This window comes from Heteronotia binoei, chromosome 10, assembly GCF_032191835.1.
Source record: "Heteronotia binoei isolate CCM8104 ecotype False Entrance Well chromosome 10, APGP_CSIRO_Hbin_v1, whole genome shotgun sequence".
Classification (NCBI taxonomy): domain Eukaryota; kingdom Metazoa; phylum Chordata; class Lepidosauria; order Squamata; family Gekkonidae; genus Heteronotia; species Heteronotia binoei.
Window position 1 is genome coordinate 36,800,178 of NC_083232.1, and position 262,068 is coordinate 37,062,245.

Below are 262,068 nucleotides of genomic sequence, written 5' to 3' on the forward strand. Positions count from 1 at the left end.
GGATGCCTTTTCTTAGGACAACCTAAAATGTTTGAAAGTTGCAAGCAAGTTTTTGTATTCTGCAGAATTCTTCTTCATGGTGTTTAATAAAAACTAAAAAGAGATGGGAAGAGAAAAAGGTGTTTTGGGGTAGAAAACTCCGTATCTGCAGTCTGTAAAAAATACATACATGAAGTTTTATACAGACTTCATTAGTCATATTAGTGCAGAAACTAAGACTGCTGGGATGGCAACTTTCTCTGAAAATATAAAAGGCTGAAATAATTTGGATCACTTGTAGTGTTAACTGGAACACAGAAGTCCCTTTTTTAAGGCAGAGAAGAGAAGATAACCATGGCAGACTGCATTTAGCCAAACTGAAGTATAATTTTATATGTTAATGAGAGTCAATGAGGCCAAACTGGCTAGTACTATGTAGCAGGCAAAGGACACACAAATTCCTCCTTCCAATGAGCAAAGTTCCATCATCATAGGTAACCCTCTTCCAGTTGTACATGTTCATGTACAACTTTCCTTTCATACTGCAGAATGAGTTTCCACCTGCCTTAAAAGCTGCGGAGCAATGCATAACTTCAGACCTATGAAATACATGAGAAAAATTCAACGTCTTTCAAACCAGTAAAAATAAAAAATGTATCATCTTACGTATTTATGAAAGTGCTTCAACTCTACCAGATGTTGAAAGGAATTTTCAAAAGGTGTAAATGCCCACTTAGACATTCTTCTTTTAATCTAATACCCATTACTTTAATAAGTGCAGTTGCACATGAACTGTTGGGCAGTGTTTCTTTGGTTTAGAGTGGGCCAGGCCACAGTAAGTGAAAAGTATAGGCTATTAACTGGCACGGATTACGTCTGTATTAGTTCACTGTAGACCTAACATTCCATTAGGTTTTGGGATTGCTCCTGTCCAGGGCTATTTTTGTAGGAAAAGCCCAGCAGGAACTCATTTGCATATTACAGCACACCTCTTGATATCACCATTGCATCACACAGGGCTTTTTTGTAGGAAAAGCCCAGCACAAACTCATTTGCATACTAGGTCACACCCCCTGACAAGCCAGCTGGAACTGCGTTCCTGCTCAAAAAAAGCCCTGCTCCTGTCAAAGTTTGCTAATTAGGGCAACTTAATAGTAGTTTGCTGGCAGCTGCAACTCAGAAGGGCAGAAGAACAAGTTGATCAACAGAGAGAGATTATGAAGTATAGAAAAAGTGGAGAAGCTACAAAAATTTATTTTCCAACAAAATAACTCTCCACAAGCGGTGTAAACTTTTCTTACTAAAACAAATACTCTAAAACACAAAAAGATTTTACATTTCCAGTGAAACACTCACAGTCACATTTGCCTGTGTTTTTAACTTCCCTGCATCCTCAATGAAGAGCCAGCAGATTAACACTTTCCAAATTACCTATAGCTGCAAACTTCCTCGTGTTGCTTGCCTGAAGCTTAGACTTTAGAGTTAAAGACAGAAGAAAGACAATTTTTTTGTTCTCAGTTCTGATCAATGTGTTTATGAATTACTGCTAATTTGTACATTAAGGTACTCAAATGAATTGCCGCACATGAGTTGTGCAACACTTGATGGGGGCATCCTTGGAAGATTGTGCAAATTACTTCTATGAGAATGACATGGAGGTAAGTAACCCTGTGATCTTCCATGAGTGCTTTCCTTGAATATTGCCATCCCCATGTGCATAGATCATATTGCCTGAGTACCTAAATGTACAATGAGCTTCAATTCATAATAAGGGGTTTGGCCCTCAGACTGTCTTGTGTACACTCAGCAGTCACTCCTGTTGTAATTTTACATAGGCACACTTCTACATTCCATTTCAAATGTGATTTAGCAAGTTGACAAAGAAAAGATATCTGTGTGCCCACTATGGTTAGTGTATAAAGTGCAGCACAGAACCATTTATTGTTTCATAGATTGAAAATGCAAAAATGGCAAGGACAATCCATCCTTTATCTAAAGCAGTCATTCATACTTAGACTAAGGTACAAGCTTTCTGCTACAGCAGTGCCTAGAGTGAACCCCATTAACACATTTCCTGAATGAGGCTGGTTCCAGTTGCCAGTAATTCAAAAGCAAATCTGCTGACTTGGCATTTAGGACTCTAAATCAGTGTGGTCAATCTTATGAAAGAAGGTGTTTGCAGAAATAACATTTATAAACTCTATACAGTACACAGTACCAGTACATAGAAAAGAGATTTTGACTTCATGATCCCCTGTGTGTAAGGCAAGACTGAATTCTGTCCCCAAATGTAATCCACTAGAGGTACAAGCAACAGAAAGTGGCTCTTAAATCAATAAGCAAATTAAGTGCCTATAATTTAAAAATTCAGAATAGACAAGAGCTTCAGTTTTGGACGTGCTGATTTTGGTTGGCTGAAAAAACATGGGAAGTTTATAAACATCAATTGTATTTTGTCTGAAAACACTAACAACATCTTGATGGCAACAGATATTGTTCAAGTGGCAGCTACCAAAAACAGCTTTGGAAAAAAAATGCACAGTACAACATTAGGAACTTTGCAGTTGTACTATGCCAAAGTGTTACAGCACTATTCTGAATGAATATTTCATGCTATTGCTGTGGAAGCAACAGCTATATAAATCAGCATACAGGATACCACGTGATTTGCAATGAAAAACCCAGATTTTTTTTTTAAAGGGGCTTTTGTCATACACAACTTCAAGGAAACACAAGACCGCCAGAGGCAAATGTTATTGGTGGATGTACACATCCCTCTTCCATTCTGCGGCATCATTGCGTTTTTTAGATATCACTTCCCCATCCCTGTCGCAATACTGGTCCCTTGATTTATGACGGCTACGCTGCTTGTTGCCTTCATTGTGATCCTGCTCTCGGTCCCTTTCCTTTGAGCGATGCCTTGATTCTCGATGTCTGTGATCACCGCTCCCATGAGATTCGTCCCTATGACTGTGATCTCTATGAGAATCATAGCGTTCATGTGAGTAGTCCTCCTTTGGCTCTACATATGCTGAATCTCTGCTATCTTGTGTTTCTGAGTCAAAAGTTTCTTGTCTAGACAGGCCACGACTAATGCCACTACGATGGTTATGGTGATGACCTGAAGTGGAAGAACGGTGTAGAGATCTCCTGGAGGGCTCAGCCCGTGTTTCTTCTTCCTCTTGGGAACCAGTTCGTTCAAGGGCTGGTTGTTCATTCATCTGATCTTCTGGAGAGCCCTGGTTAATAGGAAAGAATTGTAAATTCACAACAGATAACAAAATCCCATTAAGCCGGTAATGTTACAGACTTGTTTTTGGTTTTTTTTTAAAGATACCAGCATATATTTTCTGACAACCATGAACTCTGGTAACTGTATTAACTTTAAGAATGTTACAGTTACTCCATCTCCCAGCACACACCACATGGAAAATGAAGACAGATCTGGCAACGAGGTAAGTCAGATGTGAAAAAAACTAATACAGGGTCTGAAACACACTGGAGAGTAAGCATTAAAGGGAGAAATCTATAGCAAACAACAGGAAGAAGATGTGCTTCAGTTTAAAGGCAGCACCTGGATATTATCTTTCAAATAAATCCAGCATTAAAAGCACTTATATTGTAACACAAATAATATCACTGCCAAGCTATTTTTCTAGGCAATTAAATGGAATTGTGGTTGTCAAAAGATGTCCTTTTTGTCTTCATAATTTATACATTCCAATAAATGCCAATATAATGGACACTGCCAAGAAAATACAGACACAGTGAAATTGCCATTTAATTTCCTAGCTGATTACTGGTAACTAAAATATTAAATCAAAATTACCAATCATAATCAAACCTAATCTTCATCAGCATAACGTTTTGAAATCACTGAAAAATGAACAATTGTGATTATTTACCTCAGGTTAGGATTTCAGTTACATTAACATTATATATTTCCCACCAATAAAAATTAAATACAAAACTTAAATACAAAACCTTTACTCTTAAGAAAACTTCTATATTTAGGTATCAGGCTTAATTTGGTTAGCAAAATAAAACAAATTCAGAGCTATTTTATATTTTTCCTTTGAACTTTTGACTGTTTTTCAAAGCAAAATGTTACAACAGAAACTGCAATCCCATACATGAAAACCTTAATGCTGCAGAGAGCATCTGGATTTCAGGGTGATATTGGACCTATCTGTGTAGATTCAGATCTGAATTTGTGATTCAGGCTTGGCTTTAAGCTAGAATCTGAGAAATTTGAATTTTGAAACATTCTCATAAAAATTCTTCGCAAAACGACTGCAATTTTGAGATTTCTGATACCTTAAGCCAGAACTACTCGCTTCACAAACTGCAGATGGTCACATTAACAATCCCTTTATTAAAAAAAAACGCTCTTATGACACTGTGTGCCTTGCACAGTGCCCCAAATATACATCACCAATAATATAGCCCATCTAGTTAACTGAACTTGTAGAATTATCTTTCCCTACCACTGCTGAGCCTTACCACTGCAGTGTAAGGTATCTTTCCCTACCACTGCAGTGTAACTCTATGTATCTGTAGTGATAAGGTGTATCTATGATTCCTCTTTGGATAGCTAACCTTTTTACTATAACTATTTTAATTACTGTAATATTTGAGATTACTGTTCCAAATTTTTATCACTTTGTCCTATTATTATTACTACACCTAATATTACAAATCATTGTACTTTGACTTTCTCCTTGTTGGCATATAGGCTGATTTGTACTGCTACCTTTTAAAAAAATTGTTATGCTAATAAAGGTTTTTGGAATTGGAATTGGAGAAGGCTTGCAAGGCAGAGTTATGACACAAAACTGTGTAAGCTTTTGAATTCTCCATTACTCTATTAGGCTGGTGTTTAATGAAATGCTTCTTGGTATAAAAAGTTCTTCATCCTCAAGGTTTAGTTTAGTTCTGTGGATCTTCCTCCATGCTAAGGTGTTTTTTTTTTAATTTGCAAGGAGTTTTGTCCTATGAGCTAGCATTCCACACCTGTATATGTTGACTCGAACTCACACAGAATTCCTATGTATCCATAACCTTAATATAATTGGCATGGATAAGGTGTTTTAACAATTATCCCAGTTTCTAAAGAACCTAGAACATGGGTTGGATACCATGGGAAACAGTGCTTGGAAAAATCATAGGTGGCATGTCAAGAAGCCGCATATAGATCTCAAGCCACTAAGGAAGTCCAAATATGAATTGAACTGTTGGTTTAGGCAAACTTTTATCTGTATCAGATCAAAAAGCTAAGGGGACAAGTGTTATACATTTTTATACAGCAAGTACAAGACAAACACAGCTACTATAATGCCTGTGAATGGTACTGGCGCTTGCAATGGGCTCCAGGGTGAAAGTCTGAAGAACACTTTACCTGTAAGCTAGCATCTGGGCCTGGGTTGACAGGAAGAGTGGAAGTTGCCAAGGTGCGAGTTAGGAGCTGATTGGGGGAATGACTGCTGGGAGGATGTGTGGCCTTCCAATATGCTTCCAAATAGTCAGCTAGGTGTTCACAAGCATCTTCAAGCTGGTTCTCATCCAGAATTACGTCAAACATTTCCTGTAAATGGGGTAGTTTAGTCACACCAACCATTGAAGCAAAAAGCCAATAATAAATAAATAAAATAATAAACCAAACATAATGACCCAAAAGTAACCATGTTGATTTAATTTTGCTCATAAAACTCATATGATTTTTTTAAAAACTAATTTAAAAGCACTCAACACTTTACTATAAGACATTGACATATCCTGGAAAAATGTCTACCATTTTGATAGGCATGATTACACAAGCCAATGAAAAGCTTAAGATATATCAGGGGGACAAAATCCTATGATTTACACACACACACAAGGGACCAGGATGCCAGGGAAAACTGATTTAAGACATCTGGCATTCTCAGTCTTCTAGGGCATGTTCAGAATAGGACATTTATTTATTTACAACCATGTACTCAGCCATGGCTGAATGAAGAATTGCATATGCAAATGGGCAGTGTGCATACAGATCATCCCTCAATCCAGTTATTAGAGTTCCATGCATGGATCCCTATAGGAAAGCATTAGTCATGCCAGTAAACTGTTTAGCTGGGAAGCAGGCAGGCTGGTTTTTGCCAAATAGCTGATGCATGTGATTACTGCTTTTTGAAAAGTGCTTTGCATATGGAACTTGAATTGAAACATGCATTCACACTGTATTGGGGCCAGAAGAATTAGAGATTTCTGCCCTCATGGGTAGTAACTAATGCAAACAAAGAACACAAAAATCCACTCTATTCTTGTTTACGGAAGGAAGCTAAAACATGTCCAGAGGAGGGCAATGAAGATGGTGAGGGGTCTGGAGACCAAATCCTACGAGGAAAGGCTGAAGGAACTTGGTATGTTTAGTCTGGAGAGGAGACAACTGAGAGGTGATATGAACACCACCTTCAAGTACTTGAAGGGCTGTCATATATAGGCGTGGTGTGGAGTTGTCTGTTGCCCCAGATGGTCAGACCAGAACCAATGAGTAGAAATTAAATAAGAATTTTCAACTAAACATTAGGCATAACTTCCTGACAGAGTGGTTCCTCAATGGAACAGACTTCCTCGGGAGGTTTATTTTATTTATTTAGTGGGCTTATATTCTGCCCTATCCCGTAAATGGGCTCAGGGCAGATCACAACATACAGTAATAACAATAAAAACCTACAATTCAGAGTTAAAACAATACATTAAAATTAAACAATAATAATAAAACAATAAAGTGCATCGCAAACGGGAAGGGCACATCATACAGGATAAGCAATTATAGGCCCAAAATAAAATGATGGTAGTGATACCAAGATAGTGCTATAATAAGACATGATGTTGCTGTTGTGGGCTCTCCTCCTTTGGAGATTTTAAAACAGAGGCTAGATGGCCTTCTGACAGTAATGCTGATTCTATGAACTTAAAAAAAATAAAGGTAGTCCCCTGTGAAAGCACCAGTCCTTTTCAACTCTGGAGTGACGTTGCTTTCACAACATTTTCACGGCAGACTTTTTATGGGGTGGTTTGCCATTGCCTTCCCCAGTCATCTACACTTTCCCCCCCAGCAAGCTGGGTACTCATTTTACCGACCTTGGAAGGATGGAAAGCTGAGTCAACCTGAGCCGGCTACCTGAACCAGCTTCCACTGGGATCGAATTCAGGTCATGAGCAAAGGGCTCCAACTGCAGTACTGCAGCTTTACCACTCCGTGCCACTTAGGGGAAGGTATTTGTAAATTTCTTGCATTGTGCAGGGGGTTGGACTAGATGACCCTAGAGGTACTTTCCAACTTTATGCTGGAAGGAAGGAAGGAAGGAAGGAAGGAAGGAAGGAAGGAAGGAAGGATTTATAATTATGTATTTTCAACAGTCTAAATTAAGAATAACTCACTGGAGGGCACTGAGCCAGTTTATCAGCTGCTACCATTTGAACGTTTAGGTGTTTAGCCTGAGATTTGCCTCGTGATTTTATTAACCTCTGTAAAACCTGTAGAAAAGAGAGATGCAGTTAAATTATGAAGGCATGAGGAAAGAAAGTGTCACATTTGAACTCTGTGGAAAGAAACTCTATGTACAGATTCCAAGGGGGTCTTAAAGCAAAGGGAGATATTCTTCTTTCACTCTTAAGAGGTCATCAGCAATGCAGCAAATATATGTATGGAAACTACCCTATTAACTGATGGTATTTCCCTGCTCAAAGTTAAATATATATATAAAATTCATCAATATTTACTGGCAATGCCTTTTCACACTACAATTGAGAACTGAATGCGTAAGTGTGTGCAAATAGGTAAGAATATTTACCTTTGGAGAAGAAATCTTTACATATACTATAATTGGAGCCAAAGAAGTTTTACTAAGTTGGGCTGGATGATTAATAGTGTCAGCATCAAGTACTACCAGCTGCAAAGTCCTTGCTAATTCAAATATTCGTTCAATTTCACTCTGAACTTCAGCTGCAGAAAAGTAATAGAAATCCAGTTATGACAGTGTTAAAGGAAAATTCATTTTACAATAAATGCTGAAATGGTACATGAAGAAGAAGAAGACTGCAGATTTATACCCCGCCCTTCTCTCTGAATCAGAGACTCAGAGCGGCTTACAATCTCCTATATCTTCTCCCCCCACAACAGACACCCTGTGAGGTGGGTGGGGCTGAGAGGGCTCTCACAGCAGCTGCCCTTTTAAGGACAACTCCTGCAATAGCTATGGCTAATCCAAGGCCATTCCAGCAGGTGCAAGTGGAGGAGTGGGGACTCAAACCTGGTTCTCCCAGATAAGAGTCCACACACTTACCCACTACACTAGACTGGCTCTCCTACACCAGACTGCATGGCATCCACAGCAGTATAACAGCTAGAGTTTTAAAAACACTTATACACACACAGACATGCATACTTTTAAATCGAATACAATTTGCTTAAAGTAAAATACAGTTCTTGAGATTTGCATTCTCCAAAGGAATTAGTTATAGCCTTGCCACTCTCAAAGGGACTTATAATGCTAAGATGCTGTAGTCACTTTTATTCCCAATCATGAGATCTAAGTGTTGAGAAAATTGTTTTAAGAAATCTTGTCTTTTGCTTGAGAGGCACAAGCCTGTAGATATATCTCCAACCAATACATGTCTCATGCAGAAGGGCAGCTTAACACAGTAGTATTCCTGAAGAAATCATGCATGCATCAAACGGAATGCTTTACACTCAGTTCAATGCATTCTCTGCCCCACCCCCTGCTCATCTTTGTTCATTACTCCTACCCTGTCTCCTACAATCCTCTTCATAGAAAGGTAAAAACACTAGTACTGGGACAGTGTTGAAAAAAACAGCATAACTGTTTCCATGGCTGATATCAGCTGGAATCAGACTATACACAAGTAGAAATGCTCCACAAAATACTGCTGTTCTTCTGGTAGCTAAAAGTATTTCATTGCAGAAGAATTAAGCACCTAAATGCCATGTAAAATTTCCTTTCCCATACAATAAGAGGTACTTCAAGCCATCAGTCTGGCATCCAAAATGTTCATGTAAATTCAAATAAACAGTAGTGTTTATTATATGGTTGCACTGTGATGTAATATGAAGCACACACACTAAATGTACACTGAACAAGTTATATGACAGTGGCATGTTCTAAAAAGAGCTTGGGGCAGTGCATGTAAAATTCCTGTATATCCACAACCATAATATAATTGGCTTGGACAATGTGTGTTGCGTTTTAAAAATTATCCCAATATCTAAAGAAGTTGACCACCATATGAAAACCATCTTATTATTTTTCCTATATTTATAACATTGAATTTGTGATGTGGGGCTCTGTTATTATTTTATTTATTTACAAACTTCATATGATGCCTCTCCAGAGACTTGATTGATTGATCACAAGATGGAGCAGGGGGGAATCCACAATCATAAAAACAAAGACATAACAATGATCTATAAACATGCCATAAAACTGTGTCATAAAACAGTTCTCAGGCTAAAAGCAGACCATAAAAACAGCTAAAGATTACAGAATGTTCCAATTAAAAACTTTGGTAAAGACTACAGATTTGGCTTGGCACCTAAAAGATAGCCAAGTAGATTTCAGGTGAGCAATAATGAAGAGGGCATTCCATAGGCACGGTGCAACCCTATCTCTGTTGTCACTAGCCTAATCTCTGCAGGAGGCAGCACAGAGAACCGGGCTTGGGAATGGGATCCTAACTGGAGGGCTGGACAAGACACAAGGAAGTGGTACCTCAAATACCCTGGTGCCAAGCCACATAAAACCTGAAACTTAAAAAGCAGCACTTTGAATGGTCTCCAGAAACAAACAGGCAAGTGTAGATCTTTCAAGCACAGGGATATGATCACTGTAATCAGCCCCTGGCAACCATCTGGGCTGCCACAATGTGAAGTTTCCTTCCTTCATTATATGGCTGTTGAAGGGACAGAGTTGTAACCTGGTAACTCCAGCAAGGATACTAACACATATGCTTGTCATCCAATTATTAGCATTACTTCAAGAACAAAAGCAAATTATGGTATGGCTTGACAAGTGCATTTAAGTACTGTGATTTCAATGGAAGTGTAAAACAGAAAACCCCAATGAAATCAGTGGTATTAAAAATGTTTAAATTTGGCTTGATTGTGCCCTATATCTGCAAATATTTTGGTGAAAATGTGACTTTTTGGTTAAATAATAAACTGATGTCTAAAAGATATCCAAAGTATATAAGAAAGAGAGTGCACTAATTTTCCATGAACAGCAAACATGTAGAAGCAAAAATGATGTCATTATGAAATATAAACATTCAAATGGATGTATCTAACTATTTTGTCTGGATATGCTTAGATAATAATTCAGTGTTAAAAATACTTTGTTTCAGCTCAGTGTTAAAAATTCAGTGTTAAAAATACTTTGTTTCAGCTCAGCTCTAACTCTGTTTTGTGTAACTTGTATAGAAGCATGCACGTTTGTACATCAGCAAATGCCCAAATGAACATAGCATTTCTGATACATATGCATAACTATGCATACAGATGAAAATTGCTGGATTGGAGTTTTTGTGTTCTCTACATATAAAATTAACACAGCATATTGTTTCTAAAGAACATACAAGAAGCAAGATCATCTGTACACTCTACATTCCTGTTCCTTTATAGCTGTGCCAAAAATTTCACATCTGATAATGTTTGAGAGTCAGAACAAAATAACATCATTTCTAGGGAGAAACAGCTTGAACATTAAGGACATGTTCCTTTGAAAAAAACATAATCCCTGAAAACGAAGGGAATCATCTTGCTTTCACAGCCCGAAAAATACAGGATTAAACCCAGTGCTAATATATGGAAACTTCTTTGGCATGATATGACATTTCTGCAAACCACATTTTAAAAATACAAGGGATCAATTATTTATGACAAGGGATTTAATCAACAGTTCAAAAACAGGTCTCAGTTATTTCTGACCAGAGAGATCTGTCAGGCAATAAAATGCAAAATGAAGGTTCTCCTACACCAGGAGTCCCCAACGTGTACAGCCAGTCCACAGAAGGGCACATTGTTAAACAGAGCTTCTACCTGAAATGTTGAGTCACTATCACTTTGTGTCCTATGGCAGACATTTTGTGACTGCCCTCTGCCGTATATCAGAATTCCAAAAGTGTCCACAAGCTCAAAACGTTTGGGGACCCCTGGCCTAAACCAAGAAGCTGCTGAGTACTGCTCAAAAGAGAAAATGTGTAACCCCAACAAGAAGGGGAGAGATTCTTGGCAAGACTAAACAGAACATAAATCTGTTTAATAAAAGGGACATCCAATGTGCATTGCTTGAAACTGTATCATCTAAGATGAAATTTCCCATGTGAAAATCACTTCTATGTAGCATGTTCAGTAAATCCTGCCTATTTTTTTTACACATTATGAACAGTAATCCACAAATCCACTTGCCAAGCCACTTGTGGCAACAATAAATCTAATTCTAGCTACTTCTCAAACTGGTGAGATGGTGAAGTTGTTGTTCTGCTCCTGTTCAGCTGGCAGAAAAAGGACTTGTGTTGTATCAGGCTGGGCTGGGGTTTGACAGCCACAATGTGCACAGACACAACACATTTGGTAGAGATCATGTTCATCTTGTGGAACAGGATAGTAGGCATTTTATGATTCTTGTACCCTTGCTATATTTGTTCAAGTTTTTCAGCAGCTCTATTTCTACTGATGGCACGAATACATGAGTAGGAAACAGAAGTTCAATATAATTGGGATGAAACAGAGAACAGAAATATTCTAATGAAGATGAGAATGGGATAGAATGGGCACAGTAGTGATGGCTGCAAATCATGCTTATCAACCAAGCTCAGACACTTTCTGTGGATCCATGCTGATGAACATGGGCAGATGTGTCACCAAGCTGTCACCAAGTGTGGTCTTCCAAGTAGGCAAATAAACATTAGTCACAGGGCGAATTACTTGTTGGATTTATGCACTTTCCTACATAGAAAATACCATCACACACAAAATTTGCCTTGCCATAAAGATTTGTCCATTCTGCCTGACTGCTCTTCTCAGAGGACTAGTAAATTGCTCTTAAAGGTATAGGGAGCTTGAAATCCTACATGAGTAAAAATAAAGCCCACAGCCTCATAACTGTTTTATCACTGAGTATGTTTACTTTGAGAATCATAAACCAACCTTTATTTCATGTTTTGGTCATGAGACATACAGCACTAAAGGAATTAAGATGTGTGAGGAGGGGAAAGCTTTTATTTTATTATCAGCATGTGTTGAGCACTAATTCCCACTCCAGAAATGTTCTAATGCAGCAGTGCCCAACCTTTTTGGCACCAGGGACAAATTTTGTGGAAGACAATTTTTCCAGGGACCGGGTTGGGGGGGGGGGGATGATGGTTTTGGAATTATACAATTGTGCACTTTATTTCTATTAGTTTGGCATGTTGGTTAAGTGTGCAGACTCTTATCTGGGAGAATGGGGTTTGATTCCCCACTCCTCCACTTGCATCTGCTGGAATGGCCTTGGGTCAGCCATAGCACTCACAGGAGTTTTCCTTGAAAGGACAGCTTCTGGGAGAGCTCTCTCAGTCTCACCCACCTCACAGGGTGTCTGTTATGGGGGAAGAAGATAAAGGAGATTGGAAGCCGCTCTGAGGCTCTGATTTAGAGAAAAGGGCGGGGTATAAATCTACAGTCTTCTTCTTAGGTGCAAGGACTCTTATCTGGGGGAACCGGGTTTGATTCCCCACTTCTCCACTTGCAGCTTCTGGGAAGTCCTTGGGTCAGCCATAGCTCTCACAGAGTTGTCCTTAAAAGAACAGTTTCTGGGAGAGCTCTCTCAGCCCCATCTACCTCACAGAGTGTCTGTTGTGGGAGAGGAAGGTAAAGGAGATTGTGAGCTGCTCTGAGACTCTGAAATTTGGAGTGGAGGGCAGGATATAAATCCAATGTCGTCATCTCATTATTTTTATTATTACTACATTGTAATATATAATGAAATAATTATACAACTCACGGCCCGGTTGCTAACAGGTCACGGACCGGTACTGGTCCACGGACCGGGGTTTGGGGACCCCTGCTCTAATGTAACCTCAGTCATGACATTTCTCACGATAGAACTAAAAACTAGGTTCTGTGTATAATTCAGTGATGGATATAGCTTCCAAAAATTACTGCAAATTGGCATAAACTGTAACATTTAAGAAAAAATGCCATGGAAATTTTAACTTCTTGCTGTCATAGATATGCAGTGCTTCTAACACACAATTGAATACACAATTTTGAAGAGAAAATTGTACATAAACAAATTCTTCAAACATTTAAGGCTGATCTCTATAATGCAATCTACATGGTACATGTAGCAACAAACAATAAAGCTTCTAAGGCAACATTTTCAAAGTAAAGCACTCTTACACATGCAAAAAAGTGTGCAAACATAGCAATGTTTGCACAATGAAAAATGATTTTCACAAACAACTGCATACAACTGTTTTGGTACACTGCCTCTTAGGCCTCCAATTTTTAAAAAAAATGTAATTGTCAATTATCTTCTTTTCAATTGCTAATTAACTTCAGGCATTTACAATTTTGTAATATCCTCCAGAATAGAGAATTTAGTTTTAAAAAACCCTGCCCAGTGACTTGTTCTTTTTGATTTTTTTACCAGTACAAAATCTGCCATCAGAAACAGATAGCAGCTTTGTGAGGTACGATACATATTGAACGCACACAAAAAAAGTGGAATGAAGTTAGCAACCATATATACATACCCAAAACATCTGGAAAGAGAGGGCATTAATGAAGCAAAGAATGGAAAAACCCAAGACAATCAGGTTCTTGTCCAAAGCATACAGAATGAGATAAGGTTACAACAAGAGCAGCTAGAAATGTAACATATATGGGAACAAACAAGAAAAAAAGTTGGGCTTCTTGAGACTGACAAAGAAATGAAGCAAAAGCCATAGTTTTGATTCAGCAACTTACACAAATGCCAGGTACACATACAGACACACATGTGGCTATTGAGTCTTAATTATGTGTCTCTTTTCTTGAAGAAATATACCATCAAAAACTTTTCAAGAACTTTTCAATCTTTGGTATATTTGATCCAAGATGTTAAACTATGGAATGGGGTTCATAGCCTATTCAGCACCAAGGGCTACCATCAACAGATCATGAACAGAGTTACAATTGCTGGCCTACATTAATATCATTGACATATTATATTGCAGAAACCTAACATGTACAACACAATTGATAAACTTTTACATCCAGAAATGTTTATCCGTACATGATCCTTGATCATGGGTGACATGAAATGAATTATTATTTCCACTGCATTTGGGTGAAAAATGACTTCATTTTTTCTTCAGGTAAACTGCAGTTTTTAGAAGGTGAGAGTTTGTACAGTGCCATTAGTGTCTTTATTATTATTTATGTGAATGTAAAGGGATGTGCTATCTTTTGCATTTCCTGTATAAGATGAAACACTAAAACCAAATCTAAGCTCACTTCAGGTATGTCAAGGGCCTTGAAGCAGGCCCGATGGAAGATAAACTTCTGATTAATGACTAGCAAGTGAAACAGCAATTGTTTACCCTATCTGAAGGACAGAGTTCAGAAAGCCAAAGGCCTAATAAAGCAATCACAAAAGAACAAAAGCAAACAAATATTTTCATAACAAAGACTGACAGTAAGGACAGATGAGTTATATGATGCTCTGCTTATTTAGGCACATAAACAGCTATAGCGTTTTTGCAGTAAAATTGGCTGCAAACAAAGTGATGTCTACCACATCCATATCTACACCTAGGGTTTTTGTTGTTGCTGTTGTCTGAACGTAAGAGAGAGACTTATTTTCATTCAGCTCCTCTGATCAGTTAATTGCCAAATTTTAAATTATGGGGATTTAAAAACCAGCTGCAAGTGTGGGTTAATACAGCTATGCCAACAATGTGCTAAAATTCAGCTTTCCACTTAATTCATGTTCTGAATAAATTTGTTAGCCATGATAACATATTTCAATCTCTCAAGAGTTACTATAGCCTGACTCACAAGAACTGTAATGTAATTGTTAGATTTGATAGTGTTCTTTGTGTTCCTATTTTAATTACATGTGTTTACTATGACTCCTTTTAAGCAAAACCAGATTGATATCTTGCGAAATACATGTATCTAAAATTATTTTTCCAGTTTATGCTGGATGATCAAAGCATTGCTATGAACAAATAAAAAGGAGCATAATTTATTTAGCATTAATCAGGGTGTCAACAAGGGAGCATAATTTATTTAGCATTAATCAGGGTGCTCTCATATTGAGTTCAAAGAAAAGACTGTCCAAAGTTGCTGCCAATTTTGCCAAATGTCTTTGATAAAAGATAATATACATGAACACAGTTATAGGTATATAAATATAAAAGCAAATCTATGTTTAATAAAACTAGTTTAAAGACATTCTCAAACTGCACAAGATAAAGCTTCTAGTCAATAAAGCATTTTCTCCTTTCTATAGAAATACAAGATTTCTCAGATGCGTATCTAAAATAAGTCAAATCAGATTAGTTTTGGGACAACTTTTGTAATATTAAATACATTTTCTTTTTAACTTTTATGCTTTTTAAATGGTCTGTTACACAGCTATAGAAGTCATCTCATCAACACTTATTCTACTAATAATCTTGAGAAACTTATTTTGAAACATGAAATTAATTTTAGATACATTAGCAAAGCAGTTAGTATATTGTCTCAGTAAGATCTAGGAATGCATCAACATTTACTTCAAAAGGAACTGTGACAGTGGCTAATATTCTTCAGTTATCTGGCTCTTAAACAACTGTTCAGTGCTAAGAACTGATGTCCTTCGATCATATGTGGCATTTTCATTAAATCCTATTTTCATAGAAAGCAACATTCAGTTGTGAAATTTTGGAACACTACAGTTGTCACAATTTGTGATCTTATACTTCATACACTCACCTAAACTTGATCTTGTATTAGATCTTTCTATTATCGCGTGCTTGCTGGGATTGTTTAATACTGAGCGTTTGGCAAGCGAGATGTCAGCTGTGACCCGTGTGATTGATATACTGAACATAAAAAGAAGAATATTGTTATTAATTGTTCAAAAATCTGAGACAACTCCCCACACGAATAGAAAGGACGAGCAAATTACAAATGTGTAACTAAACACATTTCATATTCCACACCATAAATGTTGATTTTTAAAGATTTTCTTTTCAATTAAAAATATTCAATAAAAAAGCAGGATACAAAGCTCTACAAGTTCATCCAGTTCTATAAACATATCATACAGATGTGGTAAGATTCCACTCAAATCTTTTTACCATACAACAGACAGGTTAGTTTACTCTTTAGTTTCTCCACTCCTCTTTATTTAATGTTCTTTTCCAATACCTAGCAAAGACTGCACAGAGCATAGCATTTAAAACAAATTCTTGAGTATCTTTGAGAAGAGAGTCTACATAATTCAACGGAAAACATTCAGTGGAGGAAAGGGGATTTTCTTTTCTTTAGATAGCTGGGTATCAAGTCAAGTTTATTATGATCTGAGAACAGAATTCGGACTCAAAGTTGTTATCAAACATAATTCCATATCTTAAATACACTAAACATAAAATGCAATACTGGGTTAAAATATTAAGACTGGGTAGTACATTTCTGTCTAACTAAACATGCCTGAGCACAAAATCTGACTACTTTACAGACCATTTCATTACAACAATCTCCAAGGAGAGAAGTATAAAACTGATTGGTGCTACTAGGAAACTTGGATTAAATTGGAGTAATATAAATATTTAGAATATTCTGGTTAAACTGACAGTATAATAAAACATGCTCAATTGTCTCTACCATATCTGAGTGGCATGGACAGAGACATTTCTCATAGGGACTTCAAGCAAATCACCCTTCAAGACAGTTGGGTGAGTTTCCTCACATTTTAATTTGGAATGGGCTGGGAGGATAATAATCAAGTATTAAGTTTGCTGCAGCAATTGTGAAGAAGTGAAGTAGTCAATTTTTAAAGTACTGTACACAGAAGACATTGGGATCAAACCTGTAGAAATGTAGGCAAGTATGCAGGCCTTTACTTCCAATGTGTTCTTTAAACGTGGAGATGTAGCTCAGGAAGGACATATTAAGGAAGGATATGTAGCAGTTTGCATGTATTTAAAAGAATGTGTTGCAGAGAAAGGCATTAAAATTCAGCTATGTTTTTTCTTCTATTGCTATTCAACCATCTTCCAATCATTCATCCAGACACAGGATTTAGTGTGTCTATTTCAATATGCAGCATGCTGAAAGTTTCAAGATTTTATCCATGCTTATTTTGGTTTCTTAAGTCAGAGTTCACTGTTTGGCACTGTCCCATTTTTAAACTTTCTGGCTATCCATATTTAGATAGAGGTCACATTCTTCCAGAGCATTATAAAACTGATCACATTTCTTTTTGCTTGTTCTTGGAATTTTTTTTTTGTTGATGTTGTTTGCTGAGATTACCGTATGTTTTTGTAAGAACTATAAACTAAACCATATTTAATGTTTAATATTTAATTCATTTTATTTGAAAACACAACATACAAGTACCATTACAAATTTTATAGTTTGTTTAGCACAATGCCAATTGAGGCATTAACAGGGGAAGTACTAGCCCTGCTTCTTGGCTCACAAGAAAAACACTGTCAACAGCATTCTTAGTAAAGATTTGTAAAGGAAGTGCAAAAGACTTCAGTTTAGATATCTATATTTGACTTACAAAGTATTTTATATGATTCTGGATCCTAAAGTACTTACCGCCCTTCAAATCTGTGTTTTAAAAAATCAAATAATGCTTTCTGCATCATATCTGTCACCTAAAAGCAAAAGCAACAGATCATGATATATGATAAAACATTATTAGTGACTATTTTAACTGTTACAAGAACAATATGAAAATGGATGCACTAAATAAGGAAAGCAGTGTAGTATTGGCACACAGTATCTTGCCTTTCAGTTAGTCCAAACAGAAATTAGAGAAGACAAATTATTTCAAGAATTATTTAGTCTTTCCTTTTCTCATAACTTTCATGATATTCATTTTGATGCTGCTACACGTTACCTCTCTTTAACACTAACCAAGGATTTTTTAAAAGCAGGAATGCACAGGAACACAGTTCCAGCTTGCTTGGCATCAGGGGTGTGACCTAATATGCAAATAATTTCCTGCTGGGCTTTTTCTACAAAGAAATCCCTGTGTAAAACAATGGTGGTGTCAGGGGCTGTGGCCTAATATGCAAATGAGTTTCTGCTGAGCTTTTTCTACAAAAAAAGCCCTGACACTAACAATGCAGTCCTAAACAGTTATACCCTTCTGAGTTTTTGAAGTCAATGGGGTTTAGAAACGTGCAACTTGGTTTAGTGTTGCACTGTAAATAAACGAGGCAGAAGCGACGTTGTTTTGAGCAAAATGTCCATTCTTACCTCATATCCCTTTAAGGAAGGCCCCACTAAAACTACTGGCCGCATCGAAGGCACTACATCATACGGAGGGATGTGCTCTGTCTGATAAAAAGAGAAAGTACTCAGTATTCAGCTCATAATAAAAGCTACTTTGTTTATTTTATCTAATGAAATACCCAGAGGTGTCACCAAGTTGGAAATCTAAGACATGTTGATTTCCCAATCCGGGCCTCCCCCCAAAAATCTGAAAGTACCTCACAATATTAGTGATTCTTGGGAGATATGCTATAAATGTCTTCACCCAGTCTTCATTGGCATAGTCTACTATTCAGTTTAAGTAAAATTCTATCACTATCATAAAACTATTAGCAGAGCCAGAATTTCATTCTAATATAGTTGTATTATGACCCCCTTGCTTTCAGAGTAGTCAATGTACTGTATCTGTAGAATTCTATTGTAATTGGGCTCTGATATCTAGAAAAGACAGACATTTCAGTCAAAGCAGTTCTGAAATCTAATAATAAGTAGATAGGGAGAAGAGAGACTAACAGTGCCATCATAAATAGAGTTTCCAAGTCCATTGAAATAAATGAGCTTAGAAGAGTATATCTCTGCTTAAGATGGCATTGAAAGGCAAACAAACAGGAAAAATTACTGTCCTTTCCCCTTCAGTGTAAATATCTAGTTTACTAAACCATAATGTTCCTATTGTGAATTTTCATTGCTCATCAGAGAGTTTTTTCACTTACACTGTATTTTAAATTCGACATTTCAGGACTACTTGTGTATGAATTCACAATAATGATTACGGTAGCAATTGCAGAATGATCTTTATACCCAGTACAGCAATTCTTTCTCTTGAGGAGAATTTTGCCAATCTTGAAAGCATTTCATGGTAATATGTACCACTTAATACATTACTAGCTCAATGTGTCATGCAAAATTTATGAAGGGATTACTTATCATTAAATGTTTAAGATGTTTCCAACAATTAAATGCAAATATGGCAAAAAAAATCTTTCTTTCTAAAAAAGTTCACTATGAGCTTTAAAAGCAGCTTTTAAAAACTCAAAGTTTTGTTTGTCTGTTCGTTTGCAGAGCACAAATGTTTCAAATTCAAAACCACCAACCTGTAAAAAGCTTAAAAGTAGGTATGCCAGATCTACTTTTCAAGGGCCTACATAGTGTAAATACACCAGTGAGCATCATGGAAAGTTGTCATTGTTCATTATTTCAGAATTGAACATGTCTCAGGTGTAATCACAATCAAAGCAATAAGGTAGAATACGAACATAAGAAAACAAAGACAAACGTTAATACAGCAACAGCACACAAAGCCACACAAGCAGCTTTCTAAAGCAGTCTAAAACATGAAACACACATTTGTTTTAGGAATGTTCTTGTTTTGTTCTACATAAATCATCATATCATTGATACAGAAAAGAATGAAGAAAAGAGCCCAAGGCATCAAAAGCATGTGAATTACTCGCACAGGGCTAGATCTCACTGAACATTTAAAGTGAAAGCCTATAATTTTCTAGCACTAATTATGATGGTACATTCTTACAATTATTATTACTATGAAAATAAATAATAGGGTGGTGTATTATTATAGCAGCCCATAAAACCTCAGTTATAATCCTTCTTTATCTAGCAGATAAATGCCCCACAGTAATATTTCTCTGTTTTATGGTGGCTATCTACAAAACAGCATTTGCTGCAATCATAACCCTTGAAAATTAGGGTAGGTACAGAAATTACCTTATTTGATGGAATACTCTCGCTTGTTAAAAATCAATTGTTTGCCAACCAGCAGCATCTCTCAGCTCTAATTAACTGTGCCGTCAGTGGCAATATGTAGTGGAAATGAAACAGATCTTCACCTCTAAATGTATTACTGCAAATTACTTTAAAATAGCTTGGAAAGGGTATTTTTGCCATCTGATAGCTAAGCTTTGACTATTACAGTGAGTTAAAAGAATGTCTATCTGGATCATAGTGAGCACACATTAATACAAAAGGAATCACCACTACACCTGTGGAATTTTGCAAAGAAGTAGGGAATTCCGTCTTGCAAGAGTATAATAGAAAGATTAATCTGCTCTGTTCCTAAAAACTTAGCCTAGTGGAAACAAAGAATGGACTGGTATTTAAAAGAACATATAATTGCATTTTATTTACTGGCATTCTGTAAAAGTCTAGACTAGACAAAGTAATTGTGGCATCTATAATGGAAGGTAAATGAGGCAAGCAAGGGAATTTTTTTAATGCAAAGAAGAATCAAACAGGGTTTGAAAAAGTTTGGACACTCATGAAGAAATGGAATTTCTTATACAGTCAAGTTTAGCTCAACTTGGCAAACTATGGTCCATGGAAATTTAAATGTTCTATATGCAGGTATGTTTCTAATTTTTTAAAAAAGTAATTTGAGAATGTCCTTGTAAAAAAGTAGAAATCTAAACTGCTAACATTACTCTACAGTTGGTTAGTAATTGGCTACTTGATAACAAATTCAAAGGATTTAGATTCTTGTCCCCAGATAAGGGATGAAACAGCATGACTATATACCACATCCATTAGCCTACCACCTATGGGTAACTTTGCCTGTGAAGGGAACCACTAGTTCTGTAATAGGCAAGATTACAGTCCAACTGATGGAGGAGAAGGCAAGAACAATGGGAAAGAATTTATATATGACAATAGGAAAAACTCACAGTAGACCGCCAAAACAAGTCTGCAGTTTTCCACTGGTCTTGCTCATCTGCAGATTTTGCACCTAGTGGATTAGAAGTTTACATACTGACTAAATTAAAAACTGAAGGTTCTTTTTAAAGAACAAGATGAGTATCTGTTTAGATTTACCAAAAATGAATTATAAGAGTGAATTACAAGTAAAAAAAAATCTGGAAAAAAGACAAAGAGTAAGCATGCACTAAAGAGGTGCATTATCAGGTCTTGTCAAAGTTTCGCTTCTGTGGATGTTTAAAGAAATTCCCTTGGCAGCCTATTATTCCATCAAAAAGGGAAAGTACCATAAGCATTGTCTGACTGAGTTACTCAGGGGGCTTATTCTGCTTGGTTTTTTTACTGTACTGAATCAGCTAGCAGTTTGGTAGGTTCTTCCCTTGCTCTAAAATGATTGTGCTGTATAAGCTGTAGGTGATGATGCTAATGATGCCAGTGGCAGAATAAACATAGCTCATGTCAATGCAGACTTACCGATTTCTGCTTCTGCTTAGCTACAGCAGCATGGAAAAGAAACAAAGAATAACAAGAGCATGCATGTTATTGGCTTGTCAAAGGACGCAGACAGTCAACAGGACTAGAAATGAGACGCAGTGCTAGTGAGCAGGTGTACAGATGGCAGCTTGGAAGTCGGTGTTACCTTCTTAAAGAAGGGCATTCTTTTCTCTTTGGAGTGGGGTGATGTTACACTGTTTGCACTGGGTTTGGGGGAACGATGGTTTGCTGGAATATCAATTTCTTCTGCATCTAAGCCACTGGCATCTATGTCTATAGCTATATGTAGATAAACAATGTAAAATTACCAGATGGAAGGGAGATGAGGAAAAGGTAAAGAGAAACAAACATAAAGCAATGATATCCCAGGTTGGACCTCTGTCAAGAATATCAAAAATAATTAAAAAGGGGAAAAAGGGAAATTTTAAAGGTATAATACACGAGATCATCACATGAAATAAAAATTCTATAGTATTTGTTCAACTGTGTCTCCCCCGCCCCAACTGAATAGAAACTCTTAAATACAAATGTATTCTTGGTTATACTGGGTGTGTAGACTTTGGGCAAATGGAAACAGGTAGGCAACAGGCTGTCAGATCTACATGCAGAAAATTAAATGGAAGAACAAGTAAATCAAGCTTCAGAAAACTCCCGAATCCAAGCAGACCTAATTAATTAACGCTGAATAAGTGTGCATATTTCCCCCAATATAAACCTGCTTATCCTATGTTAGGGATCTCCAACATTTCTGAGGCTTTAGAGTTTTGACAGTAGTGATATTTACCACTACAAAATGGCTGCCATGGGAGTGGAGCCAACCCCCCAATGGCTGCTGCAAGAGGCAGAGCCAAATACAATACCTCCCTCGAGAGTTGCCAGGTTGCTGTAATTGAGCCATATGACTTGTGGGCCAGGATTAGAACAAGAAGTTGGGTAACCAACTATTCTTGTTGAGTCGCAAGAAAAAAGATGTGCAAGAATTACTATTTAAGAAGCGATTTTATAAATCAAAATAACCTATGAACTTTAAAATATCATACCAAACTGGTGACAATGCAATAAAGTTAAGTATGTGAATATTTTAAATATATAAGAATTCATTTGAGGAGTTCTGTAATTATTTTCAATAGACTGAATTATTTTCACAGTGTTTTCTTTGTAGTATATTCTATAAAATATCTGCTACACATTAGAAGTACTAAACTAGCCTGTTCCCAACCTATGATCGCAAAAGTTCATGCAACTGTTCAGAGCATAATTGTGCCACCATCATAAAGTTCTTCTCAGTGGATACAAGATTAACACACAGAGAATGAATAGTGGTATGCTGTTCACATGTCATATTTTGGTATTCACATGTCATATTTTGCAGACTATGGCACTTGCTTTAGCCATTCAAATTTTAAGTTATGTTTAGCTCTTCAGAGATGTTGGCTACTAAGAACATAAGAGAAGCTATGTTGGATCACGCCAATGGCCCATCCAGTCCAACACTCTGTGTCACACAGTGGCCCAAAAAAACAGGTACTGTCCAAGACAATCACATGTTCAGAGAAGGATTTTGAAATAACCATTTTTGCTTCAGTCAGTCATGCAGCTGGAACTAGCAAGGCAATTTAAAAGAAATAAACAAGAAGCTATTATTTTTTTTTCCTGAGTGACCAACTGCAGCAGACCTGTAGCTATAGTACGGCTCGTTGGTGAACTGGTTCATTCTAACCTCTACCTATATTATTTTCTTTTAAAGAATAGGACAATTTATTCATGAAAGCTTCTGTTTAAGTAGCAGGAGTTTATTTTCTGAAAAGAAAAAGAAGGTATCTACTTGAAAGGAAGACAGCTCAGAATGTAAGACGACCCCCTTAAAAATGTTTACAAAAACAAAATTATTGTTACAGGACACAACAGTAACTTGTATGCAAATGTAAGATGACCCCCTCTTTTTATGGCATATTTGGTGAAAACATAGTCTTGATTAAAGACTGTATTTAGTCATGGCTGTTGTGCCACAGAAATGGCAGTGCTCCAAACTCTGCCCACTTAACTCATGCAGCTTTGCTCATTCAAGATTCTCCTTGGCTCAGGACAGATTTTCAAAATCATTATTGCTATCATAATGTTTAAGTAATTTGGGAGGGAGAGGAGAACAACTTTAGCCATTTCATGGCTTAAAGCAGGGAAGGTCGTTTAATGTGCATTTATTGTGTTTTTAACTTGTACTTGATATACATCACCCAGAGCCTGGCCTTGGCCGGGATGGGGCAATTAAGCAAATCTATTCTTATTCTTGTTGTTGTTGTTGCTGCTGCTGCTGCTGTTGTTTCTGCTAGGGACTAGGTATTTCCAGTCAAGTTACTTGGGTGACAGACATTCCCAGCCATGATACCAATGCTTCCATCTTTCTACATTGTTAGTGAAACCCTAACCTCTAAAAGTGGAAGAACTCTTCTATTGCTAAATGTGCCATAAATAAGACTAGGATGAAGAGGGAGAAGGACTGCAGAAAAGAAATGAAGGAGCCAAGTGCTATCCATAGGCCGACAATTGTTTGCCTTCATTGATTTTAATGGTATACTTTTTTCTAAGCTTATTCAAGAGCAGTAATGATCACTGTTAAAGTCAAATTTTGGGAACAGGTTTTGTAAATATACATGAGAAATCTGGGTTGATCCAGGTGCTTAATATGTGTCTAATGTTCTGCAATAATTATATAACAAATTCACCAAGCTCAAAACTTCCAGTCTCCTGACTCCAATTGGCTGTTGCCATCATAAGAGATGTAATTCTCTAGCCTTTTTGATTTAATTTATGTATGAATACTTTGTATTTACTATTTACATAAAAATATCATTAATGTTCCATCTCTGTAGCTCAACAGGATTATTGTTCCCTTTATTCTTTACAAAGAAAGCATATCAACAAAGTAAAAAATTATCCTTAATTGCTAAACATTCACCTATTTCTAAAGAACTCTGATTCCATTTTAAGCAAGAAAAAGAGTTTATATTCACACACAGTTTGTTAATAAATGCAACTGAAAAGACTTGAGCATTTGACTTATTTATTTGATTTGATTTATATCCCGCCCTCCCCGCCGAAGCAGGCTCAGGGCAGCTCATAGTATAAAACCACAACAAACAATTAAGATCCATATATATTATAAAATTACACATTCAAGAATTAAAACAGTCAGAATAATTTGGTGCTAGTCTCTTTGATGTTATATAATTTCAATGGCGACAGTATTTCTGCAATTTCCCTACGATACAAGGCTCAGCATCCACTGAAAGCCAACCAGAAGTGTGGTCTTACAGGCCTTGTGGAACTAGGCAAGGTCCCACAAGGACCTCACTTCCTCTGGTAGTTAATTCCACCAGTAGGGGGCTGAAATCGAGAAGGCCCTCTCTCTAGCGGTCTTTAATTTGGCCTCCTTCAACTCAGGGATTGTTAATAGATTTTGAAATCCAGATCTAAGTACCCTCTGGGTAATGTGTGGGGAGAGATGGTCCCTAAGGTAGGCAGGTCCTGGGCCATACAGGGCTTTAAAGGTGATAACCAGCACCTTATAGCGAATCCGGTACACTACTGGCAGTCAGTGCAGTTCCCGCAGTCCCGGCTGTATATGCTCCCACCTGGGAAGCCCTAATAGCAGCCTGTCTGCCGCATTCTGCACTAGCTGTAGTTTCCGGACTTAATAAAATGTATAGAATTAGACATGCTTTAAAATAATTAAGGCATAACAATGTAAAACAATAATAGTTTTATGAACATTCTCAATCTATTTTATAAAAAAAATCTGGATATATTGAAATTATAAATTCTTTGAGAAGTCATTGTTCCCTTTGACTGACTTACTGAATTTGCAGGAATTTTAAAAGTTCAGAACCTTTTTGCTTTTGTGGAAAAAAACTGACTAAAAACAAAAACTCAGGAGAGAACACAGAATATTTCAACAAAATGTGGCAAAAAGTAAATTATTCAACAAAAACATGGAAGATATTTTATTTTTATTTCAATTTATATCCCACCCTCCCCACAAGGGGGCTCAGCACAGGTCACAGATAACAATGTACAAAAACATTAAAACAGTTATACCAATATAAATAATTGAAACCACTAAAAGGCAGGCAATACAAAAGGTAATAAAAGTTAACAATCCTGAATCACTGGAAGTAGCTAGGCCATAATCAAAACAGTAAAGGTCTAATTAATATGGGCAATATGCAGTTAAAAGCTTCAGCAAGGGAGGCTAAATAACTGGGTGCCCACCACCTCAACTGAAAGCCTGACAGAACAGCTGTTTTACAGGCCTTGCAAAAATGTAGTAGTCAGAAAAGGCCCTGGTTCTGGTTGAGGCTAAGCGGACGTCCCTTGGGCCGAGAACAACCAGGAAGTGATGGTCTGCTGAGCACAAGACTCTCCAGGGCACATATGTCAGTCCCAGGCCACATAAGGTCAGTACCATCACTTTTAAATGGATCTGATACTCAAATGGTAGCCAATGCAATTAGCACTGGCTGAATGCACACCCACACAGCAGCTGCAGTCAGTAGATCAGCCACTGCATTTTGAACTAACTGGAGTTTCTAGATCAGCTTCAAGGGTAAGCCTGTATAAAGTGAGTTACAGTAATCAAGCCTGGAAGCGACAATTGCATGGGTCACTGCAGCCAAGTCCTGGGGGGACAGATGGGGAGCAAGTTTCCTTAGCTGCCAGAGATGATAAAAGGCAAATCTGCCACCTGTGGTGACCTGGGCCTCCACAGAAAGTAAGGAATCCAGAATCACTCCAAGGCTCCTCATATTTTGAGCTGGCACCAACAGTGCCCCATCTAAGGCAGGAATCCTTATTCCTGAGAGTACCTCACTAACTCAGGTACAGGACCTCCATCTTTGTTGGATTTAGCTTCAATGAACTCTTCTGTAGATACCTAGCCATGGTCTCCAAAGCCCTGTCCAAGCTCTCTGTGGTGGAGACTGACAGCCATCCAACAACAGATAGAATTCAGTGTCATCAGCATACTGGTTGCAACCCAGCCCAAACCTTCAGACTAATTGGACAAGGGGGCACAAGTAGATGCTAAACAACATTGGCGAGAGGATTGCCCCCTGTGGCATTTCACATTCCAGTGGATATCACAGGGAGACCCTCCCACTGAGTGCCACCCTCTGTCTCCAACTGTGGTGAAAGGAGGAAAACCACTGTAAGGCAGCCCCTTGAACTCCTATGTTGGCGAGGTGGTGGATCATAAGGTCATGGTTGAACATTGCCTTTACATCTAAAAGCAACAGCAGCACTGACTGACCCCAATCCAAGTGTCTTTAAGGGTCATCCATGAAGGTGACCAGTGCTGTCTCTGTCCCATGGCCAGGGTGGAAACCAGAATGGAATGGGTCGAGAATGGATGCATCATCCAAGAAAGTCTGAAGCTGCTTAGCCACTGCCCTCTCACCTACCTTGACCAGAAATGGTAAATTATCAGGCTTAATATTTCAGTTTCTCGTGTCCTAAATTAAATATATCCAGACATGTTGGTTACACCATAGGTAAATAAAAGGAATGATGCTATCAATCTTTCACTGTAGTTTAAAAGACAAGCCACAGCTTTTCAGCATGATCCACTTAAGAGCTACCACTGTCTTGGTTAAGGCAAACACTTTAAAGCCTTTCACAGCTTAGGAATCGTATATCTAAAGACTCTTTCCATGTGTTTTATATGCCAAGCATAGCCCTCAGGTTGCCATTTGCTAGCTTCTCTGCTTTGGATAGCCTACTTGGAATCAACCAGAGCCCATGCTTTTTTCATTGCCCCTCCACATGCAACCAGGAAGTGAAAGAGACACAATTTCTGGAAGTATAGTTATTTATTATTTCACATTTCTATCCCACCCTTCCCAAATGGGCTCAGGGCAGATCACATCAAGAATAAAACAATTACATACACTCTAAAATAACTAACTAAAACATAAAACAGTTTAGGAAAAGCGGCAAGGCCATTTTATGTGACAGGACTTTAATGGTATGTAGGCTAAAGAAGGGCATTATTTGGGATTTTGTTGTAATTTGCATGTTTTAAATTTTGACATGCAAGCCAGCTTGGGCCATAAGAAAAGGCAGGGTACGGATATTCAAATAAATAATGTTCCAACTACTAATCAGGGCTAGTCCCTGTTTTCTGGAACATGTACTTGTAAAATAACTGCCCTGTTCTGTTCCTGCTGTTGCCCTTTAGATTCCCTTAATAAAATGTTCAGCCCCCTCCTTCAGTCTTAAAATATTACCCTTGAACTGGCTGCAAGTTAGGGTTGCCAGCCTCCAGGTGGTCGAGAAACAGGAGAGCGGTCACTCTGGACTATTTAAAAAACACAACCTGAGCTGTTTTGAGCCACTGCCCTTTTGAAAATTGGAGCTGAGACTTTGTGTCCTTTTCAAGGACTTAAAGAATTGGATGTATACTTTGTATAAAAAGGAAGGATTTGGAACATCTTTATTTACTGAAGCTGTCTTTATTAGAGAAGAAGTGGTGTATTCCTTTGCTGGAAGCTTTCTTAAAGCACGAGTACCAAGTCGACTTCCTGTACATTGGGACTCTACAATTCACTGGGACTCTATTTGTATATTGTTTGTCCTTACCTGTGATTATTGTTGAAGTACAATATTGTTTAGCAATTTCGGTCATTATAACCTGTGAGTTGTGTATTTTAAATAGTCTCCAGGTGGTGGCTGAAGATCTACTATTACAACTAATCTTCAAGTGACAGAGATCAGTTCACCTGCAGAAATGACTGCCTTAGAAGGTGGACTCCATGACATTGCAACCCACTGAAGTCCCTCCCCAAATCATACCCTCCTCATACTCCACCCCCAAAATGTCCAGGTATTTCCCAACTCAGAGCTGGCAACCCTAGTGCAAGTGCATCTTGTGTCTAGCACATAGGCACGTAAATGCATACACATGAACAATAAAACCCCACATAGTGCACAGCCTATCATTTCAAATATTATGAAGTTTTGAACTGCTGATGACACACTGAAACACTATTAAGTTTCTCTAATATATCTTTCAACTAAACTAGCTTTTAAGAATTAGCACTGTGGAACATTTACTACACAGCATACAGAGTAGAGCCTTTAGCAATATGTAAGTCAGGAACTGAGGAGTGATCATTCTTATGAGGATAGTGGTATTAAAAACATGTCTCCATTTTCATCAAAGAAACTTTGGTGGATATAAAACAATGCAGACTTACGCCCATTTCCAACAAACTGCAACCACAAACTTAGCTGTGCCTGCTTTATGACTACAGAGCTAGGAACTGAAGTGAAAAGCGGCCTTCCCTGCTGCAGCATTTGGGGTTGGGCCCTGCCAGGGCACTTCCGGATCCTCCTGGGCAGGGCCTGGCAGCCTTCCCAATGGCTGGCCAATTGCTGACAGCCTGAGGAACACTTCCTGAAGGGTGGGGGTTAGGAGCGGACCTTAGAAGCATGGACTTCATTCTGGTCCATTCTTTCCCTATTTAAAGCCCTGATGCCCAGGCCCTACTTCTTTGCAAAACTGTCAGTGAATATAAGCAGTGCCTCTCATTTCTATCATATACATGAGAGAGCCTGAACCTGTTAATGTATTGTTTATAAAAGGGAGAGAAAAACATGGTGATTTGCCACCTCAATGAAAGGCTGATTTGTCACTTCTCTGAAAACCGTAGCATAAAAGAAGATAGTGATTATTAAAACAGCAATGACCCACTTACCAGATGACGGAGGTGTCGACTTTCTGGAACTAGGTACTACGTCACCCAAGCTAGATGATGAATTTCCTCCTGATTTACTAGAGTAAATAAATATAGTTTAACTGCTTTTAATTATATTATCTACTTGCCATTCATCCTAATAGACAATCAGAGTAATTTTTTTCAGAGATCAGTGTTTTCCAGAAACCATATGAAGAATTAAATAACAATTATGCAGAGCAATCTATAATGCTCTGGCCAATAATGTGATCAGTTTCACAAATGTAAGTTGTTAATGATTATAAAAACAGGGTTTTTATGTGTCATTGCTTTAGAATTGTCCAGTAAAGAGCTTTAGAAAGACCTGTTAGCTCTGGGATGATAGTTTTGTCTCTTTATGTATCCTGAGAATAGGAGTCAAAGCCTTTCCATTCAGCACCTATTCAAATGCTGTGGGGAAAAGGGAATGTACCTTTAAGCGACAAATGGCTGCTGTGGGAAAGGTCACCAGGTTGCATTACTGCACTCCAAGAATATTAGTAGTTCTCCAAGTTATGTAAGTCACATGATTTTCTTCTTCATAGTCTCTGATTCATTTACAAATGGAAGAGTGGCAAATTGACATATTTTGTGGAGGAGTTGGTAAACTGAGAGGCAGAGAATGGGGATGACTGCTCTATTTGTATCATGAGTTAGCATATACATGAAGTGCATAATTCTTTATAAAGGTCAATAAAGTAGATCATGCTGTAGTTTTACTCTATTCAGTTATCAAAATTCACCTAAAGAAAACAGAGGAAGACAACATACTTTCAGTAGGGTAACTCTGACCCCAAAAGCTATATTTTCAGCTAGTTTATAATGAACAGTAATGTTTACAATGTGATAATATAAAAGTATCCAAGGGGCCCACAGTATACAAAAATGTGAAGCTGCCTAAATCCTCTGTCCAATTAATGTAAAAGACTGGGTCTCTGTAATAACCAGACACCAGTATCCTTTAGGGGTTGAAAATAAAAACCAATTAGCACCTTTAAAAGGCAAACAAGGTTTGGGTGCTAAGATGGTGATGGAAAGTACCATGAAGTCACAGCTGACTTATGGCGATTCTGTAGGGTTTTCAAAGCAGGAAACATTCAAATGTGATTTTCCATTGCTTGCCTCTGCATCATTCATAGTCTTATAGTCTTTGGCAGTTTCCTATCCAAACACTAGCTAGGATTGACCCTGCTTAGCTTCCAAGATCTGACAAGATAGAGCTAGCTTAAGGTAAAGTATAAAAAATGGTTCCAAACAAGGTGGTATACATTAGTAAACTATATCTGCTAGAACTATCAAGGCACTGTGAATATAGAACTGGTAACATCTGTAGATACCTTGGGATTAAACAGGTATGAACGTGTCCAAGAAAGGTTGTGGACAAACTATAATTAAGTCTCTAAAATAGATTCAGGTGGGTAGCCCTGTTGGTTTGAAGCAGCAGAACAAAGTTTGAGTTCAGTGACACCTTTAATTTCCATTTCATTGTATATGAAGAAGTGTGCATGCACACAAAAGCTTATACCTTGAATAACACTTTGTTGGTCTTAAAGGTGTCAACTCAATCAAGTCTCCAAGAGAGATGGATAGATGTCTGAATGCTAGAGAAATTTTGGCATATCACATTTTATTGTTCTGAAAGACGTCTATAAGTGAATAGTTAATAAGGATTCAGGGACCATTAGTGGGCTGCTCCCCTGGATCTTCTTAGAATAAATGCTGAAGAGTTGCTGATACACCCCCTAAGCACATTCCCTACAGAACCACAGCAATCATCCATAGTGATCTAATCAATCTTATACTCCATATATTCCATGTTGTAGAATTGTGAGGCAGTCTATTGTTATCTATACTAACATGCCTGGAGCAAGAAGGAAGAAGGATTCAAGGGCTCTGAGACCAGACTACATCTTTAGAAAGCTTATGTGCACTTGTTGCTCTTAGTACATCTAAGGGCTGTTGATAGTAGGAGTCTCACAGTGAACATGCCAACAGAAAAACATCTGTATTTTATGCAGGATCACAGGACAAATGTAGCACAACAGACTTCCCACCAGTACAGTGACTGTTAACAATGACTATGAGATCTGTAGGAGGGCTGATTGTTAGTTCCAAGGATCCTGAAGATTGCCGGAATCACAGTAGCATGAACCACATGAAGTCGGTAATAAACAGACAACTCAAAAGGTTGAAGCATCTGTGATGGAGCTCACTGAACTGCTAGGTAAATTAGGACACCACTAGTTTTAACAGGTGATGTGGCAAGGACCACAATGATCATACTGCACATATGAAGAGGAATCACTGTAGATTGGGCCTGCTATGGTTGGACCATTGTCATGGACTGTCAGGTCAGTTATTTAAATGATGTGGGCAGAAGACTACCACTCCCATAAGGTTGTGTGAAAACATGTCTATGTGAAATAACATCAGTAACATTGATTCAGTCCAACATTAAGCAGCATTTTTTTTAAAAAGCATTTGTTTATGTTCACTGGCTGACAGGTGGTTTGCTCTTTATTTAGGCAACTGGCTGCTGAGTGGTGCACAGAAGCAGCAGGTCTCAGGGGCATCTAGGACTGTATGAGATGTGCATGCATAAATGCTACCTAATACACTCTACTGTTTGAATAAATCGAAAGTACCAGTCACAAACAGCCAAAGTACTCAATGAAAAATTGTCTCCCTGCTTGCAACAGAAAAACAGAATGTGAGTCAAACTGGAGGACGTTGGAGCTTCGCTGGACAATTATGTCCACATGTCCTTTCACACAGTACTTCTGAGAAAAGAGCTGCAGTGCCAGAGACTGAAAATGGAAGAAACCCCAAGGAGGGGGAACCAAGGGGATGCACTAGTTAAGGGGAAAAAATGCCTTCCTAATTAGAGTAGGACCCCTAACCAAGCAAAAGTCACTGAAGTGAATGCATTGCTGTTTTTCCAGCTGGCAGAAGAAAACTGAGCAAGAAAGTGTTCAGTCCTTTTGTCAGTGCATATAGTGAGGCTAACTAAAGCTCTAGAAAGTTCTAGCAAATGTATAGATACAGAATCCATAGGTAAAACTGCATAGGGAACATGTAAAAGAACAAAATGTCATTTCCCTCCCACTAGCAAAATCATGCTATTCAAAATATTTACTTGCAACAACTATTTTAATCCAACTCTTTTCATCTCTGATTCTTCCAGTAAGACAAATACATGCAAGATATACAAAATACTGTGGCAAATATATGAATTATAAATATCTTTAATTACCTGGAGTAAAATTTTCCTTGCTTAGCCTTTTGTTCATGCTGCAGCCTCATGTTTTCTAATTTGACTGGACTTGGTATGAAACCTATTTCACAGCCTTCTTTCACCAACCGTCCTATCCACCAGTCATTGTTAAATTTCTAAGGAAACAGGATACACATTTAAATGTTAGAAATAGCTCATGACAAGGGATTTTTCTATCAATTTTTCTGTATCACAATTACAATGCTAGTCTTATAAATAATTGTAAGTAAGGTATATATATGGGGTTAGGTCCCCTGAATCCTTTTCAATGGCATTAAGAAGGCTTTCGCCAGCAGAAAAGTACTGAGTTAGTAGTGGGCTAGTACAGGAGCCAGAAGGGCAATTTTGGTTGTTTTCTCATCCTCACTGCAGCTGCCTGTGTCACATGGCTTTTTGTCACAGTAGGTACCCCAACTCCTGCTATTTTCTTTTTGGCACTCTTTGGGAGAAGGCAGAAAAAATCCACCTCTGCCATTTTTATCCTCCACTTCCTTCAAGCCTACACCATGTTATCCTTACAAAAATACTCTGATATGAACTAGGCCAGGGGTGTCAAACATGATGCCCAGGACCGAATCAGGCCCCCAGAGGGCTCCTATCAAGTCCCTGAGCCACTGGCTGTCATCTGCTTCCTTCTCCCTCTGTCTTGCTTCCTTCTGCATAACAGCTTGCTCTGCAAGGCTTGCTCAATTGTACAGGAGCTACAGAACAGAGCCCCTATTTTCTCCATTGGCTGAGGCTCTTCCCTTGGGAAGGAAGGTGGGGAGGGATAGCTTGCTTTGCCATGCTATCTCAATTCCATAGCAAAGCTACTGAGCCAAGCCTCTCTTCCTTATATTGGCTGAGGCTCCTCCCCCTCCTGGTCCCCTGGGGAAGGAAGAAAAGAGCCAGAGTTTCCTTGGCCCAGTTCCCTGGATCCCATGGGAGAAATACAAAGAAAGCACCTTTAAGACCGAGCACTAATGATTAAGCATGTTTTATTTTAAGGTTTTTTTTTAAAAAAAATAGTTAATTGTGATTGTCTGTGTCCTTTATACAGTTTATATCTCCACTTCTTAATCTTAAATAGCCTGGCCCAACAAGGTCCCATTTGTGGCAGATCTGGCCCTCATAACAAACCATGGGCTAGGCTGATTGTGACTGGTCCAAGATCACCCAAAATGCTTCATGGAAGAGTGGGGATCTAATCTGGGTGCTAGTCTAGAGCTGTGACCACTACACTACATGACCTCTCAGTGACATATTCAGCCACATAATCTTAAAGAGATCGGCAGTGCAACCCTAAGAAGAGTTACACCTTTCTCAGCTCATTGACGTCAGTGGCCCAAGTCTTTTAAGTAGGATCTGTTTGCATGATAACCACTATTACTGGCATGTGAGCATATGTGCTCAGGAAGTGGTATGACATTTTCAGTATTTTATCTATAATCAAAATTAAGTGTGGATGAGGATGCACAAAATCGCATAATGTACATTTAAAAAAATACTGGAGAAGGCTTGAGGCTAAGGCCACCAACTTGCACCCAACAAGTTGCCATGTACCTTTAAATTAAATTATACAACTGGAGATGAAACAATCACAACTTCTGCCCTCTCCTGTCGTATCATTTGTTCTCTGCTTCTCTTACCTGCAATAGTAAAAGGACTCCATGTGCTGCACAGGATGCAAGGGACAGAGAGAGAACAGAACACGACAGAGGAAGGAAGAGTGAGCGAAGTCATGGCTGTCGTATCCCTTGATACATTAGGAAGTTTAAAGGTATATTACTGCTATAACCTAACAATACTACACCTGAATGTTTTTTGAAGTGGTAGAATATAGGGATATACAATAGAAAAAGTGAAATGATTTTATGTCTCTTAGTAGGAAATTGTATATGCGCAATGGGACTTATGTACACTATACCTTTCTTACTTTCTCCATTTTATCCTCACAGCAATAACCCACATACAATAACCAACTCACAGCAATAACATTGGGCCAGTCATCCCCAGCTGAGAGTGGATGACTGGCCCAATGTCACCAGCAAGCTTCCATGGCAGAGTGGGGATTCAAACCTGAATCTCCCAGATCCTAATCTGACACTCTAACCACTGCACTGCCCATTCATTGATGGAATGTACTCTTTAATCTCCAGATGTTATACTCGAAATGAGGAATCGAGGAATCTGGATTCACACTCCCTTTAGAATGCTGCTGTGGTCTGCTGGGCCTTATTGACCTTGAAGAAAGAGGGAAGGGATTAGGCTGACAGCCAAGTCACCCCCTCCTCCTTCTTCCTCCTTCCCTGTCAAAAGAATACAGTCAGAATGTCATCATAGACCATGACCTCCTGCCTTTACAATTGGCCTTGGAGGCTGCAAAAGCCCCATGAAGCTTCCTGCCTCTTTGAGGGCAGAAGAACCACTTTCCATAGCTGACAATATATCTATCTACTTTGGCTCTTTTGCAAAAAAAAAAAAAAAATCGGATTTCTTCTTATTTCTTAATCCATATTTCATTCTAATGATAAAGTATTATTACATGGCCTTAATTGTTATTATCAAGTCTTTTTTTGAGCAGGAATGCACAGGAACACAGTTCCATCTGTCTCAGTGTCAGGGGTGTGGCCTGATATGCAAATGAGTTCCTGCTGGGCTTTTTCTACCAAAAAAAGCCCTGTGTGAGACAAAGGTAACATCAGGGGGTGTTGCTTAATATGCAAATAATTCCTGTGTGTTTTTTTACAAAAAAGCCCTGGTTATCATCCACAGGAGCAAAACTTTAGTTAATCTGCAGGAGAATCCAAATGTTTTAATACATAATCTGCCATTTCAATAACTTTATGCGTTTATTCTATTTTATATGCGTCTTTACAAGTAAACAGCAGGTTCACAGAAAGTACAGCACAGGTCATTCAGAGGTTTTGTAGATGCTTATTCAGGGGTAGGATCATGAATAAATACTATTTAACAGAAAAATCACTGCATCTTTAGAATATACAGTCATAATTTAAGCAGAATGCATCCTTGAATAGTGTCTTTTAAACAGAAAGTATCAGGTAAATTATCTTACTTCTTTAACATGTAGGAAATCTTTAGCTTCAAATGAGATGGCCATGCCTGGGACTGGTACGTCGTCATCATGGGCTGCACTGTAGCTAACATTTGTTCGGACTGCAAATGCCACGGGTTTTGTCTGTAGAGCAAACAAGATAAAGAGTGTTTTGTTTTCCTTCATATACAAATACAACAAGAGAACTTGCATGGACTTTACAGTGAAGAACTGGCTTCTATTTCGCACCATACAATATTGGGGGTGGGGTGGGAATCAAGTGAAAATTCACAATGATAACAAGAGGATAATGCAGAATTGTTTTCTGTTGCCCCAGAAGGTCAGACCAGAACCAGCGGGTTGAAATTAAATCAGAAGAGTTTTCGACTAAACATTAGGAAGAACTTCCAGACAGTTAGAGTGGTTCTTCTGTGGAATAGGCTTCCTTGGGAGGTGGGAGGTTCTCCTTTCTTGAAGGTTTTTAAACAGAGGCTAGATTGCCATCTGACAGCAATGCTGATTCTTTGAATTAGGCAGGAAGGGTTGCATGAGAAGGGGGGCAGGAAGGGTTGCATCTTTGTTTAGTTCTCATGGCCTTTTCTTACACACCCAGGGAAATGCTGATTGCCATTTTGGGGTCAGTCTGCAATTTTTCTCCAGACCAGTTTGGCAAGGGATCCTGGAGGTTTTTGCCATCTTCTGTTCACTGGGGATGTATGTGGGGGGAGGTATTTGTGAAGTTTATGTATTATGCAGGGTGTTGGACTAGATGGCTCTGGAGGTGCCTTCCAACTCTATGATTCTAAGTCAGAATCAAAGACAGCAACAGTGAACTCAGGATCATGGATAATTCTTACAGCAAGAGCATTTTAACAGTTACTTAGATGCTGAGCAGTACAATCCTAACAGACATGCCCTTCTAAATCCACATAAGGCCCTTTTCTGCGAGTGTATATCGGGATATAACACTGAATATGGGGTCAATGTTACAATCACTTTAGTAAGTTTTTGGTTACATATCATAAAGTAATGGCATGGGTGCCTACTGGAAGGAAAGTATGTAATAGCAATGTGAATTTGGAGGGGGAAATCTAACTAACAAGGGTAGGTTTGTGCAGTGCATGAACTGTTCATTAGCAAACATAAAAACAAAACAGATCCACCAACTCACTTCTTCTTTCTTGAAAAACATTTTTGTTTTGTTTTTTCCATTATTCGGCATGAAAGATGTTTTTGAAGGTTTTTTTTTTAAAAAATTATATCCTTTAAAAGAAAAAGACCCATAAGAGCTCACAGAAGAGGAGGATGCATCCCATCCGCACAGCCCTTGCTCTCTCCTCTTTTGCTTGCTCCCAGCCTCCCACCACAGGTTTCTCTTTCTTCTCTTCTGTCTTTGATTTTTGCCAGTTTTTTTTTTTCAAGCCTCTTGCCAAGGCCACCCAGCAGATGAACTTGTTTTGGTTGGAAGTGCTTTCTCCTCCAACCCACTCAGTTTCTAAAAGTATTATCATTTATAGATCATGCATATGGATTGGTTTGTTTCCCAAAGACTTGATATACCTACTACAATATGTAGTACTTTTATCCAGCCATGTTTTATTCACAGTTTAATATTTGCTGATATTAATGTTTCAACATATCAACAATCCTTCAAACTCATAGAAAGTTATGGAAAGCTCTGTGCTTTTAGAAGAATCAACTGTCCCAAATTTTAAAAGTGTAAGAGGAACTTCTGCAAAACACAAGCTTTCCATAATTAAAGATAAATGAACAGAGGTTTTTCTAAAAGTGTAAGAGGAACTTCTGCAAGACACAAGCTTTCCATAATTAAAGATAAATGAACAGAGGTTTTTCTATAAAATATTTGAACCATCTCTCTGTTGTGAGGTAAAACACTATTATGTTTGTTCTTAAGGAGTTAAAAATGACCACCATGAATATATGTATAAAGTTACTTTATTTTAAAACTATCACAATATTCACAGTATTTAACAAATAATACAATAAAATCTAAATTCTTTGTATAACCTTTTTAGCAGGATCATCTTAGAGTCCTTTTCCTTTCAGGCAAATATGGTATTGTCAACGTCATAGTTTTGTTCAGTATTTCAATATTATCAAAATATAAGCTGAAGCCCCACAAAGGGCATTCTTTCCCCATTCCTTCTCTTCAGTTTACTTTTCTTCTTTACTTCTCCAACAGTGCTTGCAATCGTTCCCCTTTTCTTCTTTCTCTCTCCCATCTACCTACCTTTTTCTGTTTTTCTTGTTGGCATTCTCTGTTCCTCCAGCGTTTTCCCCCTAATTTCCTTCTCCAATATTAAGAGTAAAGGAGAGATATATCTAAGTAAGATTATATTTAAAAAATCATAAAAATTTTGCACCATCAATTTTGTACCAGTAAAAATCTTTTTAACATTAGATTTATGGCTAGCTTTGTTGCTAAGTTTCATGGAGGAGGAGGAAGAAGATGATGATGGATATATATCCTGCCCTATACTTTGAATCTCAGAGTCTAAGAGCAGTCACAATCTCCTTTACCTCCCCCACCGCAAACAACATACACCCTGTGGGGTAGGTGGAGCTGAGAGAGCTCTTATGGTGGCTACCATTTCAAGGACAACTCCTGCAAGAGCTATGGCTAACCCAAGGCCCTCCCAGCAGCTGCAAGTGGAGGAGTGGGGAATCAAAACCGGTTCTCCCAGATAAGAGTTCACACACTTAACCACTTCACCAAACTGTTATTATAGTTAACCAAGTTTATAAGTCTGGTTGCTCCCTTTTAATAGTTGCATTGTTCAGTTGTACACATTATGAGAACCCTGGGAAGAATAGCTGGAACACTTGCTACAGCAGTTCACTTGGCAGCTTCGTAAAGGCTACTGGGCACTTTTATCATTTCACACATACACACACACACACACAAACCTGATAACAAACAACTGAAAAGAAAAATCCTTCAATGGAAACAGACTTTAAAGGGTCTTTTGAAAAACAGTGTCAGCCTAAATTTAGGAACCACTGGTGTTACACTGTTTCTACAGCTCTCCTTATAAATAATGTAAATGAATAAGCTGGGGAAATGACTCAATATGAAGAAGGCTTTTGCTTAAGGCAGGGGTGTTGAACTCATTTATTATGAAGGCCGGATTTGACATAAATGGGACCTTGTCGGGCTGGGCCATGCATGTTCACTGGGTCCATGGCCAACCCCTTCCCCGACACCCGGAAGCCTAACTAGTCCAGCTCTTTCTGATGGAATTCACATTTAGACAGTTTTGCATAAAGTTTGTGCTCTAGTAAGGTGTTGAGAACCTTCCTCACCAACTTTATGTGGGAGGGTAGATCTTTCGAATAGATAATAATGTCATCCAGGTACACCCCCCCCCTTTGTACAGATATTCTCTTAATACTTCATTGATAAAATTCATAAACACTCCAGGGGCCCCCTGCAGCCCAAACGGCATTACTAAGTATTCAAATTGCCCCATTGGGGTGTTGAATGCTGTCTTCCACTCGTCTCCTTCTTTATTCCTGACTCGGAAGTAGGCGTCTCTTAGGTCTAATTTGGTGAAGTTGCGCCCTTCCGACACTGTGCTTAGTAAGTCTTTGATCAGTGGGATGGGATAGGCATTGGACATGGATATGGCGTTTATCTCACGAAAATCTCTGCAAAGTCTAAGCCCCCCGTCCTTCTTTTTCCTAAATAGTACCGGGGCCGCGTGCGGCACCGTGGCGGGTCTAATAAACCCCCGGCTTAAATTTTTGTCCAGGAACTTCCTTAGCTCTGCTTTCTTTGCCCAGCCCATCGAGTACAGTTTCACTTTGGGTAATTCTTGCCCTGGTATGAGTTCGATAGCACAATCCGTGCTCCTGTGGGGGGGAAGTTCATCCGCTTCTCTTTCACTAAACACTCTATGCAAGTCCCGGTACTCTTGGGGGATGGATTTTAATTCTTCTATTGTTAGGCATAGTCTCTCATTCTGGGGAGGGGGAGAGGGGCCCCAATCCCCCGACCATTTGTGGTTGGTGCACTTTTGGCTGTCAAAGTCTATAGTTTGTTCTGCCCACTGGATGTTTGGTTGGTGTCTTGCTAACCACCCCACCCCCACTACTACATCGAAGGATGAAGAGGGGGCAATCACAAACACTTCTAGGTCCCAGTGTTCCTTAATTCCTACCGGGAAAAGTTGGGTCTCCTCTATGCACGGTTCCCCCCTCATCACTGACCCGCCCATCTGTTCAAATTGTAGTGGGTGGGGTAGGGGGTTCTTAGCTAAGCCTAGTACTTCCACTAGCCTCGGGGTGATTATCTCTCTTGTGCACCCCGAGTCAATTGATGCTCTGACGTGCATAAATCTTTTAGAGTTAGGGTTCAGTAAAGTCACAGGGACCAGGAACAATTCTCCTGATATTCTCACCCGTAGTGGTGCTGGTGTGGCATCGACCTGCCTTTCGGCACCGCTTAGGGTAGGTCGTGCTCGTTTCCCACCGGCTCCCTTTTGTCTCCGGACTCGTCCCCCCTAAAGGTAAAATCCTCGTCAAGCACCGCCGAACGTGCGGTGCTGCCCCGACTGGGCTCCTTGGGTCGTCCCGGTGTTTTCTTCATCTTGGGACCTGCGGACTTCGGTGTGGAGGGGGGGCTCGAGGTTTCTCTGGGCATTCCCCTATGAGGTGTCCCGGGTCTCCACACTGGTAGCACCTGCGGGTGGTCGGCTCCTTTGCCCCTTACCGAGCCTCGCATCCCCCTCTGTTGCCTTCTCGTTGCTGTTGCAGTGCCACCCGATCCATGTCGGTCTCCACTTCGCCTGCTAGCTGGACCCACCCCACTAGTGTGGTTGGTCGAGCTTGGTGGAGGGCCCAATCCAGTAGTGCGGATCTGAGGCCACTTTGGTAGGCCTCGATTTTCATTATTTTGTTCCAGCCTCCAGTGGGTTTGGAACTCCGCCGTGTATTCTCTCACCGAGCGGTTTCCTTGCTTCAGGTCTTTCAGCACGTTGAGGGCCCGAGCCTCTCAGAGGGGATCTTCGTATTGCCATAGCATAGCTTGCAAAAAGGCATGCACGCTCCCCAACTCCCGTGCTCTCGATTCGTACAGGCTCACGTACCATCTTTGGGCGGCTTCCGTGAGCTTTGAGCCCAGGTAGTCCACTCTGCTGGGTTCATCGGGGAAGGAGTTCCCCCAATAGTGCATGTAGCTGGTCGCCTGGATCGTGAAGTATTCCACTTCCTCTGGATCCCCGTCGAACTTGAAATCGAGTTCACGGGGTTTTCCTGGTTCTCGGGGTGCTGGGCCTCCCGGAGGGGGTACCGGCGGGGCTGGGGCTCCTCCGCTGCCACTTTCACCCGGGTTCACTGGTGGTGCGGGCTGCCCCCCGCCTCGGGGCGGCCGTCGTTCCAGTTTCCACAGGGCCTGCAGGCGGTCTATCTGCCTCCCGATCTCCTGGCCGACTGTCTGGGTGTTGCTTTGGATCTCACTTCGAAGGTCCCTCGCCAGCCCTTGCACCTGGGTTTTCACCTTTTCCAGGATTTTCTCTTCCAGCCGGGCGGCTTCATCTGCTCTTTTTGGGTCACCGCTCCCGTTTTCCTCCTCCTCCGAGTCGAGTGGGCTCCTGGGTGCTTCCTCTCCTTCCTCTCCAGATCCTCCAGCCGATGGTCAGGTGAGGAGGGTCTCATGTCACGCCAGGGCTGCATCCATCAGTGCTGTGGAGGTTCTTGGCTTCCACTGCGGTGGGCTGATGAATAGCGTTTGGGTGTAGGTAGGGGAGTCGATCCCCGTGGCTCGCCTAGTTCCAAGGACGTGCTACGGGGGAGTTTTCGGTTCCCCTGTAGGTTCTCCGTTTTCCAGAACTTTTTCAGCCATCCGACTTCAAAGTGGCCGGTTCAGATAAACCTTTTTCAAAGGATTAGTCTCAAAATGTCAGGCGATGGAGACTCAAGGCCGTGTTCATTGATAAAAATGGACACTTTATTGGAAACTCATTGCAAGATACAAAAGTTGAGACTAATGCCAGAGACTAGGGGTCCCTGGGTCTTATGGAATTCTACATCAAAGTATTATCTAAACAAAGTGATTCTCATAACAAAAGAAACTGAAGGTGCAAACTTTCACATGAGAGCTCCCCCTTATCTCTTTGCCTAAGGGAGGATGCTGGCCGGACATGGTATCTATTAACGGCCACATTCTTTTACTCCTTTCACACTCTGCAGAAGGTTAACACTTCAAACAGTCTCTCTTTGATATGCATACTAGCTACAATACAACAAAGGCTTTTGGGGTTAGTATGAAGAGTCCATTTAGTTAGTATTATATGGCTTTTATTAAAGGAAAGTTACAGAGCCTGACAGCTAGTGGAGAACAGTTTTGAAAGATTAACCAGCTATACTGGCTTCAATCTGTGTAAACTATTTTAATACATAATCTTCATTAGTCCAGCAGTACATAATCTGTTCATACTGATTTTTTACCACTCTGCTTCATTCTACTCACTGATATCTTTTCTAGCTCCTTCATTGCTACCCTTACCAGTCTACCTTTACCTTCTGATTTCTTGGTTGTACTTCCCCTTTTAGCTGATGATGGAACCAAGGAATAGCAAATCTTAAACAATTTTAGTTTCTTCACTGTCATATTTAAAGGTTGTGTAATTCCCCAGTAATCATTACATTTGTCTTCTTGATGTCCAGATGGAATCCTGCTTTGACACTTTCAGCTTTAAACCATCAGGGATTGTTTAAAATCTCCCTTATTTTCTGCCAGTAATGTGGTGTCATCTGCATATCTCAAATTGTTAATGTTGCTGCCACCAATTTTCATTTTAACCTTCATCTATATCTAATTCACCTTTCCTTATGATATGTTCTGCATATAGATTGAAGAGATAGGGAGATAAAATACATCCTTGTCTGAAACTTTTCTCAATTTAAAACCCTTTTGTCTCTCTATATCCTGTCCTAACAGTAATCTCTTGTCTACTACTATCTCCTCCATTTAGGCAATAAAAATTGTTCCCTTCTTGGTGCCAAAATGAGTTTCCATCCATTTCCATTATAAAAGTTAAGAAAAGAAAAAAGTAGAGAAATAGCTGAATTAGATTAACAACCACTACAAACCAGCCAATAAAAGAAAAGCCCAGAATCTCATCACGCTGAGGTCAATAAAAGTTTCAAAGACAAACCAAATCTTGCTTTCAACTAGCTCACAGGCAATTAATGCCATTTAGGATCTAGTTGCCCCAGCAATAAAGCCTTAGAAAGACCTAAATAAAGCCTACAATACCATTTCCCACCAAGAGACACTCAGTCCAGACTGATGGAGTTTATGCTGTTAAAATCTCCTGACTAAATTTCTGCTCAGTGGGGTAACCAAGATTATCACCAGCATACCTTCTTTCTACCCAGAGATCTCCCTTCTCAATACTATTTGAAAACATTCCCATCTTAAGCCAGTTTTGGTGACACCCTTGTTAGCACATCTTGCCCCTTACCAAATTGCAATTTATTTATTTATTTATTTCTGTAAATTTATAGCTTGCCCTTTCCCGTAGTGGGCTCAGGGCGGGTTCCAACACAATAAAACTATCAAACCAATAGTCAAACAAATCATGATAAAATAGTCAAACAAATAATGATAAAGCAATCAAACAGTTAAAAACAGATTAAAATTTAAACTGGTTAAGCCATTAGCTCAGAATTGATTTAAAGCAGCATGGAATGGTGTGAACACATCAATTAGGTACAGCTTTAGGTGTCCAAGGATGTCAACTGTATCGGGCCGATTTAAGCAACAGTGCTGGGAGGCCAATTTGATGATATAATAAGATAAGGAGATAAAAGAATTGTAATTTTTATTGCAAACCTCTAACTCTACAATAGGAACCAGAATCTGTCCCCCTAATTCTACCTGTGTTCATATTCAGCCTTTGCAACGTGCCCTGAGGCACAATGCCTTGCTGTACCCAATTTTCTTCTTTCTCTCTGGTCAAGTTTCACTAAAATACACTTCTGAGAAACCCTGCAAGTATACTCTGTCTGGTTCCAAACCAATCATCTATGAAGTGTCTCCAACTTGGACTCTGAACCTCTTTCTTCAACCTACACATACAGGTAACTATTAGCCTTTCACCTCACCATTCTGCACACTGTGTGGGAGTGCTTACAGTATTTAGTGCTTAATCTGGGTGTTTTTGCAGGCTTTATATTATTGTGACTGCTTGACACTGCTAATTGCCCTAGTTAACAGCTTTCGGGGAGGAACTTTCTCTTTGTATCATTTATGTACCTATTTTCTATATGAGGTGTATTTCCATAAACTAGATATAAAAGCTAGGCTTCCATAGCCTAGGAATGAGATGTAGTTGATGATATGCTCAGGTATTCCTTACTATGACTTTGGGCTCATACACAGCTATGTCTAGAGTAAATGTGTCATTCTACAGAGAATATCCAGTACTCTATGTTTAGTAATTACCATTTTTGATAATGCAGATGAAGAAACATATTATGAAACAGAAGGCTTTGTCTGGAACAGCTATAAATCAATGTAACTACAGAAGGCTTTGTCTGGAACAGTATCAAATGAGGGATTTGATGTTTCTAAATCTTTATCTACATTCTAATTGCAACTAGTAAATACAGCACGGAAAATTAAGACAGTGCATTATGCAAATTGGCTGCCAAACTTTTTGATTTTCATATTTATGGAGTTGAACTTTCTACCCAAAGTAAATTAGCTTTTGCGTTTCTCAACAACACACTTATGGTATTATCATTGAGTTGGGTTATTCTCAGAGGTACAGCTTTGAATAAAATTGCTGATCAGCTATGATGATTAATTAATAAGTTCTATACAAATAATAAAAAAAGAAACTGAGATACGTCTATGTTCTAACTTGACAGATCAAAATGTTAAAAAATAAAGAACACTCTTGTTGTGGGCCAGTCAGGGCTCAGTGAGGACTCCTCAGGAAAAGAGGAACCCCATGTAGCCTGCTCAAAGTCAGCAGAAGCCAGCAAGCAGGAAGACGAACTGCAGGCTTGTCAGGATTCAAGCCAATGACTGGGGCAGAGCCACAGACAGTTTCCAGTCCCGAGTCAACAGGTAAAATAAATTTGCTTCCAGGACCAAGTCCCCCCTCAAAACAGCCTGCGGAAGGGCTCTGTCCTCTCCACTCCCCTTTACTGAAAGTGACCAAGGTTGGAAGACTAGCAATACCACTGTCATAGCCCAGAAACAGTCACTGAATGCATTCATTTCTTAAACCTACAGGCATTTCTATTATTTTGCAGGGTTTAATCCTGCCATTTTTTTTTTAAAAAAAAAGTCAATTGCAAATGCAAATCTAGGGCTTTCCTTAGGTTTTTAGAAAGATCTGCATTAGCCCTGGTCCCCCTCTCCCTCCACTATAGACTATGCTACCCTGGCTCTAATACCAGACCCATATGGACACTTAACCAGCATGGACTTTTGTTCTTTAAAACCCATATGTCTACTGCCTTATGAACATTCAATCTTGTTGGACTACAATATTTGGCCCTTGTGTCAGCCTCTGTATGGACATTTGCCCTGCATGAGTTATGGCAGCAGTGTTCCAGCCAAATCTCTGCCAGCTTCTTGCTTGTGACTGTTATGTCTGCCCTGAAAAGAGGACTGCACTTCCCAAGTGAGCTGCCAAGCCCTGCAGAAGACGACTGCACTCCTGTCTTCCAGATGACAGCGCCAGAAGCAGCCCCTGACAGAAGTCATGTTTCTGTGAAGTCCTGAAACAACAACAATAATTCCTGCAGACCTCCAATCAGGGAGATGTCCAGAATACCTACTGCATTCCAGTAAACAGGTATGCTTTGGAGATGCAAATGAAGTAGAAGTTCTCAGTTCTTGCAATACAATCTGAAATCTTATCCAGAATACAGTATTCTTTGAGTTTGTTAAGCCACTGTTGTGAGGTACACATATTTTTGGTTTTCCGTTATAAGGCAAGAAGATTTTTTGCAGCACTCACCATTATCAGGAGTAATTCTTTATGTGCCCTAGGGATTCTTGGAATATCCCATAAGTTATGAAGAACAGGTTCTGGAGTTTTTGGTATGTTGTAACCCATATAGTCCTTAATGTGTGTCAAAATCAGAGTCCAGTACTTATCAACTTCTTTGCATGACCACCAGCTATGCAGAAACGTTCTTTCTTTCCACATTATTTCCAACATACAGGTGGTATAGTTGGAGTAACATGAGAGAGTTTGACAGGTGTTAAATACCATCTAGAGATAACTTTAAAGTTAATAATTGAATATTACAGCATCTAGAAGTGGAAACAGAGGAGCTCTATATCTGAGCCCATTGCAATTCTGATAATTCCTTCTGGAGATCCATGTGCCAGTCCTTTTGGTATTGCAACAGATTAGAGTTACTAAATTATAACAGCATAGCATAAATTTTGGATGTAAGGTTTTTAATAGAATCTGTTTTGGGATTCAAATTTTCTCAATTTCTGTGAAGGACAAACACAGGGTACAATTAAGATTTATTGAATTAACAAGACTACCAAACTGCAGATATTCATACCAAGAGATTATGATATTATGATCCTCTTCCAATTGCACCTTATCCTGTAGTAAACCATGTGCAGTTACGTCTATAAACTGAGTAAGGTGTGCCTCATGCCAGAGTTGGAATAACAGTTTATGTAAATTTGACTTAAATCAGGGTTGACCTATAAAGCTGGTGAGTAATAAGGTCGGTGGTGAGCTTAGATTACATGTTTTATGTCAAACCCTGAGCAAAGCATCATTCTCTTCTACCAACAGGTGAAGACTTGTTTTGTTTGGCATACCCCCAGTAATTGTTATTGGCCTTTCTCCCTTATTGTGTTCTTAAGTGTGTTTATGTTTTTATTGAACTGTTTTATATAAACTTTATTTTAAATACTATTTTAATGTTGAAATGTTCTAATTATTTGATGCTGGTTGCCTTGGGGACCTATCTGGGTGAAAAAGTTGCATAGAAATATTTTAAATAAAATAAATATATCTCAGAGCAACTGCAGGAACAGTGTAATGATTATGTATGTCCTTGCCTACCAAAGTTTTTGATACAATAAATCAGCTAGAATCGTAGATTTAGAAGGAACCTCCAGAGTCATCTAGTCCAACCTCCATGAACAGTGCAGGAAATTCACAAATACCTCCCCCTTCCCCGCACGCACACACGCACACACACACACAGAGTGACAGTGACACCTGTTCCATGCGCAGAAGATGGAAAAAACCTCCATGATCCCTGCCAAACTGGCCTCGAGAAAAATTGCTTCCTGATCACAAAGAAGCTGTCAGGATTTCCCTAGGTGTGTAAGAAAGAACTAAGCGCTGATGAAACCCTTCCTGCTCTCCCTCTCATGATCTGCCTCAGTTCACAGAATCAGCATTGCTGTCAGATGGCCATCTAGCCTGACAGCAAAGAAAGAGAGCCCACCACCTCTAGAGGAAGCCTGTTCTAGTGAGGAACCACTCTGTCAGGAATTTCTTCCTAATGTTTAGCTGAAAACTCTTTTGATTTAATTTCATTAGACTGTAATGTATGACAGCACTGCATATTTTTTCTTACAGAAGTGGAAAGTATAATGGTTAACGGCAATAATAACAGGTAAGAGCAATTATTGTTATTCTGTAGAGCCTTCACAGTGGCAGCTTTGTGAATAACTAACCTCTGAGTTTAGAAATATAACTGTTAATTTATAATATCTCACAAATATACTGTAAAGAGAGTTGGCAGTCAGGTACTAAGAGGTCCAATTATATTAACTTAGAAAGCTTTAAAACGAACGGTCACCTGATCTTTCTTTTAAAGTGCCAGTTTGCAATTTACTGGAGTTGTTAAAATACTTTTTATGATTGCTAGCCCAATTTGCTACTCTATGATCCTAAACAGAGTTACACCATTCTAAACCCACTACCCTCAGTGGATATATATACTGGAGACAATTCACCTCCTCTCCCTTTGGCTGAACCATGTGTTGTTCAAAGAGCAACCCCACCTTCCAGTCCCAGGACAGATGAGGATTGGGTACTGGAGAAGCTGCTAGGCAGTGGCTGTTAGTAAAAGGCATGGGGGGAGGGAGGTCCTTTCCAGCCATTTTTGGCCTTTGAGGGAGAACTTATTGGGGCCAGTCCAGACTAGGGTTGCTAGCTCCAGGTTAGTGGGGAATTCCTAGAAATTTGGTGGTGGTGTCTAAGGAAGCCAGAGTTTGGGGAGGGGAGTGGTCTCAGTTGAATATAATGCCATAGAGTCCACCCTCCAAAGAAGTTGTTTTCTCCATGGGGAGAGAGATCTGGAGTTCAGTTGTGATACCAGGAGATCTTCAGGTTCTGGTTGACTTGCTGCCACCTGACTGGCAAAAATAACTAGACCTAGCTACTAGGGAGGGGATTATAGGCTGCAGGGAGCGGGGAAGGACATGGAAAGCTGAAATCAGAGGGGCAGATAAAGGTAGGTTGATGGTTGGCTGGGAAGGAAATAGGGACCAGATGTGGGTTTGAGAACGGGTGGGTTTGAGAATGGGTGGGGCTTCAGACAGGTACAATGCCATAGATTTCACCCTCCAAACCAGCCATTTCCTCACGGGGAACTATTCCTGCCAATCTCCAGGTGACTAAAAATGCCTTCTCCAATTAATGTAGAACATTCAATTTCTTTACTAGTATCAAAAAATTCATAGAAATTCATAGATATTCCGGATTTGCACAATGTATGCAGGGGACACTGAAAAAAATTCCAAGTATCACAAACAGCTGTACAATAATAAATGTGAGAAGTACTATGTACCAATAATTTAATGTAATTTTTTTATATACATAGGTATGAAATAATAGCTTGGATAAAGCAATACTGCAAAACAGGAGCTCTTCAGACTGGTTGCGCCTGAAGGCTGTTTGTGATACTTGGAATTTTTTCAGTATCCCCTGCATACATTGTGTAAATCTAGAATATCTATGAATATCTATGAATTTTCTATTAATTTTTTTGATACTAGTAAAGAAATTGAATTTTCTGCATTAATTGGAGAAGGCATCTTTATTGGAAACTGTGAGTACTTTCTATTGGATAAGAGGTACTTTATACATGGGGCTGTTGCTTTTCCTTCATTCACTTATCCGTGTGACTTTTTCTTGTTGCACAATCTCCAGGTGATGGCTGGAGATCACTCAAAATTGCAGCTGCTCTCCAGATGGCAGAGATCACTTTCCCTGGAGAAAATGGCTGTTTTGCAGGGTGGACTCTAGCAGGGTATACCGACACAATGCTTTGGTCACCACTGTGGAGAAAGACTGCCCTTTTCCTAGGTAAAGGCTGCGGGGAGAGGAAAGGTGAAAGTTCAATTCCCCTACAGAAAATGACTGCCTTGAGGTGTATGCTCTATGGTATGTCATAACACAACAATGCCAAGTCAGAAAACCAGATCACACCACAAGCATACACTGATACTAAATACCGCAAGGCTGAATACAACAGGCAGCAACAATGACCTGCAAATTAAAGGAATGCTGAGCTTCAGTGTCTGCATGATCACTGTCGTACTATGACACCACAGCAAACTGATGCTGAGTGCTCAAGCCCAGGGCACTTGTTCAGAGCCTCTTTATACAGCCTGTTGTATTTATTCCCACAACAGGCCTTATTCCTAGTAAGGGTATAATTCTGTATATGACTGCATTGTATCATTCTGAGCAATTATGAACCAGAATAAGCAATTCTGTTCCAATAGGCTTAGTATCTTGTACTATTAATTGTAGGATGTTACTTCTAAGCCTATTAGACAACAGTTTATTTGTTTGTTTAAACCATTATGTCCTTTTTTACACTCTTCCAGGACTTCAAGTACTCATACTATCAGGATATAATTATGGAATACAAATCCTTTACTTGATAGGACAAGTTAAGATATAAACTGTAACAGAAAAAGCATCACTGCCTCTTTTGAAGAATACATATCTGATATATGAGAGATGAAGATGTTGTAATTGCTTTGGAGCAAGCATATTTGTATGCTTAAAAAACTCAACACTGAAAGAAACATTTTAGCACGAGCAACAACTTAAATTGTTTACTATAAAACAAGCTATATATTAATTACATATGAGTCCATAACAAATATATATATTGAATTCTTCAGAACAAGATGGAAAATCCTAATTTACAGAATTGAACACATAAGCAATGATTTTGGCAATATCAATTAAAACCCCAAATATAGGTCATTTTTTGTATCACAGTCCTCTTGTGGCCACATATAAAAAATAGCAAAGTTTTTAAAAAGTAGCTATCAACACAGGCTTTTTGATTTTATGGAAAGAGCTGACTAATTCTTTGGATCCTAGCTTCACAATTAGTAAAACCTCAATTGGAAACAAAGTTAAATAAAACAAATACAATTTACACTATTTCTACATGTAGTTTGTGATGCAAACAAAAAAATATAACAAAATCAGTTTAAAATGGTAAAAACCACATGCAGGAACATAACTAAAACAATAAAGGCAGTAACAAGAAAAATTCAAAAGTACAATACAGCAAATAAAACATATAGAATAAGATATACTTTAAACTACAGCTAAAACATAATCTGACAGGAAAGGAAAAAAACCTGCCAATTCAAGAACCATTTACTGAATCAAACAAAAAAGCAACAAAGAATTAATTGCCATACCCAAGCAAATAGAAATACTTTTCTCAGATGACTAAAAAGTTAACAAAGAAGGTGCCAACTAAATGGCAACAAGAAGTGAAAATCACAACAAAAAATCAGTACAGAGAAAGCCTCCTTCTAGTGGCCACCTGCCTCCCCTCAGTAAATGAGCTTCTAAAGTAGATACTGTTTGGATGGCTTCATAGAGGAAGAAGTAATTACTAAAGTCCTTAAGAAGCTGCACTGTGAAGTGTGCTTGGGCACAGGGTGGATAAAAATCCACCCCCCTCTCCTTGGAGAAGCAGATTTGCAAACCCTAATCAAGAGGTAGCCTGATTAGTGTCAGATGTCCCTACTGTAAGTGCTGACATAAAGGTAAGGCCAACAAGGGAGTCAGAGGGAAGCTGCAAGTAGGAAAGGGATATATTTCCTGTTGAACATTGTTATGCATCAGTTTCATCTACACTGGGCAGGGCAATCAGAGGGAGAATTTGAAGAGGGAGAGTTTGATGAACCAGAACAGTTTGAGAGCCAGTTTGGTGTAGTGGTTAAGTGTGGGGACTCTTATCTTGGAGAACTGGGTTTGATTCCCCACTCCTCCACTTGCACCTGCTGGAATGGCCTTGAAAGGGCAGCTGCTGTTAGAGTCCTCTCAGCCCCACCCACCTCACAGGGTGTCTGTTGTGGGAGAGGAAGATAAAGGAGATCGTGAGCCACTCTGAGGCTCTGAGATTTGTTGTGGAGGGCGGGATATAAATCCAATATCTTCTTCTTCTAGTTTTGCCAACTTCTAGGTGGACACAACAACAAAAAAACCCTTAGTAAATTGGTCACTAGCTTGCATTTTTTGTTGTGTTATTCGTTATAGTGACCTCTCTCGGATTGTATTCTATTCAACTTCTAGGTAGAGCCTGGAGAGCTCTCAGGATTACAACTGATCTCCATACAAAAGAGGATCAGTGTACCTGGAGAAAATGGCTGCTTTGGCAGGTGGTCTCTATGGCATTATACCTTACTAAGATCTATCGCCTCTCAAACCCTGCCCTTCCCAGGCTCCACCTCCAAATCTCCAGGAATTTCTCACCCCAAAGCTGGCAACCCTAGCCGAAAACTACTCTCAGTTTTTAAACTATGGTTCAGAGATGAGTATTTTTACAGCTGCACTAGGCCACAGTGAAAAAGAAAACACTCTTCATATAATCGATATTGGTAACGGTACCAGAAAACTAGTACAGAGGGTCAGAATAAATAAAACTATTTTAATTTGGATAATTTCCTTCATTTCTCAGTTTAAACATTAACCAAGATTTCAATAAATGTAAATACTGCATATAACAGGGTTGCCAGGCCAAGCCTGACAACCAATGTGAGGATGGACAGGTGGAGACATGGTTTGTCAGTGATGTCACTACATCACTTCCCGGTTGCTGTAGGAATTGCTGTAAATTCTATGGTAAAACTACTGAGGTTCAGGAGATTTCAAGAGCTACTTGTAGTCATTTCCAGGTTGTACCGGTGCAGAGGCTGATGGCAGATGTTTTAATTTTTGTCCTTTGGCTACTTGGAGCAGCAATAGAAAATAGCAACAATTGGCAGGAAGCTTCCCACCATAATGAGAGGCCTGGCAACTCTAAACAACTGTTTATTAATAATAACTATTTTATTCTTTCTCCACTAATATTGTACTTTGTGATACAAGGAATTTTAGTACAGACTGGTCAAGCAACAAATTCTATTCTTGTGAGATAGCAACACAGATTTGCTTCTCAGCATTTTTGCCTCATTTTTATACAAAATAAAGCTTCATTTTTGTTTAACTATAAGTGGTCCCTTAGTTGATTCGCAATAAAGCCAAAAATGGGCAAACAGCATAAGAAGGAAAATTAATAGCAATAGTTCAAAGAAAATGGCAATGGCAGATAATGATTTTAAAAATATTTTCTAGTCGCCACTTCAAAGTGAATTGAACACAGCAGCAGATCCCAGATCTGCAGCAAAAGTAGGCTTCCCAACCCCCCCCCCCCCGTCCTGGCGGGGGACCCCCCATTTGCAGCCTCCTCCCCTGCTCTCCAAAAATCTGAAAGCGGTGGGGGGGGAGAACATGCGTGTAGGCATCATATCGTTGTAGAGCTCCTGCAGGTTTAGAAACCTGCAAACAGTTTTTAAAATGTGTGCCCCTTTAAGGCTGCATAGGAAACAGGAAGGGCTTCATGGGAAAGGGTCAGTAACAGTTTCCATGGAGAACGGCCCCTCCCTTTCTTCAGCTTTCGTTTTCACAGCGAGCAAAGTTCTGCTGGAAGAAGACCAAGTAAGTATTTGTGCGTGTGAGAGAGGGAGGGGGCAGGGGATTCCCTGGTATGGAGGCCCTCCCCCCCTTTAGAAAGCGTGGGGGGGAGGGAAATGTCTACTGGGCACTCTATTATTCCCTATGGAGAACGATTCCCATAGGGAATAATAGGGAATTGATCCGTGGGTATTGGGGGCTCTGGGGAGGGCTATTTTTTGAGGTAGAGGCACCAAACCTTTAGTATAGCATCTAGTGCCTCTCCCCAAAATACCCCCCAAGTTTCAAAACGATTGGACCAGATGGTCCAATTCTATGAGCCCCAAAAGATGGTGCCCCTATCCTTAATTATTTCCTATGGGAGAAAGGCATTTAAAAAGGTGTGCTGTCCCTTTAAATGTGATGGCCAGAACTCCCTTGGAGTTCAATTATGCTTGTCACACCCTTGTTCCTGGCTCCACCCCCAATGTCTCCTTGCTCCGCCCCCAAAGTCCCCAGATTTTTCTTTAATTGGACTTGGCAACCCTAAGCAAAAGAGATAATTAGTTGTATTATTCAGGAATTAATCAATGTGTATTCTTTAAGAATATGCTCAAGTAACCAACTTATTGCCAATAATTTTCTTTTTGCTGTGTTCAAAATATTTGGGCAGCTCTAAACCAGGAGTCACCAACCTTTTCTTTAATGAGAGCTACTTTTATTCTTCAAATTTTGTTCTGTCCTAGGAACAAAATTTGGACTAGAGATGGGCACAAACTAGGAAAATTGAAGTTGGTTTCAGTTTGTGGGGCTACACAAATCATAAAACTTCCTGTTTACCAAACCAGTTCATTTCATGAGGTTCATGATGTGGTAGAGTGGCACCTCTGTGGGCTAAAGACACCAAACTTACGAAGAGTCTCCAGCTGACTATCCTCTACCTGCCTTCTAAGTTTGGGTAGGATTGGATTTACAGCCCCTCCTCCAAAGCAAATGCCCCAGGAAAGTGCTTTCTGAGGAAATCACAGATGCAGGTTCAGGAGCGTGTCAAACAAACGCACACACACACCCCACAAGCTAGAGGCATCAAACTTGCAGAGAACCTTCCTGGAATGCCCCTCTACCTGCCTTTCAAGCAACCCCAGCCCAGAAGTTTTCAGAAATAAGTATAAAAGTGGTGGTGGTGTTTCTGGGAAGGCAAGCAGCAGCTAAACCACTCAGCTCAGCATGAGCCCTGAGTCCAGTTCACCTCACATAATCCCAGCCATACAAAGCTAGTAGTCATAAAACCCATGGGGGGGGGGGGTGTTCCTCAGCCAAGGAACCAATGTAGTTAAGCCTCTCTGCTCAGCGTGAGCAGGACAGGTGCCTCAGAGGCCTGAGTAAGCACTGAACACCTCCAACTCCACTGTTTACAGGAGGACTGACTTCCAGTTCCCTTCACTCTCTGTCTCTAACTAACATGTAGCATACCTGCTGCCAACAGAAAACAATGGTTGCATGCGAGCTGTGGGTATATATAATTCTGCTCTAATAAAGCAGAACAGAGCTCTCTTATTGGCACTGCCTGTTGAGTTTTGGAGGGCCATTACTGGTGTTTCCAGGGTTGCAGAAATTCACACACACACCCTGCGTGGATGATTCTAATTGATCAGTGCCATTGTGTCTGCCAGGGATGTGGCTGACGCCCCACCAGGAGAAGCTCAAAACTCTGAAAACCACATAGAGAGCCATGGGAGGGTCGTTGTGGCATGATTGCATGGATCTCAGCTCGCAAACCACAACCCTAGCAATTTTACTTACAAATTTAGAGTCAGGGGTGGGTTTATCCCTAATATGCACTAGGCAGAGCACCAGAAATGAAGCTATCAGCTAAGGAGCACAGAGGGGGTTGGGAAAATCACAGGAAATGAAAGATTGTTTATTTGTAAGATGGAGCTTAGATCACTTCTCTTTGAATTGTTTTCTTGGGAGTTTTAGGGCAGGAGTGTCAAACATGCAATTTGGGGGCCGAATTAGGCCCCCGAGCAATTGACTGTCATCTGCTTCCTTCTCCCTCTCTCTTGCTTCTTTCTGCATCACAGCTTGCTTTGCAAGGCTTGCTCAATCGCACAGGAGCTACAGAGCAAAAGCTCTATTTTCTCCATTGGCAGAGGCTCCTCCCTTTGGGCGCAGTGGGGAGGGAAAGCTTGCTTTGCCAGGCTCTCTCAATTGCACAGCAGAGCTACTGAGCCAAGCCTCTCTTCCTTCTATTGGCTGAGGTTCCTTCCCCCCAATCCCCTGGGGAAGGAAGGAAAGAGCCAGAGCTTCCTTTGACAAGTTCCCTGGATCCCATGGGAGAATACAAAGAAAGCATATTTAAAACCAATGAGTGCTAATGTTTGAAGCATGTTTTAAGTTTTTAAAAATATATATTTGGGTTTGTCTGTGTTCTTTATAAAATTTATATCTCTGCTACCTAATCTTAAATAGGTACATACATGGCCCAGCCCAGCATGGCTCGGCCCAACCCAACACGGCTCGACCCAACAAGGTCTCATTTATGTCAGATCTGGCCCTCATAACAAATGAGTTCGACATCCCTGTTTCAGGGGATGCATGAGCTGCTATGAGAAGTTGGTGAGCTACCAATATGTCATGAGCTTCCTGTTGGAGATCTACACTGTGTGGTTGGATCCAAAGGTGATTTTCTACTCACAGAATGACTCCTTCCACTTGCAGCATGACTCCTTCCATTCACCATGAATTAGCTTTTATAAAAAGCTAACTACATCTTAATATTAATACCACTTAAATAACAGAAAATATATTACTGTATAGTTTCTTATTCAAACGTTTAAAGTTTCACACTGTTAGCTCACAGCATATAAACATCTGAATGGTGATCTACAATATATATATCAGCTCAGCATCTACCTTAAAATGCTTCTTGAATTATAACTGCCATAATCAAACCTTATTGCCAAGTAATTTTTAAATTACTTTCTCCTATGTGACTCCAGAGTCATGATGAAGTTTTCCATCTGTCTGCTTTATATGTTTTGGTTATTTTCCCCTTTTTGGGGGGAAGGGGGGATATTAGAAAGTTTGTCAAATCTTAGAGTTCAGCAAAATTCTCACAGGGGGTTTGAACAATGGAGCTCAGAAACAATTTTTTTTGAGGGGGGGGGAGTAAGAAAGGGCACAATAAAATTTAGAGGTTCTGGAGTTCTGCTCCTGTGAGCTCCTGCCCAAAATAAGGCCTGTGTATATATTTAGGTGGGATCCCTACAAATGCAGGTCATCAGTAAGAATCAAAAGCAACATAATGTTGTTCTGAGGCTGCGAAGATGAAGAAGACTCTGCTTTTGAATTGGGAAGACCAGATTCCACAAGTGAGGTACAAGAATCTGCTTCTTCACTACTTACAAATTACAGTGAATACACACGCAAAATCTGTGGACAGTCAATAGAATTAGGCTCTGAGACATTGTTATTGTAGCAGCATGTCACACCACCCCCGCCCCTATATAAGCAAAACTTGTAAATCACTTCCTTTCATATTCAGGTGTGTGTGTGAGAGAGACAAAACTATTTTAAAAGATTGTAAAAATCACTGCACTTTCTTTTTTTATGGAAGGGAGAAAGAAACAGCCTAATATTATTGTACCCAGATTGCAGATGGCTAGAGTGTACAATCATATGGAGGGGGGCAGAGGGTGATGCCATCCGCTATTTTATATTGCATAATGAGGGAAGCTGAGCCAAGAACGAGTTAATTGCAACAGCCCTGTAATATAGTTCACTGTTGATGTCCCTATACTACACACTGTAGAAAAACATCATTGTGTGAATACCTCCACATTTAAAACAGAGTACAATAACTGACAGTGTAACAGTTCCAATGAAAAGCTTTAATCACTGCTACCTATTTGATCTTAGTAGAAAAGACTAACCAGTCTTAAAAGACTAACAAAATTTGTGGTAGGGTATGAGCTTTCACCAGTCAGTGAAAAAAAAGTTCTGAAGAAGTGAGCAGTGACTCACAAAAGCTCATACCCTACCACAAATTTTGTTAGTCTTTAAGGTGCTACTGGACTTTCTGTTCTAGCGCTTACAGATAGGCTAACATAACTACCCATCTTGATCTGTTTCATCTTAATTAGTGAAATGTACCAGTATAACATTAGACAATGCATTCCTTTATGAACATGCAAACAAAGAATGGATTTACAAAGATTTCATTTGAACTAATTTTGCTAAGCATGTCTGTGTATCTAAAACATCTGACATGATCACAGAGTCGTATACAATGAAAAGATTTGTGCAGCAGGAAGCCTGAGATGACTTCAGACTTCATCTTTCCAGAGCTTCCTTGCTGCTGTCAGAAAGGAGAAGCAAAGGAAAGGTAGAGTGACTTGTCAGTGGCTTGGCCTGAGTGTGACAGCCCTCATGAGGGTCAATGCTAAGGTATGGGTAACTTGTTCAATTTGACAGAGTTCTGTGAATAGATTCAATGACTATAATTTTCACCATTATAATTGTACATGCAGAAACATAGGGTTGCCAAGTCCAATTCAAGAAATATCTGGGAACTTTATCTTCTGTTCCCTGTATATACATAAGCAAACTTCCCATCTCAGTCTGAGCATATGTTCATGTGTTTGCAGGAGAGTTTAACTCTTCAATGTTGGATTTGTTTGTTGCTTCAAATTTTTCAGCAAACAAGTAGCTTTCCTCAGATTTGTAGAAAAATTTCTCTTGTCTGATCATAGCTCAGGTCTCCCAATTTAAAAATCCACAGATTTGGCCATGTTGAAATTGCTATAGTTTTTAACTGCCCGCTGCTTTAAGGATGTATAAATATAATAAACAAACAGAGATACAAAATATAAATAGCCTCAGGTTGTAAAAAGATTAAATTAGCTAAAATTCTACCTCCATCACCTCCTCATTCCAGTCTCAGCTCAAAGCCAAAACCACAATGTAATGCAGATTCTATATGTTCCATTCACTTCCATTTAGATGCTTTGTTGTCTAGTGTAACCAGTGTTACTCCAGAGTAAATCAGAGATCTCAAGTAAAAAAGAAATGCGGGTGCATGTGTTCACGTGTTGCTTTTTGGCGGTTTCAGTTTGAGCGGCTTTTGCGCCGGGAGCTTCCGGCTTTTCTGGCTGCTCCGCAGCGTTTAGTACGAAATCCGCGCAGATCCTGCGCGGTGAAGAGGGGGGTCGCGCCGGCGGAAGGTGAGTACGAAAACGACCACTGGGTCACACAGTGGCCAAAAAATTATATATATATATATATATATATATATACACACACACACACACACATATACATATACACACTGTGGCTAACAGCCACTGATGGACCTCTGCTCCATATTTTTATCAAACCCCCTCTTGAGGCTGTCTATGCTTGTAGCCGCCACCACCAGATTTCCACCTGAGACTCTAGAGAGCAGCTGCCACTCTGAGTAGACAATACTGACCTTAATGGACCAATGGTCTGATTCAGCATAAGGCAGCTTCATGTGTTCATGTGCCTTTGAAAAAATGGACAATTTACAGACTAATTTTTTTTAAAATGGAAATTAACTATACACTAAATGTAAAATGTGGTTGAGCTTTTAGTGTCAATTATTGCTTCTAATCGTCTGTTTGCATATGCAGAAGTTGCTACAAGCAGGTGTATGTAGAAGAAGCCGAATAGCACCAAATAGTACACTATTACCTGTCCAGGGAAAACTGATTTGCTTATGATCATTAAATGAGGCCTTTGTTGATTTAGTATATTTACATTGTTCTTATGACATTTTGCAGGGCATAGGACAGTAGGATAGGATTCAAAACTGTGTTGTGAAAGACCTGTAGGGATGCCAGCTTCCAAATGGTGCCTGGGGATCCCCTGGAATTCCAGCTCATCTCCAGACTACAGAGATGAATTCCCCTGAAGAAAATTGATGCTTTGGAGGGTAGACTCTGCGGCACTGTAACCCACTGAAGTCCCTGTCCTCCACAGGCTCCATCTCCAAACCTTCAGGAGTTTTCCAACCTTGATCCAGCTCCCCTACTCCTTGATCCACCATTGGTGGCTAGGGGGAACTCACAACCCTAGGACAGGGAGGGTGAGTATGGGAAATAATGCTTTAATTACTTAAAGGGAAGAGTCTTGAAAAACAACAAAAACCCTGCTTGGACATAAAAACCAAGTAATAAAAAGGTAGGCAGGCAGATGTGCATTCTGTACCTGTGCAGCCTCAGACTTCAGATAAAATGCTCAAATTTACTTAGATCATTATGCCAATAAAGGCGTGATATTGATTGATACCTAGATCTTCCTAAAGATCTTTCTTTTCTGTAGTAAGACATTCTGGACATTATGTAGTCAGAGATTCTGGACCTGCCTAAACATTATGCCTCTTCAATCCTTTGGCAATAATCTCAGAATTTTTAGAGGGGGAGGAGGTGGGGACAGGAGCTTAATAGTAGCTGTTCATTGGTGAGTAAATGGCATTCTGCACATGCTCAGGGATCTGCATTCCTTTAGATTGGCAAGCTACAGCAAGGTAGTTTGCAATTCATGATTAAAAACAGATACCCTACTAAGCAAAACTGGGCATTCATACTGCTGCTTGTCCCGTCCCCTCCCCTCCTATGGCCCCTCCTATTTTTCAATGCTAGCCAAATAGGCAATCCAAAATAATATAAATCTCAGTCCAAATTTCCACCCAGTGTTTAGGGTTCCCAGGTCCCCCTGGACACCAGTGGGGAATGGGGTTCTCACCCATCACTGTGATCATTAAAAGAGGACTGGAGTGACTGTATAGTGCAGCAAGAACACTCTTGTTCTAGCAAAATTACTCATTTTAAACAACTCTGGAAACTCCAGGCAAGGCAACTTGACTTTGTTCCTATCCATTTAGGCTCAAAATTGTCCTAGCTTGGAGGAGTTGCCAGACCCCTCCCCGGGAGATTCCTCACCATCATGCCCTGCAATCTGCCACCAATCAGCTGGCCAGCAGGGTTATTTACCAGAAGCAGGAGGGAGGCCCAGGCTATGGCACTAGTGATGTGGCAATATAACTTCCAATGTGTACTGGAAGTGATGTCACCATGCTGCTGACACTAGGAGTGAAAAAGTGAAAAATACACTAGGAGTGAAAAAGAATAAAACCAACACTGTAATAATGGCAGCTGCCTTTGAAATGCTACTTTAACCTGCACAGCCAACCTGCACACGCTGATGCTCTGGTATTTGGGCAAAAACTCTATGGTACAAGTTTTTTTTTGTTACAGAGTTTTCCCCCAAGTAACAGAGCCTTGACATGATGTTGCAGCATGATGATGCCACCTCTGGCACATGCCTGAAGTGACATCACCACATTGCTGGCAATGTAGCCTGGGCCTCCCTCCCACTCCTGGTAAGTTCCCCCATCCCCCACCCATTGCTAGGAGGGACCTGGAAATCTTTTATCTTGGATCTAAGCAACTTATGTAATGCTACCACTTATACAGGTAACCAATTTAAAAAAAGGAAACAATCATAGGAAACAATGGGAGCAACTTCTTCGGAGGCCCATAGAATTGGCTCAGTCTTTTTGGAACTTAGGGTTCTCTGGGGGAGAAGCTCTTGCAGCTAAACTGCAAATATGGTTTCTCTACCTCAAACCCCCTTCCCCCAGCCAACTGTAAATACCACGGGGAAACTGACACTTCCCCTCCATCATAGAATTGGACCACCTTTTGGAACTTGGGGGTCCTTTGGGGGGGGGAAGAGACTCCGCAGCTACACTGCAAATTTGGTGCCTCTCCCTCAAAACCCCTCCGCCAGCCCCTTATGAGATTTTGCCACTGACTTTAATGGCCCATAGGATATAATGGTGCAGTATATTTGGGATTCCCAAATATCTGCCAAAACAGCTGGTATTTGGTGATATATGGAAACTCCAAATACTCTTAACCCTGAATAACCCCAAATCCAAACAGAACTGATTTTTTTTTCCACGGCACATCCCTAATCTAGAGTAGGAGTCCCCAGCCTTTTTGAGCCTGTGTGCCCCTTTGAAATTCTGACATAAAGCTGGACACAACTACCAAATAGATACCACAGGAGGTGGAGCTACACCTACATAGTGCAGGGGAGAAATTGAGTGATTTTTAAAAATACACTAGGAGTGAAAAAGAATAAAACCAACACTGTAATAATGGCAGCTGCCTTTGAAATGCTACTTTAACCTGCACAGCCAATCAGATTTCCAATAGCCAATCAGAAGCCCTGATAAGTAAGAACTCCATATCACCACACCCCCTTTCTAAAAACAATTTGAGGGCTCCAAGAACGGTGATAGTGGGCACCCTTGAGGAAGGGATGAATTGTTGATACAAATGTTTAAAAGTAGTAAATAGTTAATAGTTGTAGCATGGAGACAGAAGAAAACACTAGATATTGAAAAATAGGTAAGGAAAGTTAATAGAGTTAATAGGTTAATAGGGTTAATGAAGTTAATAGGGTTAATCTGCATATAAGAAGTACTGGGATAGAGACAGATATGTAAAGGATAAATTTTGTAAGTGTGTGGTCAGCCTTCACTGCTCTCTGGAATAGAAATTAGAAATAAATCTAAATAATTAGTTTTTAAAAAGATATTGAACCTTGTTTAGATTGTCAAACTCCATCTCATGAATATTGTATTATATGGAACATATTATGTAGTCTCATAAGAACATAAGAGAAGCCATGTCAGATCAGGCCATGTCAGATCAGGCCACTCTGTGTTACACAGTAGCCAAGGCCAGGGTGCCATCAGGAGGCCCACCAGTGAGGCGAGAACTCCAGACAACCTTACACTGTTGCCCCAGAAGCACCAAGAATACAGAGCATCACTGCCCCAGATATAGTGTTCCATCTATACCTTGTGGTTAATAGCCACTGATGGTCTTCTGTTTCATATGTTTATCCAATCCCTCTTGAAGCTGTCAATGCTTATAGCCACCACTACTTCCTGTGGCAGTGAATTCCATGTGTGAATTACTCTTTCAGTGAAGAACTATATCCTTTTATCTGTTCTAAGCCTACTGCTCATTAAGTTCATTGAATGCCCCCAAATTCTTGTATTGTGAGAAAGGAGGAAAAGTACTTCTTTCTTTACCTTCTCTGTCCTATGCATAATTTTGTAAACCTCTATCATGCCACCCTTGAATTTTAATTTCTCCAAAATAAAGGGCCCTAACATCTTTAACTTTCCTTCATAAGGAAGGTGTTGCATCCTCTTAATAATCTCAGTTGCCCTTTTCTGCATCTTTTCCAATGCTACATTTTTTTTGAGAAGAATTGCAGATTTATACCTCGCCCTTCTCTCTGAATCAGAGACTCAGAGCGGCTTATAATCTCCTATATCTTCTCCCCCACAACAGACACCCTGTGAGGTGGGTGGGGCTGAGAGGGCTCTCACAGCAGCTGCCCTTTCAAGGACAACCTCTGTAAGAGCTATGGCTGACCCAAGGCCATACTAGCAGGTGCAAGTGGAGGAGAGGGGAATCAAACCCAGTTCTCCCAGATAAGAGTCCACACAAATAACCACTACATCAAACTGGAATAGTGACCAGAACTGTAAACAGTATTCCAAATGGGGCTGCATTTATATAGAGGCATTATGATACTGGATGATCTATTTTCAATCCCCTTCCTAATAACCCCCAGTATAGCCTCTTCCTCTTTTTATTGCAGTTGCACACTGAGTTGACATCTTCAGTAAGTTATCTAATACGATTCCAAGATCTCTCTCCTGGTCAGTTACTGCATTGTGGGCCCATTTATAGTTAGGATGTTTGGCTCCAATGTGCATTGCTTTGCTCTTCCCTATGCTGAACCTCATTTGCCACACTGATGCCCATTTGCCAGCCTGGACAGATCACTCTGGAGCTCCTCGCAGTCCTCCCTGGTTCTCACTACCCTGAACAACACAGTGTAATCTGCAAATTTAGCCACTTCACTGATAACTCCCAAATTATTAATGAACAAGTTAAAAAAAAACCAGACCTAGTACTGACCCCTGTGGTACTGCACTCCTTACCACTGCCATTGCTCATTTATACTCACTCTCTGTTTCCTGTTAATTAATCAGTTTTTAATCTACAAGAGGACTTATCCTCTTATCCCAGGACAGCTGAGTTTACTTAGGAGTCTTTGGTGAAGAACTTATTAATAACACAAATTGTAAATAGTAACAGTAGCAAGAGTATGAGAAATAGTTATTGTTAAGAGGAGGGTCTTATTTTCTCACATGGCCATGGAAGAAAGGAACTTTAACAAAAAGAAGCTTTTCTATTTTAATAGAGTTTTCCAGTTTATATATCTATGAACTGCCCTCCTCCCAAATACCAGTTTGGAAACATTTAAAAGATTAAATGGAATAATAAGTAGGTATAATAGTCAATTCTATGCAGGTTTTTTGTCCTCTACAAATATGCACTATTATTTTGTTTTGCATATTGGGGTGCTTGTTTAACATTCTTGTTAGTTTACAATTAATATAAATCAATAACTTTTAGGTAGTATTGACACATCATTGTCTGAGCAGCTTGACACTACCAGTGCCCTCTCACTTCTGCTGTTTACATATTGTCTCACAGTCAGAGATAGTGTCAGACATAGAGACTATTCCTCAACCAACTGGAGTGAGAATATTGTTTTGATACACAGAAAAATGGCTTTAAAAAGTCAAGGTCTGCTAGCAGTTTCTCTGTAAACTCCCACAGCAGCTTTGCTAGAGGTCATGAATATTACATAAGTCTGTCCATGCATTCAAGTCAGCATCGCTAAGCCAAATTCCCATAGCAACACTCACATAGATTTACTTATCAGTAAGAGATGCATCAGCTTAGTAGGAAGTACTCTAATGCTATTCATTTTTTTTCCTGCAAGAAGCTGAAACTCTTTCCTTGCAAAGTTTAATTTTACTGATAGTCTTAGAAAAATGTTTGCTTCTTCTAGAGTAGTTAACTTGTGTCATACAAAAGTAGTCTTCAAAATAGGAGGTAAAAATACTCATATGCACATTTATCAACCCCTGGCAATCCAACTCCCTCAATTACCACTCAGGGTGGTCATGAAAGAAAACTGAAAACACTCTGGCCCCCTACTGTGCTATTGTGCAAAGCTCCTTAAAGCTCACCATTTATAAGGTCTAGAATTAAAGCAGAAGCAGGGCAGCTGATGAGAGCAAAATCTTGGGTTTTTTTCAAACAACAGATTCAGTGGATTAAAGACATCCAAATAGAAATAGCTCAAATAGCACCTGAAAAATTATACTTCTTGAACACTGGTTTGCTGTTTTGGGGAAAGTCTATAGTTGTTCAGGATTTTGATTCAGACTACAGTTATCAGAAGAAGTCCATTGTTCAAGCAAACCAGAGTATCAAGAAATATAACTTTAAAATAATCCATTGCTGTATAAAACTGCACAGAAATTCATAATTGCTCCAGAATTTCCGTTTTGAAATCTGGATCACTGTCAAGTTTGTTGTCTAAAACTATGAACATGTTTGTGGAACCAATGAGTATTTCCCTTCCTGACACTGAGCAGTTTACTAAAATAACAAAAATAAATGAAGTTAGGGGGACAAAAATCATATTTAAATACTTGCCACAGTTCTTTAGGAAGTAAGATGCAAAACTAGAGAGGTTTTGGGGGAGTGCATGCACATGTGTGGACACCTGGAAGTCATGGTAACCTCTGATGACTGACCCATACTGGGAGCATGAAGGATATTTAGAAAGGTGGCTGAATAAAGCCTGCCCTGCCTCCCAACTGCTGGTTTTCCAAGGAGGTCCCCCATCCAGGTACCTGGCAGAGTTGGCCCTGCTTAGCTTTTGAGATATATGAGATTGGGCTTATCCCAACCTCATATATCTCAAGTCAGGGCTATCCAAGTCAGGGCTAAGGAGAGTTTTCAATGTGGTGGCAGCAAACTTAGACACACTTATCCAGGCATCAGTCCCACTACACACAAAAGGGCTAACTTTTGGTTAAGCACATATAACATTGTGCTGGATACCACTTTTTTTTAGTATGCCATGTTATCTTGTTTCTTAAAGGTGTTTCTAATTGTTTTGTTTCTATGAAAGGCTTTCCTAACTGTTTTGTTTTGGCAACCCCCCCCCCACACACACACACACTGTTTCTTAAACAAGGCAGAATATCCCAATTAAAAATACCAAAACAAGAGAGAAAAGGGAAGGCACAGAATAATTTTACAAAATAATTTTAAGGAATAGAATTTTGTAAGGAAAGGACTTTTAAAAGGAGTGGAATAATGCGATAAACAATACTAGTATAAGCAGCAAAAATATGCATATTTTGATTGAGATTATTAACACACATATAAAACTTTGGATCTAAAATCAATGCTAAATACTACTAGACTTCTTAATCTATGGAGCAGACAACTGGGATGCCATGAAATTACATACACCACACTGGCCAAGGATTAATCACAAAAATTGAGATATGATGTTTTGTTTTTTAAAAATACAATTCCCAACTGTTTGTGAAGATAAATCCTGTATTTTACATTTCCCAAGCTACTTATACAATGTAAAAGCTTTCTAGAACATATTAGAGTAAATGCTTATTTTTGTGTTGTAGCTTTTTCACAGAACAAAAAAATACCATTAATAACTCAGTAGACATCAGACTATGAGACAAGTCATTTCCATAAATCAAAATTGCAAAGAAGTATCTTACCTTTGCTTTTTCCAGCTGTGTCTGGGCCTGTCGCTCTGCCTCTCTTCGCACTGCCTCTCTGTCTTCCTCAAGAGATACATCTGAATCAGATGGACGGCTAGTGTAGGAGTCTGCCGAACCCTAGACATAAGGAAGAGAAAATTAATATTAGAAATGAAGAAATCAGTGTTATTTAAACAATTCATTCATAAGGCTGTCTCAAATTGCTTCAATATTTTAATTCTTTTTCAGTCCTTTTTAAAATCAGTGTTCATAAGAAAAACAATAAACATGTCAACCATTTTGGTCCTGAGATTACACTAAAAACATTCTTTCTACACCCTATATCTTTGCTTCCCCCAGTTTCCAATCAGAATATGTCTTTTGCTATGCAGACCTAGTTTCTGTGGAGAAATACCAATGGTGCAGTGCAGGGCTGAAGGACATACAGCAGTTTCAAGGATAGCTTTAGATAAGCAAGTCTAACATTAAACAATTTGAGTCATGGTAAAGGTAAAATTCAGACAAAAATGCCAAGTTAGTATGAACAATTTTTATTCTCGAAGCTAACAACAGGTTTAAAATTCCATCTCAGTTGCAGGGCATCTCTTCACCTGACACTCTCTTTCTCCATCATAAAAAGAACATGGCTTAAATCTATTGCAGTCTTTCAGCAAAACCAGAGCACAAATCAAGTAACAGCTGACATAATATGTCTGGACTCAAGTGCATATCCAGTCCTGGGTCACAGTGCCAGAAAAGCTCAGTAAAATAACTATCATCACTGACGTCTCCAATTTGTTTTTCTCCTTACAATCAAAGGAATGACAATCTGCTAATTCAAACCCAAATGGAAAAAAAAGCAGTCCTTCCCCCACCCAAACCACTTGGAAAGCAAAATATGCCAGCAAATGGAAATTCAGTGCTTACACAGATATCAGAATTCTTCAGCCGTCCTCCTTTGGCTCTTTTCAGAAGCCTGATCCAGGTGGCCTTCATTAGCCAGACAGCTCAGTTATTGTCCGCAGCTGCGGCGTCCGGCACTGATTCTCATAAAACATGTGCACACCCAGCACCGCAGAATCACTGCTCTTTTCCTATCCATCCTCTGCTGCAAGCTCTTTCCTTCTCTTTCCTCAGGTTTGTAAATCCTCAGTGTTGCTGTGTCTAGTTTAAGTAAGTTCTTAATTTTCCCATGGCACCAAAATGCAAAGATATATAATTCAGGGGAGGAAAAATCCCAGACTTCAAGTATATGAGTATAGGAGATGCTTCACTGATGTAATCATCAGCACAGGAGAAACCTTCTTTTGTTGCTATTTATTTATATAAACTGTTATATATGGTGCTTATCAAGGAACCTTTAAAAATCCAGGGGAAAATGTAACATTTGCAAGTACAAAGTTCATTTCATATCTTCAGAGCTCTATGTGTGGTGGGGGTGGGGTAACAGGCTTTTCACATCACTGAGCATGCTCCATATGTACAGCCTATTACGCAGATGCTCACATCACACAGTGTTGCTAGTCTATGTCAAATTACCATTTTATATCTCAAGGGTAAACAGCTGAAAAACAGCAAGGTCTTTGGAAAGCTGCAATAGCTGGTACAGGATTTTATTTTTAACACACATCAGTCAAAAATTGCATTTCCCTATTTGAATCTAGGACTCTGTTACACACTGCTCTCTCCTAATCTTTCCAAACACTATTATAAGCATACTGCAAAGATCTATATCAAAAATAAACCACAAATGCCCAATTAATTCTTCAGCATTTTGCAATTATTAGCTGAAAATGTTTTTCAGAGAGCAATAAGATGATAATAAATGAATGCCACAACACACACAAACAAGAAACCCTGTTAGGGGTGGTAGTGGGTGGAGGGGAGGAGAGAAATTATTTTCTTAATTTTTTACTCAGTAGTGACAGGTAGCGCTTGCCTGTACTGCAATTTTTGCCTAAAGTATGGCAAATTTTCCTTTTAGAAGCAAAAGCAACTAGATATTTGTATGATTGGGCACTGTTTATATAGAGGATACACTTTTAAGCATAGCATTATCCTAAATTTGGTTCTTAGTTACAGTACAGCATGATGGAATGGTGGGAGGTGGTTTCCACACATAAGAGGTCATCCTGTTGTACCTCTAGGTACTCTCTTGATATGCAGAAAACCATGGCATCATTAATTAACCCCCCATCCACCCATCTAAAAAAAAACAGAAAAGAAAAACTTTCTCAAAAATATATGAGGGAAAAATATGTTTTTAAATGATGTAATAAGAACAGTTGAGCATAGTTAAAGAAAAAGAGGGTTAGTAGTCAGCCTGGAGAAGCCCCTAATAGTTTGGAGATTCATATAAGTAGTAATTTTAAAAAGATGAGGGATTTTCAAGCTTTTCTCTTCCAGCAATATGTTGTAAGTGCCAGCTTATGACTATATCTAATAGGAAACAGACTGGTCTCCATGTGAATAACAAAAGCTTCAGAATTGTGATTCACAGAAAAGGTAGGGGGTCCCCATGTACTTGGAGATACAAAACATTGCTTTATAAATTAATAAAATGTCAATAAAAATGGTCTGATATCGACTAAATAAGGGGTGCCGAACTCATTTGTTATGAGGGCTGGATCTGACATAAATGGGACTTTGTGGGGCCAGGCTATGCATGTCATAAAATGTAATGCCAGGTAGCAGAGATATAAAATTTATAAAGGATATGGCAGAAACACAATTAACAATATTATTCTTTTTTACTTAAAATACAAACATGCTTAAAACTCTAGCAATGTTTTGTTTAAAATGGTAAGGTAAGGACAGGGCTTTTATTGTAGAAAAAGGCCAGCAGGATCGCATTTATATATTAGGCCACACCCCCTGACACCAAGCCAGTTGGAACTGCATTCCTGTGTGTTCCTGCTGAAAAAAAGCCCTGGGTAGAAGAATAGTGGGATTTGGCAATGCAATTTTAAAAATAAAAAATCAAGAAAAAGCACAAGAATCACAGCAGAAACTAAAAATATAAAATGCTTTGAGCCTAGGACAACATGAAATGGCTGGCCATTGCAAATTTCTCCCCCCTCCATATCTACTCAGATTGGCAATGGTTCTCCTGCGTAATGTCCCCTTTTGGCTGTGGGTTTCCAGGTCAGAGTACTCACTAGGCACTAGTTCTCAGGTCCATTCAACAGAGACAAGCTGGCTTAAAGCATCAACCCTTTATTTGCAATGACACAGCTCCAGGAAGCAACAGTTTCAGCTGGCCACAGGAATGCTGGAAAGCGGAACTCAGCTCCACTCCATTGAAATGCATTACCGCTTGGACAAAGTTGCAAGGAAAATGTGGAATGAATTTTCCATTAAGGTCGCTATCTATCTGGGCGCAGAGACCTTAATAGAAAATCCATTCTACATTTTCCTTGCACCTTTGCAAGCTAAGGAAAGCTTCCTGCTGCAGTGGACAAAGACAAGGCAAAAGGAGCTGAGAATTATGGCAGCCTTGAGCTTCAAAGGGCAAGGACAGGAGGGGTAGGAAAGGGGAGAAAAGAGCCATGGATCTGATTAAAGCCATGGGCAGGCTGGTTCTGGCCCACAGTCCAAACACTTGACACCCCTGGACTAAATAGTCTCCAGAATTGATAGGATGCTGAGGTATCTGAATGTTAAGGAGAAATTAGCCTGTTTAGTCCCCTAAAAGCTTAAAGAATAATAGAGATCTGATGCTATACTGCCTTATACCTGATTGACTGTTTCCACATGTAATGTGTACCACCAGGGTTTCTTTTAATAGCAGGAACTCCTTTTCATATTAAGCCTTCTCATATTATCTAATCCTCCAAGAGCTTACAGGGCTCTTAAGAGGATTGGCTACATCAGGGGTGTGTGGCCTAATATGCAAATGAGTTCCTGCTATAAAAAAAGCCCTGTGTACCCTCATGTATTCCTTGGTAAAGTAGCAGGAAACATCAATACTTATCAAAATTTGCAACTACATATACTAAACCAAAATGCATTTCAGCAACTCGGGTGGTTACATCAGGACCAAATAAGTGGTTTATTGGTTTAAGCAACTCTGAATATGTGCCAAGAACAGTATTGACTATCTGATCAGATGACTGCTATCAGCACAGCGAAAACTCAGAATTTGAAAAAAAATGCATCTAATTTTAATAGCAAACAGAATAATTTCAAGACAAAAAGTCCTAATCACAGATCTCTGACAGCTAGTTTGGCCCAAAGTTACATTGAAGAAAAGGTGCAGCAGAACAATATGCGTAGCATATGATAAAAAAAAATTGGGGGGACTAATATGAGGCAGGAAGAAAATGTTGTATCTAAACTCTATGAGAAACAGCAATCTATCGGGCACATTTATGACAGATTATTTAAAGACCACAGAATGCATATGAGAAGGAGGGGGTTTCTTGTTCATATCTGTAGGGGCATCACAGTACTTTTAGGCTACGCTGGAGCATAGCAAAAAACCTGTCGTATAACTTCAAATATTGTTTTCAATTATGTCACTAATCACTGACTTCCCCTTTTTACACAATGGATCCATAACTTGGCTTTGTGACCACATTCATCCCATAAATTGAGTTGTATTATATGGATCTATTTTGGCAAGATAATTAGAGAGTAAATTTTACACATACACAAACACACCATCCTTTATTCTAATATCTTCCCAGCAAAAACTGGCATTTAGCAATTTAAGGTGTAGAAATTCTAGCAGATATTGATTAAAGAAATATATTATTTTCAGTCAGAGCACAAGCAAGTAATCTATACTGTTCTATATATTTACTTCCAGATGAAAATTGTTAAAGAAAATAGTTCTCTTTTTTCATGTATGTCTTTTGTACGCTTTCTTTGTTTATAGGTATCCAGGTATTCAATGGTCCTAGTTGGTAAATCAAGCTAAGATACAATATCCATTAAGCAATGGAAACAGGACTTTTATTATTAATCAGCAAACATTTTAGAAGTCTCATTCTTGTGAATTTTTGCAGACACCGCAGATGGTTCTAAGTATGGTCAGGCAGTAGAATGCTTTGTAAATGTTTGAAGAATATGACAAACAGTGTATCACACAATTTTATTCCATCTTCATGACATGTCAAAGGAGCACAGAAAATAGTACTGAGTGCAGTGCTTAAATGGAATAAGGCCAGACCTCTCTGAAATAGTGCCAAGAGTTGAAATATTTTATCTTCAGGATTCAATTCTGAAAACACCAGTGAATGCCTAAAAACATACTAAGTTAAATGTGACAGCATTAACATTTCTGACTCATGAAGAACTGCAGATAACACAGCAATCCTGATCTTGATATTATACCAAGTATTATTTATGGGATAACTGGGCAGAGAGGTACACCTCAAATTCATACCTGGATGAATATGCTTGCAGGAATTAACAAAAAAAACCTATTTATATCACATCTATCTTGCAGCTGTTTCCAAGTACATATCAAAACAATGATTATTACAGGGAAATTCCTGAAGATTAGGGGGTAGAGCCTGGATAGAGCAGGGTTTGGGGAGTGGAGGAATAGTATAATGCCATAGGATCCATGCTCCAAAACAGCTATTTCCTCCAGGGGAACGGATCTTTGTAATCTGGAAACCAGCTATGATTCCAGAAGAACTCCAAGTTACACCTGGAGGACTGGCATCCCTAAATATTACTTTTTAAAATGCTATATGGCCAGTAGCCCTCACACCTATAAGACCTTGCAATACTCCCCAACAACAACTGTCCTTGCAATACTTCCCAGTAACAAGTGCCTGTTTTTAATAAGGCCTTATTTTGATCCTCACTTGTGAAAGGTGCTGGTTTTTACTGCTTGGGTAAGTACTTTTCCCATGGAACTGTTGGCCTTCCTTCCTGAGTAATCTTGTGCCATTGTGAGATTGACTTTCTCACTCAAACTAGGTTGACCAGTGTGCTGTTAAAGATCATCACCTGTTTGTTTATTCAACTTTGTTTTTATTGTACCCAGGGCTTTTTTTTGAGCAAGAGCACACAGGAACGCAGTTCTAGATGGCTTGGTGTCAGGGATATGGCAAGGGTTGCCAAGTCCCCAGCGTCCTGCAGCGGGGAACTTTTGCATGCATGCTTTGTGCTTACGTGACGTGATAACGTCACCCGGAAGTGACATCACTGTAATGGTGGTGCGTGCAATGGCCGCTCTAGGTGTTTCTGGGAAAACTCTATTGTTTACCTGGATGCTCTAGCCATTTTGGAGGTAAAAACTCTATGGTACCTATTGTACCATACAGCTTTCCCTACCAAATGGCTAGAACGTCTGGGAAAACCATAGAGTTTTCCCGGAAATGCTTAGAGCGGCTGCTGCACAGCATTGCTGGTGCAACGACATCCCTTCTGGATGATGTCATCGCACCAGAGTTGTAGTTGGGAACCTCCCAGGTGGGGGAACCCCCGCCTGGACCGGGGGCTTCGCAGCCCTAGGTATGGCCTAATATGCACATGAATTCCTGCTGAACTTTTTCTACAAGAAAAGCTCTGTGCAAAACAATGGTGACATCAGGGTATGTGGACTAATATGCAAATAAGTTCCTACAACAAAAGCCCTGATTGTAACCAGATTTTTGGAAAAGAGGCAGGATCAAGCAGAGATGGGACACTAATGAAGATTAGACCATCAAGCCTACTGAAAGGAGTATAAGGACCATGGAAGAACTTCTCAGTCTTTTCAGTCTTCACAAACAACATTTCCTCCTAAAAACTAGAATCACCATTTTATACCCTATCCAATTATGGACAGTCTAACTAACCTCTTAAACAGCAGGGGGAAAGTCTACAGAATCAAAGGCTTAATGAACTCACCAAATACTGTATCTACCATATACTTCTACTAATTAAATACTGACTTAAAAACAAGTCATTCATGCACAGGGGTTATAGCCCTTTAGTAACCTATGCAGGATTTCAGTTTTCAGATCAGCCACAATAAAAAACTAATTCTATATATTACTCCATAACCATAATAAAATCCATTAAGTCTACTTTTTAATTCCGATGTAGTTTTTAAAACGTATGTTTAGTATTGCTCTCTGCTGCCTCCAGAAACCTACTTCCTACTCCCAAACTTCTTGACATAAAAAAATTGTAAATATTGTTTGTGAAATCAGAATTGCTTGTCCAAATTAACTTTGATAGCCCTGTCTCTGTTTTATAAATACATATTGAAAAGGGGGGAACCAGAAAAGGACAACCAGATGGTGTCCTGTGTTGCCTAGAAAGCCCCCCAAATCATCAAAGAATCTGCATTCTGTACTAGCAGTTCTTACTTGACAGAGATTGCTTGGTTTTATGACTTCATGTACTTGGCTAATGAGGTACACGGTGGCACATGTTGTCTTGCCTAGCAGCAGATACCTTCTTAGTGATTTAAAAATTAAAATCAAACACAGTACATCTTACTCTGAAATGGGCTTCTATAATTTTTTTGTTTAACCAAGCTTCTCCAAATCAACTACATTGCTAGTTCATTATATATTTTGTACTTTACCATCTAACTTTGATTAAATATTTGTAGGTATTACCTGCGAATCTCTAGCTTGAATATATCTTCAAGTTTGCATTTCAAAGGTGGAATATCATCTACCTTAGTTGTATCAATTACCTCCAGCTGTGATGGTGTTGCTGTCACTTTTATAATATACTTATTTCTTTCCATTCTAGATGTTGCCTTTGCATGTTTGACCAACATTTCGGAATAGTGATAAAGCTCAAAACTCTGAGAAGCCCAGATTTTTACTGAGCTTTCCAAGTCTAGTTTTGTAGAAACCTTTAATATAGTTTAGACCCTCTTTTGTTTGCAGAATCCTAATTGTATGTTATGCCTGTGTCCTATGGATTAACCATGATAGAGATACCAAAGGGAAGCAAATGCAAACAAAACATGCTTTTTGGTGCTGAGGGACACATTTGATTAAGTGCTCAAAAGGAGACTGCCATTGTCTTTTCTTTCCTGAAAACCAGCTCCACCCAGCATCACATAATTTAATCTACAATGTGCCCTGTACAAAATGCAGACTAGAGGCCTTAATACAATGGCCTGAAATATTTAATTTTCTCTTCCCTCCTCTCTCTTTTTAAATATTCCACCCTGATACAAATAAAAATGAAAGCTTGCAGATTGTTTTATTATATTGTTGGTCATATTAATAAAAGATTTTATATTACTTCGAAGAAAAACATAGTGTCAAAAGAATGAGAAAGCAGAACTGTTCTCTGATCAGCAAATTGGCAAAAAAAAAGCTGTTTTGGAAAATGAAACAGATGTTCTAAGATTCCCAAGCTTCATTGCCAAAGCTCCATCCAACAAGATGAGATCCAGCAGAATATACCGAGTCATCCTGTCTAGATGCAAAAGTTACAAAATTAGTTGAAAATTGAAAGTTATCCACTGCTGCAACTTCTTGTGATACTAATGTCATGATACTGTTACTTGCCCAAGTCCATAAAACAACTTGTAAATAAAGCTGAAACAATTGGATGAAAGCTGGAACAATTAGAAAACCAGGCAACTGGCTCCCTGTCTCTCCTCATAGGAGCTGGCAATAGTGATCCATACAATGCTCACTTCCAGGCTTGATTACTATAACTTGCTTTCCATGGGCTTACCCTTGAATCTCTAGGTAGTGCAAAATGTGGTGGCACACCTGCTGACTGCAATATCCATGTGAGTATGGATTCAGTCAGTGCTATGCCAATTGCACTGGCTACTGATTGAATGCCAGATCCATCTAAAGGTGTTGGTACTCATCTTTAAAGCCTTATGTGGTCTGGGACCAACACATCTAAGGGACCAACACATCTAAGGGACTGCCCATATGTGTCCCAGAAAGCCTTGTCCCCGGCAGACCATCATTTACTGGTTGTCCCTGCCCCAGAGGATATCTGCTTAGCCTCGACCAGGGCCAGGGCCTTTTCTGCCCTGACACTGGCCTGGTGGAGCATGCTCCTATCTGAGATCAGGGACCTGGGGGACCTATTACAGTTTTACAAGGCTGTTCCACCAGGCCTTCAGTTGAAGTGGCAGCCACCCAATCATTTGGCCTCCCTTGCATACTGCCCACATTAATAAGATTTTACTGTTGGTTATTTTACTTTCATCAATAAGATCTTTACTCCTTTTTTTTTGTTATGGCCTAGTTGCTTCCAGCTATTTGAGATTGTTAAATTTTATACATTTATTGTAGTACATGCCTTTTAATTGTTTTAATTATTTATTTAGTATAACTGTTTTAAATGGTTTTATAATATTATTGTTGTGGCCTGCCTTGATCCTTCTTGTGAGGAGGGTGCGATATAAATCTAAATCAATTAATCAGTCAATCAATAAAACACATCTCATTGATTTTATTGTGGAAGAAATGGCACACCACTCAACTATAAAAATAACTTGACTTATTGTGATCTACTTTTAGCCAATAAAAATGCTTCAAAGTATTTGAAAAGCCTTACAACCTACTGCCTAATATTGGGAAAAAAGTGATTTCATGATGGGAATAACTAAATGAGACAAAGCCTTCAAATAAAGGGGTCTACAGAGTTTACAATACAGACAACAATTAGCGTTGAACAACAAATTTTGTTCAATAAATCTATTCCCCAAAACCTATACTGCCACTTCTTTTTAAGAGATGTCACTATCAAACAGCTGTGTTTGGACAAAGAAAACAGGAATCCATTAGCAGCTTAAAAACTAACAAAAAGTTATTCAAGCATAAGCTTCTTCAGATGCTTACTAGCAGCCACAGAGTTTCTATCAGTGTGTTCACTTTACATGATAGTTGGCAGAATGGACCATGATCTGTTAACCAATTTTCATGTTTATCTGTCCTCCATTACATGGAGCCACAATTGTCGATGAAATATCACTTGTTCACAGCCATTGTTTAGATGCAGAATGTTTAAAATGTGCACATTGACTTTCAGTTGCAAAGACTTAAGATGCTCACTTTAATGATGGTGAGTGAGTCAGAAGATAAATAAATGGTTCAGATGTATACAGAGTATTTGTTTTTCTAAGCACAGAAACAGCAAGTGTGTGGGAAGCAACACATTTGTGAATAATGTTTGGTGTCTTTTATTATCCATGGAATGCTTTGTATACAACCTGTCCTTGTTTATGTTTATATTATTAAAGTTACTATAGATGAAAACAACCATTAAAACATATAGTAACCCCAACTTTATTATTTTTAACCTGCAAGATACAGAAGTTGCCCCATCCCTGAAATCACAAAACAAGATAAAAGTGAAATTGGCTGCTAACTTTAATACAGCATGGTGGCCTCATACTACTGTGGTATGTATGATTTTATTGTGGTATGTATGTATGCATGTATGCATGTGTGTGTGTGTGTGTTTACACACACACACAAGAAATAAGGCTCGTTGTGGAGAAAAATACAATGGGCTCTAGAAAGAGCCTCTGGGTGCGTGCCTCTCACCCTTGCTGTCTTCCCACACATCCACCCAAGTGAAGGCATTAATTCCCCCACAACTTTGGTGTCTTCCGTCACACCCACCCAACTTCCCATGCTCACCCTGTCCGACTACTACCCACCCCCAACCACCTCTTCCTCTCAACTACCACTCCAGCCCTGTCATCCTACTACTTCCTCCACCCATGATATTCACTCACCCCCACCACTGCTGTCTTCCCACCCACTCCCAACCCTTGGCATTCACTCAGCCCCGACCCTTGCTGTCAAAAAGGCATCTCCCACTTGTCACCTCTCCATACATAGTACTGTGTGAGTGGTCCATTGCAAGGTGATGAATGGGAGATGCCTCTTCGAAAAAGGATCTATCAGAAACGGTAACATAGGCACCCGTCAGAGGCTTCCGTTCTATCCATCTATCTGAACTCCAGTCCTTGTGAACAGATGAAACTATTAATTATGCTCCTTGTAAAATGAAAGAACTCTTGGAGAACACCAAGGAATCTATGTGAATTGAATCATTTTGAGCACTAGCACTTTAAATCAACTCACAGGAGTGGGCAGATTGTCTTTGAAGCATTTAATTCTGAAATTGATGTATATATATATGAATGGCAATGGACTGAAAGTTCTGATGATATGTTTTGATAAATTGTGCATTTGAACGTTACAGAGATGAAAAGTATTTAATAGCAATAATTTTCTATTAAGTGTTATTTCGTTATGATTCCACGGTTATATTATGTGTTTTTCTACTCTTTACTGTGGTACTCTAGGGTTGATAACCTCCAGATGGAGCCTGAAGATCTTCTGGGATCACAACTGAATTCCAGAAAATAGATCTCTCTTCCCCTGGGGAAAATAACTGCTTTGGAGGATGGACTCTATGGCACTCTATTCAGAACTAAGCTTCATGTCAGAACCAAGCTTAATTGCCTAGCAGCTTCCCCTGTGGCCCAATCCCAGTCTGTCCTGAGGCAAGGCTGAGAGGAGGGAGGGAAGAAGTGACAGGAAAGAGGCAGCCGCCATGGCCTCTGACAAAATGCTCCTTGCAGGGCCAGGCCTTGCTGCCTAGTCGCATTACCACCTTTGTTCCCTGTCTCTTTGCTAGCTCCCTAACACCGCCACCTGCTTTGTCTTCTGAATGCCATAGAGATTTTGTAGGTGACAGTGGGTGGGAGAGAGGAGTGGACTCAATCAATAGAATGCAATGGAACCTGAGTAGCAGTTGATGGGCCAATGGCTGATGATGGACCAACAGGAGAGCCAGAAAATGCCAATACGCTTGAGTTTTTATATACATAGGGTGTATGAATTATATGTTCCAGATTTATGCATTTCATTAGTTTTCAGCATCATATTTCTACCCAAACTGCTTTGGTCTTTCATTTTCAGTAAAAACAGATATATATATCTGTGCCTTTATATATCTGTTTTTACTGTAAATGTAAAAGTAGGTCAAAAGTAGGCCTTCTCATGCAGATTCACCTAGTGGCTACAGTAGCACAATTAGTGCATCAGATGAAATACAAACTGTTTGTCTGTGCTTTTAATCAAATGTAGGATTCTGACTCTCTGAATCATACCATTACATATCTGGTTTGTTATTTTATTGTAATTTGATATTAGTCTCTTTATTACTTTACATTATGACTTAAATAAAGAATTATTACTTTGACTGTCTTTAAAGCAGCACAGTAATGTCTTAATAAACATTGTTCATAATAATTACATTTCACCCCATCCATGTCATTTAAAATAATTAAATCTCACCCTGAACTTCCATGGGTTTTTGAGTATGCTGTTTACAATTTTATTTCTCCATAATGCCATATGCGCCCTGGCTGGGCTGCCAATCTCCCAGTGGGACTTGGTGATTTCCTGGAATTACAACATATTTCCAAAGTACAGTTCCCCTAGAGCTAGACCTCCCAATCCCCAGGTCCCAGCGGGGAATGCCCCGGTTTTACAGGCTTCTCCCCAGCCCCAGCCAGCTGGCCAGTGGGGGAAGCCCCACCCCCACAGCCACCATGCAGCTCTAGACCTTGGGCAGGTTTAGAAACCTGCAAACAGGTCGGTTTCAAAATGTTTGTGTGTCTGTGTGCCTTTAAAGTTGAACAGGAAATACTTCATGGGAAGGGTCAGCAACACAGTCCCTTGGTTTGTTTTGCTTTCATTTCAGAGCAACTAAGTGTGTGTATGTGTGTGTGTGAGAGAGAGAGAGCAGTGTAGCCCCTGTTCTTTTCAGATGTCGTTGTGGAGGAACCAGACCCAGTAAGTGTGTGCGTGTGTGTGTGAGAGAGAGAGGGTTGCCAATCCCCAGTCCCCCCCCCCCCGCTTTAGAGTCATCAGAAAGCAGCAGAGGGGGAGGGAAATGTCTACTGGGCAATTATTCCCTATGGAGAATGATTCCCATAGGGAATAATGGAGAATTGATCTGCGGGTGTCGGGGGCTCTGGGGGGACTGTTTTTTTGAGGTAGATGCACCTATTTTCAGTATAGCATCTAGTGCCTCTCCCCAAAGTACCCCCCAAGTTTCAAAACGATTGGACCATGGGGTCCAATTCTATGAGCTCCCAAAGAAGGTGCCCCTATCCTTCATTATTTCCTATGGAAGGAAGGCATTTTAAAAGGTTGCTGTCACTTTAAATGTGATGGCTAGAACTCCCTTGGAGTTCAATTATGCTTGTCACACCTTGCTCCTGGCTCCGCCCCCAATGTCTCCAGGCTCCACCCCCAAAGTCTCCTGGCTACACCACCAAAGTCCCCAGATATTTCTTGAATTTGACTTGGCAACCCTACCTAGAGCAACTGGCTGCTTTGGGGGGTGGGGGGTGGACTGTATGTATTATATCCTGCTGAGATCTTTATCCTCCTCAATCCCTACCCTCTCTAGTTTCCACCCACAAATCTCCAGGAATTTCCCAACTTGAAGTTGGCAGCCCTAAGCTTGGTCTAATAAAGACACATTGCATTCATCTAATAAAGTGCGCTCTAGTCAACAAAAGCTTATGATAGGATATATATATTCTAGTCTTTAAAATACTATGCAGAGCTTCAGTGTTTACAAAGCCAGAACAGAGTGATCTATTTAAAAATGTGGCATCTTTTTAGATTCCTTTTAGTAATTTAACATTTGTAGCAGATTTCCTTCCCTCGGTAGCAGATGTTTGTGGTACTCATGCAACCATGTTACAAATCCAAAGAGTAGTGGAAAACATCTCTAAGGGAGGTGTTGGTCCAAAGCAGCAGAACAAAGTTTGAGTCCAATGGCACTTTTAAGACCAACAAAGTTTTATTCAAGGTATATGCTTTCATGTGCACATGCACTTCCTCAGACACTATGAAATGGAATTTACCAGTCCATACATACAATTTGAGGGTGAGCAATAAATTAGTATGTAACAGAATAAAGATGTTTATCAGATTCAGGAATAACAGGCATACAGAAGCAATCTAGCATGAGATAGAAACAACTTTATAAAGTTCGGAAAATGGGCTACATCAGGGGTGGCCAACGGTAGTTCTCCAGATGCTTTTTGCCTACAACTTCCATCAGCCCCAGCCATTGGCCACGCTGGCTAGGGCTGATGGAAATTGTAGGCAAAAAACCATCTGGAGAGCTACAGTTGGCCACCCCTGGGCTACATTTTTCTTCCCTGAAGATTACCTACTAAATAATTGCTCTCCTCAACAAAATTAGCCATTAACATTTGCCAAAATTAAATAACTAGTCACAAAAGATGTCTTCCATCATTAGAATGTAGCAGTTTTATAGTGAACTAGGAATAAGGTCCATTGTGAAGAAAAATAGAAAAAGGCTCTGGGCGAGTGCCCACCCTTGCTTGTCTTTCCAGTCACCCAAGGCAGCCATTTTCTGTAGAAAGACTGATCTGACTTTAGCTTTCCATCTCCCCCCTGGTAGCCTCTATCTACGAAATGGACAGGTTGTTCTCCATAGTGTGAACCAAAGCAGCTTACATCATTTTCCTCTTCTCCTTTTGATGTACACAACAACCCTGTAAGGTAGGTTAGGCTGAAAGTCTGCAGTGGGTCTGAAATCACAGTGTGGACCAAAACAGGAGGGAAGCGACCTCAGCAGGGCATAATGACACAGAAACCACCCTGCAAAGCAGCCATTTCTCTAGGGAACTAATTTCTATCATCTGGAGAGCAGTTGTAATTTTGAGTGATCTCCAGACCTCACCTGGAGATTGGCAACAATTGTTCCCCAAGAAGAAATGACTGGTCATGAGAAACACTAATGGGAAACCATGGTTTTAAAAGTTGCAGTAGCAAAAACAAGAGAGACCATAGGAGACAAACTAATCATAATAAATGTAATTAAGGCCATTAACAAAAGTCAGTACAAAGTTTACAATATCATACTAGAATATAATAGACACAATACAGCAGTAGTTCTATAGTCAATATAACATATATAATCCAATAGTAAAAAATCTTCCACAGAGTCCATTCCAACCCTAAGAGGTATTACGTACTCACTACAGTCTTCCTACAGTACTTCTTTAAGGTACCCCAGGGCAATAATAGACCAGGAGTCATAAAGAAATACTGTAAGAAGATTGTAGTGAGTACCTAAGACTTCATGGGTGATAACAGACCAGCATTTTGGGGTGGTTCGGAGGCATCTTGAATTGGACAAGCTCAAAAGAGCTGTCCTGAAGCCTCCACAAACTCCACCGCAAGCCGTCCCCATCCCATCCATGCAGTGACGTGGGCATGTTCAGATGGCTGTTGTGCACCATTTCCGTCACTCAGCCCCATACATTTTCAGTAGTCATGAGCATGTGCGCACATATGTGCTCATGCGCTCATGCACACCGAACAGTTTTTATTTTTTAAAAAGCCAGATGCAACTTGGTGCGGCTTGGCATTTTCACACTTTCAAGGCACCTTGCTTGTGCCCTTCTGCTTCCAGATGCCAAGGAGGCAACTGCTGCGCGGCTCAAAAAAATTGCTACCACTTCAGAAGTGGTAGTTTTTTTGAGTTACACTGAGGAGGCTGGAGGACAGGGTGAGTATGGGATGAGAAAGGGCAGCAGATGTTTGTGTGTGGAAGTTTGGGGGGGGTCGATTTCAGAGGCATCTCTGAGTTAGCCCAACGTGCCAGTCTGTAATCACCCCATGAAGACCTGGTTTTGATGACCTAACTCTGAGGATTTGGAATCGACACTGCGTAAGATAGGATAGGCATATCATCCCGAATGTGATGGTACAAATATACTTTAAATGTACACTTCCTTGTGATTTAAATGTTTAATACTTCAAAATATAACGAATAACAAAATACTATTTAAAAATTAAAATGCTTGCACACACATGGTTGCAAGTGACAACATATAAACAATTCAATATAAGCAGTGAAATTTCTCAGAGCTTCTATTCATTTCACAGTGAGAAGATTCTATAATTACAGTTTCCAGTGTCTCAGTAATTACATTAGTCATTACCCCTAGGTTACCTCAGGTTTCTTCCTAGAAACACTTGACTAAAATTTTATCCGTTGAAGGTTTCTTTAAATAACTGCAATTTATCATGATCCCTATTAACAATGACTGTGCAAACAGTTTTCTGAATAAGATATTTCATTAGTACTTTAGATTGTCCTGTACAAAGAATAGCCACACATGCATGCTGTAGATATGCTGTTATTGTATCACCATGCTGGCAACTCAATATGACTCCTCCCCCTTTTACACATGGAGGAAACAGAGAGCACAACCACAGGTCTGGGTGATTAACAGCCACTGCCTTCTAAGCATTGCTTCTGTGGCCAAACACTTACGGTGTCTTTTGTTACAGGGAACAGCAAACAGAGCACAGCAGACAGTGGGAAAGTGAGCATAGGAAAACTGACCCTCTCAATGTATATGAAATTACTGACTTGTGACGATGGTGTCTATATGTGCAAGAACTAAAAGAAGGGAACATTCCCAATCACAGGGAGGAATGGTACACATATACACTCTTCCTCCACTAACTGACGCTGCTTCTGGTCCCAATCCATTATGTGATGTTTACAAACTGTAATAAAACTAAATTGTACTTACAACAGAAAACAACATGTATAAACACACTATGCATACACCACGTATCCTGCAAACACATACATTTATTGTGTCTTGGAGTGTATGTTTGTACCTCATATGCACATTCAGTAACTAATAACAATTGTGTTTCACTTGTAAAAGAACAAATATATTTATTTATAAAATTTGCACTTGGCCTCTCTGGACCTACTCAAGGTGGCTCACGACAGAAGCAACAAAATAAAAAAGCAAGACAATAAGACCAAATCAATAAAACTAAATAATGCAAATAAAAACAAATCAATAAAAACTAGACACGTCAGTAAAATAAATTAAGATCAAGTCTCTGAAAACATGCCAATGAAAATAGCCAATTAAAGCAAATCAGGCAATCTAACATGATATTGATAAAGCTGTCCTTAGGCTAGCAGTACACAATAAATCATATTAAAAAGATGGAATCCATTAGCTAAAAGCTTGAATAAAGGTAAATGTTTTGGCATGGCAACTAAAGGAAAGGTGGCATGAGGGAAGCCTCAAGGAGGAGAGTCTACCAAAGATGGTGCCACCACTGAAAAAGCCTTTATTTATTTTGTTTATTATTTATAGTCCACCTTTCTCACCTGGCCTCAAGGTGGATTACGACACAGTGAATCAATATAACTGACAGGATGGGACATTCAAGGAACAATGCAATAGAAATTACCATTTTAGAACCAACAAGAAGTCTTTAAAAAAGAAGCAGCAAAGCATAAGTATTAACATGACACTTTAAATTGATGCCTCTGGTTGTCTCTGGTACCCAGGCCACCCATTTAACTTCTGTAGTTTAGGGCACAGAGAATATGGCTTGAGTAGAGAATCTTAACTGGTCAGCTGTACAATATGCAAGGAGCCAATATTTCAACTACCCCAACACCGAAAGGCCTAACAGGAAACAAACCCCAAACCCCCAGAGCCTAACAGGAAACAAACAAGACTTTGTATTGGTCCAGACCCTAATTGGCAGTAGCAGAGCTAAGATGGCATCGAGACTTTGAATTATGCCCAGAACAATTCTGGGACAGCCAGAATTGATCTTTCAACACATGGGTGATATGATCCCTTTACCAAATCAACATTATCTAAGTTTTTAATGGCTTGTGAAGATTTCTAACTATTCTTAAGCATTATAACCAATCATACAATATACAGGAAATCCAAAAAATGTTCCCAGCAGACTCTGTTTAAAAGCCTTAACTGCGAGCCCATCATCTCCTAATATATCACTGCAATCCACCATCCACCTCAGATCCATTAGGTCTTGTCTGATCCTCAAGGCCAGCTGAAGACGGAACAATTAATGCGTACAATTGTTCAATAAATATACAAATTAGAAAGCTGGGAAGGTAATATTAATTGAATAAAATTGGTTCGTTAAATCAACAATATATTGTTCCTATTCTCCATGAAAAGGTATGTAAAGAAAATCTTATATAGTATCTCAGAGTTATATGCATCTAATGATGGAAATTTCACTCTTGAAAGCTTAAGCCTCAAAATCTTATTTGTCTCTAAGGTGCTACTGGACTTGAACCTGTCCCCTAGTAAATTGACAGAACACCTTTACATCAGAAATTATGGATGGGAATGTGGATCTCCTGTCATGCTGCATTTCAGTGCCATAGCTGGACCCTTACCACAACATTTTGAGAAGCCTGAAGCAGCAATGAGCTAATGACTGATGTGAATTTAATTTGTTCAAGGCCACTATAATTGCTCAATAACAGTGGTGAGAGGCAATACAAAGAATATTTACTAGGAATTAAGTCCTTTCAGATATATTTGAGTGAACAATTTTGGAATTTGTTTGTAAATCCACTAGGACTAAGAGTTGCCAATCCCCAATTGGGGCAAGGGATCCCCTGATTTGGGGGTCTTCCCCTCACTTCGGGTTTATCAGAAAGGGAAAGATGTCCACTGGACACTCCATTATACTCTATGGAGACTGGCCCCATAGGGCAGCGGTGTCGAACTCATTTGTTGTGAGGGCTGGATCTGACATAAATGAGACCTTGTTCAACGAAGCGACGTATGTCATAAAATATAATGCCAGATAGCGAAGATATAAACTTTATAAAGGACACAGACAAACACAATTAAATATTTGTTTAACTTAAAATAAAGCATACTTAAAAGTTTAGCACTCTTGCAATATTTTGTTGATTTACCAGTCACTGATAACTGACACCTCTTGCTCTGAATTACTGCATCAAAATCTGGAGACAATGTCTGTGCTGTAGCAATCTTGAGTTTGCTGTTCAGGTGTGTATCCAGGGCTCTTTTTTTAGCAGGAATGCAGTTCCAGCTGGCTTGGAATCAAGGGATGTGGTCTGATATGCAAATGAGTTCCTGCTGGGCTTTTTATACAAAAAGAAAGTTGCAAACCTACTTTTGATTTATTGACATTCATTACAGAAATCTCATGGTCAATGGTTTGAGCGTCAGACCCAGAGGAAAACATGAAATGGCTGGACATTGCGAGCTTTGGTACATAAGTTGCTTCATGTGCAGGTCAGCCAATGGAGAAAACAGAGGTTTTGTTCTATAGCTCCTGTGTGATTGAGCAAGCCTGGCAAAGCAAGAAGGAAGCAAGAGAGGGAGAAGGAAGCAGATGACAGTGAGTTGTGTACAGACCTGATAGGAGCCCTCCAGTTACCTGATCCGGCCCATGGGTTGCATGTTTGACACTCCTGCCATAGGATATAATAGAGAATCAATCTGTGGGTATCTGGGGTTCTGGGAGGGTTGTTTTTTGAGGTAGAGGCACCAAATTTTCAGCATAGTATCTGGTGCCTTTCCCAAACCTCCCCCCACAGTTTCAAAAAGATTGGACCAAGGTGCTCCTATCATCCATTATTTCCAATAGAGGGAAGTCATTTTAAAGGAGTATGGTCCCTTTAGATGTGATAGCCACAACTCCCCTTCAGATTTCAATCATACTTGTCATAGTCTTGCTCCTGGCTCCACCCCAAAGTTTTCAGATATTTCCTGAGTTGGTCTTGGCCACCCAAGTTGTGAATCATCTACTACTACAAATTATTTTGTATACTTAATACACAGACCTACTTACTTGCACACACACAGAATGAAGCTATCCTCAGAAGTTTCCTCTACCAGAAAATTAACCTTTTTTTTTGCTGTAGCTATCCACCACAAAGAACAACAGGAAGTCATTCCAAGATTTCAAACTTAGACATTTATAGATTTCTGCCTCAGGTAAGTAGTGCTATCAAAACTGATGTGGCTCATTTATTAGCCTAAAGGAGAAATTCTGAATTTAACATACTGCAAATCAACTGGATTAATCTGCACTGTAGATTACTACTACTGAGCAGAAACCCATAGATAATTTCATTTTTTTGTTTCCTATTTATAAACAATAGCTGTTTTAATCATTATGATTTTTGTAGTACATCATAAACCTCTGAGAGGAGGACTAATTGTCAGGATCTAAACAACTACTTTAGACACACCCAAGGTTGTGGACATATCCAGCAGACTTTTTAAAAAACCAATCAAATTTGAATATTTGAATAGCAGGTTGCTATGTCTGCTTTTGGAAGTCTTCTGCCTCAGAAGAGTTTTGACGTGACAGAGAGTTGTTTTAAAATATCTGTCCCTTATGTGATACCTTATGAATCAATGAAAGCAGGTCTATCTGACAATGCTGTTTTTCAGTCACAATATTTATTAATTTATTTGTTTTTATACTTGGCTGGTACCCAAAGCAACATTACATCATATGCATCATATATTCATCATATACCTACAACAAGAACTCTCTAAAGTAGGTTAGGTTGACACAGAGTGACTGGCCCAAGGTCACCCAGTGAGCTTCCATGGCAGCAAAGGGATTCCAATCTAGACCTCCCAGATTTTAGTACAGCATTCTAACCATTATATTACCACAATGAACCCATTACATCTTGTGGCCATTCTGAGGGCACTATAAGACTGCACTAATTCAATTAGGTCTATGAAAAGCTTCTTGGGTACTATGGATGTTGGATGTTGCCATCAGAATAGCATTGTTCTACTCCGGGATACTAGACTGACATTCAAAATTGATTTCTAATGCTTTTAACGAGTTCTAGTTGACACATATGTCACTCACAAGCCCAGGCTTCTTCTAAAATTATATTGGGAGGAAGGTGGGCTCTTATTGGTTCTTGAGTACTTAAATATGGCAACTACTTTTCATGGTTTACTTTAGTGATTTTTCAAACAACATCTCAAAATGGCTTACACAGACAAAGCCTATGCAAATAGTTTCTTCAGTAAAACAGACATAAATAAATCTAAAACACCATACGTAAAACAAAACCCCAAACCCTTACAGCTTAAAAATATAAACCTCCTTCAGATATCATAGCTCAAGGCAGACAACGTAACTATGAAGAAGAGGACTCCTTTAAGCAGTGGAAAGCTAGTCCAAGTGAGATTAATAAAAGGGAACACAGGTTGTGGCAAATCAAATGCAAGACTGTGACCAGGCAGGCAAAAAGGGACTATGAGGAGCATATTTCATATTGCAAAAAACATAAACACCAACAATAAAAATTTCTTCAAATATATTATAAGTAGGAAACCAGCCAGGGAGGCAGTGGGGCCCTTGGATGACCAAGGGGTAAAAGGATTACTGAAGGAGGATAGGGAAATGGCTGAGAAGCTGAATGCATTTTTTGCCTCAGTCTTCACTGTGGAAGATAAGTATTTGCCCACTCCAGAACTGCTAATTTTGGAAGGGGTGTTGCAAGACCTGAGTCAGATTGAGATGACAAGAGAGGAGGTCCTACAACTGATAGACAAATTAAAAACTAATAAGTCACCAGGTCCGAAAGGCATACATCCAAGAGTTCTGAAAGAACTGAAAGGTAAACTTGTTTCAAGTTTATTTAAATTTATATCCCACCCTTCCCACCGAAGTGGCTCAGGGTGGCTCACAACACATAAAAATCTAACATAAGTTTTGAATTTAAAACATCTTACACAGTTAAAACAGTAAAATAATAAAACATATAACGGCAGTCTATCAAAATTACACTCAGCTTCCAATGCCAGTTAATTATAAGCCAGCCGGAAGAGGGCTGTCTTACAGGCCCTGCGGAACTGGCCAAGGTCCTGCAGGGCCTTCACCTCTTCCGGCAGTTGGTTCCACCAGAAAGGAGCCGTTACAGAGAAGGCCCTGTCCCTGGTGGATTGCAGGCGGGCCTCCTTTGGCCCGGGGATAACAAGCAGATTTTGAGATCCCGATCTCAGTACTCTCTGGGGAACATGTGGGGAGAGACGGTCCCTAAGGTAGGTAGGTCCTAGGCCATATCGGGCTTTAAAGGTAATAACCAGCACCTTGTACCGAACTCGGTATATTATTGGCAGCCAGTGCAGAGTCCGGAGCACTGGCCGAATGTGCTCCCATCTTGGAAGCCCCAATAACAACCGGGCAGCGGCATTCTGCACTAACTGCAACTTCCGGGTTCAGCACAAGGGCATCCCCATGTAGAGGGCATTACAGTAGTCCAACCTCAAGGTGACCGTTGCATGGATCACCATTGCTAGGTCGTCATGCTCCAGGAAAGGAGCCAACTGCCTCACCCGCCTAAGATGAAAAAATGCGGATTTAGCAGTGGCTGCTATCTGAGCCTCCATCGTTAAGGAAGGCTCCAATAGTACCCCCAAACTCTTGACCCTGTGCGCCGCTGTCAGTGGCACACCGTCAAAAACTGGCAGGGGGATTTCCCCTCCTGGACCACGACAACCCAAGCAAAGGACCTCTGTCTTCGCCGGATTTAGCCTCAGCCCGCTCAGCCTGAGCCACCTAGCCATGGCCTGTAACGCCTGGTCCAAATTTTCTGGGACGCAGGCTGGCCGGCCATCCATAAGCAGATAGAGCTGGGTGTCATCAGCATACTGGTGACAACCCAGCCCATACCTTCGGGCAATCTGGGCAAAGGGGCGCATATAGATGTTAAATAACATCGGGGAGAGAACCGCTCCCTGAGGCACTCCGCAATCAAGCATGTGTCTCCAAGACAGTTCACCCCCAATCGCGACCCTTTGTCCTCGACCCTCAAGGAAAGAGGAAAGCCATTGTAAGGCCAACCCCTGAATCCCCACGTCAGATCTTGTGGATCTCCTGACAAAAATTTGTGGATCTCCTGACAAAAATATGTAATCTTCCATTGAAATCCTGAGGACTGGAAGGTAGCAAATGTCGCCCCCATCTTTAGAAGATAGAAGAAGATATTGGATTTATATCCTGCCCTCCACTCCGAAGAGTCTCAGAGCGGCTCACAATCTCCTTTACCTTCCTTCCCCCACAACAGTCACCCTGTGAGGTGGGTGGGGCTGGAGAGGGCTCTCACAGCAGCTGCCCTTTCAAGGACAACCTCTGCCAGAGCTATGGCTGACCCAAGGCCATTCCAGCAGGTGCAAGTGGAGGAGTGGGGAATCAAACCCGGTTCTCCCAGATAAGAGTCCGCACACTTAACCACTACACCAAACCGGCTCTTTAAAAAGGGTTCCTAAGGAGATCCGGGAAATTACAGGCCAATCAGTCTGACTTCAATGCCGGGAAAGTTAGTAAAAACCATTATCAAAGACAGAATGAGTAGGCACATTGATGAACATCAGTTATTGAGGAAGACTCAGCATGGGTTTTGTAAGGGAAGATCTTGCCTCACTAACCTGTTACATTTCTTTGAGGGGGTGAACAAACATGTGGACAAAGGGGACTCAATAGATGCTGTTTACCTTGACTTCCAGAAAGCTTTTGATAAAGTTCCTCATCAAAGGCTCCTTAGAAAGGATATTATAGCATTCGAAAAAGTCCAGAAAAGGGCAACTAGAATGATTAAAGGATTGGAACACTTTCCCTATGAAGAAAGGTTAAAACGCTTGGGGTTCTTTAGCTTGGAGAAACGTCAACTGAGGGATGACATGATAGAGGTTTACAAGATTATGCATGGGATGGAGCAAGTAGAGAAAGAAGTACTTTTCTCCCTTTCTCACAATACAAGAACTCATAGGCATTCAATGAAATTGCTGAGCAGTCTGGTTAGAACGGATAAAAGGAAGTACTTCTTCACCCAAAGGGTGATTAACATGTGGAATTCACTGCCACAGGAGGTCGCAGCGGCTACAAGCATAGCCAGTTTCAAGAGGGGATTGGATAAAAATATGGAGCAGAGGTCCATCACTGGCTATTAGCCACAGCATATTGTTGAAACAGTCAGGGGCAGTGATGCTCTGTATTCTTGGTGCTGGGGGCGGGCAAAGTGGAAGAGCTTCTAGCCCCACTTGTGAACTTCCAGATGGCCCTTGGGGGGATTTTTCTGGCCACTGTGTGATACAGAGTGTTGGACTGGATGGGCCATTGGCCTGATCCAACATGGCTTCTCTTATGTTCTTATGGTAATCAGAAAAAAAGCACAAAGGAAAAAATTCCAAAGGAAAAAAGCACAAAGAAAAAACCCATGGACATTATTTGTTTGTTTGTTTGTTTATTCTTTTTCATCAGATTTATATCCTGCCTTCCCCTAACATAAATGTTCACAGGAAAAAAGCCCCCATGGAAACATGCCCACATGGAAATAAATACAATAAAAACTTTTTACAAACAACTCAACGGCACTCAGAAAATTTTCCATATCATCGCATATTGCCCAGCCTGGCCGTCTCACATCATGATAAGATGTTATCCCATAGAGATGGCAGATATTATTCCATTTTATAGCACAGGTGACAGTGCCAGAAGGGGAGGCCAACCAGATCAAGAATAGATGCCCGCAGCCTCAACTAAAAGCCTGGCAGAACAGCTCCATTTTACAGGCCCTACGGAAGGCTAATAAGCCAGGTCGGGCCTGGATCTCTGTAGAGAGCTGATTCCACCAGGTCAGAGCCAGGACTGAAATAGCCCTGGCCCTAGTTGAGGCAAGGCAGGCCAGGGATGGCCAACGGAAGGCTGAACGTAACCACCTCCCAGGCATATATGGGAGGAGACGGTCCTGCAGGTATGTTAGTCCCAGGCTGCATAAGGCTTTAAATGTTAAAACCAAAACCTTGAAGCGGATCTGGTCAATGGGCAGCCAGTGCAGACTGCAGAGCGCCAGCTGAATGCCCACGCATAGAGGTGGTGCAGTCAGCAGGCGAGTCGCCACATTCTGCACCCGCTGCAGTTTCCGGATCAGTCTTAAGGGCAAGCCAGCAAAGAGCAAGTTATAGTAGTCTAGTCTGGAAGTGACCATTGCAGGGTTTACTGTAGCCAAGTCCTGGGGGGACAGATATGGTGCTAGCTGCCTGATCTGCAGAAGATAACAAAAGGCAGACCTGGCAACCATCGTGATCTGGGCCTCCATGGAAAGAGAGGCATCCAAGATCACTCCCAAGTTCTTCACCTGTTGGGCTGGCACCAATGTGGCACCGTCCAAAGCTGGGAGCTGGATGCACATACCATCCATCCTTAGCTGTTTTTAGGAGGTGCTCGAAGGCTATTTTATTTGCTCAGTTAAATGGCATTTTTGGAGGGAAGGGGAGAGTTTCTTGTGGTTTTATTATACTCTGTGTGTTTTAAAATTTGGATTTGTAAGCTACCTTGACCCACAAAGGAAAGGAGGGTGTAATATTTAAATAAATAAACAATAGGTGTTCCAAATAACACCCAGTGTTCCTTCCAGAGGTGAGTACTGGGTTCACTCTGTTCCCTCCTTAGTGTGTTCTGTGTATGGATTGCAGTGCCCTGGGTCAGAAAAGCATTGCCACATCAGCATGTGCCAGAATTCTGTGTTTGTCTGCCTGTTAAAAGGGGACCAGAGGCAAGACACTCCATGATCAGTGATTTGCAGCAGAGTTGCTATGGATTCTGAAGCAATTGCTATTGTCTCTGCACCTTGCCAGGGGTGGTTTTTCAGTCACAAATCTCCCCATGGCAGCGTGTGAACAGGATATTGACTAGCAGCATCAGCATAATGATGGCATAGGCATCTGAGGGCTGCCTCCCACCATCACGGAACTGACATGTGAAAGAGTTACAAACTATTTCAATTTATGCAGTCTTCCATTCTCTAAAGTTTAGGACGCACAAAAGAAAAGTTTAGAAGTGCCAGATCTTTCAGAAACTGATAATCAGAGGAATAAATCTGAGTTTGAAAGTACTGAAATAGCCCAGTTTTCTAAGATATTATTTACTAAAATGGATGATAATATAACAAGGAATGTGAGAAACCTAATTTTGCCTGTCTGCTGCACATTAATCTAATATCATTTTTAGAAGTTTAAAACTACTTAAAAGTGAACTGAACATGTAAATACATTGCTATTGTGTATCAGGATGTTTATTTTTTTAATCTCATCTCTAAAAATACAAACTTCTTCAGTTTCTAAACTACATGGAATTTTAAACTCCCCACAACAAAAAATCATTTCGTTTACTGCACGGTCATGTTTATTTTTATTTCCCCAACAACTGAAAACTATTATTACGTATCTTGAGGTGCAGCAGTTTGTAATCCAATTAATCAGTGGTTACATTTGTAATTCTTTGATTAAAACTAAGGCATTTATACTGTGAAAATCATAAATATACCAATAATACATTTTGAGCTACAATATTCATCACATATATTATGCTTGTGTAGTTACAAGATAAATTTAAGTTCAATATGAAAGTACCGTATATTTCCTATCATGCTTATTTTTCCACCAGGAAAAAAAAATCTATGATCTATCACTTCAAAATATCTAGAATTGTATATTTCCCCCCCACCAAACCCATATATAAAATATAGTTATAGCTTACCCGTTCATAATCTTCACTGTCGTAAAGATACATATCTTTGTGTACAGGATTTTAATGTTCTTGTACAAGGTTTCCATACATTCTTGAAAGCAATGTTCAATATTCAGTATTAACTAAATTCCCATTTTAGCAATACCACCAGATTAGAATCCTTCAGTACTTGTTCCCACGTTCAAAATGGTCTTTAAATATTGCTCTCCAGTACAAAAACAAAATGTCTTGCTGTAGGCAGCTAAAGAAATAATAATTTGGCAAGCTGCACCAGTCAAAAAATTCCACAAAGAAGGAGAGCAGCCACAAGGATGTGTTATCTTAATCTATTTCTATAGATAGAAGCATACAGTTAGAAGCAAACTGTGTTGGGTATTTCAAATTCCACATTAATCACGTGTGCCAGCCTTGCAGTGATTGGCTATAAGTATAGGACAGCACTTGAAAAGCAGCAAGAATGTTCAACAATCAGTTCTAATAGCTAAGAATAATTACATTTTAGTATTACTTTCTACACACTTTCTTCCTGGGAACACAACATGTACAAGTTACAACTGGAAGAAATATCTATATGGCCAAGGGGAACTCCATAGTATCCCTTTACCAAGAACTAGGTAACTAGTTCAAATCTATCCCTATATACTTACGTGTGGTTAGTAATGAGATACAATTTCAAAATGATATGCTTCCAGCTCAGAGAGGGTTGATAGCCAGTGGCTGGCAACTGGCAGCAACTTGGAGGGGTTTGTAACATAGTGAGGGCATGCTGGCATGACAGTGTGATTTCATTTTCAGGGAAACGTGGAAGTGATATTATGCCTCTTTAGGAATTGTCAGAAGCTCTATGGTAAAACCACAAAGTTTCTGGCAATTTCTAGATGGAATGAGGTCACTTCTGGGTTTTCCCTGGAAATGACATCACACCAGCATGCTGTGATTTTTCTTTCTTCATCTTTCTCCCATCAGCTGACAGAGCAAAGATGGCAGAGGTGTTGCCAGGGAGAGGTGTCCTGCCATAACGAAAGACCTCAGAAAAAAATCTTATGCAAACACTGTGTGAAAATGTATGTATGAAAATGTGTCTGTCTGTCTATCCAACCATCTATCTGTCCACACTCCAATTTACTTGATACAGTCCTATAATCAATTATTACACATTTGGTATTACAATGTTTTCTACAATCATCCAAAGTCCATATAACAAATTCAAATCCAAAAGTATCTGTAAATATACAGTTCCAACTGCATCCAAGTCACTGGAAGATTATGAGTCAGACAATGAAGGCGGTCTGGACTCATGGTAAAAGTTGTGAGGGAATTTCAGGGGTACGGGAACCTTCCCTAGGACTCCAGTCCCACCCATCTTGATGGAAGAGTGAGTTGAAACTGGCAGGAACCCCATCACTTGAAAGAGAGAGAGAGCTGTTTCAAAGTATCCATGATTTATTGAAAGGAGTATTGGGTGCATGAAAAGAATAGGTTAAGTGGGCTAACTAGGAAGAATTACAATAGGTGGCCTAGAACTTTTGAAATAGTCTATTCAGATACTCATATCCTCACATTCCATTTAAACAACTGAAAATTATAACCTAAAGCTATGAAATAAACCAATAAAGATTTCTATAATATGTTAAAGACAATTAACTCACAGCAGTCCATATAAAGATAATATAAACAACTAGATTATGTAATCTGATTTTCGTCACATATCTACAGTATGTCACAGGAGTACACTCCCTCACATTTTGTAAATATTTAAGTGTATCTTTTCATGTGACAACACTGAAGAAATGACACTTGGCTACAATGTAAAGTAGTGAGTCTACAGCTGGTATAACAGTGTAAATGTGCTGTCCCCTCAAAATTACACAACACACAGCCATTAATGTCTAAACTGCTGGCAACAAAAGTGAGTACACCCCTAAGTGATAATGTCCAAATGGGACCCAAAGTGTCAATATTTTGTGTGGCCACCATTATTTTCCAGCACTGCCTTAACCCTCTTGGGCATTGAGTTCACCAGAGCTTCACAGGTTGCCACTGGAGTCCTCTTCCACTCCTCCATGATGACGTCACGTAGCTGGTGGATGTCAGAGACGTTGCGCACCTCCACCTTCTGTTTCAGGATGCCCCACAGATGCTCAATAGGGTTTAGGTCTGGAGACATGCTTGGTCAGTCCATCACCTTTACCTTCAGCTTCTTTAGCAAGGCAGTGGTCGTTTTGGAGGTGTGTTTGGGGTCGTTATCATGTTGGAATACTGCCCTGTGGCCCAGTCTCCGAAGAGAGGGGATCATGCTCTGCTTCAGTATGTCACAGTACATGTTGGCATTCATGGTTTCCTCAATGAACTGTAGCTCCCCAGTGCCGGCAGCACTCATGAAGCCCCAGACCATGACATTCCCACCACCATGCTTGACTGTAGGCAAGACACACTTGTTTTTGTACTCCTCACCTGGTTGCCGCCACACACACTTGACACCATCTGAACCAAATAAGTTTATCTTGGTCTCATCAGACCACAGGACATGGTTCCAGAAATCCATGTCCTTAGTCTGCTTGTCTGCAGCAAACCGTTTGCGGGCTTTCTTGTGCATCATCTTTAGAAGAGACTTCCTTCTGGGATGACAGCCCTGCAGACCAATTTGACACAGCATGCGGTGTATGGCCTGAGCACTGACAGGCTGACCCCCACCCCTTCAACCTCTGTAGCAATGCTGGCAGCACTCATATATCTATTTCCCAAAGCCAACCTCTGGATATGATGCTGAGCACGGGCACTCAACTTCTTTGGTCGACCATGGCGAGGCCTGTTCTGAGTGGAACCTGTCCTGTTAAACCGCTGTATGGTCTTGGCCACCGTGCTGCAGCTCAGTTTCAGGGTCTTGGCAATCTTCTTATAGCCTAGGCCATCTTTATGCAGAGCAACAATTCATTTTTTCAGATCCTCATAGAGTTCATTGCCATGAGGTGCCATGTGGAAATTCCAGTGACCAATATGAGGGAGTGAGAGCAATAACTTGCTTCCCCTTCACACCTGATTCCTTGTACCACTAACGAGTCACATGACTCCAGGGAGGGAAAATGGCTACCTGGGCCCCATTTGAACATTTTCACTTAGGGGTGTACTCACTTCTGTGACATACTATATGTAGGACTTTTGAATCCCCTAATACTCCTGTCTAATTCAATCCTGGATAAATTCAAACAAACAAAAAAACCCAAGAATGTCTGAATCAACCTCTTTCAAAAAGGTAGATTACATCTCTAACATGAAGCAACTACATGCATCCTAGGGTTTACTTGCATGTTTCAATTGCAGTCTTCTTCATGGTTGTAGAAAAGTCATATATATATTACTGGAACCAATGCCCCCAAAATAGGGTGGCCAGACCGTCCCGGTCTCCCGGGACATTCCCGGTTCTGGCCACCCAATCCTGGCTCCCGGGCTGCCTATACCGGGACCATTAAAGGTCCCGGTTTAGGCAGCCCCGGAGCCGGTGGGCCGCGGGCGCCGGCGGGGAAGGCGGCGAGTGAGGGAGGGAGCGTCCCTGCGCAGGCGCAGGGACGCTCCCTCCCTCACTCGCCGCCTTCCCCGCCCGCGCACGGGGCCCGGCGACAGTGGTGGAGGCCTCTCCGTGGCTTCCGCTGGTCGCTGGAAGCCCTCCAGAGACTCTGGAGGGCCTCCAGGGACCAGCGGAGGCCGCGGGGAGGCCGCGGGGCACCCGGCGCTGGTCCTGGAAGGCCTTCCAGAGCCTCTGGAAGGCCTTCGGGGACCAGCGCCGGCCAGCGAAGGCTTCCCCGCGGCCTCCGCTGGTCCCTGGAGGCCCTCCAGAGACTCTGGAGGGCCTCCAGGGACCAGCGGAGGCCGCGGGGAGGCCGCGGGGCACCCGGCGCTGGTCCCGGAAGGCCTTCCAGAGCCTCTGGAAGGCCTTCCGGGACCAGCGCCGGCCAGCGAAGGCTTCCCCGCGGCCTCCGCTGGTCCCTGGAGGCCCTCCAGAGTCTCTGGAGGGCCTCCAGGGACCAGCGGAGGCCGCGGGGAGGCCGCGGGGCACCCGGCGCTGGTCCCGGAAGGCCTTCCAGAGCCTCTGGAAGGCCTTCGGGGACCAGCGCCGGCCAGCGAAGGCTTCCCCGCGGCCTCCGCTGGTCCCTGGAGGCCCTCCAGAGACTCTGGAGGGCCTCCAGGGACCAGCGGAGGCCGCGGGGCACCCGGCGCTGGTCCCGGAAGGCCTTCCAGAGCCTCTGGAAGGCCTTCCGGGACCAGCGCCGGCCAGCGAAGGCTTCCCCGCGGCCTCCGCTGGTCCCTGGAGGCCCTCCAGAGTCTCTGGAGGGCCTCCAGGGACCAGCGGAGGCCGCGGGGAGGCCGCGGGGCACCCGGCGCTGGTCCCGGAAGGCCTTCCAGAGCCTCTGGAAGGCCTTCCGGGACCAGCGCCGGCCAGCGAAGGCTTCCCCGCGGCCTCCGCTGGTCCCTGGAGGCCCTCCAGAGTCTCTGGAGGGCCTCCAGGGACCAGTGGATGCCGCGGGGAAGCCGCGGAGCAGCCGGCGCTGGTCCCTGGAGGCCTCCAGAGGCCAGCGCCGGCAGCTCCCTCCCTCCCTCGCCGTGAGGCCGCCGCCAGAGGACTCCCCGCAGCCGCCGCCGCTGGACGCCGCCGCCCTGGAATCAGGTAAGGGGGCCGAAAGCGGGGGGGGCGGCCTTCCTTTCTTCCCTCCCTCCTCCCTCCCTTCCTTCCTTCCTTCCTTCCTTCCCTCACTCCCTTCCTTCCTTCCCTCCCTCCTCCCTTCCTTCCCTCCCTCCTCCCTTCCTTCCTTCCCTCCCCCCTTCCTTCCTTCCTTCCTTCCTTCCCTCCCTCCCTCCCTCCCCCTTCCTTCCCTCCCTCCCTCCCCCTTCCTTCCTTCCTTCCTTCCTTCCTTCCTTCCTTCCTTCCTTCCTTCCTTCCTTCCTTCCTTCCTTCCTCCCTTCCTCCCTTCCCTTCCTTCCCTCCTTATGTTCTTATGTGACACAGAGTGTTGGACTGGAGGGGCCACTGGCCTGATGCAACAGGGCTTCTCTTATATTTTTATGTGACACAGAGTGTTGGACTGGAGGGGCCACTGGCCTGATCCAACAGGGCTTCTCTTATGTTCTTATGTGACACAGAGTGTTGGACTGGAGGGGCCGCTGGCCTGATCTAACAGGGCTTCTCTTATGTTCTTATGTGACCAGAGTGGTGGAGTGGATGAGCCATTGGTCTGATGCAACAGGGCTTCTCTTATATTTTTATGTGGCACAGAGTGTTGGACTGGAGGGGCCACTGGCCTGATCCAACAGGGCTTCTCTTATGTTCTTATGTGACACAGAGTGTTGGACTGGAGGGGCCACTGGCCTGATCTAACAGGGCTTCTCTTATGTTCTTATGTGACCAGAGTGGTGGAGTGGATGAGCCATTGGTCTGATGCAACAGGGCTTCTCTTATATTTTTATGTGGCACAGAGTGTTGGACTGGAGGGGCCACTGGCCTGATCCAACAGGGCTTCTCTTATGTTCTTATGTGACACAGAGTGTTGGACTGGAGGGGCCACTGGCCTGATGCAACAGGGCTTCTCTTATATTCTTATGTTACACAGAGTGTTGGACTGGAGGGGCCACTGGCCTGATGCAACAGGGCTTCTCTTATGTTCTTATGTGACGCAGAGTGTTGGACTGGATGGGCCACTGGCCTGATCCAACAGGGCTTCTCTTATGTTCTTATGTGACAATACTGACTTTGGTGGACCCAAGCACTGATTCAGTGTAAGGGAGCTTTGTGTTTGTGACTGGAGTAGATAATACTGACTTTGGTGGACCCAAGCACTGATTCAGTGTAAGGGAGCTTTGTGTTTGTGTCTTCTGGTGCAATTTTGTTCTCAGATCCTGTATTTACTTCATCAGTATATGGGATAAGGCACTTTCTCAACTGTGCTGCATAATGCAGCCTATTTATTTTGTCCTGTTGGCTCTGTCTGCGCCACCTTCATCACTTTCGGGGTGTGGATCCCCCAGTGGGGTGGTCTCGTGACTTCCTCCGCCGGCTGTTTCTGATAGCCCTGCGCCCCCTCTTTCATTTGATATGTGTCCCGTGCGGGTGCCACCCTCCCGCCGGGAGATGCCGCAAAATGAGCCCCCTTGAGGCTTATGGCGGCAGGGCTCGGGGGAAGCGAGCTAGACTGCTGTTCTTTTGAGGGGTTATAGAGTGTTTCGAGCCCGTCCCTGTGGCATCGGTCCCATCGTTGTGGGGCCCAGGGGACCGATGCCACAGGGACGGGCTCGAAACACTCTATAACCCCTCAAAAGAACAGCAGTCTAGCTCGCTTCCCCCGAGCCCTGCCGCCATAAGCCTCAAGGGGGCTCATTTTGCGGCATCTCCCGGCGGGAGGGTGGCACCCGCACGGGACACATATCAAATGAAAGAGGGGGCGCAGGGCTATCAGAAACAGCCGGCGGAGGGAGTCACGAGACCACCCCACTGGGGGATCCACACCCCGAAAGTGATGAAGGTGGCGCAGATAGAGCCAACAGAGCAAACAGGACAAAATAAATAGGCTGCATTATGCAGCACAGTTGAGAAAGTGCCTTATCCCATATACTGATGAAGTATATACAGGATTTCAGAACAAAATTGTTTCCGGCGGTGATATTTGGGGGATTTTTGGGGATGTCACAGGAAGTGCTGTGAAGTCACTTCCTGTTTCCGGCCGTGGCATTTGGGGGAAATGATGTCATTTGGGGGAAATGATGTCACAGGAAGTGATGTCACTTCCCATTTCCGGCAGGTGACGCGGGGAAATGATGTCACAGGAAGTGATGTCACTTCCTGTTCCCTGTGGTGGCATGACGTCACCGGAAGTGACGTCACTTCCTGTTTCCGGCCATGGCATTTGGGGGAAATGATGTCATTTGGGGGAAATGATGTCACAGGAAGTGATGTCACTTCCCATTTCCGGCAGGTGACGCGGGGAAATGATGTCACAGGAAGTGATGTCACTTCCTGTCCCCTGTGGTGGCATGACGTCACCGGAAGTGACGTCACTTCCTGTTTCCGGCGGCGCACGCGCGCTTCGCGCGCACGCACCCCTACCTCCCCCCCCCCACGTGTCCCTGGCTGGCCTTCAGACATTATGGTCACCCTACCCCAAAATAATCCATTTTGCAAAACAAGCCATCTGAAACTTATAAAACTTATAAAATCTTTATAATGCAAAAGTAAAGTGTAAGATGCAAATTATTATCTTGACTCTTGAACCACAAGCACTTAAACTAAATTCATATAGTAGCTTAATACTTGCAAGTTTTTGATATGACATACAGAGGTCCAATATTGTTTCTATCTGATGTTCCTCCATTATTGGATCACATCTGTTTTTTTCTTGCATTCAGAAGGAATTTGATCTCCTTAACTCAGACTACATCCACAGGGGAACCATGATCTCACTGCTGCTGCAAATCTACAGTGGCATCTACAGTGGCAATGGAGTGTCTACACTGGGCACTTGTCTGAAGTTTCTAGAAAGACTGGAACAAAACAGGTTCTGGTAGGGTGGCCAGATCGTCCCGGCCACCGGGAAAGTCCCGCTAAGGCCCCCAAATTCCCGCCTCCCGGACTGGCTATCCCGAGACCATTAAAAATCCCAGTTTAGCCAGCCAGCGAGAGGAGCCGGCGGGCCGCGCGCGCGGGCGGGGAAGGCAGCGAGTGAGCGAGCGAGCTCTGCGCATGCGGGAGCTTGCCGCGGCCTCTGCGCATGCGGGAGCTCGCCGCGGCCTCTGCGCATAGGAGAGTGGGCGGCGTAGGGCCCCGGAGGCGGTGGCGGAGGGGGAGGCGGCGGAGAGGCCGGCGCGGGAGGCCCGCGGGGGGAGGCGACGGAGGAGGCGGCAGGGCTGGAGCGGGAGGCGGGCCAGCGGCGCCTGCAGTGGAGGCGGCGGTGGCGTGGCGGGAGGCCCCAGGTCGGTGGGCTCGGCCGCCTCCTCCTCTGCCGCCGCCAGCCCCCTGTCGCTGTCGCACCGCAAGGACGGGGGCCCCGCCGCCAAGTTCTGGGAGAGCCCCGAGACCGTCGCCCACACATCGACGCCGCCCGCGCCTGGCTCGCCAAGCAATGCAAGAACAAGAAGGTGAGCGGGAGGCCGGGCGGGAGGGCTCCCGGGGGGGGGCGGGAGGGGAGGGGGATTCTAGTGCCCCACACATCAAGTTCACTGCCCTCTCCTGCTTGCAAGCACACACATACTCTTGCCTCTAGAGGACTCCTGAGTATATATAAAATTGCCTAAAACCATGTTGGTCATTTGAAATGGCCAGCACACATGGCCATTTAGAATGTCCTTATTGTTCACCTTTCGTGGCATGTTTGAATCAATGTTGGAGAGTTCTAAAGTACTGCAAATGGGTTATTTTGTAGTTGGCAAATGTAGACAAAAATTGGGGTAGGTTGCAAAATTTGCTCTGTTTACATAGTAGCACTGTCAGCACATGGTAATGAGTTTTCAAGGAGTAAAGTTTACATAAGATATATATTTGTTCTAGAATTGCCTTAAAGGGGAAAAAAAGATACTAACTTCCATGAGTGCTGTTTTACTAATGCTTTTTAAAATAAATTTTACTTGATTAAAGGGAAAAAAATATTCCAGCCTTTATTTAAAACACTCAGAGGAATATGAGATTTTTTTTTGTCAAGTCATTTTTTGTCAAGATATCTTCTGCTACTTTAGAACTGGTAACATCTGAGAAGACAGTGGAGAATTGCAGGAGTACAAATGAAAGATGACATTGTTTGGATGCTCTGAAAATTCTCCTCACTGTTTGAGACTTGGGGTGGAGCAAATCCTCCATGTGGAAACATCCTCAGTCTACAGATTTAAGAAAAATAACTTCATAATTAGTAATCTAGTTGTTGATCAATATCTGAGATATTTCATTGTTTATTTTAAAAGATTTGTACTTTGTATATCCCTAAATGATCCTGCCAGCATATCTACATATGACTCATATACCAATTTCTGCCTACATCACAAGCTGTAGAATGTTAAAAGTTGTCTTTTTTTGTAAAATGCTGGACTAGGTACACAGGATTCAAAATATCCATCCCAGTATAAAGTGGTGCTACCACATTTTGCACATTTCAAGCTTATCCTGCCTCCCCGTGTACTTATTATAAACTTCAGATTTCTCATGCTTACACTATCACTCCTCACCTCTTTGTGCCTGACCATTTTGCCCTCAACACATTAAGAAATAGACAGGTTGCTTACCTGTAACTGTAGATCTTCGAGTGGTCATCTGTGCATTCACACTCATGGGATAGTGCGCCTGCGCCGATCCCCGAATCGGTATATGCAAAAGCCCGGGATTTTTTCGCGCCAGGCGCCAGCAGGCATGCGCAAGCGACCCACTGCGCATGCCCACCGGCGCCCGCGCGGCAATCCCGCCAGTTCCTCCCTGACCGCTGAAAGCCCCCTTCTGGAGAGAGAGAGACCGTCAGCAGTGGGGAAGGAGGGCGGGTAGTGTGAATGCACAGATGACCACTCGAAGATCTACAGTTACAGGTAAGCAACCTGTCTATCTTCTTCGTGGTCTCTGTGCTTCACACTCATGGGAGATTAGCAAGCAAAGCATACCTGGAGGCGGGAAGACGGTCAGCCTGAAGACACAGCCTGTAGCACCGCAGCTCCCAACCGAGTCCTCTGCTGAGCATGCACGTCCAGCGCGTAATGCTTCATGAAGGCATGCGGAGAAGACCAGGTAGCCGCCTTGCAGACATCGGAGAGGGACACGCCTTTCAGGAATGCCACCGACGTAGCCATCGCCCTAGTGGAGTGTCCACGCACAGGTCCAGGTAAAGGCTTTTTAGCCAACAGATAACAAAGTTTGATCGTCTCAGTAAGCCACTTGGAAAGTCTCTGAGACGAAATCTTGGACCCTAACTTAGGGGCAGAGTAGGAGACAAAAAGCTGGTTATCTTTACGAAAACCCCTTGAACGGTTTAAATAAAACAGGAGGGCACGCTTAACGTCCAGTGCATGTAGCCTCCGTTCCTCGTCCGAGGAAGGGCTAGGGTAAAACGTGGGTAACCAAACCTCTAAGTTAAGGTGAAACTGGGAAACCACTTTCGGGAGAAAGGTAATGTCCGGGGCCAAAGAAACTCCGGCCTCCCTAAAGGCAAGGTATGGGTAGTCACACCGCATCGCTGTGAGCTCCCCCGCACGGCGTGCTGAAGTGATGGCCACTAAAAACGCAGTCTTCCATGACAAAAGCTGCAGGGAGCATGTAGCCATGGGTTCAAAGGGACGGCGAGTTAGCTTGTCCAAAACTAAAGTCAGGTCCCACAACTGTGGAGGGGATCTCGAGGGGGGATGAAGCCGGAAGAGCCCCTTTAAAAACCTCTTGGAATGTGGGTGCGCAAAAACAGAGTGACCCTCAACCGAGACATGGAAGGCAGAAATAGCTGCCAAATAAACCTTGACGGAGGAGAAAACTAACCCCTCATCGATCAAGGACAAAAGAAACTCAAAAATTTTTGGGAGCCCAACCGAGTTGGTTGGCACAGGAGAGCCAGCCACGAAGTCACTGAACTTCTTCCACTTCCTCTCGTAAGAGGCACGGGTGGAAGGTTTCCTGCTACTCTGGAGCACATGTTGAACTCTGGTGGAAAAGTCTAGTGATCGATGAACCACGCTGTCAGCTTCAGGTGTGGCACGTTGTGATGGAGTACGTGTCCGCCCTGGGCCGACAACAGGTCCGGTTCCGCCGGAAACTGGTAAAAGACCCCCTCCGACTGCTGGAGCAGAATCGGGAACCAGCTCTGACGGGGCCACCACGGGGTCACCAGAATGCATCGTGGCCTCTCCTGCACTAACTTGTGGACCACTCTCGTCAACAGGGGTAAGGGTGGGAACATGTACAGGAACCAGCCCCCCCACCGGAAAAGGAGTCCGTCCCCCAGGGAAGCTGGGTCCGCACCCCCTCTGGCACAAAACAATGGGCACTTCTTGTTCCGCGCTGTGGCGAAGACGTCTAACTGCGGGTAGCCCCAAAGTTGGAACACCGGTTCCAGGAACTTCCACTGCAGTTCCCATTCGTGTGGGGACGCTGCGCCCCTGCTGAGCGAGTCTGCCCGTACATTGAGGACCCCAGGCAGATGCGTAGCCTTCACAAAAATGCCCCACTGGAGGCACTCCCTCCAGAGATCTAATGCCAGTGAGCACAGCCTGTGAGACACTGTCCCTCCCTGCCTGTTTATATAACACATGGCAGTGGTGTTGTCCGTCAGTAATGCCACTATCTTCCCCGCTAACAAAGGGCGGAAGGAACGAAGAGCAAAGTGGACCGCCAGCAGTTCCAGGTAGTTTATGTGGTACCGGTTGAGTTTCAGTGGCCACTTGCCCCCCACACATAAGTTCTCCAGATGAGCTCCCCACCCCCACATGGAAGCATCGGTGGCGATAGTCACGGAAGGGGTTGGCAGATGAAAGGGAGCCCCTTGGCAGATGTTGCCCTCCGACCCCCACCATTGCAGGGATTGAAGAGCCTCGGATGGGATGGTAAACCTCTTCCGAGGTGAGTCTCTGAGAGGGCGAAAATGGCGCAAGAACCATAGTTGTAAGCCCCTCATGTGCAGTCTTGCAAAACGCAGCACGCTCGTCGTCGCAGCCATCAGTCCCAGCATCCGCTGGATCTGCTGTGCTGTGCCCCACTGTCGTCTTTGGAGAAGCTGTACTAGGGTCATGATGTCCTTTGCTCTCTGAGCGGGAAGAAAAGCTCTGTGCTGATCTGTGTCCAACAGAGCCCCTATGAATTGAACTGTCTTTGACGGGGTGAGATGAGACTTCTCCACGTTGACCTGCAACCCCAGGGTGCCGAGAAGGCGCAGAGTGATGGCGATATGAGATGTTAGACTCTCCCTCGACCTTGCCACGAGAAGCCAGTCGTCGATGTACGGAAAAACAACGACTCCCTGAAGACGAAGGTGAGCAGCCACCACACTCATCAGCTTCGTGAACACCCGAGGAGCAGTAGACAGTCCAAACGGCAGGGCCCTGAATTGGAAGTGACGAGCACCCACTGCAAACCGCAGGAAACGCCTGAACGCAGGATGGATGCTGACATGAAAGTAAGCATCCCTGAGGTCCAGGGTCGCCATCCAATCCCCTTGGTTGATGAGGGGCAGGATTGTTTGCAGTGTAGCCATTCTGAATTTCTGATATAGAATGAATTTGTTCAGACCCCGCAAGTCCATGATAGGCCGTAGGCCCCCGTCCCTCTTGGGGACCAGAAAGTAGCGGGAGTAGAAGCCTCCCAACCTGGCCTCCGGTGGAACAACTTCTATGGCTTGTTTCTGTAGGAGGTTGCTCACCTCCGCCAGCAGAGGTGGGGAAGGGGGAGTGGTAACTACCACGGACTGGTTTGGGGTCTGGATAAACTCTATCTTGTAGCCCTCTCGTATAATGGACAGAGCCCACCTGTCTGTGGAGATCAACTCCCAGGCAGGCAGGAAAGGGCGTAGGCGAATGGAATGGTCGACAGTGGGGGCGATGACGCGTGCTTGCGGGAAGTCAAACCCCCTGCTTCTGTGGCCGAGCCCCCTTAGATTTATTAGAAGGCTGGCCCCCATAACGGTTTCTACCGTTGCCGGAGTAGGGCGGTCGTTCAGGTTGCTGCGAGCGAGGACGCCACTGCTCAGGGGAGAACTTCTGATAGGGCTTCTTGGTCCAGGGTTTGGACCATTGTTTCGACTTCGGAGACTTAGAGGAAGGCTGGACCCCCAAGTTCCTGGATGTCTTGACGCTCTTATCAAACTCTTGCAGCGCCGCGTCGGTCGTAGTGCTGAAGAGCCCCTCACCCTCGAAGGGTAAGTCCTCGATAAAGGTCTTGGTGTCTTGGTGCAGTGCCGTTGACCTGAGCCAGGAGTGTCGCCTGATGCAAACTGCCGATGTGATGGCTTTGGCTGAAGCTTCCACCATATGTTTCGCTGCAGCCAGCTGCTGTCTGGCTACAGCGAGACCTTCCCTTTGTAATTTCATTGCCGCCGTCTTCTTGTCCTCACTTAGTGAAGAGAGGAAGGGGGAAAGCTGTTCCCACACAGCATACTGGTACCTGGCCATGCAGGCTGCATAGTTGGATACCTTGATGCCAAGTGCCCCCGCTGAATAGACCTTGCGGCCCATCCCATCGATCTTCCTGCCCTCCTTGTCCGGTGGGGAGGAGTGCACCTTCCTTGCCTTCGAGGAGGAGGAGACGACCACGGAATTCGGACGTGGGTGGGTGAATAGAAACTCAGCACCTGCTTCCTGAACCCTGTACATGTGGTCCAGGCGTTTAGAGGAGACAGGTGTGGAGGAAGGCTTGTTCCACGATTCTTTGATGGCCTGCAGAATCACCTTGGTGACCGGAAGGGCCACCGCAGTGGACGTGTTCCTCTGCATTATGTCGAACACGTTGTCGTCCACTACGGGTTCCGGTTGGATCACAGGCAGTTTAAGGGTGGAAGCGATGCGCCTCACAAGGTCGCCATAGGATTTCAGGTCTTCCGACGGCGAGATCGGGAGATCCTCCGCCGTGTTGGAACCAGGCGAAGGCTCCAGATCAGGGATCTCACTGTCCGACTCCGATGACGAGGAGTCACGCTGGGCGGAATGCTCGGAGAGCCTCGGTGTCGACTCTCGCGGTTGGAGTTGCACCGACGAAAGTCTCGGGGGAGCTTCGACCGGGACTAGCTGTCGATCCGGGGGGACCGACACCGACGCCGACGCCTTCCGGGAGTGATGCGAGACCCTCGACGTCGCAGAAAACACCGAAGCTTGTTCCCAGTCTTGGTAGTCCTCCGGGTACCACCGACAGGATTCGTATCGGGAGTAGGGAGGTTGCCACCGCCGTTGCTCCCATGGTGGTATCGGGAAGCGTTGCGGGGTGTAGGCTAGGTCCCGCCGGGGTCGGGGCTTGAAGGGCGGGTCTATGACCGGTGCCGAAGCGTCCACCCCCGACGTCGATCCGCTGCTCGACCGACGCCGCGAGCCTGAGGATGAAGACCGTTGGGTAAGGTCAATTTCCGGTTCCTGCTCCGACGCCGACAGGCGTTGTTGGGCTGCTGGGCTCCTGCGCGGGGAAACCCGAATCGATTTCGGCGGTTTTGCCGATGCCGATGCGCCCTCCGACGGAGAAGGAGTGCGGGGTCGCTTGTGCTTCTTCTTCGATTTCGCCTTTTTCGGATCTCGGGTCCCCGAGTCCTCTCGGCGTTTTTTAGCGGGCGTATCCACCGAACCCTCGTGGGGACGCTTCGTGGAGCCACGCTCTTCCGGCGATTCCAAGGTCAGAATCGGAGCAGCATCGGCCGATGCAAGCTCCTGTGCCGGGTTGTCGGTCGACTTCGGTGCCGAACCCTCCATCGGTCGATGGGGTCGAAGCGCCGATTCGGTAAGCGCTGCCGATAGCCGAGCCGCTCGGTTCTTCCTGGTCTGTTTCGAGAACCGAAGGCAATGCGGGCACGACTCGACTCTGTGCGCCTCCCCCAAACACAGTAGGCACAAGGAATGTCCGTCGGGGGGGGCAATCTTCCTCCCACAAGCCTGGCAGCGCTTAAAAAACCCCCAGCGACTTTCCATAAGCGGTCGCGCGGGAAAAGCTTTTTTTTTTTTTTTTTTTTTTCTTTTACTCAGAAACGTCTGAGAGAAAGGGAGGTCAAAAACGGAAGCGGACCACCCCAAAGGGCGATCCGCCGGACTAAAAGCAAAAACGCTTCTTTTTTTTTTTTTTTTTTTTCTCTAACACTAACTAACACTAATAACTGGCTAACTAACTATATACAAATCCAAAACGGGCTGAAAGAGAGAAAAAGATCGCTCTCACCGACCGGAGAATCAGAAAGGGAACCTCTCTAGCGCAGCGGTCAGAAAGGAACTGGCGGGATTGCCGCGCGGGCGCCGGTGGGCATGCGCAGTGGGTCGCTTGCGCATGCCTGCTGGCGCCTGGCGCGAAAAAATCCCGGGCTTTTGCATATACCGATTCGGGGATCGGCGCAGGCGCACTATCCCATGAGTGTGAAGCACAGAGACCACGAAGAAGATGCTTTTGTTTTTGTTCTGTAGTGCTGCTGTTTTTGCACAGATAGTGTAGTCCTCAGAATCCATACATGAAAGACTACTTAAGTCACTTGCCCAGTCCAGTGAGGGCATACATATCTGAAAACAAGCTTCCACACACGTACCCACAGTTAGGTGTTACACACATGGTTTATAATCTGATCTAGTAGCAATGGCTGAGCTTACGTAGCACTGGTCATATAATGAGTGACAGCAACAAGCATTTGGTTGGGAAGAGAAGCAGATGGCTGGATTGGAGTGGCTGTGTTTGTACTCTGCCACAGAAATACTTAATCTCAATTACTTAAATTAATTATTTTTTCTCCTGGTTCATTTATGTTACATATCAGAATGCTGAGTGATGAACTGGTATCAGAGAGTTTTGTGGTCATGTAATCATATTTCTAATAGGTCTCACCAAAAACCATAGGTATTGTGCAGCACATGCATAGTAATAATTAAGAATTAAAATGTACATGTTTGCAATATTTTCAAAAGAACATAAATAATCCCTTCATTTTTTTTAAAAAAAAAGTGGTGTCTAAGTACACATCAAATTGAAAATCCAACTACTGTCTATTTTTAGTATTATATCAGTGCAATCCTAAAACCACTTTCTTGGGGTAAATTCAGTTAATAGACCTAAGTAGGATTCTGGATAGATTTGCTTCAGACTTGCTTTCTAGGAGTACCCCCCCCCCCTCAAGTCCCTGATAATATGCATTGCAGTGACTTCATTAACAGTTATGGTAAAAAAAAAAAGTGGCATTAAGAATCAATTAACAACAGTCTCAACATGAGCATATCAGCTAGTAAAATTAGAGCATATTTAAGTCCATGGAAAAAATTTAGGCACATGCTTAAGTGTTACACAGAATGACTTAAAAGTACTTGACTTCAGCTGAATTCACCCACTACTAAAACACTTTCCCTCTTTCAGCATAATCACAAAATGTATCAATGTTTCTAAGAAACACAAAAGTCTGTATTTTTCTCTCAACCACAAAGCAGGTTGAATTTCTGTTTATCAAACACTAGCTTGATGCCCATGCTTCATTATGGTATGTAAGTAAGTACAATTTGTGAATTTCTTTGATACATCTCTAAGTTGCCTCCTCCTTGTAGCTTGGTGTATCTTACACAACATCTGCCAGGAATTTTGGCGTTTTCAGGCTGTTGCATGAAGCAAAGTTGCAAAGAAAACATGGAATAGGTTTTGTATTAAGGTATCTGTGCCTAGAAAGATAGGGCCCAGAGACCTTTACGGGAAATCTCTTCCACATTTTCCATGCAACTTTGTCTGTGCTGCAATGTGTTTCAATGAAGTGGATATAGTTTCACTTTCAATGTTTTCATAGCCAGCTGAAAAACTCATGCTTCCTGGAGTTGTCCTTGCAAATAAGGGGTTGATGCTTTAAACCAGCTTGCCTCTGCTGAATGGACCTGACCTAGTGAGTACTCTAACCTGGGAACCAACAGTCAAAGGGGGATATTGCACTGGAGAGCCATTGCCAAACTGAGTAGAACCCTGCCCCCACCCCAGGGGGAAGCTTGTCATGCTATTTCATTGTTTTCCCAGGCCAAGGGCATTTTATATATTTTTTGTTTCTGCTATGATCCTTGTGCTTTTTCTTGATGTTCTGTTTTAAAAATGGCATTGCCAAATCTCACTATTCCCCCATCTTTCCATTTTAAACAAAATATCGCAAGAGTTTTAAGCATGTGTTTGTATTTTAAGTTTAAAATAATATATTCAATTTTGTTTGTCTGTGTCCTTTATAGAGCTTATATCTTCAGTACCTCCCATTACATTAGTACATTACATTTTAAGTACTAAGGTGTTCTGTGAACTTTTGTCTTAGAGAACTTGCAGACTACCTATGGACCCCTCTTTGAAAACGTTTCAGAAATAGTGCATCCAAGAAGCTGGCCCCAGGCTCCGTCAGAAGTGCTTTCAAGGAGTCACGATTATTGGCTATCTGAAGCTATCCACATTGGCACATGCACTTTAAATGTCTTCAAAATGTATTGCTTATTGGCTACATGAAGCTGTTTGCACAGGCACTTTTGGATGTCCTTAAATTTATTATCTTTGCTGCTATTATATATGCACTTTATGTCTGTGATGTGAAGAACCGCATATGTTTCTGGAGGAATTATAATGGGAGCATCATTACCATTTGGATAAGCTTTTCATGTACTGGAAGTTATACTTTTTATTTATGAATTCTATGTTGTCACTTTAAATGATATTATTAGGAATACATTAATGTGAATTAATATAGATGATTGTCATTCATTAATTGCCCACAATTCATTTCTTTAGTTTTTAGAAAGCAAGCAGGGCCAAATAGGGCTTTTCCCCAGCAAGGCTTCTGACAGGCCATTGGAGATTTGATTGTTGTTGCAGGTTTTAAAAGACACTGCTTTGGCAGTAGAACAAGGATATTTAGGAGCCATTTTGTGAGTGCATTCACCATGCTATGTCAGATTTCCAAAGGTTCCCACAACAGGGTCAAAGTCTGGGGAGCTTCTAGCACTGAGTGGTTCAGCTCTAGAAAAAGATACTTCCTATTATTAGTCACATCAATTGCCAGATATAAATCTTGGTCCTCAAGCATTTCTGGACTTTTTTTTTTCCTTTCTGTTCTTTATTAACTTGGTTTTGAGCACGGCTATTTTACTTACTCAAATTCCTCTAGTGACTGGAATCCACAATTGCTTGAGTGAAATAAAAATCTGAGACAAAATTATGCTTTGCATAAATGCATTCCTCCTTTTGTTCACATCTCTACATCAACACCTACTGAGCGTGACATGTTGGTGCAACTTTACAAGAATAGTTTCATTCAGAGAACACAGGCCACGACAGATGTTGAACAGCTCTTTCCCATTGCTTTATTATCGTGTTATTACTTTATACATTTTTAATCACTCAAGGCAACCTCATGGAGCATGCCAAAAACCCTCTCAGTGAGCAGAGTCAAAACAGCAGGGAGTAAGCTGTAGTAATTTAGAGATTCATTATCACAGTTATCGATAGTGACCATTTTCCTTGGAGAAATTCCTTTGCCAGTTCTCTGACTGCTGTTGATATCTAGCAATCAATGTAATATTGTGTCTTCTAACATGAGGGTCCTGCAATCTGCTGTGAACTGCCATAGTTTATTTTGTTGTAGCTTTTTGAATGTTACAAGAAGTTTGCAGTTATCATGCCCTTGTCCAACTTCCCTCCCTTAGAGACAAGATTTTCCCACCTTTTTTCTTTCCTGTGTGACTGAGCCATGCAACTAATGTGTTTTCTTCTCCCATCATGTCACAGTATAATATTTTGGCTGTTTGCTCAGCCCAAGAATGTGAGAGAAGGATTGGGAAGGAAGCCTAGGAACCTGAGGGAAGATTTTTTATATATATATTTCATACTAACAAAATATTTTATTCAACATAGAGGGGGAAGGTCAGGTAAAATCGGGGCAAAATTTCTGAACTCAATATAGATAACTCTGAGGTAAAATCAGTAAATGCACAAACTTTAGTGCTTATGTTTCAGGCTAAAGAGAGCTTCTTAAGCTTTCTGCGGTGGCTTAAATCTTTTCGTTGACATGCTTTTGTTCTAGTGTTTTCCAAACACTCCAGCACACTTTTTTTTGAGTATTCTCTGATTGTTTTGGGTTCCAGAAAACTCTTTCCAGTACCCAATTCTCTTCTCTTGAAACATCAGTGCTCATCTTGAGTTTTTAACCGATTCTTAAAGTCTCTGAAGGCAGTTTCTAACCACACCAGCCAGGGATCTCTGTACTCTTCAGAGCCAATTCCCTGTTTAGACTGGGTAAGGAAACAATCATTGGCACTTACCACAAAGGGTCTTTTCCCTGACGAAAGGAGGAATCCTTAAGCGTAATCCAAACCCACACTTGAGGTGTTCTTCTTAAGTTTGCACAAGAGCATGAAGAGCACTGAAGATCCAATCCTGAGTACTGTACAGGTCAGCTATGATTTACATTGTATTACATTACAACAAAATCAAACTGTGTCATGACAGAGAAATCACTCTACAAGGTTTTCAGATGGTGCCATTTTAAGGATGTGTTCATTTGTATTACATTACAGTTAATTCATCTTTTGATAAATGTAATGTACATGCGTAATGTAAATGTCCAAACTAGCCCAATCTCATCAGATCTCAAAAGCCAAGCAAGGTGGGCCCTGGGTAGTATTTGGCTGGGAGACCACCAAGGAATATCAGGGTCACTATGCTGAAGCAGGCAAAGGCAAACCACCTCTGAATTTCTCTTACCTTGAAAACCTTACATGGTCACCATAAGTAACCTAATGGAAATCTCTGCACATGTGAAGTTGAATATTTGAAGTCTTGCTGTTCCATTTTGAAATTGATGCATCTATTCACTAACATGTGAATAAGATACCAGGCTCTTGATAAAGGTAACTACACCCCGAAACGACAGTCGGGTTTGGACACTTTTGTCCATACTTGTCTACACTGCAGGAGTCCACTATGAGAGATTCTGAGTCAAACTACTTTCTTTAAAAACTCTTCACCCTACTCAGGATGGTTGCTTTGCTGACATTGTTGCTGCTGACAGATTTGGACTTGTTGACCTACCTATATTTATGTGATTGTGAATTTGGACTTTACTTGTTAAACTACCTACCTGTATTTAATATATGTGATAGTAAAATTCTGGTACAATTTTTATATAATTGTTTTCCACGGTTTTCGTCTTTAGTTAGTATCTGATATAAACAAAAACAAAAACTGAATACTACCCTTTGATACCATACCAAATAGACCACGCTGCAGGTGGTAAAGGACAAATTAATCTCTTCTAACTACAAAACATCATTAGCAGTTTGTAAGGTGTTCTTTTTTTACTTCGAACTATAAATTTTAAATGAAGTCTTATTAACTTTATCATTTGAAACTGTAAAATTAAGCTGGGTATGAAAAAAAAATTAAATTGACATTAACAGTATTGCTAAATGACAGTACCATCCTTAGCACAGCTACTACCTTCTAAGCACACTGACTTATGGTTAGAACTTATGGTGCTGTAAATGAATGTGCTGTGATCTAAGAAGGTCCTTTTCAAGTCTTGCCCCTGTCACTATCTCACTAGATCACGGGTGTCAAACTAATTTGTTATGAGTGTCAAATCTGACATAAATGAGACTTTGTCGGGCCAGACCATGTTGGGCCAGGCCATGTGTGTACCTATTTAAGATTAGATAGCAGAGATATAAACTTTATCAAGGACACAGACAAACACAATTAAAGATTAAAAAAAACAAAAAATCCCTTATGCTTCCGGGTTATGTCGCCTTGAGCACAGCGGAGGTCCGTGGATCATCTCTCCTGCGGCCCCTCTGAATCAGGCAGGTGGAGGAGTGCCACAGATGTGGCACCCCCAAAGAGACCCCGAAGGGGTTTTCTTTCGACATGGGACTTTTACAGGAAGCCAGAGGCACAGCGGCAGCTGTTCCTGTTCTTCCTGTATGCCCCAAAGCTCCTCCGCCATGATAGCTAACACAGCAAGAAGAGGTGAACACCCGACCACTTGCTTTCTTTTCTTTCAATAAGCTTCTAATGTATCACTTCCTTACCTCAAGCATGGCAATTCTACTCGGCAAGTAACTGTGCTTTCAATACCATTGGCTAATGGGTCGTTTTACACAACAACAAGTGGGTCAGTTCAAAGGAAGGGAAAGAGGTCGATTCCATCTCCACTTTCCCTGTGAATGAGGCTTTGAAAAGTTAAAGAACATCTTTAAGCATTGGAAATAATCTGAATTAGACTGAATACAGATACTTAAATCGACCTGGACTATAATTGGATATGTGTTAAAGAGGCTATTATCTGGCTGCAATATGGTCTGAACAAAAACGAGATACATTCTAGAGAGATTCCTCTTTGTTGTCTGATGGCAATTGATATGGTAACATTCAAAATCACAGCTGGAGGAGATTTGGAAAGGCGGACTGAGTCTCTGAGCTACTTTTCAACTTGGATTAATAGACTGAGTTTGTTGACAGAGAAAAATGGCATTGCCAAGTGAAATGTTTTATAAAAAAGACATACTAAGTAGCATAAATTCTCTGGAGCAGGATCTTGGTTCATTAACAGAGTTGATTACGAAACAAATGGGAGCTTTTGTGCTGAAAGCTAGTGAAATCTCAAATCTACATGAGCAGAGTGTTAAAGAGATCTTGGTGATGTCTGTGGAATTGGGAGAGTGATCCGCTGGGAAACGAACAAAAGAAAACCAAAAATGAAACCTTATGGTGCAGTTAAAAAGAAAGACCAGAAATTGAGACTGATTTAAGTTTTGTCGAGAAGAACAAATGGCGTGAAATTCTTCCTACTTTTACCGAGAGGGATGACTGCATTAAGGAGAGAGAAGGTGCATCTCAACCAAAAAATCAAGATGTGGAAATTTTTCAGGAAGAAGGGTTTTTGAATTGTCTCTCTCTCCGTGGATAGTCAGATATGGAACTCTCAATAAGAACTGACATGCGATTTTAAAAGGCTAAATTAGATTTTTTGATTATATTAAGTTGTTTCTCCTAGAGTAATATGGATATAAAAGCTAAAGGACTGAAAAGTTTTGAAAAGAATTCTATGTAAAAATAGTTAACATAGATTAATTTTTAAGAAGGAGACAATATAATTATCTTGTAATTTGTTAGATTTGCTCTTAATAAAGATATTTGTTTCTTAGGCTCATATTAATGACAATATTGTTAAACTAATAAGCTAGTCTGTATTTTTAATATGGTTGAGTTAAGTAGCAAAAAATCAAGACGTGGAAATCTTCCACGAAGAAGGGTCTTTAAACTGTTGCTCCCTCTGTGGATAATTAGATATGGAATTTTTAATAAGAACTGATATGTGATTTTAAAAGGTCAAGTGAGATCTTTGGAAAAGTTTTACAAAAAATGTTATATAAATAAATCGTTAATTTGGATCATTTGTTAAGAAGGCAGACAGCACAAATATTTTGTAATCTGGCTGGTCTGCTCTTAGTATGTTTGTTTGGAGAAACTGTCTATACTAAGATAGATAAACTACTATGTTTTAATTTTAGCTTGTTCAGTATAAGGATACTGGTTTCATATGCTTATTTTAATGACGATATTATTAAACTAACAAGTTAGTCTGTGCTTTCAATATGGTTAAGCTTAGCCAGCCAGTTCTGTGTTGAGACTGCTCTGACTCTTTTATACTTACATGTGTTGAAAAAGAATTGTTTAGACTTGCATTTAAAGTAACAGTTTTGTAAAAAATCTATAATGAAAGATAAAGATGGTAAAATATATGGGGAGAACCTCATATTTGCAGGTAGAAAGAATTGGGTATTTTATTTGGAGGTAGAATTGTAACTAATATATTTGCATTCTTCTTTGTTTCTGTTTTTCCCACTCTGTATACACCCCTTCCCCTCTTTAATTTATCTATACTTGTGCCTTCTCTTTTTGTAGTTAAAATCAATAAAAATTATAAAATCGTAAAAAAAAAAACCCCTTACAACATGCTTAAAACATTAGCACTTGGTCTTAAAGGTGCTTTCTTTGTATCTCCTGTGTGATCCAGGGAACTGGGCCAAAGGAAGCTCTGGCTCTTTCCTTCCTTCCCCAGGGGATTAAAAGGGGGAGGAGCCTCACCCAATAGAAGGAAGAGAGGCTTGGCTCAGTAGCTCTGCTGTGCAATTGAGAGAGCCTCGCAAAGCAAGCTATTCCTTCCCCCCTTCCCAAGGGAGGAGCCTCAGCCAATGGAGAAAATAGAGGCTTTGCTCTGTAGCTCCTGTGCAATTGAACAAGCCTGGCAAAGCAAACTGTGATGCAGAAGGAAGCAAGAGAGAGGGAGAAGGAAGCAGATGACAGTCAGTTGCTCAGGGGCCTGATAGGAGCCCTTTGGAGGCCTGATTCAGCCCCCAGGCCACATGTTTGACACCCTTGCACTAGATAGACTGAGGTAAAACTTTCTTTTTTCTTTTTTTCAGCTTCAGTCCCTCCACGTTATTTGTGATAATAATATTGACCTATCTTACAAAGCTATTGTAAGGATTACAGTAAAATAACATACATGAAGCACTTTGAAGGCTGTAAATACTGTATATCTTCTTATATTATTTGTTTGTAATTTTCAGTTTGTGTCATTGCCTATATGCCTGTGTATGCTCTTCTTTTCCATGTGCTTGCCTTAGGAATAATGTGTTCAGTTCTGCTGGATGCTTAGCTTCAGCCCGAAGCTGCACAGGGGGGGTCATGCAAGGGTCGGGGATCCCAGTTATAGAGGGGCAGGGAAGGTACAGCAGCAGAACTAGGTTTCAAGGAAACAGAAGAGCCTGGAGATATGGGAATGCTTGTTCTTCTTCCCACTTACGTCCCATCCCTAGACATGTCAGCTGTGCGGCTAGGGATGTTTACCCATCTCCAACACTGGTGCTGTTTAATGCCAGGTCTATCAATAATAAGATCTCTGTCCTGCAAAATTATCTTGTGGAGCAAAAGGTAGACTGGCATGTTTTAAAAATTTATTTTATTTATTTAATTGTATTTATATCCCACCCTCCCTGACAAAGTAGGCTCAGGGCGACTAGCCTGAGACCTAGGTGCAGGAGGGTGAAACTGTTGCCCCAAAACAACTTACCCCACCTAGGTTCTTGGTCCTACACCAGTCCTGGACAACACAGCATGTGCGGGTGTTGCAGTACTCATCTGAGAATCCCTTTCTTTCAGGGCACTCCCTACTCCACAATCCTCTGGCACTGAATGTGTTGGCTTGGCATAGAAGACTGAGGAGAGTTTGCTATGTGGTTGGTGTACTATCTGCCTAATACACCACCAGATATCCTGCCTGCCCTGCTGGACACGGTATCCACTTGAGCACTGAACTCCCCCAAGCTACTGGTCTTGGGGGATTTCAGTGGCCATGTTGACGATGGTGCATCTTCACAGGCACAGGACCTGATGTCGTCCATGGAAACACTGGGACTCACCCAGTGTAAAACAGAGCTGTTCCACAAGGCCTTTGAGTGAGGCAGTGGACGCCCATAGTACATCGAGTCTGACCTCCTTGTCACAGCATTCCATCATTGGCCCCCATGCATCAAGCAGGCCACAAGCTAGATCTGATTTTTGGGGTGCAGATAAATGTGGATCTGGTGGCTGGACTCTCCATCTGCCACGATTGCTACAGTAAGGGAACTGGAAGCCCCTTGGCCGTCTTCGTATCCAATTTTGGATCACTTTCAACCAGCTCTCTCGGGAAGATGTTGACAGGATCCTGGATGCAGTGAAGCCCACCATCTGCCTCCTTGACCCATGCCCATCCTGGCTTATTAAAGCACTTGGGGATGGCATTCAGGACCCCCTGGGTGAAACTGCCTTGTCCCTTACATTGGGGATTTTCCCAGAGGGGCTACAGGAGGCAGTAATCCGCCTACTTTAAAGAAACCAACATTGGACCCTGCAGTCTTGGCCAACTACTGCCCACTCTCAAACCTTCTGTTCCTGGTTAAGGTGGTTGAGAAAGCAGTGGCTGAGCAGTTTCAGACTTTCCTGGAGGATGCACCTATTCTTGATCCATTCCAGTCCAGCTTCCGCCCTGGCCATGGGACAGAGACTGTACTGGTCATTCTTACAGATGACCTTCGGAGGCATCTGAATCAAGGCGAGTCAGCACTGCTGTTGCTTCTCAGTCTTTCAGCAGTGTTTGACATAGTTGATTATGAACTTATGATCCACCACCTCGCCGACATTGGAGTTCGGGGGATTGCCTTACAATGGTTCACCTCCTTTCTCCATGATCAGGGACAAAGGGTGGCACTTGGTGAGCAGATCTCACGACACCCACTTGTGTGTGGTGTCCCTCAGGACATTCTCTCACCAATGATGTTAAACATCTATATGCACCCTTTGCCCCATTAACCGGAGATTTTGGGCTGGGTTGTCACCAATGTGCAGATGACACCCAGAACATCTGGCTGAGGCTTTGGGAGCCATGGCTGGGTGGTTGCAAAAGAGCCAGTTGAAGCTTAATCTATCCAAGACAGAGGTCCTATACCTTGGCCGAGGCAGAGCAGAGCTGGGTATCCAGCTCCCAGCCCTGGATGGTGCATTACTTACACCGGCCCAGAAGGTGAAAAGCTTGGAAGTGACCTTGGATGCCTCCTTTTCTATGGAGGCCCAGATTTGTGGTTGCCAGATCTGCCATCTTTGGCAGATCAGGCAGCTAGCACCCTATCTCTCCCCTCAGGACTTCGCTACAATGGTCACTTCCTGGTTCGATTACTGTACTCGCTTTACACGGGCTTGCCCTTGAGACTAATCTGAAAACTCCAGCTGATGCAAAATGTAGTGGCGCGTTTGCTAACTGCATTGCCTTTATGGGCAAGCATATGGCCAATGTTGCGCCAATTGCACTGGCTACCTATTTAGTACTGGATTCACGTCAAGGTTTTGGTACTAACATTTAAAGCACTGCGTGACCTGGGACCATCATATCTGAGGGACCAGTTCTCCCCATATTTACCCCAGAAGTTTCTCTGAAACACTAGTCTGATTCAGTTTCTATCTAGATCAAGCTGTGAGTTAGACAGAGAAGCTTATCACGATCAATTAACAATTCATTATGGAATGATCTACATTCTTTTTGATTTACTTCCAGTCTAGGAAAAGGACTTTACATTCAGCTAATCACCATCTGCTGGATGGCCCTGGTCCAAAGGACATCTGTCTTGTCATGACTAGCACCCTATCTCTCCCCTCAGGATTTGGCTACAATGGTCACTTCCAGGTTGGATTAGTGGTGAAACATGCTTCTGTTGAAACATGGTGAAACATGCTTCTGTTGGAGATTAGGGCCCAACCTTTTTGTAGGGCCTGTAAAACAGAGCTGTTCCACCAGGCTTTCGAGTGAGGCAGCAGACGCTCATAGTACATTGAGTCTGACCTCCCTGTCACAGCATTCCATCATCTATCGAGTCTACTGGAACATCATCAGTTCCAGCTCTATTTGCACTATGGCCTGATTAGTTGTCTTCCACCTGAAATGGAGTAATTTTATTGTTTTGTTTATGTATTTCTAATTTTATTGCTTATTGTTATTGTTTAAGTCTGTTGTGATCTGCCCTGAGCCCACTCACAGGATAGAGCTGACTAGAAATTAACATAAACAAACAATGTGCACAAGGCATCTGTCACCTTTTCCAGATGGGTCCCAAGAAAAACTATTAGAATTACTTTTTATTAAATACAACCTCAGCAATGTAACACACCATTAAACACACCATATAAAAACATTATAACATTTATTAGCTATCAAATGAATTATACTTCTAGTAAAGATTCAATTAAAATACATGTTTTCTTCCTAAACAGAAGTTTCTCTGAAACACTCGTCTGATTCAGTTTCTATCTAAATCAAGCTGTGGGTTAGCCAGAGAAGCTTATCACGATCAGTTAACAATTCATTGTGGGATGATCTTCTACATTCTTTTTTATTTCGCTACAAGGTGCTGGTTATTACCTTTAAAGCCCTATATGGCTGAGGACCTGCCTACCTTAGGGACCGTCTCTCTTCATATGTTCCCCAGAGAGCACTGAGATCTAGTTCACAAAACCTTCTGAAAATCCCTGGTCCAAAGGAGGCCAAGTTAAAAACAACAAGGGAGCAGGCCTTTTCGATAATGGCTCCCCAATGGTGGAATCAGCTGCCAGAGGAGGTGTGGGCCCTACGGGATCTTAATCAGTTCCGTAGGTCCTGTAAAACCGCCCTCTTCCAACTTGCCTTTTAAGGAGGAACCTTGGCAATAATATCAAGCCATCTTTATATATGCACTGAAATTGTAGCACCATTAAGTTATACTGGTTTTTAGATTACTTATTTAACTTAAATTAATTTAATTTATGAATTGTATTTTAATTGTTATTATTCTGATTTTATTGTTATATCATGGCTTGTACCATGTCTTGTAAGCCGCCCTGAGCCTGCCTCAGCGAGGAGGACGGGGTATAAATAAAAATTCATTATTATTATTTACTTCTAATCTAGGAAAAGACTGTGGGCTCTGTCTGAATCACAAAACAACTTTTAATTAATCACTAATGCAGATGTAAACCAGGAACCGGTACAATAGCAGTCTTTGCTGTAATGGTGGGATTGTAATCTTATGGTGGGAATGTAATCTTATGGTGGGATTGCTGATAAGACAAAAATGAGATGTGCTTCCTTTAGAAAGCTGTTCTTGAAAAAAAAATTATATCTAGAAATGTATTTATTTAATTAATTGTATTCTAATTCTATCCACTCTGTTCTATTCATATCTACAAATGTATTTTATTAATTAATTCCATTTTACTAATCAGTAGGGACTTGGGAAAAAGAAGGAAAGCAATTTTTTCATAATTAAAAATTAGATATTTTTAACCTAGTTACTAAACAGGTCTACTCAAAATGCTTCAAAAGTTTGTAAGATAGACCTTAGTCCCAGAAAAGTGCTCTTAGAATTGTGCTATTAATCATCTAGTAACCATAATGCAGGGCTCTACATTACATATGAACATATGAAGCTGCCTTATACTGAATCAGACCCTCGGTCCATCAAAGTCAGTATTGTCTACTCAGACTGGCAGCAGCTCTCCAGGGTCTCAAACTGACGTTTTTCATGCCTATTTGCCTGGACCCTTTTTAGTTGGAGATGCCAGGGATTGAACCTGGGACCTTCTGCTTACCAAGCAGATGCTCTACCACTGAGCCACCATCTCTTCCCTAATAGATGTCCACCCTATTAATAGATGTCCACACTAAAACATACAGACAACAGAACAGAAATGAATGTGGTGATATGCATCTGAGCTGCTTGGCAACATAGTAAACAATCTACATTATTCATATTGAAATAACTGTTTTCTATTGCTTAACTATAAAAAGGAGCTCACTGTCAGATGATTTGCTTGATAAAAAGATCTGCCTATGTTTTAAAAATGTTTAGGACTGTTCCATATTGAGTATTCAAGCAAACTTTGTTGTGTAGCAGCTATACTAAATTGCAGAGCATGAAGGGTTAAATTTGAATTTTAGCCACAGATGTTGATATTCATGTCATGCTCAACCCAGATAGCGAGATCTAATGAGAATAAATAATGAGAATAAAACAATACACATATGAATTTGATCACAGATAAATATTTGGATTTTCCTCTTAATACAAATTAGACACTGCATTTTTCTTGACAAGCGTATGTTTTATTCAACCTGCATCCTGAGAAAGGAGATGCTCATGCCCATTCTGGAAGACTCATCATGAGGACACCCATGCTTTAGGTTAGTCAGTCACACAGCTCAGTGATATCGTCACATATGATGTGGAGCTGTCCACTTATTTGTGAATTTTGGACAGAGGTTTTTGCTTAAAGAAACAGCATTGGAAACAAAACTAGAATATTCAGATTCACAATTTCTACTAGGCTATATATCAAGTATACAGAATCTTAACCTACATAGTGAATGCTGAAAGCTCTATTGACTTCAATGTCTACAAGTTTGGAATAGTAATAGCTCAACTTCAATACATCAGTGGACAGATGACTTAACTGTTTTAGCCAGCTGAGATGATTTACTATTGCATACTTCTGCAAACGGATTTATAACAGGGTATTTGTCTGCCTACACAAAATATTTGCATAACTGTTGAAGAAAGCTAATAAACAGAAAAATAAAGCAATGCATGTAACAAAGAGAAAAATATTTTCATACAGTTTATTACAGAAGGCTTTGCTTAGATGGGTGAAGCTGCTGCATTAGTGCATAGCAAGAGAAGCTGTCCTTCAGGTATGAAGGTCCAAGGCTATGTAGGGCTTTGCATGTGATAACAAGTACCTTGAATTCAGCTTGATAACTGATACAGAACCAATGAGAAAACTGCAGAATGAGAGTAATATGCGCAGCCGGCTCGCCCACTAGGGAAACTCAGCATTTGCCTAGGGCAGGGCAGGGGCGTCAAAATCAGCCCCGCCCCCTAGGCAAATCCCTAGTCCCCTGCCTGCTTCCCCCTCCCTCCCGCCCAATTTTTAATGCCCGGAGAACGGGCAGCAAATCACTGGCTCCCCAGGCTTTTTCAAGACGCCCCACTTTCCCCGCTGATCAGAGGGAAAAGTCACGGGAAGGCCAGTGTCTCCTATGCCAGCCTTCCGGCTTGGGACATTCAGCACTAGGGTGGTGGGGGTGACAGGGAAAAACCAGCAAGCTGCTGAAAATGTGGCCACCGCCACCGCTGATTCAGAATTATAGATTTATAGAGCTGGGAGTCATCAATATACTGATGACAACCTACTCCAAGACAATGACTAGTAGTTTTGCATAAAGACTATCGCATGGCGGAGAGAGTTGAGCCACATGAGAAACCCCATTGATGACAATTTGTCTCCAGCACCAACCCTCAGATGAATAAATAACAATTTACACCAATTCAGAGCACTTTCTGTGATATCTATTCCTACCACTATGTCCCTGGAAAAGCACTATGCTCTACTGGTTGAAATCTACTGGTGATCCCTGGCCCTAAAGAGGTCTGGCTGTCCTCAACAAGGGCCAGGACTTTTTCAGTCTTGGCCCCAACCTGGTGGAACTCTCTGCCGGAAGACACCAGGGCCCTCCCTATTGGATCTTTTACAATTTCACAGGGCCTGCAAAGCAGAGATGTTCTGCCAGTCTTTTGTTTGAGGACAACGATGGCTGCCAGGCTGCCACCCCCCTCCACCTTCTATTTAAGAGGGGAACTGCTCCCAATGCCTGGAACAACAGAATTACAGCACACTACAAAGTATGTTCATTAGGTTGCAACTGTTTTAAATTACTGGTTTTATTGATTTTATGTGTACCTTTTCTTGTACATCGCCTAAAACCCGGCATTGGCTGGGATGAGGTGATTCATAAATTTAATAAATAAATAATTAGATGATGATGATGATGATGATGATGATGATACAAATGTCTCAACAAGATGGTATGGTCCAATATATCAAAGGTAAACTAAGCAGGAGCTGGTTTCATTTAAATGGATGTCATCAACTAAAGGCAGCAGCACAGTCTCTGTCTCACAAACCAGTGCTAGCCAGAAACTAGACTGAAGGTCCAGAGCAGATGAGTTATCCAGGAATATCTGAAGTGGTTCTGAAACTGTTTTCTCAATCACCTTATCCAAAAGGGCAGATTATACACCAAGTGATAGCTGGCCATACAATTTTTCTGCAGGTTTTTTAAAGCAATGGATGGATTACCACTACTTTGAGTAGCTGAGTAAAGGAACTCTGAGGGTTTTTCCAACGTGTTTTTTTGTGCGTCAGTTCTGATCCAATAACTGTTTCAGTTTATTCTCTGATTTATACACATATTTTTGTCTTTAGTTTTTGCTTTTTTACAGTAGTTGCACACTAATTCAACATCTTCAGTGATACCACGATACCAAGGTCTTTCTCCTGGTCAGTAACCGTCATTTCAGACCCAATTAACATATATTTATAGTTAGAATTTTTGGCTTCAATGTGCATTACTTTGCACTTGCCCACATTTAACCTCATTTGCCATGTTGACAGCCATTCGTCCAATTTCAACAGATCCTCCCTGGTTCTCACTGTTCTGAACAATCTAGTGTCATTCACAAACTTAGCCACTTGACTGCTTATTTCAAATCCAAATAATTACTGAGCAAGTTAAAAACCACCAGACCTAGTACTGAGTCCTGTGGTACCCCACTGCTTACCACCTTCCACTATGAAAACTGCCCAGGAATGTTCCTACTTTCATCTGGGAAATATAACTATAAGGCCTTGTCTTTTCTGGCACAGTATTCCTTCCCAGTCTGTATCTCCTAGTACTTCTATCATAATCCTTTCCAGATGAACTCTGAGGGCTGAATACAATCCACATTCTGTACTTTCCCTGCCTTTAAGCTATAGTGCTTACACTGAGTCTTATATTGGTATTAAGAAATAACATTTTATTGCCAGGTACAAAATTGCACCTTCAGCTCCTTATCTGAAGGCTGAGTAGACCTTAGGAAAGAGTTCTGAGCCTGTGGATTCCTGATACAGCAGTGAACAGATGGAGAGTAATGGGTGAGGATCCTTTAAATGAACTGAAGCTTTATTGAAAACATTTATGCATCCAAAACTGATCTCATTTACACTTTATACTCACTCCAGAGTTAGGTTGACCAGACCTGATGATGTAAACAGGTGGCTGTGCAGGCTGCTTAAATTGGCCATTTGAGCAAGAGAGTTCCATTGATGGGGAAGGGAGAACTCTGCCTAACTACATGAAGGCTGACTACATGGAGACATTCAAGTACATGTCACATGCATCAGGATGACACATCAGGATGTATCAGGATGACAGTCTGTTTCAAGGGGGTGGGGTTCCTTGATCTTTGGCCTAGCTATTACTTCTGTTGTACATACATACACACACCTGCAAGCATTATCTATCAATAGGATTAGGAATTTTTAGGCTGAAGTTGCTGAATACACAGTTTCAGAGACAACTACAAATGCAAGATAAGTGGCTTAGAAGAAGAAATATAAGCATTTTGTGAAGCATTTCATACAGCATAATCTATTAGCAACTGGCATTAGATATGGAATCTGTATTATTACGTTTTGATTATTCTTCCTATAACAGCGTTTGCTGCTTAGTTATAACTAAGACATTTAATATATTTTAGCTATGTTTACTTTACAAAAGCTAAAATATTCTAGCATAAGGTGTTTTGATTGGTCATCAACAACACATACTACAGCATCTGCCTCAAAGCAATTGCATCTGGCAGAGAATGATGTGCAGGACTTTCTTGCAGCAGGAACTCCTTTGCATAATAGGCCACATACCCCTGTTGTAGCCAATCCTCTAAGAGCTTGTAGGACTCTTAGTACAGGGCCTACTGTAAGTTCCAGGAAGACTGACTATATCAGGGATGTATGGCCTAATATGCAAAGGAGTTCCTGCTACAAAAAATGCCCTGATGATGTGTATATCTGTAATTTTCACAGGTAAAGTTCATGTACAAATAAAAAATACTAAGATTTTACCCATTCTGACAGTGAAAGATTTCAGTTTTGCAGACACTCATTACTGAGATAAGGTATAAATTCAGTAGTGCCTCACCTGGCCCACTTCAAACATCATATTGTGACTGGGGATCTTTTTCTAATACAACATCCAGCAGAAGTACCTGAATAACATAATTTTAACACTGATGCAGTTGGTAGTATCCACCATCATCAATACATCAATATATTTTAATGCGAGATCAAATAGCACCTATCATTGTTTTATGTAATTGTTTTATATGTTTTATTTATGATGTACTTGTATTTTTATCTTTTGTCTATTAATATTGGACTTATGATCTCCTAATGTGAGCCCCCCTGAGCCTGCTTCGGTGGGGAGGGCAGGATACAAGTGGAATAAATAAATAAATAAATAATCTTGTTTTATTTCAGTATCTTTCATGAATATTTGTAACACAAATCAATTACCAAATCTACATATCTATTCTTGTGTTTAAAAGCTACTGTAATACACAACACTAGCAGAAGTTCCTACCTGAAACAACAACAGAACTACTTAACTCCAGAGACCTCATTACATACAACTTCATTATGTTTATCAGGTCTCATGATTCAAAGTCCATATTAATTGGCTAGCTCGGGGTTTTTTCCCCTATCTTTTTTTAGCAACTCAAAAGTGATAAAAATGTAGAAAAAGATCAGTATGTCCACTAATTGCTATCTGAATGTGCTATATTCTTGAAATAAGCAAAGTACATGAAAGATGTTCACATTAAATACCACAAGCCAACTGCTGTATAAACTTCTATGCCATATGAACACTTATGACACTACTTTATACTGATTTGGACCCTCAGTCCATCAATGTCAACATTGTTTGCTCTGACTGGAAACAGCTTTCCAGGGTCTCAGGTCTTTTCTATTTACTGTTACCTAATTCTCAGGGCCTGTGTCAGGATTTTTTGCACCCTAGACAAGGCTACCTACTTGCACACACACACTGCTATTTTCAATTTTCAAAATTTTCCAGAAGAATCCCTCTTGCTTTGCTCGCTCCTTTTCTGCCTTTTATTGTGGAACTGAGCTCCAGATGAGCACTTTTTTATCAGCCATAGCTCCCTAGAAAAATGACCATATTTTCTAAATAAGATCAGTCCAGGGATGAGCTAAGAACTAGTTAGCACAAACCCACTTAGTTCAAGCCAAGCAAGACAAGGAGACAGATGGGTTTAGGGTGAAGCATGTTTAGGGTTACCAATCCCCAGTTGGAGGCAGGGGATCCCCCAATTTAGAGACCCTCCCCACTCTTCAGAGTAATCAAAAAGCAGGGAGGGATGTCTGCTGGGTACTCCATTATTCCCCATGGAGACCAATTCCCATAGGGTATAATGGATAATTGATCCACAGATATCTGGGGCTCTTGGGGGGGGGCTGTTTTTTGAGGTAGAGGCCCCAAATTTCAGCATAGCATAAAGTGCCTCTCCTCAAAACACCTTCCAAGTTTCAAAAAGACTGGACTAGGGGGTCCAATTCTATGAGCTCCCAAAGAAGGTGCCCCTATCCTTCATTATTTTGAATGGAGGAAAGGCGTGTGATCCCTTTAAATGTGATGGCCAGAACTCCCTTTGGAGTTCAATTATGCTTGTCACAACCTTGCTCCTGGCTTCACCCCAATGTTTCCAGGCTCTGCCCCCAGAGTCCCCAGATATTTCTTGAATCTGACCTGGCAACCCTAAGCATGTTGCATCGTAGTGAAGTTAGGCAACCATGGGGTAAGCAATAGTGAGGTTACAATATGTCAACCCATGTCATGTGACCAGGCCTCAGATTCAGTGGGAGCTCACAGGAGCAGAGCTCCTGCACCTTTCTGAAAGTTCCACCTCCTCCTTCTAAGAGTTCCACCTCCTTGTCCATTGAATAGTAGGTGCAGCTGCATAACTATCCTTGGATGAGCTCCACCACCTATTTTTCTACAGAACAATCCCTGCATGTGACTCTTTACTCCAGGCTTTGCTTTCAGTGGAGAACAGATCCAGTATGGATTGGAGGATCCTTGAAAATGTTACCATAATTGTATCCTGTGTATTAGTCCTCCTTCTGCTGCCCCCTCTCTCATTTATTAATTTAGCTTGCCATCTCTCAGACACCTGTGACTGAGATCATCTACTGTCAGCCATAGTTGCTCAGTTCCAGGGGTTGTTATTGCTGACTTGCAAGCAGGGCATTTATATAGCTTTAGGGAAAGGTGTGGGAGCAGTTGCAAAGTTCTTAGTGCAGAGGTATTTTTCCCTGCACTTCCTCCTTTGCAGCAATTATGGTCTGCACATTGCTACAGCAGAATTTACCTACTTACCTCCTCTTTCTTGCAGCCATGAAGCTGACTTTCTGCCCATTTCTTTCCAGACACAGCAGGTGATAACAGACAGGCAGTTAGGGGCAACTCAGAGACCCCTCAGAAACTGACCCCAAAAATCCTTGCAAACACAAACATCTGCAACCCGACCCCATCCCATACTCACCCCATCCTCTGGCGGCCTCAAAGAGGCTCAAAAAGCTACCACTGTTGAAGTGGTAGAAAATTTATGAGCTGCATGCCAGTTGCCTATTCAGTGTCTGGATGGGGAAATGCGCAAGCGAGGTGAAACTGCCAAGCCACCCCAAGCCATTTAAACTTTTTTTTTTTTTGGTAAAATCTACCCTGAGCACATGAGCACTTGACTTGTTGGGGGAGAAAAAGAGCAGTCCAGCCTCTGAGGCCTCTTATCTCACTGCAAACACTAAGTCACTTACTTATACTCAGAAATTAAACATTGTTGGTCTTAAACGGGCCACTGGACTCAAACTTCATTCTTGCGGCTGTTAACTCCCTTATTATATGAATGTCAATCTGCTGCTATTTACATGTCCTACCATATTGTTATTCCAATCTTGCTGTATTTACTGCTCAGTTACTTATGCATCTAGACTCTAATAATCTCTTCCTGACAACTAACCCCCCCTTCCCTGTGTGTAATTTTTGAAGAAATCTGTTTCAATGTATGCGAAGAAGTGTGCTCATGCTGAGTGTGCTCACATATACACAGGGTTAAGCTTGGTTTGTCTTGGGGGTTAGGGTTAGGTTGATTTCTACCTTTGTAATATCACTTTCTGCATTGTTCGACATGCCAAACGTAATTATTTTTGCTCTGTTTCAAATTGCTGTAATTCTAGTCATTGTATTGTTTATTAGATGTCTCGTGAATTACTGCATTGATTTACACCATAGAACCCATTTTGAGTCTCAGTGAGAAAGGTAGACCATACATAAAGTAAATACAATAAATAAACTGCACAGGATCAGGCTGTGAATAGGATTCTTTTCGAAGTGAACAAACATAAGCTCAAGCACAGTGGCATGATCCCTGAGGGTGCCCACAGGTGGGATCTTCTCTCAGCAACTTTCAATCTTCAAAGCAAATACGAAACACCACAACCCTCCCCTCTGTGAATAAGATTCCTGTGGGTTAGCATATATTAGCTTTTGGGTCTAAATTCCTTGTTATGTGCCTCCTGTTCTGTCAAAGATAATTCCCCCAGCAATAAGACTTCTACAGACCAATTGTGAAATACTGTCCATTTCTTCTCTCTGTCCTTTCCTGCTACAGGGTTACTTTCTTATGCCTTCCTCAATCTCACTCTCTGTTTAGTCCAACATGGTTTCACTATTCATCTCCCCTGCTAGCTGCTAATTCTGTTCTAGCCAATTGCATAGAGAAAGATTTATGACAGGAAGTTTCACACTGTTTGTCATGGGTGCTGGGGACCCTGCAGAAGAAGCTGAGCCTGCAGAAGAAACTGTGCCCCTGCCACCTGCACCAGTGCCCCTGCCACCGGCACCAGTGCCCCTGCCTCCTACTGGAGAAGATCCAAGCCCCCCTGCCTTGCCCTCTCGGGTGGCTCGTGTGCGTGACCGCCTTCGTCAGGACCTCAGGGATCAGAGGAGGGCGGCACGCTCACGAGCAAGACGCTCCCTGAGCCCTGAGTTCTAAAAGGATCCTGGCCCCTCTAGGAGTGAGGATGCTTGAGTCTCAGCAGGATCCTGTCCGCCCTCTGAGTCAGCAATTAGTCCAAATGGGCAACAAACAGCAGAGGGCTAATTGGCTGTGGACTTTGGGAGAAGGCTTTGTGGAAGCAACTAGTCACTTACCTAACGTTCTGGCATCCACTTCGGCTTCTGACTTTGGCTTCTGGACCCCTTGACGTTGGTTTTGACTTCTGGACCCCCTGACTTCGGCTTCTGAACCTCTGACCTGCGATACCTGGACTGTGATTTGGTTTTGGCGCTTTGAACCCTCTTTGCTCACCAGCTACAGACCTTGGACTGCCCCTGGACTTCGCCTGGCCTGGCCCCAGCTTGTGACACTGTTTACCTCAACTTCCTCCTTTTTTACTAGAAATGTTACACCTGACATGTGGCAGATTTCACACCCTAATGATGATTGTTAGTTCTGCACCCTTCTGAGGTCTATGCTCCAGGCGGTTGGCTAGTTAGCCTAATGGTAGCACCAACCCTGCTAATACTTTTAACAGGAGGACCCTGAGATCTTCTGCATGCAAAGCATATTTTAAAATATCGCTGGTACCATTACCATCTTTGATATCTGACTTGACCCTTACTATTGAAATCATGGTAATCTTTATCTATTTCAGGCAAAGAAAGAGGGAATTCTCCCAACTTTTGATGATCTCGCCACAAAAAGTTTGATCTGGCATTTAGCAATAGGGTTTACATTTCTAATGGGCAGGGCTTTTTTCATAGAAAAAGCCCAGCAGGAACTCATTTGCATATTACGCCACACCCCTGGCATCACAATTATTCAACACAGGGCTTTTAATAGAAAAAGCCCAGCAGGAACTCATTTGCAAATTAGGCCACACCTCCTGACACCAAGCTAGCCGGAACTGTGTCCCTGTGTGTTCCTGCTCAAAAAAAGCCCTGCATGGTTATAGGATCAGTTGACATTTTTATTATTATATCTCCTTTCATTGGATTTTATTTGGTTCCTGTGAACTGTAACCATTTCAAAAATAACTCTCACTTGCTACCATATTTCAAACTAACTTTCTCAATCTTAAGCTCCTTTTAAGTCTGAACCCCTAAAAGTGCAATACTATGAAAATGGATCCAGCGGAGTTAGCCGTGTTAAGTCTGTTGCTGCAAAACAGTAGATTTTTGTAGCACCTTTAAGACAAATGTTATTTTAGCATAAGCTTTCAAGAAACAGACCTATCCTCATCAGGAGCTATGAAAAGTCAGATACTATGAAAAATTTCTTTTTGGATTTGTGTGCACAGAAAAGTGTAGATTTTTACACCTACATAGACACATACACACACATCTGTATTGAGAGAAAGACTTATTTATAATTCCAGAAAGAAACATCAAAGGTCACAATATACTGTAAAATTACATGTTTGACAGCAGCCCTCTCACCCAGTTTCAACTACTCCTTCAGCTGCGAGGAGTCCCCCATACCCAAGGTAAAGGCTCACCTGCTCAGTGTTACCCATTCAGTACCTAGCATAAGGAAATGTCCCCACCACTTCCCTGGAAGCCTCTATTTTGACTGCCTCTTATGCACTGGAAGAGCTCTGGTAGGCAAGGTCATTTAAGATTTTACATGACCAAGATGCCAAGGTCTCAGCTGAGAAAGCACACCTGGGAAGGTGTGGGGCCCATACAAGCAGGAAAGTATTAAAGCCTGAGAGAATGGGGGAGCAGGAGAAGGGGACAGAAGGCAGTCTCCAGTCTGCACAGGGGCCCACCTGATAGTAGGGTTGCCAATCCCCAGGGGCAGGGGCAGGTGGGGGCGGGGGATCCCCCGGTTTGGAGGCCCTCCCCCTGCTTCAGGGTCATCAGAAAGCGGGGGGAGGGGAGGTAAATGTCTGCTGGGAACTCTATTATTCCCTATGGAGATTTATTCTCATAGAAAATCATGGAGAATTGATCCAGGGGAACCTCGGGCTCTGGGGGGGGCTGTTTTTGGGGGTAGAGGCACCAAATTTTCCCCAAATACCTCCCAAGTTTCAAAAATATTGGACCAGGGGGCCCAATTCTATGAGCCCCAAAAGAAAGTGTCCCTATCCTTCATTATTTCCTATGGAAATAGTAAAGTAAGGCTGGAAGATGGAGTGGATCTGAGTACTGAGCTCAAAAGGCTGTCAGAGATGCAGCTAAATAAGAGAAGAAAAACTAGAAATATTAGGGACAGATGAGAGAAGTGCAAAGAGCAAAGGCTGCAAAGGAAAGGAGGGCTGAAGGTCACAGACTGACTTGAAATAACAAGAATGTTTGGACAATATTTTAGTGGAATGTTTTAACATAGTTTTAAAACTCTCTCCCGTATTTATTATACTATGCTTATTTTCACATATGGGGGGAAACTCATAGTATTTTGGATCACAAAATACTTATGTATATTGGAAAAGGAGAGAAAGGATTGCTACAGAAGGTGGCTAGCCAAGAATGAAGGAGGTTGAAGCAAAGAACGTAAAGTAGGCAGTGGGCTAAAGATAGGATTGCCAACTGGCCTAGACAAAAATGTCTTGTCCCTTTAATGGAGGTTTACTGTGTGGAAATGAGTAGTTGAAGCATTTCATGATACCAAACTCTGTATCTCTGGATTCAAATCACCTGGTGATGCAATAGAAGGCTGCAGTGACACTGGAGGCTTCGCGCAATCTGGCTGTGCCTCTGTTTGTGGCACATTAAATAGTTGTTGGAAGTTTTAATCAGACATCCCACCCTGAACTGGCTTCACTCATGCTCACCCCATAAATGATTGTTCAGATTGTTGTGGCATTCTTTTCTTTACTTTTCCTTTCTTCCTTCCGACCTGCCTTCCTCTTTCACCCATGCACATAAATGTTTATTCAAAGGTCCAGCTCTTTTTTGACAGCTCCACAATCTCTCTGCCAAGAAGTTCGGCCTCTCTCTGCCTCCTTCCCTTTGCCTCTCTGCCATGGAATAAGGTGTGTGTGTGTTAAGTGCAGGTTTACATGAGAGTAGTCCAATTGACTCCAGTGCATTTATTCTAGTGTCAAGCATGGGAAGCTCTCAGACTCTGAGGGTGGGGGGGGGGGTTTGGGAGGGGGGCAATTTATTTATTTATTTGTTTTATTTGATTTGTATTCCACCCTCCCCATCCAAGCAGGCTCAGGGCGGCTCACAGCATAAAACCTCACAGAATTAAAAAAATACATATTATAAAATAGTACATTCTATAAAATTATACATCATTTAGTGCTCAGATCTAGATATTATCTTGTTAGATTTTACAGTGCGACGGTATTCCATCTATGATGTAGGTTCCGTATCAATTAAAGGCCAGCTGGAAGAGGAAAGTTTTGCAGGCCCTACGGAACTGACCAAGATTCTGCAAGGCCTGCATTTCCTCTGGGAGTTGGTTCCACCAGTGGGGGGCAGCGATCGAAAAGGCCCTTTCCCTGGTGACCTTCAGTTTGGCCTCCTTCGGCCCAGGGATTACCAGTAGATTTTGTGAACCAGATCGAAGCACCCTCTGGGGAGTATATGGGAAGAGACAGTCCCTAAGGTAGGCAGGTCCTCAGTCATATAGGGCTTTAAAGGTAATAACCAGCACCTTGTAACAAATCCGGTACACTATTGGCAGCCAGTGCAGTTCCCACAGCCCCGGCTGTATGTGCTCCCACTTAGGGAGTCCCAATAACAACCTGGCCTCCATGTTCTGCACCAGCTGCAGTTTCCGGGTTCGGCACAGGGGCAGTCCCATGTAGAGGGCATTATAGTAATCCAACCTCGAGGTGACCGTTGCATGGATCGTTGTTGCCAGGTTGTCGCGCTCCATTCATCCGCCTAAGATGGAAAAAAGCAGATTTAGCAGCAGCTGCTATCTGGGCCTCCATTGTTAAGGCAAGCTCCAGCAGCACCACCAAGCTTTTGACCTTGTGCGCCATTTTCAGTGGCGCACCGTCAATTGCTTAGAGGGGGATTTCCCTACCCAGACCACCCTGACTCAGGCAAAGGACCTCTGTCTTTGCTGGATTTAGCTTCAACCTACTCAGTCTGAGCCATCCTATCACAGCCTGCAATGCCAAATCCAGATTTTCTGGGACACAGTCAAGCCAGCCGTCCATCAGTAGCTGGTGTCATCAGCATATTGGTGACAACCCAACCCATACCTCCGGGCAATCTGGGCAAGGGGACGCATGTATATGTTAAACAACATCGGGGAGAGCACCGCAGTTAAACGGGTGCCTCCAGGACAGTTCTCCCCCAATCGCCACCCTTTGTCCCCGACCATCAAGGAAAGAGGAAAGCCATTACAAGGCAACCCCTGAATCCCAGCGTCGGCGAGGCAGTGGGTCAGTAGCCAATGGTCGATCGTATCGAACGCAGCCAATAGGTCTAACAGCATCAGCACCGCCGAACCGCCTCGATCCAAATGCCACTGGAGGTCATCCACCAGGGCAACCAGCACTGTCTCTGTCCCATGACCTGGGCGGAAGCCAGATTGGTGGGTGTCTAAAACAGAAGTGTCATCCAGAAAACTCTGTAACTGTAACGCTACTGCCCTCTCAGTAATTTTACCCAAAAAGGGTAAATTTGAGACTGGCCGATAATTTGCCAATTCGGCCAGGTCTGATGTAACTTTTTGCAGGAGGGGATAGCCCACAGCCTCTTTTAGAGGCGTTGGAAAAAGCCCCTCCGAGAGGGATCTATTTACAGTGTTCCATATAGGACATCTAAGCTCCCTCTGGCAAGCTTTAATCAGCCAGGAGGGGCAGGGATCCAGATCACAAGTTGTTGGTCATACAGTAGAGAGAATTCTGTCAACTTCCTCCAGGCTGAGTATGTTGAATCAATCCAGAACTGGTCCAGAAGACAGGAACGGAGCCTCGAATTCACATACTATCTCCAATGTTGCGAGGAGGTCACGACAGAGTGACGAGATTTTATCTGCAAAAAAATTCCGCAAAAGCCTCACAGCCAATCTCCAATTCCCTAGTGTTTGGCCTGCCTTGTGGCAGTGTTGTAAGAGTCCAAATTGTCCTAAACAATTGTGCCGGGCGCAAGTTTGCAGACGCAATCTTGGCCACAAAGTAAGCTTTCTTTGTGGCTTTGACAGCCATCTCATAGGATAAGCTCTCTATAGGATGTTCTAGTCACTTTGTCTCGAGTACGCCACCATTGCCTCTCTAGTCGTCTAAGCCCTTGTTTCAGCTGCCGCAATTCCGGGGTATACCATGGTGCCGGATTAACGTGAAGGCGCAGAGGGTGCCGAGGTGCGATCTCATCAATGGCTCTGGTGAGCCAACTAAGCCACGATTCAGCCAGGTCATCGAGAGAATCTCCAGGGGGCCAGGGATTCCATAGAGCCGTTTGAAACCACTCTGGGTCCATCAGACTCCACAGGTGAGCCAAAATATGCTCGCCGCCTAAGCGGGTTTGAGGTGGGACATCCACACGAGCCTTAAGGGCAACATGGTCCGACCATGGCACTGCTTCTGCAGTAGTATCGTCCACCAAGACCCCTGCCGCAAAGATCAAATCTAACATGTGCCCCACCTGGAGAGTGGGTGCTGTAACAAGTTGGAAGAGTCCCAGTGTTGCCATGGATGACACTAGTTCCATCGGCTGACTGGAGGTCATGTCATCAGCATGGACATTGAAGTCACCCAGCATCACAAGCCTTGGGTACTCCAATGCCCAGCCTGCTACAGCCTCCATCAGGGATGGTAAGGCACTGGCTGGTAAGTTAGGCGGATGGTACACCAGCCATATTGCCAACCCCTCCCCAATGTCCCATGCGAGACTGGCACATTCAATACCATTGATCTCTGGGGCCGGGAGAGCCCGAAAGGAGTAAGCCTCTTGTATGAATAGGGCCACCCCTCCCCCCACTAGTCCGTGATTGTGAAAGACTGAGTACCCTAGGGGAACCGTTTGGGAGAGAGCTACCATCTCTCTGTCTCGCACAAAGGTCTCAGTCACGCAAGCCAGGTCCACGTCCTTTTTGAGCAGAAACTCTCGGAGGACTGAGGTCTTATTATTTATGGACCTGGCATTGCATAACACCAATGACGGAGGCGAGCAGTTCAACCTGACCCTACTACCTGCCACCATCGGGATGGGACACAGACTGGAAGGGGACTGACTTGTTGTTCTAAAACAAGTCCCCCAGGGACTCCTGATCCAGAATGACTACTTGGACATGGTAATTGACAAATCCAGGGCAATTATGCATTTATGCAAACATCACTACCTGATGTAAAAAAAAAAGAGAAGTGCAAATTGAATGTTCAGACTTCCCAAATGGCTTGACTTCACTAGACAGAAACACAGAGTGGAAGCACGAACATCATAAATACCAGTGCCTGATTAGTCCACTTCCAAAGTCAGACAAAGTGGGGTGCTGATGACTGAGGCACAGAAGGCAGATGTTGTCTGATTGTGCTCTTTAAGCCCACAAAGGTAATGCAACTATATTGGCACAAACTGCTCGTGTGACCGCAGCCCATGCTTGAATGCTGAAATCAAATGGCTGAACATGAATAAATTGAAACTGAACCCAGACAAGACAGGCGTGAGGACAGTTGAAAAGGTGAAGATGAAGGTGAAGTGCTTCCCACTTTCTTCTCCTACCAATGGCATTCAGCTGACCCTTCTGATTCTTGTTAAAACCCTAAATGTTACACTGGATCCAATTCTGCTACTAGAGAAGCAAATTCATACAGCTGCAAAAACCCCCACTTTCGTCCAACTCAGTATAGCCTGCAAGATGACCCCATACCATGATATAACAGATCTAGCTATCTGGATCCCACACCATGGTAACACTAAAACTAGACTACTGTAATCCTTTTCTTCCTTTCTAGGTCTCTGCCTCTCTTCTTAAGCTCTGCCACAATAATTTAGCTAAACTGAGCAAGACCTTCTGTAGGTACCATCTTGCAAATGGGCTAAATCAACCACTGCCAATATGAATGCATTCTCTATTGTGGCTCTCACATTATGGGGCGACTTGCCTGACAAGATAAGGAAAGCTCCTGCTCTCCTGGTTTTATGCAAAGTTGAGTTGTTTAGGGGGGCTTTTTTTGCACAGATAATAAGGCTGTACTGTAATGAAATGGTTCAGAAAAATGTTTTGGTAACGGATGCTCCTGTCATGTTAAAATGCTTGTGCTTTGCGTCAGGTTTATTTCAGAAATTTGGAACAAATTTCTGAAATCTAAATACTATGGTACTGTTTACTGAATACCCCATGCTGTTCATTGTATTTGATTCACACAATGTAATCTGCCTTGCATCTCACTGAAAAAAGTAGACTATAAATAATGTAAATAAATAGAGATAAATAACATGTACTGGTAAATGACATGCTTGTTAAGTTTTTAGTAAAGCAGCAGGATAATGTCCTGTTAGCAACCATAGCTAAAGAACAAAGTCTCCAGAGAACTAGTTCATCAGTATCACTTTAGACTGTTCTGCTTGTTTTATGTTGCTTTTATGCCCAGGCATGCTTAGAGTGACCAGTTTTTATTAGAGTGTAATTGTATTTAGTTGTAAGCCACCTCAAACGGGTTCTAGATTCTCTAAATCTAGATTCTCTAAATCTGCAGTTCACAGAAAGCCACATTCACATTTATCATCAACCAAACACGCCACGTAATCCTACCAAACACACTTATACAATAAGGTGTCACACTTTTGGGATGGGGTTATACCCCCTTGAACCCAGGCTTACTTCTGCATAAGTAGGTAAAAGTTGAGGCCACTAGTACCTTTTATCAACTTTGACTGGTTAGCCAGCTACAGCCTTTCCTGGACAGAAAACATCTGGCCATTGAGGTGTATGCCCTGCTTACATCTAGATTAGATTACTGCAGTGAGCTCTACAAAGGGCTGCCCTAGATAAACTCTGAAACAAACATGAAATTACAGGCCTTTTAGTTGACCTTCTTGCTTAGATTTATTGGTGGAGGCAGTATTAAAGCTGGAATTATTAAATATATGAAAGAACAAATCTTGTTGAGCTAAAATCAGAATGGCTTCTGCAACAATCCTGCTTTATTAATCTTTAAGAGTTTCCCCTCTCCAGTAAGAATAAAAAAGAAGTGATCCAGAAGAATGCATATACAGATGATGTACACTTGAACTTAAAAAAAAAAAAGCTTTTAACAAAGTCTCCCAAGAAAACTTATCAATTATAAGAGAAAAGCAGAGATCTACTTATGAATCAGTAAGTAGTTAAAAGAAAAAGCAGAAGCTATCTATTCAATGACCAATCAGGAAAGATCTTGGGGTCATGGTGAATGCTTCAATTAAAAACATCTTCTCCGGTGAAAAAGACAGATTTATATGAGGAATATGTTTAAAAGTACAACAGCTAAAATGGCTAATATTGTAATGCCTTTATATAAAACGATAGTCTGCATTTGAAATACTGTATATCTCATCTAATCCCTTAACAAAAAAATGATAACACAGAACTTGAAAAGGTGCAGAAATAACCAAGGCGTTGCAGCATCTTCTCTACTTAAAAAAAGAGTAGTCCCCTGTGCAAGCACCACTTGTTTCTGACTCTGGGGTGATGTCGCATCACGATGTTTTCACGGCAGACTTTTTACATTGCCTTCCCCAGTCATCTACACTTTCCCTCCAGCAAGCTGGGTACTCATTTGACCGACCTTGGAAGGATGGAATGCTGAGGCAACCTTGAGCCGGCTACCTAAACCCAGCTTCCGTTGGGATTGAACTCAGGTCATGAGCAGAGAGCTTGGACTGCAGTACTGCAGCTTTACCACTCTGCGCCACGAGGCCCGTCAGGAGAGGCTCAAAACATTTGGGCTTATGTTAGCAAAAATGACATGATAAATATTTATGTATGATATGAAGGAAATACTTTCTTCCATTTTTATACTACTAGAAATTGATTGTCACACAAAATAGTTCATTGGTGGAAGGTTCAGAAAACATAAAATGAAGTACTTCACACAATGCTTAATTAACTTACAGAATGTGTTGCCACATAATGTGGCAATGGCTACTGGTTTAAAAGACAATTTTTATAGACTACACATATACATGGATCTATCTGTCGCTACTATTCATGATTGGTTCAGAATTACTTAGCCTCTGAATATACGTTGTTTCCCACAGGTATCTATCTGGCTGGCCACTGGAGTGTATCCTTGATCTGATCCATATACTTATGCCCTTACCATAGGATACAGGGTTGCAGCCAATGGCAACCAGTGGGGAAGGGGAACTACTGCATATCAGTGTCATACATCTTTCAGAAGAACATTATTATTTTTAAAAATGAAATTGTAACCAGAAGAATTAAGAATTAATGATTAACCTGGAAGAGTGTGACCAATTATTATAATGCTGAATAAACATAGGCAATCATCATATGACCCTAGTGATGACTCTGAAACTGAGGAGGGGACTAAGAAAACACATGATATAATACAGAAAAGATATAGGAATTACCATAGATCAAAAGGGGCTCAAATGAGTCTGAGTTTTCACAGAATTTGAAAGATTATATGGACAGGATACAGTCACAATACAAAAAAAAAAAAGATTCAAACACATATACACTGCAGTCTTATGCTGGTTTACTTGGTGGAACTAACTATAACTTAGCTGAGACTCCAGAATCTCATGATGGAATGAAAGCAGACCCTTTGCCTTCCTGCATATACAACATATGACGTAGTCAGACTGCAGCCTTAACCACTGAAGCAAACACATGCTTAACTCTAGTAATGTTAAATAGCTCTTCATCCTGAAAAGTCAGTGCATGATTAATTGGTTAACTGCACTCCAGTGTACACTGAGTTTAGAATCAAAAAGTAAACAATTCTGCACACTTAGCAAGTTTCAGGAACCACAACAAAGCCTTTAATGGCAGTCCAATCTTCTGAAAGCAATTCTTGTTAAAATTATGGAAAAAGTTTAGAACAGACAAGTTAATATTGCAGAAGCTATAACATCTTGTTTTCAAGATTTCAGCTATCTTCACCTTTTTGATAGTTTAATAACACCACCAAGTTATTTTTGGTAACTTGATGGTGCAAGTCCATGTATAATTAAGCTTTTTTATCAGTCAGTGACTTATTATTTTCTTTAATAATGCAGAAATTTAAAAGTAATCATTTCCATTGTCTGCTTTACATAGAAATGTGATGACATAAAGAAGGGGAGGGGTGTGAATGGAGAACATGTGTATGTCATAAGGAAAAGAGATAAACATACAACACAGTTACATAAACAGATTAACGTCCTTTTCTGGGAGCATAATGTGTGCTATCCGCCTTTTGCTTCAACTCCTCCCTCCAATATACACAAGCACGCACACACAATATCTCCTCTGACTCAGAATCAGTCTATCTATTTGTAGTTAACAATTCAGCACTTATATTTAGGAATGATTTTACAAATGGAACAGATAAGGTGCATACAAAGAAAACTATGAACAGACATCAAGCACCTCAGATATTAAAACCACACAAACTTTTTTTGTTCCCAGGTTACCGACTTATGTACTATATTTATTTACGAAGCTTAATGCACTCTATTTTAAGAAAAGAAAAAAGAAAATTTTATAAGAGTTTGCTCTTCAGTAGAGACGATGAATGAAATCCAAGTGTAAAGATTTAACTTGAATATTTGTTTACTAATTTTAGTGGTGGAAAGTGCTATCCAGTCACAGCTGACTTATGATGACCCTGTAGTGTTTTCAATGCAAGCAATGGTCAGAGGTGGTTTGCCTCATATTCCTTGTAAGTCTCCCATCCAAATACAATCCAGGGCCAACCCTGCTTAGCTTCCAAAATCTAACAAAATCAGGCTAAACTGGGCTATCCAGGTCAGGACTTGCTAATTTTATAACCTCTAAAAATAAAACAAACTCTAAAAAACCAAACTGATGCATGCAAATATACATTTAATTAAGTACTTGGTCAAAGACGACAAAACTATATAATTGTGAAACAGAAAGCAAAGGGCTGACAATGTGGGAAAATGATATTCATGGCCTACCCTTGTTGCAACTTTTGATGAAGGAAGTGATTGTATTAAGGATATTACAACCATTAATAGGGCCATACTCATTTTCTAGCCAAGCTCTAGGGATAATCAGAGCGTGAGGTGATATGGGTTGCTCTGCATTAACCTTCAAGTTCTAGTAAGCAATGTGGCTGCTATTCAGTTTCTGAAAAAATAGTCTACTAGGTGACTTAGAAAGCAATCCTAAACAGATCTGCTCAGAAGAAAACCCCATTTTATTTGATCGGCTTTACTCCCAGAAAAGTCTTCTTAGGACTGCAGCCTAAGTAATGGAGTCCGGTGTGGTAGAGTCTGTTGTCTGGATTACTTACCCTTTAGCCATTAGGAGAATCTAGATCTTTGAATACTCCATAGTGAGGGTACATAGGCCACAAGATACATAGCTGGGAAATGTGAAGGGCTTTTCCTTGTCATGCTATGGCCTGCCTTTAGTTGCTGTGTGTTTTGCCTGGCTATAGAGCAATGTAGGAAGACTATACATGTTCTTGCCTTAGGTTGAATATTATAATTTAGTGCAATGAATTCTATCAGCCAACCTTCCCCCCCAATTTTTTTTTCAAATGTTAAGCTCTTGACTATTATCCTACACAAGCTAACCATGTGAGCAGGATCATGCCTAAATATAGCAATTAATGAATATCAACATACCCAGTACTATCATCTCACTATTTTTCCATTCTTTCTACGGCTTTAATCACTTAGAAAGAGCAATGTCAAGAGAACAGAAGCTTTGTTTACTTTAACTTATTTTATGTCTAAATAGTTAAACCCCTACATCTAGCAATAACTACATGTTATGGTTCTATCAAGTAAAAAAAAACAAAAACAGATCTCCTCCCCTAGTACACCATGAAGACAGATAGCTGCTAGTACAGGGCTGCTAGTTTATGCTCAAAGTAAATGTAATATAAAAAGTCATATATGCACAAACCCTGGATTTAACACAATATGTAATCATATGTTCAGCAGTACTTGAGATATCACAGCCTATATGAAAAGCCATGGAGTTGGATACCATATTTTCCAGGCAGCAAGATATATGTGGACATCATTATATAATTTTGTATAACTGAGATTAAAATAGGTCATTATTACATATTAAACAACTGGATCACAAAATAAACAAGGAGTATTGAAAATATAAGTTCTATTGAGTTTGTTACTCATTATTTACAACATATATTTAGAAACATGAATGCAGAAGAAAATTTGTATACTATAGATAATCTTGTACTTACCCAGGACACATTTTTACCCTTAGGTGTCTTTAGCATGGCAACATGCAGTGCTGAGATGACCAATAGCCCTACCAGCATGGAAAGTCAGATGAAGGGATATTCCAAATGTTTGCTACCCAAATTTATAAAGTCCCTTAGCCAGGATGATACAGGCACAGTAAGCACCAGACAAGGAAACAATTAAAAAAGTCATTTTCTTCTTTTAATATTCCATCCAGTTAGAGTGACTAAAAATTCAGGAAAGACACAAATAAAAATCTATAATATTGGTATGTGCAAAGTTGGTTGGTCACTCAAAAAAAAAAATGACACAAAAAAACATGCAGTATTGAAGTGCATTTGTCCTCTTGCTCCAAAAGTGCAGTGCCCAACTATTCACCAAGCTGTAATAAAAGCTTTGAGGCTGGAGCTTACCCCGAGAATTAAGAAATAAATACCGACACCAAGTAGCCGTTGGAGGACCTTGAGAAGGTTGGTTCTCGGAAGCATTGATTAAGACTTGCTATGCTTGAATATTTCTGAACTCCAGGATTCTACTGACGTATAAAAAAAATAATAAAGATCTCAGTTTCCATTAATAATGTATGCAAGCAGTACACAGTATATACCTGTTGCTATCTTCTGCGCATTCTCTTTACAAGGCTGTAGCTGCAGCTTCAGAGTCTCATAGTGCACCTGTTGTTGATGTATTTCTACAGTGAAAAGAATGGTAACCTAACAACCAATAACATTTGTTTGAGAGAGAAGCCCCAGAAGGGAAAGCAAAAACTGAAAAACGGACTCTCTGCTTGTCTCGCTTTGTATCTCTGTCCTTCTGTCTCTTTATGTTTTGTCAATCTAGATTACCATAGCAGATCCAAGCTAAATTTTGCAACTATCAGTAGTGATTAGCGTGAGCTGATTGAAATCGGATTATACGAGAAGACCTCTGCCTTCTCACTCAGGAAGCAGGCCAGTACCATTAGAAACTATTTATGCTTCACCTCACAACATCACAGCATTTGGTACAATCCACTTTCAGATTCATGGACAAATTGGATTTGTGATTTCTTTTAAAGAGAGAGGCGAATATATTGTTATCAGGACCCTTTTTTAGTTATAAGACTACAACAGAAGCAAACACAGAATAACATAGCACAGTGCTGAACTTAGATGTTAGTATTTAGCCTCTACTACTGAAAGAGATTTGAATACATGATTCATAGCATTATCTTCTGAGAACACTGGTAGAATGAAGTGATTATTTACTGCTTTGCAAATGATTACCACAGACAAATATTCTTTGAAAATAATCAGCTTCTAGTTAAAACGTCCAAAATGTCCCATTACTGAGCCACATTAAATGTACATTAATGATAGTTCTAACAATTTTCTTTTCAACAATAGTGATTTGTAGAAATATGGGTGTTACTCTCATTTATTTCAATAAGAAGTGGTTGCAGATGGGTACAGAACATAATGAAATAACAGATATACGGGGTTCATATGTAAATACAGACATTAAGATCAAAGTAAAAAGTATAATAATGGGGAGTTTCTTCTTTATATAATTACTTCAATGGTATTTATTGATCAAATGGTACTATACAAACATAAGAAAGCAAAAATAGTATTCGAAGGATGCAATCCCTACAAAGGATACTACTACTCCTTAGTATTAAGTCCACAGAATTCAACACGACTTACTTCTAAGTATGCATGTTTAGGATTACACTGGAATTATGTCAATCAATTGACAGTTAATATATTAATAAAATAATAAATAAAGGATTCAGCTAGAAATATTTTAAGCTACAACAATGTTAGTAATTAAACCTTTAATGACAGATGGTGCAGAATCATACTCTAATCTATATAACAACATTGTGTCAAAATTCCCATCAATAAAGCATCTATTCTTATAACATATTTAATCATTTTCTTGCATATGTCCTGAAAGAAGTCACATCTCCATATTAACAGGCTTTGTCAGATACTGATGTGTCCACTGTCCACATCATCTGCTCATTAAAAAGATCAGTTGTCTTCAAAATGAGACTTGCACAAAGGTAAATGGGAGAAGGACTAAGTATGTGGTCTACTATCTGAACAGGTGTGCTGTAGCAATATGGAAGACTTCTTAGGTTCATACTTCAACCATTTCTGAACAGGTTATCTGCTCCAGGTTCAAATGTTCTCAGAATGCGTTTTTTTTCCTGCTTCCCCACATCATTGTGGTGCTTTCGTGTACCTTCCTGGGTTTCCCTAGCTTTTTCTGATCTTTCTGAAACCTTTTTGCAGTGAAATTATGGGAATGATCACAGTAAAATCTGGATAGCTACCATGTGGAATTGAGAAATTCAGATTTTTCTACCTATGTGGCAGTCATTTCCTGCCTATACCAGCTTATTCTTAAATGGGTGCAACTATACATCACCAGCTTGATATAACTATCATAATATATGTGAAAGATTCTTAATTCTCAGCTTTTATTTTTTTTAAAAAATTCTCTAGCCCCTTCTATTGTGAAGATATCTCTACAACTTGAAGAGGCTAGAGACTTATTTTTAAGTAGAAGCAGAGAATTCAGAGAACCTGGTTTTTTTATATAAAATTATATTGATACAGCAATATTCAACAGCTGATTTTTTAAAAAATGGAAAAAGCCCCAGATGCCTATGGCTGCTTCTTGGGGACTGGGGCAACGAAACCTGCCATGTGGACGTTCCATTGCTGCTGCACTGTATCAGCAGCCACAGCAGTAATGGGGAAACCACACAAACCACACAATGAATACTATCTCCACCTGATCACTGTTGGTATGATAAAGCATGAAGGTTACATTACAGAAGGTGAGAGAGAGAAGAAGAGTTCAAATATAGTTCAACCTTATGAATCCAGAGCAATTAATGATTTGTTGTTATTCAATCGCACAGTTGAGTCTGACTCTTTCGACCCCCTGGACAAAGTCACGCCAGGCCCTCCCGTCTTCCACCATCCTCCGAAGTCCACTCAAATTCATGTTTGTTACATCAGTAACACTGTCCAGCCATCTCATCTTTTGCCGTCCCCTTCTTCTTTTGCTTTCTGTCTTTCCCATCATCAGGATCTTCTCCAGTGAGTGCTCCCTTCTCATTTGGTGGCCAAAGTATTTGAGCTTCAGCTTCAGCATCTGACCATCCAGGGAACAGTCAGGGTTGATTTCCCTTAAGACTGACTGATTTGATCTTCTTGCAATCCAAGGGACTAAGATTCTTCTCCAGCACTACAGCTCAAAAGCATCTATTCTTCTGCGCTCGGCCTTCCTTATGGTCCAGCTCTCACAGCCATACATTACTACTGGGAATACCATTGCTTTGACTATACGGACTTTTGTTCGCAGGGTGATGTCTCTACTTTTTATTATACTGCCCAGGTTCGCCATAGTTGTCCTCCCAAGAAGCAGACGTCTTTTAATTTCATGGCTACAGTCATGGCTACAGTCATCTGCAGTGATCTTGGATCCCAGAAATATGAAGTCTGTCACTACTTCCATGACTTTTCCTTCTATTTGCCAAGGTGTGATGAGGCCGGATGCCATAATCTTAGTTTTTTTGATATTGAGTTTCGAGCCTACTTTTGTGCTCTCCTCTTTCACCCTCAACAAGAGCTTCTTAAGGTCCTCTTCACTTTCTGCCATTAAAGTGGTATCATCTGCATATCTGAGGTTGTTGATGTTTTTCCCGGCAATCTTAATTCCGGCCCCTGCTTCATCTAGGCCAGCATTCTGCATGATGTACTCTGCATATAAATTAAATAAGCAGGGTGACAATATACACCCTTGTTGAACTTTTCCTATTCTAAACCAATCAGTTGTTCCATATCCCGTTCTGACAGTTGCTTCTTGACCCTTATACAGGTTTCTCAGGAGACATGTGGGGTGGTCTGGTACTCCCATCTCTTTAAGGACTTGCCACAGTTTGTTGTGATCCACACAATCAAAGGCTTTAGCATAGTCAATGAAACAGAAATAGATGTTTTTCTGATACTCCCATGCTTTATCCATAATCGAGTGAATGTTGGCAATTTGATCTCTAGTTTCTCTATTTCTCCGAAACCCAGCTTGAACTTCTGGTAGTTCCCAATCTACATACTGCTGAAGCCTAGCTTGTAGGCTAGACTGATTGGCTAGATTTAAATTTACTAAGCAACTATAATGGAATTTAGAACAGTTATCCAGTACAAGTAGTTCAATATCAGTAAATGGGTAACAGGGCAAATCTCAACTGTATCTATGCATGGGACTCCTTCCAGGGCTCTTTAGAGGTTAATCACAAACAGATTTTAAACCAGGGACCTCAAGCATGCTAAAGCATTTCTGTTCCAGAATACTATGCTTATCTCTCTAGTCTTTCTTTCCCTGGTTCCATCACTTGTGCGCTTAGCTAACTATGTAGTACAAAAGTGATGTCAGCTGTGTGGTATTCAGCCCTGACCTCTTTATTCTTCTTTTCTGCTGATCTAACTGTTACTGGTCAAAAGATGAATAGTACCCTATTCCCAACATTCTTCTTGGTAGGACTCACACCCTGCCCTCAATCTTCCATCCATCCGTTTCCCTAGGCAGATACTGCTGAGATCACTATTTGATGTCTTTTCCACCACCACCCTAAAAAAAGTTAGCTTAAAGTTTTTCTTCTGCTGTGTTTTCAACTCCAACTGTGTTCTCACTCTTACTCACTAATTCTCCAAACTCAGGTACACAAAAATAATTAATACAATAATACTTAAAATTGTATTTGCCTTTTGCATAACATTTTGTTCATGATTTTTTTGATATTTTCATAGAAGTAGAACATATTATTTATTATGTATGGGTAGTCTATCATAGTAACAGTATCTACAGAATAAGTTTTTGTGGGTTGTTTCCTCTTCAAAAATAGTCAAAGTCGAGCTTAATAATATTGTTTTCAAACAATCCAGCAAATTAAACTTTTTAAACACAATCCCTCTTCAAAGAGAAACTCAAAAACTGTTTCTGCATATGATAAGCTTTCAAAAATCTTTCCATGGCTTCTAATTAGGGCGTTGTAAACTAAGCTATATCAAGAATAAATCTCAAAAAGCCTGCTAAAAATTAGGCGATCCTCAAACTCTTTTATAATGTATGTGTGTGTGTTCGTGTGAGTGTATGTGTGTGCACACAGAAGTCATGGCAATTTCTGGTGACTGACCTCTACTGGGGGCATGCAGGATATTCAGAGAGGTGGCTGAATGAAGCCTGCCCCTGCCTCCAACTGTGCTATTTCAAGAAGATCTTCCATCCAAGTAGCCAACTCTGCTTAGCTTCCAAGATCTGACAAGATCAGGCTTAGGTCAGGGCCAGAGATCCCCAAACTTTTGATAAATGCATGCAAAACACCAATAATTTTCATGTGGATTTTTTTTTTTTTTTGCCTGTACCATTTGGAAGCCAATTTCACAGAAACCGCTTTTCTGTCTACACTGACAAAGGTTAGATATTAGTCTGGAGATGGCAGAAACTGCAGCACAAATAAGACCATGTTTGACTTTGATTGAGCCAATATTCTTGACCTATGATACAATATATTGATATGGCTGAATCAGATCAATAAAATATCTTACCCAGCAAACTGTTTACAACAGATGTCACAGGAAAGCCCACAGTATCTGACAATCAGAAGTTGGAGATCTCATTAGACTACCATGGCTAATAACCAATGATAGATAACTCTATCTAACCCTCCTTATAAACCCACACAAGCCAATGGCCATCACCACATCTTGTGGCAATGAATTCCACAAAACTACCCATTGTTTAAAGAATTAAATTCTTTTACCTGCCTTAAAACTACTATCAATTGTTCAATCATGAGAGAAGAAGAAAAGTTTCGCTATCTTTAGTTTTTCTACAGAAAGAAATTTCAATTGACAAAAGAACCCTGGGTCACTCTGTGAAACTGACTGGCAGTAGATAAGAGGTAGACAAAAAATGCATAATTCATCTGATGAAGTGTATGTGCACATTAAAGCTTATACCCAGAATTATACTTTGTTGGTCTTAAAAGTGCCACTGGACTCAAATTTGTTCTACTGTTTCAGACCAACATGGCTACCCTGAATCTATGTCACCCCTTTAGCAATTTTTCCCTTGCATCATAGGTCACCATGATTATTTTTCAGTATCCTTTTTTGGGATGTAGTGATCAGAACTGTATATACAACCACCTAACACCCCATCAGCATGGGTAAGCAATGACTGTTGTTATTGAGAAACCTCTGGGTCTTTAGAAACATAAGTTGCACAGGTCTGTCACCCACACAAAATTTTCTCACTGTGTTCCTATGGGGAAAAAATTGGAATGGATTTCAATTCTTCCAAAAATATGAACTTTGGTTTCCATGGTCACTGCCTCCTGCCATGTTCCAAGGGAATTTTAAACAGATTCCAAACTCTTCTACTGGCGAAATTAACTGCTAAAAATATAGTACTAATTTTCTTACTAACGCTTAAATGACAACAGTTTCACATAAATGTAACAAAAAGTATGCATTGACTGTTAAATGAAAAGTATTTTCTGTTTGAAAAGTGCACTACAGTCTTTTTTACAGGTTTTCAAATAAACTCAGCAATCAAAAAAAGGAAATAGTTCAGATTCTTAGAACCCAGCCACCATTTATATCTATATGGTCTGCCAGCTTTACTCCTTTCACATTATGAATGAAAAAACAGAAAAAACTAAAATTTTCTGAAGTACACCTTTACTAATTCAGTTTGGTTAATATCTGCTAAAACCTGCCTTTCAACTCCTACTGTCTATGCCCCGGCTTCTGAGAGGAGGTGGGTGGCAGCCAGAGGCAGGCATTTTCTGTCAAAACACATCTTTTAACTGAAGCTTTAAATTAAGATGTCTTATCTTACAAACTTTTTAATAGTCTGTTTCTGTTTTATAGATAATTTTTATTCTGTTTATGGAGGTTCATCAGCGGTTATTACCCATGGTGACTGAAGGGAGTCTCCATATCCAGAGACCACAAACCTCTAAATATCAGTGCTGGGAGGCAGCAAAGGAAGGACCTCAACCTCTATGCTCTCTGTTTGCCCACTAGGGCAACTGGGAGGCTACTGTACTAAATGGTCTGATTTTAACGGCTTGTTTTTAACATTGAGGTGATTTTAACTGTAAGCAGGGCTTTTTTTCTGGGGGAACATGGTGGAACCTCTTTGTGGAAATAAAAGTTACGGAACCTCTTTGTGGATTTCTGAGACCTCTTTTTGGAAACAAAATTCTTTTAAAATGTTTTAAAAGGTTCATGAGGGGCAACAGGGGAGCATGACATCACTTGTGAAGACACAAAAATATTAAAGTATTTCTTTTAAAAAATAAGATTTCAACAAGAGGATGCCCAGTAGCAGCTGAGGGTAAGCGGGGAAGCATGCAGACAGTGCAGGGGACTTGTTGCTCTCACAAGGGTGAGGCACAGGCTGAGAGCCCAAGGACAGTCTGGGGTGGGTTCGGGTGGGAGAGAGAGAAAATCAACTGCAGCCTATCCAACAGTAGCATGGAGTAAAAGGACAGGTCCTCTTGTGGATCAAAAACTGGCTAATTAATAGGAAGCAGAGAGTGAGTATAAATGAGCAGTCTTCGCAGTGGAGGACGGTAAGCAGTGGACTGCCACAGGGCTCAGTACTGGGTCCCAGGCTCTTTAACTTGTTCATAAATGATTTGGAGTTGGGAGTAAGCAGTGAAGTGGCCAAGATCTTGGGGTTGTGGTAGAAAACTCACCGAAAATGTCAAGACAGTGTGTGATTGCAATAAAAAAGGCCAACGCAATGCTGGGAATTATTAGGAAGGGAACTGAATACAAATCAGCCAGTATCATAATGCCCCTGTATAAATCGATGGTGCGGTCTCATTTGGAATACTGTGTACAATTCTGGCCCCACACCTCAAAAAGGATATTATAGCATTGGAAAAAGTCCAGAAAAGGGCAACTAGAATGATTAAAGGGTTGGAACACTTTCCCTATGAAGAAAGGTTAAAATGCTTGGGGCTCTTTAGCTTGGAGAAACGTCGACTGCGGGGTGACATGATAGAGGTTTACAAGATTATGCATGGGATGGAGAAAGTAGAGAAAGAAGTACTTTTCTCCCTTTCTCACAATACAAGAACTCGTGAGCATTCAATGAAATTGCTAAGCAGTCGGGTTAAAATGGATAAAAGGAAGTACTTCTTCATCCAAAGGGTGATTAACATGTGGAATTCACTGCCACAGGAGGTGGCGGCGGCTACAAGCATAGCCAGCTTCAAGAGGGGGTTAGATAAAAATATGGAGCAGAGGTCCATCAGTGGCTATTAGCCACAGTGTGTATGTATGTGTGTGTGTGTGTGTGTGTGTATATATTTTGGCCACTGTGTGACACAGAGTGTTGGACTGGATGGGCCATTGGCCTGATCCAACATGGCTTTTCTTATGTTCTTATGTTTAGCAGCATTCCCCAGCTGCTGCTTCCCAGGTAAGTGCAACTTGGATTGCAGCCCCAGTGAGCCTGAGCTGAAGTTACTCAGCCATGCCCCCTGGCCGGCTCCTCTCCCGCACCGAGGTCCATGTGGCCTTGGCAGGTCCTTGGTTGTCTAAAGTTTGAAAACTGCTTTAAAATAGAGCTAAGCCCATAGTGCATGAAAATAAAATTGTTTCAAAGAATCCCATGTGTTTCTCCTTCATTCCCCTCTTGAGAGTTCCAGCACCTATTTTTTCAGGGGGGTGGGGAAGCTCTGTAAGTCATCTCAAACACGGCTCTGAAGAGGCAGCGTAAAAATATTCTAACTGAACAAACCAATAAATAAATAATGCTTGCTTTTGCTTTTGTTTCACATCATGTGTAACACACATCCCCTCTAAGTGAAACCACTTACACTAAGAACCAGAATAACACTGATGAGGCACATCAAAGAGATGCTTGAAAGCTACCCCCATCCCTGCCATCGATTCAAATCACACAAGAAGAATGACAGGAGCAGCCGCTGTCCTTCCCACGAAGGTCAGCGGGCTCTTTAAATAGAGGGGGAAGCCAGCCTGGCTACTTCTGCTGGTGCTACCCATCATCAGCCTCCATGGTGATTTAAAGGCTCTGGTGATCAGGTGATCAGCAGGATCTTTCCCAGGCACAGGAAGGGCAGCAGTTGCTCCTGCGCACCCTTAAAGATTTAAAAAGCCCGCCAACCAGCTGGTTGGTGGGCTCTTTAAATGGAGGGGGAGGCCACCCCAGCCTCCCAGTGTAGTGCACCAGCAAGCCTGGCACCAGCCCTGTCCAGAGAGCTAGCTTAACTAGGAAAATGAGCCCTGGGTGCTAAGATTACTTAAATAATGGTGAATCATTCTTCTGTCCTCTGAGTGCATGGAGCTTGGGCATTCAGAAGATGACTTGACTAGGCCTGGAGATGTGCTATCCAAGTCCAAAGGAGGCACTGGTATCATACACATCAGGATAAAATGACCAGATTATAATTAATTTAAGTTGCCAGCACCCCTTTATTTCCTTGAATATCTTCTATCCAAAACTGAATCAGGGCACACAGCTCATTTTTACACAATGTATACAAAGAAATTCCTATTAGTGTTTACCCAACACTAAGTACCATTGAGTTCAATGGGGCTTACCCCCTAACAAATAAAGACAGCAACTAGGGAGCAAACCAAACCAAGCCTACTCATAAGTAAGCTTCATACAATTTAATGTGGTTTACTCCCAGGAAAAAGTCCATAGGACTGCAATGTGTGTTAAAATAAAAACTGATTACCAATTTTAAAAAGCAAAATCCTTAAGTTTTTAACATGAAAGTTTATACCTTAAATAAAACTTCGTTGGTCTTAAAGGTGCCACTGGACTCAATTTTTTTCTAGGTGTAACTGTATTTTTCTGAATAGAGACTGAATAAACATTCTGAGAATAAGGAAAAGTAGCTAACAATCTGCAGACTTCAGCAAAGTTTTAAAATACTATCACACTGAATTATTCTATTTATTTATTTTGTTCATTTATAGAACACCCTTCTGCCCAATGGGGACAAATATAATATAACTCTTCCATGAAAATTAATAAAGAATATTAAAATCACATTTTTATAATTGTATAAAATTACCTCTCAAAGTATATACAATATCAAAATATCTAATTGTTTCACTAATGATATAATGCTAGGAGACATATCAACATGGTGTTTGACACTGTTTGAAATCAGAAAGTGTGGTAAACACTTCCCTAAAGTGAAGGTAGACAAGTAAAATGTTCTTGTGTGGTCCTCTTTGATCAATTTACATCAAGGAGGAAACCTGGAGCTGATAATAATTTGCTTGTCCGCAGCAGCATCTACTTTAAGTAACTGGCTACAAGTTTTAGGACTATCCAAAAAGAAACTCATTTTATCCTCACAATAACCCTGGGAGGTAAGTTAGGCTGAGAGTGCATGATTGGTCCAAAGACACCCAGCAGACTTTCACAATAGTAGAGCGGAGATTCAAACCTGGGGCTCCCAGATTCTACTCTAACTACAACACCACATTGAATGATTTGTATTAGAAAGAATCATAAATATGACCTACAATACTAAGGAACAGATTAAAACATATAATGCCAACTGCCTAAAAGTTGAGGAGATGCTGCTCACTCACACAAGCAGCTAAGTGGACCAATCTTATATCAATATAACCCTAACCTAAACCTGTACCTGCAAGAATCAAATCTTTGACTATCATCACTAAACCCATGTGGGGATCTGAGAGCAGAGTATAGTGAATGCATATTCATACACACACACACACACACACACACACAAACATGCTTAGCAAAGCAACCACAAGTGTTTCATGAAAATAGATTATTCAACTCATCCTCAATCTCTTCTGTTAATGTCAAAATACTTTAAATTTGCCATCTTGGGCTGTCTGGTTTGTCACCAGATCTTTTGCAAGTATCCAACTTGGAACAATAATTACTTCAAAACTGCAGCTCAAGATAGTTGCTCATGCCTATAGGAGCTGGTAACTTATTTTCATCTTCAGACTTTTTCAAAATACAGTTGCCTCCATTTAAATTTGAGATAATTTCTATATCTGCTTTATCCCACCAATAGTCCTCACAAAAGCTAGACAGTCTTTGGAGAGAGAGAACTTTTGAACACTGCATGGACTACTTTGTGTCTCAGTGCGTGTAATCTCTAGATCTGAATTTCATCCAACCTTTTGGTGACATGCCCACATGACCTCCAGCATGGCCCAGAAGTGATGTAGGCACATCAGGGTGACACTTCGGTTTGAGGGCAGAAACTCTATGATAGAATTAGTTCCGCCATAGAGTTTTTGCCGAGTGATTCAAGCATTACCCACAACATCCCTGACAAGCCTGTGTCTCACTACTGGGTTGTGTTGAAGTCAAATGGGCACACTTTTAAAGCATCAGGTGTTTCTCCCTTTTTTGCATTAAGTTCTCCTTGATAACCAACTGATCAGCAGTGGAGAGATTGGGCCTGGGAGCAGGGGACCTCTGCCCCCACCAGAAGGATGGTATTCCTATATCTCATTCACTTTCTTCCTAATTTTATTTTGGGTAACAGTTTAATGGTTGGGGGCATATTGGAAGTTTAATGGTGGAGAGACAATCACTCACACTCTCTTTTTTACTAATTTCATTGTGGGGTACTCCTCACTGAGATAAGAGAGGCCATGGCTCAGTGAGAGAGCATCTGCTTGGCATGCAGACAGTCTTTGGTTTGATTCCCAGCAACTCCAGTTAAAAGGACTAAGAAAGAGATGAAAGACCTTTGCCTGAGACCATGGAGGGCCACTGCCAGTCTGACTAGACAATACTGACCTTGATGGACCTAGAGCAGGGATGTCAAATGCGCAGCCCAAGGGCTAAATCAGGCACCCGGAGGGCTCCTATCAGGCCTATGAACTAGTCTGCTTCTTTTTCCCTCTCTTACTTCTTTCTGTGTCACAGCTTGCTTTGCCAGGATTTCTCAATTGCACAGAAGCTACAGAGCAAATTTTCCCCATTGTCTGAGGCTCCTCTCTTGAGGAGGAAGGAAAGCTTCCTTTGATGCTGACCACAATATTGCAAGAGTAATAATACTTTAAACATGCTTTATTTTATTTTTACAAAAAAATCTTTAATTGTATTTGTCTGTGTTCTTTACAAAGTTTATATCTCCACAACCTGACATTACATTTTACGACACACATGGCCCAGCCTGACAAGATCTCATTTACATCAGATCCAACCCTCATAACAAATGAGTTCGGCACCCCTTACCTAGAGGATAGATAGATAGATAGATAGATAGATAGATAGATAGATAGATAGATAGATAGATAGATAGATAGATAGATAGATTTATTGTCATTGTTCTCCACAAAAAGAGAGCAACGAAATGAGGTGCTCTTCCACAAACATACCAACACATCAAACACACATATTCATATTCATACCATTTAAATACATCTAAAACCATTTAAACCATTAAAACCATTTAAACCATTTAAATACATCTAAAACAGATAAACATTCATAAAACCATTAAAACCATTTAAATACATCTAAAACAGATAATCCTTCATAACCCTGCATTTAACCTAACCACAGCACTTGGATAGAAACTGTCCTTAATGATTCAGTATCAGACAGATTCATGTGCTCATCTGTTTCCAGACAAACAGATATGTCAGATTCAACAAGCTATCTGAACTAACACTCCTGTTTGCCTCAGTTTATTTATTTGATGGGTTTTGGGGGGGCACAAATGCAGGGGGAGGGTTTGGGGGCAGACTACTGGTGGGACAAAGAAGTCACAGAGATTAGATCAAATTTAAGACACTACTGGAGCCAACAGAGGGGGCATTTGGGGCTGCAGCAGGTGGAGGGTGTAGGAAACTGCACTCTCCACAGATGGTAATACTTTCCATATGTAGAAATTATTAGTGGATCAAAGCCAATGACAGCCGAACCTCAAACACTGCGATAATGTTAAAATTAAGGTGAAGCAATTACAAGATGACTAAGATGATCAAGAAAATCTGTTAATCAGTAACTTACATGTTGGTCAAAAGAATACAGTCTGTTCTTATTTTAGTTATGTTAGTGGTATTTTAGATTATTCATCAAACAATGTGAGTCTCACAATCATGCCAATCAAACAACCAAAGGAAAGTTAACACTGAAATATTATTTTGTGTATGAATGTCTAGCTGATAAAATATATTTACTCCAAATATAGATAAATGTTAGCTAATGGTATACCTGTGTTTATTTCTGTTCCACGTTGCCTGCTAGGGTTGTCTGATCTGTATTGGAAAACACCTGGAGACTTGAGAGTGGATCCTGGAGAGGGCAGGCTTTGGAGAGGGGAGTGGCTTCAGCATAGTATAATGCCATTGAGTCCACCCTTCAAAGCAGCCATTTTCTCCAGGGGAGCTGCTCTCTGCCAGCTGGAGATCAGTTGTAAAAGTGGAAGATCTCCAGGCCCCACCTGGAAGCTGGCAACCCTTTGGCCTGCTCATGTACAGAGGGCAAAAAAGGGTAACCGCTGGTATTTGTATTGCAATTTCTGCTGTTTTATTAACAAAGCAGTTGATTATATCAACTGTTGCATCAGCAGCAATCTTCAAAGTAAAAAATTAACTATTACACTTAAAAGAAGTTAAAAACTAAATAATTGTTTAGCTTTTCTTGACCTATAATAATAAATTAAATCATAAAAATCAAACCCTTGGTATGCCACACAATATATGTGGTGTTGTAACATATCCAAAATGTTATGCTAGAAAATGCATGCATGCTTCCCTCCCCCCTTTATGAGCCCAACTGTTATTAAAGGGAAATAAGCAATCCAACCTTGTAAGCTAGGCCAGATCTCATAATCCTTCTGTTTGTCTATCATATTTTTTGACAACAGGACAGGAATGCAGAGAAGACAATCTTAAAACATTACAACACTAGGACATTATATCAGATTACTGATTCTCCAATACATTTCAAGTAATATCCACAGTTCCTCCTAATACATCAATCTTATTGCTAAATTGCACTAAAAAGGCTAATACTTACAGCCATTTTGCAATACAGGTCTGACAAACAAAAATATCTTCTTTACTAATCTAGAAAATACCAGAAACCACTTATGCCACACTTTTGCCACCATGCTGATGTTTATATCACAGAGTAATGCTGAAAAACAAATATTTCCTACACTTGGATTCTGATGGTTGCTGCTCTTCTTACATTGAGTTTTCCCATATCTGTAGCTGTCACATGTCTTTAATTGATTTTCAAAATGTATCTTATCTATGTACATGAAATGCATCCCTTTCTAATTGCCAATTAGGTATATTATGTACATTGCAAAAAAACTCACACCTGTTTTGTCAATGAAGATCATACAAAGGTCAGTCATCCATCCACTAGTTGCTTTCCTTCTTTCTTTCTTTTTTCATTGTATTGGTCCTTATGAATGATTCATATTTTTAAAAAATTACCTGGTAGAACTGTTCCTGAGCTCAGCTGCCAGAAAAAATTGCTTAATATTCTGTTTCATCCAACAAACATGTCTCGGACCATCTGCATGAAGCACACTGCACCATCAAATGTACTATGCTCAGCTCCAAAATCATCACCATTCTAAAACAATCAGAAACTTACATACGAAACCCGTACTCGCCGCCGGTGTGCCAACCCACAGCACTGCATGAAGAGGACAGCAGAAAACACTCAGTATATGGTCTCACCAAGCTTCAGTCTTTCTTGTCATTTCCTCTGAGACATTGTCCATGCCTCCTTACTCTCCAGCCCCAGGAAAGGAGAACAGGTACAGAAATCATTCAGCCAAGCAATTTTGTTAAATGTACCCTTGCAGCTATTTTTTTTCTTTTAATAAATCAATCCCTTCTTTTTCAGCTGTATATAAAATTACTGAATGTCTCTGTGCTTACTATATTACTGAAATACATCTATACTGGATTTTTTCTTTTGTGGATTTCTGTTTACATTAACTGCTCTTTAACTTAGAAAAGAATCAAACAGAAGAACCTTTTATCTATAGCTATTAAAATACCCCTTTTCCGGTTTCTTGGTGCTGCCGTTGCTGCTCCTATGCTGCTGTTATTACAGGCTTCTTCCCAATACATAAACTAGTAAGAGCTTCCTTAATTCAGCATTACCTCTGAACCACAATAGATATATCTGATCTGTTATTTATTCCCCAAGCCTGAAAAATGACTGAGTCTAGACTTTAATTCTCTCTGGATTCTTTGGACTACAGAACCACCGCCAAATTGTCAGAAGCTTTGTCTTGCAGTACGTGTTTCACATGAACTGCAGACAGAGATTTTTACTGGCTGCAATACCTGACTAGCTTAGAAACTGCAGCTGCATAGTATTTTCCTCCTGTTGACACTGGCAAAAAAGATTTTGAGATTACACTGAAACACATGTTGAGTTTTCATCACATGCCTTTTTAATTAATGAATCCTACCATAGATTCATAGTTATTAATATTTAGAGAATAAAATCTCTGTACTGTGAAATGGCTGCTTTTTGACAAAGGAGTGTTTATGTTTCTAAATAAATACAGATAGTTCCTTAGATGAGCAACTCACTTGATGGGGTGGTGTCTGAGACAGGTGCCCTGCAGGGTGTGTATGAGAAAGAAATGGCAGTTTAGTTTTGAATGAAATGGAAAGAGGTCAGAGAGATAGAAGAGATTAAATTGGGAATTTAGCATTGGAAATGTGCACAATTAGCTCTGGTGTTTGTTGAGGACAATGTCTGCCCTGGCTATACTCCTCTTACAATTTTTTCAATGAAGTAACTATTAAAATATACCAGATGCTTCTAGTGTCTTCTCATACAAAAGAAAGAAAATTCTGCAATGATATCCCTGGAACTGCTGACTGCTTAAGAAAGTGGTGAGCACATAACTCTGGTGTTACCAGTGGCAGCATATTTTCTTAAAGAGAAAGGCTGAACTAGTATGGTTGACCTGTATGAAGCAACTGGTAAGATTCCTGAAATAAAACAGTGTCTAGCCAAATTTGTAATAGCAATTATGAAGGACCTATGAAGGAGGAAATGAGAAATGTGACTGAACAGATGCTATGAAGAGTTAAACTGACAAAGAAATCAGTTGTAAAGACTTCCAGTTGAAGGTCCCTAGATGATTCAGTGATGTACTTGAGCTGTGGAATACTGCAGTCAGAAACTGAGAGTCAAGAGGCTTCATTTGTGTAGAAACCTACTAGCAGTGATGGGAGAGAAAAGTATGAGAAAGCTATGAATGATAAAAATGTGGAGGGGAAAAGGACTGTATGAACTGAAAAAGGAGAAAGTGCACCATTCACTGGGAGTGAGTAACGTGGAAGAGGCCAACTGCAGCCTGGAGTCATGGGTGAGAAGAAATCCTTGATAGACTTATTCACCCAACAAATGCAATCTACAGCTGATGCACCCAGTGACAGACTCTAGCAATGGGAGAAATCCATAAATCTGTGAATAATGAAGGTAAATAGATCTGCCTCAGTGAGATTAGATAACTGGCATGATGGATAGAAAGGGGGATTATTGGAAGCCGGATTGAAAAATATGTCTTGCAAAACATAGATCTAAATAAAAACTTGTGGTAGGCTTAAGATCGGCTTTTTGGACCCAGGCAAAAGACTACCCAAGGAAACTGGTTCAAGAACAAAAAGAGGTCCTTTTCCTTGTTAATGAAACTATTTTATTTTCATAGCAAAGTGCCTAGAGATCTTTTGCCAATCATTGACTCAATTGAAATCTACAGAAAAAAGATAAGTACAAAATCAAGATATACGTGTTCTTTGGGAATGGTTGTGTTATTTTTGGGAAAGTATCATGTTAACTAACCTATATCAGAAGACTGGATATCAAGTATTTCTTTATTTAAATTATTTGTATATCACTTTTCTAATTCAGTTTGAACCATCACTTAGGATAACAGGGTCCAAAACAACAATATGTTAAGGGAGGCCCACTAATAAATGAAGAGATGAAAAGTGCTCCTAGCAAAATGTTCAAATTACTTATCCATCAATGAGGCTGGGTCCAAATTGCACCCCTCAGTTTTTATTTATTTATTTTATTTATTTATTTAATAGGCTTATATTCCGCCTTTTACCGTAAACGGGCTCAAGGTGGATCACAACATAATTCTGTACAAGGTATGTCACAATGCCAATCCTACTCCTTACTAGATTTTAAATCAGTTCCTTCCAGAAGATCACTTTCTGACCAACATGAGCTCATGCTTATTAAGACTCACTTTCAGCTTGTTCTCCTTTATTCACTTGCTGGTGGCTTAAAGGCCACTGACTGATGGAGTCTTACTAAATGGAATATAGAGTATAAAGATGACACGCAGTTTAAAAGATCCAAATTACTTATTTAGCTTGACATACATGTGAAAACGCATTAATATGAGCACTATACCTTGAGTCACTCTACATGTCAGATATTTTATATGATCATATATCCTACCAGCATATCAGGCTGCTGCCCCCCATCGGACGTGGCTACAGTGATCCATGCAATGGTCACTTCCTAGACTAGATTACTGAAACTCACTCCACATGGGCTTACCCCTTGAGGTTCATCCAGAAACTCTAGCTGTTGCAAAATGCAGCAGCACACCTGCTGACTGTGATGCCTGTGCAGGTGCATTTCCAGCTGATGCTCCACCAGTTGTAATGGCTACCAGTTAAGTATCGGATGCATTTCCAGGTGTTGGTGAATACCTTTAAAGCCCTATGCAGCCTGGGATCAACATATCTGAGGGACCACCTCTCCCTGTATGTGCCTGAGACAGCCTTGCACTCTGTGAACTATCACCTGCTGGTTGTCCCCGGCCTGAGAGACATTTGCTTAGTCTTAGTTCCAAGCCTGGTGGAACATGCTTCTGGCTGACATCAGGGCGCTGTGGGACTTGTTACAGTTCTTCAGGGCCTATAAAACAAAGCTGTTCCCCCAGGCCTATGGTTGAGGTGATGGGCGTCTACCAGTTGGTCTTCCTGCTGCAGTCTTGGATGCTAGGATACAATCAAAGAATGCTCAGTTATGGTCCAACCATTCTCAGATTAGGCATTGATATTATAACCACCACAATGTTAACACATGATTGGAATATTGTTTAATTTTTAAATTGTTTTGACTGTTTTATTATCTAATATTCATTGAAATTGCCTTTATTGTTTAATGTATTGATGTAACCCACTCTGAGCTCATTCACAGGAAGGGTAGGATATAAATCTAAATAAATAATGAACTCCATCTCTGATGGAAATGACTAAAACTAAAGAAATCAATAACATACAAAAGAAATTAATAACAGGACTCAGCTTTGATCTATCCTGTAAGCAGATGTCATCCACCAGAGCAATAAATGCTGCACCAGTCCCAAAATCCGGACTGGCATCTGAATGAAATAGGTCAAGGGCAATTGTTGCATCCACCAATGCTCCACTGCTACCCACTCAATGGCCTTGTTTTAAAAAAGGATATTTTAAATATAGCTGACCACATTCTCTCTCGGTAATATTTCTTCAAAAGTGGCATTTACCATAGCCTCTTCAAAGGGTTTTGAAGTCTCTCATCTACCAATTTATTTATAATTCTTGCAAGAGGAACCTTTAATTTGTCCCAGCCCAGTTTTCCTATCCTGGAATGTCAAGGATCAAATTTACAGACTGTGGCCTTCACAGCCTCAAGAATTCTGTCACAATCCATCAGGGAGATCAATCTGAAACTATCCATACTTTGTGACAAGCACTTTATTCTGTAAAGATTTAACAACCTTTTCTCCCCTCCAATTTCTACTTTGCTTCATTTTATAAGAAGTTCTAAATTTTTTGCATTATTTTTTGTGAATGTACAAATCAAAACTACTATTATCAGCATTTTTTGTATTATAGATGAATGATGATTTAACAGATTTTTGGTTTGGTCCAGTGGTAGCAAAGATTCTTTGTAAGTAAACTGAAATTAGTGCTGAAGACAGTGGTCATTTTAGTCTTAGATCATTTTACTTCCACTTGGAACAATGGCTGTAATTTATTATTAATTTTCCTTATGGTCCCACCATAGCTGTTTCTAACAAAGATCACAGTTTTGCACATTACTACTTTGGATCAGTTCCTTCTTAACACCAGTTAACCACCTTAATTCCGAAATGAAAATACAAATTACTTTATCAACTAGATTTTATTCCAGTTTAAGATTTTATGGACTACAGATCATTTAATCAGATGTTCTCGTCCATAAAAGATTATGCAGAAATAAAATCTTGTTAATGTTTGATATGTCACCAGGCTCCTGTTTACTTTTATTGCAACTGAGTAACATGGCTATCCTTCTGAAATAGAGAGGCTAGGTCTCCCTCTTTGGAGCCCATCTACCATCCCCTCTTAACTATGCAGTGGGTGGGTGGGGGGGAGAATGCTGGGGTGGCATTGCACTGACACCATGACATCAGTTAGTGTGTGATTCATAAGTGATACTGAATCAGGTGACTCTCTAATTTTCACCCAAGACTTAAATCAGAGTTCTGGGCAAATGCTAGTGTGCCAAGCCATGTGATGATGTCACTTCCAAGTCACACAATAAGTGACATTACAGTTCCAGAGATGTCACTGCCATCACCACCAAACTCCCCCCCCCCCACTCAAGGTGAGTCTTCTGTTGTTTTCTGGACTTGGGCTAGCAACCCCACTGGAACTGCATTTCTACTCTTTAGAGCTTTAAAACTACATTATAATCTGCGGTTTCCAGCTGACAGAAAACCTTCATGAGAAAGTTCACATTCTTAGTACCTAAAACGAAATGCTACATGAGAATCTAAATGTCACAAGAAGAAAATCAATTACAATCTACCTACTCAGTCTAAGAAAATATTTCTCAACTAACTGCAAATCCTCATTCCCACTAATCAGAATTTTCATACCAGAATCTTATACAATAACCCAATCTCAGCTGACAAAATGTTTTCCCTGCCTCACTTAGAGCTGAAGTATATTATCAGCAGCCTTATGTGATATATCAGTTATTGGATTAAACTCCTTCCAATCACATCATAGTTATTTAATATTTGTAAAAACACCTAAAGTGTGTTAGGAACTGTGGTAAAAGTATACTCTATGCAAGTGCACAAATATAAATAAAAGCACACTAAAAAAAGAAAGAAAACTAGAGATGAATTCCAAATCTGATATTCAATAAAACTGCCTACACCTGCTAGTATTGTATGCGAACTAAGTTTACAAAGAGATAAAAAGACAGAATATGAAGACTGGAGGTGTGCAATAAAACCAAGAAATTATCTTCACTTTTATACCATCCTTTCTCTAGGGAGCTCAGGGTGGTGTCTGTGGCTCTCTCTCTTCCTCTCAGGTAGGGCTCAGGTTGGCCTATGTTCACTGCTGCACTTTCATGGCAGAGTTGGGGTATGAATCCAAGTTTCCTCAGTCCTCACCTGATACTCTGGTCAATAAATTACACACTTAAAAACCAAAAATCAAATACTAGAGATAGAATCAGAAAAAGACCGTATAGGTTTTCACTTGTAGGCAATGTTATCAATGTTAAAGGAGTACATTCATTGCTTCAGAGTGCTGCTGAACTCCAGACTCCTATTGGACAAGCAGGTCAGGTGACAATGATGGTTTTGGCCTTTCCTTGCCACAGTGGTACTTGCCCTGGTAACATCTCAATTAGTCTACTGCTGCAGTGCACCATAGTTGAGGCTGCCACTGAAGAGTGTCTATAAACTACATATGGTTCAGAACATTGTGGCCAGAATACTGCAGCCAAAATGCTGCCGGGAGGGGATCATAAGATCACATCACTCCCATCTTATTCCCCTTATATTGGTCCACAATCTGCTTCTGTGCAATATTCAAAGTACTACTGTACTGACATTAAGTTTTAAACCCCTAAGTGGCTTTGGGGCAGCATACTATTAAGACCTACTCCCTTATCAACCTACCCAATTACTACAGTCAGGCCTCAGATTCAGTGGGAGCTCACAGGAGCACAGCTCCTGAACCTTTCTGAGAGTTCCTCCTCCTTCTCCTGAAAGTTCCACCTCCTTGTCCATTGAATAGTATTGCAGCTGCATAACAATCCCTGGATGAGCTCTACCACCTTTTTTCCTACAAAACAACACCTGACTACAGTTACTTTGGCCGGGGGGAGGGTGAAAATAAAAATATGCCTTTGAAAAGATGAGCTCTCTTACCATTTTTTGAATAAAAAAGGGAAACTATGGACTAAAGTTTAAATGTAGTTGAGCTTTTAGTGGTAATTATTTCCTTTCATTTCCAATTTACATGTCCAGCAGTCACTACAAAAAGACAAGTGTAGAAGTTTTAGTAAAACCATATTATTGCTATAGGGCATATCACCAGCTATCCAGGGAAAAAAGATTTGTTTATTATTATACTAGGAGTTCTTTGGTAATTTAATTCTCAAGAAATGCTGTTAGGCATAAGACTAAATATCTCCCTAACTTTCTGCCCAATGTTCTCAGTGTTCATCAAATACATTAAAAGACGATGGAAATTATTGTAATAGTGCAGCAGCAAAAACCCATCTTCTCCTAACTCAATGTCTCATTTTTAACAACACTGGGAAATTCAGGACAGACAACTTGAGCTGATGGGAAAAATATAACAAATCCTTCACTGAGACTTTCTCTGGTCCCTTTCCTTCTAGACTTCATGCAAATCCACTATTCATGGAGGTGATCAGCCCTAACTGTTTTTCCTCTGTCCATTGTTTTTGAGAGTTCTTGAAGAACAAGTGGGGTGACAGAAGACTGAAGGTGAGCAAATCTCTTCTTCAAAGAGAAAAAGGAGAAGCCAGTTAACTTTCAACCTATCAGATTGACATTTATACCTTAGAAAGGTTTTAGAACAGTCATCAAAACACTCACTCCTTGAGCACTGAGAAAGGATGTGTTTACTAAAGGCCAGCAAAGATTCCTCAAGAACAAGTCATGTCAGAATAACCTTATCTCCTTTTTTGAAAGAGTTGATACCTTTTTGGATCAGGGGAATGCTATGGACATAGTTTTGATTTTGATTTCAGTAATGCTTTTGATAAGGTTCCACATGATATCCTCTTGACAAATCACTTGGATTCAATATCATTTGGATTTTATAACTGTTGGTGGATTTGTAACTGGTTGACAGATTGAACCCAAAGAGTGCTTATTAATGGCTCCTCATTTTCTTGGAAAAGAGTGACACGTGGAATGCCTCAGAGATCTGTTCTGGACCCTGTGTTGTTCAATATCCAGTGACGTTGGATAAAGGAATAGAGGGCATGCTCATTAAATCGGCAGATGACACAAAATTGGGAGGGGTAGCAAATAAATTAGAAAACACAATTAAGATACAAGATGACAGGCTGGAAAACTGGTTTATAAATAACAAAATTAATTTCAAGAGTGATAAATGTAAAGTTTTGCATTTAGGTAGAAAAACCAAAAGCATAACTACACAATGGGGAAACTTGTCTTGGCAGTAGTATATGTCAAAAGGATTTAGGGTTTGGGTTTTTTTTGTAGACCATACATATGAATGTGAGTTAGTGCAATGAAGCCATAAAGCAAATGCGATTTTGGATGCATCAGCAGAATATTGTTTCCAGATTATATAAAGTGATGGTATCACTTTGCTCTGGTTATACCTCATTTGGAGTACTGTGTTCAGGCTTGGATGCTGCAGTTTGAGAAGGATATTGACAAAGTGTCCAGAGGAGGGCAACAAAGATGGTGAGGGGTCTGGAGACCAAGTCCCATGAGGAAAAGCTGAAGAAGCAGGGTATGTTTAGTCTGGAGAAGGGAGGTGATATAATGGCTATCTTCAAGTACTTGAAGGGCTGTCATATCAAGGATGAAATTTTCTGTGGCCCCAGAAGGTCAAACCAAAATCAACAGACTGAAATTAAATCAAAAGTTTTTTGCTAAATACTGAAATTAAATCAAAAGAGTTTTCAACTAAACAGTAGCACAGGCTTTTTCAGGAGGTGCTGAGCTCTCCATCTTCGGAGTTTTTTGAGCAGAGACTAGATAGCCATCTGTCAACAATGCTGATTGTTTGAACTTAGGCAATATGAGTCAGTGCTTGAGTCCCATAGTCCTTTCTTACATATCTAGTGTATGACAATTGCCACTTTGTGGTCAAGAAGGAATTATTTTCTATTATTTTATTTTTTACACGGTTTCTTTATCTGAACTTAAAATTTTGAGTTGAATACATATGTGACTCATCAACAGTCCTAAGTTGTTCAGCCAAAAGAAAACCAAGCAAGACATTTCCCCCCTCACATTCAAGATCAAGATACTGGTAGAAGTGAAGCAAAATAGGACTGGGGAAAGAAACATAAAATATAATATAAAGATATCATGAAGTCTTCTATGGATCATTTCATCCTCAAGACACAGCTGATACAATCTATGCCTAAGCTGCAAGGGATCTCCCTCACATTAAATAGCAGTAGATAAAACATGGCCCCCTTTCTCCTTTAGACAATATACAGAAAATCAGATCCAACATGCAAATTGTACACTACAGTACAGCAGTCTCTTCAAAGTATTGCGTTGTTTCTAACCCACAATGTCTGTATGCCTGGTCATTACCCATTGGTTTATTACACCAAATGGTTGTCTGCATTTCCCTAATTTAATGTGCTCACTTAAAATGTTAATAAAAAAAATAAGAGGAAGCCAACACAGTCTCATGTTGTTTGTGATCATTTAATCGGCCAGATAGCATTTTCTAAGCAACGTGTCTGAGCTGACTCACTCTCATTCCAGGGCCAGTGTTGGCCAGACATTGCGTTAGCTGATCAAATGACCGTCTGGAACTAATGAAATGGATTCATAGAGCCTGATGCCAGCAAACTGGGGATACCGCAGTCCAGAGTGCCTAGTTATCTTACCTAATGGTTTATGTGAATTTTGAGTGAAAAAAGGAGGCAGGGGGGGATTGGATGTACTGAAAGGCTTCTGTACTCAGGTTAATTTCATTTAGTTTGTGGCAGAATTCATTATTTTTTCTTTCAACATTTCCTTGGGTTTGGTGGAAAAAGTGATTTAGAAAAAACACATAGCTATGTGGGAATATGCATTTTTATATAAAATAGCAATTACAATAATGTTTATTATTTATTATTATTTATTCTCACTGCAAAATATCACATGGTCAGCAGTTTATGAAAACAGAAAAACAACGGCTTGAGTTATTTATCACATTACAGCACAAGTGTTCCTTTGCTCATTTAGCAGCTAATGAAAATGCACTACTTACACAAGCAATCATATATGAGAGTACTGAACCAAACATCATGTTTGGTGAATGAGAAGCACTCAGACAACAGACTGCTGATTACAGAAGTCAAATTTCCTTAGTTATGGGTTTCTTTCCCCACACTGCACTGCTCACGAGAGCTGAAAACACATGTGAGTTGTTAAATTATGAATAAATGATGAATTATAATGCATGAAACAGCCCTAAACAAATGAGTGAGGAATGTAACTCAGAGAAGTATAATGCACAGTATGTGCACTCAATGCACAGCAGCCAAGAAGGTCAGAGCGCCTGCTCCGGCTGCAACGCCACTGAGGATGTTCTCCGCAGCTGAGAATGAAACGTTTGGAAGGAAAACTTTCTCCAGTAGAACACGGCACTTGATCCTGAAAGATTCTACAAACCCTAATGAAGTATAAGAAATCTTAAAAAGAAAATCCATATGGTGTAACTAAGAGCCCCCATTCATTTCCGGTCACAAATGAAAGAAACCTTGGAATATTACAAGTAACCAAACCAAATACGTTTCAGATCAGAGAATAATATTGTATCTGATATCACAGAAAATCCATGAAAAGCCCCACTGAGTGGATGAACAGGATTCTGAGTAGACCTGCTCAGGGTGGTACTGCTGAGAAAGGGAGAACAGAAGGAAATGCTTAAAGCCTTACAAATGGTTACTTAGAGCTGTTTACACTTTCAAAGCAGAGGCTATTTTAAGGCCATTTAGACATGTTACAGAACTATCTCAGGAATGCCTTGCTTGTCTGTCTGGAGGGGGGAAAAACTTTTATTGTGAATATTATCTGATTTTTGTAACATAAAATTACCATAGGCAGCATTTAGCTTAATAGCTGGAGTTCTACAGTTTTGGTGCTCTTTACTGCTTTATGTACATATTTTTAATATGCTTTGGCATTCAGGAGAATGAAAGAGGAGGCCAATATGACCTTTATGCTGAAAAGGGTCTTACACTTCCCATGCCAATGGTTAACTAAAGGACTTTCTGATGGAATCCACTGCAGCCACTTTCAGTGTCACCCAGTGTTTAAAGTGAGTATGCAGTGATGATAGCATTAACTGTAATCAAACAACTAATGGAAACTATGAAGTTCTGAGCTCTATGCAGTATTCTAAAAAGTGGTTTAATGATCATTGTTAAGGTTATCATGGCAACACTGCTCCAGTATCATGAATGCACTATATGAATCATATACTAAAAAAACAGAAGTTGCTCTTGAGCACCCTTTCTCAGAGCTCAGAATACTCCTTAATAAACTAAGCAATTTCGTAATTGGACAGATGGTCAAGTAGAGTAAAAACGCTAAGTGAATGAAAATGAACCTGTGAAACACATTATTTTACCTACTCTGTGGCAGTGATGGCAATGAAGAGGGTTCACATCTTCAGTACCACTGTGTTCACAGAATGCCATCTGGCTGAGTTTTTGCGGTCAGAGGGAGCTTGCATCTCAGTCCCCTATGGATATGGATCCAGAAAATCTACAGGCTCTCTGTGATTTACTTGGTTGGAAAGCATAAAGTGTATGTGAAGTGTTCATATAACTTTGCCCTAGGCAACAGATGGACAGCTGCATATTTGAAGTTTTCAATTTGCATTTTAAAGGCAGACACAAATAAAGGATTGTTTAGATCTGTTCCAATCCTGTTTCAGGCCTGGTCACAGGGTTGAAATTGCCTAGGTCACCCTGGCAGATAACCTGCACCAGGAGATGGATGGGGTAGTACAAGTCATTTAACTCTCCTGGACCTCAAGGTGGACCACATAGGTATTGTAGTCAGCAGGTGTGTTGTTGCATTTTGCACCACCTGGAGTTTCCAGATCAACCTCAAGGGCAAACTTGTGTAGAGTGAGTTGCAGTTATCCAGTCTGGAAATGACCATTGCATGGGTCACTGTAGCCAAGTCCAGGGGGGAAAGATAGGGGACCAGCAGCCTGATCTGCTGAATATGATAAAAAAAGATCAAGTGATGGGTCTCCACAGAGATGCAGATGACACTCACCTCTATCTTGTGCTTTCAGCAGATCCCAGAGAGGCACTAAATGGGTGAAAGGTCTAACAAACCAAATCTTGAGGAAATTGTTCCATCTCACTCACCCACCGTGTTGCAAAGATGGATTCTGGCTGTGGCAGCTCTCACACAGGGCTACGTTTCCAGGAATGCATTTTCTCTCACACTGGAGGACAACTCTGCCACATTCTCCCTCATTAGGATTTGTAAACACCTCCCTAGTGTTTGCATCCCCTCAGAGTTGGCACTTCCATCCTCCCACCCATATCCAACCCCTCATGATTTGAGTCCCACCAAGAATCAGCATTTCCAGCCTTTCACTGTCCATAGCCACTTCCTCACAATTAGTGTCTGTTATGTATGAGAATCAAGGTTATGTTAATATATTGGACTCAACTGAAGACTTGGGCGTTGCTGTCTGGCTCACTGGAGCCGTACAGACTGAACTTGGGGACTTGGGAACAATGGGCAGCAGGATCCAAATCTCTGCTGCCCTGGACCAATCACAAGCCCCTGCCGGTTTGAATGACCCAATAATGTGCTTGTGTGGGACCCCTAGAGGTATATAAGTTTGGCTCCATTGGCCCAGTCTCAGTTCAATTAGTGCAGCCAACTATCATGCTATACTCAATAAAAGAGCTTGTTATCACTACCACCACCTCTTCAATGCCTAAGAACCCACTACCTTATACTGGCGACAAGGATGGGATCCTGGTAGGCGATCTAGCAACCGGCACCACACTGCGCCTCGCAGCAGCTACTTCCAGCTCCACACATCGCACTGCCAGCACTGAAAACAGTCGCCAAGCCAGGACCAGAAGAAGATGAGCAACGATCAAGTGTCCAGCACCTCCGTGCCTCCAGCAGCTGACCATCCACTGATATGCCTTCACATGGTCAGCCAGCCCAGGCCACAGGGGTTCATCCAAGAGTTCAACCTCAAGCAACTGGAGCAGTGGGAGAGATGGGAAAAGCAGCTGAACTTCTTCATCCAAACCATAAAATCACAGATGAGGAACAGTAGAAGCATCTACTGCTCAGCTGCTGTGGAGAGTCTGCTGTCGCTGCGTGAGGCCACCTACAAGGCCAACATGGAGAAGCTGACTGACCACTTCTCACCCAGGCCGACCCCAGGAGAATCGGTCACAGCCTTCCTCACAGAGCTCCGCCACCTTGATCATGAGTGCGTATTCGTGAGCCTTGCTAGACCACTTCGTAACAGACCTCCGTGACGAACAAATGCAGGCAAAGCTGGCGGTCAAGAAGACTCTTACCTTGGAAGACGCTGTGAGTGAGGCCGCCGCCTATGAGAAGTCGCACAAGGAGTGGCACTCAACAGGAGTACACCAGGTCACCAGTGGCTCCAACCCAGAGGACTCAGGACAATGGCGCCCTCAAAATGCACCAGGCTCAACCTAAGTGCCAGCTGCCATGTGAAACCAGGACATCAAACTGAGGCTGCGCCAGCTGTGGAAATGCCCATGAACGACGCTCTTGCAAATACCATGGTGCAGTATGCCACACATGTGGCAAGACCGACCATCTGGCACAAGTTTGCAATTTGAAGTCGCCGCACCAGAGCCAGGGGGCACCATGCGACAGAAAAATGGCCGCTGCCACAAAGTCACTCTTATGGAGGACATTCAGGCACTCACTACAGTGGGGGATCAAGTATGCCAGCTTCCCATGCCCTCCCCTGATAAGTTCAAGGTGACTGTGCTTATAGAGGGCAAGCCCTGCAGTATGGAGGTAGGCTCCGGAGCGGGCCAGACAGTTATTTCAGCCCGCACTTTTAGACAGCTGTGCCCTGGGGGTGGGATCCCAGCTATACCTGTCCCCGTTTATGGTCTGCAATTTCCCGAAAAGGGAGGTCACGGTGCAGGGGGTGGGGGTGGTCCATGTAAAATATGGGCAGCTACCCCTGATTGTTGTGGAGGGGGACCTATGTAGTCTGCTGGGACAATCATGGTTTGAGGCCCTAGGAATCCAGGTCATGGGGATCCATCAAGCCTTCTCGAGGAAGGAATTCCAGAGCATGTGTGAGGAGTTACCCGCTGTTTTCAACAGCATGGTGGGGACATATACCAGGGCCCCCAATAACTCTAGACCTGAACCCCAGTGTACAGCCCATACAGCTGAAGGCCAGGCAAGTGCCTCTGGTGTTGAGGCCAAAAATTGAGGAATAGCTAGATCACCTAGTGGCCTAGGGGGTTCTCGAACCGGTTGCAAATGCAAAATGGGAGACCCCTATTGAAACCCCAATTAAGCTCAATGGCAGTGTCCGCATTTGTGGAGACTAGAAATGCATGATTAACAAGGCACTGCGAGGCCATGCATACCCAGTTCCCGTTGTTAGTCACGTGCTGGCTTCACTTGTGGGAGCAAAATTTTTTGGGAAGCTGGATTTGGCACAGGCTTATCAGCAGTTTTCCATGGACGCTGCCATGGCGGAGGCCCACACCATTATAACGCACAAGGGGGCTTTCAGGGTTAAGCGACTACAGTTTGAGGTCAGCATGGCCCCGGGAATCTTCCAGAACTTAATGGACTCTCTCCTAAAAGGTATCCACAGGGTCCAACCATCCTTTGATGATGTGCTGATCGCCGCAGCCACCTTTGCCTCTGGGCCGTGCTTCACCGTTTCGATAGGGCAGGTCTCAAGGTCAAAAGGGAGAAGTGTGTGTTGGGGGTTTCCATTATTAATTTCTTGGGGTATACGGTGGATGCGAATGGAATACACCCAGCCATGAACAAAATTAGGGCCATTTGCAAGGTGCCTGCCCCCATGAACAAGGCAGAATTTCAAGCATTCTTAGGCCTCCTAAATTTTTACCATGCCTTCCTTCCCCACAAGGCGGCGATAGCAGAGCCCTTGCACAGACTTCTAGACAAATGGGCTCCATAGGTTTGGGGTCACCGGCAAGCTGCCACTTTTCAGGCAGTAAAAGACATCTTGACTTCAAATAGCTTGCTCGTGCACTTCAATGAGCGACTGCCCGTCGTTCTGGCCTGCAACGCTTCCCCATACAGCGTGGGCACTGTCTTGGCCCATGTGCTCCTGGACGGTCGGGAGGTTCCAGTAGCGTACTGTTCACAGACCTTGCAAAAACCTGAGTGCAATTATGCACAGATTGATAAGGAGAGTCTGGCTGTTGTGGCGAGGGTAAAAAAAAAATTCCATGATTATCTGTATGGCCAGTCCTTCACCATCCAGATGGACCATAAGCCCCTTCTAAGTTTGTTTGCACCCGACCACTACCTTTGATGGACTCTGATCCAGCCCCTGCACACCAGATCATGGCATTGGACTCCCTGTCGGATCACCCGGTGCATGCCAAGAACATTGCCCACTGCTCCAGAAAGGACAAAATCCTCTCCCGCGTTTTGGACTGGGTGTGGAGGGGATGGCCTACGGGCCAGGTGGGGTCGAAATTTGTGGCTTTTGAGTCCAGCAGGGACGAATTGTCTGTGCATAAAAGGTGTCTATTATGGGGAAGCAGGGTGGTGGTACCTCCGGTGCTGCAGCAGCATGTTCTCTCAGCGCTGCACAAAACCCATCTGGGGATCATGCTCATGAAGGCACTAGCTCACAGTTATGTGTGGTGGCTGGGGATTGACAATGCAATTGAATCATGGGTAGCCCGGTGTCAACCGTGCCAAGAAACTCACCCAGCCTAGCCGAGAGCCCCCATCCAACAATGGGAGTCCACACACAACCCCTGGTCCCACTTGCATCTAGACTTCACAGGGCCCTTCCAGGGGCAAACATTCTTCCTCATCGTGGACTCCTACTCAAAGTGGCTTGAGGTGTTTCTGGTAGCATCAACCTCCACATGGGCTGCCCTGGGGGCCCTGCGCAGGGTTTTCGCCACCCAAGGCCTGCCCAACATGCTAGTATCTGACAATGAAACAGCCTTCACATCGGTCGAGTTCCAGGACTTCTGCTGCCAAAACTTAATTAAACACATGAGGTTGGCCACTTTCCATCCAGTCACCAACAGCGAAGTGGAATGGATAGTGCAGGCAAAAAAGGAAATGCTCCACCACATTATCTATGGGGACTGGGAAGCCCGCCTGACAGAGTGCCTACTGGCACAGAATTCCATCCCCAGTACCATCACCTGCTGTAGCCCAGCAGAGCTCCTAAAGGACCAGCAGTTGACAAACTTGTAGGATCACATGCACCTGGACCATGCCCCAGACCTACAAGAGGTTCCTGAGGTGGTCTGGGCTCCCTGAGGGTTTGACACAGGGGACTTGGTGTTCGCAAAGAACTTCCAGGGGGGCCTGGCATGGATACCGGCCCGGGTCTCAGGAGATGGGTTTACATGGAGGTGGCACACAGACCAATTGCGGAAGCGACCCACCGGCCACGCCAACCTCAAGCAGCCCGGAGCCGACTGAAGCCGAGGCCCGGGCCCCCATCCCTCCATCAGCACCTGAGGCCTCTGGGGAACCGGAGCTGCCATATACACCCAAGATCGCCGAGGTCCAGGAACTGCCGGCCAAAGTTCCTTTATTCCCAGATCTGCAGCTGGCTGCACCGGAAGCTGCGACAGACCCGCTGCCCACTCCAGTGCTCCGGAGATCAACACGAGAGCACCGCAAGCCGGCCTACCTGCAGAACTATGATTGCTAAGGCTTGCGAACTGGGGGGGAGAATCAAGGTTATGTGAATGTATTGGACTCAATTGAAGACTTGGGTGTTCCTGCCTGGCTCACTGGAGCCATACAGACTGAGCTTGAGGGCTTGGGAACAATGGGCAGCAGGATTCAAATCTCTGCTGCCTTGGACCAATCACAAGCCCCTGCTGGTTTGAATGATCCAATAACGTGTTTGTGCGGGACCCAGAGAGGTATATAACATTGAACAGTCTCAGTTCAGTTAGTGCAGCCATCTACCATGCTGTACTCAATAAAGAGCTTGTTATCACTACCACCTACCACTTCAGTGCCTAAGAACCCACTATATTATAGTACCCCACCAATAATGGGTGCTTCCAGCCTCCTCTGTCTACACTTGTCTCTCGTTAAGGATATTGTTGCTGTGGGTTAGCATTCCATCTCACTCACCCACCCTATTTGGTGAGATGATTTCTGAGTTTCACCACTCTTTTCTAGGGCTACACTTTGGATTTGGCAGGTCTCCTTTCAGAGCAGATGATGAACCATGCACAGGGGCATTCCAAGGAGATCTGCTGAAAGCTTGATGACTGTTGCTTGCAGGGGTTCCGTTCTGTACACTTTTACACTTGCAGTTGTGATTTGCAGAGAGCACTCTCCCAGGGGCACCTGCTTTGGGGGGCTGCTACTCAGCCCCCTCAAAGCCAATCTGCACACAATTTGTATGATAAGTAAAAGGGCATCCCAGAGAGATCCTCTGCATATTTGACGCCTCTAGCTTGCAGGGGGTTCACACTGCTGAACTTGTGGCTGTGATTTCTCCAGAGAGCACTTTGCAGGGGGTACCTGCTTTGAGGGTCTGTAACTTGACCCCCCAAAATCCAATCATCACCAAATTTGGAGGGCAGGTAGAGGAGAGTCAGCTGGTGATTTGCTGCATGTTCGGTGTCTCAAGCCCACAGGGAGGCCACTCTACTGCATCACGAACCTCACAAAACAAACCAGTTCAGTAAATGGGAGGTTTTGAAGATTTGTTTTTTTGTGACATCACTTGAACCATGAACTATCAAAAACCTCAACTTTCCCAGTTCGTGTCCATCACAGTCATATATCAGGGTTCACTTTTTGACTGGAATCCTCTTCCTCACTTATATGCATCCAGTAAAGCCTCTTACATATAAATCTAATAATAACTCACTTTAATGAAATTTCTGATTAAGTTTACTAAATTAACTTCAAATCCTTAACAGCAGGATTCAGTGAGTCAGCAAAAACATATCAATCATCCCTGGTTCCCAATATGACTTTCTTGCCACTGGGAAAAGACTGTATATATCCTTTATTTAGACTGGATAATCATGACTTTGGGACCCTGAGCATTTCAGTGCTTTGATAATACACGTATTTAGATTCACATGTCAATTACAATAATCATGCCCAATTTATGTAGGAAAAAAAATCTAGTAATGGCTACTATAATACTCAGCAGCTACAAATGAACGAAAATGTATTGACTGAAGTGATCTGCCAATGCAGCTTAAATGAAGATATCATATTTAAACAGTGTAAATATGTGTAATGTTGTGGGAAAGAGCACAAAGAACAGAAATCTAAAATTCTTTACAAAAGGGCAGGTATCCAATGAAAGAATTTTTAGAATCTTTTTCAGCCTTTTGCCATGAGAGGGCAGCAGACTTTAACAATTATTCTTGCTTGCTTGAGAATAATTGGCTTGAGAAGAACCTATGGAGTACTTTTGTGGATATGCTATGACTCATGTGAGGGCTGGGAAAACTTCCTTTTTAGGTCAGTAGCTTCCCCAGTACAATGTCTGTCTCTTGAAACTAGAAAGGAGCTTTGGAAGCAGACAGAATTGTTGCTGTTTAAGAGAAATTGTGTCAATGTTAAGCAAAGGAGGAGGCAGTTTTGCCATTTTAAAACTACTACTAATACACAGATCATTAGCATCAATCAGTTAGGAGCAGCATTGTCTATGGAATTATTGCAGTACCAATTTTCAGCCATTTGCTGGGCCAACAGTTCTTAGTCCACCCAACTAATTAGGGTGTTGTTATACATTACAATATTGTTGATTACCTTTAAATAAATATTCTCCATTACAGTGGCTGTCACACACAAAAAAAGACTTCACCCATAACAGCCCTCAACACACCATAGCAACAAGAAGAGACTGAGGTAAAATGGCCTGGTTTCTATAGAAACTATCACACAGACCATCTGTAATCAAACAGATCACACAGGCAGTGAAACGAAATTGGTTAAAAAAAGGAACTATTTGTGCATGAAACCTGTTTATGATATGTGCATGTAGTCTGCTGTTACTACTTATTGTTTGAAAAAAGCAACATATTTTGACATCTTAAGCAATAATACAAAAAGCAATGCAAATAAACTGTCACAGAGAGGGAAAATACTTAAGCACAATTCCGGGTTATAGCTGGAAGACACTTGATGAAGCCACCTTGCTGAAATTAGGTAGGCGTGGCTCTGGTCAGTGCCAGCATGGGAGATCTCCTTGGTTCCTGTGTAAGCAGCCTTAAGCAAAGGAGCACATATGCATATACACACAGGGGAACTGGTGGAACAGAATTCCCTGCTGCAATCTGCATCCTCCTCCCCACCCCCAGTGTCCTCCTCTTTCCTGGAAATATAGGCTGTAAACTTCTCAGAACAGGGGGTTTCTTTTTGTACATGTTCTTTCATGTAACATGGACATTAATGATGCATTACAGCAAGAATAACTGAGAGACCTGCAAAGACTTGGGGGGGGGCATCTCATTTCCCACTATATTCCCTCCACACTTCCCTGGCAGCCCTCACAGCCTCTCTCCCCTTTTTTTGCTTCATTTTCATCTTCTTATCTGCTTGCTAACCCATCTTTAGGGATGAGCACCAATGGGGAAAATGGAAGCTTGTTTCAGTTCATGGCTCGTGGAGGCACATGAATCACAACCCTTCATGGACCTTCCTGTTTACTGAACTGGTTCATTTCATAAGGTTTGTGATGCAGTAGAATAGCCCCCTCTGTGGGCTAAGATGCCAAACTCACAATGAGTCTCCAGCTGATTCTCTTCTACCTGCCCCCCAAGTTTGGGAAGGACTGGATTTAGAGGAGGCTCAGTTAGAGCCACCCCCTCCAAAGCAGATGCCATCTGGAAAGTGCTCTCTAGGGAAATCTTCCCTCTCTTTCTCTGCCTCTAGCACTGCCAATGGATAACAATGGCTGCATGTGAGCTGGAAGTATACATCATTCTGTTCCCACAGAGCAGAACAGAAGCTCTCTTATTGGCGAGAGATCTCTCATAAGACCAACTGGATTTGATGCTGTGCAAGCATCTTTTTTAGTGTTTTTAAAAACTGTGCGTGTGCACATGTGCATGCCTAGAAGTCATGGTGAATTCTGGTGACCGCTACTGAGGCAAGGAAGACATTATAGAGAAGTGGCTTCATATAGCCCGCCTCTGTCTCCCGATCCTGGTACTCCAAGGATCACTGAGGTGAGATCGCACAGACCACAGTTCATTAACCATGACCCAGGAAATTTTAGTCATGAATTTAGGGTAGTAAGTAGGTTTGTGCCTATCCCTACCTATCTTTACCTGCCTCTGTCTTTAGCTTTCCTGGCTTCTCTCCCCTTGGTAACTTTCCCCCAGGAAAAGTGGGGTCCAGATGAGCAGTGGCTGCATTGTGGCCAGAGAGTCTCGATAATCAATATCTAGTAGCTGCCACAGAACTTGTCCCCAGCAAGTCCTCCTCAGTCAGAGGATGTGACAGGGGAGGGGTACTAGATCCTTTCCAGGATTGTTTTGGCCTCTGACTCCATTTTTCTCCCCTTCCCACAGCTTCCCTTTACAGAAATCAAGGCTTGAAAAGCTCAGTAATATTGCTGTGGTTGTCTACATAGATATGTGTGTGATAGCAATTGCCACCAAATTGCAACCGACTTATGGCAACCCCTGCAAGGGGTTCTCAAGGCAAGTGAGAAATAGGTGGTTTCACATTGCTTTCCTCTGCAGATTCTTCTTTGGTGGTCTCCCATCCAAGCGCAGACCTCCCTTAGCTTTCAAAATCTGATAAGACTGGGCTACCTCATAATAATTTCTTTCTCCCATTATGGTTATCTAGAAACTTTCAAAACAATGCCTGAGAGTTCAGCGGGCTTTCTTTTCTTAAGGCTACATATGCTGTTTGTATTAGGAAGGAGGGGGGGAGGGATTGAGGGTGTTTTTAATTCCAATTTTTAAAAAAGATTTCAGGTTTGTTGGCAAATCTGGGACTTCACTGAAATTTTTAGAGGAATCCAACCCCCATCTCTCCCTACTATCCACATCACATGAAATTCGAGATTTTGATTATCATTTTGCAAAAGTGGCATGGGAGTCTTCTGTTCAAAGTTCTCAACTGTAATTGAATGGATAACCAAAGAGGTTATACTGGTCTGTGTTTTTTCCAGGGCAATTTGGTAACGGTATAACTGAGAAGTGTAAGCAATTACCACTTGATAGAAATCTACACCACTCAGTGGAATAATATAAATGTTTCAGTGCAAACCGTATCTTCGTAATGTTTGAGACAGCTGTCATCTTAAGCAGACCATAGTCATTGTACTGCTTCTAATAATTCTAGAGCTTTCCCGTTAACTACTTCCCAAGTAATCTGAATATAGTGCTATTATCCTGACATACTTAAATATACTTGCCCAAATTTTCTATTTCTTAAGTTGGTACCGTATGTCAAAATATTTCGCAGTCTCAAGCTCAGCATTTGCAGATCCCTTTGTGGTTGCTAATTTACATAATTAGACATGACTTCTAAATTATTAGTTTTCTAGATTACAAATGCACAAAACTATTTATTCAGTAGCTGCTACAAAAATAAGTGTGCAATTTTCAAGAAAGTCTTTTTGGTGGGAGAAACCAGTGACTGCAGCAAGTGTGCTAATATGACAAGTGCTATCAAGCCACACTAGACAAAGATGCTATACCACTGTATTGTCCTTTACATGGTCTGCATTAACTCAATTCAGACATGAAGTACCCCTGTAATAACTGGGAACCTCCAATTCAGTCCTTCCCATTGTCCCAAAATTCTAGCCACAACTCAGAGTCACGTCTTCAGTTTTGTAAGTCTATCTTGTACATACCCACAATAAATCAAACAACAAACTTAGTGCCCTTCACTGGTAATTCAATCAGTGCACTCACAATTCTACAGTTTTCACCTGATAATTCACCCAGCATTCTGTTGCAATCCTTTGGGTTGAAAAGAACCCATGTTGAAAAGAACCCTATAACTAGCCTGGTTTTAGAGCCAACAATTTGAGTCTGTTACTGGCTACAACTTGGACTGCAACACAGGCCCAAAAATGTACCAGATCCCTCCTTCTTCCATCCTTATTTCTACACAGTCTAGGAAAGGTATATCTTTGTTCCCCATCTTAATCCCCACCCTCCCACCCCATTTACTAACCCACACTGCACTACACAGAGAGCTAGCATTTCCCTTCTCTCTGATAGTGTGGGCTTTACACTGGGAAGACTCGACACCTGCTCCAATGGATTCCACTTCTCTATCTATTCCCTATTTTCCCCACATTTACAGCTCTATCTTAAAGTAATTCTTGCTCCAAATTGGAATAACTCTGTTTCATTTCTAGTTATTGTGATATTGTTAGTCTGGACAAAGAATGTCTGTGCCTTGATTTTCTAGTACTTTTACTCCCTAATATTGTTATCAAATCCCCCAATAAACTCTATATTGCTTTTTAAACTTTTAAATCTGGTCTCTGTCATCTTTTTGCTATGGGACATGCTACTAACAGCCACCACTTTGGGTAAAAGATCTCTGCTTTCCACTTCTCATGCAAATACACAGGCCAATCCCTAGTGTTTATATGAACATGCTTTAGGGTTGCCATCCTCCAGGTGAGGCCTGGAGATCCCCCGCTTTTACAACTCTCCAGTCGGCAGAGATCAACTCCCCTGGAGAACATGGATGCTTTGAAGGGTGGACTGTATGGCATTGTACCATGCTGAGGCCCCTCCCCTCCCCAAACTTCACCTTCTTCTGGATCCACCCCCAAAGTCTCCAGGCATTTTCCAACACAGACCTGGCAACCCTAGCTCTACTCCTTCAAGTGGAGATCTAAGGACAATGCATACGTCACATACAAACAAGGGGGGGAAGGATCTCCTGCCTCAAGCTGCAAATATTTCATTCTCCCTGCACTGTAGTTATTCTATTATCTCAACAACCCTCCTTTGCACTACTGTTGGTAGCAATGCGTAGTAGGTACAGTGTAAATTACTGCATCACCTTGCAGTTATGAATGCACTGTCGGTACAATGCACTGTCAGTACTAAGGAAAGGAAAAAAGGAAAGGTCCCCTGTGCAAGCACCAGTCATTTTAGACTCTGGGGTGACATTACTTTCACAATGTTTTCGCAGCAGACTTTTTACGAGGTGGTTTGCCATTGCCTTCCCCAGTCATCTACACTTCCCTCCCAGCAAGCTGGGTACTCATTTGACTGACCTTGGAAGGATGGAAGGCTGAGTCAACCTTGAGCCGGCTACCTGAAAACCCAGCTTCCACCAGGGATCGAATTCAGGTCGTGAGCAGAGCTTAGGACGGCAGTACTGCAGCTTTAACACTCTGCACCACAGGGCTCTTGTCAGTACTAAGCCCATCCCTAAATGGGGGGGACAAGGAGGACAGCCACTGTCCTGCGAGTCTATTAGCCACTCCCCTCCAACTTTTGCTACTGGTGTCTAAACATGAATGGAGCCTAGCATAGAGCAGACATTTGCTACAGGGGATTGGAACATCACTCAAGTGGTGCATCCATGACAAATGAACTCCCCAAGAGGGGGAGAAACTGAAACTGAAGGAACTATAAGAGCACCAGATGCAGATATTTAGAACCCACTTGTTCTTTGCTACTAACTATGAAAAATTACTCCTTCTGTCTGTTGACTCAACAGACAGCCATCCAACAGGAATAGAGGCTGGAATGGACTCCTTTCTCACTGCCATACTATCTATCCACTGGGTCAGCAACACAACCAACAGCTGTAGGGATCAATGTGCATCTAGTTGCTCTGTTCTGGGGCTTTCAGTTCTCCTGTTCTAACCCTTGTCCTGCACTACTGCAAGCAGCTTCACAGAAAATTGAGCACCAGTTTTTCTTCTCAAGGGCATGTGGCAAAAGGGACAGCTCTACCAGTGATCCTGTAGTCTGTTTGACTGGGTTTGGTAGAGATAGATCAGTTTCCACCCCCTGTTCCTGATTGACCTTAGCTGTCCTTAATAAGGTGTTAGTGGTGACATGATATTGTCAGACCACAATTTGGGAGTCCCACGTTTGAATCCCCCTTTCCATGAACATTTGCAGGATGACCTTGAACAGTCACATACTCCAAGCCTAATCTACCTCACATAATTGTTGTGAGGATACAATGGAGGAGAGGAAAATGATGGTCCCCATTGGGGAGACAGGTCTTGGGTGTTCTATTAGCATTGTCTCAACCAAGTGAGCTGTGAAGGCATATGGGAGATGTGGTCAAAGTGGCCATGGTTTCTTCCCTAACCTACAAAATGAAATGTGGCCACAGGAAGGTACTTGATTTTTTAACGTTTGAAACAAAAAACTATGTTTGAAACCTACGGTATTAGACAAATAACAAAGTTTCAAATTTTTGAAAGGAAAACATCTAAAATGAATTATTTCTAACAATTCTGTACATTGGCGTACTTTTCTACGCCACCAACACATCTCTCTGTGGTGAGGTAAATATTCCCCATGTTATCAGGAAGAGTTCAGGTTGTTTCTAAATATTACAAAATCATTTATGAACAGTACATAATACAAAGACAGGAATATTTCAAATACTGAAAAAGTAGCACCAAGGAATCAATGAGAAAAATAATAGAATTAATAACTTTTATAGGAATTTAATATGAACCTAATAGCAAGTGCATTGTTCACTGTCAAGTAAAATACCTTATATTAAAAGTCCAAGAATTACCAAAGGTCTCATCCTATCAAGTGCTTCAGTTCCACAATACACTGTATGTTTGTGTCTTGATATTCCAAAAAAGGCAAAAGCATTTTAAAAGGATGATTTGAACTCTCTGCCTCGTTATAACAGCATTCGTCAGCATTTAAGATCATTCTTAAATGTCTTTCTACAAACATAGGAACACCATTAGTGCAAAAAAGATTATATACTATCTAATTTATTTCAGAGCCATCAGAACCATGAGTTCTAAGAACAGGAAATGCAGTTAATCATTATTTTAGCCAATTGTACTAAGAAAGAAGAATATTAATTGCACATGCTTTTCCCACGATACGTATCAGAGTTCACGGGTTACGCTGCACTGACCTTAACAAAACCCCTAGATGAAGGAGGAACATCTCTACTGAGGAGGAGGTGCTACAGGAAAAGGAACAGCCCTCCTAGTAAGGAGAAAAGTTACTGACTTCTGACTTTCATGAGTGGCTTTCTCACAAGTAACAGCCTGCCCATGAAATGAGCATGGCTGGAGATTCACCTATAAAGCAAAGGAAGGCTGAAGTTCTGTGGTTTTTCCTGATCAGTCAGAAAATCAAGAGTGACAGCAGGGTTGGAATAAAAACCTTCCTCAGGCTGGGGCTAAAAAAGCCAAAGGCCTTCCCCATCTGTCTTCTTCATTTTCATTTCAACTTAGAGAGTACTTCTACTAATGACAGTGTGTAAAGCATACATAAATATTTTGTTAGAGGTTTAGACTTTGCAGTTCTCCCTAAAATGTTCCATGCATTTTCTGAATCCATGCATTTGTACTTCAAATATTCCATCAATGTAAAATACACCAATATAAATTCTGTCCATACATATTAACAGGTAGATCTGTTGCTCCATATTCTGATGAATTATACTATAAAAGCTGAATTTGATAACCAGGAAAAATGACTTAAGTATAAGATGAAGAAGATGAAGATTATATTGGATTTATATCCCGCCCTCCACTCCGAAGAGTCTCAGAGTGGCTCACAATCTCCTTTACCTTCCTCCCCCACAACAGGTACCCTGTGAGGTGGGTGCGGCTGGAGAGGGCTCTCACAGCAGCTGCCCTTTCAAGGACAACCTCTGCCAGAGCTATGGCTGACCCAAGGCCATGCTAGCAGGTGCAAGTGGAGGAGTGGGGAATCAAACCCGGTTCTCCCAGATAAGAGTCCACACACTTAACCACTACACCAAACTGGCTCTCCCAGTTTGTGATTGATAGATATCTTTTTGTCCAGTGAACTCAGGGAAAAATGTATTAAAACCAAATGCTTTACCATAAATGTAACAGAAAGGAATACAAATTTCAGTGGGTGCATATAATATGAAGAACAACATATGTGCCTTCCCACTCACTGTATTCACTATATTCAGTACATCAAGCAATGCACCAGGCTCCATTGTATTAGGAAGTTACATAGCTGTTTCAAGAGAAAACTACAATGAGATGCCAGAGACATGATGTGAAGTTGTGTGTGTGTGTGGAGAGCCCCGTGGCGCAGAGTGGTAAAGCTGCAGTACTGCAGTCCTAAGCTCTGCTCACGACCTGAGTTCGATCCCGGTGGAAGCTGGGTCCAGGTATCCGGCTCAAGGTTGACTCAGCCTTCCATCCTTCCGAGGTTGGTAAAATTAGATAAACAGCCAATATCCCTATTTGAGTATGGCTGTTTATCTCATTACGTATACTAAACCCATCTTCCACTATATTTTAATGTATTTTTCTTCTAATGGCAAACTATATGTATGTTACATGTTAAAAGGTAAATTAGTTGGATGGAAAAACTGAGAAAGTAATGCCCTCTTTTTGACCCAGGCTTATATAATAGAATGATTAACAGACATTCTCACATTTTGACATATTGCTGTTTTATTGCTTTCGCATACTCATGCTACCCAGATCAAAGGTTTGCTCAATTTGTTAATTTTACTATTCTGTCATTGGATCTTAAATTTGTACCATTTTGCATTCTAAACCACGCCTACCAGCTATATGTAGTTCTGCCCACTATACCTGATTCTTCGTCTGATGAAGTGTGCTTGGAGCACACAAAAGCTTATGTTCTGAATAAAACTTTGTTGGTCTTAAAGGTGCACTCGACTCCTACTTTGTTCTACTGCTTCAGACCAACATGGCTGCCCACTTGGATCTATTATACTACAGAGGCATACCTTCATTAAGATAATAGCTAAATGCCTTTGTAAACTGGAGACAAGTTTTTTAATATGTTCTTATATGAGACACTTTTACTATGTAATTTATTCTCACACAACTGGCAAATGTTTTAAAAGATTTCACACCTTCTTTTTAAAGTCACCTGTCAAGCTGTTAAAAGATGTTCTGAACAAAACCTTCAAAGCCCTGGTTTTCAGTTTCAGAATATTTGGTATGTTCAGAATGTTTGATATATTTGGGACATTGGACTAATTGTGTCTAGATCTTACAAGTGTGTTTTTGTTGCAATTTCCCAAGGCAAGACCTAAACTCCCACAGCTATACAAAGACATACCTCGGCATAATAGATATTACTGCTGTGAAAGGATATTTTGACAACCTTACAGAAGCTATAGAATATGGAGGTGGGGGAGAGAATAACAGGAGTTTTATTAAACAGTTCTTGCTCCCAAGTCTACAAGAGGCTACATCTGATTTCTTGTTTGTTTTCCAAACAGGAGATAACAGAAACAAGATGATAAGGCCAGGGCTTTTTTTGAGCAGGAACTCACAGGAACGCAGTTCTGCCTGGCTTGAGGTCAGGAGGTGTGTGGCCTAGTATGCAAATTAGTTCCTGCTGGGCTTTTTCTACAAAAAAGGTCCTGGATAAGACCAAACTTTCTCTACCCCACATAGTTGCATCATCCTTTTATCTTTAAATATCTGCCATACCTAAACTTGGTGACCTTTCAATGAATGTCTATGTCAGTCCTGTCAATATAACCAAACTACTCTTGCACGGAGTATCCACATATATGCTAAATTGTCCATTTTATATGTTTCACATGAAATGAATTAGCTACCAACCAGCTAGTTCAGAGAAGCATCTTAGATATTTTGAACTGTCTTAACTGCATCTTCCTGTCTGATAGATATCCCTTCTCTACTTTTCCTTGAACCTCAAGACGATGTAATAATTTTGATCTGCTCATATATCTGAATACAAGTCCATCCCTAATTTCATTCAAGAAAAATTCAGAAAGTATGTTACAACAAGCTTATAAAACCAAAACAAGAAAATGTAAATGTTATGCTTTTTCTTACCTTCTGAGGTTTAGTATCTAAAACATTGTTTACATTCTGAATTTCATTTGCATTTGATTCTTCCTCTTTGTTTTCTTGATCACCTTCATTTTGTAATTCCTCTTTTTTGTGCTCTGTATCCAAGATTTGCTTTTGATCTGCATTCTGTGTATCTTCCTCATTTGGGGTCTCTTCTATAGAGACCTTTGCCATTGCACACTCTTGAGTCAAGCAGACCCACTTCCTTGACAAACTGGTATAAGAATCCAGGTACTGTGTGTGTCAAGGTGCTAGTGACACCATTGAAGCCAGATGGAAGAAAGGCAGACATCCGAATGTAACCCTGACACCTAAGTGACAAAGAAATGTTTCCAGCACACTTCATTTGGTATCAGGTTCTAACTATCCATTGTGGACTGCAAAAACAGAGTGCAGATAGAAAATATTTAAAAAAATGGGGGAAACCAATCATTTCCAAAAACTTCAAAGACCATAAGTTTATATATCTGATTGTATGTGCATTGCAGTATTATTTAGTCCATCAAAACCAGAGAAGCAATGCTATATTTGGAAAATCAACAGAAAGAATCAGATGGCAAATAGAAGGTAGATGTTCATAATTGACGAATTGTGATATGAAAGTGCAAACAATCCTTGTACATAAATATAATATACTGGAGGCTAGCTTTTGTATCTGATTCAGTTTCAGTCAGTACCTCCACTACTGCAGTGTGTGCACTCAGGTGCACACAATCAATTAAAAATCAAATCCATGTGCAGCACAGTGGCCAATGAAAGCTCTTTGAAAGGCACAGGTTAGTTTCACATCTAACAATAAAACACTACACATATGAAAGTGGAGGAATCCACAGGCTCATGCACCTCACTCTCCTCTCCTCTCCTCGGAAGGTAAAGGTAATCCCCTGTGCAAGCACCAGTCATTTCCGACTCTGGGGTGACGTTGCTTTCCCATTTTCATGGCAGACTTTTTACAGGGTGGTTTGCCATTGCCTTCCCCAGTCATCTACACTTTCCCCCCAGCAAGCTGGGTACTTGTTTTACCAACCTCGGAAGGATGGAAGGCTGAGTCAACGTTGAGCCAGCTACCTGAACCCAGCTTCCACCAGGATTGAACTCAGGTTGTGAGCAGAGCTTGGACTGCAGTACTGCAGTTTACCACTCATCCTAATCACAAAATATGGTTTGCTGTTTGCTGTACAAAGCAGAATTACAAAGAAAAAAATTAACTCTGGCTGAACCACACAGAACATCTGAAACCCTCTAACAGAGCAACACTAAGCAGAAACCTACTCAGGTCTGTTCAGGGGGTTTATTCTTAGGATAGCACTTTTAGTGTATTAGAGAAACAGATATTGCCAAAGCAAGTTTGGAATAGGTATTGATAATGCCTTTTTGAAAGCACATCTTGGTGTAATTTGCAGTTACTCCAGTTCCTGAAAGTTTGGAGTTACTCCTGTAGAGCAGGTTACTTGCTGGGACAATTATTCAGACATTTGTTTTAATTTTATATGAAGTTTATCTGCTTTAAACATCACAACATTTATATGTAAAATTATATGGACGTGTTATTATATGAAACCTGAAAATACAACACAGTTAAGTACAGACTTTCCATCAGAATAATTCCTATACCTTTCTTCTAAGGCAGGTTGGAATAAATTATCTAGATCAGGGGTGTCGAACATGCAGTTTGGGGGCCAAATCAGGCCCCTGGAGGGCTCCTATCAGGCCCCCGAGCAACTGGTTGTCATCTGCTTCCTTCTCCCTATATCTTGCTTCCTTCTGCATAACAGCTTGCTTTGCAAGGTCTGCTGAGTTGCACAGGAGGTGCAGAGCAAAACTTCTATTTTCTCCATTGGCTGAGGCTCCTCCCTTGGGGAGGAAGGGGGTGAGGCATAGCTTGCTTTGCCAGGCTCTCTCAATTGCACAGCATAGCTTCTGAGCCAAGCCTCTCTTCCTTCTATTGGCTGAGGCTCCTTTCCCACCCCTCCATCCCCTGGGGAAGGAAGGAAAGAGCCAGAGCTTCCTTTGCCCAGTTCCCTGGATCCCATGGGAGAAATACAAAGAAAGCATCTTTAAAACCAATGAGTGCTAATGTTTTAAGTTTTTTAAAACTATATATTTGGGTTTGTCTGTGTTCTTTATAAAATCTATATCTCTGCTACCTAATCTTAAATAGGTAAACACATGGCCCAGCCCAGTATGGCTTGGCCTAACATGACATGGCCCGGCCCAACAAGGTCTCATTTAGATCCGGCTTTCATAACAAATGATTTTGACACCCCTGATCTAGATAATATAATTAAAACACACACAAAGTTATAGAGTCTCCATCCTTGGAAGGCTTGCTTTTTTGTTTTTGAAAATACAGTATAGGAAATTTTTTAGGTACTGAATAGCCTTCCTTTAGACAGAGTTTTATTAGGCAATCAAATGTATCTCTTCTACATTCAGATGTAGCAACTTACATGAGGTTGGAGCCATACTATACTGGCAACTTTGACCAATTCCCCCTTCCTACTGTAGATCGTCTCATGTTGTTCCTCAGGATCTGCTATCCCCCATGGAGATCAGTGGGATCCAGTGGGAGGGGAAAGTCAGTAAAGTTCCAATCTGCTGATCGAAAATTTGGTTGGGATTCAACCCATGAACCCATTTGTTCATCTGAGAATAAATCTGATGAACCTTGACTATCTGCTCCCTTTCATTTCTCTTCTCTTCATGCAAGGCCACTGTAAAGACTCCCACTTCAGGATTAAACCATGGTTTGGAATACTGTTTTCTAGAGATGAATACAAACCATAGTTTGTGACTCACATATAACAAAAATCTGCAGTTTGCTGCAAAAGTATTAGTCTTTTATTGGTGTTAAGGAAGATATGTCATTCAGGTATTCTTGGTGCTAGTCTACCATTTCAATAACCTTTCCCAAAAAGGAAGGTTGGACACTGGTTTATAGCTTGCTGAATCCTTCTCTATTATGGAAGATTTCTCAAAAGTGTCTCTCACAAATCTGTCCACTGAAGACCATGTACCAGCTTGAAAGATTTCAATCAACGACACTGCATCAAGGAACGCTGTAGAAGAAGCCACTACCCTGGTTGAATGGCACAAGGCAATTTAGCTTGGGCACAGCATTTGCTGATGACAGAATAATCCAACAGGACAGGGTCTGGAGTGAAGCTCTTTTATCCTTATTAGGGCCATCAAAACACACACAAAAAATGTGCTCTGTTGTCTGTACAAACCTCTAATATCCTCTTAAGGTAAAATAATAAAGCCCTTTTATGAGTGCAACACTTTCTCATTTTCAGAACTCAGTGAAGGGAAGAATGATTTCTTGGGATAAGTGAAACCTAGATACAATCTATGGAAGAAAATGAAGGCTAGGCCTGAAAACTACCCTCTCAGAAAAAACTTTCAAAAACTCCTAAGGCCACTAAGTTTACTAACTCTCCTAGATGACATAATGGCCACCAAGAAACAGTCCTGCCACTGAACACGCAGCTAATGGTTCAAATGGTTTCAACATTAGGTGTGCCAAAACTACTGGAAGAAACCACTGCGGAACCAGTAGGACCCAGGGAGAGCAAAGGTTAAATAAGCCTTTGAGGAAACTTTTGGATAAATAGTGAGAAAAAACTGATTCCTTGCCCATTCCAAAGCGGTAACAAGAAATGGCTGCAAGGTGAACTTTAAGAGACAGAAAGGCCAAACCCCTAGCTCTCAAAGCTAGTAAATAATCAAATATAGTTTGTAAAGGTGCCCTAACAGTGGACACCTTCCTAAACAATCATTAAAGGGCAAAATTATTCCACTTGCATATATAAAGCTTCCTAAAAGCAGGTTTGAGCAAGAGCAGGAGAACTTCACTAAGCTCTTGAGAAAAGGTTAGAACCCCCATGCCATCAAATTGGGGCAACATACATCATGATGCAGCACCTGATTGACACTGTTCAGATCTGGCTGTTTTGGGGGACAAAGGTATCAGCTCTGAGCCATAGCCATCATGGCAGGAAACCAAATCTGGCAAAGCCAAAAGGAAGTTATCTGTCCCAACCCTCCTGACCCTCTTTATGACTGATGAGGAACAGAAAAAGGGGAAATACATAAAACAAGACCCTCTTTCAAGAAATCTGAAAGGCATCCCTAAGAGAATCTGGGCCTTTCCTAACCAGGGAACAAAACCTGGCAGCATCCACGTTTCCTGCTGTGGCAAATGTTCACATCCGGGAGCCCCCATAGGGGAAAAACTGGGTTTTGGTAAGTGTCCCTGATGGACCACTCATCAGAGCCCATATCGGTCCTGCTTAGTCTGGTTGCTTCCTTGTTTAAAATCCTCAAAATATGGGTAGCATGAAGGGAAGTGTTGAGTTTCAGTGCCATTATGGCCTCCCCGCATCATACCGTGGAACCCATTTCTTCTTGCTTATTCAAGTAGAACATTGTAATTGTATTATCCCTCTAGATCAAAATGGAGCAGTTCCAAAGGATATCTGCAAAACAGCAGAGAGCATGGTGAACTGCCCGTAATTATATTAATATTTAGCTGTTTTTTTCTGATGAAAAACACCAGCTGCTGTCCTGCCACCTCGCCGATGTGGGGATTCAGAGGTCTGCCTTCAATGGCTTACTTCTTTTCTCCAAGACCAGGGACAAAGGGTGGCTATAGGGGAGCAATCATCCCAGAGGCACCCACTTGTATATGGTATGCCTCAGGGGGCAGTTCTCTCCCTGATGTTGTTTAACATCTACATGCACCCCCTTGTTCAGATTGTCCAGAGATATGGGCTGGGTTGTCACCAGTATGTGGATGACACCCAGCTCTAACTATTGATGGGAGGCCAGTCCAGCTGCACCCTGGAAGATTTGGACTTGGCAGTGCAAGTCGTAGTGAAATGGCTCAGGCAGAGTCGACTGAAATTGAATCCAGGGAAGACAGAGGTCCTGTGCCTAAGTTGCGGTAGTCTGGGTAGAGATATCCCTCTGCTGGCCTTTGATGGGACGCCTATGGCACCAGTTCCAAAGGTCAAGAGCTTAGGGATATTCCTGGAGCCTTTGCTGACAATGGAGGCCCAGGTAGCAGCCACTGCCAAATCTGCATTTTACCACCTTAGGCAGATAAGGCATTTGGCTCCATACCTGGAGCACAACAACTTGGCAACAGTGATCCATGCGACGGTCACCTCGAGATTAGACTACTGTAACACCCTCTACATGGGGCTGCCCTTGACTTAAATTCGGAGGCTGCAACTGGTGCAAAATGTAACAGCCACGTTGTTAATGAAGCTATCTGTATGGGAGCACATTCAACCTGTGCTGGAAACATTGCACTAGTTGCCTGTGGCATTCCAGATTCGCTTCAAGGTGCTGGTCACAACCTTTAAAGCCCTATATGGCCTGGGACTTGTCTACCTTCAGGACCATTTCTCCCCATACGTACCCCAGAGAGCACTACATTCAGGGTCCCAAAATCTTCTTAAGATCCCCAGAGCAAAAGAAGCTCAATTGTTCACCACCAGAGCTAGAGTGTTCTTGGAAATAGCATCCGCTCTGTGGAATGCCCTCCTCGAAAACATCAGGGCCCTGAGGGGACCTGCCATAGTTCTGCAGGGTCTGTAAAACCAAACTGTTCAAACTTGCCTTCAATGGTTAAAGGAGGTAGCTATTATTCCACAGCACTGACAATCTCACTGAACTAACATAATTGAAACCAGAAACATCAGAATAACCAGAACATCAACGTGCATCTTGGACTTTTAATGACTATAAAATGTATGGAAATTATTTTATTGTATTTTTACAAATATTTTATGTTGCTTTTGTTTGTTGTTAGCCGCCCAGAGCCCGTCAGGGGAGAGCAGGATGTAAATCTGATTAAATAAATAAATGAAACCATGTCCCTTGAGCAGAAAACTCCTCACAATGAGCACCCCAACAAAGAAGTGAAACATCTGTAGTCAGAGTGACTTCATACTCAGGAATACCAAAGGGCACGCCCTGCTAGAGTTTGAAGGGGAACAGCTACCATTGCAGAGAACGGATAACAGGCCTATGGATGGATAATTTATGCCATTATGCCATTGGGCGTGAACTCCACCCTGTAAAGGGACAAAACCCTACTACTATAGAAGTCCAGGAGATTTAAGAAACTACTGAACAGTCTCAAATGTTCCATTCTTGAACAAGGTGATTGAGTGTGTGGTGACTGGACAACTTGGAGAGCCAGTTTGGTGTAGTGGTTAAGTGTGTGGACTCTTATCTGGGAGAACCAGGTTTGATTCCCCACTCCTCCACTTGCACCTGCTAGCGTGGCCTTGGGTCAGCCATAGCTCTGGCAGAGGTTGTCCTTGAAAGGGCAGCTGCTGTGAGAGCCCTCTCCAGCCCCACCCACCTCACAGGGTGTCTGTTGTGGGGGAGGAAGGGAAAGGAGATTGTGAGCCGCTCTGAGACTCTTCGGAGTGGAGGGCGGGATATAAATCCAATATCATCATCATCATCATCATCAACTTCATGCATTCCTGATTGAAACAGACTGTTTGGCTCTTTTTTGTTTGTGCTTTTGTTTGATTTTCATGGTTTTAAGGATGTATATTTTAATCTGTTAGCCACCTTGGTGGCCCTGATGAGGCAGAAAGGCAAGGTATAAACTTTGTAAACAAACAAATAAACAATGAACTCCCAAAAAACAAATGGCTTAGTGGTCTCCAATACCAGGCTCAAGACACTTCTACCTGCCAGGGTACTTGTTACCCTCCCTAACAATGGAGGCCCAAGTAGCTGCCACTGCCAAGTCAGCACTCTACCATCTACGGATGGTGAGACAGTTGGTCCCCTTTCTCGGACATGACAACTTGGCAACTGTGATCCATGCTACGGTCACCTCGAGGCTGTATTACTGTAATGCCCTCTACATGCGGCTGCCCTTGTCCCAAATCCGGCATCTACAGCTAGTGCAGAACGCCAACACCAGGCTATTTGTGAGAGTTCCTTTATGGGAACACAGTTAAGCCTGTGCTGAAAGCGCTGCACTGGCTATCAATAATGTACCGGATTCACTTCAAGGAGCTGGTTTTAACCTTTAAAGCCCTATAAGGCCAGGGTCCTGCATACCTCAGGGACCGCCTTTCCCCATATATGCCCCAGCGAGCACTTTGGTCCGGGTTTCAAAACCTGTTGACAGTCCCCAGCGTCAGGGAAGTTAGGCTTCAGTCAACCAGGGCCTTTTCCGCAGCTGCACCTAGCTGGTGGAATGAGTTGCCAGAGGATGTTAGGGCCCTGCGAGAGTTTCCACAGTTTCGCAGGGCCTGTAAAACGGCACTCTTCCACCTTGCTTTCCCATAAGGACAACTTACAGCAATGGATTAGGCCCATAAACCGGAACTTAACATCATTCTGGTCTTCCTACCACGCTATGGCAATTTGGGGTCCCTTGGAACATCTAAGATTGACTATCCAGTTATACTGCTACCATCGAAACGTAATTACATCATGAATTATTGTCCTAGCATCTACTGTTATATTGTTTTTAAACTGATATTTTAATATTGCTTTTATGTTTTATGTATTATTGATGTTTCTATCTTGTTGGTCATTTTTGACCCTAACCTGTGAGCTGCCCTGAGCCTGCCTTAAGGGGGGAGGGTGGGATATAAATTAAATTGTTAGAGAGCTAGGATGATAATCTGAAAGATCTCTTACATGTCACTGGAAGGTACATACAATCAAGGCAGTTTGCACCAAAAGAAAGAAGCATTATAGCATGTTTTTATTTTTATATTTTATGAATTGTTAGCTGCCTTTGGTACCTCCATTTGGAGACATAAGGTCAGCATACAAATGTTCTCAAAAATATATTAAAGCCAGTTCTTGGACCTCCATTATTTGTTTATGCTGCACTTGAGGTATGGTGTGTCCTCTTGTCAGAAAAAAATAAAGACTGCTGTGATCAGAATATATGTGAGACAGTATTTCACTATAACTCCCACTGGAGATAAACGGGACACAACCACTCCCACTGTTGCACCAGAGCTGACAGGAGTCAAATGAGGTTTAGCAATTCCACTCCCAGCTGTCATCCTGTAAATGCTGATACAGCCATTGCCACTACTGAAATCACAACAAAAGAACTCCCCTTGTTCCTGTTCCTACCACTGTTATACTGACTGATACTAAACAAAATACATTAAAACATTAAAAAAAAATCACAAGATATAGCTAACAAACATTTCTACTACTGAGAGACTGTTTCTCTATCTACAAATGTTTTTTACAATATGATTCACTTTCTCTGGACTAAAGAGCAACCACAAGACAAACATTTCCCCCCTAGTAGTATCTGGAGGATGTTGGTACTTTCTGCACACTGTCCACTGCTAAGGGTACGATATGACCCCAGCATTATTTTCTTAATCTCTTTAGTGTTGCAATGAAAAATGGAAATGGACAGTGGAGGAAAAAACCAAATTATATTCCTTGAATTTTAAAAAAAGTGTCTGAATAGCTCTGCAGGGAAACTAAACAAAATCTTGCGAATGTACATTAGTGAACTGTGGAAGAATGGACAGAAATAGCTTGGACTACTAACTGGCAATTTTCACAGAATTGTGGCAACAGATTGCCTCCATATCAGATGCAAGATTTTTAAACAAAAAAAATGATCTGTTTAAGTCATTTAACACATGCTTTATCAGACACCTTAAAAACCTTCTGTCAGTGGGCAGTATACAAGGTCTGTACTGGAAAAGATAAACAATATCTAATAAAATACTTTTACATTGCAATAGTCCTATTATACAAACAGTCCTTATGCAGTTCTAGGGTGGGTCATAAAACTCCCAACACTGCAATGTAACAACCAGAAACACTGCACCAGTAGGTAGACCACAGCATGTGAGACTAAATCAAGTCAGCAAGCAGATAAATTCAGTCTGTGCATATTTCCAATGTCAACTGGTATTTTTTTTTTTCCTGTAAAAAAGCACTTGGGAAGAACCTAAATTGTTCCACTTGTCACATGGTTTGAGATTAATTTTTATTACAAAGTGAGATTACTTCACCTAAAAATGAGGACCAATTAACTTGATTTCCTTCAGTACAGAGACTTGATATGAAATGGGTGAAACCTACATCGGGTTTATGACAAGCTGAATATTTCCAAAAGATATCTGTGCTGCAAATATAATGCTGTCTAATCGGGCATTAAAGTGTACTTGCACATTCTGTAATATTCCCACTGGTTTTTCTGTACTTCAGCAGAAATCTACTTGCTGTACAGTTTGGAAGAAATCCAGCACTTCCATTTGGCGTACAGCAGATTATTTTCCTGGCCATAGCCCAAAGAAAGGGGTACAATCTAGACCAGCTTGTGAGGCATCAAAACACAAAAAGATCTGGTGAAAGTTGCTGCTGGAATCAAGTGTACATCTATAAAAGTCACTTCCCCGATGAAACTTTTTCCCTCTTGAATGTGGTATCCAGACACTATTCACTGAATGGGAGGAAAATCATATTCACATATAGAAGGAGAAACTAGTAACTAACCCTATCTGAAGAAGTGTGCATGCATACAAAAGCTTATACCCAGAATTAAACTTTGTTGTCTTAAAGGTGCCACTGGAGTAAAACTTTGTTCTGCTGCCTCAGTCCAACATTGCTACTGAATCTACTAGCTATATTGTCATAATATTATAGTGAACGTTTGAAGTTTAAGTTATGTTATTAAAGACTTAGAACTAGAATCAATAAAATATTTAAAATATTTAAATTTAATTTTTGCATATGCAACTAGACCTGTTCAGGTTTTAAAACAACATTCAGCATACTTTAGCAGAGGGTTTGAGAGGACTGCTGATCATCACAGTGGGAAAAAGTGGGAGGAGGTACTGCACCCAAAACCCATAGGGAGGCTCAGGAGGCATGGAGGAAGCAAGCAAGCCTGGATGAGGAAGCAATGGCTTTCTAGGCTCAGGTGATTTAAGGCACAGCTATGGAGAACAGGAACTGGGTAAGAACCAGAAACTTGGAACAAAGCACAAAGATCAGGTGTTTATTTATTTATTTACATTATATTTATATCCTGCCCATTCTGTACAGACTCAAAGTGGCTAACAGCATAAAATAGACAGTAAACAAAAGCAATATTAAAACAATCAATCAGATAAATGGCAATGGTGCTACTTCAGGCAGATCATGTAATATTTTCTTTCTCACACACACAGCTCCTAGGCAGTTAGTAATAAAAGCACGATGGATCCAGATGTGGTGGCAGCCCCCTCCCATTAGATGTTATATGCCATCCAAAACAGCTCAATCTTGCAGGTCCTGCGGAACTGCGATAAATCCCACAGGGCCCTGATGGCTTCTGGGAGGGTGTTCCAAAGTATTAGGGCCGCAACCGAGAAGGCTCTTGCTCTGGTGGAGTGGAGTCTAGCCTCCTTTTGCCCAGGGACAGCCAAAAGATTTTGAGAGCTTGATCGCAGTGTTCTCTGGGGAACATGTGGGGCAAGGCGGTCCCGCAGGTGTGGAGTGGGGCTATTAAAAGAGAAGAAGAAGGAAACAGAGGAATCTGACTGGAGAGAGAGAGGATCGCAGCTGAAGCAGAAAGGGAAGACCAAACCACCAAGGAGGAGGAGCAGATGCCAGAGAGAGAGAGAGGAGTTGGCTCAGAGAGGCTCCTAGGCAAGGAAATAGAGTGCAACACTGTGGCTTTCCCTCCATGTAATGTATTATATTGAGGTAGTAAAGCTAACCACAGAGTGCTCCTTTGATAAAAAGGGTAGGTGATTTGGAAGTCTCAACTTGGAATAATTTATCCTTGTACTCCCTTTTGAGAGAGATGGTCAACACAGATTTCATGGGGTCCAAACCTTTCGAAGAGATCCATGAGGGCTCCAGAAAAGACCTCCCCCAAAGTGGAATGACACCAGCAGTGTATCCTCGATAAAGTGGTGACCACCATCTCCAAACCTGGCAGCAGCTGCATCACTGCCTCCTTCTTCTCCCCTTTTCTCCAATGCCTACCCCTCCCTGCCCCCCCATGCCATAGTACTAGAGAGTTTCAGGTATTTCACCATAGCTGCATTCTGCTCCTTCTTCTCTGGCTGTGGTGGCTTCTTTCCAGGCTCTGGCTCCATGAGGCCGCCAAATACAGACAACAGAAATAGTGGCAAATGGGTGCAGCATCTCCTCTTGCTTATGAAGCTTGGAGAAGCCCACCCCAGAGTGAGCACGGCTAAGGCAACCCACAACAAGGTCTGGGTTGGGCTTAGCCTGCAGCAGGCCCTGCATCCCCAAGAGGCTCCTAGGTGGTAGTGACAGTGGCTCCTCAACCCCTCCACCCAGAACTCACTCAAGCTCCTTTCTATTATAAGGAATTGATGCTCAGATTATTCCCCAACCTGGGGCCTGAACCCTTCTATGGGAGAGACCATGGCCTTTCCATGGGGTCTCCTGTGCTGAGTGGAGGTATCTTGTGATAAGGTTGGACTGGCCAGGCTTTTTCTTCTGTCTGCTGGCCTGTCAAAAAAATGCATCTGCACAAACAGGGATTCACAACCCTATCTGTGGTACTCTCAGGAACATGGTAGTTATGGGGCTCCTAGCATACCACATTTCTTCCTATAATGAAGGTGCTCTTCCTATGAATTCAGAGAGGCATTCCAACATCAGCACACAATTTCTGAATGCATGCCTCAGAGATGCTCATAGACCTTAAAATGAGATCCAGATTTGGGAAACAAAAAGCAAGCAACCCAAAGCAGAGCTACTCAGGATTTTACTCAGGCCTATTCAATAGGACTTAGTCCCAGAAAAGTGTTCTTAGGATTGCACTGTATTGTTTTGGGAACCTAGAATTGTGCTCTGTTCCCTAGAAGAAACACCCACATTTGCAGTTCAAGTGCCAAATTAGGGAGGAGATGAAAAGGCAACCACCCCTTTGGTGAATGCCAAAAACATTGGCAGCCTTCTGGACTAAAAATGGTCACAACTTAAATGGTTGCAGCAGCTGTAAGAGCCTTGGACCATAAGTGCTTCTACCTCATGAAAAGCCATGAAGCCAACTGGGTCAGGCAGCATGGCAGGGCTCTACATAACCTGGTTGGCCAGGCGTGGGAAGGAGGTTTGGGGAGGCTGCACAGTTGCAGAAGCCTCCCTGACTGTCACTCAGCTACTCCACCAGCCCAGGCAGCCCTCCAGCCTTGTGTCACCTGCCACCTCGCTCCCACAGGCCCATAAATAGGGACCAGGTATGTCTGTGGCCCCCAGTTTCTTTGCATAGCTATAACCTGTCCATTAATACTAGTCATAAAATCCAGTTCAAAAACTCATATTTACAACTACACAACATACCACAAATGATCAACAGATTCTGTTTTTATTCTAGCATTCTCTTAATTCATTTGATTATCTACAGCCTTTGTGGGCAGGACCTGTCTTTAGTATATGTTTTGTACACTGGCTTGCTTTTTAAAGTGCTTAACGAACTTTGTCTAAGAAATTTCATGTAATCCATATATACACATTCAACATCCTGGGAACCCACTGCCAACAAAAGTTTCTTGCTATGTATACATTTGGCAATATAAATATGTACATATTTTGTAACACGTAACAATCTACTATATATGCAGTTTCCAATTCAGGAGTAACATCCGTGTAAGTAATTAATCATCCATAAAGTAGCCTAAAGAAAGCCTTTACTGAATGCCACAAGATAATAAATTCACTTTATAGTTCTGTTTATGACAGAACACAGTGTAACAGGAATCACGCCAGTTTTTAAAGGCTGAAAGGCTAGATTTATAATGCCTTGTATATATCAGTTTAAAGAGTACCAAAGATTACAGTCTTTTTATCAGATCAATCTTTACAAAATACAAATTGAATGTCCACTGATATAACTTAAACACACTTCAGCAGCTTACAAAATTCCTTCAAAAGATATCTGTTCCTTTCATCAAAGCAATTTTGTTTAGTTAGGTTTGACTGACTGATCTTTACTTTAACAATCATGCAGCTATACTGTATCCAAAACTACAGCATAAAAACTACAGCCAGGCAAAGACACTCTTGCAATCCAACAGTTTTGTGAGACTGTACGCATTAAACTTATGAAATCAAGATCTATGTTTGCAAATCTTAGGATAATGGCATATATCCATTTTTTTTTTCAGAAAAGATGGGGAGGGGGGGTTTCCACATTTTGAGTGGAAATGGCTTAATTTTAATCATATGCAGCTAGCAGAAAACTTGTAACATGCTTTTTTTCCCAAAACAACAACCAACAGTACGTATCATATTTAGAATGAGACAAGATATTTGCTAGAACAATTGGGGAGCATGATAATTTGTGGGAAAAGGAAAACCTCATTTTCTCCCACCTCCAGGCTCCAGCTCTTTGACCTGTACCACCTCTGGCTTTCTGATGCCACAGGGATGCCACCCTCCAGGTGGGATCTGGAAATTCAAATTACAATGCATCTGTGACCAAGAGGCACTGCCTGTTCATACAGGAGCACCCCAGTAGCTAGAGAGTGGGGCTCCTATTCCTGGAAACAAAATGGAATCTGATCAGAAATAGGCCAAGGAAATATTCAATTCAAAATGGAGTAGAACCAGCAGTGAACTTGTTCTGGTCATCACCTAAGGCATCCTCTTGACATGGCCCACTCCCCCACCCAAATTGAATGCATGAGGACAATGGGGTCTGCTGGTAAGTATGACTCATAACTTAATCCTCAGCTACTGATCAATGGCCCCATCCCGCAAGCCCATTAGTTCTACTCAGCCTTTTTTGTTTACTTCTATGCTGATTTCCTTCCTGGGTGTTGAAACCAAACCAGTTAAACCCATCAACTGCATTCTGACCCATCCTTATAGTAATTACTGTGTAAGCACTATCTATGGTTACCTGGAGATCCATTCAGGTGACCAGACTCAGCTCTGCTCATTGGCTTGAGGTGAGCACCCAAACAGGTACCCAGAAAAGACTCATCACTGCCCACCACAAGACTGCCCCTTTTCTGGCAGGGCCTGATTCCCTCCAAAGATTATAAATATGAGAACAAGCCACACCTTCTTGTTCAGTCTGAGCACATGTAACCAGATTGTTCCTCCCCCATTACTCTAAGTAAGGGGGCCTCTCAGACATGGCGCAATGGTAGTGCATTTCTACATCTTCAAGTTGTAACTGGACCTCAGCACATCTGGACCAGGTAGTATCACCCTGTCTATGTTTTACCCTTGTGTTACCCCTATCAATTTCATCTTTATTTTCCCTAGGAGCTGTGTGATTGTTGTATGAATTATTTACCTTGTTTGAATGTGTGATTGTATTTTTATATATTTTTCTAAGTAAACATTTTAAAATATATTTCGTCTGGAATCTCCTTCATGAAAACTGCACCTCCATAAATAGGTAAAAGATCCCTCCTATGCTCTGCCAGGATCTCTTATGCTAATTCCCCAACTAAAGAGGAGATCCAAAGCAATTTCCCTAACACATCTCTAGACTACAGAGAGCAGTTCCCCTGGAGAAAATGGAAGATTTTATGGCATTGTATCCCACTGAGGGACTTGTCCTCAACAGGCTCCACCCCCAAATCTCCAGAAGTCTCCCAAGCAGGAGCTGGGGCTAGCCTTGGGATAAGATGTAGAGGACAGCTCTTGGGATAAGATGTAGTGACATTATAGAGCATACTATGTAAAACACTCAAAAATGCAAAAAATGTTATTTAGGAACTACATACATATTTTAAATGAATAAATAATTTATTTCCAGAAATCGCGTGTGTTCAAAATAATAAGATTAATTAAAATCCATATCTAATGAGAAATGTAGCTTTTAACAAGCGATGATAAAATTTGACACTGCTAGTTAAACGCCAAGCTATAAAAATCTCTGTATATTTCCTTTTGACACATTTCCACAACTTCTAATTTACTGAGAATTTTACCCATTCTTTTTAAACCCAGACCCACCACTTAATTTGTTCAAAGGAAAGTACATAGGGTTTGAGCTTGCTTGGAACCAGAAGAACCTAAACCTAGATTATGTGGTATGATTTAACTCAGTATAGCTTAGTAACACTATCTACTCCATCCAGGTTTAAATGTGCTGATAAAACCTGTAAAAAAAGGTTTAAAAACTAAAAAAAAAATGCCCTGAAAATGCATGATATGGAAAATTCAGGTACCAAGGATTCTGAAATACAGATGCCAGCAACATGTTAGTTAAAATATAACTAGTGCTTGTTTTGCTTCCTAGAGTGGTAAAACTATGGTAGATTTTATATTCTTCTATGAACACTGTAGAATAAGAAAAATTACATAGAAGCTGAATCACAGTGTTCCTTCAGCAGAAGACACCAATAAACCCATTAAGCCCTAGATTCACTTTACAAGCATTCCTACAAATTAAAACATCCTGTGAAATCAACCTAAATTTCTAAGCACAATTTTATGCACTTATGTCATGCAAATGCATTCAATTTAAAATATTCTAGGATGCTGAATAATCCCTAAAGTTTTAATGACTGCACCATTTTGCTCAAGCATCTCTTTCAACTGCATTCTAATTCATTATTTGGAGAGGCATAAAACCATATTAGAATAAGGAGGAAATGTATTCACTACTGCTATATTGTTAAAAATCCATCACATTTGTATCTCACTATCTTCCAACAAACTTCAGTTGTCACGTTCCATATAATCTTACAACAATACTTTGATGTTAGATCAATTGAAAAACAGCTATCTAAGGCTGCTTACTGAGCTCAAAGTGGGACATGCTGATCAAAATCAGGTACTACTAGACTGTACTGTCCATGATTTTTAAAGCAGAATTCCCTGATGTGTGATAGTAGCACTCACAAGCCACATCTGTGGTGTCAACATTTCCTCCCGTAAAGCCAGTTTCCTTAACTGTCTTGCAAAACTTAAAAATGGTGTGTGTGTATATCAGGGATGGCCAACGGTAGCTCTCTAGATGATTTTTACCTACAACTCCCATCAGTCCCAACCATTGGCCATGCTGGCTGGGGCTGATGGGAGTTGTAGGCAAATAACATCTGGAGAACTACCGTTGGCCACCGCTGATGTATATAAAAAAAAATAATGCATTGAAGATCAGTAGACCTGAGGCCAGTTTTAGCACTTTGTCCTCTCATTCCAGAACCATAGAGCCTTAGAATGTATTTTGATCATCAAACTAACAATAAAAAACAGCTTTCAGCATTCTTCAGAAATCTAGAAGCCCGGAAATTTAATTTTTGTTACAAAATTTTCTATGAGTATATACAACCTTGCAGGTTTCACAGGATCAGTCAAAAGCCTTTATTCGCATAAGAGTCAAGAGTAGTGTTCCCTCTAGGCTATGTCAGTGTGAGCTAGCTCACAGTTTTTTTAGCCTCCGGCTCACACATTTTTGTCCTACCTCAGGAAAACTGGCCCTAGAGCAAGCTAATTTATGCAGTAGCTCACAACTTTAATGCCAGTAGCTGACAAAGTAGAATTTTTGCTCACAAGACTCTATAGCTTAGAGGGAGTATTGGTCAAGAGTTCTCAAAAACATCAAAACATACATACATTTGTCAACAGAAACCTGTACAACTACCCTCATTCGCTATTTGTCTCAGTTATAGATCAACAAAACACGACAGCATTCCACTGGGGGGGGGGGGGAATTCAGTATACCTGTCGGACAAAACTGTTAGAGGTAGTGTCAGAAGATGTGCTCCCATCTGATCCTTTGAATCTGTTTTTTCTTCTCGCACCTTTGCCATAAGACTGTAGAAAAAGAGAAAATGCTGTTATTTAGGTTGTCACATAGGTATATATAAAGTACAAGTATTGAGATAGGATTGCCAATCCCCAAGTCCAGGTAGGGGTTCCCCCAGTTTTGCAGGCTCCCCCCTGCCACCAGCCAGCAGGGGGAAACCCCACCCCAACAGCCATCATGTGCCTTTAAACCTCAGCAGGCTTAGAAGAAGCCTGCAAACTGCCTGTGTTTTGGACTCTGTGTGCGCCTTTAAATCTTGTGGTTAGAACTTGGATGGGAGACCAAGAGGAAAGCTAAATGGGTGGGGAAGAGTAGGCAGAGCCATGTGGGTCTTCCTGATGAGTGTCTGAAAAGAAGAGAGAGCAGAGTCCCTCTGTTTGTTTGGAGGAAAGCTTCACCCCTATGCTGCTCTGCTTTTGTTTTCCTGTTGTCTGAAGAAGTTGGTTGAAATACAGCAGATGGTTACATTCAGCAGCTTACATTGCCCCAGTGAGATCACAAAAGTGTGTGCTTGCAAACTGCTTATTTTGGCTGTTTTGTGAGTGTGTGCATGTACATGTTCACTTTCATTTAGTGGAGGGAAGCCTTTCAAGGCAAGAAAGAGGATGAGGAAATGAAGACTGTATTCAAGGGAACTGCACTGCTGTGTTTTTATTTATTTGTGTTAGGGAATGGGAAAGTCTTCCGGCTCTACCCCCAAAGTCCCCAGGTATTTTCTGAGTTGGACTTGGCAACCCTGTATTAACATTATCATGACGTGTTATACTTTTGGAAGATCCTGTAAGGTTCATTTACATTAATAATATTATATAACAATGCTTTTGCCCTCATAAAATTCCATACTGGGCTGAGATTTGAGTGACCCCAACACCCAATATTTTCAATAAGAGAATATCAAAGAAGAGCTCTTCTTGACTGTTTTTCTATAATACAAAACAAAAAGTCCAAAGTGAGGAGAGGAACACTGGAGCTGTTGCTAAGCTTAAGGGTAAAGTCCCAAATTCTCCTTATTTGGAAATTGGGAGTGCTCTAGTAATTGGCATGAAAAGGAAACATAATAGCTAAAATACTGAAAACAGAATGTGTTCTCACAACATACGAACTTCTAAATCCTGGCTTCCTCTTTACTCATGAAAGAAAGGGACTGAATTCAGGACAGTAATGCTAAAGTGTATTGTAAGTATCTGAAGAAAATGGGCCTTATCACCATTTATTATTCAGATCTACAAAGTGCATTAAAGCAGACTTTGTTCCTATAGATATCAAACACAGGAAACATAACAAGCCTATGTTAAACATAACAAGACTTCTGTTGCATGTTTTTAACTGAAGTAAAAAAATAAAATCCCAAAGATGAAAGGTGATAAGATATATTATTTTTCATTTTTGTCTTGAAGGTCACAAGACATTTGCCCTTCATCCAGAAACCATTGCAATGCATATGTGTAAGAATCTATTTTAATTATATCTCTGAAAAACATCTTTAGATAAAATCATTTCTGATAGTTTTTAATTAATTGGAAATAAAATGTCCATATTTTCTTAAAGCCTATTTCCAATTCCTTTTAAATTATAAGTCTACAACTAAAGATTAAAAAACAATAAAAGCAAGGAAATATACTGAGACAAAAATACTCAAGTAAATGTATTTTTATTATTGTACTAGCCTTTATGAGACTAATGTTGGCTATGTAAGCCTATAGGTGACATAAAATATTGCCTGATCAGTTATATCAGAACTTGGCTAAATAATACATAATGCATACTTTGTGTTTCTCATAATGTTCAAACCAGTGTCGAAGAAGTACTGTTAAAAAAGCACAATCCTTCTAATTTCTCCAGAATTTCTAATTTTACCTTAGGCTCTGAGGCCTAAATTTTTATTAGTTTTAGTGTGCTCATCTGGGGTGCAACCAGAAATGCCTCATGTAGAAGCCAATCTGCATCATGTCAGCTCCCTAAAAAGTGGGGAGATCTAAAGCATAACATACAGGTGGGTGAGAGGGAAGTTATCACCTTACAAAGAGGTTCTTGAGAGTGTTCAACCAGGTATATGTGAATGTCATGCTAACTGGGGAGTTCTAAATGAGAGCTATTTAGGATATTTCTAGACCACTTTGTCAGAGTCCCACTTGAGGCAATATACAATAAAAACAATATAAGAACAAGCCAGTAAAAACAAGCATGGCAGGCTGACACCACAGATCCCAGGCAGCTTCTCCATTGACCAACAGTACTGCAGTCTTGTTTGGATAGAGTTTAAGTTGATTGACTCTTACCCATCCCATTACCTCCTCCAGGCCTTTACTCAGGACTTCCAATGATCCACCTTGCTTAGCTGTTAAGGAGTAGCTGGGTGTCATCCATATTATTGTTGGCCCCCCACTCCAAATCTCCAAACCTCTCCTAGCAGTTTCATGTAGATGTTAAACAGCATGGAGGACAAGTTGGAACACACAACCCAAATGCCAAGGGACCAAGCAGTAGTTCCCCAGCATCCCTTTTTAGAACTGGTTTGTCAAATAACAGCAGAACCCCCAAAGCTCAGTGCCCCACCCCAATCCCAACCCAGCCAGTATCAACACTGATGGCAATGAAAACCTCTGAGATGTCCACGAGAATTGACAAGGATGTATGCTCCTGTCATTCTCCCAGCAAAGTTCATCAGTCAGGGCAACCAAGACTGTTTCCCTCACAAACTCAGGCCTGAATCTAGATGGAAATGGATTTAGCAGTGAAGCAAGAGACAACTGAAAAAGGACATATGAATAAGCTCATGTGTGCAAGGTGGGCCTAGGGCGCTGGCCTTCTAGGGGTGCCAAATTAGGCACCCCCACATGACTCAGTGACTTGGACTATCCAGGTCAGCAAGCAATTTCAAGTTTTGTGCTTTTCATTTTTCCCACAATTCATCTGTTTTTGAAAATCAGTTATTTGTGCAGAGGGGGGCACCAGAAGTTAGCCTTGCCTTAGGTGACAGATAGTCTAGGGCCAGCCCTGCATGTGTGTGAGTGCAGTTTTGGAGCAAGAAGCTGGATTCTGCATTGTTTAGGTAAGCACCCTTCTGAGAGTCAGTCTGGTTTAGTGGTTAAGTGCGCAGACTCTTATCTGGGAGAACCGGGTTTGATTCCCCACTCCCCACTTGCAGCTGCTGGAATGGCCTTGGGTCAGCCATAGCTCTCGTAGGAGTTGTCCTTGAAAGGGCAGCTTCTGGGAGAGCTCTCTCAGCCCCACCCACCTCACAGGGTGTCTGTTGTGGGAGGAGAAGATATAGGACATTGTAAGTCACTGAGTCTCTGATTCAGAGAGAAGGGCAGGGTATAAATCTGCAGTCTTCTTACCTCTAAATGCTTCAAACAACCAAACTAACTATAAAAAGAGAAAGCAAACAGTGGGGATGGATCTGTCCAGTGTTTTACGAAGAGTGCCAAGTAAGAATGGACCCTCTTCCTTGGACAACAAATTGATATCCTCTCATACTAGGATAGGCTTGAGGGAAGATAGGTTTTTGGTAGTGGGAGATTCAATCATTACAAATATAAAGAGGCAATCAGGCACAGGCATTTTGACTGCATGATAATTTGTCTGCCTGCTGCAAAGGTTGTAGACATCACACAATGTCTAGATAGCTAGCTCAGGGGAGGAGTCAGCAGTCATGGTGCATTTTGGCATCAGTGACACATGAACCAATGAAGCTGCTTTAGACTGAAACAATCAAAGTCACTATTGTCTACTCAGACCAGCAACAGCTCTCCAGGGTTTCAGGCTGAGGTCTTTCACATTATGGGGGGACGGTGGCTCAGTGGTAGAGCATCTGCTTGGGAAGCAGAAGGTCCCAGGTTCAATCCCTGGCATCTCCAAAAAAGGGTCCAGGCAAATAGGTGTGAAAAACCTCAGCTTGAGACCCTGGAGAGCCAATGCCAGTCTGAGAAGACAATACTGACTTTGATGGACCAAGGGTCTGATTCAGTATAAGGCAGCTTCATATGTTCATATGTTCACCTGCTACCTCATCCTTTTAACTGGAGATTCTGGGAATTGAACCTGCAACCTTTTGCATGTCAAGCAGATGCTCTGTCAGTAAGCCACAGCCCCCATCCCCCGCCAACTTGGAGGGAAAAATTAGGTTTCTAGATGGAAAAATAATAGGATCTCCAAAACAGCATTCTCAGAATTGTTATTAGTTTCACACACAAAACCAGCTAGGCAGTTATTAGAAGTGCCTTAGAATTGTAAGGCATCAAGGACTTTTCTGAGATAAAACAAACATGTACAAAGAAACAGGCTTCACTTTTACCAAAAGGAAACCATACTGCTGGTGCTTAATACCAAAAAGGTGGCAGAATAGCTTTTAAACTAACTCCTGGGGGAAACCTGACAGGATCAGGAGAGTCTTGTAGCATTGATCACAGTGCTATTAAGAGCAACATTCATGTCAATGGAAGTTTGTTCCCAGAATCCAAACCAATCATTTTCAATTTCAAAAGAAAAACTTTGCAAAAGACTAGTCAGAAGGAACTTAAAAGGGACAAGTATGAGAGTCAAATCCCTCCAGAATGTCTGGAAGTTATTTAAACTTAACTGAGGTCCAGTTAGAATGCATTCATCAAGTCTGAAAAATTACCACCAAATCTAAAAGGAGGCCTGTATAGTTAACAACCTAAGTTAAAGAAACCATAAAAGGCAAAAAGAATTCCTTTTCAAAGTGGAAGGTGTGCCCAAGTGAGGTGCACAAAAGAAGCACAAATTCTGGTAAAATAAATGTAAGCTGACAAGAAAGCAAGCAACAAGACAATCTGAGGAGGGGATTGCTAAAAATGTTAAAACAAACAATAAGTTTTTCTTCAATATATTAGAAGCAGGAAAACATCTGGGGGAAAATTGGGCTATTGGATGATAAAGTAATGAAAGAATTATTTCAAGAAAGATGGGGAGATGGCAAAGAAACTGAATAAATTGTGTCCATTTTTATTGTGGAAAATTTGGAGAGGATACCCACACTACAGCCATGTTTTGGGAGCAATGAGAGATGAAGATGAAGATATTGGATTTATATCCCGCCCTCCACTCCGAAGAGTCTCAGAGCGGCTCACAATCTCCTTTACCTTCCTCCCCCACAACAGACACCCTGTGAGGTGGGTGGGGCTGGAGAGGCCTCTCACAGCAGCTGCCCTTTCAAGGACAACCTCTGCCAGAGCTATGGCTGACCCAAGGCCATTCTAGCAGGTGCAAGTGGAGGAGTGGGGAATCAAACCCGGTTCTCCCAGATAAGAGTCCGCACACTTAACCACTACACCAAACTGGAGTTCTAATTAGGCAAATGGAAAAGTGCTAAGTCTCCAGGTTCACATGGCATGCACCCAAGCATTCTCAAGGAACTCCAATATATGAAATTGTTAATCTACCAATTAGTATATGCACCTGGTTAAGTAACGAAAAGTAGAGAATAAGAACAGACAGTTGTGACCCCACTGAATGGGTAGGGAGATGCCAAGCAGATAAAAAGACAACATCATGTGTGGGGCTATAACAGGCCACAACATTATTGATTACAGCTGCAGAGGTTTAGCTTGGCATAGGACAATGGATGCTGTCTGATGAAAAAAACTGTCCCTTGGCCTACCTACTGAAAGAAAAGAACCTGGGATGGAAGCAAAATGTGAACACCTAGGTGCATGCCACCATGTGATCCTCCTGCCACCTAGGGGAAAGGAGAGACAAGCAGCCCCCAAACTGGGCATGTCTCCTTAACTAGAGTTGCCAGGTACGATTGTCATGATGGCAGGGAATTTGGTGTTCCAGGAGTAGGAAGGGATGTCCCCAGCACAATGACATCACATGGAAGTGATGCCATCACACTGGCATCATTGGGGGGATGCTCTACTTTTTGGGCAAACTCTAGGGTTAAACTTGGGCTCAAACCACATTGTTTTGCCCAAAAAGAGTGTCACCATGTGATATCACTGTTTGGTGGTAGGGCTTCCCCTGCTGGCCAGCTGGCTGGCTGCAGGAAGAACCACCCAAAATTGGGGAATACCCCACCCGGGAATCCTAGCCTTCCCATGTCCCCATTGCCACTTAATGGGGTCTCCAACTGGGGTGATGGGGATGCAACCCCAATTTCCCCCCAAAAAAGATCCAACCCAATGCCAAAACTGCCTACCAAGTTGTGACAATAGCAAAATAAATGAACAACTGTGCAAACAAGTAACCAAAACAACCTGTACAGTTAAAGTGAGGTAGGGCCAGGTAGGAAAACCACCAAGGATTAATGTGGCCCGGGCCTATCTCCTTCCTCCCAAGTAGGGGGGTGGAAAGAATTGAGTTCTCATGCTTCACCTTCAGCTCTGGGCTTCAACTTGGGCATCTACCTTGAAGCCAATTGCAAGAGTGTCCTGAATGGCTATAAGCTGCAGCAGGAAACAAAAGGGATACCTTGGCTGTCATGATAGAGAAGAGCCCACAGGTGCCACCATCCAGGCACGTTGATCCCTTTCCTCCTCATGGAGAGTGAACATCCTCTGACCCTGTGACCACAAGTTTTAACTTGGTTATCATCACTCAAGAGCAAATTGTTGTTCTTGTTTCACGGTATTTTATTGTCCTTTGCTGCCATCTAGATGTGCTTTTGCACTCCCATTGTTGTTCAGCACTTAAACTTGGGCTTTCAGAGGCTTGACCATAGTTCTTTTGTATTCTTACATAATCACTCCACATGGGCTCATATGCATTTTTATATAAACTGCTTTGTACTCTCAAAGGACCATCTACCATATATATGGTAGGAGGTCTCCACACATAAGTACTCCAAATGATGTTAGGAGATTATCAGGATAAATCTTACTTCAGATATTGCAATTGACTGTGGAGAGATATCCACTTAAACAGGACTTTTTCAGTGGTGGCAATGCTGTTATGGAACTTCCCCACACATACACACACCAAAATTGATCATGCCCACACAACTGGAATTTTTAGAAAGATCTATCTTTCCTATTTTTATAAGGCCCTTCATCAAAGAGCTCACAACAACTGACATGGTCCTTTTCTCCCCAGGGAAAGTGCATGCGCAATACATCGCCTCTTCTTTCCCGGTGTAGTGAATGCTGCGTGGTCACTGTCTGGCTATGCCTGGCAGATGGTCACTGCAATGGTCTCTCCTACATTACTGCATCCGTGGCAACACCTTCTCGCTGGTCCCCTCCGTTTTCACAGAGTTTGCCACGTCATGGTGCGACCGAATGTCCGGCGGTATAACCGGATGGGCAGGCTGGGCTCACCAACCTCGCCAGCCAAGAGAAGGAAAACTCAAGCCCGGGCAGACAGAGCTCGTTAATGTAACATCTACCACCTGGAGGACTCGCTGCCGGCGTCCCGGCTTACTGGGCTATGGCAGATGACCCCATGGTGAAAGGGTGGAGCCAGTACTGCGCACACTGCGCTTCACCTAAAAATTCCTCTGCGCAGGCCTGAAGGGTATCCACATCCACAACCCACAACATACCAAGTCCTGCAGCGATGGGCAAGGGGCAAAACGGCAGGTGGAAGATGCCACTGGAAGCCGCAGTCCCGATCCTGCATGTAGGCGGTTCAGGGTATTGGTTGCCTGATGCTGACCCGGAGACAAAAGCATTTTTCAGCAGCACCCTGAATGACCAAGCAGCCTTATTTAGGGACAGCACTGCTTGCTCCGTATGGAGAGGGGCCTAGAAAAGGTGGCCTAAACAAAGCTCGTCTCCTCCCCCCCCAGTTGGCTAGCCGCAGTCAACGGGCATCCTTACTTGCGGACAAAAAATAACAACAAAGAAAAGGCATGCACCTGCCTCACAAAGTGTGCAAGGACTAAAGCTTGCGTGTTGGAACATCAGAACCATGCTTGACACAGTAGACAGTGGTCGCCCTGAACGACGCTCTGCTCTAGTTGCCCACGAACTTCTCAGGTTGAATATCGACATAGCAGCTCTCAGTGAGGTCCGTTTCCCTGAGGAAGGTAGTCTTCAAGAACACGGTGCTGGCTATACCCTCTACTGGTCGGGTAAGTCAAAAGCTGAGAGCCGCCTTTCTGGCGTTGGCTTCATGGTCAGGAATTCCATTGCCTCTAAACTCGAAAACCTGCCAACAGGTCACTCAGATCACATCATGTCTATGCGCCTCCCTCTTCAAAACAAGCAGCATGCAACACTCTTCAGTGTGTATGCCCCAACCCTTCAAGCAGATTCTGCAGAAAAGAATAAGTTCTATGCTGATCTACGCAACCTCATACGGAAGACCCCTACAGAGGACAAGGTGATCATCCTTGGGGACTTCAATGCCAGAGTAGGTAAAGACTCGGAAGCCTGGAAAGGAGTACTTGGCAAACACGGCATTGGCAACTACAATGATAACGGGCGCCTCCTGCTAGAATTCTGCACGGAGCATCAGCTCACCATTACCAACACTATCTTCCAGCAGAAGAACAGTCTGAAGACAACCTGGATGCACCCACAGTCCAAGCATTGGCACCTTATTGACTACATTCTGGTGCGCCAGAGAGACCTTCGAGATGTCTTACACACCCGAGTAATGCCCAGTGCAGAATGTCATACGAATCATCGTCTTGTACGCTGCAATCTCCATCTTCACTTTAAATCTACACCCAGGAGAGGCGGTATCCCCCGGAGGAAGTTTCAGGTTGGCAGCCTTCAGTCAGCCCAAGTTAGAGCTGCCTTCCAGGCAAAACTCCAGGCAAGAATTGAGGACCCCAGTTGCCTCACAGATCCTTCTCCAGAAGCACTCTAGGAACACCTAAAAACTACCATCCTGTTGACCTCTGAAGAAGTCCTCAGGTTCTCCACAAGGAAGAACAAGGACTGGTTTGACGAGAACAATCAAGAGATCCAAGAATTACTGGCGGAAAACAGATCTGCCTACCAAGCACATCTTGCTCAGCCCTCCTGTCCCGGGAAAAAAGCAACCTCCAGCGCAAGCTTCGAGACATTCAGAATGAGTGGTGGACCAAGCTTGCAGAGAGAACCCAGCTGTGTGCAGACACTGGTGATTTAAGAGGGTTCTACGAAGCCCTGAAGGCAGTATATGGTCCATCACATCAGGCTCAGAGTCCCTTGCGTAGTGCAGACAGCCAAGTGCTCCTCACAGACAAGGCATCCATACTGAACCGGTGGTCGGAGTATTTTCAGGTTCTCTTCAGTGCCAATCGCGTAGTTCAAGATTGAGCAATCCACCTCACCCCACTTCAACCAGTGAAAACAGAGTTGGATGAGATCCCCACCCTAGAAGAGACTGTTAAAGCCATCAAGCAACTGAAAAGTGGCAAGGCAGCGGGAGTTGATGGAATCCCACCAGAGATCTGGAAGCATGGGGGCATAGTACTACATAGCACACTTCACAAAGTACTTGTCACCTGCTGGGAACAAGGCAAACTACCACAGGACTTTTGCGATGCAATCATCATCACTCTGCATAAGAACAAAGGGGAAAAGTCAGTTTGCTCCATCTACCGGGGGATAACCCTGCTCTCCATCGCAGGCAAAATCCTTGCCAGAATACTCCTGAACAGACTGGTGCCCACCAGAAGAACTCCTCCCAGAGAGCCAGTGTGACTTCAGAGCTAACAGGAGCACCATCGACATGGTATTTGTTCTCAGGGTGCTCCAAGAGAAATGCAGGGAACAGAACAAGGGTCTATATGTGACTTTTGTTGACCTTACCAAAGCCTTTGATACCATTAGCAGGAACGGCCTGTGGAAAATCTTGGAATGTTTAGGATGTCCCCCAAGGTTCCTCAGTATGGTCATCCAGCTACATGAAGACCAGCGAGGCCAAGTTAGACACTGCAACGATCTCTCGGAGCCCTTCCTAATAGGCACAGGTGTAAAGCAAGGCTGTGTTCTCACGCCAACTCTCTTTACGATCTTCTTTAGCATGATGCTTCAAAGAGCCGCAGTAGATTTAGATGATGACGATGGTGTATACACCCGCTATCGCACCGATGGCAGCCTGTTCAACCTGAGGCGATTAAAGGCTCACTCCAAGACAATGGAAAAACTTATCCGAGAGCTACTGTTTGCTGATGATGCTGCACTTGTCTCCCACTCGGTATCAGCTCTGCAGCATTTGACGTCCTGCTTTGCAGAGGCTGCCAAGCTATTCGGCCTAGAAGTTAGTCTGAAGAAGACAGAAGTTCTCCACCAGCCTGCACCCCAGGAAGATTATCACCCTCCTTGCATCACTGTGGGTGAATCAGTTTTGAAGACAGTCCAGCAGTTCAGCTACCTGGGGTGCATCATCTCCTCAGACGCCAAGATCGACAAGGAGATTGACAATAGACTGGCAAAGGCAAACCGTGCATTTAGCCGACTGCATAAAAGAGTGTGGAGCAACAAGCATCTGAAAAAAGGCACAAAGATCAATGTTTACAAAGCGGTTGTGATGATAACCCTTATCTACGGCTCCGAATCGTGGGTATTATACCGTCATCATCTGCGACTCCTTGAGCGCTTTCATCAGCGCTGCCTTCGCACCATCCTCAACATCCACTGGAGTGACTTTGTGACCAACACTGAAGTCCTCAAGCGGGCGGAGGTTACAAGCATTGAGGCATTGCTGTTGAAGACGCAGCTGCGCTGGGCAGGGCATATCTCCAGGATGGAAAACCACCGCCTTCCCAAGATTGCCCTGTATGGCGAACTTTCCACCGGCCATCGAAATAGAGGGGCACCAAAGAAGAGGTTCAAGGACTCCTTGAAGAAATCCCTTGGTACCTGTTGCATTAACCATCACCAGTGGTCTGACCTAGCCTCAGATCGCAAAGCATGGAGGCACACCATCCACCAGGCTGTCTCTTCCTTTGAGAACGCACGTATAGCTGGTCTTGAGGACAAAAGGAGATTGAGGAAGAATCCTACTGCTACAGCACCAACCCCAAATCAGACTTTTCCCTGCAGCCACTGTGGCCGGACCTGCCTGTCCCGCATTGGTCTTGTCAGCCACCAGCGAGCCTGCAGCAGACGTGGAGTACTGCACCTTTCTTAAATCTCCGTTCGTGAAGTCAAGCCGAGAGAGAGAGAGAGAGATTGGCAGGAGCCAGGGTCAATGAGGTTTTTCCTTCCACCCCCCTTCCAGCCCTCCTCTAATGGAGGGCTCAAGTTTGGTGAGGCTGCTCAAGTTTGGTGAGGCTGAGACTGCCTCTCGCCTTTTCCACCTCACTAGGTGCTCTCCCCTGTATCTGGCCTCCTTGTCTTGGCCTACCACATATGAGGCAAAGTCCCACCATGCCTTTTCTGCTGCTGCCACACCCCTGGGATCCACTGAGCCTGGCTGCTGGCTCCAAGGCCCTTTTTGCTGTGGCTGGTCCCGGGCCACCACCAACAAAGTGGATAAGTGTAGGGTTGGGGATGCCATCTTTGGACAGAGTACTACATAAAACATAACTGAATACAGAACCCAGTAAATGAACTGTAAGTGGACAGGGTGGGTGGATGTGATGGCTGCCTCAGCAGGTGTGGTATGCAGAAGGGTAGGGGGCATCGCCTAAAGGTTTCCAAGCTTTGATTACTATCCATGACCTAAGATTTGGAAAGGAGGGAGGTGAAGTCACCCCAGATCCCCCTGGCTCCTGTCTGACTGCTCCAGTTCTCTTGAGTTTCTCTCTATACCACATCAGGTTAGGAAAGGAGCAGTCCTGACTGCTTCCTCCTCATCTTGGGACTGCCAAGGCTTATATATCCCAAGCCATTTCCCCTTATATACCCCAAGCCATTCCCACCCCCTCCTTTCCTGCCTCATAAAGTCTTCTGGCCTTGCAATTCTCTGATCTGTTCGCAAGCTCTGTTGTCAGCCCACCTGGTGCCTCCTGGAGCCAGCGGGCCCATTGCTGCTGATGGGTCTGCTGAAGTTGGCTGCCATGTGAGGGTAAGCCTCATTCAACAGCTGATTGACAGTACTGAATGCACCAAGCTGGCCTGCCTTTCCAGCATTACTCCAGCATCACTGTAGTCAGCACCAACACAGCAGAACTCTTGAGAACCACCCAAGGCATCAGAGAGGGAGGATGCAGTCTCCCCTCAGCAGTGAATAAGGTTTGAAAGCTAGTCACAGCTCAAAAAAAAATGCAAAGAACTGCTTCAGTTATGGCATTGACAGGACTCCAGGAAAGAAAAAAGGAAGACTCAAAAGGTATGCATATTTCCCAACAAGTAGGGATTAAAAAGCCATGACAATATGTAAACTTTCAAGAGGTTATTCAAACCAGAGACTGTCATATTTAGAAATCTATTTTTAGCAAGCCCAAGATGTACATATAAGGGGGAAATTAGAAAACCAAAGATTACTTAAGAAAGGAAAAGAAAATAATTCCAAATTAGAATCATAGAGGGGTAGCAGAAAGATGATGAAAAAAGTAGAATGACTAAGGCTTCAGGGTGTGGAAAGAAAGACTAGGAAATTGTTGAGGGGGCAATGGTAATTTATTTATCACAAAGAATGAATGAATTCCCACCTTGAAAAAAATTGGTTTACTGCGATGAATGAGATACTGATTAACAGAGATTACACTGTCAGAAGCAATAGTGCTGCAGAACAGAGATAAAAATAAAAAACAGTGTTTTTTTCTGACACAGAAGCCAACAGTAGTTAATGAGGGGTGGGAATAGGCTGCAATGGCAAAAGAGCAGCAACATGAACATGCTACAATACAAAGTCATAATAAATATATAAGATCCATTACATAACAAACTATTTTTGAAAGGCCATCCCTTCCAACCAAGTAAATTAATCTAATTAAAAATAAAAAGACATTTGGCTTCCATTCATAAAAGGAAAATAATGGTGGTAAGAGTTTTCCATACATTAGACCTACTTCAGGTTAACAATACATGTTGGAATTCTCCCCTATGAAAAGAGTCTCCCATTCTGTCTGACATGAGGGCAGATCATCTTTCATCATATTATGGGGTCAGAACCACAGATCCTCATGGCCTGCAATGAGCCAGTCTTTTGCAACGCAGCGACATCTGCTTGCTAGTCTTATGCCACTGGACCCAAAACTCACATTAATCTTAGCTCTTGTTCTAGACCTAATGGAGAAACGAAAAGTCTCCAGATCCTGATGTGAGAAAGCTGTTCTACTAACCCATGTATGTAACTTATCACAAAATTCAGCCATTGTACCAGAAGACTGAAAAGTAGCAAATGTTACACTAGTTTTAAAAAGAAGTCTAGTGGGGAACGAGGAAATTACAGGCCAGTCAGCCTAATATCTGACCCAAGCAAATTAGTAAAAACTGTAATTAAAGATGAAATTTTTTAGGCACACGGAGGAACAAAGCCTGCTGAGGGGAAATCAGCATGGCTTCTGCAGAGGGAAGTTCTGCCTCACCAACTTTTTGGAATTCTTTTAGAAAGTATACAAGCATGTATTCAACAGTGACCTCATAGACATTATATACATGGACATATACAAAGACTGTTGACAAGGTAACTCACCAAAGATTTCTAAATAAACTTAGCAGTCATGTGATGACAAGATGGATTAAAACTGGTTTAAATGACAGAAAACAAAGAGTAGGAATCAATGGACAGTTCTCACAACAGAGAGAAATAAGCAATAGGGTCCCACAAGGATCCATATTGGGGTGGTACTATTTAATTGATTCATAAATGATGTGGAACTGGGGGTGAGTAGTGCAGTGGCAAGGTTTGTAGGTGACAAAATTATTCAGGATGGTGAAAACCAAGGCTACCAAGCTCTAAGAGGATCTTTACAAACTTGGGTGACAATGTGGCAAATGAAGTTCAGTGTTGATGTGTAAAGCGATGCGCATTGAGACAAAAAAAATCCCAGCTTAAAATACAGACTAACAAAATCTGAACTTGCTGACACTGAGTCCCCACTCTCATAGTGAATAGTTTCAGGTTAACAATACAATAGTGAAAAGATCTTGGGATCATAGTGAATAGCTTAATGAAAGTGTCAATCCAGTGTGCTGCAGCAGTAAAAAAAATAGATGCTGTGTTAGGGATTATTAGGCAAGGAATTGAACATAAAAATGGCTACTACTATAATGTCTCTGTATAGATCTATGGTGCAGCCTCATTTGGAATACTGTGAACAATTCAGATCACTGTATCTCAAAAAAGACATCTCAGAGCTTGAAAAAGTACAGAAGAGGGCAACCAAGATAATTAGGGGCTTGGAACACTTTTTCTATGAGGAAAGGCTGAAGAGTCTGGGACTGAAGAGAAAACTAAGGAGGGACATAACAGAAGTTTATAACATTATTTATAGGGAGGAGAGAGTTAACAAACAGAAATTTTTCTCCCTCTCCCAAATTACTAAAACTCGAGAATATCAAATTAAGCTAATGGGCAGTAAATTCATGACAGACAAACAGAAATACTTCTTTACACAGTGATCAAAATTAAAATTCACTGCCAGAGGATGTAGTAATGGACACAGAAATAAACAGCTTTAAAAGAGGATTAGATAGATTCATGAAGGACAGGCCTATCAGTGGCTACTAGTCATGGTAGGGTTGCCAGTCCCCAGTCAGGGATCTCCTGGATTCAGGGGCTCCTCTCTGCCATGGACCAGCTGGCCAGTAGGGGAAGCCCCTCCCCTAAACAGGGATATCATGCAGAGATGGTCTGGTATTTGGCAAACTCTATAGTTTGGAAGACAAAAATCAGAGTTTCACCCAAATTTCAGCGCACTCCTGTGCAGTGTCCCCAAGGTGATAACATCACTTCCAGGTAATGTCATCAAGTCAAAGACAGTGCACAACAGTCACAGAATGCCTCCCAAATTAATTGGCAGGCAAGGGGACCTGGCAACCCTAAGCCAGGTTGACTGAGGGAAACCTCCACATTCAGAGGCACTAAACATCTGAATCCCAGAACTAGGAGGCAACATCAGGGGAAGGTCTCAACCTCTGTGCCTTGTTTTTGCCCCCCTCCCCAAGAAACTGGATAGTCACTATGTAACACAGGATGCTGAGCTACAGTATATGGTCTGATCCAGCAGTGTTCTTCTTCTAGTGTTCTTAACCAGTCCTGAATATGGCAGCCCAACTATTATCAGAGGCTCACCACCATGAACATATGTTTCCCATTGTGAAATAGCTACATTGGCTCTTTCTAAATTCAATTCAGGGTGCTGGTTATGACCTTTAAAGCCCTTCATGACTGGAGACCTACATATTTGAAGGACCATCTCCTTCCAAATGTATCTGTGCACCATCAGGCAGTCACCTGTTGACTGCCCCCACTTAGGGTAGCCCATATGGCATCTACCAGACCCTGGGCCTTTTCCATCATGGCTCTGGCTCTGCAGAATGGGCACCCCAAAGAGATGGGGGTGTTCCTCCTTGGAGATCTTCAGGAGGCACTGCAAGGCCTGCCTGTTTGTCATGGCTTTTGAGGGAGTCTAAATTGGCAAGAATCTGTTTATAGAGGAGAGATCTAGAGTCTGTTATCTTATTCTTGCTTTTAAACTGGGGGGGGGGGGGGGAATAACTATGAATGTAAACCACCTTGGACCACAAGAAAAGGCAGGATATAAATGTCTTAATAAATAGACATCCCAAATGAAATAAGCTTCAGTACTGCCACTAAGATATAAGAGTTATGTGGGCAGTCAGAGGATGATTGATCTGTGGGTGCTATTAGGTGTCAGTTCCAATTTAAAACCCAAACTACACATGTTAATAAATGGCTAGGACATCTGATTCTATTTTTTTGCATCCTGGGGATCCCTCCCACCTTACAAAGGGATGCTATCATATTTACACTGCAGTCACCAGCCTGGTAAGGACCACCCAGCTCAAGCCTGGTAATGACTACCCCTCATGTTCCCTTCACTGTCTTCACCTATCCCCCACAGGCCTGCACATTGGAAAGAGTGTGGAAAGGGCATGGGGTTGTGTTAAATGAAACAGAGAAAGAGAGCACTGGCTAATGCTGCTTAAGGCTGCTGTTCAACACTTGAATCCAAACTAAGTTGGATGAACCAACACTTATTTGCTTTGGCTAAGAGAACCCAGTGAAACTTCTCCAATATTCAAGATGAAGGCAAATTCCTGATTTTAGGTGATCTGTATGAGGACAGTGGTTAGACAACTGTCATGAGTACTCAACTACAAAGTTTAGTAGGTGATAAAGCCTCTGCATCTTACTGGGAATAAGCGTACCCACTAACCTACAACAGCCACCTTGCAATACCATGTACATGACAGATCCAGTAAAACTGAGGCTTTTGGCAAAAGCCCTTTGGACTTCACAGCTTAGTGTACAAAAACTGAAAGGTAAGCAATCTATATTTCAATAAGGTTAATTGTTGTATACTGTAGCTCAGGGGTCTTCAACCCCCGGTCCGTGGACTGGCCTGTTAGCAATTGGGCTGTTATATAATTCTTTCATTATATATTACAATGTAGTAGTAATAGTGGTAGCAGTAGTAGTAGTAGTAGTAGTAGTAGTAGGAAGAAGAAGAAGAAGAAGAAGAAGAAGAAGAAGAAGAAGAAGAAGAAGAAGAAGAAGAAGAAGAAGAAGAAGAAGACGACGACGACGATGTTGGATTTATATCCTGCCCTCCACTCTGATACAAAGCTCAAATACTTTGGCCACCAAATGAGAAGGGAGCACTCCCTGAAGAAGATCCTGATGCTAGGAAAGACAGAAGGCAAAAGAAGAAGGGGGCGGCAAAAGATGAGTTGGCTGGACAGTGTTACTGATGTAACAAACACGAATTTGAGCAGACTTCGGAAGATAGTGGAAGACAGGAGGGCCTGGTGTGACTTTGTCCATGGGGTCGCAGAGTCAGACTCGACTGTGCGACTGAACAACAACAAGCTCCACTCTGAATCTCAGAGTAGCGCACAATCTCCTTTATCTTCCTCCCCCACAACAGACACCTTGTGAGGTGGGTAGGGCTGAGAGAGCTCTCGCCAGAAGCTGCCCTTTCAAGGACAACTCTATAACAGCTATGGCTGACCTGAGGCCATTCCAGCAGCTGCAATTGGAGGAATGGAAAATCAAACCTGGTTCTCCCAGATAAGAGTTCGCACACTTAAACCACGACACCAAAATAAAGTGCACAATTGTATCATCCCAAAACCATCAAATCCCCCTCCCCCGATCCGTGGAAAAATTGTCTTCCACAAAACCGGTCCCTAGTGCAGCTTAGCATGGCAGCAGGTCCCAAATTCAATCCCAGCACCAGTGTGTTCCAGATATCTGCAATAATTTGTGCAGCAAATTGCAAGGGGATTTAAAGACTCTCTAAAATGAAGAAGACTTGGTTTTCATATCCCACTTTTCTCTACCTTAAAGAGTCTCAAAGTGGTTAACAATCACCTTCCCTTCCTCTCCCCTTGAGATGGCATTAAAATGTACTACACATTAAAGAATCATCTACTTAGCATTAGACATTATTACTGAGTGCAGTAGTTTTCTGAATCATATCCAGACCCCAGGAGAAGGGGATTCTCAATCTCCACAGCCTCCACAGACACTGGGGGGGGAGGTGTGCTAATGAAGAGAAGGGAGCTCCTCAAAGTTCACTTGACAAAAGGTTATCAAAACAAAACTCCAAAAGTAGAGAGGCATCGACAGTGAAATCCTAAGGAAACATTCCTTGGAATAAACCCAAAGAATAGATAAACGCTTTTAGTGTGGTAGAGCTGACAGATAACCTTTTGGTACTATGGTACTGGATGTTAGCAGAATCTGAAGGATCCAAGAGAATCAAGAATTTAAAGACACCAGCAGTAGCACGGAATGAGCCAGCACTATGAAGATAGTATCAGGTATTTTTGCCAAATCCCATCTCTCCAAATAAGACTGCAGCCAACAAATTAAATAAGAGTTGATGGAAAGTTTTTCTGGCCATAAGTACAACCTATGCATAAAGCAGACTTACAGAAGCTAACAGTAGGCATAGACATGCAAACCTATCTCAAAAGCCAGAGGGAAATTGACAAACAAATAGTTGCCGACCTCCAGTAATCAGAAATTACTAATGACTTCTAATTGCCTAGAATAATTTTGCATATTCAACTCTGCACCACAGGGCTCTGTTGCGCCACTACAGCTACAACAATGGCACAAAAACATGTGCTTTGTTTTGAAGCACTGTTCTGAAGCCAGTTCTACCCAATTTTCAGCCAACGAATGGAGCTTCAAAGTGCTTAACTTTGCCCACTATATCAGAAACAACCAACTTTTTTTTTAAAAAAAAGGAACAATGAAAATATTAACATGTCTTAATGGCTTTGAAACTATAAACAATGAATCACCCCTCCCAATGTGGGATTAGGCTGAAGGCTGTGGCCAAAAGAGCCATATTATGAAAGGAAAGAAAAGGAGTACAATGGACAAAACTAAGGACAGTTCAAAAATGACCAGTTTTGCGAATACTGGACCAAAATTATAGGATGCAGACCTATGTGAAATTATTTGTAAAAGAATGACAATCATATTGCATAAATATTTAAAAAAATTAATTCTCCTCTTCATCAGGGCAACTATGAGAATCATGAAGACAACATTTCAGAGGGCCTGATCACCCTGGGAGTTGAGAAAGGTGGTGCTATATGTACAGCTACAATTACGTATACCTTTATAAAGAGATCGAGAAAATGTGACTTTGGGCCATTTAGTGTTTCTCAGCCCAACCTATTGCACAAGGTTGCTGTAATAATAAATTGGGCAGTACCATGTACACTGCACAAAGCTCCTTAGGAAAAAAAAGTATATAAACACAAGGACTGAAGTAGAATGGATGGTATACCCAGAGATAACCAATTATTATCCCATTCATTCCAACAGCGAGTCATATTGTTTGCCTTCATATGGTATTAGGTTGGTGGTATGAGGAAAGCCAGAGGAAATCTTTGTCTAGGGCCCCATGGTGGCAGTTAGCAACCTTGCTCTTGATCTACATCAGTTTTACTTCAGGCCAAGATTAAGAACAGAAACTGCTGGCCTTCTCAGTAGTCTTTGACATTGTTCACTAGCATCGCTATTGGAAATTGAAGCATTGCTCTGGCTTCCTTCTTACAGACAGATGAGTGCTTAAAGAAAGTATTTCTTCAGTATTGGCATCACAGATTAGAAATGTCTCCTAGAAAGAACTGACAAACGTCTTCTTTACAGTTACCGTATATACATCAAGTAAAAACATTTCTGTTCCTCCAGGCTTAGAACAAAAGTTTTATCTAGTTTTTGGCAGTAAGTTTATAATAGCAAAATCTGATAAATTTTGGCAGCTGTATAACTTCTTACTATTGCTTTTAATACGGTATTGTGTAGTTTGTTTGTTTGTTTTATTCTATTTTTAGCCCGCCCTTCCCATAGAACAGGCTCCGGGCAGGTTACATCATAAAAACAATCAACAGTTAAAAATAATTAAAATATATAAGATCTAAAATTACAGAATAACAACAGAAATTAAAATGGCAAATTCTGTCTCACAAACATGGCCTATTTTCTAGGTCCAGCAAAGGTCCTGCAGCACTGGGATGGTATGAAAGGGGGGAGGCCAATAACAAGTGAGGTCCACTGACTCAGCTGAAAGCTTGGCGAAAGAGCTCTGTTTTACAGGCCCTGCAGAATTAAAGTAAATACCGCAGGGCCCGAAGTGTAGAAACTTTTTTTAAAATATACTTATAGAAAAGCAGTTCAGAATTCTTAAAAACTAAATATTTTAATTAATGTTACACTATTAAAAAGTAAATGTAAAAAAATTATATACCCGAGTACTGTTGCCTTTCACAAATATCTCTCTCTTTTACCGATAGCAAAAAAGGTATTTATAGAGCACCAGTATTGATTTGTCTTTGATTAACCAGCAAAATTCCTTGACCACCCCACTGATGAGCTGGAACTTGCTGCAGCCATCAAGTCATTGCGCACTAACAAATCTCCAGGTCTTGATGGCTTCACCTCTGAATTCTACAAAGCTTATAGTTCCTCACTATCCTCATATTTATTAACTCTTTTTAATCATATTCTTGACTCTGGCTCTATCCCCCAGTCCTGGAGTCTGGCCAAGATTATTGTTTTGCATAAGAAAGAAAGAGATGAACTAGACCCCAAATCCTATCGACCGATATCACTCTTAAACACAGACTACAAGCTCTTTGCCAGCATTCTAACTAAGCGATTAAATAGTTTTATAGAAAAGTATATTGCCCCAGATCAGGCGGGTTTCATCCCTGGTCGTGATCTAACTGATGTCACTCAAAAAACATTGAACCTGATCTATCACTGTACATCCAAGGCCGTTCAAGATGCCTGTATTCTATCCATAGACATAGAAAAAGCCTTTGACTCGGTCGAACCTCTTTATTTGCACTCTTTGCTCGAAAGAATGGATTTTGGTCCTAAATTTCACAATCTTATAGATTCTTTTTATTTCTCCCCTTCAGCGCTACTTCGGATTAACAATTTAAACTCAGCTATCTTCAACTTGTCTAGAGGCACTCAACAAGGGTGCCCTCTCTCACCCCTTTTATTTGCTCTTGCAATTGAGCCTCTTGCCATCAAAATCAGGAATGATACTCGCATCCAGGGTGTCCCTGTGGAGACCGAAGTTTTTAAGGTAAGTCTCTTCGCGGACGACATAACTTTGTATCTTACTAATCCCTCCTCGTCACTTCCAGCAATTCATTCTCACCTCTCTGAATTTGCCAATGCTTCAGGCCTTACCATAAACTTTGATAAATCTCTCTTGCATTCTATTACTCTATCCCCAGCCTCCATCTCCTTTATCAGAAAGCACTATCGCTATAAGTGGGTTAACAAATCTTGGAAACACCTTGGCATTCACATCCCACTTGACTTTAATACTCTCCCAGCTGTCAATCAGGCGGAAATCTCCAAATCTATCAAGTCACTCCTAACCTACTCCGGCAAACAACAATTTTTCACCCTTTTGGAACGCATTTACTTAATTAAATCTTTGATCCTTCCCAAAATAGTGTTCTACTTACGCGCTGTCCCTCTGTGTGTCCCGGCCTCCTTGCTACATAAGTGGCAATCCCAAATGAATGAATTCATTTGGCAACATCGGAAACCAAGGCTCAACTTTGCATCGAGCAGACGGTCTGTTTCAATGGGTGGACTGGGGATCCCAGATATTTTTAGATACCATGATGCTATTATTCTTTCTAACTTGGTGAAATATTATAGGTCCTCTTATGTGGCGGACTGGAAGTTGATCGAAAATTCTTATCTTAAGGCCCCTTCTTTTCAAGAAGAGCTCTGGAATGTCCCCAAACGAGTTAAATCTTCTCTTTCTCCAAATCCTTTTTTAGCTTCCTTATTGCAGGTTTGGCGTAAACATCATATTTAGATAGCTCCTCCAACCTCTCCGTTAACCACGTTTATTGGTCAGCACTGGTTTGCTCCGGGACTGCGTAAAAACTCATTTGTGAAATGGAGACGATTGGGGCTGACTCGCTTTGTCGATGTCCTTCTTAATGGGGTAGTAAAAGACAAAGGGACTCTGGAGGCTGACTCCGACCTTCGGCTCCCCTGGTTTGAGTATCTTCAACTTCGGCATTTACTTGACTCGCATCTCTTTACACCTCCTTTACGCATTCACCTTACTGATTTTGAAAAGATTTTATTTTGTGACTCAATCCCGATCAAAGGATTGATATCAAAGATTTATAAAATACTACTCCGCCCCCTTAACGCAGTGCCACACTCTCACCAAGGTGCCTGGGTCCGAGACCTGTACATGGAGCTGACTGAGGAGCAGTGGCAGGCTATTTGGTGTTCTTCCATATACAAAACAAAAGCAATGAACGTTCAACTTCAAGCCTTAAAAGTCCTTACGCGATGGTACAGGACTCCAGTGCAGTTAGCACACTCATCCTCTATCTCGCCTCTCTGTTTTAAGAATTGTGGCCAGAAGAGCACATTTTTTCACTCTTGGTGGCTATGCCCAGTCATAAATAGCTTTTGGAGGCAAATCTACCAAGAAGTACTAGCTCTCACTTCACACTCTCCACCATTTACGCCTGAATATGCTCTTTTGAATCTTACAGGCACCTCGAGCACTTCCGAACCTGTAGAGGAATTGATCTCGCATATGTTTGTGGCTGCTAAATTTGCAATTGCCCTAGTCTGGAAGCAGCAATCTCCTCCCTCACGACGGACTTGGTGGTTGAAATTGTGGGATTATTTTGTTTTAGATAAGCTTACTTATGATTTAGACCCCCATCGTTCTCAACAAATTGCTTCCCTGAGTTTTATAGAAAAATGGCGTCCCTTTATAGACAAAGTGTTAGCTGATAACAATATTCCTAGTAACTCATACCATGCTATACTGATGTCATGTCAATTGTTGTTGTAATTTTGCTCTAAGATGGCCTATGGTGTATGCACCTACTTCCCTGTTCTGTATTGGTACTTGGTGCACACTTACTGATTTGTTGATGTATTTGTACCATGTTTCTCAATTCAATAAAGCATTTAAAAAAATTTTTTTTTAAAAACCCAGCAAAATGTTGTTTTGCCTGAAGATCAGTTAACTCCCCACCACTGCTGCTTTTCATTACTGAAAAAACATTGCCGTTCACTTTAATAAGCACACCTAAGAAATACTATCAGTACAATCTTCTAAGGCCCAAACTAGATGAGACATTAAATCAGGAAAACTGCAGGAGTTAGTCTGGGAACACAGCATAGAAATACCTCTTTGGTGTAGCAGTTAAGTATGTGGTCTCTTATCTGGGAGAACTGGGTTTGATTCTCCACTCTTTCACATATACCTCCTAATGTGATCTTGGGTCAGCCACAAGTTCTCAGAGCTGTTCTGCTCAAGTGCAGTTCTGGGAGAGCTCTCTCAGTGACATCTACCTCACAGGGTGTCTGTTGTGGGAAGGGGAAGGGAAAGGAGATTTTAAACTGCTCTAAGACTCCAAAAGGTGAGGTATAAATCCAGTCTCTTCTTCTCTCCTCCAAACTGGGCCCTGCAGCACTTAGAAAAATAAATCCACTGCAACTGCACTCTTAGGCACAACATGAAGATGAGTCAGGACAAGAGAATCCTGACTTAGCTTATGAACTACCATCTTGTCTAGTTCAGGCCTAAAAGCCTACTCAAGTTCAGGGTGCAACTTGGTTTAGAATTTACTAAGCCTTCAGAAAAAGATGGAACAGAAATCTAATAAATAAATAAATAAATTTCATGTCATCCACTTTCACCAAGAGCTACCTCATTGAAAAGTACTAGAGTATTGCTTTGTATTACCTTCTTTCCTTTACAGTTTATTTAAGATGTAATGTTCTTCATAAAAAGAACACAAGTAAAATTATGCAAGCTGATTTACATATTAGTTTTTAATGGCAAGATACAATAGAACTTTGATGATCAGTGATATGTAGCCATTTATTTCCTGAGTGATGTGATACTCTTGTCAGATTCACTGAGTACCTAGTGTTAAAAATAATCAAAACTGTTTTGAAACCACACCTTGTTGTAATATTATTTATTTACTTCATTTATCCCTGACCTTTTTTCCCAATGGGGACTCAAAGCAGTTTTCATCATTTTCCTTTCCCCCTTTATCCTCACAACAACCCTGTAAGGTAGATTAGGCAAGAGAGTGTACGACTGGCCCAAGGTCATTCAACAAGCTTCCATGGCAAAGTGGAGATCTGAACCTAGGCTACGGTCACAAGAACAGTTAACGCCAATATCAACATAATACCTTTGCAGATTTAAAGAGGACAACCACATCTGCCTTCCGTGCCCCAGTGGTGGCCACCTGTTTTGCCCTGCTTTGGAGACAGAGTAATCAGGCACCAGGGGAAGTCCAGTCTTTGTGGATGCCAGCACTTCCCCTCTGCTTTTCCAGATGTTTGAACTCCCATCTTGCAAACTGAAGCCGGATGGGACATTTGAACTGTCAGATCTGTTTCCACCACCTTAGTTGCTGCCAATATATGCTTAAGCGCATGAGCACATATGTGCATGCACCCACCTACATTTTTTTAAAAACAACCATACAGCATGCTCCATGGTTGTAATGTGGATGCATGACCATCCACCAAGTCCATGGGGAAATTGCCTTGGGGTGTGCTGTCTGGTTGGACCTCCCCACAACAGTTTAAACCACTGCAATTAGAGGCATACCGGGACCACACCAAGCCTCCAGTGTGACTGCAGCCCTGGTCTCTCAAATCCTAGTTCAACACTCTTAACCTCTGCACCATATTAAATATTAAAAACTTATATAAACAATACAAATGACACTGGTCATGTTGGGTACTTCAACACAACTCATAGCAGCACTTCCAAAGGAAGACTCACCTTTTCAAAGCACTCTGCCACTCTGCAGCTTCAAACACTGCAAACATGGAGGAAGGGCTCCAGGTTCTCTCTCATGCCAATTTGCCAGCAGAAAAAACATAGAGTGGCAGAGTGCCCTTTTTGCCCTTTGCTTGGGTTCGAGGTATCCTCAGTCACATGATATTTGAACACAAAGAACGTGCAAACAGGACTCCCAATGACTGTTTCTGCTGGCAAAAATGGCATGGAGGGAAGCTTGAAGTCCCTCCTCCACCCTTGAAGCACTTGGAGCCACACTGTGCAGTGGAGGACTTTGAAAAGGTGAGATCTACCTATGCATATGTGGATGAGAGTCATGTCAGGAGATCATAAGCCTTTATAATGTAGCTGCCTGGAACCTTTGTCTATTTGTGGAAATGCTATCACCATTCATTATAAAGAGCTGGAAAAAGATGAGTTGGACAACAGTATGAGGACTTCTTAGTGTATGAAACCCGGCTACAGTCAAAATATTCCTGTCCTGTTTGACAGAAATATCCATGAACTTTTATATCCATTAGCAAAATAAATAACTGTCCTATCATCTCTGCGTTAAGTCTAACCTAACTTTTTTAAAAAAATTATATATTTCTGTCTTTTCATTCTGTGAATGAATTACAGTTAAAAATTGCTAGTGACCTGTAACTGTATCTATTCTGCACATTCAACATCAATAAATTAATTGTAGTTATGTTAAAATGTGAATATTTATAAAACATGTGTTAAAACACCTACAGACAGATAAACACACAGTAAGCTCTTCCTTGATCCTGATGCAATTATTACATGTGCAACTCTCTAGTACAAATCTGGGATAACTGGGATACAATACAACTGGCAAAGAAACTTGTCTCACACACACAGACACACACATATCATATATGCATGCATATACATTCACACACACACACAATGTTACAGCTCCTTTACCAAGAACACTGAAAAGTACACAGAAACAGACACGCATCTTTACACATACAACATAAAACTTTACTTTCTTTGTTTTAACCTTCCTTAACACCTGAATGTAGAATGAGAATGATTAAATAAAGTACATTGTCAAAAACACCTAATATACCAGGAAGGTTAATACAGTCCTCTATATGTATGCTTCAGGCAATGAAAATAATTTAAACAGAATTATTGAGCATCACTGTGCCTGCTCAAATTAAAAAATCCCGCTACAGTGTCTTTGAGCCATTAAATAAATAAACTATAACTATAGATAGAACCATTCCTTCTAAATTATACTAAAGGATTATAATCTGTTTTGCCCATAAATATATATTGAAACTGGAAAAAAATAAATCCTATTTTTTTGTACAACTCTAAATCTGAATCCACATGGTGATTAAAAAGTGCCAACCAAGGTATAATGAATGCATCAAATGTTACTTTTTTAGCATGTACTCATAAAGCACATACGAAAAACATGACATTTCGTGTTCCAAAAACATGTATTTTAACAATACATGTGCAACACAATATGTACCTCAAGAACTCCTGATTGGCCACCACTCCCTGAAGCTTGTACCCATCTGGGAAAACATGCGTTTTGCCGACATGATGTGTTTCACCAGTTGCCCTTTTCCTTACATCTTCCCAGGGTCAGGTATTTCTGCCTGTATTTTCTTTTAATTAGGCAAAGGTTTTCAAGGATGAATTCTCTGATAGGACTAAACGTTCCTGACAAAAAGACCTCATAAATCAGAATCACCCTGTTGCACTCAAAAGTAATTTTCAAGCCCTCTGAAGATCAACGGGAGACTTCATCTAAATCAATGTTTGTGGCTCGACTGGAGAAATGAGCTCTGAGAGTTATTCGAAATCAGCAGCTGACCGGTTATAAAGGTCACCAGGAAGAGTCCAGGTGGGTCGGCAGCCTGGGCAGGGCGCCCCTCCACCGTGGCCACCCAGTTCTGAGGAGCACTATGCCGCCCCAGCCCAAGGAGGGGGGGGGGCACCGAGGCGAAGGATGGGCAATGCCGCCCCACCCTGCCCAGCTGCCTTGTCCAAGCACCTCCTGCTCCGAGCTAGCCGGGCAGACGCTCCGTCTCTCCTTGGGGGGAGGGGGGGAGCAGGAGTGGCTGCGGGTGGGGTCCTTTTCCAGGATCGCTTCGACGCCCCTCCCGCACCAAATTAAGTGAGTGCAATCAGGGTAGAATTTCATCTTTCTTTCTCCCATCTGGGACTGAACATGAATGGAAGCCAGTTCCACATTTCCTGCTGTCTCTTGGAGACCGAAAGATGGAAGCCATTAATCGCTGAAAGAGAATAAAAACTTCTCCCGGCAGCCGCCCGGGACCAGCCGGGGAAAGGGGGGGGGGGGAGCCGCCTCTGCCCCCCCCCCCGCCGCCTTCTTCCCACCCCCTTCCGCGGTCCTCCCCCACCATGCTGTACCTGCACTGTCGTGACCAGCGCCGGGGGATTGTCCAGCAGATGCTCCATCTGCATCTCCTGCACCGCCGTTACTGCCGCTGAAGTGGGAGGCGATTTGGACATGTCACTTTGCACCATTGGAGAAAAAGTAAGCGGGCGTTTTCCAGCAACAAAGCGCCTCGGGAACGGAATTGTAAATAATAGTTTCCACGCACCCCCCACCCTTTCGGCGGTGGCGGCGACCGTTATTGTTGCTGCACGAGGAGGGGTCTGCTGCCGCCTCACGGGTGGGCCATTTCCAAACGATGAAGTGCTCGCTAAGTGGGCTGGGGGAGGAAAGCCAGACGGGCTCTTGAAAGTCCAGGCTCCCGCTGCCTCGCCCTGCCTTAAAACACCGCGGTTTCTCCTTCAGAGAATAGAGCACGGCAACCCGCTGCTACTACAGCCGAGGAAAGGGGAGGAGACGGGGAGGGGCCTGCGAGAAGCTGCGAGTGACAACAACGACGAGTCCTTGTCCCCCCGTCCCCGTCCACACACACACGCACACACACCCTCAAGATCCAAGGCTGAGGAAAAGCGCGCGAAAAGGTTGAGGGGATCGGCGGCTGTCGAATGGGAGCAGAAATTCCTTTCCTGGAAAGTTGCAAGTTGTGATAGTTGCGTATCCGGCGCACCTTCTGATTGTCTGAGGGGGATTTTATTGTTAAGGAGCTTGGCTTGGCTTGGTTAGGCCTGTCTCAGGTTGGTTTACTAACCCCCGAATGTGGGGTTGGCAATCTCCCAGAATTACAATTGATCTCTAGACTATATAAATCATTTATTTATTTATATGCTTGCTTATTTACTTTCTTACTTATTTTAAACATTAATCCGCTTCTAGAGAAAATGGATGCGTTGGAAGGAGGACTGCAATGCATGACATTATACCTCACCAAGGTCCCTTCCCTTCCTACATCCAGTCTCTCAGACTCCGCCCTCAAATCTCCAAGTATTGCTGAACCCGGAGTTGGGTCCCTCCACGAAATGCCTTTTCAGTGCTGACACTGAGCCCTCAGACACAGAGCGAGAAAGTCCAGGGCTTCGCATCTTCCTGGCTTCCAGGAGGGAACACCTGGTATCTCCGTTGGTTGGTTAGGACTGAGCTTGCCACAAGTTCCTCTTTCTGTGGCTGGCCTGGCTTGATGCTTAATGTCATGGTAAAACACACAAAAATATCCTGTGCTGCTGCTGTGAAAGATTAAATCCAAGAGAGCCACTGCATGATTTCATTCCCCTTCAGGCCTGATTGGTTGTTGCCATAAGTATCTTTTGTAATGCAGAGAGCTGTGTTTTAATCTTAAGAGTCCAGGGACCTGAGCTGTTGCATGTGGGGAGATAAATGTTCAAGAGTACAAGCCCACACCTTCAGGTTTGCTGCCCTCGCAATGGCTGAACCATGCTTCAAATAGTACAGACAATACTAACCTTTACAAACCAATGGCCAGACTCTGAATAAGGTAGCATTCTTATTTATTTATTTTTTACAATGAAAAGGTGTTTAATACAAAATACAACAAATGTGAAATGGCAGCTGATGCTTTCTGACAGACGAAGGGGTGTGCGGAGAGCCAGTTTGGTGTAAGTGTGCGGTGTCTTATCTGGGAGAACTGGGTTTGATTCCCCACTCCTCCACTTGCACCTGCTAGCATGGCCTTGGGTCAGCCATAGCTCTGGCAGAGGTTGTCCTTGAAAGGGCAGCTGCTGTGAGAGAGCCCTCTCCAGCCCCACCCACCTCACAGGGTATCTGTTGTGGGGAGGAAGGTAAAGGAGATTGTGAGCCGCTCTGAGACTCTTCGGAGTGGAGGGCGGGATATAAATCCAATTAAAAAAAAAAAGCTGGTGCAGTTTCTCCACTAAGTTCGTCGTCAGGGAAAGAGGCTCCAGTCCACCCTCCTGCTGGGCCAACTGTCCAAGGCCTAAAGGAAGTAAAATTGGTTCATGGCCTCCAGTCCCAAGGTGTTTTCACAGCTTTTCTTCTTTATTGCCATGCGTCATAAAGGTCACCCAGCCCAGTCCAGGTCAAGTGGCCTTTGGGTTCAAGGAGACAGGTAAACACATTACAAACAGCCAGGGTACACCTTTGTGCCCCTCCAGGGCTTTTTTTTTTTTTTAAGAAAAAGCCCAGCAGGAATTTATTTGTATATTAGGCTACAGCCCCTGACATCACCATTGTTTTTGTAGAAAAAAACCAGCAGGAACTCATTTGCATATTAGGCCACACCCTCTGATACCAAGCCAGCTGGAACTGTGTTCCTGTGCGTTCCTGTTAAAAAAAAAAAAAGCCCTGTGCACCTCAGCTTCGGTAGCTGCCACCAGTTCCCTGTTTTTCCCTCCAGTCGGGAGCCAAAGGACCAACTCCTGACCTTAACGGGAATGGCTAGGAATTCCCCCCTGTAAGATGGACCCACAGCAGGAATTCATAAGAGTTAAGTTCTACTGGTAGGTGGTCTGCCAGTCTAGGCTCTAGATCAGGAGTGGCCAAACTGTGGCTGGGGTGCCACATGTGGCTCTTTCACACACATTGTGTGGCTCTTGAAAGCCCCACCACCCCATCTGCTGACTTGGAGAAGTCATTTGGCTCTTTAAATCACTTCTCCAAGCCAAGCCAGCTGGCAGCTTGGAGAATGCATTTAAAATTAAAATTGCTTTCTTTCTACTCTCCTTCCCCATCTTTCTTCCTGCCTGTCTGCCTGCCTGCCTGGTGGCTCTCAAGCATCTGACGTTCATGTCTGGCAGCTCTCAAATATCTTATGTATATTCTATGTGGCTCTTACATCAAGCAAGTTTTGCCACCCCTGCTAGATTATATTGCAAACTGTGAAAATAACCAGAGTTATGGATTTTAAAGATGGATTAAGATGCAAAGAGTACTTTAAATTTATGAACAGTTAGTTATGGATTAAGATGCAAAGAGTACTTTGGATTAAGATGCAAAGAGTATTTTGGATTAAGATGCAAAGAGTAAACTTTACATTTAAAAAATGTCTTTAAAAAGTTAGCAGAAAACAATAAAGCTAAATGTTTAGTTGCTAGCTAACATACTTAAAAGACAAAGGATTCACAAGTACAAGATGTTATCCTTCCAGTAGTGGGTTCCAAGAGACTCTTCTCCAGAGTTCAGCAAGCCAGTGCAGGTTTTGCTTCAACAAGCTAAGTCCCAAGATGGCCAAAATGAACCAAGACATGCCAACAGGGCATGACAGTGTGTAGGCACCTTTCAGGCTAAATAATGACAGAGTAGAAGTGGAAGCGTCCTTCAGGGCCACTCTGGTTAGACCAGCCTCAGCTGTTGCTCTAATGAAGACACTCACAAGACAGCCAGTTTCCTTTTCACAAATCGGAGCCAATTGGATACAGCCTGGTAGGTATCTGCCTTTGATCTGAGGAAAAAACAGAAACCATACCTGCTATGATGATCTTCTACACACAAACAGAATTTTGCCCCTCCGAGGCTCTTAGGAAATGGCCCGATCAGGTCCAGGAACACCACATCCAATATTTCCTTGGTTTGGAAATTGCCAGGAGTTTTTGTTGCGGCAGACTTAGACTTTACAGCCTTACAGACCTCACAGTCAATGTAGCATTTACACGGCCTTGGCATTATTCCTGCTGACAGCAAAGTTTTCTTTACTGCCTGAAAATTTGCATATCCAAGCCGCCTATGCCACATGTGGATGCATTCGTCATGGGGTGGTTGATTTGCACTCACTGCCTGTACACTCTTCTCCATTCCCAGGAGATACAGGTCTCCTTGCCGTTTCGCCTTTACAGTCAGCCCTTTTGCACATATGCTGCATTCGGTTGCTGTAAAAGAAACTTTAAAACCTTGGTCAGTTAAAGATGATACAGAGAGTAGGTTGTAGTTAAGGTTTGGCACATTCAGCATGTTCAATTCCTTTCCAAGACTTGCCATATTTACTGTTCCTTTCCCGGCTACTTCTGCACAGACACCATCAGCCAGTGATACACACTGGTCCTGCTCAGGAGTAAATGTCTCAAACATCTTTCTGTCCTTGGCAATATGAACAGTCGCTTCACTATCTACCAGGAACTGGTGAGCACTGCAGGAAGAATGTTCATTTATGATTATATTTGCATACCCACCTCCTGGGTTAGTGGTAGACTTCTTGCCTTTCTTCATAGTGCACTGTCTCTTTTAAGTGCTTAGTGCTGCCACATGAGTAGCACTTTCTCACTGCATACGCCCTTGCAGTGTCATGCTCATACTTGGCCCCTTTAAGGCTCTCCAGGGCATTATTACTTCCAGAATGGGCCGGAGTCTCCCGGATTTGGGCGTTTTCCTTCTTCCTCATGGACCACGTTAGGCACAGTTAATTCAGCCTTGGGCACAACGTCCAAATTGGCAACAAACTGATCATAACTGGCATCTAACGAACACAAAACGATGTAGGCTTGCTGTAGGGGAGAAAATATTACCTTCTTCTCCTGAAGCTCACCCATAGTACGTTTCATAAATTCCAAGTGAGTTTACATATCTCCACTTGGCTCCAGACGGGCTCTTAAGAGTTTTTTCATCAGGTATATCTGGGAAGCAACACTTTCTCGCACATAAATTGCTTTTAAAGCATCCCAGCAACCTTTAGCACTGTTGGCACCTTTAATGTGGACAAGTTGGGAATCTTCCAAGGTAAGCCCTATTAAGGAAAAAGCCTTATCATCGTCTCTGCGGAGTTTGATAATCAGCTCAGCGTCATCCACAGCATGCAGAGCTGTTATATCAGGCGGGTTAGCCACCGACTCCCACAGGCCTTGGAACTTTAACAACATGGTGACTTTCTCAGACCACATACCATAATTGCCTCCATTTAGCCTGGTTATAAGAAAACCCGAGGCTTGTACACTGGACTCCATCATATGGACCTAGACAAAGATAAATTGCCACACCCACAGCTGCCTTACTCATGAGTAAGTTTCCTTCACAGAACACTGAAGCAGTGGAACAGCCAGAGGTTACTCCCAGGTAGGATACTCTGGGCCCATAACTGATGACAGAGTAGAAGTAGAAGTGTCCTTCAGGGCCACTCTGGTCAGACCAGTCTCAGCTGTTGCTCTAATGAAGACACTCACAAGACAGCCAGTTCAACAGAGTTGTATTGGGGTTTAGGCATATATCATAATCAAGTCACAGTCCAAGAGTCATTCACTTACAATCAGTCCAGCCAGGCAAAGGTACAGGTAAACACAGTCCAAGTAGAATAGTCACGTCACAGTCCTGTAACATCAATCCTTCAACAGTCCAACAGCATACCACTCTCTATCCATCCGATCTCCTCTGCACCAGATAGACAATGGGCTACTGCTCTTATATCCCCATCAGCCAGTCACATTGCTCATTGGTTAATGGTCTACACATGTTACTCACATGCTTCCACCTTAACACCTGTATTGCAAGAGTTACATAATCATGTTTGCAGTTCCAATAAGCCTTAAAGCTATGGGATACCGTCAAATAATAGATTTAGGTTGCTTCCTTTATTGCTAAGAGTCCCAAGTGTTGCTAGACCTTTGCACCAATCAGGACTGTAAGTAATTTTCTGTGATTGAAAAGCCAATGGTTGACCATATGATGTAATAGTCTCTGACCATGTGAGAGAAGAGTCTGCCCGCAGCCACACAACTTCACCCTCTCCCAGGTGGATGGAATGTACAGAGCAGATAACAGCCAGAGAAGACAAGGCACAGCTGATGGTATTGCTCTTGCACAAGGTCACTATGCATTCTCCCAGCATCACAAGTTGAGTCTCTAGAGAAAAACTGAAAAGCAGGCCACAAAACAGCCTGACTAAAGCACTTTGAAAAAGAATCTATTATGAGCGAATCATACTTCTTAATACCATGCAATTCTTTTGCAACGCAGGAAGGAAGACGTTGTGTTTGGCTCCGCCTTCTATCAAAGCCATAAGTCTCAAATTCCAACTGTGCCCACAGGTTCAAAAAGGTTGGGGGCTTCCTGCTTTAGTACATTGTAATAATATTATGTATATACATGGAGACTTATATAATTGTTTCTACAATTTATTATAATTTCTTTATAATTTTTTTATGTCATGCTTTCCATTTGACAATTTCAGTGATGGCATTGCTGACTTTTCTTAGCATGGTAATATGTTGGTTGCTTTCATGTTCTAGTCTTTTTGTTTTGTTAGTTTCGGTATGACAGTGACAGCAGGAATAAAGAACTGTTCTTTTGTTGACATAAGACAGAAGAGTTTAAATATAAAACAAAAAAGTGTAAGCTTTTCCAAAACAGTCTGTTCAACTATTTTATATTCATATACTCCTTAAACATAGCACTGTATGAAGCAACTGTGTAAGGAAAGAATCAGAAGAGAGGAATGTAAAACAGCCCTGCAAAAATGGGTTAGGTCATTACTCTTCATTCACAAACCTAAATGATTGTTTGTCTCCAAAGTCAACCAAGACATCTTGTAAAATATGGCCTCTCCAAAAAAAAAGGACCTATGAATACCACCTGTTTTGATGGTGAACTTGATAGGCAAAACTTGCATCAGCCATACCGCATAGTTGCTAAGTTAAAGGAATGGTAAATTCGAAAGAGTTTGCTGTTGTGCTCTGGTTCTCTTTTTAAATCTGTTTAATTTTAGAGTAATCTGTCAGTGTTAAGTATGGACACTGAAATGGATGAATGTGTTGCTGTAACTTGAACACAGATGAAGCTGCCTCGTACTGAATCAGGCCATCTTTTCAGGATCTCAGGCAGAGGTCTTTCACTTCACCTACTGCCTGGTTCTTTTCAATTGGAGATTATTATTTATTTTTTATGGATTAACTGCTGTGAATTAAACCTTCTGGATGCCAACCAAAGGCTATTCCATAGAGCCACAGCCTCTCCCCTTCTGTGAAGTGTTACTCTGCCCAGTAGTGCTCTTATTGGCCCTCTTCTCTGGTTGTGTGTATGTTTGTAAGTTTATGTATTTTTATTGTTAAATATTTTATTGTTGTTGTTAAATACAACAATAAAATATATACATGTTAAATGTTATTAAAATTTTAATGCCTCATGTTCTCTGCCTTGGGGGACTTTATTTGGATTGAAAGGTACCATATAAATGTTTCAGATATATAAATGCTAAATGAAATAATGTGTGTAGTTAATTGTTTTTCAGAACAAGTAACATATTTCCTGTACTCTCTGCCTATCCCTGTTTTCATGGTTGATTATCTGATATATCTATCTTATTTTATTAATAATTTATTCATTGTTTAGCCAAGAAATCTGCTTTCAGGCTTTCTAGGACACTATTTGTAGAATACATTCTTGAGAGAAAGATTGAATCTGTTAGGACAGTCAGTGCTGTCTTCATTACTGCTTTATTATGTTCCTTGTCTAGTTTAAATCTGCAGAACACTAGAGAGAGACGGTGAGAGAACATTCCATTCTTGCCTGGTATCCTTGAATGACTCTTTAAAGAAGAGAATGAGCAACAGCGTATACATGACCAGCCTATACTGGGTAGCTCACCACTTCTGATGAGCGGGTCTAATATAGTAATCTAGTCAAGCATTTTAGTAATGCTATACAATAAGTAAAAGCAAATATTGGCTTACCACCAAATAATGAGCAGGGAGTTTGGGTTAACTTTTATGTTTGCATATTTAGGGATACACTTGAAACCTTATTTTTTTAAAATATTTATTAGCTGCCATTCTTCCTTACAGAGCTCAAGGTAGCTTACAATATTAGTAAAATGCATAAATTACATAAAATCAAAATTTACAATCACAGTTTAGGACTGTTTTAATCAAATGCAGTCCTAAATAAAATTATCTTCAGCTGCCTCCTAAAGATCAAAATAAAGGGGACTGGGCACACTTCCCTGGGGAAGTGTTCCATAATCGTTGGGCTGCCACTGAAAAGGCCCTCTCCTGTTTACCCATCAAATGAGCCCCTGTGGTTGACTGGAGAGCCTCCCCCTGTGATCTTAACTCCCAGGTAGGAACTTAGGAGAGCAAACACTCCTTCATATACTCTGGTTCCCAGCCATGTAGAGTTTTAAAGGTCAACAACAACACCATGAATTGGGCTTGAAAGCAGAATGGCAGCCAGTGTAATTGATGTAATTTCAGGATCACATGATCCCAATAGCTGGTCCCAACCAGAAATCTAGCCACAGTATTTTGCAGTTTCCAGGGGTAGCCCCAAGTAGAGTGCATTGCAGTAGTCCAGTCTAGATGCAAATAAGCATGAATCACTAGCTAGATCTGACTGAACAAAAAACAGGTGTAACTGACACACCAGTCAAAACTAAGCAAGCACAATCTGAACCATAGCCACCTCAATTTCCAAGATGACTGCTGTGTAAAGCAACACTCAATCTGTGATCCTGTATTTTCAAAAGGAATATAATCCTATTCACGTTAGGAGACATCTGAAGTCCCTGGTCTGGGTTTCTGCTAACCCAGAGAACTTCTATCTTGTCAGGATTTAAGTTTTATCTTGTTCACCCTCAGCCCATTACAAACTCCAAACATTGGTTTAGAACACCAACAGCATCCTTGGAATTAGGTGGAAAATAAAGGTAGAGCTGGGTGTCATCTGCATATTAGTGAGGTCTCACCGCAGCCCAAACCTCCTGGGGACCTCTCCCAGCAGCCTTAAGTACATATTAAGTAGTATGGAGGATAAGAACTAACCCTGTGGAACCCCACAGGTTTACAGCCACAGAGCAGAGCAGGAACACCCCCACCCCCCCATATAATGTCAATTAGTCCTGCTTCTAAAAATGACAGTAGTCCATATGGCATAAGCAAATACTTTACTTTTATTTCTTTAAAATACATATAGCCCTGTTTTCTTACATTCAAGACACTAAACAAACAAACATAAATACAATATAATAGCTAATCAATAAGATAAAACAACAAACATCAGAATGGTCCTGTATGCCAAGGCCCTCACTGTGTGTGGGATCCGTGATTGAATTTTCCTAGCATGTTTTAAAGTCAAAATAGTTTGAATTGAGACCTTGCCTAAATGGAGAAGGGATTTAATTTTCTCCTACAGTTTCCCTCACAAAGACAGACTAGGTAGATTCCCTATATCGATTTCATTGCCACTATGAATGCAAAGGCATTTGCAGTGCCATGGAGCTTCCACATGGGGAAATTCTTTGTTCTTTCTCCTCATACTTACTATTCCTCACACACGCCATTTGGCCTTTTACTTTATTTAACTAGTAGTTGATATACTGGCAGAGGATGACTGGCAGGTGGGGCAATAGTGCCAGAGATGGGCATGGACATGCAGAAATCTACACCTTCAAATTTCCCCTCAGACTGACTGTGAGTACAGGTTTTTTTAGGAAAGACTGTACCAAAGCAGATTTAGGAAAAATTGTAGCAGAACCAGGGAAACGAAGGAGGATGACCAAAGAATGATGTTGTGTGGAAACCCCAAAAGAAGAAAATTTAGTTTTATACCCTTCACTACTCAAAGGAGTCTCAGAGCAGCTTACAATCATCTTCCCTTCCTCTCCCCACAACAGACACCCTGTGAGGTAGATGGGGCTGAGAGAGCTATGACTGACCAAGATCACCCAGCTGCCTTCATGTGGAGGAATGGGGAATCAAATCCGGTTCTCCAGTTTAGAGTCTGGCGCTCATAACTACTACACCAAACTGGTTCTCAAGGGCTGATTACAGACCAGCACTTTGGGCCGACTCAGAGACGCCTCTGAAGTTGGCCCAAATAATCCCTCCACACAGAAACATCTGCCGGGCGTCCCCAGCCCGCACTCATCCCGTCTTTCTGGCCGCTCCACCTGACTCGAAAAGCAAATGTTTGAGCCGGCCGGTAGTCGCCTCCCTGCCATCTTGAAGGGGAGGGGCGCGAGGCAGCTTGGCAGTGTGGAACTTCCAAGCCACCCAAAGCTGTTTCCTGGGGTTTTTTTTAAAGAACCCAATGAGAATGCTCATGTGAATCAGCATTTCCCCCGAGGGGGATCAAAATGGAATCTGGCTTCCTGGTTGCCTTCCCATGCAGAGGCGCCAAGCTGCCTGATGAACCAGAGGCGGGCGCCTTGTGGGTGAGTGTGTGGAGGCTCCCAAACGGCTCTTTTTGCGCTGGTCCAATTGGGGATGCCTCCCAGCCACCCCAAAATGGCTGTCTGTCCTCAGCCAAGTACTACTATAATAGAGGAGGCAAGCTGGGACAAAAGTTCTGTATGGGAGCATACAGATTTTTCCTTTCTAAGCTATTAACACTCATTGCTTTGTGAGGTAATACAGAGTTGGATGGGTAAAATTTCCTCTCCCTGCACTGTCGTTCTAATCTAAAGCAAGGTCGCAACCAGGTGTTATTTGATTTTTAAAGCTTTAGATATCCGATGGTGGATTTCCCAGCATCTTGTCTTGTTAGACAGTAAGTAGTGCTGGACAAAATTGCAAATTACTCATGGGAAAATGTGTTTATGTATAGTTCAATTATTCCCTGTCAGGGTGGTTTTTAAGAAACTATAAACCTTAACCGGAAACATGGGAAGAAAGAACCAGTTATCTCAAGGCTAGCCTCAACATTTTCTCCACTGGAATGAAAAAAGTTAAATTGCTGTTTCCTCCAATTCTGCTTCTTGTGTCTATAGTCAGGGGATGACATCACTCCTGCCTCTGTTGGGCCTCCTTTGGCAGGAACTATTGGGTCACATGATTTCACATTGACTTCCTGTCTCACAGGTTTTCCATTTCAGGTTTGAGTAGAAACAGCATGGATTTTCAGAAGGGAAAGGATTAGGGACATTGTGGAATAATCACATGTAGCAAGAAGAACAGGTCAGATGGCTGCCTCTTCCCCAAAGGTACTGTTGCTATAGTCATTGTGCTCCAGTGGTGCTATCTGAAAATATTTATATGAAGCTTTAAAGTGTCCAAAGCATTTAACGTAATTGTCTTAGTAACACTTTCAACACCTCCATAAGATAGCTCAGTATTAGGCTGAGGTAGGCTTCCCAACCCCCCCCCCGCCCTGCCGGGGGACCCCTGGATTAGCAGCCTAATCCCCCGCTCTCTAAAAATCTGATAGCGGGGGGGGGGGGTGGAACGGCGCAGTGTCTCTTTCCCTGCCTGGCTTCAGGCTTCTCCCTTCCTCTGAGTCACAAAGACCCGCCCACCGCTGGCCTGCTATTCGCTCCAGTCCGGCCTCCACGAGGTGCATGCTGGGACTTGTAGTCCTTGCATCCTCTCCGGCTGCCGGGTGGCATCTCCTCGGGGAGTCTGGACCATGTGCGTTTCTACCTCCGGAGGCTTCAGTCGCTGATTGAAAGGCTTCCTCTTGGGATGGTGTGTCTGTGTTACTTTGAAGAAGTTGGCAGCATCCCCTTCAGAGTCGCCAGAAATTGGGGGGGGGGGGGAGGACACGTCTGCTGAGCATTATTCTCTATGTGGAGATTGATTCTCATAGGGTATAATGGGGAATTGATCTGGAGGTTTCAGGGGCTCTGGGGGAGCTGTTTTTTGAGGTAGAGGCACCAAATTTTCAGTATAGTATCTAGTGACTCTCCCCAAAGTATCTCCCAAGTTTCAAAACGATTGGACCAGGGGGTCCCTTTCTATGAGCCCCAAAAGAAGGTGCCCCTATCCTTCATTATTTCCTATGGAAGGAAGACATTTTAAAAGGTGTGCGGTTCCTTTAAATGTGATGGCCCTTGGAGTTAAATGGCCCTTGGAGTTAAATGTGAACTCCCTTGGAGTTCAATTATGCTTGTCACACCCTTATTCCTGGCTCTGCCCCGATGTCTCCTGGCTCCACCCCCAAAGTCTCCCAGCTCCACCCCCAAAGTCCCCAGATATTTCTTGAATTGGACTTGGCAACCCTAGGCTGAGGGGATAGACCGAAGAATTAGAAAGCTTCCCTAGTATCTGTAATATTAGTTTACGCTGATTTGTATAATGCTGAGTGACACTCATTCTAAAGCGTAATCTTATAAAAGGATGGTGGGAGGAATTCTGTATGTTCCACACTGATTGGTTTATAGAAAGTGCATACAGTTTTACAAATACAATTACTCCACTGTACTTCTGCACTATTTTACAGTATTCATTATACAGTGTTTCCTGTTAGGACTCATCTAAACAATACAGGTTATACCAGCTGTCTTGGAGGTCCCCTAACCCATCTCACAGTCATGCATACTCTCGGGGACTGACTTTTAAAAACTGCTGGGTCACTTAGCACAGCTCCAAGCATTTTCCCCAGTGGAAACACCTGGGAGGGAATGTTTGCCTCCTCCTGGTGCTCTGCATGTTCTCAATAAGAACATAAGAACAGCCATGTTGGATCATGCCAATGGCCCATCCAGTCCAACACTCTGTGTCACACAGTGTGGCTAATAGCCACTGATCGACCTCTCCTCCATATTTTTATCCAATCCCCTCTTAAAACTGGCTATGCTTGTAGTCGCCACCACCTCCTGTGGCAGTGAATTCCACATGTTAATCACCCTTTGGGTGAAGAAGTACTTCCTTTTATCCATTTTAACCTGACTGCTCAGCAGTTTCATTGAATGCAATTTCAATCATATAGGCCCTTTTCACATCACCATTCTAAACCAAATGTTGTTTGCCACTGGCCCAATTTCGAGTAGAGTGATACAGTGACAGGGGTTTCATATGATGAATTTCCTTCCATTAATGAGTGTCTCTGAAGCGCTATGGTAATTTCAAACAGTGCTCCTTTTTGCCCACCATTTTTTGACATGTAATTTTCCTTTGACTTTTTTTTTTACATTCTAAAGTGAGCGCTATAGTGCGAAATTATCCTCCTCCTCCTTCTCCTCATCATCATCATCATTACATTTCTAAACCACCCTCCCCGCAACTTGGGACTCGGGGCAGTGTGCAACATTCAAAATTACAATACTAATCAAATATAAAATAGTTAAAAATAATAAAACAATTACAGTAAGCATTTCAGATGGTATCTAAAATCAAATTTCCTTACCCCAAAGGAGAGTGAACAGAAAAGGCCAGGCTGATTTAAAACAACTGCTGTCCTTGATCAAAGGAGAACAATGGAGTCAATGCATCTCAATGGTGCCACTATACCACTTCAGTGCTATAGCAGTTTAGCACTTGCCTTAGAACATTTTTAAAGTCTAAGGAAGGTCACCCAGAAAAAAAGGGTGGTGGGGAGTGGCATTGTAGGAAGAACTATGGACATTTTAAATAGAATGCTAGAGTGATTCAGAAGCACAATGAAGGGGTTGAAAATGGGCAGGGGGAGTTTCTTCAAAAGCAGTTCAACTGCACTTTGCTAACCTGATGCCAGTGGGTTTGTATGAACAGGTAAATAAATTCCACAAGCAGCCAGTTACTAAACAGGTCTGTCTGAAATGACATTTAAAAATCCATTAGCAACCAGTAACTAAAATGCAATACAAAGGCAGTTTGAAAAGAGTCATAGTTCTAGGATACATGGAGCAAACAGCCCCCGCCCCGGGCATTTCCACTAGAGAAAATGGTGCAGGAGGGAAAGTTGAAGTTTTTCCACTTCCCTCACAGTACTCACAGCTGCACTGAGCAGCTCACCAGTTTTTAAAGGTGAGTCCCATAGAGTGTGACTCCCACCATGACTTTCATCACCTGGATTGTTTAGATGAACCTTTATGTATCAACATAGTTAATAAAAACAAGACCATCTTCTAGATCCACTCCCCTGCAAAATAATGTCTTGTACTGATTTTGTCACTATTCACCTGTCTCTTTGATATATAACAATATCCATGTCATAGCAATGTGATCAGTCTGGAGTAGCATGTACACAACCAGAAAATCAAAGACAACTTCGTTTTCTGTTTTTCAAGTTTTACAGGTAACCTGAATAGATAAGCACAAAAGATGAACTCTGCTACCATGTTCTGTCTCAAAATCTTATCCTCAAAAACTGAAGCGATCTTTTAAATGCTGAAAATCTAATAGCTTTTTCATTACTCTGCATAATTCATCGCCTGAAGACCTATATGTATGATTAGGTCAGGAAAAAGAAATTCAGCAAATGATAAATTTCATTGTGAAATGGAAAGTTAAAACTCTGAGCTTCATCTAAAGCTAACACAGAGCAAGAGTTCCATGGCAACAGGGACCACAGCAACATACTCTCAGTAAGAGCTTTTATTCCCCACAGGATGTAGGACATTGCTTTCCTAATCACAGCATGTAAGACAGAAAAAGTTCTTTGTTTTGTTGCTACTTTATGATTTTTTACCATGTTCTAAAATCTCCATTCTACCTTATGGACTATTGAAATGGGGAAAGAGTGAACAAGTTACAAAGTGATTAAAATATCAAAAATGTAGGATTCAAATAGGTAATTATATTAAGAAAATTACCACCATATGATCCTATTTTATAAATATATCTTCCTGTTAAGAACATTTACAACAAAAAGGAAGCAGGATTATGAGAAAAGTGCCAGGTAATTTGCAGGAAAATACAATGGAGAAAGCAGTAGCATGCAGTATCCTAAATGTATACACTAATACACAGGTATGGGAAACAAACAAGATGAACTCAAAACACATATACTGCAAGTAAGTATAATCTGATAGGTGTCACTGAGACCTGGTGGGATAAGATTCATGAATGAAGCAATGGAAGTTAAGTGTATACGTTTTAGTCCCAACAGAAATGAAGTAGTGTAGTATAATATGTAAATAATATATATACCTGCATAGAAATCTTCAAATCCAATAATGGAAGCCCAGCTGAAAGTGTCTGGGTTAGATATAAAAAATAGTGGGATCAAAGCTTTTTTTTCAATTTTTTTTCAAAGCAGCCATTTTCTTCAGGGAAGCTGATCTCTGCCAGCTGGAGAGCAGTTTAAAAGCGGGAGATTTCCAGGCCCCATCTGGAAGCTGGCAACCCTATTTTCTGCGCCTAGAAGGATACCTAATTTTTATGAGGGAAGCATGCAGCACTTTCATTGCTTCTCAAATGTTGCCCTTTTGACCTGACTCTTACTTTTTCACCTCTCACTCAAACCAGTGTGACACATATAGGCATAGATTGGGTAACAGGTAGCTTATTGACCAACATTGCTGGACTGAGAAACTGTACCAGAGTTTTGTATGAAAACGGAAAGTTTCATTGCGAACTGAACTCTCAACGAACCATTAGCCACAGATGAGGTAGAGAAGCATCTAGCTAGAACTACATGTAGCTGTGCATATATTATTATTGAAAAGCTAAGCATTTCATTTATTATGATAAATATTCATAATTTTTAGTTATTTAGTTTAATCACAAAAGTTTGATAATAGCTTATATTACTTACCTCAAAGCATGGTTCTGGAATTTAATCAGTGTTTTTGGGGAGGAAATTATATTTTATACTGTCTATGTTTTATTCTCATTATAGTATTGCCTAATTATATTTTATACTGTGTATGTTTTATTCCCATTTTACTATTGCCTGACTGTATCTTATTAAGTTTTTTGTATTCAATTGATTGGTCTTTGACCGTATTAAACTTTCTACCTCAAAGCTTGTGTTTTCTGTTATCTCCTAATTTTTCACTTTTCAGGTAGCAAAAATTAAAGCACATGCCTCAGCTTGGAGTTTTTTCTCAAGCATTGGGAAGGTTTGCAGTTGTGCTTAGATAAAATGAGGCATTTATAACCTTTAAATTCCATACATATGTCAAATGTATATGGTAAGTTTTAAATAATGCACTTATTTATGAGTAAGAATAGAATGAGGGAGAAACATAAGTGATATATACTGCAGTTGTTAAAAGAGTAAAATTAGTTTAGATTTGATTTTATTATTTATGTTGTACTCTGCTCTGAGCCCCTAAGGGGAATGGGTGGAATATAAATAAACTAATAATAATAATAACAAGAAGAAGAAGAAGACAGTAAGTATTGCATGTATTTTTTTTCTCAAATTTGTCTCTTTTTTCCCCAAAAAATGATGAAGGGGAGAGGGTTTCCTGTGGCTTCATGATTTCTGGAACAATACATTCTTGTTTGGGTAAGAATAGAATGAGGGAAAAACATATGTGATATCGCTGTGACAGTATACGACAGACTGAAAAATATGACTGATATTTCGTACTACAAATAAAAAAAAATCTCACAGTGGCAAGGAATAAGCTTTTGATAAAGTTCCTCATCAGAGGCTCCTAAGTAAACTCAGCAGTCATGGAATAAGAGGACAAATTCTCTTGTGGATTAAAAACTGATTAATTAACAGGAAATAGAGAGTGAGTGTAAATGGTCAGCTTTCACAGTTGGAGGTGGTAAGCAGTGGGGTACTGCAGAGCATGGTAAAAGCATGGTCCAGTGCTTTTAAACTTGTTCATTAATGATTCAGAGTTGGGAGTAAGCAGTGAAGTGGCTAAGTTTGTGGATGACACTAAGTTGTTCAGGGCAAGAAGGGATGTGAGGTGATCCAGAGGGACATGTCAAGGCTGAGTGAGTGGGTATCAATACGGCAAATAAGGTTCCATGTGGGCAAGTGTAAAGTAATGCACAGTGGATCCAAAAATCCTAACTATAAATATATGTCTATATGATCCAAACTGGCAGTAACTGTTCAGGAGAGAGATCTTGGCGCTATGGTAGATAACTCACTGAAAATGTTGACCCTGTGTGACTGCAATAAAAAGGCAAATGCTGTGCTGGGCATTGTTAGGAAGTAGATTGAAAACAAACAAGCCAGTATCATATTGCTCCATCCTGTATAAATCTATGGTGTGGCCTCATTTGGGATATTGTGTACAGTTCTTGCCACCACACCTCAAAAAAGACATAGCATTGGAAAAGGCATGGAAAAGGGCAAATAAAATGATTAGGGGACAGAACACCTTTCCTATGAAGAAAGGTTAAAGAGAATAGGGTTCCTTAGGTTGAAGAAATTACAACTGAGGGATGACATAATAGAAGTTTACAAAATTATGCGTGGGATAGAGACGGCAGAGAAAGAAGCACTTTTCTCCCTTTCTCACAATACAAAAACTCATGAGCATTCAATGAAATTAATGAATAGTAACAGGTAAAAGGAAATACTTCTTCATCCCAAGAATCATTAACATGTGGAATTCACTGCCGCAAGAAGTAGTGGTGGCTACAAGCACAGATAGCTTAAAGAGGGGATTGGATAAGCATACGGAGTAGAGGTTCACCAGTGGCTATTAGCCACAAAGTATAGATGGAACACTCTGAATGCAATCACATTAAAGATTTGGCATGGCAATATCCCATCTCTGAAAAAGCCAGATCTCTTTAATCCATGCCCTGGTATTCACACAACCGCTTCCCTGCTGCTGGGAGAGACACTGGCCCCACACTCACAAGAGTAGCATTCAGACTTCTCATGCGGGTGCAGCATGTGCCCAGCCATTCAGACAGCCGAGAAATGCACCCTACATATGGTTTAGAGGTTTGCTTCCAGAAAGTTCCTGGTAGCTATTTAATCCAGTCCCAGCTCATTCTAATACAAGGTAGGCACCGGAGGGACTCCTGGGGCAGATGTGTGTGTGTGATTGTGCACATTAAATCTGGATGGGAGGCGTGGCTAGGTCGGGCCAAATCTCATGTGTGATCACACCCTATGTCTGGAGCAGTGATGCTCTGTATTCTTTGCATGTGGGGAACAACAGTGAGAGAGCTTCTGGGGTTATGGCCCTGCTGGTGGACCTCCTCATGGCTCCTGGGGCCACTGTGTGACAGAGTGTTGGACGGGATGAGCCACTGGCCTTATACAACATGGCTTCTCTTATGTTCTTATTGGGCAGTATCCAAACTTCATGGAAGTTTTCCATACATTGTTCTCCGTTCCTTCAAACCTTTCTAATTCCCAGAAAGATTATTCTTGGGGTTACAGCCCTGCGGGTTGGGCTGGACTAAGGAAAAACAAGACGGGAAAATTCAGTCTTTTTTCTCAATTGAATTGTGTTCATGGAAGAGAAAGGAGGAACAATATTACCTCCTTGCCACAACCTAAGGGGCTATTCCTCCCATGACCCTGGGAATGATCTTTGGAAGGGGCTGTAGGAACAGAGAGGAATGCAGGAAAACTGTGTTGTGTACAGAAAATGGTAGGATATTGCCTACTGGTAACAGGGGTCTTCAACTATCCTGACATCTACTGGAAATCTAACTGAGATAAGAACAAGGAATTTAATAAATTATTGTCTTGCATGAAGGTGAAGAGGCATCTGTTATCCTAAAGATAATATTTATCATCATGGAATACAGTACAATGATCTTTATTGGCATGATATCAAACATAACAGGGAACCAATCCATCCATCAAATGGCAATTTGCAAACACATTAAGCGCCGCCCAGATGCTAGATATAAAAAATTTGCAACAGTTTCAATTACCAATTGGTTCCGAGTTGACAACAAGAAGACAATTTTATATTTGTCGGGCTTCGCTGCTCACTCAAACGGGTCAATGAGTATGGAGCGCAGGTCAGAGTAAAAAGTACAGTTTAAGAACACATGTTCTAATATCAGTATAGAAGAACTAATTGATAAAGTGAAAGTGGCATGAGTGTTAGCGAAAGTGAGCATGTAATATTTTTTTGATAGTAAGAATGTGAAAAACCAATCCTGAAGGAAAAAAGAGCTCAAGAAAGATGGGAAATTCTGAAGAATGAAGTGCACCTGGCAAAAGTGATTCTATCATGAGAAAAGTGATTTCTTTAGCAATATGACTCTTTCTGCTTTAATATGAATCATGCAAAAAGACTGATTCTTTAGTTACAGCACTGTGCTGATTTATACAGCATATTTTCCTAATATGGTATGACTTATGCAGTTGAGTTCCATTTCCTGCATAAAAGTCTGAAAAGTGCAAACAGCCCACTGTGACACCTACAGCTTTTGAATTGATTACATAATGTATTTGCATGAGCATCCAAATGTAAGAATTGCTCACAAAAGGAGCCCTCAGTATAGAAAATGTCACTTTTGTGTAGCTGAAATACCTTTATATTATGTACTTTAGGAGTTTTTGTCTTTAAAAGTCAGTTTTCAATAGTGAATTCCAGGTTCTTAGCGTTCCAAGTATTGAAGCACTTACACTTTCACCTTTTAAAGTCTTGCTGTTTGTCTCAGAGCTTTTCCGCTTGATTTTCCCCGTTAGTTCTGGCCCCATAATGCTTTAGTTTATTCCTGATTCCTGCACACATTTTTTAACCTTTAGTGTTTATTTCTTTTTGTTGTTGTTCTCCCCCCCCCCCCCACGGGGTTTTCCAGTTCTTTTGAAACCACTTTTACCACAATCTTTTTCTGGAAGCTGATTGTGAGTCAGCTTTTTCCTTGTCTGTAATGTTTTTGTTGGTCTTCCTTGTTCCACACACCTCCAGTCCACTTTTCAATTATTGGACTGTTGTCATAGTAAAACTACTCCCTCTCCTCTCCTCTGCCCTGAAGGTGATTGGTTTCATTTTTCACTTTTTTAAAAAAGGCTCTAAAGCAGCCACATGTGGCTCTTTCACACACATTGTGTGGCTCTTAAATCCCCCACTGCCCCATTGGCCAGCTTGGAGGAAAAATTTATCTTTTTAAATCACGTCTCCAACCCAAACCATTTGGCAGCTTGGAGAATGTATTTAAAGTTAAAGTTGCTTTCTTTCCACCTCTCTCTCCCTTCTCTCTTCCCCATCTCTCTGTTTTCCTTCCTTCCTTCCTTCCTTCCTTCCTTCCTTCCTTCCTTCCTTCCTTCCTTCCTTCCTTCCTTCCTGTCTTGCAGCTCTCAAACATCTGATGTTCATGTCTTGCAGCTCTCATTCTATGTGACTGTCACATTAAGCAACTTTGCCCCCCCTGCTATAAAGCAGCAGTATGTTTATATAGTGTTGTAATACCTGTACAATGTCTTCTTCACCAGTTGTGAAGACTTAGCAAATAATGGAATTTTATATGATGCATGCAAACCATCAGTGTTTTGTTGTTAAGCATTTCAAGATATGGCCACGGGCAGCTAGGGTGGCCATAATTTCTGCAGGCCAGCCAGGGACACCTTGAGGGGGGAAGGAATGTGTGTGTGTGTGCCAGAAACAGGAAGTGACATCACTTCCGGTGACGTCACTTCCGGTGATGTCATGCCACCGCCGGAAGCAGGAAGTGACATCACTTCCTGTGACATCATTTCCACCGCGCCACCTGCCGGAAGCAGGAAGTGACATCACTTCCTGTGACATCATTTCCCCCAAATGCCACTGCCGGAAACAGGAAGTGACTTCACAGCACTTCCTGTGACGTCCCCAAAAATCCCCCAAATATCATCGCCGGAAACACCAAGATTATTTATAGAGAGGGAAAGGGGGAAATAAAGTTAAATAAAACTCTTTTTTTACTTTTTTCAAAGTGAGAAGACTAGAGAGAACGGGTTCCACGCTGAGAAGCCAGTCAGATTCCAGTGAGATTCCAGTGAGACTGTGCTGCATAATGCAGCCTATTTATTTTGTCCTGTTTGCTCTGTTGGCTCTATCTGCGCCACCTTCATCACTTTCGGGGTGTGGATCCCCCAGTGGGGTGGTCTCCCGACTCCCTCCGCCGGCTGTTTCTGATAGCCCTGCGCCCCCTCTTTCATTTGATATGTGTCCCGTGCGGGTGCCACGCTCCCGCCGGGAGATGCCGCAAAGTGAGCCCCCTTGAGGCTTATGGCGGCAGGGCTCGGGGGAAGCGAGCTAGACTGCTGTTCTTTTGAGGGGTTATAGAGTGTTTCGAGCCCGTCCCTGTGGCATCGGTCCCATCGTTGTGGGACCCAGGGGGCCGGCGCAGCGGCCTGCTGAAGCAGCCTGTCACTAATAACACAGGTCGAGATGCAGGACAGGAACCTGGAAGTGACCGACAGGCTGCTAAATTATTCTATGTATATACAAATATTGGGGGGGAGGGGAGTTGGGTATATTTTCAGAAAAGTAGAGTTAAAAATGATATATATTTAAAAGCTTTATAAAATTCATCCACCTAAAAATAATTTGTCTCTATGTTTGAAAATACAAAATATATATTAGTGGATATTGAATAATACATTGAAATGTATGACAGAAGAAAATGGTATACATAGTAAAGGAATATTTCATAATTTCAATAAAATAGCTTTTTACAATGTAATATACTTTTGCTGCGCAGTGATACAGTTGTGAAAATTTTCCTAAAGGGAAAAGGTTCATCCACACATTATGGACATTTAAAACTAAAAGGTCCTGGAAGACCATAAGAAAATTTATTGCCTCCTTTTAATATTTTGTTTTATTTCTTTCATTTTATTAATGCAGTTCTGAATAAAGACAATGTGTTATATTTTCTTTAGAAAGGTTTGTCTAATTTTTTAAATTTGCTTAAATTAAACTTTTTTTTGCAATGAGCAAAAAATATAAGGGGCGTGATGTAATACCACCAATGACAACAGCACCCTCCCTTGAAAATCTTCATTATTTAAGGCACATGTGTAAGAAAATAAATGGACTCCACAACTGTGAATATGAACAGGGAGGGCTGATGTGCATAATAACTGTGCCCAAACCAGTTCCACTCCCCAAGAACATCAGGGGTAAGTTAAATGTGTGGAAAAGCCTTCAGTTAATATGTCAAAAATTCACTGCATGGAAAGCTCATATCTAATCCCTGTTTGAAACATGCTTAACAGATGGTTTTTTTTCCCACAGATTGAATTAATCTAGTTAGGTTTTCATTGTAATTAGCATTAGAGGTCATTGCACTATTAAAATATACTGTCACTTACAGTGAGTTACAGGGAAGTCCTTGGCTTCTAGGTCTTGTGTTTGGCCCTCCAGGGGCATCTGACTGGCAGTTGGCTGCTGTGTAAAACAGTATGCTGAACTAGGTGGCCCACTGGTCTGAACCAGCAGGGTCTACTTATATTCTTATTCCCATACGCCACAGGTATACACCTTTCTATATATGTGTGCAAAAGTGTGGTTGCATACTGAGCCCACATATAATTTTTGATATTATTGTGTGTATGTATTAAGTGCTATCATGTTGCTTCTGATATATGGCAACCCTATGATTCAATTAACCTCAAAATATTTTATCAACTGCTTTGCTCAGGTTTTCCAAACTGAGGGCTTGGCTTCTTTGACTGAGTCAATCCATCTCATGTTGGGTCTTCATCTTTTCCTGCTAACTTCAACTTTCCCTAGCATTATTGTCTTTTCTAGTGACTCTTGTGTTCTCATAATATGACCAAAGTATGGCAGCCTCAGTTTAGTTGCTTTAGCTTCTAAGGAGAATTTAGGCTTGATCTGATCAAGAACCCACTTACTTGTCTTTTTAATGGTCCACAGTATCCATAAAGCTGTCCTCCAACACTACATTTCAAATGAATCAACTTTCTTTCTGTCAACTTTCTTCACTGTCCAACTTTCATACCCTTACATAGTAATGGGGAATACTTTGGTATGAATTACCTTGGTTGCCAATAACACATCCTTACATGTAAGAATCTTTTCTAGCTCTTTCATGTATGCCCTTCCCAGTATCGATTTTCTTTTGATTTCTAGGTTGCAGTCTCTCTTTTAGTTGATGGCAGAGGCAAGGAATAGCAAATTTTGAATAATTTAGTTTCTTCACAGTCAACCTGTGTGCCCCAGTAGTAATTTGTCTTCTTGATGTTCCACTATAATCTTGCTTTGGCACTTCCTGCTTTAACTTGGGTTGCTAGGTCCAACAAGAAATATCTGGGGACTTTGGGGTGGAGAGCCAGGAGCAAGATTGTGACAAGCATGACTGAACTCCAAAGGGAGTTCTGTCATTGGATTTAAAGGGACCATGCACCTTTCAAATGCCTTCCCACCATTTGGAAATAATGAAGGATAGGGGCAACTTCTTTTGGGGTTCATAGAATTGGACCCCCTAGTTCAGTCTTTTTGAAACTTGTGGGATGTTTTGAGGAGAGGCACCAAATGCTATGCAGAAAATTTGGTGCCTCTACCATAAAAAAAAACAGCCTCCTTCAGAGCCTAGATATCTACGGATCGATTCTCCATTATACCCTATAGGAACTGGTATCCATAGGAGTATAATAGAGTGCCTAGCAGACATTTCCCTCCCCTCCCTCACTTTCAGATAACTCTAAATTGGGGGAAGGGTCTCCAGACCAGTGTATCCCCTGCCTCCAACTGGGGATTGGCAACTTTAGCTTTAACCTTTATCAGGAATTGTTTCAAGTTTTTACTATTTTTTGCCAGTAATGTGTCCTCTGCATATCTCAAACTATTTTCCCTAGTAGTCACTATTTTTGTCTACTTGATGTTCAACTGTAATCCTGCTTTGGCACTTTCTGCTCAGGAGTTGTTTCAGGTCTTCACTATTTTCTGCAGGTAATGTGTCCTCTACGTATTCCAGACTTTTAACATTATTTTCCACTGTTTTCACACCACCTTCTTCTTAATCTAATATTACTTTCCTTATGATATGTCCTGCATAGAGATTGAAAAGAAATGAAGATAAAATACATCCTTGTCTGACACCTTTGCCAAGTAGAAACCACAAGAAGGGACCCACAAGCAATATTTCTACACTTTATTTTCCTTCTATCACTCCTTTTCTCTTTTCTTCACCCAACTCCTCTGTGTGTGAGTCACTGGAATGCTGCATTTAGACTTCTGATTCTGTCACCTTTTACTTTTGCTTCTAATCTGTCTTTAGCAATTTTAAGAGTTTCATTGGTCATCTATCAAGGCTTTTCATTTCTTTTGACTACAGGACTATTCTTTGCTTATTCTTCCTTGATAACATCTCTGGTTTCAACTAATAGTTCTTCCAGTTCATGTTCACTTGAACTTGTACATATGTGTTCTTTACATGGTCTTTAAACTCTTTTGAAATGTTTTTATATTGTTTTAGCACTAAGAATGTTTTGGTGTTTTTCTTAAGCTTTATTCTAATTTTTTATATGTACAATTTCTGGTGTGTACCCCAATCAGCTCATGGTCTCATTTTAGCAAAAAAGAATAGAGCGCCTTCACCTTCTTTTGCATCAACAACTGAAGGTCTTTTCAAGTTTAATCCAGTTGCATCATTTAAAAAAAGTACTATTTGTGGTGCCTCAGATTTTCCTCACTAGCTGACTGAATGGTATCCAAACTGGTGGTTCCATCTTCTAGCACTATTATCTTTCTTCATTTTGGATTGTCTCATTATAGGGTTTTGAAGTAAGGAATTATCAGATTTGGTTTCCCATTGCTGTCTTCTGCACAGTACTAACCATGGTTAGCTGAAGCAACACTGCCATTGTCTATGATAAATCCTCCACCACTTTCACCCTCTACTACTGCTGCTGTCCAGTAGGTACCCTTCAAGGATTCTTGTATTCCCATCACCAATGGAATTATCTGTTCTCTTCTACTGATATGACTGTTGATTCCTGAAAAGAATGGATGCATCTTAGTCTGGTGTCTCAGCTGTGACTATTCTGTCTTAAGTAGCTCACGGAATCTAAACTCCTTACAGTATTGCTCTCAGCTTTGCTGACAAATACAAACCCCAGTGTCCACAAGGTGGTTGATATAATAAGTTAAGTCCAAATAGCTCTCCACATCACTTCAAAATATTTCAAAATTATCTTCTGGATTATTAGCATATCAAAATGACCTATTTTTCTTTTTGGGGTACCTCAACACATAGTACAATGTGGAATTCTGTGTTGTCCTTTTTCCACATTTGGGTGAATGTATGCATATGCTCATAGGCAATGTGGTAGTGGTACTGCTGCTGCTTCCTAAAGTGCTTCCTAAACTGGGGAGATATTGCAGTGGTTAGTGGAAAATACTAAGTGGTCTGGAAGTTATTCATTTAGCCCAGATTTCTTGTTTTCGCATAGTATGTAGGGAAAGACAAATTGTTTACTCCTCTCCTCCATGATTTCTCAGGCAGCACCAATCTGCATATATCTATATGCCAATAGGGATGTATTTTGTATCTAAGGAAGTGGATTCTTATCCACAGAAATTTATGCCACAATAAATCCCATAGTTGTTGACATTAAGTCATTTTCCCCCTACTCCACATTGGCATAAACTCTTCTCTGCAAGTCACATGATGCCCTGAAAATGAGTTTTGGTCCATCCCCAAAGCTGAGGTTGAGGGGAAGTGGAGAGGGATAGGATTGAGGATATGCTTTTCTTAATCTCTTTATTAGGAAAGAAAGGCTGCCTCAGAAAGAAACTAGAGTCCCTTTACCACAGAATGTTAACTAGGACCTCTTGGAAATTGATCAAGGTTCACTTAGACACAAGGATCCTGTTGTATTAACAGTGTTACCAACAAATACCTAGATTTTTATTAGCAAAAGTTTTTTATTTCATTTACTAAAGTAGTCCACTGAAATCTCTTCCAAACTGTCCAGCCCAATCAAGAAACTAGACAGCCTCCAAGATATCTCTTCCCTGCTGCCAAACTTCCTGTCCATTCCTTATGTGGGAGTGTTTCCAGCCACTTGGAAACTCTACCAAGCTGGAAGCTTAACTGCTGATTCACCTAGATTGTCCTTTTCTTTTTATTAAGTCTGAAGAAAAGGAACCTTAATCCTCAGTAAAACTTGTTTTGATTTCACCATACTCCAGGTCTCAGTGTTTCTTTCAAATGTGCCCTATGAACTTTGTTACTTGTCAAATGATCACTTAGTTTCTACTTATGTTGGCTTACCAGATCAGGGACACAGTCAAATGTAAACCAGCAACTCCTAAAAGTAAGAGGTAGTGGAAGATTCTTACACCTTAGCTTCCTCAGTGCTAAGTTGGCATCAGATTGGAACATGGACACATTCATATGGACATATGTCTACGGCACACATGTTTTGACCACACACAGTCATAATAGTCTTTAGGGCGTTCAAGATTCTTTGTAACTAAGCACTGAATGTTTGCCATACTTATTATGCAGATGCAGATAAAACATTGTGTTGGATGAGTAAAAAATAATGGTGTCTTTGTGGCCCATGCAAAAATTGCATCACACATTTATGCTGAGAACAGCCCTTCTTCGCCAACTGGCCAATTTTTGTTTCATGATTTCTATAGATATTTACATTTTTTAAAAAAATGCTTTGCTTTGACCACATCCATATGTGCCCCACTTTCTCCATGGTATTAACACAGCTGGACATCCTATTCTGCAGTGGTGCCGACTAGAGGGCCTGTTTTCTTGAATCTGTTTTCTTGTGAGGGAATCTCACATGCAACTTCCATTAACACTAATTTCTATGCATTGAGAGCAAAGAAAGATCAGACTCCCATGGTGGTGCTTTCCAACTGAAATCCAGATTGTGAGGGAATCTGCAGTGTAATCAAGAGAAACCATATAGAGTTCTTGTTTTTTTACAGCTTGAAAATGAATTACTGGCACAGGGAGGGGGCTTGTACTAAAATAAAATCAGTTCATTTAAGGAACAGCATGCCGCTTTCTGAAAGTGTCTAGGATATTGTGTGAAGCATCAAAGAGCCAACTAAAGCAAGGACAATGTTGCTGAGAGGGGTGATGATGATAAGCTTCCTAGAACATCTGGTAATTAATCTTAGTTTTGGGAGATTTTTGAGTTTCGACAAATGCGCCTGCTATTCCTATTCATGGTAGGAAAATGCACAAGAGTGCATTTGGCAAGATAATTGCCACTTGTTCCATATAGTAGGAAGGAAGGAAGATAGCTTATTCTAGCAAAACGCATACTGCTAAAATACAGTAGACCTTGAAGAACAAGATTCCAGCTAATACTAAATATAAGAATTTCTGTACAATCTATTTATAGTTTGTTTTCACTTGTTTTTTAAGATCAGGAAAATATATCTGATTCTGTTTGGCAACACATGTATCCAATTATATTTCTTTCTATATGTGAAAATCTGAAGGCCCCAATAAAATTCTCCAATTGGTTATTTGGAAACATCAGGCCAGAACATTAGTCTAACATCAACAACCAGTAGCATGGAGGGCGGTGAATAAGGGAAGTCTGCAATAAATTGAAACAATTAGCAATCCAGAGTTGAGTGCTATATCACTCACTTTGCCATTTCTGTATCCAGCCTAAAGAGTGATAACCAAGAATCCAAACACAAAGTAGAGGCTTGCAGTGTCATACATTTTTTTAGGTCAGTAAGCAATTGCCATTTTTTTCAGAGCCAGTATTTATCATCCTCTATTCCTCCCTTCATCCATCCAGCCCAGAAGGCTCTGTTCCTCTTGTCTGAAAGATGGTTTTGCAACCTACTTTGACTGCTCAAATTTGGCAGGTTAATGCCATGCATCATCTAAGGTATGTTTTTAAATCCCCCCTCCCCTCAAAATTGCAAAAGTATTTACTTGAGTATATCTCATTTTTGTTCAGACCATATTGTAGCCAGATAATAGTCTCTTTAACACATATCCAATTATAATCTGGGTCGATTTGAGTATTTATATTCAGTCTAATTCAAATTGTTGCCAATGCTCAAAGTTGTTCTTTAATTTTTCGAAGCCTCATTCACAGAAAAGTGGTGGGGGAAATCCAATTCTTTCCCTTCCTTTGAACTGTCCCGCTTGTTAGCCGGTGGTATTGAAAGCAAACTTACTTGCTGAGTAGAATTGCCATGCTTGAGGTAGGAAAGCGATGCATCAGAAGCTTGTTAAGAGAAGAGAGAGCAAGCGGTCGGGTGTTCATCTCTTCCTGCTGTGGGAAGCGATCATGGCGGCGGAGCTTTGAGGCATACAAGAAGGACAGGAACAGCTGCCACTATGCCCCTGGCTTCTTGCAAAAGTCCCATGCCGAAAGGAAACCCTTTCGGGGTCTCCCTGGAGATGCCACATCTGTGGCATCTCTCCAACCGCCTGATTCAGGGGGACCTCTAGAGAGATGGTCCGCGGACCCCCACTGAGCTCAAGGCGACATAATGCTGTTAAGTTAGTGTTTACTGTTTTATATTGTTACATTTAAAGGCTTTTTAACCACTGTATGTTTTTATAAAACGTTGTTAGCCGCCCTGAGTCTGCCGAGGTGGGGAGGGCAGGATAGAAATAAAAATTATTATTATTATTATTATTATTATTATTATTATTATTATTATAACACGGAAGTCCTTTTAAGGATTTTCTAATAGCTAAGATGACTCAGATTGCAGTCAGAATGGCAGCTTGGGGTGCTTTGGAGGCGGCACTAAGTACTCTGTCGCATTTTGCGGCAGATATTTTCCATCAGACTCCCACCATGATCTGGTCTTATGGCATGCTTCTTCTGGGGTTGACCATTCAGATTAGTGCTGCATGTCAACCACAGAGTGCCAGTCTGGTCTTTCCTTTTTCTAAAACCATGTTGACCCATGTGCATATGCTCTACTATTTTGAAAAACAGAAAGGCAAAACTAGAACTAAAGGTTCACACTTCCAAACTGGTTTGAGCATGCACCTGGGAAGTTCAGACATTCAGAAACATGGGATGAATGCTTTGGGAACCATTAGTACCAGAATTCAACTACTGACTATTTATTCTATATCCAACTCATCTTATGACAGGGTGATTGTGACTGAGGAATGGCTGCCAGTTGTGGCTGTGTATCCAAGCCCTTTTAATCCATTAGGGAAAATGGCCCAATTGATCGCAGTCTTAGAGTACACACATATACATATATAAGTTCCAGTATTTGAAGTATCATGGAATTATTTTGTCCATTTGGGGATATATTTTAAAACTCTTCTTTGTACCTATATGCTTACCCTGTTTCAAGATTCTGGTACTGTTGTAACTGAGTATCACTGTAAAATATGTTGCCTTTTGAGGTATCATTACAAATGTATAGAAAGGTTGCAAGCAAATATAACAAATAGTTATATAAGAGTAACCAGATACATTGCTGTAAAGGGAGAAATCAGATTACTCCAGTTTTATTGAAGGCCCTTGGCAGTTTTTGAACAATCAACCCCCCCTCCAAAAAAAACCCCTTTACAAACTGTAATGAAAATGCTCCTGATGTATTACAGCTGTCTGCATTTCTTTTAAATGCTATTCTTTATATGGTTCAGTGTATAATTTAATATATACACAACACCATGAAATATGTCATTTCCGCATAATAATCAGAAGTATGTTTTGGCTTAGGATAATCATAGAATGGTCAAGTGCACTGGTCCACAAATTGCAGCTGGACTTGCTAGTGAAGTATGATTTTTACCAGCTGACTGTATAGTGCTATCCCACAACTGTATTACCTGTAGCAATTCCTAATTCCTAGATTAATTGGACTCCATACTAAATGGGGAGGAGGTATTTTATTCTACCTTGAAAGGCACATAAAAAATTACGTACAATAGTGTCAACTCCTATTTTTCTTTGATTCTTACTAATCCCTCTTAAAAGCTAAGTAAAACTAGTGGCCATCATTACAATCAGTAAGTTCCACGAGGCAGTTGCTCTTTGTACAGTCTAACCTCTCCCTTGTATTTAGATACCTGTCTGCTTTGGCAACCTTATGGAAAGGGCAGAACACATTCTAAAATGTAAAATAGCTCTTGCACCAAGAGGGTGGCTAGTGGCCCAACTGGCAAAGGTGGAAACTCCAGGATGGACCATGTCAATCTTTCTCCCCACAAATTTCCATCTACTTCCCTTGGGCTGCTTACCAGTGAAGAGACTCACTCAGCCCTTCACCTCAGGGCTAATGACATGGCTAGATTCTCCCTCCTCTTTTATGCATTATCTAGTAGGATACAAATCATCATTATTACAAATAAATGAAAGAAAATGAATTTTCATCAAGAACCTGGTTAGAGCTCCCACAACTTGTGTGACACAAGCATGTACCTAATGAAGGGCAGGATGAGGATCAAGGTCATTAAGTTAGTGAGGAGACCATGGGAGAAAGTCAGGCGACAAAGGTGGCTGGCTGGGCAGTAAATGCAGAAGAGATTATGGGGAAAGAAAACCCTAAACTGGAGAAGCTGCAGTGGTGCCAAGCAGAACCAGATGCAAGTGATCAGAGGCCAGGCAGCATCCACGTGCCTCAACTGCTGCTGGTCCACCTCTCCTGTACAACACTTCTGCTATTTTAGCTGGCCTTGCTGCCTTGATCCCCTAGCTTCTGGACCTGAGCAATCATTTGAGAGTCCATTACTGGGCACGAATTAGAGTTGTCAAGTCCAATTCAAGAAATATCTGGGGACTTTGAGGGTGGAGCCAGAAAACATTGGGGGTGGAGCCAGGAGCAAGGTTGTGACAAGCACAATGGAACTCCAGAGTTCTGGCCATCACATTAAAGGAACTTCACACCTTTTAAATGCCTTCCCTCCATTGGAAATAATGAAGGATAGAGACACCTTCTTTTGGAGGCTCATAGAATTGGACCCCCTGGTCCAATCTTTTTGAAACTTGGAGGATGTTTTGAGGAGAGACAATGGATTCTATGCTGCAAATCTGGTGCCTCTGCCTCAAAATACAGCCCCCCCAACCATAGATACCCACAGATGAATTCTCCATTATACCCTATGGGAATTGGTCTCTATAGGGAATAATGAGGTTCCCAGAAGACATCCCCCCCAGCTTTCTGCTGACCCTGAATTGGGAGGAGGGCCTCCAAACCGGGGGATCCTCTGCCCCCACCTGGGGGTTGGCAACCCTAGCAGGAATTGCATACCTGCTGCCTAAGGTATCAGAGGGTAGGCACCAACTGCAGATAGGCACTAACTCAGGATGGTGGGGTGTGGGAGAAGATGAGACAAGTCCTGGAGTCAAAGCCAGAGCTGGATTGCACAGGCAAGAAAAAGTAATGGCTGCTATGGGAGGAGCCGATAGGAACCTAAAACTCTGAATGGAGGTAAAAAGTGGGCTTCCTTGTCTCATTTATATTTCAGAACAACTTCCCTTCCCTCTTACTCCCTCCACACTGAAGCTACAGTCAGTCTCTCCTCTCCTTCATAACAACTTTTGACCTCCTTCTGCGTTGCTCTCCTTGTCTCCCCATGCAACAACAGACCTGCTGTCCCCAGGTTTTTATATTATCACTCCCCATTGCTTTCACAGGAACTTAAAGCTCCGCTGGAACTAAAGTGAGAGAAGTGGAAACTGAAATCCTTATGATCCATGAAGAGATAAAGTAGACATGTTTTAATAAATAAAATAAAAAGTGGGGACCCATGATACTCACAGGGGATAACTTTCCCCATCACTGCTAATTCCCTACATGGCTTGATGGAGGGACAGACTCATAGTGGGGAATCTTATATTCCCCACCCCAGCACCAAGCCTGGTGGGGCAACTAATGAGCCCAGGGTTTCCCACTGCTGGGCCTGGCATGACTCCTGGCATTCTCTGTTCTGCTGCTGAGAATAGTGTGGCTGCCAGCATCTTCTGCCACTGCAGCTGAGCCCAGTGTGGCTGTCAGCATCCTTCATGCCTGGGCCTGGCACAGTTGCTGGCATCCTCTGCCACTGGGCATGGCTGCCAGAATCCTCCTCTTTTGACTTTGAGTCCAGACCCAGAGTGGCTGCTGGGATCTGCCGCTGGGTCTTCATCTGGTAAGAGTGTTAAAAATCTGTGCATGTGCAGACAATGCAATTGTTGGGGGGTGGGATGGGGTTAACCTTTTGTTTTTATTTCAGATTTTTCTACAAACCTGGGGGGTGCTCCAAGTTTAAGAAAACCTGTTTAGCCTCCATGTGGTCCCAGTTCGCAGAGTTAGCTATCTGCAGATGGTGGCTATTAGAATATAAGACAATACTAGACTCCAGTACCTGGCTGGGTTGTTTTCCAGCTACTGCTTCAAACTTTGTGGGGAGAAAAGTAGTCACCAGTGTTGTGTTTGTTATTGTGTAGTTAAGTTCTAAATATATAAAATAGCTTGATAATTTATCATCACTGATAGATCCAAATTGTCTTGGGAATCTTGAATTTATGTCAACCTAGGTCAAAGAGGACAATAATAGTAATATTTATTATGACTATTTTTCTTTGTGCAATTTATGTAAAGCAAATATTCCTGTAAGCAGGAAAATATGCATTCCTGATTTTCATCAGAAGGGAAAGCAAATACCTGCATGACTTCCCTAAAGACCACAGTAATAAGTAGGTTTAAAGTAAATGTAATGTGAGAAGGATTGTAAGATATTTGATGAGGATTTTGCATCTGGAGATATTATCTTGAAAGTGCATTCTCCTCTCTCTCTCTGAAACCTAGGTCATTAATCACATCTATCACTTTTTGCCCTGATAAGCTATTTTACTTTGTCACTCAACACTATATACTGCTGAAAAACTCCCACATGGAAAGAGAGTCAGCAGAGTGAACTCTATTCCTTTCAGAATAAAGATAGACCTCTAAGTCATCATCTTGGAATGTGTTCTATATAACTGAACATAGATTGTAACTATGCTCTGTGGAATTATTGTCCTTTTAAAACAAAAAGTTAGATTCTTTTAATATTTTAGTAATGTGGGTTTAGTAATGTGAGTTTGCAGAAATAAATTGCAAATACAGGATTGCTTCATTAATTGTCATTCTGGTACTTTCACACATGCTAAATAATGCAGTTTCAATTTACTTCAGAAACTGTTTGCAAGTGGATTTTGCCATTTCACACGTAAAATCCAGTTGAAAGTAGATTGAAAGTGCATTATTTAGTGTGTGTGAAACAGCCCATTGTCTTTCAATACAAAGTTTATACCAGATGCATGGGGGGGGGCTGTCTTTTATCAGAGGGCAGCTGGAATACCAGTGCTTAGTTAAATGTATACGATTGCTTGGAAATCGTGTCAACACTGCAAAAAATTCAGCTATGAATCAGCCTTTAATACCTAATACCTTCTTGGAATTGGGAAAGGAAAATTATACTGGTTAATCCTCTAAGACTATGAATTGTTAGGAAAGTTCTCCTGTGCCTTTCCCAAATTCTTCTCTCCCTCACTATAACTGATGTTCATCCACTTTCAACATTCTATGATTCCTTGAGGCCAATGAGTATGCTCAGTTCTGGGGCTAGGGGAAAGAGGTGGTGTTTAGGTTTTCATTTAAAATTTATACAATAATTTCCTAACAAACATAGCAACTCCACTGTAGTCTACTGTAGTCACTGTAGTTCCTGTTTTAATATCGTTAATATGTCCGACTGTACTCATTCATATAAATAACCATTCCATCTGTCTATAGTTCATTTTGTAGCATCTTTCCAGCCATATGCTATAACCGCATGGACAGCTAAAATCATAGCTTTAAATAGATCCCGATAGGTTTTATCTATTTTATAGTTCCCCAAAATTCCCATAAATAACACTTTCCCTGATAACTCCTCTTTAACCTTACATACTTCCTCCACTTTTTCCAAGATCTTTTGCCAAAATTTAGTCACCTTATAACACTCCCAACAAAGATGTGCATAATATCACTTTTTCTTTTTATAATGCCAATAATCAGATGTCATTCCCTTGAGTTGCTATGTTCTTAGCAATTTGAGTTGGGTCTGTTTTGGCATTTCTTCTCTTTGTTGAGAAAGCACAGGATAGCAGCTAGCTGTGTTGATTTTGTGCTGATGTCTAGTGTTAGAGGGCTTTGAAACTGAATGCCCCTTTCTCCATTTCACATGTTCTCTGTTTGGTTTAGTGCAGTTTCTGTGAAGTAATAGAATAGGAATTCTTTTTAAATATGTGATCTACAGAGCCTCCTTGCATGAAGACAAGTGGTTAGATCCTGCCTAAAATGTTCATGCACACAAGGGGGCAAGATTTACCAGTTCCCCCCTTCTATAGCACATTCCAATCCTATAAAGATATTTCTGGGGATCCTCCCTCCCCTGGAAGCATGACTGTGTGGGGCATTTTGGACTGGAGTGGAGAGATGAACTTACATTTCCGTACACAGAACTCTGCATAAATAGGATTCAAGCCAAAATCTTTCAGCATTGCCTCAACTACTCCTTCTGTTTTTCTTTTGTCTATAGAGCTTATCTCATGGACCTTGAGGCTGCTGATGTTATCTCATGGACCAGAAATGGTTGGCTATTGGTTTTACCATCGAATCTATTGAGGAATTGGGGCTTGCTGAATTAGTAATTATAATTAAAAATCAGATAAGGTACATTGATTATAATAGTTCTATTCATTATGCTCGAGGAGTGTGTTCTGCATAATTTTTTGAAATGCTCTCCCCTGATTCTCTTTCCTCCTATGCTTATCATCTGACTTCACCTGGTCTTCTTAGGGCTTTTACTATTGCTAGAATGAATGCCCATTCAATGGAAGTTTTGAGAAGCCACTTTTGCATTTTCCTGACAGAATTTGATTTTGCTCCTTTTGTAAAATAGATACAATTTCTCATATTTTATTGGAATATCCTCTATATCCTAACTTAAGATGTCATTTCATTCTACCATGGCGGTAAATTTCTACAATTCTAATCCAATCATGGTCTCAGATAAAAATTCTAATGTAACTTTGGATGTTGCAAAAATTACTTTTGTCTTTTTGGAATAAATAAAGACTATAAATGAAATTTCAGATTGTTATACTGCTCAAGGTATAGAGTTTTTAATTGGACAAAAGAAAGGAAAGGGTATCTCCTTTGGATCCTCTAATCATATATAGTTTTACCCTTGGATGCTGTTTCTATAAATTAAATTGTTCTATGCAATTCAAGATCCCTCCAAAATTATTTAAAACTGTGTGCACAGGATTCAGTATAAAAAGTGGATAAGCATTAAAATAAGTTCCCTATGATCATGCCAGCACTTAATTAATTAAAAATGCTAGAGTGCAGCATTGCTTACTTAAACTATGATACTACACCTAGGAGCAAGATTCTGGTATGCTTACATCCCACACAATCTAGTGGACTAATGTTTGGGAGGAAGCCACTTAAATGCTTTCACTATTCCACAGAGAAGTCATTTTGTTAGACTTAGTTTATAGGTCCACATAAACATTCCACAGTAGAGTTATCATTTGAGTTTACAAATGTGTTATATATTAATTTGGCCTCTGTGATGTAAGAGCAGATATGACGTATTTCCAGTGTTGATTTTTGCTTACTAGACCATGGTGCATATTAAAGGTCATGGAATGAATTGTGCCTCAATACTAATGGAGGAAACATTGGCAAATCTTTATTAATCCTTCCATTGGTTAATATTCTAACAATTTCTCATAGAGCAGAAATGCATCAGTCATTTATTTAAAACATCTTAAAGAAAGTATAATGGACAGCTCAGATAAGCTAATGTTCTCAGATCATAGAATCTATAAAAACACATTCTTGAAAGCCTCTTGAAAGTCTGTATGGTGCTTTCTAATTATATGACCTATTGCCAACATTGTATTTGGTATAGCAGAAATGTATTATAGTATAGAAGCTAATACTTTTCAAGTATTTGTCCTGTACCTTTTTCTAATACGGATGCCAGTTTTAGCATATATTATCCTAATGCTTCCTCTTTCTTTAAAAAAAATATAATGGGAAAATTTACTTTAATATGTAATTCAAGCCCATTAGAATCAAAGGGTTTTTTTCATTGACTTGAATGGGATAGGGATGACAGTAGCATACTTGCAGGAAGTACTTCATAGAAATAGCAGCCATCTTGTTAGAGACAGCATCTCTTCATTTTATGGATATATACCTGGTTCTATTATCAAGAGGAAGCCTTCCTCAGATGGCAAGTTTTGATTTATCAGTAAAGGGCAGCAAATTGTCAGTTGTAATTCTTAGCATTTATATAGTGCTTTCTGTGTTCAAAATACTTATAAAAGTTCTGTTAGACAGATTAATATTATTACCTACAAATTGTGGATGAGAGAATGAGGCTGAGAAAGAATAGTTTGCCTAAGACCAGGTAATGATTGTATGGGAAGTATGACATTAAATATAAGATTAAATCCTGGTTTGGATAGCCCAGGCTAGCCCAATTTCATCAGACCAGGATTGGCCCTGGTTTGTATC

General features: G+C 41.6%; 1 protein-coding gene across 9 annotated transcripts; it reads right to left on the minus strand.

Annotated features, from left to right (window-relative positions):
- Nucleotides 1-1,217: 1,217 nt before the first annotated feature.
- Nucleotides 1,218-226,510, minus strand: CACNB2 (calcium voltage-gated channel auxiliary subunit beta 2). Of its 9 annotated transcripts, XM_060248409.1 has the most exons (15): nucleotides 226,148-226,510; nucleotides 199,326-199,418; nucleotides 65,454-65,573; nucleotides 35,802-35,924; nucleotides 32,726-32,862; nucleotides 29,455-29,531; nucleotides 21,849-21,982; nucleotides 18,485-18,565; nucleotides 17,819-17,877; nucleotides 15,983-16,092; nucleotides 7,818-7,969; nucleotides 7,405-7,500; nucleotides 5,378-5,563; nucleotides 3,809-3,855; nucleotides 3,090-3,218 (listed from the first exon to the last, which is right to left on the minus strand). In XM_060248409.1, exons 1-14 carry the CDS (start codon nucleotides 226,262-226,264, stop codon nucleotides 3,853-3,855), a joined length of 1,488 nt encoding a protein of 495 aa, XP_060104392.1. In that variant the 5' UTR covers nucleotides 226,265-226,510; the 3' UTR covers nucleotides 3,090-3,218; nucleotides 3,809-3,852. The 9 variants fall into 9 exon arrangements, with proteins under 9 accessions (XP_060104385.1, XP_060104386.1, XP_060104384.1 ...); XM_060248402.1 differs by lacking the exons at nucleotides 3,809-3,855; nucleotides 21,849-21,982 and adding an exon at nucleotides 21,178-21,239 and having other exon boundaries at nucleotides 1,218-3,218; XM_060248403.1 differs by lacking the exons at nucleotides 3,809-3,855; nucleotides 21,849-21,982 and adding an exon at nucleotides 21,683-21,702 and having other exon boundaries at nucleotides 1,218-3,218.
- Nucleotides 226,511-262,068: the final 35,558 nt, after the last annotated feature.

Bases quoted from the DNA above. Each gene is read 5' to 3' on its own strand.
- CACNB2 (XM_060248401.1), bottom strand. From the start codon at position 226,264: ATGGTGCAAAGTGACATGTCCAAATCGCCTCCCACTTCAGCGGCAGTA. The intron at 7,970-15,982 runs GTGAGTGTATGA...ACTTTTCTGCAG, and splicing joins TAATACAAGATCAAGTTTAG to CTGAAGTTCAGAGTGAAATT. The intron at 3,219-5,377 runs GTAAAGTGTTCT...CCTATTAACCAG, and splicing joins GCCCAGATGCTAGCTTACAG to GGCTCTCCAGAAGATCAGAT.